We start from the raw sequence: 222853 nt of genomic DNA on the forward strand, positions 1-222853 counted from the left end.
CTTGTGGTGGTGATCATTTCACAACATAGATGTATTTCAAGTCTTCCTGTTATGTACCAAAACTTTCACATTATATGTTAATGATATCTCAATAAAGCTGGAAAAAAATTGTCAATGGTGCTAGCAATTAATAAAGAGAAGAGGGCATAAGCCAGATTTTTGGCCCCAGATCCAGAAATGTTCTTTATGCCGCATGTGGCATATTATTTGAATTTGATATCAGATGCAACCTCATCTGTTCTGACAGAGACATCGTCTGAAACAGTTCAAAGGTTATACATGATATTGAAGGACATCAGAATATGCCATCTCAAAATGTGCCTCTTTGACATAAGGATTGTTTTGAGCTGAAGGCAATAAGGCAGCAAATGCAAAAATAAGTAAATAAATAAAATAAAACAAAGAAACAAACAAAACAAAAAACCCAACTCTTTGCCCTCCCCCTATCTTCCTAAAAGCAAGACATAGATTTGTGAAGATAGTCCCACCCCCACCCTCCCGTATCAGGGGAACCGTTCTTACCACTGCAGACAGAAAGTCAGCACCAAGGTGCTGTGCACAAACATATTTTGCTAAAATAATCATTATCTTCCATTAGTTCCCCCATATCCTCACCTTCCCACAATTGACCACCTCTGGGAACCTATAAACCCCTTTTCCTCTGTCTTGTCTCTTCTCCACATTCATCACCCTTTGTTAAAATGGTATGTAAGTCCCGGGCGTAACCACTTCTTTGCGGTCTTAATTTGTTTTCTATGAAGGCCTCCATACATATGAAAATTTGAATATTAACATCAAGTAAAATGTGTGTGCCTTTATTAGCTTCGTTTTGAGGCCCCAGTAACAGATAAGACAAAGATAAGACAATCTTGATGAAAATATACCAAATTTGACCTTAAAGCCATTCTGGGACGCTAACTAGTAATCCAAATGAATGTTGTTAAGGCAATTAGATTTAATAGAGATGAGATATGAAATGCCCAAAAAGAGTTCAATGAAATAAATGAAAATTCTCAAATGAAAAAATGAGTCATGGTATTCATTGGGCATTAAAAATAATTTTGAATTTGAGCTATCTACCGTTATTTGGCATTAACTGTTGCTAGCTACTAAAATTGTTAGCAAAAGTTTAATCGGAAAAAAAACGATTTCACTTTTTTTTTTTTAACATTTATTTATTTTTGAGACAGAGAGACAGAGCATGAACGGGGGAGGGGCAGAGAGAGAGGGAGACACAGAATCAGAAGCAGGCTCCAGGCTCTGAGCCATCAGCCCAGAGCCCGACTCGGGGCTCAAACTCACGGACCGTGAGATCATGACCTGAGCTGAAGTCAGACGCTTAACCGGCTGAGCCACCCAGGCGCCCCCGATTTCACTTTTAAAAAGGATTAGAATCATTTAATTTTAGAGAAAATATTTTTGAGAATTGCAGATGAAATACACAACAATGGGTACAAGTACAATAAAATATTAGGATATCAGAACAGGGAAACAATAGGGGCACCTGGATGGCTTAGTCAGTTGGGCGCCCAACTTCAGCTCAGGTCGTGATCTCTCAGTTTATGAGTTCGGGCCCCGCGTCGGGCTCTGTGCTGACAGCTTGGAGCCTGGAGCCTGCTTCAGATTCTGTGTTTCCCTCTCTCTGATCCTCCCCTGGTCACACTTTGTCTCTCTCTCTCAAAAATAAATTAATATTTAAAAAATTTTAAAAAAAAGAATATGGAAACAAGAGTGTGCATGATTCTGAAGGAGAAGGTTTACTTACAAAATGATTCTAATAGTAATTTCTATGGAGGCCACTTTCTGATAAAAGTATGTCAATTAAAGAGAAATTTGAAACAATCAAGCCAGATACTGCTATTTTTTGTTTTCTCTGGAATATCTCAACATTGAAAAATATTTTGAAAGAACTTAAGAAATACCGTGAGTGGGGCGCCTGGGTGGCTCAGTCGGTTAAGCAACTGACTTAGGCTCAGGTCACGATCTCACGGTTCATGGGTTCAACCCCTGCGTCGGGCTCTGTGCTGACAGCTGGGGGGGAGCCTGGAACCTGCTTTGGATTCTGTGTCTCCCTCTCTCTGCCCCTCCCCCGCCTTGTGCTCTGTCTCTCTCTCTCTCTCTATCAAAAATAAATAAAATGTAAAAAAAAATTTTTTTTTAAAGAAAAAAAAAGAAGTACCATGAGTATCCAGATGTTCCTTTAGGAGATAATAAACATCATGATATAAATATTAATAACATATGAGGAAATTAAAATATTTTTAAATGTTTATTTTATTTATTTTGAAAGCAGGGGAGGGACAGAGAGAGAGGGAGACAGACAATCCCAAGCAGGCTCCACACTGTCAACGCAGAACCCAATGCGGAGCTTGCCCTCATGAACCATGAGATCATGACCTGAGCCAACATCAAGAGTCAGATGCTTGGGGCGCCTGGATGGCTTGGTCGGTTAAGCGTCTGACTTCGGCTCAGGTCACAATCTCACGGTCTGTGAGTTCGAGCCCCGCGTCGGGCTCTGTGCTGACAGCTCAGAGCCTAGAGCCTGTTTCAGATTCTGTGTCTCCCTCTCTCTCTGCCCCTCCCCTGTTCATGCTCTGTCTCTCTCTGTCTCAAAAATAAATAAACGTTTAAAAAAAATTTTTTTTAATAAAAAAAAAAAGAGTCAGATGCTTAACTGACTGAGCCACCCAGGCACTCTGAAATTAAAATATTTTAATAAAAATTCTGTAATTGGGGCATCTGGGTGGCTCAGTTAAGCGTCTGACTCCAGCTTAGGTCATGATCTCATGGTTTATGGGCTCAAGCCCTGCATCAGGCTCTGTGCTGACAGCTCCCTCTCTGTGTGTGTCTCCCTCTCTGCGTCTGTGTCTCCCTCTCTGTCTGCCTCTCCCCCACCCCACTCTGTCTTTCTGTAAGTAAACATTTTAAAAACTTTTTTTTATTCTGTAATAATGACCGTTTTATATATGCAGCCCCATTGCTGCTTATCATGATATACATGGCATGTGAAATTCTCGGTTTATTTCCAAATCTAGATATTGCTTTGAGAATGTTATTGCCAATTACAGTTTTGCGGCAGACCTGCATTTCTCCCGATGGAAATAACTTTTCAAAAGCACCCAAGAACTACAGTTATATATCACAGACATTTGTAATAATTATGTTCATCATCTTTGTTTTTTTGTCATCTTTTAATCACATGAAGACGATACAGACTTACACATTTTTCAGTATTATCATTTCGAAGGTACATTTATTTGCCAAAGTAGATGAGCAGAACACATTTTATCTAATAGTATGTTAGCATGATTTATAAGTTTTAAATATTTTCATTTGATACGTGGCCTCAGTTTATGTTCTTGTCTGGGGTCTCACAATGCTAGGAGCAAACCTGCTTAGGAATGTCCTAAAGGGCAGTTTTCTGCAGAACATTCGTTGGGGACGAGTTGATGTGTCGACATTGGAGGTCCTAAGTACTATTTCTGAATTCTTTCCGTGTCACTCTCTTTCGCTGCCAACTTCCTTTACTATTATTTTTCTCTCCATCAAACATTGCTTCCTCCACAGCCATTAGTTTTCCTGACTGATTCACTGACTTTTCTTTCCTAATGGCCATCATTAGCCTCAAAGCCTTTTGGTCCTATGGTGAGTTCCTGGACAAATGATGCTCTTAATTCAGTGTTCTGCATCATCAGCCAAGATTCCGTGGTTGTGGCACCTTTCAGCCCCACGGGAATTGTACGAGTTGCATAGATCACCATTTTGGTTTTGGTACCCATGGCAGACATTGCTAACTGATCACAGAATCTTGATCCTGGGTGAAGTTTAGAGTGCATTCTCTCCTACACAGTGTTCTAGGAAGCCATTAGAGTTGGCACCATTTAGAGTTGACACAGTTAGTGAAACCTGTCAGCCACACCTGGTATAGAGCTGAGTCAGCTCATATGATAGGTCTCGGGCATCCAGAAGTGAATGAAATCATTTCTCCCCTTGAGAAGTTCAAGGGGGAGAATTTACAGAATTTTACCCACTTATTGGTAAGTGGCCCTTAATGGTTTGGAAATCTATATACCTTCCAAGAATTACCTTCAGTTCTTGAAGTCTCTTTGAAAGCTAGAAATCCCCTTCATCCTTTAGGAATTTGTTCAAAGAAAGCAGCATTGGACATAAAAGCTCTTAAATGGAGTTGATTGCAGAATTTTTAGCCATGGCCCAAAAACCCAAGCCTCATTTTTATTTTGAAATTAACTTTATCCAAATACAGAAATTATAAAGATGTAGAAAAAAAAAAACATGCGTACAGCGTGATTGTCATAAGGTGAACAGAGTTGTGCGAACGCTTCCCCAGATGGAGAAAAAGAACATAACCAGCGCCCAAAAATCGCCTGTGCCCCTTTCCAACAATTATTTGCATCTTTCTTCCTAAAGGTAATCGCTTGTCCCAAATTCTAACAGCAAAGATACATTCTGAATTTTTTGTAAATGAAATCACACAGTATCGATTCTTCCGTGGGTCTGGCTTCTTTTGTTCTACGCGGTAAGATTAATTCATTCCATGTTTCTGCACGTGAGAGTAGTTTCTTCATTCTTATGAAGTATTCCATTATATGACCATTCTACAGTTTATCCGTTCTAGTGCTGATGGACAACTGGACTGTTTCTAGGTTTTGACAATTTTGAAGAATGCTTCTAAGAAAATTCTTGTGCGTGACTTTTGTTGCACATATGTTCGCATTTATATATTTAGAGAAGGAGTCTTTTTTTTCTCTTAAACTTGAGTGGATCATATCTTCGACTTTAGTAAGATAAATTGTTTTCCAAATGGGTTGCACCAATTAGTACTTCTGCTGGCAGTGTTTGGAAGCTTCAGTTACTCCACATCCTTGGTAACACTTGGTATTGTTAGTACTCTTAATTTTAGCCTTGTGGCAGGGTTGTGTTAGTTCATTCTTACTGTAATTTGCATTTCCCTGATAAGTAAGGATTTGAGAAGCTTTTCATTAGTTTCTTCGCCGTATGTCCAAAACCTTTTGGAAAGTGCCTGTTCAAGTTTTTTAACTGTCTTTCGTTTGGATTGTTGCTTTTTCTTACTGATTAACAGATCTTTTTATATTCTAGATATAAGCCGCTTGATGATTACATGTCTTGTAAATATTTTTTCACACTCTATAGTTTGTCTTTTTACTGGCTTAATGGAGTCTCAATTTCTAATTTTAGTGTACTTCAATTAATCAATTCTTTATGTTTATTCAGGGATTTGGAAGGGGGTATCCTATTTTAAAAAGTTTTGCCTTCCCCACATTCATTACTTTATTCTTCTGCTTTTCGCATTTAAAACCACAATATACCTGGAATTGATTTTTGCATATATCTTAAGATAAAAGTCAATATATTTTATTGACTCAGCACTCTTTATGTAAAAGGCAGAACTTTCCCCAAAGTGTATCTTTTTCATAAGTCAAATATCCATATATATATATATGTGGGTTGGTTTCTCTTGTGTTTTTGTCTCATTGTTTATTTTTCTGTCTTGTGCTATAAGTTTACTGCCTTAAACACTTTACCTTGATAAATATTCATATCTGGTAAAGTAAGTCCTCCAACTTTGTTCTTTTTTAGTGTCGTGTGGCTATTTTTGCCTCTTTGCATTTCATATGTTTTGAAATCAGCTTGTCATTTTCCACACATACACAAAAGATGTTGTTGGGATTTTAATTTGGTTTACTTGAGACCCATAGATCAGTTTGGGGAGGATCAACACATTTATAACATTGAGTCTTCCAATCTAAGAAAATAATATCTCTCTCCATTTATTTAGTCTTCTTTAATTTCTCTAAATAATATTTTATAGTTTTCTGTGTAAATCATTAGATTTATTCCACATAGTTGATGTTTTCTTCATGCTATTGCAAATGGTATTTCTAAAATTTCATTTTCTATTGTTTATTGATTTATTTTTTTATTTTTGAAAGAGAGAGCACACATGAGCAGAGGAGAGGGGCAGAGGGAGACAGAATCTCAACCAGGCTCCATACTCAGCATGGAGCCCAATGCGGGACTTGATCCCACAACCCTGGAATCATGACCTGAGGCGAAATCAAGAGTCAGACCCTCCACCGACTGAGCCACCCAGGTGCCCCTAAAACTTTATTTGCTAATTGTTTATTGCTGGTATACAAAAATGCAGTGATGTTTTTTTCTATATTGACCTTTCATGCAGTGACATTGCTGAATTCCCTTAGTCTAATAGTATATTGATGAGATTCATTTAGACTTTCTACGTACATAATTATGTCATCTGCAAATAATACTTTTAGTTTTTGCATTGTTTTCTTTTATTAACTTTTTTAACGTTTATTTATTTTGAGAGAAAGAGAGACAGAGTGTGAGTGAAGAGGGGCAGAGAGAGGGAGACACATAATCAGAAGCAGGCTCCAGGCTCTGGGCTGTCAGCACAGAGCCTGACACAGGGCTCGAACTCTCAGACCGTGAGATCATGGCCTGAGCTGAAGTCAGACACTCAACCAACTGAGACACCCAGACGCCACATATTTTTTTGCATTTTCATCTTTCCTTATTCCATAGGAGAAGAATCTTGAAAAGAAGTAATAACAAATATCCTTGCCTTACTCACAATCCTAGGGAAATTTTTCAATATTTCACTATTAAGTAGGAAGTTTGTTGTAAGTTTTTGATAGATACCCTTTATTCCCTTAAGAAGATTCATATCTATTTCTAGTTTGCTATTTAAAAAAATGCATGTTGAATTTTATCAGTTTTCCGGCATCTCTTTAAAGGATCGTGTGGGGTGCCTGGGTGTCTCAGTCAGTTAAAGGTCCAACTTCGGCTCAGGTCATGACCTCGAGGTCCATGAATTCGAGCCCCTTGTTGGGTTCTGTGCAGAGCCTGGAGCCTGCTTCAGATTCTGTCTCCCTCTCTCTCTGCCCCTCCCCTGCTCAAACTTTATCTCTCTCTCAAAAATAAATAAACATTTAAAAAAATTCTTTAAAGGATCATGCGATTTTTCTCCTTACATGTATTAATGTTGTGAATGACATTGATTCTCAGATGTTAAACAATCTGTATTCTAGACTAGATTCAAATTTGTCGTGATATATTATTCTTTTTGTATATACCAGGATTTGATTTGCTGATATTTTGGTTGAGATTTTTTTCATCTATAAGAGAGACTGGTATGTGTTTTTCCTCTTTTGTATTGTACTTGTCAGGTTTTAGTATTAAGATTGTGTCGGGGGGTGCCTGGCTGGCTCAGGCAGTACAACATGTGACTCTTGATCTCAAGGTTGTAAGTCTGAGCCCCACGTTGGGTGTAGATTTTACTTAAAAATAAAATATTGAAGAAGAAAAGAAGATTGTGTTGGCCTCATAAGACAAGTTGGGAAGGCTTCTCTCTTTTTCTGTTCTCTGAGTTTGTGTGACATTGGCACTCTTTCTTCCTAAAATGTTTGGTATGATATACCAGTGAAGACATCTGGGCTTATAATTTTCTTTGGGGGAAGATTTTACTTACAGATGAAATTTCTCTCTTTGGTAGATTTAGGACTATTCACATTTCTCTTTCTTCTTGTGTCTTCCTAGGACATTTCTTCTTGTGTCTTCCTAGGACATTGTCAGTTTCATCTAAATTTTCAAATGTATTGGCATAAAATTGTCCACCGTGTACTTCTTATTTTGATATCTGTAGAATTTGAAACAGTGTCCCCTTTTTCATTCCTCGTATTTGTTTTTTTGTGCTTTCCCTATTTCTTTTGATCAGTCTTGACAGAGGCTTATTCATTTTATTAGTCCTTTTAGAAAACCAGCCTTTGGCTATGAGGATCCCCTCTATGATGTATTTTTATAGCTTATTAATTTCTGCTCTCTGTTATTCTCTTCCTTCTCTCTTTTTTTAGGGAAGGGTACCTTTCTGTTATTTTTCTAAGTTCTTGAGATAGATGCATAAACATTGCTTTTTATCCTTTTTTCTTAATGTATGTATTTAAGACTTTCTAAACAGCTTTCACTTCATCTTACAATCTTAGATACATTGTGTTTCTGGTATTATTCAATTCAAAATGTATTTTTATTTCCATTGTGAGTTATTCCTTGACTCATAGGTTATTTAAAATTAGGCAACAAAAATATTGTCTAATTTCCAAACATTTGGGGAATTTCCTAGTTTCTTCTTTGCTGCTGATTTCTTGCTTAATTCTACTGTGGTCAGAGAATAAACCATGCCTAATTTTAATCCTTTGAAAGCTATTGGGGCTAACTGTATGAGCCAACATATGGTCGACTTTGGTAAATGTTCCATGTGTGTTTAAAAATGCTGCGATTTGGGGCGCCTGGGTGGCTCAGTCGGTCGAGCGGCCGACTTCAGCTCAGGTCACGATCTCGCGGTCCGTGAGTTCGAGCCCCGCGTCGGGCTCTGTGCTGACAGCTCGGAGCCTGGAGCCTGTTTCGGATTCTGTGTCTCCCTCTCTCTCTGCCCCTCCCCCGTTCATGCTCTGTCTCTCTCTGTCCCAAAAATAAATAAAAACAGGGGCGCCTGGGTGGCTCAGTCGGTTAAGCGGCCGACTTCGGCTCAGGTCATGATCTCACAGTCCGCGAGTTCGAGCCCCGCGTCGGGCTCTGTGCTGACAGCTCGGAGCCTGGAGCCTGTTTCGGATTCTGTGTCTCCCTCTCTCTGACCCTCCCCCGTTCATGCTCTGTCTCTCCCTGTCTCAAAAATAAATAAACGTTAAAAAATTTTTTTTAAAAAATGCTGTGATTCTACAGATACTTGGTGCCGTGTTACAACAAGATTATGTTTGTTACTTCTGTTATTCAAACCATCTATCTTCTTACTGATTTTTTTTTTTTTGTCTACTAGTTCTATTGGCTCCCAAGAAAACTGTGTTGAAATCTCCCACCATAATTGTGGATTTGTCTATTCTTTTAATTCTGTCAGCTTTTGGCTTTATATATTTTTGTGTTATTAGTGTTATAAATTAAGCATTTTATTTCTTTCTGGTGAGTTGCCCTTTTAATTTTATATTTTTTAAAGTAGGCTTTATGTCCCGGCCCAGAGCCCAACACGGGGCTTGAACTCACGACCCTGAGATCAAGACCTGAGCTGAGATTAAGAGTTGGATGCTTAACCAATGAGCCACCCAGGTGCCCCGACCTTTTTATTTTAATGTAATGTCTCTTTATGGCAGTATTTTTCAGTTGTGGCACCATTGGCATTTTGGGCAAAATAGTTCTTTGTTAGGGGGATGGTGTGCCATCCTATGTCTTGGAGGATATTTCAGCATCCTTGTTCTGTAGCAGCCCCACCCCAAGTAGCAGCCCCATCCCAAGCTGTGACAATCAAAACCATCTCTAGACATTGCCAAATGTCCACTGGGGGGCAAAATCGCTCCTTGTTGAGAACCACTGATCTACAGCAATGCTTTGTGCCTTAAAGTCTATTTTGTCTGATTGTTAGTAAAGACAGTTTCTATTGGTATTTGCAATAGAAAATCTTTTACGTCCAGCCTTTCAATATCCCTAGTTAAGAGGCACCTCTTGAGGTGCCCGGGTGGCTCAGTCGGTTAAGCGCCTGACTCTTGACCTCGGCTCAGGTCACAACCTCACAGTTCGTGGGTTCGAGCCCCGTGTAGGGCTCTGTGCTGTCAGCACAGAGTCTGCTTGGGATTCTCTTTCCCTCTTTTCCTGCTCCTACCCCCTTGTGCTCACTCGCTCTCTCAAAATAATAAAATAACTTTATTTAAAAAGAAAACGATTGGGGCGCCTGGGTGGCTCAGTTGGTTAGGCGTCCGGCTTCGGCTCGGTTCACGATCTCACGGTCCGTGAGTTGGAGCCCCACGTCAGGCTCTGTGCTGATAGCTCGGAGCCCGGAGCCTGCTTCGGATTCTGTGTCTCCCTCTCTCTCTGCCCCTCCCCTGCTCATGCTCTGTCTCTCTCGGTCTCAAAAATAAATTACAAAAACATTAAAAAATAAAAATAAAAAAAGAAAAAAGAAAAAGAAAACGATGTGTCTCTCATAAGCAGCATTAGGTTGACTGTCTTTTTAATCCAGTCTGACAATCTTTTAATTGTAATTGGAGTTATTTGTCACTTTTACCTTTAATATGATCACAGATATGTTTGGGTTTAAATATGCTATATGGGGGCAGCCGCGTAGCTCAGTCAGTTGAGCATCCTCCTTTGGCTCAGGTCATGATCTTGTTGTTCATGAGTTCGAATCCCACTTCAGGCTTGCTACTGTCAGTGTGGAGCCTGCTTTGGATCCTCTGTCTCCCTCTCTCTGCACCCTCCTGCTCATGCTCTCTCAAAAATAAATAAAACATTTAAAAATAAATATGCTATGTGATTTATTTCATATTTAGTCCATGTTCTATGTTTTTTGTTATGTCTATGTTCTGTTATTTCCATGTTCTTTTTTTTTTCTCCCCTTTCTTACTTTCTTGGGTTCTGTATTATTTTATTATTTTCTTATTCATCCCATTAGTTGAGCATCCTTTTATTATTTTTCTTTTAGTTGTTTAGAGGTCACAACATGTATCTCTAACCTATGAAAATGTAATGTGCGGACGTGTACCAATTTCTGTGTCGTTCCATTAAAACCTTCTGTATGAGGACTGTAGACCTTTCTATTCCATTTACCCCAATCTCACATCGTGTGAATTTTTATTTCTCCATAAATAGGACCAAAGCAATTCATCATTTCTTAACTTTATATAGTCAATGTTTATTTAGACTTGAATATTCATGTTTTTCATTGTTCTTCATTTCTTTCTGCCTCTCCCGCCTCCATCTGGGATTATTTTCTTATTGCCTGACCAACTCCCTTTGGTCTTTCATTTAGTGAGATCTACAATTGCTGAGTTCTCTAGGTTTATACCTGCCTAACAATTATCTTTCTCTTTATTTAAAGGCCGTTGGCTTGGCGTGGGATTTCAGGTTGTGGTTCTTTTCTTCTGTTGGTAAATCAGTCATCAGTCTTTTGGCTACACCTTCGAAGAGAATGTGTTTTTCTGCTTCTCTTTGTCTATGGGTTTCAACAATTTTACTACGATGTTCTTGGGTGAGGTTTTGTTTATCAGCATTGGCACTCAAAATACTTCTTAACCCATGGCATAATAGTTTTCATTAGTTTTAGAAAATTCTTGGCCATTGTGGCTCCAAATATTGCTTTTACCCCATTCTCTTTATTATCTCACCCTCTGGGACTCCATATTACACTTTCCAATTGTAACACACAGATAGGAAACACCTTACAAATACTAACCAACAGAAAGCTCGTGTGACTATACTATGGTATTTTCTGTTTTTCCCTTTTCTCTCTCTGGGCTTCAGTCTGCATATTTTTCCTTTCGATCTATCTTCCAGATCACTAGCTCTCTTTAGTTGTATCTAATCTACTGTTACACTCCACTTTAGTTATCTGTTGCTACGTAACAACCTACCCCAAAGTTTTGTGTCTTAAAACCACTGCTGCCATTTATTTGCACATAATTCTGCAATTTAGGCAAGGTTCAATAGGGACAGTATGTCCCTGGGCCATGTGACGTGGACTAGGCTAGCTTATTTGGGGCTTGGGGATCCACAATGACTTCGCTCACATGTCTGGCACTTCAGTGAGGGGGACCAGAAGAGTTGGGGGCTGGTTGGATCTCTCTCTCTCTCTCTCTCTCTCCATTTTTTCCATTCTCTAGGGCCTGTCTCTCTCCACGTGCTCCTCCCCTTCCATACCAGCAGGGTATCTGTAATTATTGCACGGTAGGTCGGAACGCCAACAGGGTGAAAATGGAAGGTGCTGTATGTCTTGATGCCTAGGCCTAGAACTAGCAAGGCATCATTTCTCCCACATCCTTCAGTCCACAAAGTAGCCCGTCAGATGGTTGAACTTAGCTGCCGTACTTTCCCCAAACTCCTGCAACATCACTTCATCCGGCGTGGTATTGACTCCTTCACCATCGTCCCTGTTCTCCATGGCCCCTAGACCTCAGACAGTGGTGGGCGCATAGCACTCCCCAGCAAGTGTTTTTTTCAATAAATGAAGAAATGAATGCAAGCTGCTGATCCAGTGTTTTCTTCAGCAGCGTCTGTGCTAATATTGGAACTGCACTAGCCGAAATGGTAGCCAAATCTGCAAAGTTAAGGTAAAAGTCTTTAAGGGCTTCTACATCCTGAATCCCTTCCCCTACAAAAACCTAGTAATTCATTAACATGCTCCAGTTTGCTCCTCGACCCAGAACAGGACAGTGAAGGGGTGAGAATGAGAGAAATCTCAGTGGAAACAGCCTTTGGGCTCTGAGTATCAGGGAGAATTCCCAGGACCGGAAACAATCTTCCTTTCTTTCTGCAGATAAGATCCCAGGTGGCTCAAGTAGTGTCTTCAGAGACCATCACCATGCTTCTGGGATCATTATCGGGGTGCTCTCTTCTCCCCTCTTTGGTGATCTGAGTACATTTGTTGCTGTTATACCCAGCTGTGATGACTGCCCCCAACCGTTGACCCATACCCTGTCCTATCATGGCCCATGTTGACTTTATGGTTCCTTCTGCCAACCTAGAATTGCCCGATGCTCACGCCGAGGTGGGTGTTCTCTCTCTCACCACAAGTAGTACATTACAGTCCTTCCCCTGACTCTCAAGAAGGTGTCAATGTCTTACAGCCCCTTCTCTTTCAAGGACTGGCGAGACCAGTTCCTCTGGGCCCAGGTCAGAGGACATTTGAAAGGTGCCTCTAGTGGCAAAAGTAATAGAAATGAACTCTGATGCAAAGTTCAGGGAGCTCCCAGGGACAAACTGATGTGTGTGTGTGTGTGTGTGTGTGTGTGTGTGTGTGTGTGTGTGAGAATACCAAATTTTCCTGACTCCCTTTCCACAAATCTTGCCACTGCACCATGTTAACAACAAAAACAAAGGTGACACTATCGACTAATGTTGAATGAGTACTTATTATTTGCCAGGGATTGATTGTGCTAGGTGCTTTATATGTATCATCGCACACCTAATTTGGGGAGGAGGGATTGATTTTAGGCAAATGAAGCATCATAGAGTGGGTGAATGGGGGGAGGGGAGGCCATTTGAAGGAACTATTAGAATTTTGTAAAGAACCTGAGTAAAGATATGAAAGGAGAAGGTGAAAACTGGTCAGCGTAGTGGGAGGCGCAGCCAGTGAGGCGTCCGACACTTATCTAGGCTCAGATCATGATCTTACAGTTGGTGTGTCCCAGCCCCACATTGGGCTCTGCGCTGATGGTGGTGAAGCCTGCCTGGGATTCTGTCTCTCCTCCTCTCTGCCCCTCCCACGCTTATTCTCTCTCTCTCTCTCTCTCTCTCTCTCTCTGCCTCAAAATAAATAAATAAGCTTTTAAAAAAATTTTAAAGAAAAGAAAACCGGACAGGGTCAGCCAAACATGTGGATGTGTGTGAGAGGGAAGAGGAGTGGCAAAAAGGCCAGAGCGCCAAGGGCAGGGCGAAGTAGGAACCCGGAGGGATTTTAGGATAATAAAATCAAAAGTGATCAAAGGAAGTTATTATACCCATTTGTGAACGGAGTTCTTTCCAAGTTTCAGAAGTAAAATTAATGCGTTCTATTTTGACATAACGAACAGACCAGCTCTTGGGGCCAAACTAAAATAAAATACATCAGACTCTTAATGGCCTTCCTGGTGTCTCTAAAGGGTTACTTATTATCTGTTAAATATTTGAATAGAGCATTGTTCTGGTATCGGCACAGGAACAGTCCTTTGCATAAAAGCAGAGGAACCAGTCTGAAAGCCCTGTCTGCAGTGAAAGCCACAGGGCAGTGCATCAACCCCAGCAGCACTGTGTTGACAAGGTGGTCTGCATTCTGCCTGGATGTGGAGACGGACGGGCTCTCAGCCAGGCACATTAGGAGGTTCCTGAGGACCAGCCAGGGCATCACGGGGGATGCCCTGTGCGTCTGTTATTAAGGCTGACTTGGTTAGGGCATGGGAGGCAGGCACGTGACGTGTGCTGAGCGGTGAGACCAGGCTCAGACGAAACCCTGAAACCAACGCCCAGCCGGGAGACATGTCCCGGCCCCACGAGTGATGCGCCCCCCTCGGACTCTGTCTTCAACCTTTCCGTTGACTGCTTCTCCACGTTGTAAACTCCTCTGTTTCTCCAATCTTTTAAAAAGCAGCCAGTCACGACAGGACAGCTCACCCTTCCTGCATTCTTGCTCGTCCTCCTCCATTGCCTGGAAAGAGGTGTCTACACTGGCTGCCTCCACATGCACGCATCTCACTTGCATCTTGGGCCGCTGCTGCTCCCTGGTTTCTTCCCCTCCACCATGTCAGTGAAACAGTTCCCACCAAGGTCACCAAAGACTTCTCGGTCACCAGATTCGATGCGTCCATCTCGTTTCTTATTCCACTTGACCTCCCTGTGGGCATCTGTCTGGAAGGATCCCTCCTTTTGGACATTCTTCGATTTTTTTGGTTCCTCCAGCACTCTACTCCTCTTTCTTTTTTTTCCTGTCTGATCCTTAAAGGTCAGTGTTACCAGGCTCCATCCTTGGCCACTGCTTTTCTGATTGGATACAGTCTCCTGGGAACCTTCTTCAGGGTTTCAACCACCACTGGTATAATGGTATCATTGAAATCTCTATATTCTGTCTTGACCACCTTCTCTAAGCTGTATATTCAGCTGTTCACTAAGCATCCCTTTCCAGATGCCCCATGGAAATTTCAACACACAAAACCACTTATAATCTCATCCCCAGATTGCCCTTTCTTCATGGATTTCCTCATCTGAGTGCCAAAACTAATCATCCTGTTGCTTAACCCAGAAACCAGGGAAGGGTTTCTGACTTGGTTCTTCCTCCCTAGTTACCATCCAGTGAGTCAGCAAGCCCTGTCACAGCCCCTCTGTCTCCTGGTGACAGCACCCACCACCACAGCTAAGCTCCTGCCTCCAGACTCTTAGCCTCAAATCCACCTCCGCGCTGGCCACCAGAGTAATTCGTCTGGACCCAAACCAGGATCATGTCCCTTCTCTGCTGAAAGTCTCCCTGTGGTTTCCAACTGACAACCTTCCGTTCGTTCTCATTCCTTTCCTCTCCCCTGTTTCCACCCTATGCCCACAGGGAGGCTGGACCATAGGGGGCAGGCAGCCAACAGCCAGGGCTTTGAAGCTAGTCGGAGGGATTGAGTTTTGACATAAGATGACATAGGAACCATTCACAGGTTCATGGACGGCGCATGATGGCATGATGACAGATACACATGACAGGTGGTACAAGTGGGAGGCACATTAGCAGACTGCTATGGACCGAATGTTTGTGTCCTCCCTAAATTCATATGCGAAATCCTAATGTCAAATGTATTTGGAAGTGAAGGCTTTGGGAGGGGATGAGGTCATGGGGTGGAGGCCTCATGAATGGGATTAGTGTCCTTACAAAAGGGACCCCAGGGAGCCCCCATGCCCTGTTCCCACTCCTACCTGTAGAAGGACACAGGGTAAACACTGCTGAAAACACTGTCCTCTATGAACCAGGAAGCCGGTCCTCACCAAAAAAACAGAACTGCCTTGTTCTTGGACCTCCCAGCCTCCAGAACGGTGAGAAATAAACTTTCCGTTGTTTTTAAGTCACCCCGTCTATGGTATTTTGTTATAGAAGCCTGAACCGGCTGATGCTGGCTATCATAACGGAGGCCAAAGGACCTAGACTAGTTTTGCACAGTGAGAAAACAAGACAGGTGAGCCTGTAGGAGCTATGAGGAAGGGGTCATATCTGAAAAGGAAAATCACCAGATGCAAGTGGTAAGGAAATGCATTAGGGGGTCATGTCAAGCACTAGTAACAACATAATCATCAGAAAGTCTAGAGACTTTAGAGCTCCGTTATTGGAAGCCCAGCACTAGGAACAGGAGCAAGGGTTGGTATTCCACACACACACACACACACACACACACACACACACACACACACAGTTCTACAAGGCAAGTGAGGGAGGCAGATGCTGATAGAAATAGCTGCTATCAAAGGGGGGAGGGCAGGAGAGCTTAGAAGAGGGGACAGACGCACACAAGAACTGTTCTTGTGACAAAATGAAGGCCACAGAAAGTCGGTTCCACTCAGGAGCTGCGCCCGCTGACTTCCCAAAGGTGGGCTTCAGGATGCTGTAAAGAAGTAGCGGTCATCATTAGACAGATTCAACACACGTTGTCCAAAACGTTGGCAGGACTGGAAACGAGTGACCTGCCAGAGTTCAGTCCCTTCCACAAAACTGCAGGCCTGTAAGGATCCACGCAAGGAGAAGCATAAGCTTTTGTGGACTTTGGAGGCGCGCGGGTCCGCGTTCGAATCCCGACTGTGCCGCTCGGCCCAGGACGGCACCTCCCGCGACCCCGGCTCCAGAGCCTGCCCTAGGTGGGTCCCAACCCACTGTCAAGGGCAGACGTGGGGCGAGAACCGGACAAGATCGCCGACTCCGGAGCGATGCTCTTTCCAAGCAGCCTGGTTGATGCTCGGGGCAGCGGGTCCCCTCCGCAGTCGTCCCCCAGGCCTGGAGCGCCTTTGTGCCCCACTCACCGGAGAGCATCCGCAGCAGTGGCCGCGGGGGGCGGCCGGGCGGGGGCGGGGAGGGGTGGGGGAGCGCCCCCCAGTGTGGCGCTGGCCGGCGGGGAGGGGGGCGGCCAGGTGGTGATTGGCTGGGCTGCGCCAGGCAGCTCCGGGCCCAGAACAAAAGAGAGCGGGCGGCGGGCGTCCTCCGGAGTAGGCGCTCCCGCCCGCCCCGCGCGGGCTTCGGTGCTGGGGGAGGACGCGCCCACCGCCCGCCCGCCCGCCCGCCGAGCAGCCGGGCTGGCGCGCTCGGTTTCTGGGCGAAAGCCGGCCGTGTACCTAGGAATTAACCGGCCGGCGCGGGAGGGGAGGGGAGCGGGAAGCGGGGCGGGGGGGATGCTGAGCGCGCGCGAGAACAATAATAAGATCGTGTTTGCGGTCGCTGCCCGAGGAGGAATTCGGAGGAGGCGCGAGGCCCGGCGCTCGCGCCGCGCCCGGGAGCCCGGGAGGGAGGCCGGCGGCGGCGGCGGCGACGGCGGTGGCGGCATGAGGCAGGCGACGCGGCGCCTGTGAGCAGCGCGCGGCGGCGGCGGGGACCTCGGCGCGGGCGAGAGCCGAGCGGCCGGGGGCTCCCCTCCCCCGCTGCCGGGCCGTGATTTGCCGGGCCTGCTGCGCCCCCCGCCCACCCCTCGCCTCAGCCGCCGCCTCGCCGCTTCCCCTCGTCGGAGCGGCCGCTCGTCCGCCCGCCCGCTCGAGGCCCGCGGGGAGCGCGGCGCAGTCCGTCGGCCCGCGGGGGGGCGGCCTCCCGGCATCTTCGCGGCGACCAAGGACGACCGGGGGAGGAAGCGGCCGGGATGGCGCGTCCGCGGCCCCGCGAGTACAAGGCGGGCGACCTGGTCTTCGCCAAGATGAAGGGCTACCCGCACTGGCCGGCCCGGGTGAGTACGGCGGCCGCGGGCGGGCCCGCCCGCCCACCATTTTCCCCTTCATGATGGCGCGCCCGCCCCCCCCCCTCCCCCCGTCCCCGTCCCCGTCCCCGTCCCCGTCCCCATCCGCCTCGGCCCGGAGCCCGGCGCCCGGAGGGAGCCCGGCGCCCCGAGCCGGCCGCGGCCGGGGCCGGAGGCGCGGGCGGCGCTGCGCACGGAGGACGTGCCCGGGCCGGAGGCGAGGGTTCCGGGCCGCGCCCGCTCCCCGCGAGGGCGGCCATCCTTCCGCCCACTTTCGAAGGCGGCTCCGGCCCGGGCAGGCCCGCCGCCGGGGCTTGGGAGCCCGCGCCGCCGGGCGGCGGGCCTGGGCGGCAGGCATCGCTGCGGGCAGGGTCGCGGGTGGGAAGCCGGGTCCCGGGCGAACGTCGGGGCACGTAGGGGAGCGTAATGCAAATGGCTGGCGGCGGGCCGGCGGGGGCCGCGCGGCCGGGGATCCTGGAACGGGGCCGTGGCCGTCCCGAGGCCAGCGGGAGCCTCTTGGCAGCCGTTCATCCATCCCTCGGCGCATCCTTCGCCATCCAGACTTGTTGAGTCTTCCCTGCGCGCGATTCCGGGTTCCCCGCGGGCCCCATCATTGTCCTGGGGTATGTGCATCCCCGCTGCCCATCGTTCTCCCGAGCCCACCCTGAGGAGCTGGGGGGGAGGGGGGCTCGCCGCTTGGCCCCGGCGGCTGGGTCCGGGAAGCTCCTCGTGCCTTTTCACCTCCATATTTGTTTTAGGTCGGATCCCAGACCTTCTCCTTGGCCTTCCACTACAGTCCACAATAGCTCTCTCTTTCCTATCTAGCAAGGCTGTCGCCGGGCTCTTTTCTCTAGAAAGCATCTGCGTGTAATGCACAGCATTCGATTTTTTTTTTTTTTTTTCTTAAGCAGGCCTTTTGGGGAAGAGATCAACACTACCGTGTGTGCTTTGTGTTTTAAAAATAAATCGCTTTTACTTCTAATTCTGATCATACTTGGCAGTTAGTTGTTTGAAATAAATACAGTGAAAAGGAGGGTCAAGGCATCTTGGAGGCTTGTTGGTATCTTTGGGGAACAGAGGTAGATGTGGGGAAATATTGGCATAAATAAGAGTGTGAGCTCTAAAATGTTGTATTACAGTAAAGTGCAGATAGCTAGACCAAGAAAGAAAAAAAAAAAACAAAAAAACCCACCCATTCACAAAAGGAAGTGACATCACGGGTGGCCAGGCTGAAATTAGTGAAGTTGAAGTAATGGATGGTTATAATCACTTTTTTTTTGTATTTACTTTGACATGATTGTGAAATGGAGAGAACACTGTGCCAGGAATTGGGGGCCTTGGTATTTGGTCTTTGTGGGCTAATCATTTCAACTGAATAGCCATTTCTGCAACTCTAAAATGATCATCTGTAGGATCCCTTCCAATACTGACAACCTCAGATCTCAAATGAGGTTCAGGTTCCATTAGGCTGTGAAAATCACTCTTCTCCACATGTGAACTGTAGGTTGGCCTCAACCTCACGGTAGGATAACTGGTTACTTTTCATACCGAAGTGCCATCCTGCTTAAAGGGGCAAGGTTTGTGACTTCAGGCATCCTTCAGGGAATCTCTGAGTATATTTATCAAGAAATAAACAGCTATAGGGTTCATTGGTATACACATGGTCAAAAGTGAATTAAAGATTATCATCACCAGTTGGTCGGTTCCTTGTAATCCAGTGGCTTCCTTTAATCTTACCTTTGATAAATAACTTCTGAGAGTCAAAAAGAAAATACTTAAAGTTTCCTTAACAAGTTGCTTTCATAGGTTGGCCACCTGTAGTAATTTTGAAACAAAAACGTGCTGCAGAAGTGGTCGTAGTTGTATATCTAATCCACATAAAATTCCTAGAATTTGTAATTGCAAAACAAGGCAAAATGAAAAGTGAAATGAGGAAACAAAGTCAGTTGGGTTGTTAGGTATAGTAAATACAGGAAAGAAAAATCTAAGTCTCTTCACATTTAACATAAACTTAAGGAAAGGACCTAAGTCTTTCTTTTTTTTTAATTAAAAAAGTATTATTTTATAGTGAGTGGCATGTTATCATTTCCAAGGGAAGGTAAGGGTTAGAAAAAGATATTTGAGTCCCTACTCTGTTCGTTACTGTGCTGTATGCTTCACATATGTTCTCATTTTATTTCTTCTCCAGTTCTGTGAGGCATTATCCCCACTTACACCCAGTCATAGCTTGTAGATGATGTTATAAAGTACTCACTGGAAAAAAACTCTACTTATTTGAATTCTGTCGCTTGCTATGAAGACCAGTCAAGTGGGGATTAGAGTCTATATGGCCCCAAGCGATCAGACGATCAGACGTAGGAGGCAAAATGTGGGGGAGACAGATTTCGGTTCAGACTGTAGGGAGTTTTCTATCGGAGGTGGTCCACGCTTGGATGGAGAACCAGCTTCTGTGCTGCAGTGAAGACGTCTGGTTCTAGGCAGACCCTTGTGAGGAATGTGGGCCAAGAGGACTCAGGCATCTAGGAAAATGGTCAGGTTAGATTCAGTTTTGGGCTGGGTTTCGTACTCTCTGACCTTAGGCATGTTCTGTAATCTAAGTTTTAGTTTGCGAAATAGACATAATTCAGCCCTCACAGATTTAACGTATGTAAAAGCATCAAGCAGTGGTGGTTGAATGTTCCTGCCTTTTTTTCCTTTTTGAATTTCTAGCTTGAATTTCTAGCCTGTATCACTGTACTGTTTTTAATTTTCAACTTAGGAGTAGATTGATTCTTTTTTCCAACATTTTATCATGAGTAATTTCAAACACACAGAAAAGTTAAAAGAATCGTACACCCTTCTGTCCGTCACCCAAATTCTATAAGCAGCATTTACTGCACTTGCTTTATCATGTTATTCATAGATCCATCCCTCTATCCATATAGCAGTCCATCTTATTTTAATGCATTTTAAAGTAAGTTGCCAACATCAGTATAATTTACTCCTAGACACTTGAGCATGCATTATCGTTAACTAGAGGTCAATATTTTTTTTAGGTCCTTTTTTTTGCCTTTTGAGGTAAAATTTACATAAACTGAAACATACTTAAATGTATCAGTGAGTTTGACAAATATGTACACTGGTATAGTCCAAACCTCTTGCAAGATACAGCATAGTATCAGTACCGATGAAAGTTCCCTCATTTCCTCTTCCCAGTTAATTCCTGTCTTCCTCCCAGTTCAGATGTGTTAACATTCAGTAGCCAGCTAGCTGTTTCTAATGGAGTATACTTGATTAAATATGACTTAAAAATTACAAGTTCATTTGTACCCAAGGATTAACTAGCTTAATATTAAAAATACACTAAAACGAGTCTCTGAACCCTTTTGATTGTGTACCCTGTTGGTAAAAAAAAAATTTGTGTAAACTTCCTTTAAATTATAGGGGCTTCTGGGTGGCTCAGTCGGTTGAACGTCCAACTTCACCTCAGGTCATGATCTCGCAGTTGACAAGTTCGCGTCCCGCGTCAGACCGCTCCGGAGCCTGGAGCCTGCTTCTGATTCTGTGACTCCCTCTCTGCCTCTCCCCCGCTCATGCTCTGTTTCTGTCTCAAAAATGAAGATGAATAAATAAACATTTAAAAAAATTATGTATACATGTACTTTGTACTATTCTGTACATTATGAAACAAATACAAGAGAATCTGAAGGGAGTGACAAATGATATAATTTATGTTTTAAAATTCTTATTAGCGGGGGTGCCTGGGTGGCCCAGTCGGTTAAGCGTCCGACTTCAGCTCAGGTCATGATCTCGGGGTCCATGAGTTCGGGCCCGTGAGTTCAGGCCCCGCGTCAGTTTCTGTGCTGGCAGCTCAGAGCCTGGAGCCTGTTTCAGATTCTGTGTCTCCCTCTGTCTCTGACCCTCCCCGTTCATGCTCTGTCTCTCTCTGTCTCAAAAATAAATAAACGTTAAAAATTTTTAAATTCTTATTAGCAAAATATTAAGAGTAATAGATTGTTTATATTTTTAAAAATATTAATGTTATTTTTTGCCTGTTTCATGGGAGATCTGACTAGCTAGTCACAGTTTTTATCATCTAAAGAGATTTTCTATAACAGAACTGTCAGCTTGGCCATTTCCTTGTTTGCTTATGCTTACGTTATTAGTACTCTCTTATAGGACTCCTTTTAGCCACTTGTTCATTTGGCAAGAGTTCAGTTAGAAGTGAATATTCCATAATTTTGCTCAACCAGGCACTCTCAAATGGCAGGAAACCACAGTAGGCCCAAAGTGAATAAATACAACCATCTGAAAAAGGATACCAGTGTCAACTTATGTATTAAATATTAGTAAAACTTACTTTTTAGGGAAAAGAATAAGAAACTAAAATAGAAGTTGCACTATTTTCTTCTCACACCTCCCCAGCCCCCATCATCTTGTACATTCCCTGAGATATGAGCACTCTGCCTATGTTACCCCTGCTCTAAAAAATAGAAATACAAAACAAAACAAAAAGGTCTCAAAACTCTTCTGTTTCAACGAAAGAACTTTTTTAAATTTAAAAACTTTATAGGAGTACTCTCTGGCATTGCTAATCAGAGAGTAAATTGATATGATCACTTTAGAAAGCTGGCCTGGTCGTCTGTAGTTAAACACACGCCTAGCTTGTAATTTAGCAGTCTGGTCTAGGCATATATCCAGGAAAAATGAGTGTTTGTGTCCACCAAAAGATTTGTACAAGAATGCTCGTACATGGCAGCTTTATCCATAATAGCAGGAGATTGAGAACAACCCAGGTGTCCATCAACAGGAGAACGGATCAGCAGAATTGTAGTATATTCGTGCAGTGGAGTACTACTCAGCAGTAAAAAGGAACAAACTACTGATGCCCGCAAAAATATGGACGTATTTCAAGATTTTGAGGTTGAGTGAAGAAAGCCAACACCAGAGCGCACATTCTGTATGCTAACCATGACAGTCAAAGCGGGCACAATTGATCAGTGGTGATTAGTTCTTGGTGGGTGGAGGAGGAAGCCCTGAAGGTGTTCTGTATCTTGATCTGGCTGGTGGGTACCCAGAAGTGTACATGTGTAAAAATATATCAAGCTGTCCATTTAAGATTTGTGCACCAGACTGTATATGTTATACCTCAGTTTAAAAATGCATACTTTGTATGAAGTGGGGAGAAAGAATCTAATACTCCAAACTTCTTCACGGATTGAATTTCACCATTCTTGGCTTTCAGTGAGAAGTTTTTTCCCTTTAAGACTTCAGTGCTACCGATTTGCATCTTCCTGTTCCCTTTTGACTATTTTAGAAACTTCATTTACTACTTCACAGCTTTTTCTTTACATTTCTTTTTAGTTCTGGTTTCTGCCTCTGTCTTTTGTTTACGTATTAGAGTCTTTCTGTTCCTTTCATATTAAATCATTGCTCCTCTTATTTCTCATCTAGCTCTCAACCTCTCGCTTGATAAAACTTAAGAATACAGCATTTGACCTACCATTCTATGACATCTTGAAGAGCTAAATGCTTAGTGAGCTTTTATTGAGCACCTACTGTGTGTAAGACACTGTGCCTAGGTATAGTTTTTCATTTTTCTACCAACAGATTAAATTTGCAGCAACTTAAAAATATTATAATTGGGGCGCCCGGGTGGCGCCGTCGGTGAAGCGTCCGACTTCAGCCGGGTCACGATCTCGCGGTCCGTGAGTTCGAGCCCCGCGTCGGGCTCTGGGCCGACGGCTCGGAGCCTGGAGCCTGCTTCCGATTCTGTGTCTCCCTCTCTCTCTGCCCCTCCCCCGTTCGTGCTCTGTCTCTCTCTGTCCCAAAAATAAAAAATAAAAAACGTTGAAAAAAAAATTTTTTTAATATTATAATTAAATAATTAGTGTTTCTATGCCTTGTATTAATACAAAGGCTGAGAATCCTTAGTTTCTGATCCGTTGCACTTTCAGTTTTTTATCTTTGACAATAAACTGCGAACCTTTATTTTTGGAGACCAGGCTACATCACTTCAGGGAATCACTTGAGACTTAAACTTTTTTTAATCTCAGCATAAAGTAAGATGTTTACACTTTGCATTTCTTTGGCGTGAGTCCAAGCGAGTCCGTCATTGTTTCATTCCTCAGGTAGAGTGACACAGATTCAGTCAGCCTTTTCCCCAGGGACTGTGTTCGTGTTGCGAGGACCTGGCAGATTGTCTCCTGTTCTTCTGCTTAACTCTGGGAGCAAATAGGCAGCTTAAACTCTCAATACGAACGTGTACCTTTTCCATCGCTCCCATTTCACCCAGGTGAATCTGCATTTCTGGCACATCCCCTTTGGAATGCCCTAATGACTACTGTTTTCCCCATGATTTGTAAAATGTTAATTCTCTGAAGTCAGGTTTCTACTATATGAGATTGTATTTGATTCTTTTGGAAAAGGATTGATGGTTTAAAATTATGTATGACTACTGAAAATGTCTATTAGCATAAGAAGAACATTGTAGGCTTGTAAATAGGGTAAACATAATAGGGGAAGAGCCCAAATGCTCCTTTTTATTGGAAAAAGTTATCTTCGATTGCAGAAGATTGCCCAGATACTCAGTCAGAAGCTAGTCTACCTGATAGTTATTAGTCAGTCCATTGCAAAATGGACTTTTTATCCTTTATCCTTTAGAGCCGTGCTACTGGAAGTATGGTCTGTGGCCAGGATAGGTGACAGTGACAAGATAGGTGCAGAGATTGAGAGTAAGAGTTTAGAAACTTTTTTTTTTTAAGTTTAGTTTTGAGAGAGAGAGAATGCAAGCGGGGAAGGGGCAGAGAGAGGGAGAGACAGAATCCCAAGCAGGCTCCGCGCTGTCAGCGCAAGCCCATTGTAGGACTTGAACTCACAAACCATGACATCAGACCTGAGCTGAGATCAAGAGTTGGCCACCCAGGCACCCCGAGAAACTTTGTGAAGCAATCCGATAGAGTAACTTTATGCTAGTGAATCTAATTTTATTTTTTTTAAGTTTATTTATTTATTTTGAGAGAGAGAGCGTGCGCACATGTGAGTGGGGGAGAGGGAGAGAGAATCCCAAGCAGGCGCTGCACTGTCAGCTCAGAGCCCGACACAGGACTTAAACCTACCAGCTGTGAGATCATGACCTGAACCAAAACCAAGAGTCGGACGCTTAAGTGACTGAGCCACCCAGGCACCCCTTGTGAATCTTATTTTTAAAATGAGGCTTGTATTTTATATGCCTTTAATTTTATTTTTCTAATAATTACTCTTTCATGTATTTTATAAAAATGCCCATCTGTAACAAATTAGAAATTAAAAACAAACAAAAAAATGCTGTTTTTTCCACCACAAATGGAGTACTGACTGTAGAGGACCCTTAAAGGTCAGTAGAGTTCCTTGCATCTAAAACTATCTGCTCATACTGTGAACTGTTTTTTTTTAAGGTTTTATATTTAAGTAATCTCTACCCAATGAGGCACTTGAACTCACAACCCCAGGATCAGGAGTCCCATACTCCTGACTGAGCCAGCCAGGCACCCCTGCTTATACTGTAAATTATTTAACCTATCTTTAACTATTTAAAAGAGAGAATGGATTAACCTTTATGTTATAAATACCTCATGTCTGTAAAAAAATTTTATTACATAAGTAATAATGTTCATTGTAGAAAGATTAATATCCCTCTACCTCGTAACAAGCATCATGAATATGCACCTACATGTGTAAGTACATAATTTTTATAATACATTCAGTTCTGCAGCCTTTTATCCCCACTTAAACACTATATCTTAGATGTCTTTCAGTGGCAGTGAATGCATTTCTATAACATTATCTGTAATAGCCATCTGGTAATTTATGGTACAGACCTATTTGTTATAAATTATAACCATATTTACCATATAACCGTATATAAGTTCCTGTTATACTGATATTTAGGTTATTTCCAGTTTTTTATACTGTAAAATAATACTCTGAGACACATGCTTTTAGCTAAACCGTTAGTTACTTCAGGATTGGTATCTGGGAATCACATTTCTTAGTCAAAGGGCACGTGCATGTTTTAAAACTTTGGATTTATATTGTCACATTGCCCTCCAGAAAAGTTTTAACCATCTTAACCAGTAGCAGAATAAGAAAATACCTGTCTTCTCACATATTCATTAAAAGGAGATGATTTACAATTTTAAAAATGTTTGTCAACCTAATAAATACAGATATTTAATAGAATTAATTTCCTCGTTGACAATTTAGGCAGAATATATGTGTCATATATGTCATATATCAAATCACGTATCTTATATGTCTTGATTACAAATTAGGATGAATATATGATACCACTACTCTAAGGTAGATAGTCCCATAAGAAAACCAAGACTTAAGAAATTCACCTAAGGTTATACACTGAGTGAAGTGTGTTAATCCTAGACCATTAAGAATGCCACAGGAACATAAGAAATGTGATAACAGGGGCTCCTGGGTGGCTCATTCAGTTAGGTGTCTGGCTCTTGGTTTTGGCTTAGGTCATGATCCCAGCGTCCTGTGATCCAGCCCCACATCGGGCTCTGTGCTGACAGCACAGAACCTGCTTGGGATTCTCTGTGTCCCTTCTCTCTCTACCCCTCCCACACACACGCGCTCTCTGAAAATAAATAAAAATAAACTTAAAAAAAATGTGGAAACAGATGAGGTGAAGGAACTGAAGAAGCATTTGGCACTGTGTAAGAAGACTGTATGTATATTATATATATTACATATGTGTATATGTATACGTATGCATATATATATATATATATATATATATATATATATATATATATATGTATGTATGTGTATGTATTATAAGCTACTGGGAGGCCAGCACTCTCAAGTCAGAAAACGTTTATTGTGACATTTGTTATTATTTTTCTCTGGTCTGTGTCTTTGAAAGCCCTTTGACACAAGGCAGTATGAAAGTAAATAAGATATCCGTTATGCATATAAAGAAAGCAGAGCCCATTAAAATCCATTCTGAATGAGGGGCGCCTGGGTGGCGCAGTCGGTTAAGCGTCCGACTTCAGCCAGGTCACGATCTCGCGGTCCGTGAGTTCGAGCCCCGCGTCGGGCTCTGGGCCGACGGCTCGGAGCCTGGAGCCTGTTTCCGATTCTGTGTCTCCCTCTCTCTCTGCCCCTCCCCCGTTCATGCTCTGTCTCTCTCTGTCCCAAAAATAAATAAAAAACGTTGAAAAAAAAAATTTAAAAAAAAAATCCATTCTGAATGAATAGCGTAGTGTTGACTTTAGTTTTAGGTTCTAAAACCTTTATGTGTGATGGAAAACATAGACTTTGAAGAGCAGGTATAGCAAGAGTTACTGGTTCAGTAGAGCCTAGAAGCTAAATCATAAGGACTACTACTAGCCTGTGTAGCTTTTTGCCAGTTTACTGCATTCTTAATCCCTATAACAGCATTTTCCTGTGTTATTTCACTGCCGTTCATATATGTAATTGCTTCTCAGCTATGGTAGTAAGTGAATTTTTCTATTATATCTTTTTACCACTAGGAATTTGCTGCAGTTAGGTAAATAGCTGTATGGTCACAGAGAGCTACATAGAGGTAAAAAGAATGAAGTAATCTAAAATTGGTGAGCTCAAGCCTTTAGAAGGATCCTCCAGATATCTGAACAAGATTTCCTACGATACTGGGAAGAACAATGAAGCCAAGAGTTAAAAGACAGCATAGTTCATTCCACCACTGTCTTGATTTGTCAGGTTTGGGCATCTTTTATTACAACCTCGTTGTAAAATGGGGAGGATGATAATTCTTACTCTCTTTCCCTTTTTTCCTTGGAATCAAATATTGAAATGTGCATGAAATAGTGTTTGCTAGTTAAGGATCATAGATGATATATCTGTTCTGCCTAACTTGTAACCAAAGAAATTCAGTGAAATATTTGTGTTTGTCAAATTCTTACTCACTTTCCCTTCTTTTTCCCTAGTAATCATGTGTTAAAATGTACATGAGAGAAGTGTTTGCTAGTGTAGTACCCAACAATCACCTACCAGGAACACCACAAACTCCTTACTGTACAATGCTAGAAACCTAGTAAAGTCTCAGCAAATGCTTTTGTGGGTGGGTGGGTGTCTTTCAGTAGTTTCCTCGTGGCTTCATAATTTTGAGTTAGCTCTAGGCTCTAGTCATTGTAGGGACTTGTCATTGTTACCCCTTATTCAGATTCCTGAGTATGATGGCCATTTCTAGAGGTTCCAAATAGTTTCAGTATTTGGGGGCAAACTAAGTCGGACTATGTGGCATACAAAAAAGGCCTCTGAATAAACTACTCAGTCCACTAGATCACTGAAATGCGAGCTCTGAGTGGATTCTCTAAGTCTGATTATAGTCTGTAAGGCCACCCAGAAGTGGAGGTTATCTGGTTTTCAAAGTATAGGAGAGTCCATGGTAACAACAAAGTTACCTCCATGGGAACTGGAAAATTCTTGATAGCATAGCATTAACTTCTAGGTTTTTATTGCAAAATGTATTTAAGATGAGAGCTGTTAGAAGTGCTGGTATGTTAGGTTCAGAGGTGGTAAGCAATGTGAAAAAGAGTGTCACAGAAGATTCGAAAATTTTTATGTAGGAAAAAATGTCAAAAAATAAATTCATCTCTTTAGATCTCTTCTTCCTTTTTCTTTATCACTGAAATAGAACTTTTATGCTAAGGGTATCTTTAACTTAGGAGGAAAATACTTATTCACAGGGAGCAGTATGACATTCTTGGTTCATTTTTTTTTTTAGAATTAGCATATGTTGAGTGAATTGAAAATTAATTCCCTCTAGACCTCTGTTTGACTTTCAAAATGAGACCAACTATTTTCAAACAAGGCATATAACTGTTCTTATTTCCTTCCTCGAACTGTGATGTGAGGATTAAGTCAATAATTTCGAAAATATTTAGATCTTAGCAGTGAGTCATCGTTGTTGCTTGATTCTGATGCAGTCTAGTCTGATGGCTTTCAGGCCCCCCCCCCTTTTTTTTTTTTACTATAGCCCATATATACTAATTTCATACACACACATATATATACGTACACACACACACCAGAAAAAAGTTTTCACCAAATCATATTATTTGTGATGCATTCTGATATTTTTATATTTTTATTTTGTGTAAAATCAGGTTGTAACTCACTAAATCACTTTCACTACCTATAGTTTGAAAAAAAGCACTGATCTGGTCTGTTAGGCCAAAGGGAAATTGATCTGTGTGAGTTTTGCTTGTGTGTATGGATTTTGGAGACGAGTTAGCAGTCCTGAGCTTTTTATTCTGCTGTAGCCACAGTCTTACATGAAAATCACATGGACGTAAGAAAAGAAAGTTACGTTATTTTAGGTCATTTAACCATCCAGGCCAGTTTTTCCCTTGATCTCAAAAGGCTTGGTATACAAATATAGTATTTCTACTCTCATCATCCTTCTAATCTTTAAACTGCACATGGATCTACAACTTTGTTGAAGCTAATTATAGCTTCATATATATATGCCTTCTTAAGGATATTAAGCTCCATGTATTTCTTAACTATCCAGCTACAGAACAGTGTTTGACTACATAGTGTTCCCTGGATGATAGTATTGAAGCTCTGGGGGTTTCTTGAGTTTGTGAGGCTAGCCTGGAGGTATCAGGCTATCCAGGACTGAGGATGAAGGGCTTTTTTTAAGTCCAGAAGACTTGTACTTGGGGGGGGAGGGGTGTGGTAGTTTCTGAAGTGGGTGTAAAGTCATGGGACTAACACGTTTCTAATGGTTGTATATTTCTTTTTCTTTAATTTTTTTAAATGTATGTTTATTTTTGAGAGAGACAGCTTGAGCGAGGAGGGGCAGAAAGAGGGAGACACAATCTGAAGCAGGCTCCAGGCTCTGAACTGTCAGCACAAAGCCCGATGTGGGGCTTGAACTCACAAACCGTGAGATCGTGACCCGACCCACCTACTGAGCCACCCAGACGCCCCTATATTTCCTTTTTAAATCACTTTGTCTAATCAAAAAGAGACTTCTTGCTATTACTAGATACAGCAGCCTCAGTAGAGAGAGAACCTAGTATTGAGGATAGTAAAGCATTCTTCAGTTTCTGTAAAAGATACCTTTCTGAAAAGATACAGTAAGCACAGTTTTAGCTCTCACATCTGGCTGATTGACTCACACAGAAGGAGTACACTTCTATGAGTACACACGAAAGGAGTACCCACTGTACTACATGGAACTTATCTTGGAACAGAAAGGGTACGATTGGGTTAATCTTCATGTTATGCCAGGTATTCAAGAGCTCTGGTTGTTGTCCAGCTCAGTCCTCCGTCACTGCTGTGGTCTGCTGGCTCTACCTTGTGGGAGGCCAGGTGGAGGGAAGAGACAGAGCCTTTGCTAGAGTTATGAAGTATGATGGTTTCCACTGTTTGTTTTTAATAAGTTCCTTGTCTGGGGCAAAGATTATTTGACTCCCAGGGATCAGGTAACCCAGAACAAACGTGTCCCTTGTTTTTCTGTTGTCACAAGAGCAAATTACAGAAGTAGAGCAGTTTACCAGGAGTGGGCAGTCGGAGAAGTTTGCCGAAGTGAAATGGAGGTGACGGTGACCGAGGATTCCTCCTTTGTCCGTGAAAATTGCTTCTCATTCAGTGTTACTGTAAACTCTGGAAGCCTTTGACCTCCCCATTTCCTCTTGGTCTGTCCACTGCCTCTGGGCTTCCCTTCCTTCTTACATGAAGGAACCCACATGATCACTTGAACTGCTCTCCCCCTTTTTACTCTGATACATTCATTCTAGAAGCCCCTTCCTGGCCATTCTTCTCACCTGCCTTTTCTGCTCCAGCAAATGGTCTCCTGCAAGCAACTGGCCGTAATCACAAAGACTTGCAGCCTGGGCCTGCCCCCCCCCCCGCCCCCGATTGCTTTCATCCGGGCCCCCAGTGCTGCTCATGGTTCTTCTCGCTGGTGGCGAGATACTTTCATTGTCCTCTTCCAGCTCAGATTCTTTCCCCTCGTTTTCAGCAAATTCTCTTACTTTCAGGTTTCACGTGTTCCTTTTCAGGGTGAAGTAGAAGAGCAAGAGTCTTGTGGGCAGATGAAGCCACATCTGAGTAGATGAGTAACCTCGCGTAGGTTACCTAATCCCTTCGGCCTCGGTGGACTCATCTGTAAAATGGGCACAATAACAACTTTTTTTTTTATCGTTTCGAGGATTCTGAACATAAACAGCCTGGAGTTTAACATGATTAAAAAATCGTTTCCCTCCCCTTCACCTCTTCCCTGTGCTGCTTATTAAGACTCTCCTCTTGCTTGACTCCTCCCTTTTCCTTCTTTCATCAACATTCAGTAAATATTTTTTGAATCTTTGCTATATCCCAAGTGCTCTAACAGGTGCTAGGGTTGACCTAAACAGCCTCTTCCCCTTGACGAATTCTTTCTCCTCAGACCAGAAATGGTCCTCTTACTGTCTCATTCTTCCCCCTCCCCCAAAGGTCACCCTGATGTGCTGATCCAGAGAGCACTCCATCCTTACTTTGCCTCGGTGGAATTTAATACTGCCTTTTAAAAAATACTCTTCCGAGAGGCACCTGGGTGGCTCAGTCGGTTAAGCGTCCAACTTCGGCTCAGGTCACGATCTCGCAGTTCGTGAGTTCAAGCCCCGTGTCGGGCTCTGTGCTGACGGCTCAGAGCCCGGAGCCTGTTTCAGACTCTGTGTCTCCCTCTCTCTCTGACCCTCCCCCGTTCATGCTCTGTCTCTCTCTGTCCCAAAAATAAATAAACATTAAAAAAAATTAAAGATAAAAATAAAAAATGCTCTTCCTTTGTTTGGCTTCCCTCATGTATTGCTTTTCTTGAAAGGTTCTTCTATTTCTCTGTGCCTTTGTAGGGTCTTTTTCGACTTCAAGCCACCATCTTCAGAATAATATCTTCTAGACCTCTGTTTCAGGCCCTGACTCAAATCCACACCTCCGTTTTCTGACTAATAGCCCCAGTACCACAGTACCACAAGTTCATGGTCAGAACTAATCTAGTCACCCCTCCCTACCTAAGTATTTCTTTTTCTTTTAATGTTTATTTATTTTTGAGGCAGGGAGGGAGACAGTGAGAGAGAGAGAACGAGCAGGGGAGGGCAGAGAGAGGGGGACAGAGGATCTGAAGTGGACTCTGCACTGACAGCAGTGAGCCAGATGTGGGCCTCAAACTCACCAACTGCGAGATCGTGTCTTGAGCCAAAGTCAGATGCTCAACCAACTGAGCCACCCGGGCGCCCCTCCAGTTTTCCTATTTTAGTAAAAAATTACTATCTGGCCAGTCACCCCCCAAAACAAAGACCTCAGATTATCCCAGGTGCTCTTTTTTCTTTAATTCCCACATCTTACTTGGTCACCTAATGATGTCAAGATGGACTAGGGTTCAAGTAGAGAGAAGTGCTGTGAAATTGGACTCCTCACACGGCGCAAGGCAAAGTGGGGGTGCTACATGCCTTAGAACCTGAGACATATTCGTGTTGTAATAAACAGGATGTAATTTCAACAAAGCAATAGGACATTAAATTAATATTATTAATTTGGATTTTATTGAGGTCCTTTTATTTCTGCTTGATATACAAATTAATCTTGGTTTTATAGTATATGGTTATGAGTACAATTGTTATCTTTGTGCATGTTTCAGAACATTATCATAAAATTTTATGGGGGTCTGCAAGATTTTGTTCCCTTTAAAAATAATTCTAGTTGACCCTTGAACAACAAGGGGACAGGGACTAGGGGCACCAACCCCCACAGTCAAAAATCCAAGTATAAAATTTTTTTTTAAGTTTATTTCGACAAAGAAAGAGGGTGAGCACAGGAGGGACAGGGAGAAGGAGAGGGAGGGAGGGAGGGAGGGAGGGAGAGAGAAAGAGAGAGAGAGAGAGAGAGAGAGAGAGAGAATATCCCAAGCAGTCTTTGCACTGTCAGCACGGAGCCCCACATGGGACTTAAACCCACAAATGGTGAGATTGTGACCTGAGCCGAAACCTGGAGTCGGATGTTCAACTGACTCAGCCACCCAGGCACCCCCAGGTATAACTTTTGACTTTCTAAAAACCTAACTACAAATAGCCTACTGTGGACCACAGGCCTTATGAATAACATAAATAGTTGATTAGCACATATATATGTTTATTATAATAAAGTAAGCTAGAGAAAGACAATATTGTTAGGAAAATCATAAGGAAGAAAAAATATATTTACGATACTATAGTTTTTTGGAAAAAATTCAGGTATATGTGGTCCCGTGCAGTTCAAACTTAAGATGCCATAGGTTAAGGGGCCTCACAAACTAGAATGAATTCTTGACCATGAGGGATCTAGAAATAAAGACATATAAGGAAATAATAAGAGATGTGAATGTTTTGTAAAAGAAGGAAAGATGTACATAGCGATAGTAATTTTCAAATATTTACGGGACTCCTACGAAAGAAGAGATAGGAAGTATAGGAGAGCAGAAAGAGCATGTGCTCTGGAGCTAAGGACATATGGGGTCAAATGATGCTCTGCCACTTATCTGTGTGACCTTGGGCAAATTACCTAATCTCCCTTAGCCTCTTCTTCTCTAAAGTGGAATTAGTGTTATCTACCCCCACAAAGTTATTGAGAGAACTTATTTACAGGTACCTAACACATGGTTGAACCTAAACAAATACTACTTTCTTCTGTCCTCTGATAGTTTTTACAACTAGAGTTAGGGGACAAATTTTTTTTAAATAATTTATTGTCATGTTAGCTAACATAGAGTGTATACAGGGTAGTCTTGGCTTCAGGAGTAGATTCCCGTGATTCATCACTTACATACAACGTCCAGTGCTCATCCCAACAAGTGCCCTCCTCAATGCCCATCACCCATTTTCCACGCCCCCTCAGCCCCCGACCCCCATCAATCCTCAGTTTGTATCTAAGAGTCTCTTATGGTTTGCCTCCCTCTCTGTTTGTAACTTATTTTTTCCTTCCCTTCCACTATGGTATTCTGTCAAGTTTCTTGAATTCCACGTATGAGTGAAAACATATGATACCTTTTTCTGACTGGCTTATTTCACTTAGCATAATACCTTCCAGTTCCATCCACGTTGTTGCAAATGGCAGAATTTCATTCTTTCTCATTGCCAAGTAGTATTCCATTGTGTATATATACGTCTTCTTTATTCATTCATCAGTTGGTGGACATTTGGGCTGTTTCCATAATTCGGCTATTGTTGATAGCGCTGCTATAAACATTGGGGTGCATGTGCCCTTACGAATCAGCACTCCTGTATCCTTTGGATAAATTCCTACTAGTGCTGGGGACCCAGCTATTGTTGGGTCATAGGGTAATTCTATTTTTAATTTTTTGAGGAACATCCACACTTTTCCAGAGTGGCTGCACCAGTTTGCATTCCCACCAACAGTGCAAGAGGGTAGGGGACAGAAATTTTGAGGGAACTGATTTAAGTGGGCTTGTTTTAAGGAAGAAGAATTAAATGAAAGTCTTAGCATTAATTGTTGAGAGCTTGTATGCCATTTCTTCTTATATACCATGACAATAACCCTGTGCTGTTGATGTTCATAACCCCCGCCCCCTGTCTTTACATGTGAAAAAACTTTCTGAACTTGAGAAAGATTTTAAATATCTTAAAAATTGCCCAATTACAGTAAATGATAAACCTGATACTGGGCTCCACAGCCTGTATTCTAAACCATTCCAGTACATTGTGTGGTTTATCTCTGGTAATGGATGTTTATTCATCCATTCATTGAACAGCTATTTATCGGACACATCCTCTACACCAGGCGGAGTTTATAGTGCAGAATGTGACCCAGAGGCCGAAGGGGATAGGGAGTGCTGGCAGTGGTACAGAGGAAGCAAGGGTCTTGCTGTGTCGTATAGCGAGTGTTCGGGGAAAGCCTCTCTCGTAGGACAGCATTTGAACTCAGAGATCTGAAGGAGAGGGAGCCCTGTGGATATTGTGGGGAAAGCATTTTAGGCAGAGAAGAGCAAGTTTCTCAGAAGTAATCTTTTTATTAAGAATAAGTATTTTGGGGGCGCCTGGGTGGTTCATTCGGTTGGGCCACTGACTTTGACTCAGGTCATGCACTCGTGAGTTCGAGCCCCGCGTCGGGCTCTGTGCTGCCAGCTCAGAGCCTGGAGCCTGCTTCGGATTCTGTGTCTCCTTCTCTCTCTGCCCCTCTGCCTCTCATGCTCTCTCTCTGTCTCTCTCAAAAATAAATAAACATTAAAAAAATTTTAATAAAAAATAAAGAATAAGTATTCTTAACCATTTTCACTTAGTTGTTTTTCTAGATTGACTTTAGCAATACGTTGAATGAATTTCAAGAGAAATCTCAATGGAATTTTAGTTTGAAGTGAATTAAATTGTAAACTAATACGAGGAGGAATGACATTTTTACCAATATTGAAACATTCCAGCCAGAAATATGGAATGTTTCTATTTTTTTTTTCTGTCTAGTAGAGTTTTGAGGTTTTCTTCCTAAAGGAACCACACTTCTTAAAAAAATTACTGGGTGGGGCGCCTGGGTGGCGCAGTCGGTTAAGCGTCCGACTTCAGCCAGGTCACGATCTCGCGGTCCGTGAGTTCGAGCCCCGCGTCGGGCTCTGGGCTGATGGCTCGGAGCCTGGAGCCTGTTTCCGATTCTGTGTCTCCCTCTCTCTCTGCCCCTCCCCCGTTCATGCTCTGTCTCTCTCTGTCCCAAAAATAAAAAAAAAGATAAAATAAAAAAATAAAAAAAAACGTTAAAAAAAAATTACTGGGTGTCATTTGCTGTTGCTGATGCTTTTATAAACTGAATTTTAGTTGCTCAGAATAAGAACCTTGGCATCATCCTTAACAGTTTTTTTTACTCCCCATACCTAGTGTGCTGGCAAACCCCGTTCATTCCAACCTCAGAGTTACAAGCAGATTGCAAACCCTTCCACCGCCACCATCCTTGTCTATACCGCTATCGTCCCTTTACTGTTCTAGTAGATTTCTAGCTGCTCTCCCTCTCCACCCCTGCCCTCTGAAAGTCTCTTTTCAGCGGTGCCGCAAGGGCAACAGTCATCCCCTTAACGTAGAGGGTCGACCAGCCTCCTCCCTTCCTTGATATAGCCCAGCCCCAGCCTCCTCCCGGTTCCTTACACCCGGGTCACAGTGCTGCCTCAGGGGCTCTGTCCCGGCTCCCTCCTCCGGGCATCGCCCAGAACCCCTCCAGTCTGTTCGGGCCTGCCTCTTCCAATGAGAGATTTTAAACCGTCCTGTTGACAATTACAACCCTGTGCTTGACTCATTTTGTACAGCTCTTTTTTCGTATTCTTACATACTAAATAATTTACTTATTTATTAGAGTTATTTGCTGTTTTATTTTCCCCCTTGAGGGCAGGGATTTTTGCCTCTTGTTTGTTGGTGTATCCTTAACACTTAGAACAGTGACTGGCTCACAAAAAACATTCAGTAAATATTTGTAGAAGGACTGAATTCAGTCTTTTTCTTTTATATTTTCAAATCTGGTCTCTGGTGATAACATGCCAAGGCTTTTTTTTCCCTTATTTGTCATCCTGCTATACTTTAATTCTGTTTTTCTAGTGATAAACTTTTTCGTAAATCATATGCAAATTATGATTCTTTTGTCTCTTCTGTTGCAATATTTGTTTGTTGGAAAGTGGGGTAGGAATTATCTTAATATATTAACTAGAACTTCCAGAACAGTGTTAAGCACTGGAGGTAATTGACATCCTTGCCTCCTTCCTGATTTTTAGGAATATATCTTGTTTTATTACTCTATTTGGATTTGGCTGTCTTCATTATGTTGAAATATTCTTTTATTCTTGTTTTTTAAATAATTTTTATTAAGAAGTTAAATTTTGGGGTGCCTGAGTGGCTCAAAGTGTTAAGCCTCCAGCTCTTGATTTCAACTCAGGTCATGATCTCATGGTTCATGAGTTCGAGCCCTACGTCAGGCTCTATGCTGATAGCACAGAGCCTGCTTGTGAATAAACTTTTTTTTTTAAGTTAAATTTTGCCAACCGTCTTTTTACCATCCATTGTAATAATCATATAAGTTTTCTTTTTTAGCCTTTGTATTAATTATATAAGTAGATTAAATATTAAATTATACTTGCATACTTGGAATATGCCTTACTTTGTCTCAGTATATAAACATATCTGTGTGTGTGTGTGTGTGTGTGTGTGTGTGTGTGTGTTTTAAGATGTAATTCAGGTGCCATAAAATTCATCCTTTTAAATTGTGCAATTCAGTGGTTTTTATTATATTCACAAGTTTTGGTACAGCTGTTAACATTAATTCCAGAACATTTCATCACCCCAAAAGGAAACCCTGTATTCATTAAGCAGTCACTCCCCACCCACCCAGACCCCGACAATCACAAATCTACTTTGTCTCTATGAATGTGTTCATTCTGGACATTTTATTTAAATGGAATCATAGGGGCACATGGACGGCTTAGTTTTGGTTAAGTGTCCAGCTCTTGATTTCAGCTCAGGTCATGATCTCACGATTCACGGGATTGAGCCCCACATCGGGCTCTGCAATGACAGTACCAAGCCTGGTGGGACTCTCTTTCTCGCCTCTTTCTGCCTCTCTCTCTCCGTCTCCCCCAAAATAAAGTAAACTTAAATACATAAATAAATAAATGGAATCCTAGACTGTGTGGCCTTTTGTGTCTGGCCTTTCACTTAGCATTATGTTTATTCGTATTTCATCTGTGTATAACAAGTGTCAGCACTTCATCCCTTTTTATAGCTGAATGACATTCCACTGGGTGGGTATTTCACATTTTTTAAAATTGCTCATCAGTTGATGGGTATTTGGATTGTTTCCGCTTCTGGCTGTTATGAATAATGCCACAGTGAACATTTGTGTACAATTTTTTATGTGGACTTCATGTTTTCAATCTCTTGGGTATACAGCTAGGAATGGAATTGCTGGGTCATATCATTACTCAGTGTTTAACCCTTTGAAAAACTGCCGGACTCTTTTCTAATGCCGCTTTACTACTTTACATTCCCAACAGTCTAAATGCTCTGTCTAGAACCTCTAGTACAATGTTGACTAGAAGCGATGGCAGGTGAACATCCTGGTCGTGTTCCTGATCTTACGCGGAAATTTTTCAGTCTTTCACCATTAAGTATGATGTTAGCTGAGGTTTTTTGGGTTTTTTTGTTTGTTTGTTTTGTTTTTTTTATTGATGCCCTTTATCAGCTTGAGGTTGTTTCCTTCTATTCCCACTTGGTTGAATGTTTTTATCATGAAAGGATGTCAGAGTTTTTCAGATGTTTTTCCTGTGTCTAATATGATTGTCATGTGGTCTTTGTCTTTTGTTCTATTAATATGGTATATTATATTGATTGATTTTGATATGTTGAATCTACCTTGCATTCCCAAAATAGTCTCTTGGTCATGGTGCACATTTTTTTTAAAAACCAGACTAGTTTTAGTAAATAATTTTAAGGTCATTTCCTTCCCTATTCCAGCTTTCCCAATCTGCCAGCACACATGGTGGTACACATGAAACTGAATACAGATTAACCTTTTTCACAGGTTGTTTTGTGAATGCAAAACCCAATAATAGTCTAAACCTATTAATCTTAAAAGTGTCCTCTTTTATTAGTTGTCTCTCCTTGTCAGTGAATCAGTGTCTACCTTGTTCCCCTCTGTTCAATATGCTTTCCCTTTTGCAAATAATGTCTTTGCAAATTGTCTTCCATTTTGGTCTCCTTTTATTTCCTTCACTTCTTTAGTGATTTGGCTTCTTTGTTTTATAGTGTTCTATTATGTTGGAGCAGGTTCTAGTTTTAGCCAATATGATTATTTTCCTTACTTTCACTTTTTTCCTTGTATTCTGAAATTCTTTCCATAAATGGCATCCAAGTCCTTTGGGTGTTTGGGGTTTTTTTTGGTTTCTGAAGTATAGTTGGCATTCGGTGTTATATTAGTTTCAGGTGTATGGCAGCGATTCACCAATCTTATACATTATGCTGTCGACACAGAGCCTGCTTCAGATCCTCTGTCCCTCCCCACTCTTGCTCTCTCAAAAATAAATAAACATTTATTTATTTGTCTGTTTGTTTATTTATTTATTTATTGAGCAGCAGGCACAAGTTTATTAGAATATAAGATCAGAAAGGAAGAATAGTATGAAAGCTCTCTTTACAGAGAGGGGGCATTCAAAAGTGAATGCCCCAATTAAATAAACATTTTAAAAAGTTGAAAAAAATGTAATTACCATCTGTCACCATACAATGTTATTACAATATTATTGACTCTATTCCCCTGTACTTTCATCTCTGTGATGTATTTATTTGATAATTGGAAATTTGTATCTCTTAATTCCCTTCATCTATCCCCCAGATCCTTCCCCTCATGCAACCACCAGTTCTCTGTATTTAAGATGGTTTCTGTTTTGTTTGTTTTGTTTTTTAGATTCCACGTGTAAGTGAAATACTGCATTTGTCTTTCTCTGACTTATTTTACTTAACATAATACCCTCTAGGTCCATCTGTGTTGTTGCAAATAGCAAGATTTCATTTTCATGGCTGAGTAATAATCGTATATGTATACCACATCCTCTTCATCCATCCACCTATCAGTGGACACTTAGGTTGCTTCAGTAACTTGGCTATTATATAGTAAGTAATGCTTCAGTAAACACAAGGGTGCATATATCTTATTGAATTAGCGTTTTCATTTTATTTGGGTAAATTCTCCATAGTATAATTACTGGAATCATAGGGTATGTCTACTTTTTTTTTTTTTAAGAGAAGAGAGAGTGAGTGGGGAGAGGGACAGAGGGAGAGAGAATCTTAAGCAGGCTGCATGCTCAGCACAGAGCCTAACATGGGGCTCAACCCTGGGATCGTGACCTGAGCCCAAATCAAGAGTCGAACGCTCAGGGCGCCTGGGTGGCTCAGTCGGTTAAGCGGCTGACTTTGGCTCAGGTCATGATCTCACGGTCCATGAGTTCGAGCCCTGCGTCGGGCTCTGTGCTGACTGACCGCTCAGAGCCTGGAGCCTGTTTCGGATTCTGTGTCTCCCTCTCTGACCCTCCCCCGTTCATGCTCTGTCTCTCTCTGTCTCAAAAATAAATAAACATTAAAAAAAAAATTAAAAAAAAAAAAAAGAGTCAAACGCTCAACCGACTGGGCTACCCAGGCACCCTGGGTCTTTCTATTTTTAATTTTTTGAGGAACCTCCATACTGTTTTCTCACAGTGATTATACCAATTTGCATTCCCACCAACAGTGTACAAGGGCTCCCTTTTCTCAGCATCCTTACCAACACCTGTTATTTCTTGCCTTTTTGACACTAGCCATTCTAGCAGGTATGAGGTCATAATTCATTGTGCTTTTGATTTGCATTTCCCTAATGATTAGTGGTGTTAAGCATCTTTTCATGTGTTTGCTGGCCATCTGTATGTCTTCTTTGGAAAGAGGTCTATTCATGTCCCCTGATGACTTTTTAATTGGGGAAAAAAAAATATATATATATATATAATAAATATATATATAATAAATAAATATATATATTTATTTTATATATATATATATTATATATATATAGTTGTAGAATCTCTTTATGTATTTTTGGGTATTGATGTTTTATTATATATATCATTTCCAAATATCTATTCCCATTTAGTAGGTTGCCTTTTTATTTTGTTGATGGTTTCCTTCTCTGTGTGAAAGCTTTTTATTTTGGTGTGGTCCCAGTAGTTTATTTTTGCTTTTGTTTCCCTTGACTAAGGAGACATATCTAGGGAAATGTTGCTAAGGTCAATGTTCAAGAGATGACTGCCTGTGTTTTCTTTTAGGAGTTTCATGGTGTCAGTCTCACATTTAGGTCTTTAATCCATTTTGAGTTTATTTTTGTGTCTGGTATGAGAAAGTGGTCCAGTTTCATGTAACTGTCCAGTTTTCCCAGCACCATTTATTGAAGAGACTGCCTTTTATCCATTGTAAACTCTTGCTTCCTTTATCATAGATTAAAACCCATATAAGCATGGGTTTATTTCTGGGCTCCCTATTCTGTTTCACTGATCTGTGTGTCTGTTTTAGTGCCAGTACCATACTGTTTTGCTTACTGTAGCTTTATAATATATCTTGAAATCTGGAATTGTGATATCTCCAGCTTTGTTCTTTTTCAAGATTGCTTTGGCTATTTGGGGTCTCTTGTTCCATACAAATTTTAGGATTATTCTAGTTCTGTGAAATGCCACTGATAATTTTGGTCAGGATTCATTGAATCTGTAAATTGCTTGGGTGGTATGGACATTTTAACAATATTAATTATTTCTGTCTGTGAACACAGTATATCTTCCCATTTGTGTTGTCTTCAATTTTTTTATCAGTGTTTTATAGTTTTCAGAGTATACAGGTCTTTTCACTTCCTTGGTTAAATTTATTTCCAGGTATTCTTTTTAGTGCAATTGTAAATAAGACTGTTAATCTTTCTTTCTGCTACATCATTATTAGTATATGGAAACGCAACAGATTTCAGTATATTTTGTATCCTACAACTTTACTGAATTCATTTATTCTGTTAGTTTCTTTAATTTTTGTTTTAAGTTTTATTTACTTTTTAAAGAGACAGAATGAGCAAGCAGGGGAGGGGCAGAGAAGGAGGGAGAGAGAATCTCAAGCAGGCTCCACACTGTCAGCACAGAGCCCAACATAGGAGGCTCGAATTCACACACTGAGATCGTGACCTGAGCTGAAACCAAGAGCCAGATGCTTAACCAACTGAGCCACCCAGGCGCCCCTATTCTACTAGTTTTTTGATGGAGTCTTTAGGGTTTTCTATATATGATACCATGTCATCTGCAGATAATGACAATTTTACTTATTCCTTAACCAATTTGGATACCTTTTATTCTTTTTCTTGTCTGATTGCTGCAGCTAGGACATCTAGTACTGTGTGACTAGAAGTGGTGAGCATGGACATCCTGGACTCATTCCTGATCTTAAGAGGAAAGCTCTGTTTTTCACCATTAGGTATTCTATTAGTTGTGGGTTTGTCACATGACCTTTATGTTGAGGTATGTTCCCTCTAAAGCCACTTTGTTGACAGTTTTAGCATGAATAAAATGTTTGATTTTGTCAAATGCTTCTTCTGTATTGAGATGATATAGTTTTTATCCTCCATTTAAAAAAAAATTTTTTTTTTACTGTTTATTTCTTTTTGAGAGAGAGACAGAGTGCAGGTTGGGGAGGGGCAGAGAGAGAGGGAGACACAGAATCCGAAGCAGGCTCCAGGCTCTGAGCTGTCAGCACAGAGCCCGACGCGGGGCTTGAACTCATGAACCATGAGATCATGACCTTAGCAGAAGTCAGACACAACCGACTGAGCCACCCGGGCACCCCTATCCTTCATTTTGTTAATGTAATGTATCACATTGCAGTTACTGAACCATCCTGGCATTCCTGGGATAAATCCCACTTGATTGTGGTGAATGATCCTTTTAAAATACTATTGAATTCAGTTTGCTAATATCTTGTTGGGGATTTTTATATCTGTATTCATCAAGGATGTTGGCCTATAGTGAGGTTTTTTGTTGTTTGTGTTTTTGTAATGACTTTGTCTGGTTTTAATATCATGGTAATACTGGCTTCGTGGAATGAATTTGGAAGCTTTCCTTTCTCTTCTATTTTTCAGAATAGTTTGAGAAGAAAAAATATTAGTTCTTCTTTAAATGTTTGGTAGAATTAAGCTGTGGAAGCCATCTGGTCCTGGACTTGGTGTTTGTTGGGAGTTTTTTTTGATTACCAATTCAATTTGGTTACTAGTAATTGGTCTATTAAGATTGTCTGTCTTCCTGATTCAGGTTTGGCAGATTGTGCGTTTCTAGGAAGTTACCCACTTCTTCCAGATTATTCAATTCGTTGGCATATAATTTTCATTGTAGTCTCTTATAATCCTTTGTATTTTAGTAGATTGTTGCTTCTCTTTCATTTCGGATTTTGAGTCCTCTCTTTTTCTTGAGGGGTCTGGTGGCTAAAAGTTTGTTGATTTTGTTTATCTTTTCAAGGAACCGGTTCTTGGTTTCATTGATCTGTTCTTGTTGTTAATCTCTATATAGTTTATTTCTGCTCTGATCTTTATTATTTCCTTCCTTCTACTGCGGGCTTTGGTTATTCTTCTTTTTCTAGTTCTTTAGGTGTGTGGTTAGATTGTTTGAGATTTTTCTTGTTTCTTCAGGTAGGCTTTCATCACTATAATATCCCTCTTAGAACTGCTTTTGCTACATCCCAAAGATTTTGGATTGTTGTGTTTTCATCTGTTTCCCTGTATTTTTTTATTTCACCTTTGATTTCTTCACTTACCCATCGGTCGTTTAGTAGCATATTGTTTAGCCTCCACATGTTTGGGTTTTTTTTTTTTTTTCCTTGTAATTGATTTCTAGTTTTATACCATTGTGGTTAAGAAAGATGCTTGATAGGATTTCAATATGTTCTGAAATTTATTGAGACTTGTTTTGTGGTCTAACACATGATCTCTCCTGGAGAATGTTCCATGTGCACTTGAAAAGAGTTGGATGCTTAACTGCCTGAGCCACCCAAGTGCCCCTCTCCCAGGCTTTTTAAAAGTCCTTTGTGCTGTGCCTTATGATTGTCCAAAGCCCTTTTTTCTGGTAGTCTACCACATCTGCGTTCCTCAGATGTTTTTTCCATTAAAGAAAAGTGTATGTAAATAATGAGTATTAAGTAAGGCCAGAGTAGAGAGTACATAGACACTCCCAACCAGCAAGCAGAATCAGTGTTACGAAAAATAGCCAAACAGAAAACAGACTTCGTGGAACATACCTAAAAAGCAAAAGAAGCGGTTAGAGATAAATATAAGGAAAGAGATGATAATTAAGCATCAAATCTATTTCAGAAAAAGTCAGTTTGCAAATAACATGAACTCTAGAAGAAGATACGACGGACAGTTCAAAACTGATTATCAGAATTATAATGAAATGTTCTAGACTTTAATAGGGAAAAAAAAACTTCTAACACTAGAAATAGATAAGGCTTGCCACGTTTTGGGTTCCAAGACATACATTCATCAAAGTCTTACATCTTGTATTAAAATTCTGTACGCTTCCAATCAAGGAATGGGGGCAAACAGTTGAGATTCACAATAAACCATATTGAGATTTTGATTGGATTTGGATTATATCTATGGATTAATATGGGGAGAATTGGTATCTAATAATATTGAGGTTTCTAAAACATGAATGTGGTCTATTTTTCCATATTTGGGCTTGCTTAAATGTTTTTAAATTGTTTTATAATTTTCTTTTTTTTTTAATTTTTGTTTTCAACATTTATTTATATTTGAGAGACAGAAAAAGAGCACGAGCAGATGAGGGGCAGAGAGAAAGGGAGACACAGAATCTGAAGCAGGTTCCAGGCTCTGAGCTGTCAGCACAGAGCTGATGCGGGGCTCGAACTCACAAACTGAGATCATGACCTGAGCCGAAGTCAGATGCTTAACCAACCGAGCCACCCAAGCACCCCTTTATAATTTTCTATGCGCATCTTTTTAAATAAATCCTTAAGTATCTTATACTTTCTACTGCTGTTATAAATGTGTGTGTTTGTTTGTAAATAATGTTTTCTTTTTGTTGCTCTTCTTTAAAATGTATATAGAAGGGTGGAAAGCCAAGACAAGGTGTTTCTGAATCGGAATAACATGATGGATTTAGCCTACCAAATATCGAAATGTAGAATTCTTCAAAAAGTAGTTAGTTAGTAGTAGACAAAGTTTGTCTCAGGGAGAGATGCACTAAACAGTAGAACAGAAAGGTTACTTAGAAACTGGTCCACAGATTATGGAACCATGATATGTGACGAGGGTGGCATTGCAGATAGAGGAAGGGGATGTGGAGAGACTATTATGATTTAAATATTAGATCTGTATTTCACACAGTATACAAAATCATTTCTACATAGATGAAAGAGTGAAAAGCTTTTAGGGCATGTTATGTCCCTGGAATGGGAAGAATTTCCCGTGAAGACACAGAAGGGGCTGTCCATGAAAGTAAAGATTAATAACTTTGAGTATATTAAAGTCAAGTGCTCTGTTCAACAACAACAAAAGAACCCTCTGATGAACTTGAAAATGTAAGTCACACACTGGGAGAAGATCCTTGCTACACACAGAACCAATAAAGCTTTAGTATACAGAATGAATCAGTCAGAAAAAGACAAACAGCCTGATAGAAGAATGGGCAAAACGACATGAATAGCCATTTCACAGAAGAAATACCTAAGGTCTACAAATTTATGAAAAGATGTTCAACTTTATTAGTAATTAGGGAAATGTAAATTAAGATCATACTGAGATTACCAAAAATTAAGAGATTTGCCAGATCATATATTGGAGAGGATGTGAATCAACAGGAATTCTTGTATACCACCGAGAGAATATAAATTGGTCCAACCACTTTGAAAAACAATTCAACTTTATGATGTGAAGTTGAATTTCGTGTATTTTTTGACTCAGCATTTCTAATCCTAGTTGTGTACCCTGGAGAAACTTAACCATGTATACCAGCAGACGTGGACAGTAATATTCACACTAACACGATTTGTAATGGCAAAAAGAAACGTGGAAAAAACCCAAATGTCCTTTAACAAAGAATGGAATGTGAAGTTAGGGTATGTTGACATAAAAATATACAACATTAAAACCTAATGAACTACAGCTATACATTGGTCGTTTTCAGGGCATACAGGCTAGCTTTACAATGATTCGTGTCAAAAAGTAGATAATAAAACAGTATTTTGCTCATTCTTTTTTTAAGAAAAAATTGCTGCATTCCTGTTTTGTGCCAGACAGCACTCTGGGTGCTAAGGACTTAGCAGTGAAAGAGGTGGACAAGTTTTCTGTCCTCATGAAGCTTACATTTTAGTTTAAGGGCGACAGATGGATAAATAAGCAAAACAATATGTAATTTAACATAATCGTAAGAGCTGTGGAAAAAGTTGAAGCAAAGTAAAAGGATAGCATATGATTTGATGGTGTGTGTGTGTGTGTGTGTGTGTGTGTGTGTGTGTGTGTATGTCTTTGTGGCTCAAGGGAGGGTTTTTTCAAAATGAAACATTTGGGAAGTGTTGAACATCCTGTGGAAGAGAGTGTTACAACTTTCTGGAGGGGAAAGTAGGAAGGAGCTTGGCATTTACAAGGAAGAGCAAGAAGGCAGATGAGTTCTGATAGGGAATGAGCTGGGACAAGGGGGAGTGGGCAGGAGAGAGAGTTCCAGGGGGTAGACAAAATTCATACTGTGTAGGGTCTCAGTTTTAGTAATAAGTATAGGCTTTTTTTTTTTTTTTAATTTTTTTTTCAACATTTTTTATTTATTTTTGGGACAGAGAGAGACAGAGCATGAACGGGGGAGGGGCAGAGAGAGAGGGAGACACAGAATCGGAAACAGGCTCCAGGCTCCGAGCCATCAGCCCAGAGCCTGACGCGGGGCTCGAACTCACGGACCGCGAGATCGTGACCTGGCTGAAGTCGGACGCTTAACCGACTGCGCCACCCAGGGGCCCCAAGTATAGGCTTTTTAAAAATATGGCAAGTCATTGGAGAATTTTGAGCAGAATGACATAATCTGACTTATGTTTAGGGTCTGAAGAACTGATCGTTGGGGGCAGAGGTGGAGGGCTTGGGGGAAGGATGCAGAAGGCCCAGTTAGGAGGCTTTTGTGGAAGTGCAGGCATTCAGTGAGGGTGGGGTGGACAAGGGGACAGTGGCGAATCCAGAAGGAGGTGGTTAGTTAGTTCAGTGATAGAGTTGGGGGGGGGTAATTGAAAGGACTTAGTGATAGATGGGGTAGATCTGTGTGAAGAGGGAGTCTCCACTGGGAGCAGCTGGGTGGGCGGTGATGCCATTTACATGGGGAATGAAACAGGAGCCGTGGGGCCCTGAGACTAAGAGTTTGTTCTCAGACCTCTTGAATTCGGAATGCCTGTGAGCCGCTCAGGCACGTGACCCTGACGCTCTCAGAAGGGAGGTCTGGCGTTCAGGGGTAGAAATAGGAGACTCGTCCACGTGCACGTGTACATGGCATTCAAAAGCTTGGAAGGGAGCACCGAGGGAGTGAGTGTAGCAGAGAAGGGAGGCTGTGGAGGGAGGCGGTGAGGGGGGAAGTGCCAGGGGCTGTGCTGTGCTTTCGGGAACTCTAGAAGATGTTTCAGTAGGCATGTTATGTAATGGAAACATACATTTGCAGTAGAGATTACAGATCCCAGGTCAGTGTATTTTGGGAGAACAGTAAGAAGACTTCTGTAGAGAAATGCAGAAATCAGATGAAGAGGCACTTCAGTGAAGGGTAGATCCTAATGGCCCGTACACCTATGAAAACATGCTTAACCTCACCATTAATCAGGGAAATGCCAATTTAAAAGAGCAGTAATACCTGATGCTGTCAAATATTGGAAGGGAGGTCATTTTCATACCTTAGTGGAAATGTGAATGATTACAGCCTTTTTTGAAAGCAGTCTGGCAATCTCTATTAAAATGAAAAATCTATGATCTAACAGTCTCACTCCTAGAAATCTGTCTCCTGGAAATAGGAGCACCAGTGCATAAAAATCTAAGTATGTTTATTATAGCCTTTTTTAAAGGGAAAAAACAGGGCATCTGTGTGCATCTGACTCTTGATTTCAGCTCAGGTCATGATCTCCAGGTTGTAGGATTGCCCCGCATCACATCGGGCTCTGTGCTGGGCATGGAGCCTGCTTGGGATTCTCTCTGCCCTCCCCCTGAGAGAGAGGGAGAGCGAGAGGGGTCTGAAGAACTGATTGTTGAAGAACTTTCTCTCTATCTCTCTCTCACACAATAAATAAACATTTAAAAAAAAAATAAAGGGCAGGGGCGCCTGGGTGGCTAGGTCGGTTAAGCATCCGACTTCAGCTCAGGTTATGATCTCACCGTCTGTGAGTTCGAGCCCCGCGTCGGGCTCTGTGCTGACAGCTCAGAGCCTGGAGCCTGCTTTGGATTCTGTGTCTCCCTCTCTCGCTCTCTGCCCCTCCCCCACTCACACTCTGTTTCTCTCTCTCTCTCAAAAATAAATAAACATTAAAAAAAATTTTTTTAATAAATAAAAATAAAGGGCAAAAACACTAACAGTAGAGTCAATACCCATCTTTCATGGAAAACTTGATTAAATTATAGGTTGTCTAATTATTGGATTGTTATGCAGCCAGTTGACGTCAAGGACCTTTCACGATGCAGAGAATTTTATAAAATACAATTGTGCATGTGTGTGCTGTGTGAAACACCATAGTCCCCGTCATTCTGCCTGTGTATATAAAACTTTTGTAGATGATTATATATATAAAGGTAAGTTTTTGTGTTTTTGGTTGTTTTTTTTTTTTTAGAGGGAGAGAGTAGGGGAAGAGTGGTGTGGGGGGACAGAAGATCTGAAGCAGGCTCTGTGCTGACAGCAGAGAACCTGATGTGGGACTCGAACTCGTGAAACCATGAGATCATGACCTGAGCCAAAGTCGGATGCTTAACTGACTGAACCACCTGGGCACCCCGAGAAAAGCATAGTTCTTAAATAACGATTGCCTGAGAATAAGTAAATCTGAGGGAGGTTGTTGGAGGTAAGCCTCTACTCACTCAGTCAATAAACAAACATACATACATCTCTGTTTAAAAGAAAAAGGATCCCAAGATAAAACAGCTTCTGTGATATTTCCCATTTATGTAAAATATTTGTGCCTATATATAAAAGACATGAGAAGATCATCACTAAAATTATAATCCTAAGGTATAATTAACTTTTTAAGGTATAATTTAACTTTTTAAAATAAAATGCTAGATTGGAATATACTTGTCACTATTGTTTTTTTCTCCTTTCAGTGCTGGTTTAAATGGAGAATCTTGAAATTGACAAGATAAATTCCATTTTCAAAAGAATAATTTTTTAATTTTTTTTAATGTTTATTTTTGAGAGAGAGAACATGAGCAGGAGAGGAACAGAGAGGGAGACACAGAATCTGAAGCAGGCTCCAGGCTCTGAGCTGTCAGCACAGAGCCCAACACAGGACTCAAACCCATGAACCGTGAAATCACGACCTGAGCCAAAGTTGGATGCTTAGCTGGCTGAACCACCCAGGCACCCCTCTAAAGAATAATTTTTAAGTGTACAAGATTATTACCGTTTTATGCTCTTTGTTAACTTCTATTTCAGTATCCATTTTCCTTTTGCTTTCTTAGCTTTCAGTCTTTAACCAGCAGTTTGTTCTGGGTATAAAGTAAAAATAAAAATTAGAACAGATTAGCAGGCAAACCCACAAGTAGCTAGCTAGCTGTATTCAGTTGAGCGATGAACCTGACTGCATATCTGAACCATGAACAGAGCGATCTAATATTTACTATCGTGTACATATTTGCTCAGGAGGTACAGAGGGTCTTATACCGTTCAATTTTAGAAAATATATTTATTGATTTTTTTAGTATTGATTTTTTTAATATTATGTATTGTATGCTTTTTTTAAATTATTATTTGAGTATAGTTGACACACAATGTTACATTAGTTTCAGGTACATGGCACAGTGATTTGACAACTCTGTATGTTATGCTGTGCCCACCACAAGTATAGCTATATCTATCACCGTACAGCACCATTACAATAGCATTGACTATATTCCCTTTTATTCCCATGACTTACTCATTTCATAACTGTAAGCTTGGACCTCCTGCTCCCCTGAACCTGTTTTGCCCATCCCCTAATTTCCCTCCCCTCTGGCGGCCATCTGTTTGTTCTCTGTATTTATCAGTCTGATGTTGCTATTTATTCATTTGTTTTTTAGATTTCACAAGTAAGTGAAATCATATGGTATTTGTCTTTCTCTGACTTATTTCACTTAGCATAATACCCTCTAAGTCCATCCATGTTGTCTCAGATGACAAGATCTCATCCTTTTTACGGCTTAATAATATTCCATTGTATACATACAGTATCTTCTTTATCCATTCATCTATTGGTGGACACTTGGGTTGCTTCTGTATCTTGGCTGTTGTAAATAATGCTGCAGTAAACATGGGCGCATATATCTTATTGAATTAAGGTTTTCATTTTTGGGGGTAAATACTCAGTAGTGGAATTACTAAATCATTCGGTAGTTCTATTTTTAATTTTTTGGAGAATCTCCATACCGTTTTTCACAGAGATTGTACCAACTTACATTCCCACCAACAATGAACAGGGTTCTTTTTTCCTGACATCCTTGCTGACAGTTGTTATTCTGGCCATTCTGACAGGTGTAAGTGTATTTATTGATTTTTAAATTGAAATCAACACAGACATCATGATTGCCATTAACTGTGTGAACTTCTCAGCATCCATGGGAGCCTCTGGGTTAGGAAACTGCCATTTACAGAAGGTGGGATCTAGCCTGGCTGATTTTCTCTTGTCTTTGTTTCGCGTGTTACTTGGTGTTCATCTCGACCTGTCGCCCACCTTTGTTCTTTCTCTGTGATTTAGCTGCTGTGTCTTCATTCCTCATTTTACTTGTTTGAAGCTTTGTTTTGCTTCTACTCTGTGTTCAAAGCCATTATGTGATGCTAGATTGTTCCTGTCCCTCTGGATAAGATCCTGTATCTGTTCTGGTCATTCTCTGCTAATGAGAAGCCCCCAAATCAGTTCTAGTCATAAAAGCAGACCAAGTTCAATAATTAATATGGTCAGCTGATAATTTAAAAGTCCAAACTGTCTTTGAAGCCAAAATTTCTCCCTTCCAAAGAAGCTTATAACTCCTGAAGTAGGTTGGCCTACTACAGTGGGAAGGAAAGGTCAACTCATTTTTCTGACTTTACTACCATACTGACTGCTCTTCTAGCATTCTTCAACCCTCTAGTGATGAGGTGGGGAAGAAGGTGGCAAGAAAGATTTTAGTGGAACTTCCTATAACTGTTGTGAGCTGGTGCTGATTGCTAGCTGGATTTTGCACCTGTTAGAGCTGATTGTTTTGCTCATGAGCGCTTTTGTAGCTCCTTCAGAGCCACCCAGTATCAATTACCTTTAGCCACATAACAAATTTCTTCATAACTTAACAGCTTAAAACAACACACACTTATTATCACAATTTCTGTGGATCAGGAATCTAGGCAAGGCTTACTTGGACCCTCTACGTCTGTGTCTCTCACAAGATCACAGCCGTCCTAAGGCGTGTCTAAGGGATAGATCCGCTTCCAAACTCACTCCAGTAGTTGTTGGCGGGATTCAGTGTCTCAAGCATTAATGACCTAATGGCCTCATTTCTCATGAGCTGTTGGCTAGAGCCCTCCCTTAGTACCTTGCCACATGGACCTCTCCATAGAGCCACTCATAATAATAGCGGCTGGCTTCCAGAGCAAAAGGGCAAGAGTCAAAGAGATGGAAGTGACAGTCCTTTGTAACCCAATCTTGAAAATGACACCCTACCACTTCTGCCATATTCCATTCATTGGAAGTAAGTAACTAGATATAGCCCACGCTCAAGAAGAGGGCGGTACACGGACCATGAATACCAGGAAATCAGGATCGTTGGGAGCCATTTTAGAAGCAGTCTGCCACCCCGTCACCAGTATTCTTGGGATTATCTCATCTTCACTTCTCTTGATAAAGACAAATGTATCTCTCTTCTGAGTAGTCACTTATAACTCCCCCTTGGACATCTTTCTTCTCTGGTCCCCTCACCTCCAGGTGGCCCTCTTGAACAGGATTTAAGACAACCTCCATCTCTAGCTAATGGTCCATGGAAAACTTGCACCCTTTACCACCAGAAACTTGGGAGTGCAGGCCAATCGCAGCATAGTCACCACCCATTTCAGTCTGCCACCAGAGCAACTAACCAGAAAACCTGTACTTTCTCAAGATTTCTCAGTTTTGAGTCAATCACTGGTCTTCTAGGACTCCCTAGGTCTAGAAGACATGTCCCACGCTCTCCATGTGGTCTTGTTGAAGCTTCTTTTCCTAGGTCAAGGTGGGGAAAGGAGGTCCTTTTCTGAACTCTCCTTATCTCTAACCTTTTTTTTTGCTAGAGCTAAGGTTTACGAGCCATTTTGACAACATTCTTGGATCCTCAGCTGAAACTAACACTCAGGTAGTTCCATATTGACATCCTGTTTCATCTCCTGTTTGCCTTTTTCCTAATCCTTTGAAGGCATTTGCCTTGGGTGGTTGCCTACAGTCATTGCAACAAGAAAAATAATTACCAATTTATTAAATCAAACAGTGGAACATAAGAGAGAAGAGATGGGAGAAAGATGAATAAATAATGAGAAAGGGAAGGGAGGAAGATGGGGGAAAGCACTAAATACCTTATTTTGTTTCAGATTGTAATAAGTAGATAAATATTGTCTTCATGTTATTGTGTAATTATTATTGTTTTAATGGTGTTCTTGAAATGTTTGAGGCACTTGTAGAATTAAAATTATGAAATTTGAGTTTAATTCATAGAATAAAGGTAAACATGAAGAGAGAAAAGAGGCATATAAAAAGCCAGACATACTGGAAGCATAAATGTTCTTCATTTAGATCCATAAATAAAATCCAACAATAATAATGTTTGTAAGAGGCTGACCTAACACAAAATAGTGGGAGGTAAAAATTACTCCAAAATTGGAAAGATCTATTTATCAGACTGAATAAAACAGATGGAGAGATGGCAGTAATTTATATCAGACAAAATAGAATTTAAGGGGGAAAAAAGCATAGCGCATATCATTTTATATTGACAACATAAAGGCCAATGAAATTGACATCAAAAATAAAAGATGTGCCCAAATTGGCTTAAGTCTTGTGAATTGGATTCACAAGTATCCAAATTTAGTTCCACATGATCATCTTTCTGAGTTTTTTGGTGGAGGAAGCAGGGTTTGGAAGATCTGCATAAAGCAGTAAATTCTCTTTCTATTAAAATGTACTTTATAAATTTTGTGTATAATTAAAGAAGTTTTGCTGGTGGAGGACCAGCTAAGACTCCTTGCTAAGGAAATGGGAAAGGCAAGGCCAAAGTTATGCAAATATAGTTTCCTAGGAATTCAAACCAGGTGTGGAGCTGGAGACTGGTGGGAAAAGGTACTCTTTGTATCCAATCAGACAAGGTCCCCATGGTTGAGTTTAAAGGAGAAGTCATCCTCTACGGATGTAGAAGAGTCCAGTAAGTTTAACTGTCCACGTGTTCTTTACCTAATACAGATTCCATTCTGCAATTGTTTTTTTTTTTAATCAGACATTCTGGGACAGGCCCTAAGCATTAGTATTTTCATTGATTTACTTTTTAAAAATAGTTAACGTTTTTCTTTTTAATTTCAGGAGAAATACAGTTTTGTGACACTACCATTCCTCCTACCCTGATGTAGCATTATACCCTTCCTAACATTTTCTTAGGCTTACATAAGCACATGCGCATGCAGACACACGCTCGCGGGCACACACACGCACATGCATATACACACACACGCTCAGTTTGATGCAGTTAACATTTTTTAATTTGCAGCTTGCTCTTTTCACTTGCCCTTGACATACTGCTGGCTTTCCATGTCAATACATATAGATGTTGGCTATGGATATGCCATAGTATAGCTGCGCCATAATTCAGTTAATCGTTTCTTCACTGATGGCCCGTTAGTCGTTTCTTCTTTTGGCAGGAGAACTTCAGTGAACATCTTGGTTTGTTTATCTTTACATGCTCGTGCTCTTATTTCTATAGAATAGATTGGTTCCTAAAAGTAGAATTGTTAGGCTGTGTGGTATGTATGTTTTTAATTTTATAATGTATGCAATCATATCTACTTCTTAAATGTTTGTAGCAATTTACATTTCATTTATGTAATCGTGTATGTGGGTGCTGGTTTCCCTACACTCACTGTTAAGCACATTTCTAGCCTAAGAAAATAATTCATTAAAACCGCAAAAGTAATAACAAGGGAAATCAGGAGAAAATTTTTTTGTAGTCTTAGAATAGGAAAGTACTTTAAAAGCAAGATACAAAACCATAAGCCACAAAGAAAAAGATGAATAGCTCTTGTGATATAAAAATGAAGAAATTTCTCGTGGGCAAAAAGCCATTGCAAATGAAATTAAGACAAATGACAAATGGGTGAAAACATTTGTAGCATTCGATAGAAAAAGAGATGAGACATATAGAGAGATATAGACAAAATGAGCTTTTGTAGATCGATAACAAAAGCCCATAACCCAGTGGGAAAATGAGTACTGGGCGTGAAAAAGCAGTGTGTAGAAAATATAGTATGTATGAAAAGATGTCCAACATCATCTCTAATTAAGAAGTGCAGGGGCGCCTGGGTGGTTCAGTCGGTTAAGCGTCCAACTTCAGCTCAGGTCACGATCTCGCGGTCCGCGAGTTCGAGCCCCGTGTTGGGCTCTGGGCTGATGGCTCAGAGCCTGGAGCCTGCTTCCGATTCTGTCTCCCTCTCTCTCTGCCCCTCCCCCGTTCATGCTGTGTCTCTCTCTGTCCCAAAAATAAATAAACGTTAAAAAAAAAAGTGCAAATTAAAACAAAACATCATTTTTCACATAGCAAATTGAGAGAATATATATATATATATATATATATATATATATATATATATATATATATTTAATACCCATGAATAGTGAAGTTACGGGGATATAGAAACTCACATATTATTGGTGGGAGTGTGACTGGTACAATCTCTGTAATTGGCAGTTTGGTGGTTTTAAAAATTCTTTCTGAATTGTTTTTAGCTAAAGTACGTACATAGTTTTAACAAAAAACTTTTACTTACAGCGGAATACAAGTCTCCTGTCTCCTCTTCACTTATTGACTAGACACAGTCCACTGACTTTCTAGCTTAAGAGACAAGGATGTAACCAACTTGTTTTATTACCCTCATATTCCCTCCCTTCCCCTACTATTTTTACCAAAATGTTATTATGAAAATTTTGAAACATACAGAAGAAGTTGGAATGTAAAGTGAATCCCATATACCCACTTCTGGGACCCTACAATTAACATTTTGCTGGGTTTGTCTACCACACTTCTGTCCTTCCAACAGTCTCTCTCCATCCATGCATCCATGCATCCATCCATCCATCCTATTTCTCATGTATTTTAAGTTATTTTGCATATGTTATTTCATCCTAAGCACTTCAGCATATGTATACTTAACTAGAATTTAAAATTTATTTACATTTTTGAGGTAAAGTTTGCATCCAGTGAATGCATAAATCTTGTGTTTCACAGGATGAGTTCTGACAAACATATACATCTGTGTAACACAACCCCCATCAATATATGAAGTATTACCATCACCCCAGAAAATTTTCTCCTGCGTCTTCGCGTCTTCCCATTCACTCACCACACCCACCTTCCCCCAGAAGTTACCACTGTTTAGACATCTTTTCACTGTAAATTTGCTTTTCCTTTTCTAGAACTTCATATAAATGGAATCATACAGGATCCCAGTATTACTCTTTTATGTGAGATTCTGTCATTTAGCATGTTTTTGAGATTAGTCCATGTTGTTGTCTGACTAGAACTTCATTCCTTCCCGTTGTTGGATAGTATTCCCTTGTGTGAACCTTGAATACACCACACACAGCCCGCTCAGCTGCTCTCATGCTGATGAGCACCGGGGCTGTTTTCACCCTTGGGCTACTATGAATAAAGCTCTGTGTGCATCTTTATATAGATCTTTCTGTGGACATATGCTTTCATGTCTTTTGAGTCCGTGCAGAGAGGATGTGACCGTTTCGTGTGTTAAAAGACAATCACAATAGATACCCCTTCATACCTACTAGAAAGGCTGGCTGTACCAACGATGGCTAGGATATAGAACATCTGAGCTCTCTTACGTTGTGTGAGGGAATATAAAATGATGATAACCACTTTGGAAAATAGTCTGGCAGTTTCTTACAAGGTTAAACATTTACCTGTGCTATTACCCTGTAATCCTGTTCCTGGGATTATCCAAGAGAAGTAAAACCATAGATCAAAAAAAAAAAAAAAAAAAGCAAGAATATTTATAGCAGTTTTATTCACGGTAACCAAAACTGGAAACAATACAAATGTCCAAAAACAAAAACAACAACAACAAATGTCCATCAGTACATCTGTAGGAGAATGGGTGCAGTGGAATATTACTTGGCCATATGTAAGACTGAACTACTTCTATAATATGAATTCAATTCATTTCAAAAACACTGAGCAATAGAAGCCAATACCCAGACTTCTTACCTTTTTTTTTTTTTTTTTTTTTTTTAATTTTGAATTCAGGAACCAGCAGAGCTGATCTATGGGGACGTAAATCAGGATAGTGGTTGCCTGTGGTGGGTGGGAAGTAACTGGTAGGGAGGATGAAGGAACTTTCTGAGATGACTTAAATGTTATATACTTGATTAGGTTAGTTATATGGGTATATGATGTATCAACTTCTCGTGAAAAGTGAAAATAAACCCTAAAAGCAAGTGTATTTTGTACCTCTTCAAAATTGAAGCTGTGTGGACAGTTGCTTAGAAGACCATGGGGACTAAAGGAGAGTTGAGGGAACATGCCAGAATTTTAGGCATTTCCATTTAAAACATGATTTCTGGGGGTGCCTGGGTGGCTCAGTCGGTTGAGCGGCCCACTTCAGCCGTTCGCGGTTGAGGAGTTCGAGCCCCGTGTCGGGCTCTGTGCTGACAGCTCAGGGCCTGGAGCCCGCTTCGGATTCTGTGTCTCCCTCTCGGCCCCTCCCCTGCTCGTGCTCTCTCTCTATCTCAAAAATAAATATAAACATTAAAAAAATTTTTTTGTAAACATGATTTCTGAAATTGAAAAAAGAGGATGTGGATGTTTAAGTGGAGATCTTCCATGACAGTCACAAACCAAATCCCTCGCTTTTTACCCTTCAACCTGAGCTTCTCCACTTGTCAGAGACTGGCTCTCCCTAAGGTGCCCCGTGAGGGCAGAGGGTGGATGACTGCCCACACGTGCTCCTTCTCCAGAAGCCATAACAGAAAACACTAACGAGGGCCCTCAAGAAGTCATCTGGCCTGTCCCCTACAGAGAGCCCATCACAGATAAAAACACTGCGTTCTAAGTGTATCTTCTCAGAATTATTTATAATTCTTTTAAAGATAAAACTGTCAAGGTTTCTGAAAGTTTCATCGCGTGGAAAACATAATGTCTTTATGAAATAGCTCTATCAAGTAATAGGTGATGATTTTTATGTATTTAAAGATATTAGGGACTGATTTCCTAGAGATTTTTCATTCTTTTTTTTTTAAGTTTGTGTATTTTTTTTTATTTAAAAAAAAATTTTTTTTAACGTTTATTTATTTTTGAGACAGATCATGAACGGGGGAGGGTCAGAGAGAGAAGACACAGAATCTGAAACAGGCTCCAGGCTCTGAGCCATCAGCACAGAGCCTGACGCAGGGCTCGAACTCACGGACCGCGAGATCATGACCTGAGCTGAAGTCGGACGTTTAAACGACTGAGCCACCCAGGCGCCCCTGTGTATTTATTTTGAGAGAGAATGAGCGAGACAAGAAGGGGAGGAGTGGAGAGCGCAAGAATTCCTAGCAGGCTCTGCACCGTCAGCACAGGATATGACGCGGGGCTCAAACTCATGAACTGTGAGATCATGACTGGAGCTGCATCCAAAAGCCAGACACCCAAAAGACCGAGCCACCCAAGAGCCCCTACAGATTTTTCAAATTGTTATTTTGGAAGCTATGTCCATATAGTCGTGTTTGTGGTTCTTTTAACAAAGTGTCATTTTCAAATATTAAGTTGATTAACTTAACCTATTTATTAAGCCAAATATAGTCACATTTAGAAAATTCTTTCCCCTTTATCTTGTGCACATTTCCTTGTTTCATAATGTGCTTCCCTTTTCTTAGCCTGCAGTAAATTTGTTGACTCATTTGTAGACCTCTCTATCTAAAGCCATTTTTGTAACATCATCATGCAAGCTTTTTTTTTCCTGTGTAATTTAACTACACTTTATACACTTTTATACCCCAAATAGTCTTTTTTTCTCTCCCTGTTCTTTTCAGCTAGCCCCCCAAATCTTTCTTTTTTTAATTTTTTTATTATCTTTTTTTTTTAATTTTTTGAGTCAGATGCTTAACTGACTAAGTCACCCAGGCGCCCCTGTTTCTGTATTTCTTTTTAAGTTTATTATTTTGAGAGAGAGAGAGAGCATGCATGAGCAGGGGAGAGGCAGAGAGAGGGAGAGAGAGAGAGAATGCCAGGCAGGTTCTGTGCTGACAGAACAGAGCCTGACATGGGGTTCCAACTCACGAAACCAAGAGATCATGACCTGAGCCAAAACTAAGAGTCAGATGCTCAACCAACTGAGCCACCCAGGTGCTCCTAGCCCCCCAAATTGTTCTTGTTGGTATAGTCGAATAGACAAGTTTGCTTGTCACATTTTTTTTCTTAAGCGTAGAGACTCCTTTATACCATAACCTTGAAATAATTTTCCTTAGTAATCTGTTATCGAAAGCGTTCCATGGTGTACTTTGTCTTCCGTGTCGTAGTTGAGGTCACTGATTTCCTCCATGAGCAAGTGTAGGCTTCTTCAGGTCCTAAGTCAGTAAGGAAACCTTGGAACTCAAGGGATATCTGTTATGCACCTGCCGTGTGTCGGGCACTGCTTTAGGCAGTAGGGCTGCTGTGGTGAAGACGCAGGTTTCCCCAGGACGGACATTATATTCTAATGTGAAGAGGCCAACAAAAAACTCAGTGTCAGGAAAGTGCTAAGAATAAAAATAAAGCAGAATAAGGGAACAGAGGAGGACAGGGGAAGAGGTGCTATTTTTAACTGGGTTGTAAGGGAAGGCTCTCTGATGAGGTACTATCTGAGCAGAGATTTGAACAAAGTACGGGAATGGGCCACGAGCATTTCTAAGAGCAAGGGCATTGCCGAAGGAGGGCGCTTGGGTGTCTGTGCCTACCCTCTGGCTCTCAGCACTTCTCACCCTCCACTCCTCCTCACCCCCAACCACCAGGTGGGCTGCAGTGAAACCATGAAGCTGCCACCATGTGGGACCCCTGGCCCCCAGTGTTCCGATCAGATTCCCCTGATGTTGGTGCCTGTCTGTGTTTTCATCCTCTATTCGCCCTGTTGCTGAGAGGGAGTGGTTATGAGAACGGCTCGACACTCAACACTGGACAGATGAGATAGACCCCCGCTTATGAGTTACATAAACTCACACCCGCGTGGCCCAGAGGAAGAGGTGATACCACATGCCACCCAGAGCCACTTGGGGTTTGCATTGAGGAACAGAGTGGACAGCCAGGGGGCCGAGAGAGGTGGGCTTTGTAGCATTGAGAGCGTGGGGCCCCCACAGAAGGATGTGGTTGGCTTGTTCGAATCATTTAGAGCACTGGCAATACTGAGCTTCTGATCTCCTACCACAGTCGGAGCCAAAAGAATTTGTTTCCCAGTGAACACTTCAATCTCAGCAACGTCATGAGACTTCTCAGAGATGTGACCACTTGATTAGGAGAGGAACTTAGACATCTGAGAATAATGAATAATGGCTTCAAGTAATAATATAATGTCTCAAAATCACATAGAAGATGGTCGCCTGCTTTTTTTAAGGACCAAAACTCTTCATTCAGCAAGGAACTTTTGTGTGTTCAAAAACAAATTTAAGGATATGACAGCACAAAGTCTTGGGAGTTATTCTGATGAAGTGTGGCAGATTATTCTGAGGCTAGGGAATAACCTTTTTTTACCACATCTTGTTAGGAACAGACAGGATACTCCAAGACCAATTTGTTATTTTAACAGAGAAAACCAAATTCTGGTATTGTATTAATAAATATCTGACCTTAATGGATTTGTAAGCTCACCCTTTTTTTTTTTTTTCAACGTTTTTTATTTATTTTTGGGACAGAGAGAGACAGAGCATGAACGGGGGAGGGGCAGAGAGAGAGGGAGACACAGAATCGGAAACAGGCTCCAGGCTCCGAGCCGTCAGCCCAGAGCCCGACGCGGGGCTCGAACTCACGGACCGCGAGATCGTGACCTGGCTGAAGTCGGACGCTTAACCGACTGCGCCACCCAGGCGCCCCTCAAGCTCACCCTTTTTAATCTTATGAATAAATAATCAAAACTGAGCCAGCTGTACCAAAAAGACAAAAAATAACAAGTGTGGGCAAGGATGTAGAAAAAGGGGAACACTCACACCCTGTTCTGAGCATGTAAACTGGTGGAGTCTCTATGGAAGACAGTAAGGAGTTTCCTCAAAAAATTAAAAATAGAAATACTATGCAAACAGGCAGTTCCACTTCTGGGTATTTATCCAAAGAAAATGAAAATGCCAATTTGGAGAGATATATGCACCCCTATATATTACAGCATTATTTATAATAGCCAACATATGGAAGTAACCCAAGTATTCATCGATAGATGAATGGATAAAGAAGATGTGGGATCTGTATACAGTGGAATATTACCTAAGAAAAAAGGATGAAACCTTGCCATTTGTGATAACATGGCTGGATCTAGAGGGTATTATTATAAGTGAAGTAAGTCAGAGAAAGGCAAATACTGTATGATTTCACTTGTATGTGGGACCTAAAAAACACAAAACCGGAAACTTGTAAAATGAACCAAACAGACGCATAGATATAGGGAACTATTGGCTACGAGAACGAGCAGGAGTTGGAGATGGGACAGGCAAAGTAGGTGAGGAGGATTGAGAGGCACAAACTTAGTGACCGTCACAGGATGTAGAGTGCAGCATAGGGAATACAGTCGCCAATGTCATGGTCACTTCGTATGATGACAGATAATGACCACTCACCGTGGGGACCATCTTATAATGTATAAAAATGTTGAATGGTTGTGATGTACACATGAAACTAACAGGATATTGTATGTCAGTTATAATTCAGTTGACAAAAACCAAACATCCAGCTTTGGCAACATTTTCATATTTCATTGCGTAAACTTTTAGACCGTCTGCAGTTACACAGTCCAAGGCAAGTAAATTTCCCTTTCCACAAACCTATAACTTTCAGCATTCATCTGGGCCTTGTCCTTAATCTTCTCCCACATGTGGGAACAACCTAAATACTTGAGTTCAAGTACAAAATTAATCTTTTCCCATTAGTAAACGAAAACACCTCCTGTTACCTCACCTGCCTGGTTATACTTCTGTGCCAGTGTTGTTCTCTGTAGAGTCTCAATCTCCATATTAATTATAATTTACCCAGAGTGACATCTGTTTTACAGAGAGCCAGATACTTGAGGAATTACTGTCCCATACAAGTGTTTTAGAAAACGATCAAAGCTCCTGGACAATCATAATGCACATATCCTTCCTGTGTCTTAGATCTTAGAGTAGCAGACTTAATCCCTACTTGTAATCCCTATTTGTATATGACACAAAACCACACATGGCTCCCAGTGCTTCAGTATTCTGTTCTATGTGGAAATTATTCAAGGATGCAAAGATTATCCTTTAATTCAATTTAATACTAGCCCAGCATCTTAAAGTTAAGTACTGGAAATTATGTTTAATCTAATATACCACAGAATATAATAGCTGTTGGTTTAGAAAAGTTTGTCAGAAATATAATTCGTTTATATTTACATTTTCCTTAACCATTAACATTATATGGAAGCAACATTAGCTTATCAGTAGACCTGTTTAAGAAGTCCCAATGTAGTTAGTGTCTTCATGAGGAAACAAATCCAAATTTTACTTAAAAAATAAAACATATACTTACATTACATTCTATAAGGAGTAAATTCAGACAGAATTGTTTTTACACCAGAATTATCAACCAGTCTGGTTTGTTCAAGGATTCACTTTGATTGCTTAAATTTGGATTTTTTTTTTTTTTTTTTTTTTGAGAGAGAGAGCTGGGGAGAGGGAGAGAGAATCTTAAGCAGGCTCCGTGCCCAGCAGGGAGCCTGATGCAGGGCCTGATCTCACAGCCATGAGATCATGACCTGAGCCAGAATCAAGAGTTGGACACCTAACCAACTGAGCCACCCAGGCACCCCTAAATTTGTTTTGTTTTTGTTTTGTTTTTAATGTTTCTGTTTATTTTTGAGAGAGAGACAGAACGTGAGCAGGGAAGGGGCAGAGAGACAGGGAGACACAGAATCTGAAGCAGGCTCCAGACTCAAGGCTGTTAGCACAGAGCCTGATGTGGGGCTCAAACTCACAAGCCATGAGATCATGACCTGAGCCAAAGTCGGATGCTTAACTGACTGAGCCACCCAGGCGCCCCATGGTTTTTTATGTATAACTGCCTCTGACCTGTCAGTTTCTGTGAGGATTTGTTTTTCTTAGAAGGCCACCACATTCAATATAATATGGTATTCCTTTAATAAAAAGTAGGAATTTTGCTATTCCGTACATTTTAAAGCATTAAGAAAGCAGTCATGCATTGGTACGTTTTTGCAATCACATTGCAAAAATCCTGCAGACATAATGAGACTCCTGTTAAGCACAAGAAATGAAGGCAGTCCATCCACAGGAACCACAGCAAGAGGGGGAATGTCTTCTAATGTATTTCAGAATCAGCTGGAGTTTCTTAAAACATTGACTCTTGGGTTTAACTCCCAAAATATCTAAGTCAATTGGTCAGAATTCTGGACTCAGAACTAGTATTTCTGATGAGTCCCATGTAACGGCTGATGGTGGTGGTGCAGGGATGAAACTCTGAGGACACGTTTTCTAGGAAATATGAGGTTGCCTCCCTCCTGCCCCGAGTCCATAGGGCTGTGGATTTTAAACTTCAAGGGATTACAGGCGTGGTTTCTAACTGACATCCCCTGAGTGTCTCTGCAATGAGCAAAGCAGACAAATCAATAAAGAACATTAACAAAAAGGCTACCATATTGAAAGTATTGTACATTCACTGTTTTAATTCCTGAGGATTCTTATGTACCTTTATATTTTTATAAGTCATATTACTATCTGTAAACCAACAGAAACAGATCTTTTAAGAAAATTACACCAATTTCTTAAGACCCTTCCCAGAAGTAGAAAAATGTTTCAAAATCACAGAAGGAGTAAACACTCTGTCAAGTACGAACACAGAGAGCTTATGGCTTCAGGTCTGAAACTTCAGCTACAGGTTAAAGGTAACATAAAATACACACATTCACTGATCTAGGTCTCAAAAGGACTCTTCTGTCCAAAGGAAGCAAGACATTCTACAGACTAAAAGACTAACATACCAGATTCTTTGCCACATCACACCCAAAAGACGGTAGGTCACCCTCGTCCTGTAATGGGGAATAACACATTGGCTGTGTGCAAACCAGAATCCTAACAAACATAGCTGAGAACTGGGAACAGAAGTAAAAATACAAAGTCAGGAAAACAAACAGTAAAACAAAACCAAACAGAAACTGAAAGTAAAATTCTGTTGCCACTTGGTATTCACAGTAGGAGCCAAAAAACAGTGCCTGGGAGGTGCACTTTTTAATTGGTTCAGGAAGGTGTGTCTACTTGAACAACTTGTTATTCCAAAAATGCCAAAGTACAGTTTTCAAAAAAGTTAAAAACAAGACCCTCGGGGCACCTGGGGGACTCAGTCGGTTGTGTTCGATCTTGGTTTTGGCTCAGGTCATGATATCAGGGTCATGAGCTGGAGCCCCCCATGGGACTCTGGGCTGACTGGCAGCGTGGATCCTGCTGGAGGTTCTAGCTCCCTCCCCTTCCCCCGCTTGTGTGCACACTCTCTTGCGCTCCCTCTCAAAAAAAAAACAGGCAGAAAAAAAAAACCAAGACTCTCAATACAAGTCAACTTACTTAACACCTTTATAGGGCAACCAGCATGGTTGTCAGGCCAGTTACTATATCGTTGACAATATTTATTACAGGGGCCACATTCAAGTACTCCAGAGGGGCCGGCTAAAAGGTATGAATGAGGAAAGCAGGCATTGACACTCTCTAGAGTGTGGCGGAAGTGTAACATACTTGGTCTCAAGGTGGCATCTGTTGAACGTCTTGGCTAATGGTTTCCTTGTAGGAATGCTTGCTCATCCCTATCTGTAATATTTTTTTTCACACAAGCTGTTCTGGATTTTAATGTGAATCTTCCTGTTTTAAAGTGTTGGTAACTAATTCAGTTGAAAAAAAAAAAAAAACAACAACACCGTTCGAGCCAAACAAAATATATCTTCAGGCCAGAGATGGCCTGAGGGCCGTCGCTGTGCAGCCTCTGCAATAGATGTTACTCATGTAACATTATAGCAAAGAAAAAGTTCAGCCAAAAGCTGTATTGACAGAAAGTTTTAAAAGATTTCTTTTTAAAATGTTTACTTGCAGTTTTTTTCTAAGTGTGAAAAAAAAAAACCAACATGACGTGACAGCGTTTTGTCACCTGGTCACCATGCATTTCCATTTTAAGTTCTATCCTTGGTCCACTTAAAGTACAGTTACTCATTTTCTGGCGATCTGTTTCACAACGGTGTGAATATCGTTAACACTACTGAAATGTATATTTGAAAATGGTTAAGATGGAAAATTTTATGTCGTGTTTTTTACCGTATATAGGCACACAGACACACATTATTGAACGTTTAGTGAATTTATTCAAATGAAGTTATTCATTTTAAACTGTCTTTGGAGGGTAGTATTGAATGTAACAGGAAAGCCTGGAGACAAGGAGGTACTTTGAAAGACCTGTAATGGCCTTGTTAAAAGATCATGAGAACTTGTTTAGGGAACAACACTTACTAATGGGAATAGTGATCAATTTGAGAGACATTCCTGGAGCTGAATTGGGAGTATTTGGTAAAAAACTGAATATGGGGCTTGAGGAAATAATAAAAAGATTATCTAGGTTTCTTTCCTGGTAACAGACAATACCAATAATTAAGTTAGAAAACAAAACTAGATTCAAGGGAAATTAGTTCAGTTTTAGACAAGCCATGGGATTTCAAGATTGAAGGAGACCTAGAGGTCACCAAGTGCAACCATCCCATTTTACAGATGTGAAAGTCAAGGCCCCAGGAGAGGAAATGATGCCTTCGATGGCACAGTTTAAAATCAGAAGCAGGACTTTACAAGTTCTAGACTCAAAGTTCATCTTTCCCCAGTACACAGAGTGTCTGCTCTGACACATGGTTCGTTCAGTTCAGCGACGAACTTGTGGGGTGATCCCCAGGCTGCTGCCACATGTGAGTGAAGGAGGCCCGCAGATCTCTTCCAGACATGGGGTATCAGGCCTGGTCTCTTGCTCTCTGAACTCCAGTGTGCCTCTCCTCTTTGTAGCCTTTTCTTTAGTTTGAGCTGCTTGTAGGACCTGGAAATAGAAATGGTTTGTAGACATTGGTAATTTCATGCCTGCAGTTCAACATAATCCTGTCAGAATTATGGGAATTCAAAGGAAAGGTTGGGGCTACAGATGGAGATTTGCAAGTTTCTGTTTCTTGAAACATTGTAAGGAATTATGAATATGTAACTATATAATAGCCTAAAGAATTTGGACTTTATCTTATTAGAGGTTCTCAACCGTACATAAGAATCAGTAGGTCTGGCGGGGGGGGGGGGGGGGACTAAAGTAACATTATTCTTTTTTTATGTTTGTTTATTTTTGAGAGAGAGACAGACAGAGTGCGGGTGGGGGAGGGCAGAGAGAGAGGGAGACACAGAATCTGAAGCAGGCTCCAGACCCTAAGCTGTCAGCACAGAGCTCGACATGGGGCTCAGACCCACGAACTGTGAGATCATGACCTGAGCCAAAGTCAGACACTTAACCAACTCAGCCACCCAGGCACCCTAAGTATCATTATTTTTTTTAAAGTTCCAAAGGTTTCATGTGCACAGTTAAGGATGCTTTAAGCAATGCGAAACCATAGAAGGATTTGAAGCAGGGATGTGAGATAATCAGATGTGCATTTTAAATGTAATTCCAGCTTAAACGAGTGGAGAGAGACTTGGAATAGTCCAGGAAAGAGATGGTAATTGTTAATGACTGTATAATATTTCACTGAGTTAATTTTCCATAATAATTCTCTGCCTTACAGCACGTATGTTTCTAGGTGTAGTGTGTGCGTGTGTGTAAATTCACCGTCATCTCCAAAAAGTGCCATCTTTTTGTTTGTTGTTGTTGTTATTCTTTTTAACTATTTTGCTAGGACAGATTCCCAGAAGTAATGCTATTGAGTCAGAAGAAATGAGTAGTTTTGGCTCCTGGTGATGTATTACCATAATGGTTATAATCAATATACAGTGTTACTGTCCATGTGGTGGGCCAAATACAAACTTTAGAATCACTTATAAGGTTCAAAAGAAGAAAAATTATTGGGATTTTGATTAGAATAATTTTATTTTGAAATTAGCAAAAAAATTATCAGAACAATATTTTGTTTATGCTATTTTACATGATTTAACTGAATATTTAAAAACTAAATTTATCTTTAACAGATTGATGAACTCCCAGAGGGAGCTGTGAAGCCTCCAGCAAACAAATATCCTATCTTCTTTTTTGGCACCCATGAAACGTAAGTCAACAAAACAACCTGAAATTTCAGCACCTCTAATTTGGCTCTACGAGACTACGTTGTTTATACCTGGTCTTATTAAAATGAGCACAATTATATAAAATCGGCAAGCTTAATAATGTATTTTTCTTAATGTGAAGATTTTTCATTCATTTTACTTACGAATGTTATTTCTGTGTAAATGTCGGACATTACCCAGGATCTATTTTAGGACACCTGTGAGTCCTTGGGTGGTCTCCTTCCCACTCCCAGTAATTTCTTTTGTTGCTCTTGTATATTTCCCTTCTGGAGAGACTTCCTTCATTCATATTTCATACAACAAACTTAGGTTCTCTCAGGCCCTTTCAATTTGTTGAACCCTGAAGCAAACATACCAACTTAATAAGGTTTTTAAATTGTGTTGGTTAGAGTACAGACTAAACCGCTGGATAAAGGGAGCTGAACATACAGCGTCTTAGATAGCAGAAATTTCTTTCTTTGCTTTGAAACAATCCAGAGGTAGGCAGGTAGCTCAGGGTGTGTAGACTGCTCTGCTCTGGGGACCCAGGTTCCTTCTGTCACTTTGTCCTGCCATCGCCTGGGGTGTTGCCTTGTCTGCTATTTAAAAACAAATGAAAACTGGCTCAGCAGCACCTGTACATCTTCCAGGTAGAGGGGAGTGGAGGGTGGTTAGAAAACATGAAGAACAGGACACTTCTGTGTAAGGAAGTGACAAGGAAGTTGCATATGTCACTTACACTTGCACGCACAGCTGTGGCAAAAACCTGGTCCTGTGACCTGTGTTGCCATTGGGAAATGGGAAGCATAGTATCTAGCCTAGGCAACTGTAATAGGGAAGAAAATTGGAAGGAATAATTCATCATTGAAAGAAGGAAGCTGGGGCGCCTGGGTGGCGCAGTCGGTTAAGCGTCCGACTTCAGCCAGGTCACGATCTCGCGGTCCGTGAGTTCGAGCCCCGCGTCGGGCTCTGGGCTGATGGCTCGGAGTCTGGAGCCTGTTTCCGATTCTGTGTCTCCCTCTCTCTCTGCCCCTCCCCCGTTCATGCTCTGTCTCTCTCTGTCCCAAAAATAAAATAAAAAAAAAAACGTTGAAAAAAAAAATAAATAAAAAAATAAAAAAAAAAAAGAAAGAAGGAAGCTGGTTACTAGATACCAGGAGATGATGGTCAGTCTCGACACACTAAAAACGTGTGTGGTCCGTCACACAAGGACACAAATGGAATAGGGATTGTATGTGTGAAGGAAGCTAAAAACTGTCATGAGGGGCACCCGGGTGGCTCGGTTGGTTGAGCATCCGACTCTTGGTTTCGGCTCAGGTCATGATCTCACAGTTCATGGGTTCGAGCCCCCTGTCTAGCTCTGTGCTGCCAGTGTAGAGCCTGCTTGGGATCTCTCTGTCTCTGTCTCTCTCTCTCTCTCTCTCTCTCTCTCTCTCTCTCTGCCTCTCTCTGCCCCTCCCCTGCTTGCTCTGTCTCTGTCAAAATAAATAAATAAAACTTAAAAATGTTTTCTAAAAAAGAATACCTGTCATGAAATCTTATAAATCTCCAAATTCAGGGTCATCCCTTGTGCTTGTGTTCATTTGAATGCAGTAGGGCCAGGCGGGAACTTTTTCTTCTTAGCTTGCTGCCTCTGCCACTCTGGTACCTTGTTCATGCTCGCCTCGAAAGAGAGCTAGCCAAGGGAGAGGGGGCCCTTAAGACGTATTTATTTCTTGTCTTCGTGTGAGAAATAGTTGCGTTTCTTTCAAGAAGTTAGTTTTATCCTTTTTTTGTTTTTATCTAGTAGTCACTGTGCAATATCCAGCTTGCCATGATTTCCTCCTTAGAGAGGTTGCTAGAAAGCTTAGAAGTAAATGTTTTATCTATAATAAGCGCAGAGGGCTTCGTGCTACGTATTTTTACATTCGCCTCATTCCTTTCTCCATTTTGCATCTATACCATTACTTTGCTTTTTCTCTGAGACCTGTTTCCAAATGGTTTGATCGTATTTCTGGGACCTGGCAGGATTTAAGAAACAAGATTATCCCTCTTCGTTATATAGGACAAATCAACCATTTACTAACATTGTGTGGTCACTTCTCTTAGTAAACATTTTCTGGGCATTCTTTAAAGCACTATAAATAAAGAGCTTACCAGGGGCACCTGAGTGGCTCAGTCAGTTAAGCAACTGACTTCGGCTCAGGTCATGATCTCACGGTTCGTGGGTTCGAGCCCCACATCGGGCTCTGTGCTGACAGCTCAGAGCCTGGAGCCTGCTTCAGATTCTGTCTCCCTCTCTCTCTCTGCCTCTCTCTCTCTCTCTCTCTCAAAAATAAATAAAAAATGTAAAAAAAAATTTAAAAAAAAAAAAAAAAGAGCTTACCACCTGGTGTGTAGCTGGTGAGGGTAACAGTCATCCCAGTGAACAGTGTGAAGGGTTTCCCGGAACCGATTCTTAACGCATTACTAATCTAAGTCAACGGCATCCTTCCGAGGCTCTGTTTAGTAAAAGTAGTTCTACCAAGAAGCAATATAATATAGTTCATATGTTCGTTTTTTACTGGTTAGATTATACAGAGGTAGGTTTCGAAACATTTAGAGGAAAACTAACTTCAAAAAAACCTGCCAGGACTTTGTTTCAGCAGAGCATTTATTAGGGATCGGGTGTCCCTGAACCTGAGATTATACGCCCTGGCAAGTACCTAATGTTCAGCCCATCTCTGGAGGCAGAGTACACGTGGGTGTTGCTCGCTCCTGTAGACACGGTGCTTAGCACAGCGCCTGGCCAGTGGGAAGTGCTTAAAATAATAGCTGTTGGATGAATAAAATTCACTAAATGAAATAAAGGTGAGGAACTTCACAAGAAAGCTGTGTGCAGGCCAGCCAAGCACCCCTGAGCAGACTAGAATTTTCCTCAGAACATGGCCTGGAATTTATTCTAACACCCAGACAGTTAGGTAATTGGACCCCCAAATTCTTCTGTTCCATATAACTTAACCCCAGTAGTTTTCGTCTGGACAATTTTCAAGACAGCCTTGGCCAGGAGAAAAAAAAAAACAACATCCTTAGAGCATGGAACTTTGAACAATTTTGTTTTCTGGCCTACCCTTTAAGGTTTGTAAAACATGCAGGAAAATTAACCAATTGGGAGGAGATTTGATTTGTGGAATTATCTGTCTATATTCTAGGAAAAAACATTGTGTATCAACAAATAAGTAGTTGTTTCAGAACAATTCATTCGGGGTTCTTCTTTCTGGCAACAGCTGGCGTGGCCAGTTGCATATTAACCCTGCCTCCCGTGGCAGCACAGAAATACAGGCAGGCCCTGGCGAGCATCAGTAGCTGACGCGAACCTCGGGCAGCTTAGCCCGCAGTTAGCTCCTATACGTGGCGTCAGAGGCCGGAGAAAAGTCAAAAGCCACGGTCTAACAATGCAGGACACATTTCTCTAAAAGGAATATCGACAAAGTCCATTTCTTTCTCATGTTCAGTTTGTCAAGCAAGACACTGACATCCTTTGGTTAAAATGTCCAGTAACTGCAAAATTATGTCTGGATTCAGTGAGATAGAGTCATGTTGACCAAGCTGTCAAAGGTCAAGGAAGTTTTGGTGGTCGGGGGCAGAAAGCTTCCTTGGGTGTTTTCATCAACTTGAAAATTTCGATCAGCTAGGCAGTGAGGAATTAGTACGAAGCCCCAGTCAGAAAGTGGAATTTATAACAGTCAACAGTAACCTGTTAAATAATAGTCTCAAAGTTTCCAACATCTCTGCAGATAATTTCCAAATATATACCTCCAGCTCAGACCTTTCCCCTGAGTGCCAGAATCGCCTCTCCTGATCCCTACTTGACCTCCTCACTTGGATGTCAGACCGGGTTTCAAACTTAACATCGAAATCTGAGCTTTTCACCCTCAAATCTTGTTCTCTCAAAAATCTTTCATTCCAGGGGCACCTGGGCGGCTTAGTCGGTTGAGCGTCCCACTTCGGCTCAGGTCATGATCTCGCGGTCTGTGGGTTCAGGCCCCGCGTCGGGCTCTGTGCTGACAGCTCGGAGCCTGGAGCCTGCTTTGGATTCTGTGTCTCCCTCTCTCTCTGCCCCACCCCTGCTCACTCTCTTGTCTGTCTCTCTCTCTCTCTCTCTCTCAAAAATAAACATAAAAATATTTTTTTTATATAAAAAAAAATCTTTCATTTCAGTAAACGCCAAGTCTGTTCTTCTCATTTCTCAGTCTACAACCTTGGAGATAACCTCAGTTCTCCATCCCTCTCACGTGCCATCTCCAGCCCCTTAACAAATCATGTTAGCCCTTTCCTGAGAGTGAATTCAGAATCGCGCGCCTTCCCACCGACCGCACGGCTTACGCCCTGGCCCAAGTCACCGGCATTACCTCAGTGGCCCGATCTGTCTCCCTGCTTCTGCCCCAGTGCCCTCTCCTTCGGTCTGTTCTCAGCACGGTGGCCAGAGGGATCCTGTTAGAACACAAGCTGTCACTTCTCTTCTCAGACCTTTCGTGGTTTCTCGTCTGACCCTGAGCCTCCATAGCGGCCTTCGAGGCCCACCTGATCTGTGTCCTCACGTCGATCGCTGCCTTGTCCGCGAGGCCGCCCGTGACCTCAGTTCCGGGGTTGTAAAGTCCACCCCCGGACTCGCCACCCCCTTCCCTGCTTGGTTTCTTTCAGCACGCGGTATGGTGGTTTTTCCTTCCGATTTTGTCCGAACCCCCGCTCGCGCTGCTAGACCGCGTGCTCCCTGAGCTAGGGGTGTTCGTCTATTTCCCCCGGAAGCCGCAACACCGCGGTGGTGCCTGACTGGTTCGAGGCGTCCACTCAGGTCTGTCTCACGGCTGGACACGTGAGCCTTAGTTTGGAATGGAAGATTCTTGGGTGTCAGCCGGGATGCGGGCCTCCGCTGTCTCATTCGCCAGGTTGATGTCACGGGTGGTCATGCCGAAGACGCTAGCTGTTAGCCGATCTGTTAGCCAAACGTGGGATTTATTCTAACTGACTTTCTTTTTATGGCTGTGATTCGTCTAAGGTAGGGTTGAGATTGTGTAACATTGTATCTATTTGTACTTCTGATTTTTTTTCTTGTTTAGTGCCTCGTTAAACACCAATGTGATTTTTTAATTTACAGAAAGAACAGTGAAGAATTTGCTAATGTGGTATATAGATTAGCATAAATAAGGCTTAGTTTAAGATGATGATTTAAGTGGTCAAAGGGACATCTTTAAAACTACCTTTGTGGGGCACCTGGGTGGCTCAGTCAGTTAAGCTTCCGACTTGGGCTCAGGTGGTGATCTCACGGTTTGTGAGTTTGAGCCCCGCGTCGGGCTCTGTGCTGACAGCTCGGAGCCCGGAGCCTGTTTCGGATTCTGTGTCTCCCTCTCTCTGTACCTCCCCTGCTCATGCTCTGTCTCTCAAAAATAAATAAACTTTAAAGGTTTAAAACTATCTTTGTAACTAAAAGCCAGTTTTAAAACAAAAATAATTTGGTAATTTAAAAGTAAGATCAGGGGCGTCTGGGGGGCCCAGTGGGTTGAGCTTCCGGCTTCAGCTCAGGTCATATTATCACGGCTTGTGAGTTCGAGCCCCACTTCAGGCCCTGTGCTGACGACAATTCAGAGCCCGGAACCTGATTCTGATTCTGTGTCTCCTTCTCTCTCCCCCTCCCCCACTTGTGCTCCCTCTCTGTCTCTCAAAAATAAATAAATGTAAAAAATTTTTTTTTAAAGTAAGATCAAAGCACAGTCTAGAGTTGCTGGTTTATGTAGCCAGCTATCTATTTTTTCTGCTTTGAAGTGTATGTGTAAAACATTTTGTGCTACGTGCCTAACTCAGAGGGTTTATTATACTTTTAACTTGTTTACTAAAATAGGCTCTGACACCTTTGTTGATATTGATATTAAAAATATTGTACCTTTGAAGGTCAAATGTATCCTATTTCTAAAATATCTCTGCAGTGCATTTTTAGGTCCCAAAGACCTTTTTCCATATAAGGAATACAAAGACAAGTTTGGAAAGTCAAACAAACGGAAAGGATTTAATGAAGGATTGTGGGAAATAGAGAATAACCCGGGAGTGAAGTTCACTGGATACCAGGTAATGTTTGCTTCGTTGTTAGATCTCATTTCTTTGTTTTAACTCTCTTTGGGGTCTTTGTTATATGTCCTCTTATACTAGCAGTTACTCTCCCATCTATTTGAAATCAGAATTTAGCTCCGGTAATATTTTGGATTAAATGTAATTCTGTTGCTCAAGGGGGTTCAAGTCAAGTGGTCACCGGAAGATTGAGGTTGAAGTCCTTTATTTTGCGATCTTAAGAGTAAGCTGAACCCTTTTAGATTAAAATAGAATGTTTTTTTCACAGTGTCCGTGACAATTTTTCAAAAATGTAATTAGCCAATATCTTGTTATTTCGTAGGCAATTCAGCAACAGAGCTCCTCGGAAACGGAGGGAGAAGGTGGAAATACTGCAGATGCGAGCAGTGAGGAGGAAGGGGATAGAGTGGAAGAGGATGGAAAAGGCAAAAGGAAGAATGAAAAAGCAGGCTCTAAACGGAAAAAGTCCTACACTTCGAAGGTGCCTGAGAACCGTTTCCATTGTTATTAATGTTATATGCACATTCATTAGATGATCTTTAATTCCTCCATTGGGCACATAGAAATATACTAGCTCTGTGGAGCCTCTGCCTCTAGGGACAGTGATACAGCCAAGGGGATAGGACAGGTGACCTTACATGTGAGGGCAGCTGGCTGTGGACCCTTCAAGGCCGACGTGGCACTGAAAATACTGCTGCTCAGTTGGAGAAGGTCTGTTCTTCAGCCAAGGGGACAAGAGCAGGTGTTCCTCCTACGGTCACCTCCAAATGAGCTCTGAAGACTTTAGGAATATAGGAGACCCAGTACGATTGAGGACAAGTCTAGGTAAATATAAAGATACACCCTTAATCTGTCTTTCTGCTCTAAGGAATGTACACATAATACATATAAATGAAGAGAGGACTCTGAAGGAAACAAGTGGTAGGAGAACGTTCTTTAGATAGAGGGCAAGGCCTTTCTGAAGAGAAGAGGCAGAGTTCATACTGAGGCCCGAAGAAAGAGCTGGGGGTGGGGGAAGGGGGCGTGTGTGACAGAGCAGCCCAGATGTGACGCAGGAAGAGTCTGGCCTGGCCTGAACTGGAAGAAGACCAGCGTGGTTGGGGGTCATGACCCAGAGGGAGAGGCAGGCAAAGGCTCAGTCATGGAGACTTGTGCGCCACCTTAAGGAATTTGGATTTATTCCCAGTGTGACGGTAATAGGAGTGACGTGATCCTAGATTTACAAATTGAAAGTCTAGGTTTTTCACAGTAATCCAGACATACAGTTGAACAAACTATGACATTGTAAAAACCGTTCACCTTTAGAAACTGGAAGTAAGATAGATAGATCTTTGAAAACCAGAGATTGGTACAAGTTTCACTATAACTGGTCTGTCACATGATTGAATAAATTACTTCCATTTAGATTCTGGTGTTTAGTAGCTGGACACCAGACTTGGGAAACTCCTTAAGAACCAAGTCCCAAGACTTTATTCGATGATCAGCATTTTCTTTTACAATCTGTAAAGTCTACCCCACAGGCATATAGGTAAAAATGTATGAATACCTATTACTTTGCACCTAATGAAAAACATGGTATTGGCCTTGGATGGGGATACGGTTTGCAAATCACAAAAAAATAATTAGAATTTTCCTTGTCAGGCTGTACCTTCCATTGCATTTTTAAGCTGAGTTTTTTTTTTAGCATTTTGAATTTCACTCAAACACCCAATCGAATTGATTTTTTTAAATTTATGATTGCCTGCTGAGCTGTGCAGTGTATTGTACCACCCTCCGTTGTCTAAGCTCCCTGACGTAGTAGCAGCGTTTAATAGTGTGGATTTGGGGCTTTTGAGTGTCATTATTTTATTGCTTGTTGTGGTGCCCAGAAGTAATGGGGCTCATACCTAGTGCGGGTAGGTGATTTAAAGCAGTGAAGGGGTAAAGACATACTTTACTTACTGAGGTTTCTCTGTGTTCAATTAAGGGATCATCTTTCTTTGCTTTTCCTTCCAGATCACAACTTTCACAAGCACTTAAGAACCGTGACTTTCTTTTCCACTTTTTACTGTTTTATTTATTGTCAAAAGAATTATGCACAAACACAAAGAATTTGGAAGAACATAAATGGTTTTTCATTTTCAGTATTAACTGAGAACCTAGCACAGTGGTTCTCAAACTTCCACCTGCGTCAGAACCATGTGGAGGGCTTGTGAAAGCACACACTGCCCAGCCTCACCCCCTGAATTTCTGTTTCAGTAGGTCTTGGGTGTGGGGTCTGAGAATTAAAGTTTTAGGTAAGGCTGATGGCTCTGATCTGGGAACCACATTTAGAGAAGCGCTTACCTGACGTAACCTGCTTGTTGTCCTTGACTTCCCAAATGTTTCCTTTTTTCCGAATATGGTGATCTTTTCCTACCCCCCCTATTTCTTAAAGTTGAATAATCTTCCTTTGCCACTGAAAAGCAGTGGTTCACAGTGAAAAGCAGATTTGAACATAATTGAAGATTTATGTGTATCTCTTTGGCAGTAAGTATATGGATGATTCATATATGAGCCATCACAGATCCTGGAAAATTATAGGTCAAAATATTTTGCATGCACATTACTGCATGAAGTAGGGCAAATCAGAGAGCCTCACAGCAGAGTAAACTGATGATGGTGCTAAACTACTAGTAATCTTAAGTTAAAAAACCGAAGGTGGCAACAGTTGGACACAACCAATTCAGGAGCACAGTGATGAAACAGATAAAGGGTCCCTCCCCACAATTACAGGAATTGCCCTGATCTGAATTTGTAGCACAGTAAGAGCTTTTCAGGGTTCCCAAATACAGCCTGGGGGCCAGGTTTCTTAGAATGCTGACTGTGGCTTGACAGCAAAACTTGAGGAAAGGCCTGATTCTGGTCTGTGTAATGCCAAATTATAAGGCGTATAAATTCACTCGTGGGGTTACTCATAAGTATCCTTTGTAAGCATTAGAAATTTTAGGGAGTTGTGAACGATTACCTCTAAGAACTGTAGGTCAGAGATTATTATTTGAGAATTACTACATAAAGCAATTACTCTATTTCGATAGTTATACTGTATTTACTAGGAAAACAAAAAATATTCTGCTTTTTATGTTGTCCTACTTGATCTTAGCTTTAACGGTAGACACTCCACGTTTGGATTATTAAATCTCTGCTTTTCCTTCGTGTGAAAAGTAAAGATGACCTCATTTTAAGCTGACATTTCGGGCTTGGTTGGTAGTTTCAGTTAAGTAAAACAGAAGCAATGTAATTATGTGCTCTATCACAGAGCTAGGAGATACTTTCTGTTTGGGAGTTGTATTTAAAATATTGATTGTCTAAGGAATCTCCAATTTGCTAATTCATTTCTGGAAGACCAAAGGTGACTTGGCCAAACCGGTTTTGCCTCAGCTCTTATTTGCCAGGTGCTTAAAGACTCTTAAAAGTCCTCAAAAAGGACATGTTAGTGAAATGCTACATTTTACTTTCTTAAAGATGCACAGTGGGGCCAGCTTTTGATCCTTTTAATGCTGTTCTGCAAAGCAGCTTTGGCTATAAACTATAATTGTATTTTCGTTTTCCTTAAGCTCATCTTGATTTCAAATGCATGGTGATAAAAAAGCCGGGGGTGGGGGGAGGGCTAGTTCCCTTGGGTTCTTAAATAACTGTTTGCAATTTAAAAGAGTAAAGTAGTTTATATTACGTGGATCCTGTCAACCAAACAGCTTCAGCAGATTTCTTAACATGAATACTCCTATATCATGTGAGATAGTCCACCTCACTCTGTGGACCTGAGTTTCTACTGTAAAACGACGAGGAAGGACAGGACGGCCTTATGGTGCCTTCTCACTCTTAGCCTCCTAAGGTGGTGTCCATCCAGCTACTGTTTATTCACGAATAGTGTCCTGGGTACACGAACCTTTTTGTACTGCTTTTAACATGGCACCGCTGGAAAGGACTAACAGGTCATGTAGTTCACCTCTACTTCCTTCTCCAGCTTGTTACCCTGAGGCCCAGCGAGGCGAAACGATTCGCCCGGGCCACCTCGCCCAGCCTTGGCACGCCGCCTGGTTGCACTCGTATATCCGGTGGCGGGGCCACAGAGACTGGCCGTGGGTCAGCCGCTTCGGCAGCTCTTACTTGCCCTTGTGCGTCAGGATTTGTCCCTTTGACTCTAACTTCTAACTTGTCCAAACGTTTAGAAATCCTCTAAACAGTCCCGGAAGTCTCCAGGAGACGAAGATGACAAGGACTGCAAAGAAGAGGAGAACAAAAGCAGCTCCGAGGGCGGAGACGCCGGCAACGACACAAGAAACACAACTTCAGACTTGCAGAAAACCAGTGAAGGGGTAAGGACGGCGTGTAACCTCCCTGCCCTTCTAACCTAGAAGATGCTAGAGATCAGCAGTGCTTCAGAGTCACTGGTAGACACTGTCCTAGTAGATGGAGAAAGATTCTCAGCCTGATACGTGGATGTTCACGCAGCTCCTGGATGAATGATTAGCTGCATAGAGTCTGAGAACAAAAGAGAGCCAGGTGGGAAGTGCACCTGCCTGTCAGTGTGGAACTCTGTGAACAGTTCATTCTTTTTTAAACTAACTTGAGCAGCTTGAGTCTTTTCTTTTCTTTTTAGCGTTTATTGACTTACTTTGGGGGAGAGAGAGAGAACACTTGTGCACAAGCAGGGGTGGGGCAGAGAGAGAGGGAGAGAGAACACTTGTGCACAAGCAGGGGAGGGGCAGAGAGAGAATCCCAAGCAGGTTCTGCCACTGTCAGCGCAGAGCCCGACCTGGGGCTTGATCTCATGACTGTGAGATCATGACCTGAGCCAAAATCAAGAGCCAGGCACTTAACCGACTGAGCCACCCAGGTGTCCCAACTTGGGAGTCTTTTAAAAAGTAAGATGTGAAATACTGAAATTATGAAATGCCATCTCAGAATTTTACAGTTAGATTTATTTTATTATAAGATGAATGGCATGTCCAAAATAGGAGATTTCATGCCGCTGTTTCTTTCCTAAAAGCAGTTTGTTTGTACTTTAATATACCCACAGGGCTTTAAGTATTTAAGGATTCAAACAACACGTGAACATTGGTATTTGAAGTACTGAAGGGGAAGACTTGTCCACTTTGAATTTTTGTTAACTCTTTTTTAAAGTATAGTCGCCATAGAATATTGTGTTCGTTCCAGGCGCACAACAGTGAGTCCACATGTGCAGGCGTTACTGAGTGTTCGCTGTGATGGGCCTGGTTACTGTCTGTCATCAGACAAAGTTGCTACCACATTCCTGACTCTCTTCCCTGTGCTGTACTTTATACCCTCGTGACTTACTTGTGTTACAACTGGGAGTTTGTACATCTTAGTCCCCTTCACCTGTGTCCCCCGTTTCACCCACTCCTCAGCCCCTCCGCCTGGTGGTAGACGAAGTGTGCCTCCTGTATCTGGGACTCTGTTTTGTTATGTTTGTTCGTTTGTTTTGTTTTTTTAGATTCCACATAAGTGACATCATATGGCATTTGTCTTTCTCTTTCTGACGTATCTCACTTAGCGTAATATACTCTAGGTCCATCCATGATGTCACCGGTGGCAAGCTTTCGTTCTTTTTTATGCCTGCGTAATATTCGTGTGTGTGTGTGTGTGTGTGTGTGTGTGTGTGTGTCCACGTACGCACCATATCTTTGTCCGTTCATCTGTCAGTGGACACTTGGGTTGTTTCCATATCTTGGCTATTGTCAATAATGCTTCAGTTAACATAAGGTTGCATGTTTCTCTTTAAAGTGCTGCTTTCATTTTCTTCGGATAAATACCCAGAAGTGGAATTACTGGTAAATCTGACTTTTTGAAGAACCTCCATACTGTTTTTCAGAGCGGCCGCACCAGTTTACATTCCCACCAACCGTGCACGAGGGTTCCCTTTTTTCCACATCTTGCAACACTGGTTACTTCTTACCTTTTTGATTCTAGCCGCTTTGGACAGGTGGGAGGTGGTTGCTCGTTGTGGTTCTGATTGGCATTTGCCTGACGACGAGTGGTGCTGAGCATCTCTTCACGTGACTGTTGGCCGTCTGCGTGTCTTCTGTCCTAATTTCCGTTAACCTGTTAGGTGGCGGGCAAGTCCGCCTTCGTAAAAGTGTTATTAGCAAAGGCACATTCTGCCCCTGGTCCTCTTCTGTTAGTCTTTTCTCTTTCAAGACTAATTGGACAGCGGCAAATCACTTTGAAACAATAATCCACAAAATACACTCTGATTGTTCTTCTGTTAGATTCTGGTTTCAGCCGAGTTCTCGACTATTCTTGTCAGTACTGTTTACCTCTCAAGTCCTCCTTCATCCAGTTTTCCAAAATTACTCCCCAGTTACGATTCTAACGGCTCCCTTATCCCTCTTAGCCACTCAGCTTTACTCCTGCCTCTGAGGATCTTTCTTCTTTTCACCTCTTCAGTAGAGAGTCCTCTGTCATCACTTTTGCCAGCAGCCCTCCTGGGAACCATCCCTAACAGTCGCCGAGGGCCTGAGTACCTGACTCTTGATTTTCTTTTTATCCCGCTTGCCGTCCCCACCCCAGGTGGCTTCAGTATGCCTACAGCAAACCCCCCACAACTTGTCTCTCCCATGACCAAACTCACTTCTGGCTGCCCTTCCTGTGACAGAGGTAAAGATGGTTTACACCTTACCACTCAGACTGCGGTCTATGGACAGATCGCATCAACAGCACCCGGCAGCTTGTTGGAAATGCAGAAGCCCAGGCCCATGCCCAGGCCTTCTGAGTCAGAATCTGTTTTAACCAATCCCCCAGGTCATTTATATGCACATGAAAGTCTGAGAGGCATTCATCTGCACCTTTCTGTTACCAGGCTCCAGAGCGTCGTCTCCTCGTCCTTCCTCCAAGGCCAACCCAGTCGTCCTGTACCTTTCTCTTCTTTCTCCTGCCTAGAAACAGTATCAGGCCTCCCTTGACCTCAAACATACCTCCCTTTCCCCACATACCCTGTTCTTTTCACTTTTCTCTTCATCTCTGAACTTCCTAACGGAGTTCTCCTTCCTCCCAGCATCCACTTCCTCACCTGCACACACCCGCCTTACTCCATTACACTCGAGGTGCTTCTTCACCATTTCAGTGCAACCGCCCTTGTCGAGGTCCGTGCTGATCCTCTCCCTGCCAGGTCCAGGGTCTCTTTTCGTCTTTATTTTACCTCTGCAGCATTTAGTGCCGTTACCCCTTTCTCCTCCGGACTTTGCTTCCAGGCCACCTCCTGCTTCCACAACCAGCTCTTCTCAGTCCCTCTGCAGAGCTCCTTCCTTGGCACGCTACTCTTCTGAAAGCTTCCCCGCTTTCCATCTTACCCCCTCTCGTGGTTTCAGCTGTTTTCGATAGATTACTGATGACTTCCCACTGTACCTCCTGCATTGTAGATCCATTCTTCTAACCATTTATGAAACCCATTTCTACTTGAACATCTTGAAAGCACTTCTGGAAACACTTGCCATTAGCAGTAGCAACAGCAGCAGAGTCAGAGTCGTAATGGCTCACAGTTTACTCCGTGCCACAGATTGTGCTAAATGCTATCTATGCATTGTCTCACTTATTCCCCACACAAATCCCAGGATGTAGGTGGAGGTCTTATCCGTTGTGTACCTGGGGAAACTGAGGCTGGAAAGATCGGCCCAGGGTCCCATAGCTGGTAAGAGCCTGAATGCAGAACAAGAGCCTGCGATCCATTCATTGTTTCATTCGTTCATTTAAATTGAAGTGCAGTTGACACACAATATTACCCTCGTTTCAGGTGCACGACATAGTGATTTGACAAGGCTCCCTTGCTGTGCTCAGCACACAATGCTGTCACAGTGTCATTGACCGTTCCCTGTCCTGTACCATGTCCCATGACTTCCTCCATAACTGGAGGCCTGTGTCTCCCACTCCCCTTCACTCATTTTGCCCCTCCCCTGACCCTCCTCCCTGGCAACCTTCAGCTTGTTCTCTGTATTTATGGGTCTGGTTCTGTTTTTTAGATTCCACCCGTAAGTGAAATCATGATATTTGTCTTTCTTTGACTTACTGCACTTAGTACAATACATCCTAGTTCCATCCACATAGTCGCAAATGGCAAAATCTCTTTTTATGGCTGCATAATACCCCATTGTATATGTACACCACCTGTGTCCATCCATCTGTCAGTAGACACTTGGTTTGCTTCCATAACTTGGCTATTATAAATAATGCTGCACTATAGACAAGAGTGCATATGTCTTTTTGAATTAGTGTTTTCATTTTCTTTGCTAGTGGAATTATTGCATCATACAGTTTTTCTACTTTTAATTTTTTGAGGAACCTCCATGCTGTTTTCCACAGTGGCTGCACCAATTTACATTCCCACCAACAGTGCGCAAAGGCTCCTTTTTCTCCACAACCACACCAACACTTCTTGTTCTCGTTCTTGTTCTTTTGCTATTAGTCATTCTAACTAGTGTCACGTGATCTCATTTTGGTTTGTTTGCATTTCTCTGATGACTGGTGATGTTGAACCTTTTTTCATGTGTCTGTTATCCATCTGGCTGGATGTCTTCTTTGGAAAAATGTCTATTCAGGTCCTCTGTCCATTTTTTAATAGGAGCTATTTTTTTGGTTTCAAGTTGTATGAGAATAGATAGATAGATAGATAGATAGATAGATAGATAGATATTATATATGAGATATATAGATATATATGATATTAACCCCTTATCAGATGTATCATTTGCAGATATCTTCTCCCATTCTGTAGGTTGCCTTTTCATTTTGTTGAACAAAAGCTTTTTATTTTGGTCTAGTCTCAATAGTTTATTTTTCCTTTTGTTTCCTTTGCCTGAGGAGACACATCTAGAAAAATGTTGCTACACCTGATGTCCAAGAGGTGACTGCCTGTGTTTTCCTTTAGGAGTTTCATGGCTTCCTGTCTCACATTTAGGTCTTTAATCGCCTTTGGGTTTATTTTTGTGTATGCTATAAGAAAGTGGTCCAGTTTCATTCTTTTGAATGTAGCTGTTCAGTTTTCTCAGCAACCTTTATTGAGACTGTCTTTTCCCTATTGTATATTCTTGCCTCCTTTGTCAAAGATTAATTGACCATATAACTGTGGGTTTATTTCTGGGCTATCTGTTCTGTTCCATTGATACACGTATCTGGTTTTGTGCCGGTACCATACGCTTTGATTAACGTAGCTTTGTAGTATATCTTGGAAGTCTGGGATTGTGGTACCTCCAGCTTTGTTGTTTCTTAAGATTGCTTTGGCTGTTTGGGGTCTTTTGTGGTTCCATGCAAATTTTAGTATTTATTTGTTCTAGTTCTCTAAAAAAATGCTTTGGTATTTGAATAGGGATTGCATTGAATCTGTGGATTGCTCTGGGTAGTGTGGACATTTAAAAAAAAATTTTTTTAATGTTTATTTTGGGGAGACAGAGAGACAGAGCGCAAGCGGGGGAGGGGCAGAGCGAGAGGGAGACACAGAATCCGAAGCAGGCTTCCAGGTGCCGAGCTGTCAGCACAGAGCCCGACGCGGAGCTCGAACCCACAAAGCGCAGGATCATGACCTGGGCTGAGGTTGGATGCCCAACCGACTGAGCTACCCAGGCACCCCTGGGTAGTGTGGACATTTTGACGGTATTTGTTCTTCTAGTCAGTGAGCATGGGATATCTTCCCATTTGTCTGTGTCTTCTTCAGTTTTTTTCATCGGTGTTTTATTATCTTCAGAGTATAGGTCTATCACCTCTGTGGTTAAGTTTATTTCTAGGTCTTATTCTTTCTGGTGCAACTATAAATGGAATTATTTCCTTAATCTCTCTTTCTGCTACTTTGTTATTAGTATGTAGAAACAACAAATTTCTCTGTTAAACTTGTATCTTACAACTTTACTGAATTCATTTATTCTAATAGTTTCTTGGAGTCTTTAGGGTTTTCTATCTGTTATATCATGTCATCTGCATATAATGACAGATTTACTTCAATTTGGATGTGTTTGGGTTTTTTTTCTTGCTATGGCTAGGATGTCACTAGTATGTTAAAGAAAAATGGCAAGAATGGACATCCTTGACTTACTCCTGATCTTAGGAGGAAAGCTCTCAGTTTTTCACCATTGAGTATGATGTTAGCTGTGGGTTTTTCATAGATGGCCTTTATTTTGTTGAGTTATCTTCCCTTCATACCCACTCTGTTAAAAGTCAGATCCTTTTATTTTTCACCCATTTTTAATAATATATTTGTTTTGTACAAAAGAATACATATGTAATACATGTAAAGTAAGAAACATAGTCTTCCAATGAATACCAGTGACCCTCCCACTCAACCCCAAAACTAAAACAGAATCATAACTTATATCTAATTACATATTCTTCCCTTGCCCCATCTTCTTCCTACTCAGAGATAACCACTAGTGTTGTATTTATTATTTCCTTTCGTTTTCAGAATTTTAACTCCTATCTAACATACAGGTATATATTTAAATAATATATTCCTTAGTTTCTCTCATTTTTGAGATTCTTTTTCCCTTTGAGACAGATGCTTTTATTATCACTATTTTACATTTGTGGAAATGAGGTACAGAGAAGGTAAGCAGTTTCCCCATCATGCCGCTGATGGATGGCAGTGCTGGCATTCAGAGCCAAATGGACTGAGTCAAGAGTCCATGCTCTTAATCCCTGTGCCATACTGCCAGTCATTTGAGATTTTTAAGGAAAATGGTGACGTTTACGTACTACCATGCTTCCAAGAGTCCTTCACGTGGTCATGTATAGAAAGGTTTATTCACCTTTCAAGGCAGCATAATACTCGGTTTTGTGACTTTCATGTGTTGCTGGGCTCAGCCTCCTGCTTGCCTCCTGGCGCACGTAGGCAAGAGGTCCCTGAGGGTGTACAAACCCAAACCGGACACGGCAGCTCGTGAGTTCGGGTCTTTAACTCTGCAAGATAATGCCAAGTTACGTTCTTAAGTGTTTGGACCAGTTTCCGCACCCACCTTCAATGCACAAGTTCCCTGTGATGAACGTGTCACTGTCAAACTTGAAAGTTTTGCTCGTACAGTGAGTATAAATGATAGTCTCCACGCAGTTCTTTGACTAGTAGTGAGGTTGAGTTTCTTTTCAGATTTACCTACCACCCATGTTTCTTCTGCCGTGCGGTGCTGGATTTTGCATTTTTGCCCATTTTCCTGTGGGATTTTTTGCGTTACTGATCGGTAGGACTCGCTCCTTCACGTATTCTGGACTCTAACTAATGGGGTTGGTATGTGCACTGTAGGTGCCTTCTCCACATCTGTGGCTTGTCTGATTTCTTATATACCTTTAGGTGAACAGACTCTCTGTTGTAGTCAAATGTCTCAAACTTCTCTTTTCGTGGTCAGCATTCTTCTCTTGTTTACGAAGCCTGTCCCTTTCCCAAGATCAGAAAGGTATGCTCCTATATTTCCTTTTTTAAATCATAAAGTTTTATTTTTAACATGCTACTGTTTAGTCCATCTGGAATTGATTTGGGCACAGTACGAGGTAGGGGCCTGTTGCCTTTTTCCCACAGCGTGGCCATTTGAACCGAAGTTGTCCCTCCTTTCCTCTCTGGTCTCAGTGTCCTCTGTCATATAGGCATGGCTCTATGTCTGGGTTCTCTGTTCAGTTCCTTTGGTCAGTACCATGCTTTTCATAGCGATAGCAGCTTTATAATGAGTGCTGATGTCTCGGGCCAGCAGACTAATCTTAAACTTCTTTTCAAATATGTAATAGTCACAGTCCAAGATAGAAAAGCAAAAAGGGTTTTTTTTTCTCGATGGGAGAATTTACAGCACACGTTCTGGTAAGAATGAGCCAAATGAGGAATGATCGCACAATGATCACGTAGGAAAGAGCTGCGCAAGCAGTGCTCCTCGGAAGACAAGGCACAGGGCCTAGTGCACGTGCGGGGGGGCTGCCCTGCTTCCCCCACTGCAGGGGGGAGGCAGGTAAGCGGGCACTCGGGGTGAGAGCTTGGAAGAGTCCTCACCTGACCGCGTCCGTTTTCTTAGGAAGCAAGGTCAGCATCTGAGAGAGGTGACGGGAAGAAGTGTTGGAATTTCGAGAGGCAGGAAATGGGACCGAGTAGGCACTTGGAAGGGGTGCAGTCCAGCTGCAAAGAGAGCTGGAGACACCGGGGGTTGCCGCTGACAGGCAGCTGGTGCTGGTGTTTGCACAGACAGTTCATCCTGTGAGCACCGTTCACAACACAGTCCCCTTGACTCCTGCCTGTAAGAGGCCAAAGAAGCCCCAAGTTCTTCTGACAACCTAAAATGCCTCCATAATTTTGCCCCCCAGAACGGTGACTTCAAACCATATTTGCAGATACAGTGTCCCCCCTTATCCGCAGGAGACATAGTCCAAGACCCCCCCATGGATGCCTGAAACTGTGGATGACACGAACCCGGCGTATGCTGTTTTTTCCTACATGCACGCACCTAAGATACAGCTTAACGTATCAGGCGTAGTGAGAGGTTAATAACGGTAACTCAGAATAAAATAGAACAGTTGTAACAATATACTGTAATAAAAGTTAAGTGAACGTGATCCCCCTCAAAATATCTTCCTGGGCGGCACTCACCCTTCCTGCTCGATGAAGGATGCGATAAAGTGAAGGCTACTGCTTCCTGACCACACTTGACCAAAGAAGGCAAAACCGCCCATCGGGGGCGGGGGGGGGGGGGCAGGGGGGCTGCTGCACTCCCAGTGGTTGAGAGCCGCCTGCCTGAGAAATAGCCATGGGGGTGAGTGAGGTAGGGCGGAGAACGAGCTCTCTGGAGGGGAGAGCCGAGGAACTGAGGGGTCAGAGTTTTGGAAAGACCGTCTACATGGAGAGACATCCCCAGTGATTATAATATCAAATGATGGTGAGGCAGAGCTGAAATCTGTAGGGAGTGACCCCAGGGGTCCGGAGGTGACTGCAGGCAGGAGAGGGGGTGGTTCACAGCATGGACGTTCAAGGTGAGGAGGGTTGGGTGAACACCGCCTCCACCGCCGGGCCAGCAGTGCAAGAGCTGTGGCTGAGAAAAGAGGTCACAGGAAAAGCAGCAGCACGATCCCCAGGGAGAACCTGTCTTGTGAACAAGTTGGGGGGCAGAACACCTGAGAAACGCTTGTGGGGAATATGGAGATTTGCTGGTGGCTGTGATGTCCAAGGGGCCTAGTGGAAGAGACTGCGGAACCTGGGTGGAAGCAGGAGAGTGTAAGGGACGAAGTCATAGGGGCGCCTGGGTGGCTCAGTCGGTGAAGCGTCTGACTTCGGCTCAGGTCACGATCTCACGGTTCATGGGTTCGAGGGCCGCGTGTGTCCTTCAGATCCTGTGTCCCGCTTTCTCTGCCCCTCCCTCACTCATGCTCTCGCTCTCTCTGTCTCTCAGAAGTAAATAAAAACATTAAAAAGAGAGAGAGAGAGATGAGGTCATAGACTAACATGTACTAACCTGACCGGATGAGAGTCTAGGAAGTGACATGCTCAGGAGCCCATCTGTGGTCACTGAGATAAGCCTAAGGACAGAAGGATAAAAGGCTTGATAGTCTCGAGGCGTGGGGGTGTTGAGGTCACACGTATTGGTAAGGGTTCTTACCAGGAACCCGCAGAGTTCTGGGGCCCCCCTTCAGGCTCCGTCCTCACTGCTGCCAGGGGAAGCACAAGGCAGAAAGGGGCTCACGTGGAGCGTCCCTTGTCGATTCGTGGGGCATGACGTAGAGGTTACTAATCTTCACGACCCGGGTACCGTGCACTGATTGGCTTGGGGCTGCCGTATTGTTTATCTCCACGTAACAAATTACCTCAAAACTTAGGGCTTCAAGTAGCATTTATCGTCTGGCATTTTCCCCTGGATGAGGACTCCAGGCAGGCACAATGTGTTGAGTCCCTCGTCTCAGGGTCTCTCCAAGGCTGCGATGAAGGTATTAGCAGCCGCTCAAATCCTTTTGAGGCTCAGTTGGGGGTTGGTCCCCTTCCAAGTTCACTCAAGTAGTTGTTGGCAGGACTTAAGTCCTCACTAACTTTGGCCAGAGGCCCTCTAGGTTCCCTGACACATTTGCCTCTCTATAGGGCAGCTCCTACGTGACAGGTAGCTTCATCAGCGAGAGAGAGAGAGCAAGAGCGAGCTTGCAAGACAGAAGCAGGGGAGGGGGTCACACAAGGGTATGAGGACCAGGAAGCAGGACTCATTGCAGTGCCAGAAAGTTGCCCATCCCCAAACTAACCACAGATAACAAAGAGATTGAAACTGTCTCGGACCAGTCAGGCTCTACCCCCCTTTCCCCCCCCCCCCCCACCCCCCGCTGGAGCTAGAGTCAGGTCCTCGAATCACAAGGCCACACAGAGTAGCAGGGAGGGGCAGAGGATAGAGTAAATATCGGGAGGACACCTGCCACGGTCACCATAACCACCATGTCCATGCTTTTCTTCTTCGGGCTCTGGACCCGCTTTCTTTAGCAGAGGGCCAGCAGAGGGCCAGCTACTCTTGCCCTCGAGATCGAGTCCAGACTCCTTACTGCAGCACGCAGTGGCCTTCGCACTCTGGCCCCAGTTTATCTTTCCGGCTTCATCTCTCACCAGTTACTCTCATTTCTTCAAAGCCAGGGGTTCGCCAAACTTTTTGGTCTCAGGACCCCCTTAATACTCTTGTAAGCGATTGAGGGCCCCAAGAGTTTTTGTTACAACCATGGATATTTATTGAATCAGGAATAAAAACAAATTTTAAAATGCTAATTTAAAAAATTTATTCATTATAAAAAATATTCATTATTTAACATAAATAACACATTTTTATGAAAAAGAACATGTTTCAGAAAGTTTTGTTTTGAGGAAAATGACATCGTTTTACATTTTCTTTTTTAGTTTTTATTTAATTTTTAGTAATCTCTAAACCCATGGGGCTCAATCTCATGGCCCTGAGATCAACAGTTGCACACTCTATACCGAGTGTGCCCCCCACGTTGTTTTACATTTTTAAAAATTTCTTTGTTTGGCTTAATAGAAAGGGCTCTTACATCTGTCTCTGTACTCAGTCTCTCGCAATACGTTGTTTTAGTTGAGGTATGTGAAGGAGCTGTGGCCTCACACAGACATGTAGTTGAAAGTGGAGATACGAGTGAGTATCTTAATAGTTTCTCCAGATCATTGCGAACATTCTTTGGTATTAGACCAGCTCTGTAAGTGGTAGTTTCTTAAAGGTTAGTTGCAGTGTGGAATCTGAACTCTTCTGTATTCTGTTAGTTTAAAATCCATTGGACAGTCTGGCACTTTGAATGACTTTTACCCATTTGGAAAATGCTGGTTTCCGGCATTATTTGGGTCTTCCAAATATTTCATCATGAAGTATTTTTAATCACATTTTTTAATATTTACTAATGTTGAGAGAGAGGGTGAGCGTGCGCACGAACTGGGGAGGGGCAGAGAGGGAGGGAGAGAGAGATTCCCAAGCGGTCTCCACACTGTCATCTCAGAGCCCTACTCAGGGCTCGAACTCACAGCCCATGAGATCATGACCTGAGCCGAAATCAAGAGTCAGAGGCTCAACTGACTAAGCTACCCAGGCGCCCACAATCACATTTTTAAATATCAAGTATATCTTGTCAGAAAAACCTTCACTGGGAAATTTTGATCATGGAGGATGTAAGTTTTCCAGAATTCTAAGTTTCACTTGAAAGCTTGAATGTTATTGTTGGCAACAAATACTGCCACTTGTCTTCCTTGATGTAATAGGCTCATTTCATTTATTTCTGACAGAGTGTCTGAATAACCATAGTTTATCTGCCATCGTTTTTTCAAGTGAAAATGGTGCTCCAGGGAAAGATCCTATGACTTATACTGTCTCCTGACTTCTGCTGTGTTTGGGCTGTCCTTCAGCTGTGCCTCCACCCTGCAGCCTCTTAATGTGCCTCGAATTCAGATGCCTCGAGAGAGAATCTGATTGGAGTAGTCAGCCATTGTCTGCTGAGGGTGGCTTGGCACAGAGCACAGCAGCCAGCACATAAGGAACCACTTCCGGCTGCTTCCTCGGAGGAGACTTCCTGTCTAGTCAACACCCCGAGCTCCATTAGCAAGATTAGCAAGATTTTTTTTTTTTTTTTTTTTTTTTTTTTTGAGAGAGAGCGAGAGAGTGAGCGTGCACCAGTGGGGAGGGGTGGGTAATGGGGAGAGGGAGAGAGAGAATCTTAAGCAGGCTCCATGCCCAGCACAGAGCCAGACATGGGGCTTGATCCTAGGACCCTGAGATCATGAACTGAGCTGGAATCAAGAATTGGACACTTCAGCCCACTGAGCCACCACCCAGGCGCTCTAGCAAGATACTTTTTTGATGCACAGATGCAAATAGAGTGATTATGGTATGAGAAATTTTTAAACATGGATTCATAATTTGCTTTTAAGCACCTATTGACAGCACCTTGTTTAAAGACCAAAAAATTCCCCAGGTCCTTAAAGTTGTGGTTATATTCTGGTACCACTGCTACTTTGTTTCGGGCATGAATTCTATTCTGATGCTGCTGTGGGACCATCTGTTCCAAAAATGTTTTTCAATGTGCATTGAGTAGTTGTTACTATGAATTCTCTACCAATGTAAACATAGATTTTATTGCTTTTCACATTGACATTAATAAAAAGACACTGTTAAATAAATGTCCTTGGTTAACAAGTTTTCATTGCTTAAAATGGGTGTCTTCCTCCTTCACAAAGGAGGAAAATCCTCCAAAGGCTGTAAGTGTAATGTATCTAGTATTTTTGTCAATAAATAATTAGGAGTCACTAGTCCCTGTATTTTGCAAGTTCACAGATTTTAAGTAGATTTTTATTATTTTTTTAAAGTTGGCTGTCTCATTCTGGTAGGAGCAGAGCAGGCCAAGAGAAATATATGTCTGGCATCTTGAGGTTTAGTACCTTTTCCTCTTTACTGATATGTGGTATATAACGAACGCTATAGATTTCGGCTGTATACTTGAGAACATACCCATGAGTGAGCGCACTCCTTGCTCCCAAGCAAGTTTGTTCACTCAGTGAAGGAAAAAGAACGGAAGCAAGGCGTTTTAGGAAAAAATATTGGGGCCTGAGTTCCCTCTTTCATTCATCCCTTGAGAGCATTACGAGGGGGTTAATGTATTTGGGTTAATGATGAAGAAAACAAAAATAGCCTCCCTATGAGGAAATGTAACCTGACACAATTTAAAGTAGGACCCAGATTGAAACATCATTCTTTTAGGAAGTGGAAATATTTTGTCACACAGATGTGCCATCTAAATTTTAAAAGAAATCTCAACTTCCTTTCTCTTCATACGTCTTGATTTTGTTAACACTCGTTATTTCTTCCAGCCGCATGTCCCAAGTAATTAAGTTATAATACATGATAATTTGCATACATTCCAAGTGCTTTTTAAATTTTAAGCAGCTTACCTTTCTAACACTCCAGTCCTCACAAAGATGGGTTATCTCAATTTCTCCATGGACTTTACCCCAGCAATACACATTGTCCTGAGTTGTATAGAGTGCACACTACTCTGGGCCCTGCCAAACAGTAGACAACGTGTATTGTTTCCTTTTGTTTTTTTTGGTTTTTTTTAGCGGGACACTAAACATGCCCCAGCGCTTCCTCCAGGTTATTGAACTGACAGGTAGTAGGAAGCAAAGCCTCACGGGCTATTCTTGCTAAGTATTATTTCCACTGCAGTACAGATTAAAATCTCAGAAACTCCCAGCTATATACTTTATAGGTATGGATCGCTTTTATTGTTAATATCCTAAGTCATCTAAAGGCTTGTTTTCTTTCTTTTTTTTTTTTTACAGACCTAACTACCATAATGAATGCTGCATATTAAGAGAAACCACAAGAAGGTTATACATTTGGTTGTCTAATAATCTTGGATTTGATATGAACCAACACATACTCCTTGTTGTCATTGACAGAACCCCAGTTTGTATGTACATTATTCACACTCCTCTCTGTTGTGTTTGGGGGAAAAAAAAGACACTTTAGCCTTTTTTAAGGTTATTTAATTTCATGTTATTTGGTTGCATGAAGTTGCCCTTAACCACTAAGGATTATCAAGATTTTTGCACAAACTTCTACATGTCTAGGATCCTTTTCTCAAGGCGGCTGTGTTCATCATTCTCCTGCCTTGACTCCACTATCACCAGAGGCTCAGTTAAAGATAAATTAGCATTTTCTTAAAATGACCACTCCACATAATGCTTAAGGGATTTCTTCTCTGTGACAGAACCCAGGAACCAGTTCCTAAACACATAACGTTGGCATATTGAAGATAAAATTGAAATTGTCCTTCAGTTTTGAGGCCATGTGTAAAGTTTAACCATATTGTAAAATATCTATTCCGTATTAGAAATAGCTAGTCAACAGCTTATACTTCTCAAAACTCATCCTGTTATGTACACAAACTCAGTTTTTATATGTGAAGTTAGTGAGTCCTTTTGTGTTATTCCAAAATAAAGGCAATGATTTATTTTTTCCCAATGCCAATACAATTTGAGCTAATCACTCAAGGTGGATACTTTACATTTTAAAGCTGGAATCAGCAGTAGCCCTATGGGAAACCAGACAAAGCATTGACTTTTAAATGAACCATTGTTTTCTTTTGGAGCTAGAATTAGAATAGTTGATACTCATCCACAAACCATTATTATGTGTACATTATTGTTGCTATTGTGATAATAGAGAATTTTATTTATTTTTATGCCAGCTTATATTGTGAGAGCTCATTTAGTCAATTTGGGTTTTATCAATCCTGTTATGCTTGTCCTTGGACCATCTTTCGCGTATTCGAGGTTTGTAGTTGAAAAGTTTACTGTAAAAAAAAAAATCAAAAACAAAAAAATGTATTGTTTTTACAGAATAAATTTATTGGAATGTGTACTGGGAGTAAGATTTGAGGTTGTAAACAACTAAGTTAGTGTAATTTGGCTTTCTATATGTAATGTGAGGTATTAATGTAATTCGTATATTAAAGCAAAAATTGTTAACAGCAAGTTGACAAGAGAATCAAGTGCAGGTGAGGGTTTTCTTTTTCTTTTTTTCCTTTTTTTTTCTTTTTTTTGAACACTCGGGGTTTTAGGTTTTTTGTAATCATGGGGGAGGGAGAGGAATGGCTACATGATGGCTTGCACGTCTCAGATACTATTTACCAGCTCAGTGGACCCTAAATGCGCACACTTGACATTATCCATGCGTTGACTTGGACTCTGTTTTCTTTTTGTTTTCTTATTTTGGTGAAGAGCTAAATAAATAACATGAAGAGAAAACGTGAGAAGTTCTAAGAGCCCAGGGCCATTGACGATGGTGGTGGTGATGGGATTACGATTATGGCAGCCAAGGGTATGAAAGCACCAGTCTACCTACCCCTCTAAGGCTCTGAGAAGGCGGCTAGTATTTCTGGTTTGTTTCTCTCGTGTAGCAAGTTGTAATTTTTCTCTATACTCATCATTCCAGACATGAAAAGTTCATTAAAAGACACTAGGGATGCCAATCCAGTTCTGTTTCCTCGAAGAGTACTTTTTAACTTTGAATATTTTACTTTAATTGTAAATTAGTGAAATTTAATCGGTTCCTCGAAAGTCCTGTCCATTGCTCACACTGAAGCATAAGGAGAATGTAGCTGACATTTTGAATTGGAACATGTCACTGACAGATTTTTAGAATAAAAATCCTAAAGACTACAAAACTGCTTTTGGAAAAAAAGTACAAAATGGTTCCAATTCATTAAGATTTGTTTTCATAAAAGGCCAAAAATAATTTATTAAAAATATACACAGAAATACAATAGAAATATTTCCAGTCACCAATAAAACAGGTATTCATTAAGGGTACTGATAAAGTCACCGATCCCTCCTTAGCCATTTAGACTCACAAAAAATTGTTTATTAAAAGCAGTGTTTATAACAGCAGTGAATAATATACTTTCCTTGGGAAAACATTTGTCAAATAACATTTTAAAATAATGTGATAATTTGCTTTTTATATTGAGGTTGATAATGATGCATATATATCTTATATGCAAAAAGTATTTCTCCTGTATGTATCTGCTGTTCTAAATTCCTTAATACGCACAGGCCATATTCACTTCTGAATAGTTTCATTTTCGTGCTCACTATTGTAGGAGCTAAATTGTATATGTTTACAGTTATATTTAATATGTGCAGACAGAATATTGAAATAGATGGTCAAGTTACTCACAAATAATTTTGAATAGATTTCTTTAAACTGTTTCTCAACTTCACTTATCCTTCAAGAGAAGAAAATTTACCCACACAATACCAGGTGAGAGCTCACACATACAGTGCGGAGCCCGAATTTACATATTTTTAAGTATCGCTGTATGGGAAGGGAGTAAAATGGGACAGAAGATCAGTACCAGGAATAAAAGTCAGTCATCTAGAGAGGAAGAAATAATACTTTTATTCAACTTTTTCATCTGCCTTTGTTTTTATAAAGAACTCTGGTTTGTAGATACAACGATAGGCCAAGAGCTGAGGAAGAACTCCATATGCTATGTTTAATGCTAGAAAGAGGCTTTTCGCTTCTTCAGGGACTCTGTAGACATAAGCGGTTCTAGCATGAAGAGAAGCACCGATGTGAGAAAACTGAGCCTGTTGCATTTAAAGAAAAGGGGGGAGGTCAGCATGAGCTCTGTGTTCAGTCGGGTTCACAACGTGTTCTGGACGATTCATTCAGACCATGTTTCCTGTGCCCTCAAAACCAGTACTTTCAAACAATCCACAATCTTCAGGATTTCACTGAATTCAGGACCAGTCTTAATGTAACGACTCAAGGAAAGTATACCTTCCTTCGCTTGGCTTTATCATGCCACGCAGTGCCCCTTCCCAAACACTAGTGGCTCAATTTAAAAGAAAAACTGAACAAAATCTCCGTTTTGTTTTTTGGTTTTTTTCCCCCTGATTTGCATTCTGGAGATCCTAAACACTCAGGCACTCAGTTGTGGCTTAATAAGTGTGTTCGGCAAAAATGAAGGAAGTACAGAGCTTAGAAAGCAAAAATATTTTTATATAGCCGTTTAAAGAGAAGCAATGGGGACCTCAGCTTCACTAATCAGTCTTTTCACCTATTCCTTGGAACAAGAGCCCAAAGCCCTTCATTACATGTTTTTTGTTTACTTCTTCACGTTTTTGTTGCTTATGCAACTTTAAAAACTACTAAGGGTTGTTTCGTCGGTAAGGTTGTTACCAACGTGGGTGAGGGTAGGATTATGGTTGCTCTTTATAAAATGGCATGTGTACATGCAGGCGACCTCTTCATATCAAGTTCTCCTTTATTTAGTACAGCTTGTCACCATAACCTGAGACCAGTTTCCCATTTGTACTTAAGTACTTGTTCATAACATACATTCAGAATGTATCTTGTTTGATACTTTTCATAAGCACAGGGAAAAACTATTAGAAAAGGCTTCTGTGTGAGGATTTCCTCAGCATTCTCATGTCCTTACAGAACAAAACCCTGCAGTGTGTGTTTTTATATCTTACTGAAATCCACGCTGTACGTGAATAAAGGACTGGAAATCTAAATATAAGAAGTGATGAATTATTAGTTCATCAGGATCAAAGTGGAAAGAAGTCACAGAATCACAAGAATGAAAAACTAAATAATTCACTTTAAATACATACAAGCTATCTTACATTTCCTTCCGTATGAAATCAGTTTATTCTGCGAAGTGGTTAACAGACAAAATTCGGCTTTTCCATGACAAATAAAGGATGAGCTTTCACAAGTGGCACTTGTATGGATTTGTGTCCATCGCAGGTATTTTAACAGATTGCTGCTACGTCCTGGGACCTCTGGTACAGTCTCGCTACTCTCTGGAGATAAGCGGTCAGTGTGATGTGTCGCGAGGACCACAGAAATGGCCTGTGTACGCCCTCCGCCTCGTGCTCCACGAGGCTCGGCAAGGGCTCTGCCCTCAAGCACGCGTCCCCCAGAGCAGGTGCCGAGCAGAGCCCAGCAGATGGGAAGCGTCCCATCTGCTGGGCTCTGAAGACAAGACCCGGAGAGTCCGGGGCCTTCGAGAGGCTGCCCTGGGGGCTGCTCTTGTACAGTCCTGGGAACACGGAGCAGGAGCGTGGCCCCTGTCGTTAACCCTATTTTTCCCTAGAGCCTCTTCTGAACAGCAGTGATTTTCTGAATTAATATAACCACACTTCTGGACTAGGGGCCAGGTTTGAACCTTGATTTTCAAAAATGTGGGTTTGGTGTCTCTATAGACACATGTACTACGTCACAAAAGTCACCACGTTCGGGGAAATGCCGACCGTTCTTTGAGAGACTGAGTGATACGAGCAGTCGTGCCTACTTGCACAGGGGAACCTGCACCAAGTCAGTGATTCCGTAGGCTCTCTTCCTGCACTGACCAGTGCAGTTAATACCTCATTTTCAAAATCAGCAAAAATCATTGGCAGCATTCCAAAATGGTCATGTCCTTAGAGTAGACTGTAAGCCCACCGGGCAGGTACTGTGTCTAATGTTTTGTGTGGCGCCTCTCGCATTGTTAGAGCTCAATAAACGTTAATCAATAATGGTCTTGTGACTGTCAAAATACAAACAGCTTCCGCAAAGCATTTCTCTATTTTTATACCTATTTCCGTAGGCCTCCTTTCTCCAGAATCCTCTAACGAGGGCCCGAGCCCAGAGCCCAGCGTCGTGCAGTTTCTAATGGGTGTGTTGCTGGTGGCCACGCCTTCCTGCTGAGTGAGCACCCAGCCACAGCTTCCTCCCTACGCACGCGGTGTCCAGTGCCCGGCTTCTGAAGTTTCAGAGAAACCTCAGCCTCCCCTGAGGACAGTTTCCTGCCTAAGCACGGGGCTGCTAAGGGCCTGCACGGTGTCTCGTGGGTCCTGTTCCTGCCGGCACACAAGGCCTCCTGACGGCAGGGCTCAGAGCCCAGCCGGGCACCTGGTGCTGGGTCGGTGGCTCAGTTGGCCCGGGGCTGCTGAACCGACTGTCACCCAGGGTGACAGGTACAACCTGCAGAGCCCAGAAATGTCTGCAGAATTCAGTGGTGTGAGGTGGAGTCTCTCATCATCTTTCTTATCATTCTAAATCTGTTTTCACCTTGAACGAATTTAAAAGATCTGCTTTGACTTTTTTTTTTTTTTTAAAGAAATGGATGATTGGGATGGAAAATGAGGCAATAAAGGCAAAGAACGGTTACATTTTAATAGCTCTCTTTTCTTATATTTATAGAGACAGCCTGGAAAGGATGACTAAAAAATCACAATCTCAGTTCCAGAAGGAAGAGCTGAAAGTATTATGTGTCCACATGAGTATCACAGGCCAAAACTAATGTGAACATTGGGGCAACAGCCAGGCTGTTTGGCCGATACAGCAGAAGTAGCTAATCCAGAACTATGTTATTTTTTAGGGTTTTCTGAGCAGCACAGTCCAGTGGTTAAGAATTCTGAATCTGGAACCATACAGAGTGCCCAGTCCCAGCTGTACCACAAGCCAGCAGTATGACCCTGGGTTAGGTATGTAACCTCTCTGGCTTCCTCATCTGTAAAAGTAGGATAATAAGGGCACATTGCTGTGCCGGTGCAATGAGTTGATCTTTGTGAAGTGCTTAGGAGAGTGGCAGGTGAATTCCCTGCCCATGACCTGGGATTCTGCTTGGCTGAGAACTCAGGTGGGCTCTTCGTTTTCACATCCCCTTGCTGACCTTCTGACAATTTTAAGACGGTCTCCACCAAAGGATAATCATGTGAAGACTTTAAACCCAAAGTCTAACCTCGATACTAATTAAAGGTGTATCGTGATGAATTACACTGGAAGCAAATTATTAAATAGGACTTGCATTAGTATCCCAGCTATCCAGCTATCCACATGCTTCCTAAATCTTTTAGATATTTCCTAAAGGTTTCCATAAAGGCGGGGGAGGGGGGGGCACAAAATTCACCTCCAGCAGAGTCAACTCTACAACCATATTATCCACAGATAAGCTTCCAGACCCTCGTGTGAGGAGGTCCGTGGCACCCGCACGGCCAGGGAGTCTGCGCAACAAGCGGGAAGGGCCTGGCTGACCGAAGCAGGGCTGTTGTGTTTCCATGGGTGTTGCTGGGTGCGTGACAGGCTCCCTGCCGGGCCTGCCGTGAGTCTGTCCCAGGGCTTCCTCCCAGCATCCTTGATGCTTAGGTAATAATGTCCGCACATTACCGTTTAGGTACTAACATCCACACGTGGCCACAGATTAATGAATGAATCTTCTGCGCAGCACAAGGCATTTCTAGACTCCCACTGGGAATCTTCTACCAATAAGAGGAGGAGCACCAAAAATCTGCAGCTCATTCCGTGCCAGGCACCGTTCTGAGCCTCTTACGTGTATTATTACCTCACGTGATCCTCAGCAGCTCTATGACAAAGGTCCTGTATGATCCTAACTTTACAGAAGAGGAAACCGAGGTAGCCAAGGTCACGAGCCCATCAGTGACAGGCTGAGCAATAGCCAGTCTGTCTCCAGAGCTCATGCTCTTAACCATCTTGACTATATTGGCTCTGATTGTTTTCTTTTAATTTCCAGTGATATTTTAGCAGAGAACAATTGTTCAGTTGCTAGAAAGTACTAATATATAAGTGGGTCTGAGCAGCCTATTTCAAACTAGATTTGCAACTTTAATCCTACGTAAGAATTTTATATGAAGAGACACTTGGGTTCTGAATAAGTCCCCACTGGAACTCTTTGGTGTAAAAAATGTGTCGTGGTTTGATTTGATTTTGTTTTCTTTTACTTTCTGATTGATATTTCAATTTCTGAAGGCAGGAGATTTGGCAGATTCCTCCATGATCTGAAGGCAGGGGCTCAATAACTAACATGTTTTCCACTGACTTGTACTGACCTAGGAATTTTTCAAAGATTTGTTTTCCTTATTAAATCACACGGACTCCTGGGAGTTCACTAGGCCTTTCAAGAAATGCAGGTTTTGATCAAGTTAGGGGGTTGGGAATGCACAAAACCCCTACATGAGGAATGGCCGTTTTAGCAAGCTAGGGATGTTAGTCGGGGTTATGGAGGCTGTTTTCTCTGATCAATGTGTCACCCTCCCAAAGTGAGAATTCATTTCATGAGCAAGTATTGGCTAGGTAGGAAACAAATCACGTAACAAATTCAGCGTTCTCATTGCGTGCGCTGTTGTGTTATGATTTGTAACTTTTCCTTAGGCTGAGCTCTCTGAATATGTAAATACTAAAGCCAAGCCAAGAGGCATGGAGATGTCAGACACAACAGTTCTCGGATGACAGCATTCTACTGGGTTGGGAGAAACATCCGTCTGACATTGACAGGATCTAGTCTGTAGCTTCCGGCTGCCTTGTCCAAGCGGGCAGTGACAGATGAGCCCAAGGGCTCCCGCGAGGCCTGGGGGTCTGGCTGAAGCTGCTGACTGCGGCCCGGGGCTCTGCCATCCACACTGCCCTTCCCAGAACCACCTGGCTGGAGTCGTGGGTGCCTGTCTGCAAGCTGAGCCCTCCCCAGCAGGTACAACCCAGGGTTAGCCCTAGTGCCCCAGGTTCAAGCACCCACTTGCCCCCCAGGTATGACCTGCCCAAGCCTCTTGGCTGCTGACTGCCCACGTGACTGGGCCTTGACCTACTTTTCCTGCCTCTTCCTCCACTTGTCTCCCGAGACTTGACTGGGTCCTACACCTGGCCTCCCTCTTGTCAGCCTCCTAGATGATGACACCCTGTGTTCCTGCGGCGGTGGCGGGGGGGGGGGGGGGGGGGGCAGACCAAGCAAGGCACGGGACACACAGAGGAAATCCGATCGTGTCCAACCCTGAGCAAGCTGATGATCCTCGAGGAGAGGGGGCCGGTAAGAGTGAGCTGAGCGGGAGCCCTCTCCGGGAGAGCTCAGGAGAGCGCAGCCAAGAAAATGCAGGCCAGGGCTCACTCCGCCCTCTGGCCTGCTGCACCCTTCCCCAGCCTGACAGCCCACAGAGCCCGCTCACGTGTGACCGCCTCCCCCCCCCCCCCCCCCCCCGGGGCTCTCTGGCGCCTCCGTGCCCATATGAAGTCTTGCCCTGTGCTCACTGCTTGAGCCATGCCGCTACCATGGCTCGCTGCTTGCAGGAGGAGAGAGAGAACAGTACAGAAGAAGATGGGCTTTGGGGTCAGGCAGGATTCCATGCCCCTATTCCCCTATTCCCCTATTCCGCCTGCCGTTTGGTAACTGTGACCCAGGCGAGTAACAAGCTGTCCTCAGCCTCAGCTCTCTTAGCTTTTAAGAAATCTGCAGGGGGGATGCTGTGGGTTCACTGCACGGTTCCAGGGCACGGGCACACGGGAAGACCGCCTCTGTCTGCTTCCGTTGCAGCCGAGGTGGTGCCAGACCTGGCTGTGGAGACTCTCCCACATGATCGTCTTTGCACAAGCAAGAAATAAAACTTCAGTGTGTTAAGCCACTGAGTATTTGCTACCCCGGCAGAGCACACAGCCTGTCCCTACCCAAGTAGGTAAGTAGAGCACAGCCTGCTTTGCCCCACCCAAGTTAGAGGAGAGCTCAGACCAGTGCAGGGCGGTGGGCTGGAACTCACTGGGGTTTGAGGGTTACTCTGGAGACAGGACTAATGACCTAGTGATGGGCTAGATGGTAGGGGTGAGGGAATGGGAAGGATCTGCTGAAAGCGGGGGAGGATCTGTTTGCAGGCCGCGGTGGGGAGAGAGAGGGTGTAGGAGGGTCAGGAGTCCTGTTTTATTTAGACACTAAGTCGGAGATAGCCGCGTGAAAACACGGAGTTTGGGATTAGGTATAGGAGTCTGGGGACAGCTGGAGCTACAGACAGAAAATTGGAAGTCAGCTTATAGTTAGTATGAAAGATATGGAAATGAAGACCTCTTCAGAGGTCTGCCAAGAGGGTAAATCTTGGTTCTCTTCCCCTTCAGTCCTCCAAGGAAAGAACAGGAACCCTTGCTCTGGATGCTGCATCAGCTTTTTTGATACTAATATTCTAATTCTGTAATTAAGAATTACCTCAGGGGTGTCTGGGTGGCTCAGTCAGTTAAGTGTCCAGCTTCAGCTCAGGTCATGATCTCGCAGTTGATTCGTGGGTTTTAAGAAAATTTTTTTAAAGACCTCAGACTGGAAGGATTTAGCCCAAAGGATGAACCCATAAATACTGTAGCTGTTTTTCCACCCTGTAAATTCTAAAGTGTTCTTTTGCCATCCCAGTTACTATAACCAGGAGCATAATTAACCATACATGCTGACAGTTTCCAGATGAACCTCATTCTTAGGCCGGCTTGAAAAGAGCAAGATGCAGAGAATGATTTTAAAAAGATGAATTCATTTGTTATTGTTTTTATTTATAGTAAGGGGGGGGGGAAGATAAAATCATTTAATAATTTTCTTCCTTGTTCCTAAGATCAGTTTGTTTTGCTAGTTATCTTGTAAAAATGTGCTTTGTATAATAATACAATTTCCTAGATAAATTTATTCCAGTTCAATGAAATAAGCATTCACTCTAGGGCAGGGACTTGGCTAAGTTGCAAGAGGAAAGAATGGAACTTTCTCCAAACCCACTTCCCTGGTTCGGGGTACTGTCATGTGACAGAATTCTGAAATCTTAGCTTTAGATAGGCATCTTAAAGATAACAGCTCTCAAGTATTTTTGTTCAGAGCCTGGGGAAGGGTCCTGGGAGGCTGTGGTGGCACCTGCTGGGTATGTGACCTTGGACAAATCATGTAACCTCACTGGGCCTCAGTTTCCTCATCTGTATAACTAGATGGCACAGCAACCATCACATATCTAGTTACTGTGAGATTTAAATAAAATGCATGTGCAGAAACGTCTTCCAAAGAACCGTAAAACGAAAGGGAATGTGCCTAGTAACTATTTCCTACTCCTTAAACACCAAGCAGAGATGTTTTGCAGATACTCAACAATGACAGCCAAATCCCCAGCGAACTTTCTTAATAGAGCATATTTTGGGTACCTGGGCTAGACCTCCAGCATGTATCAGTGTCACGTCAGGCATCCAGGAGCATCCAGGAACCACTAAGCCGTAAAGCGCAATCACAAAGTAAGGGACAGAATAGAACAGGTATGCCAGCATCTGTATTGAACAGAGAAAGAACACCGTCAGCAAAGTAACAGTTAACCGCACACGACGAAAAGCACAAAAGATTGAACATTTCTAATTCCCATCTCCTACGTGGATCCACATGCTCTCACTCTTTTTTTTTTTTTTCTTTTCTTTTTAATGTTTGTTCATTTTTGAGAGGAAGAGAGAGAGCGGAGGAGGGGCAGAGAGAGGAGACACAGAGTCCGAAGCAGGCTTCAGGCTCTGAGCTGTCAGCACCGAGCCCGATGCGGGGCTTGAACCCATGAACTGTGAGATCATGACCTGAACCCAAGTCGGATATTTAACCAACTGAGCCACTCAGGTGCCCCCACATGTCCCCATTCTTCAAGAAAGAAAATTAACATTAGAAAAATCTGAGGCTTGGGGCGCCTGGGTGGCTCAGTCGGTTAAAGCATCCAGCTTCAGCTCAGGTCATGATCTCACAGTCCGTGAGTTGGAGCCCCACGTCAGGCTCTGTGCTGACAGCTCAGAGCCTGGAGCCTGCTTCAGATTCTGTGTCTCCCTCTCTCTCTGCCCCTCCCCTGCTCGTGCTCTGTCTCTCCCTGTCTCAAAAATAAATAAAAACATTAAAAAAAAATTGTATTTTAAAAAGAAAAAAAAATCTGAGGCTTCATAACTACTTGACCTGGATTTTAGGATAAGCAGCAGGATCCTTTAGATAGGGCTCTTGAAATTGTGTATAAAATCGGCAGAGCTCAGCCGGGCAATCCAAAGCAATCTGAGAAGAAAAACGAATTCATTATAAAGTCATACTCACATCTGATTCTTACGGTTTGCTGATAAGGCTAAACGTTCCAAGTACAGCCACAAGCTGTTCAACAAAAACCGTGTGTTGTAGAAGGTCATCAGTAAAAGGGAAAGAGAAGAGAGTCTACAGGTCTACTCTAAGGACGTGAAGGAGAGTTAGGAGAGGAGCAGGAAATGGCTAATGCTCTGTTCTTGCTACCTTCTGAGGACTCGGCTTAAGGGTCTAGACTTCAGCAGCCAAAGCCCAGCTCATGCTGGATTACCAGTTTCACTTCCTGGAAATCACTAGCCCACTCTTAAGAAAAGCCCGTTCGTGTTCACACCAAATTCATCTTACTGTGCTTTGCAATATTCCAAAAATAGCATCCTCCTCTCCAGCGAGTGCCTCAGAGTATATGGCCTTTAGGGGCAGTAAAGGATAAGGATTTGAAAGCAGAGTCCTGTGTGAAGCCACATCGTGTGTCCACTTTGAAAGGAAACACAGAACAAAGTGTCTCTGGCACATTACGGGGTCCCCTCTGAGCCACTGCCCTCATGCATCACCCCTCCCGTCCACAGCCATAAATGTCGTCCCACCTAGATCACATCCATGGACACAGACCAGTGGCAGAGTTGGTAAAAATGGACCCCAATTTAAAAGCCCGTCTGCCTAAGCCCCGCCCACTGAGTGTGCAAACACCCACATGCACACATTTTTCTCCTGTGTGAGAACAGCTGGGGCTCATTTTGTTGTTCCTGTGTTTCTTTTAACTTTGGGAACGACAGCAAACTAACTAAAGAACAGTTTTGGGGGTGCCTGGTTGGCTCAGTCGGTAGAGTTTGCGACTGTTGATCTTGGGGTCGTGAGTTCACGCCCCACATTGGGCATGGAGATTACTGCGGAAAAAAAACAAAAGTTTAACTGCTCTGTGGTCTGAGTAAAGCCTTGCTTCTTTGCATTTCTTCCCTGGGCCCCTCCTCCCATCAGCCGACGCCACTGCAGGAAATTTCTGCTCTCCTGATAGAGACAGCTCTTAAGACAGCCTCTCGCGCTGATCCCAGCCAGCAGCAGCACAGGACCCCAAGACAGTGAATCAGCTACAGCAGCTCACACTTGGCTCCCCAACTGTTGTGCAATGCCAGCAGCCTTAGGACAGTAACTGCCATTGACAATGCGTATAATTATCCGTATCGTTCCGGCCACTTTTCTTTCTTTCTGCTAAAAACAAATCACGAAACTGGGGCATCGCCAAGGATCATCTATTGATAAAAAGAGTAACGCCAACCGTTTCCTGAACACTTACTACGTATAGGGCCCTCTGTACGTGTTTTGATGTCTATTATCTTAATCTTCAACCCAATACCATTAGGTAGGTACTGTTATTTTATAGCGAAAGGAACTGAGGTCAAAGACCCTAAGTCATTTTCCGAAGGCCATACAGCAGGTAAATAGCCAAGATTCTAACTCCTTCTTCTAGGGACCTTCCTCAATCCCTGAGAACACAGCCTTACCGGGCTCTTCAGGTATCACCCTTCCCAAAGACATTTACATCAGAATCAGAAACATTCAAAGAAACCAAAAGAATGAAACTCTAATGGCTAATTTTTCAGGCACCCTAAAACGGGGGAAGGAAGAGACCCCTGGGTGGGGCTTAATCCAGGGACCCGAAGGAGGTGGTGTCCAGGGATGAGGCAGGGGCCACCCTGGAGGGAGGAAGGCCTGGGGGTGACCCCCACAGGTGGGAGTGGCAGCAAGCAGGGCCAGGCCTCCAGGCTCTAGAAAGTCTGGTTAAATATGTATTTCTCTCTTTTTTTTTTAATGTTACTTTGATCTGTTACACTTACCAAGCCTCTAAACAGACAGAATCCAGTTGCCAGGAGGAGACCCACGACCAGCATTAAATCAAATGGTCTTCTCAGCAGGTCCTTTGCTTGCACTTCTTGAACGACCTAAAATAGAGTTTGTAACCCATGAGCAGGCCCAAAGCGCCAAGAAAGAGTCTGAGGTCTACTGAGGCAGGAGGGCTGAGATGCTGGACAGGGAGGGATTCATGTCCTAAACCACTAGGCACGTAAGTTAGGAAAATCATGTTCCTCCTCTCAGCTTCCAGATTACTCATCTGTGAAATGAGGAGATTGGGCCAGGTCACCTTGAAGTTTCCTTCGAACTCTAGGAGTCCTTAAAGTTTTCTTGAGATAGCAGTTTTGTGATTATCATTATATGAGATATGCTCATTTTAAAAGTAAGGTAAACCATAAACCCATCACACTATAGAGTCACTATATTTTTCCCTATATACGTATACATATATGTAAATTTATGTGTATATATACAGATATACATACATACACCGCATTTATATTTTACAAAATTATGACTTTACGTATAAATAATTTGACATAATTTGAGTGTTCTTTTGACACTCAACATCTACCTATATTATAAGCACTTTGCCACATTATTAAAAACTCTCTTAAAGCTTTTAAAATCATGTGGAAACAACATACTGTAGCCATTCTCTCACGAGTGGATATTTATGCATTTTCACCGTTAATGTGATGTTGAACAATTCTGTACATAAGTCTTAGCATCTCTCTGATGATTTTCTGAGGGTAGGGCCTTAGACGCGGAATTTAAGGGGTTAAATATTTCAAGGCTGATAAACACTGCCAAATTGCTCTGCAGAGCGATTCTGAATTTATTCCTCTCAGCACTGTGTGACCGTGTCCATTTCTCCCTGGCCACCACTGCGTTTTAACATTTAAAAAATGATCATGAACAGTTGTATGTGTCTTACGACATGAACACTCCATTGAGGCACTGACACTTTAAAAGCAGCAGAGCCCAAGGCTATGGTTACTGCTTGCTTTTTCTTTTTGGCTACCCCCTGGTTCCTCAAAAGGATGTAAGGGAGCAGAAGCCAGCAGTGCCCCAACCTGAGTTTACTCAGCAGGTGTCTACTTGTTTACAAATGAAGTGTTTGCAAATTACAATGGATGTTAATGAATTCTACGGAAATCTTACAGTAAAATGAGTATGAGTAATCACGGTCTGATTATCTCTGGTAATTCATATTTTCATATATCATTTTGCTTAAAGAATCTTGCCTGAGGATCTAATACCTATAAAAAGGAAGAGAAACTTAGAAAGACGTTACTACCTTAGAAATGAAGACCTTAACAGAGTACCCGCCCCCCCCCCCCCCCCCCCAGCCAGTACTGTTTCACTCCGACCACCTTGGCTGTGAATGGAAGGGAGGGGTCTCAGAAGACATCCTGGAGCCAGTCTCCATGTGCCTGGATCTCTTGGTAAATCACACCCTGTGGCTGTGTGTGCTACCTTGAATAGCAGCATCTCTCCAGCCTCCCCTTGGGACAGTATATGCACTGGCATCTCTGAAAGAGGGGCCCGGATGCTCAAATGCCAGGCCATAAACAGCCTCAGACAAACCACACACGCCATGCACTAATGCAGAATCTGATGGGAACAGCCAGTACGGACCAACAGCACGGCCTGGCCCACTGAAGCAGATGTCTGAAGCAGACAGAAACACCCTCCCTGCCACTGTAACTAAGGCGTGACCAGTGCACAGAATCGACACAGTCAAACCAGCTGCCCCAGATGCTCCCGTCCACGGAGGCGTGGTTCAGTGCGATCACCAGGAGATGTGAGTGAGCCCTGTGTGCTTGGGAACAGGTTACAGTTAACGTAATAAAATCACCTTTGAGGGATAATTATAATTTTCTGACGGCTGATTATAGATTCTGAAACCAGCCCAGACAGGAAGACAAGTGTATGGTATGCTTAAGAAGAAAGCAGGGCAAATGCGTGTTCCATACTTCCCTATTTAAAAGAAAGAAAGAAAAAGTCAAAAGTTTGCCACTAGCACGTGTAAACACAAGCAACATTTAGGATACTGCCCCACCTCAAGCCGTCTAAAATTGGTCTTAATATTCTTAAATGAAATATTCTTAAATGAAACACACACAAAAAAAACCAAAACAAAAAAAACAGGTCAAATTAAAACTATCAGGTGCTTTTTAACAGGCACATTCTATCCACTGTATTTTTAAGGTATGTTTAATATAATGCCCTGATTTCTTGCACATGTAAATTACCTTTTACATTAGCTTTTGAGAGTGTTCATTTTTAAATGTATTTATCAAATGTATCGAGTTACATGTAATACACAAAGCTGTAGGAAACATTTGCACACTGCCTATAGCCACAAACACAATACTCACCCCCTCTAGATCCTATATGTCAGGAAGCCCTGGTACACCATTGTCTAATTGTTCAGTGTCTACTTCCAAAAATTGCTCAAAAGCCATTTCTTAAAAAGTGAGATTAAGGAGGGGGAAAGGAAGAATTCTGCCAAACAGCGTTGTGATAAGCTTGGAATTTCTTGATTCTGTTACAACCAAAATACCTCCTCTATTTAAGAACACTCCCCATTGTTTCAGAAAAAGGAAAGTGAATTTTAAGATAAAGTTTCTTACCCACAATGTTTCCTGGCACAAAAACAACAATGCTCATGATAATAGATCCAACCCAGTAGAGGCCAATGGTTCTATAGCTTTCCCTGTAATGAAAAAATCTTGGCTTAGTGCACTTGTCTAGAACACCCATTAGCAAAAGATGATCCATATTATTAGCGGTATCCTAACTAGTAAAGTCTATGAACCAAAACTTACTGAATCGATAGTTAAAAATCAACCCTCGGGGACCCTGGTGATCAAACTTCATTTCCACCTGTGATCTATACCATAGAACCCTCTTTGTGTCCTTTTGAATAGGAATTTCGCTTGCAACACTGGTCGTCTGTTAATCTACAGCACAGTCACTGTCAAAGGAAGGGCCTCATTTTTGACGGTTTTGTAAGAAGTTCCCAGCAGGAAAGGAAAAAAGAAAGTTCACAAAAAGAAAGGAAATGGACCCATATTTTAAATCACTGTAAGTATGGGGCGCCTGGGTGGCGCAGTCGGTTAAGCGTCCGACTTCAGCCAGGTCACGATCTCGCGGTCCGTGAGTTCGAGCCCCGCGTCAGGCTCTGGGCTGATGGCTCGGAGCCTGGAGCCTGTTTCCGATTCTGTGTCTCCCTCTCTCTCTGCCCCTCCCCCGTTCATGCTCTGTCTCTCTCTGTCCCAAAAATAAATTAAAAACGTTGAAAAAAAAAATAAATAAATCACTGTAAGTATGAGTAATAGGATGGTAAGTGGACTTTTCATGGTGTCAGAATTTTGGCCAGAGCTCTAGAGACAAAGATAATATGTAACCCCTCCCCCGTGTTCAAAAGGAGCCATCAGACACCCCTGACCTTACCAGGCAGTGTGGACAAAAAGCTCTTTCAGCCGATAACCCTGACAGCCCACCTCCACAAGGGGCTATGAGGAATCAAAAGGAGATTATCTGAAGGGAAACAGGTGGCCGATACTGTGTTTTCTGCCTGCCCCACCTCCCAAGCCAAGTGCAGCAGATTCACAATGACTGGGATTGTCAGCAGGAGAATCTTCTTCCCCAGCAGGATGCTAACTAAGCCACAGAAACTCGCCCACTCCTGGCAGCCTCCGAGCAGAGCCCAGGCATTCTCTGAAATACGTGACGTGGTCCCTGGAACTTGGGTACCTTTCATGATGAGAGAAGTCAGTGCCCAGAAAAGTTCAAAACTTAGCGGGAGCTGTCCCTGAGTTCATGACAGAGGCAGCAGGGGCATGGGGCAAGAATGCACCATTTTCTCTAACCTGGAGCCAAGGGGAGGCCCAGGAACCTAGCTGGGCTTGAAGAGATCCTACCCCAAAGGGTATGCGATCTAGGTTACAGGGACCCCAACGCAAAGAAGCTGCGGGTGTACCACCAATGGCAGAGGAGTCCCACGCATTCAGCCAGAGAGAGCTCTGCTCGCTTGGATTTGCAACGCCCACGTTCCTGTGGAAGGGTCTCCCGAGAGCCCACACGTGTGCTCCACGTGACAGACCTAGCGTATCCTAACGGAGGGCATCAATCCCCAGAAAACTAAGTGTCACGTAAGACCCTGCCCCTCTTCCTTTATCTCCACGTGTACGTACACACACATTCCCGGAGAGGCCAGCTGCACGGCGACTCGAGAAAGAACAAAACGAGAGGCCATACGCCCTGACCTCAGTGCAGACCCCCACGCCTCAGGGCCACACGGGAACCGGAGGTGGAGGAAAGACAGAGCTTCGAACCGAAATGAGATGGAAGTTTAAAACCAGAACGGACTGGGCTTTCACTCCAGCAAATGAGACGGTCCTTAGAACACAGTAACTTGAGCGGTCTGCCCAAGCTTGTCACCATGGCAGGGGACAATCCAGAGGGCCACGTTCAAAAGGCAGCGATGCCAAGAAAACAAAGCCACGTCTAACCTGTGTCCAAGGAGCGTATGTTCATGTCCGTGTATGCCTGTCTGTGTATTTGCCCCCACATCTGTGTTTTCCTTCCGTACCCGCGTACCGGTTGCTAAGGCAAAGGCATACACAGCAGACAGACCGACTTACTCCCATGCTATGGCTGCCACCATCACCAGATACATCAAATAATGAGCAGAGCCATCCCAGTAGCAGATCATGTGCCCGTACGCCGTGTTCAGATACGGTTCACCCTACGGAGAGATTAAGAAATGAGTCTACTTTACATACGACTCAGACATCTCCACACAGAACTCCAGACCTGTGTTTCAAGTCAAATGAAACAGAACCAGCTTGTGTCTGTCTGCTAACTTGAAACTATGCAGAATCCTGTACGATTACAAATTAGTAGGCACATGAAAACACAGCTTTACCCTGGAGCCCCCAAAACTGGAGCCTGCCGCGGGATGGCCCTGAAGAATGCCCAGCCAGCATCTGACCGGCTGGGCCAATGCCCATGGATGGCGATACAAGACAGACAGCCTCATGGGCAATCCGCTAACGCACTGAGGCCAAGTCAAAAATGAGACTCAGGGCGCTTAGCTCTGGCCAGAGGACGGTGGCCAGAGGAGACCCTGCTCACCAGAGCCACCGGTCGACCTTCCCGATTCACCTACGTGCTCATCCCCAGGCTTGCACGAGTGAGGACGAGGAAGGCACTTCTGCCCCCCCCCCCACACACACACACAGGCGGGCACCCAACCGCCCTATGGGACAGACAACGATTGACTCCATTTTACAGATGAAACAGAGCACCAAGGGGCTGTGAGACCGGCCTAAGGTCACACAATTGACATCTAGCACAGAGCATACTGTCAAGAAAAGCCATACTTCTGAGGATTTTTTCATTTTACAGCCATGAGATCCCATGACGAGCGACATGTCGTGCTTCCGGAAGGCTACCACAAGATCACTGTCCGATTTGCACAGGCTTTTCGTTTCCTTCTGAGTCTCGTGTTCCTTTCTTCTCTCTCCCACGTCCATGCCATCCCGCCTTGTTTCTGGCCTGTCTTCCTAAGATGCCCTCAGTCCTTTCTGCGGCCAGAACAGTCAGATCAGCCAGCCAGGAGGGGCTCCTCTGAAGCATGGTGTGCCCGGGGCAGGGCCTGCCCGGTCCTCTCTCCCCACAAGTGAGATGGAATGAGAACTAGCAAGGAGGCAGAAATAACACAGCAGCTGGACTTCTGTGCCCACGCCTGACGCACATCTTTTCTCCCTGACATGCTTCGACTGAACAATCCAATCCGATTTCATGACTTTAATTGTTCATGCCTACACATCGGACTCTCGGAGCCGGTGCTGGCTCCCCTGGTGGCTTCATGGACACTTTTTTTTCTTAATTAAAAAAAATTTTTTTTAAGGTTTATTCATTTTACAGAGACAGAACATGAGGGGAGGAGGAGCAGAGAGAGAGGGAGACACAGAATCCGAAGCAGGCTCCAGGCTCCCAGCTGTCAGCACAGAGCCTGACGTGGTCTCGAACCCACAAACCGTGAGATCATGACCTGAGCCGAGGTCAGACGCTTAACAGACTGAGCCCCCAGGCGCCCCAGGACATTTGTAACTAGATGCCCCACGGGCCCTTCAGAACTCCTAAGTTTTCACGCATCAGCTTCTGCCCTCAATTGAGCCTCAGCTGGCTTCTCTTTTTTTTTTTCTTTAAGTTTATTTATTTTGAGAGACACAGAGAGAGCGAGCCAGCAGGGGGTGGGGCAGAGAGAGTGAGAATCCCAAGCAGGCTCCTCACTGTTGGCACAAAGCCCGACGCAGGGCTTGATCTCACAAACTGTGAGGTATGACCTGAGAGGAGATCAAGAGGCTGATGCTCAATTGAGCGCCCATCCCCCTCCCCCTCCCTGCCCCCACCCCTGTCCCTGTGCCCCCGAGGCCTCTATCTTAAGGATGACACCACCCTGCCTGCCCAGCTCAAAGCCGCAGGGTCCTGTTTCCACTCCTCTCTCTCCTATGCAGTGTGTGGGCACGTCCTTTCATTTCTGTTTATGAGGTCACCGCGGGCCACCCTCCCTCCGGTTCAAACCCTCCCTGCCCCTCACTGAGCCATTCCCAAACGGTCCCTCTAGCTGCCTGCTCTCCCTCCAATCCACCTGCCAAATGAAGAGTCATTAGCTCTTGACACATTGCTCTTCTGTTCCAAAGCCTTCCAGAGCAAGCTTCCGCCTGCGGGACCAGGCCAGCCTCCTGTATCTGGCAGCCGGGTGCCCAGAACCTGGCCCTGCCGACCTTCCCACAGTGACACCAGCCCACCTTCTCACACCCCGTCTGCCTCAGGGCTGGCCAACCTCAGCAGCTCGACCTCCGGGCCCTCTCAGCAGCCACTTTCTCCCCAAAACCTGCCCCCTCTGGACCCAGTGGCCCCAGGCTCCCCAGGCTTCCCTTCAGCGTCTCGGCCTGTCCCTTCGCAGTTTGCTTCAGGGGGCTCTTCTGGCTACCGCCTCCCACATTCCACCCTCCGGTGTCTCCTCTCTCCCCACTTCCCCCGAGCAGGCTCCTACTGAGATGGCCCCCAAATCTCTCCGCCAGGAATGTTCCTCAGCGCTCAAGCCCTGCCAACCAGAACATCTGCCAGGATGTCCCTCAACCACCCAAAACTCCACACGTCCCCAGATGAACTCAGCATCATCCCTGCAAACCTGCACCCCAGGCTGACAGTGGGGAGACACCTGCTGTTTCTCACCTCCAAGCTTTCGCTCAAGCTGTCCCTTCCCCTCGGAATGCCCTCCACCCCCACCCCCACTCCAGTCCATCTGGAAAATGTTTGTCATCCACTGTCATTGCAATTTAAAAAAATGCTAGGGGCTCCTGGGTGGCTCAGTCGGTTAAGCGTCTGACTTAGGCTCAGGTCATGATCTCACAGTCCATGGGTTCGGGCCCCCCATTGGGCTCTGTGCCGAGATCAGAGCCCGGAGCCTGCTTTGGATCCTGTGTCTCCCTCTCTCTCTGCCCCTCCCGCCGCTCATGCTTGGTCTCTCAAAAATAAACATTAAAATTTTTTTAAAAAATGCTAGAGCAATATCACAAATTCGATGGGGACTCCCCTGACTGCTTCCAGACTTAGTTCTTCCTCTGTGCACAGGTAACACCTTGTTTTACTGCCTTTTGCTTCATTGTGCATCGCAGACACTGAGTTGTGTTGTGTTGTGTTTTGTGTTTTTTGTTTTTTTACGAATTAAAGCTCTGTGGCCACCCTCCATCAGGCAAGTCTCTTGGGGCCATTTTTCCAACCGCAGTTGCTCGCTTTGTGTCTCTGTGTCACATTTTAGTAATTCCGGCAATATTTCAAATTTGTCATTCCTGGCAGAGTTGCTACGGTGATCTGTGACCGGTGATCTTTGCTGTTACTATTGTGACTGTTCTGGGGCCCCACGAACCGCACCCACACAAGACGGTGAACTTAGCAACTGCTGGGTGTGTTTGACCGCTGCACCTCCCTGCACAGCATCTTCCTGTCCTCGGCAAACGTCACTGTCGTCGTATCCTAGGAAACGGCCACGGCCACCCCCTCCTTCAGCGACCACCGCCCTGATCAGTCAGCAGCCACCAACATGGAGGCAAAGACCCTCCACCAGCAGAAGATGACTCACCGAGACCTTCGACAGTGGTAGGCAGTTTTTGCAATAAAGCATTTTAATATTAAGGTACGTATGCTTTTTGGACCTAATGCTATTGCACACTTAACAGACTACAGTGTAGTGTAAACATAACTTTTTTCTGATGTTTATTTATTTACTTTTGGGAGACAGAGCGCAAGCAGGGGAGGGGCAGAGAGGGAAACATAGAATCCGAAGCAGGCTCCAGGCTCCGAGCTGTCAGCACAGGGCCCGACGCGGGGCTTGAACCCACGAGCTGTGAGGTCGTGACCCGAGCCGAGGTCGGATGCTTATCTGACTGAGCCACCGGGCACCCCATAAACATAACTTTCACATGCACTGGGAAACCAAAACATTCACGTGAGGTGCTCTGTCATGATATTTGCTTTAACGCAACAGTCTGGGACCGAACCCGTGATATCTCATAGGTGTGCCCATACGGTGTGCCCAGTGTGTGCCTCCATCACTGCTCCTAGGACAGCTAGGACTTGTCTCCACTTGAGACAGCTCCTGGCGGGAGAAAGCAGGTCTCGTGACCCCACAGTCTACTCCGGCTACTGTCTTTAGAAGTAAATTCCTCCGGTTCGCCCCTCTGGGCTTAATAACACCTGCATACTTCCAAAAGCAGGAGGCAGGATGTCTTACTTTCCCATCACCCCCAACTCATCCTTGGGGCCCGCTCACTCCAAAGACTCCAGTTCTCCGAAGTTCGTCCCTCCTCCCTACCTCCTGTGCTTGGCCACCCGCCTGCCCTCACTGGCCCTGCGAAAGCCTCCCCTTCAAGCCCATCCTTCCTAGAGCTGACTGCATCGCTCCCTGGCTCAAAATCTTCCCTCGAGTGTGAGATAAAGTCCAAACTCCCTTAGCTTGCAGACGAAGCTCTCCATTATTTGAAACACAGACGAAGGCGAAACTTTCAGCTCTGCTCCTTCCTTTTTTCCTGTGTGACCTTGAGCAAGTGACCTAAGCTCTCTGGGGCCGGATTCATCCACCCTAACACAGGGAGGAGGATTAGGTGTCTCAAGTGCCGGGCAGCACTGGCACATGACGACGGGGAGGGAAGGATGGTCATCGCAATCAAGCGGCTTCCGTAAGTGCCGTGGGGGTCGCCACTTTCCACGTGTAAGACCAGCTTGAGCTTTTGGCCGTAGTAATGGTTTCACAGTAACAGACACCAAACACCGAATTCACTTGGAGGATCTCATTCCTGGAGAAGGGGAGTGGAGCGGGTGTGAGGGAACAGGTGTACGACCGAACTCTGGAGAGAAGTGCCCCCCGCTTTGCACGTGAGTAAACCCGCTGCGTCCGTGGCAGTGAGCGATGCCACGGACCGTGCCTGCTTACACCAAACGGAGGGATTTCGTCTCTGAGCCACATGGCTGAGGCTGCTGACCGTTTGGCGTAAGGCTTACGGTTGCTAAGCGATGCCGTACCTCTCTCAAGTAGTGTGTCACGAACCCGTCAATGATTCCGTCCTGTTCCAGGGCTATGATGAGGTTCACCACACTGGTAAATCCGAACACTGCATACACTAGAGCAAAGAAAGCGAGAGTTTCCTTTTTAATTAAGAAAACATGTTTTGTAAGTAACCTCCACCCCCAACCTGGGGCTCAAACCCACAACCCTGAGATCAAGAGTAGCGCGCTCCACTGACTGAGCCGGCCAGGTGCCCCAAGGAAGCAGTAGTTTAAAAAGCAGTAGGTCAGGAGGGGGCGCCTGGGTGGCTCAGTCAGTTAAGCATCTGACTCTTGATTTTGGCTCAGGTCATGATCTCATGGTTGTGGGTTCGAGCCCTGCATCCGGGCTCTCTGCTGACAGTGCAGAGCCTGCTTGGGGTTCTGTCTCTCCCTCGCTCTCTGACCATCCCCGGCCCCTAAAAAATAAATAAACAAACATTAAATTGAAAAAACAAAAAGCAGTAGGTCAGGAGACAATGACTAAGAGCTTGGCATTCACCAGTAACAGTGACTTGTTTTTAATGTGACTGTGGACACTCATCATGGGCTAACAGAAGGTCCCTCCTGCACACACATTGGTACCTTTGCCTGTGTCACTGCCCAAGTGCCCTGTCCAAGGAGACACCCGCCAGGGGGACAGAATGGCAAACTCACCCGCTAACTGTCCCACAGGATTCTACCAGGCCCCCCCATCCGTCCTCCGCTCCCTACAAGTGGCTGCCCAGGACCCCACCTGCACAGAGGGAACAAAACCAGTAACCAGTGGCCAAGAATAGAGGCGACCACGAGGTGGATATATTTACAATAATGACTCAGGGGCGCCTGGGTGGCTCAGTCAGTTAAGTGTCCGACTCCAGCTCAGGTCATGATCTCATGGTTCATGGGTTCGAGCCCCACATCGGGCTTTGCTGACAGCTCAGAGCCTGGAGCCTGCTTCAGATTCTGTGTCTCCCTCTCTCTCTCTCTCTCTCTGCCCTTCCGCTGCTTGTCTTCTGTCTCTTTCTCTCTCAAAAATAAATAAACATTGAAAAATTAAAAAAATAAAACAAAAGCCATGAAAAAGTAAGTGGGGAGGAGAGCGGCAGAGGTTAATTCACAGAGAAGGGAAGTTGGCCTTGCCGAGTCTGCAGCCAGGGCCGCGGGGTTCACATTCTCACTGGGAGCGGAAGGCCCACGGCTGCCCTGCCGTGCACACCCTGCCTCCCTGTGCCTCCCAGGCCTGTGGTCCAGGCCTGGTAGTCTGGGATCAGCCATCAGTGATCAGTCACCATATGTCTCCCAGGAAAGGAAGCATTTAGCGTCTGATCATTGGACAGTTCCACCCTCGCTGAAGCTGACAGGAGCATCAGATGCTGGGTCACAGGTGGTAAGCACCCGCCCTGAGGCTTCCGTGTGCTCAAGGCTGTGACAGAGACAAGGAGAGAGGGCCGAGGGTGTGGGAGCAAGGGTGCTCAACCCTGGGGAGTCAGGACAGACACAAGTCAGCTAAGTATGGGCACCACAGAGTGGCGGGGGGCCGGCGGGGGGAAGATGGCAGCAGGAGACCTGTCTAGAAAGGTGGACCAGGGCCAGAGCAAAGGCAGGTAGTGTGGGGCAGGAGAAGATGTGGGCCTTGAACTGGGACAGGTCCAGCTAATCTACTGACTGGCTATCCAATCTTAGGCAAGTTGCATCATTTACCTAAACTTCACAGTTTTTCAAAAAAATTTTTAATGTTTATTTTAGGGAGAGAGAAAGAGAGACAGAGAGACAAAGTGCGAGTGGGGAGACACAGAATCCAAAGCAGGCTCCAGGCTCCGAGCTGTCAGTGCAGAGCCCAACATGGGGCTCGAACTCACAAACCATGAGATCATGACCTGAGCCAAAGTCGGACGCTTAACCGACTGAGCCACCCAGGTGCCCCTCAACTTTAGGGTTTTTTATACACAAGCTGAGAGAAATTATTTACTCCCAATTCTTCTTTGCCTCCCCACCTTTGCCAAGATCCACTGCGGGCAGAGAATATGCCCCATGCCATTGGTGATAGACTCAGCCACATGACTTGCTGTGGCCAGTGGAACGTGTGGCCAGTGGAATTGACAATGGCCAACTCCAAGTCTCCTCTGCCAGGAGGAGGGCACACCTTGGGGAGCTACTGGTCCAAGAGCAAGGAGACACATGACACAGCCCTGAATCTGACCCACAGCCTGAAGCACAGCATTCTGGCCAACCCGTGAGCAAGGAAAATAGATGTTTATAGCCAAGACATGGAAACACCCTACGTGTCCATTGACGGATGAATGGATAAAGAAGATACACAGACACAATGGAATCTTGGCCATAAAAAAAAGAAGGAAATCCTGCCATTGGCAACAACATAAATGGATTTCAAGGGCATTGTCCTAAGTGAAATAAGTTATCCGGAGAAAGACAAATACCGTAGGATCTCACTTACATGCGGAATCTAGAAAAGCTGAGTTCACAGAAACAGAGCTTGGAACGGTGGTTGCCAGGGGCCGGTGAGTGGGGGAAACGGGGAGATGTCGGCCAAACAAACTTCCGGGTGTAAGACGAGTGAGTTGCGGTATCTGATTTGCCGCGTGGTGACCGTGGTCGACGACACCGCGCTGCATACTTCATGTTCCCACCGCGCACCAGAGACGGGTGATTATGGGAGGTGAAGGACCTTACCGAAGGCAAGCGACCTGGTCGTGGTCACCATCTCCCAGCGTATGCATGCATCGCGTCATACGAGCCTCCGTCTCACACTCGCACAAGGTTACCTGTCAGTTGCATCTCAGCGAAGCGGGGGGAGTATGGAAAGCGTGTGCCGCTGCTACAGGGAGCTGGGGCCTAGGGGGTGTCTGACACGCAGCCTGGCTACAGCAGACACTGAATGAGTAAACGCCCAGCAAAGTTCCCGGCAGGGGAAGCGCTTGAAGGCGGTAACAGCTCGGGCCACAAAGGTCACGGGCTTCGGGGTCAATGCCGGTCTCAGGATGCGACCGTGACCTCGTTTCTCAGCTTCTTAATCTGTAACTGGAGGGTATTTGTTGTAAGGATTAAATAAAACACTCCTGGGGCACCTGGGTGGCTCAGTCGGTTGGACGTCCGACTTCAGCTCAGGTCATGATCTCGCGGTCCGTGGGTTCGAGCCCCGCGTCGGGCTCTGGGCTGATGGCTCCGAGCCTGGAGCCTGTTTCAGATTCTGTGTCTCCCTCTCTCTGACCCTCCCCCGTTCATGCTCTGTCTCTCTCTGTCTCAAAAATGAATAAATGTTAAAAAAAATTTTTTTTAATAAATAAATAAAATACTTCTGCTGCAGTGGCCATGACCAGGCACACTCTTTTTTTTTTTTTTTTTTTTTTAATATTTATTTATTTTTGAGACAGAGAGAGAGAGAGCATGAACGGGGGAGGGTCAGAGAGAGGGAGACACAGAATCTGAAACAGGCTCCAGGCTCTGAGCCGTCAGCACAGAGACCAACGCGGGGCTCGAACTCACGGACCGCCAGATCACGACCTGAGCCGAAGTCGGACACTTAACCGACTGAGCCACCCAGGCGCCCCCAGGCACACTCTTAAGTGCTGAATCAGTGGTGTTTTAATTTATTTAATGCACGTGTGTATTTTTCAGGCACTGTTATAAGTATTTTACAAACATTGTTTAATGTTTGCACCGGCCCTCCGTGGTAAGGGCTGTTAGTTTCCTCATTATACAAACGTGCACACCGAGCCACTGTACTTGTACAGCTAAGTTCCACACCAGGTGAGGCTGTTTGCCAGAGGGCCAGAGGTGCAGGAAGGAGAGTGGAGATCAGAGGTCAGAGCACGGCTGGGGTTGGGGGCGAGGAACAGAGGGGCATCCTGCCTGGCTGGCCCTGGCAGTGACCTTCTGCCCTGATCTCAGCTGGGAAAGGGTGGGGTCCACAACCGGGAGGAGGCGTTAGTTTGGAGGGGAGGAGGGAGGACTGTGTGGCCCTGAAATACTCCTACGCTTCCTACCACATTACCAGCGGGCTCAGGGCATTGGAGGCAGACTTCTTGTTCACAGAAGAAACACGATGCAGGCAAAAGTCAAGTGTTGCGCTGTTGAGTGGACCCCAACAGTGTCCGTCCCACGGGCCCGTGGACACGTACCATAGAACAGCGGGTCCCGGGGTGGTTTTCTTTTGACGAGGACACGAGCCAGCAGGGCTACGAGGAGCAGGATGAGAGCAGCAACCCCTACGATTGTCCAGGAACTGCAACAGCCGGAGCAGGGAGGTGGTCACTTGTCGAAATAAATACATGAGTGCGTGGAATTCCCTGGCTGCTGATCGCGTTTGCTCCCACCTCCGCCTCTGCCTACAGCTCTAGTGCTGTGGGCTTCGTCTTTCTGCAGCACGTTGGCCCCTCCCCGGCCACCCGAGTGACTTTCAGGGACTAGAGCCACCAGGTTCTCACTCGTCCCATCCTGCCCACCTGCATAGCACCCTCCCCACTCTCCTATCCCATCCCCCGCCCCTGCAGATGGCCTCTGCCTACCTGCTTCTCCAAACCCTGCTCCCCGGGGACGCACGTGCCTAACCACCGAATCCCGCCACCTCCCTCAGGGCCGGCCGGAAACCCTCAGACTGAGCTCCAGGGAGCCACGGGAGTCACAACCGCACGGACGTTTCAGGAGGACAAGGAAGGAGGGCCGGGTGGAAGAGCTGGGGCCCGACCTGCGGCCAGAGTGAAGCCAGCTCCCCACACCCAAGGCCGGCAAGCCGGCGTCCACCCCACACCCGGGAGCTAAGGTGAGGCGAGGCTGGGCACAGGGAAAGGGCATGGCGCCGAGGATGCCAGAAGCCAAGCTGCCTTCCCCATGGGGCAGCACTAGGCTGTGAGGCTGGGCCCAGTCACTGGTCAAGGCCCTGCACTCTGGCCCCCACGCGGCCACTGCCCAACTGTGCAGCTGTGCCAAAGCCATGCTGTGTCATCACCTGTTCATTAACTAATTTTAAACCTACTAAGGATAAAATGTATTATGCACCCCTATGTACCAGGCACGGTGGATGCATGGAGGAGGTCCCTGTCTCCACGGAGGGTCCCGTCTGAATGAGCTCTGAGCTCTCTCGCCCAGGAGGTCACCTCTAGTCCTACACACAGATGCTCTCTCTCACCTCCAGCACCAACTGGGCTTGCAGTTATAGACAAAGTATTGCCTGGCCCTCTCTTATAGCCTGCTACACCAGCACCCCCTCAACAGCCCTCGAGAGCTCCCACAGGCACCACTCCTCAGCTGAAATCCATCCACACCACTCCAGCCCAACAGGAGAACTGCTGGGTAACCTTTGCCATTGCCCCTGAGACTTCTGGAAAGTACCTTTCTCAGTCACAGGCTCCACAACCCAATAAGACCTACCAGTAACTGAAGGACAAACTCATGCTGAAGTTCACTCCACACACCTGTAGCTGGAATGGGTGTTAGGCACCAGTCAGAAATCTGCCCCCAATGTAAGAGAGGTCAGTCGGAAAGTGGGAAGTGATCCATCCAACCTTCAGGTAGATGGGCCCCAAGGAGACTGGTTGCAGGGGCAGGAGAGCGGTATCCTCAGCACCTGGCCCCAGACCCCACAAAGAGTCAGGGAATGGACACTGGGCATCAGCATAGGCCAACCTTGACCTGCAGAATCTGAATACTTTGGAGTGGGGCATGAGAATATGACACAAAGTCTGCCTGGGGACTTCTGCTAGGGTATACAAGAATTGATAGATAGATGAGGGAGGGAAAGAGGGGGAGAGTAAGCCAGGAAAGAGAAATAAATGGATGGATGGATGGATGGATGGATGGGTGGATGGATGGATGGATAGAAGGAAGATAGTGAATGAATGGACAGATGACATGATGGATGGATGGATGGATGGATGGAAGGAAGATAGTGAATGAATGGACAGATGACATGATGGATGGATGGATGGATGGATGGATGGTGGATGGTGAATGAATGGGTGGTGGATGATGGATGGTGAATGAATGGGTGGATGGATGAATGAATGATGGATGGTGGATGATGGATGGTGAATGAATGCATGAATGGATGATGGATGACTGGATGGTGGATGGTGTATGAATGGGTGGATGGGTGGATGGTCACATGGATGGATTACAGGTGGTGGATGGATGCATGGATGGCACACTTCTATGATAAGAATGAGGACGACTGTCAATGTCCAGGCAAGAAATTGAAATAGGAAGCTTCTAGGGGTGCCCATCAGTGGCTGTTCCAGGCTCCTCCTGTAGGGATGAGCAAAAGGAAGAGAGGACAGAAGAGGAAGCTGATGTGGGTCAGGAACATGATACTGAACTGAAGCATCCCATGAAGAGGGAAGAGGTTAGATGTGCTATATAAGCTGACAGGCATTTTAATCACAGCCTGAGTCAGGTGGTGGCCAGAAAGTAACCCCCATTCCTGCTCCTACCAAGGACCTATGCCTACAGCCGGCAAGATCACGCAGCTGGTGCTCTTCTACAGTATGAGAGAGCTGTGTAAACTGGTTCACGTGTCCCCTCACACTCGCCACCTGGGGGAGGAGCAAAGCATGAAGAGAAACTGAGGCAGCAGATCCTGTGTGCATCCCGGTCGCAGCCCAGTGCAGAACCCAGCAGGGACTTAGGGGGAGAGGGAGATGGGGTAAGGGCTGAGACTCACCCCAAGGTGAAAAAGTTGCTAGTCATGGGTCTTGGAATGGGGGGCATTACAAGGTGTCCACGAAAGGACACCTACTCAAAGGGGACATGTATGGGTGAGTATGAGCAGAGAGAGAAAGTGTGCATGCGTGTGCATGTGTGTGTGTGTGTGTGTGTGTGTGTGTGTGTGTATGAGACAGAGAGAGAGAGACATCCCAACTCTTCCCTGACTCCTTAACCTGACTTGCTTTTTCTGTTTTTCAGGCTTTCGTAAAAGGTTTGGTGGGAAGGAAGTTTCAACTAATCCAACTATTTCAAACCTAACTGAATGTCTGCTGTGCACAAGGCCCTGTGCTGGGCAAGACAATACTCAGGTGAGCTATGTATGATCTGGGAAGGTGAGTTTGGCCACAGGAAAGTAACTCTGGTGGGAAAAGTGCAATCCAAGGGGGCCGGGTGGAGGGAAAGATCACATCTACTGGGAGGGAGGGTTTGGAAAAGTTAGAGGAGGCATTTGGCATTTTACCCCGGGCCATAGAGTCCTGGCACAGCTTCAAAAGTCAGGTCAGGGAGGAAGGCCTCCAGTCAGAGGGAACTACATGAGGAAGGGCAAGGAAGCAGGAAGTTAAGGATCATGCAAGGGCTGGGCCAGGGGAGCTCCAGCAGGCCAGTGCCCGGGGAACTGCAGGGAGGAAACAGATGTTAACCCAGCCCTGGGGTCACTGTGGCTGCGGAAGGGGACGGTGGCGGGGTGGGTGGTGGAGAAAGAAGAGAGAGGAGTCAGAGGCCACTGGAATTTTAACCTACAGGGGGAAGGGAAGAATGCCTGGAAGCAATTATTCAGAACTCTGCAGGGCTTAGCAATGTGCTCAATAATACACAGCAATACATAATTCAGTGTGTGCTCAGTAAATGCCATTGCCATCCTGCCAGTGGCTGAGGCCAAAATCTCAGAGTCATCCTCAAATCCTCTCCAGGACATGCAGTCTCTCAGTAAGCTGCCCTGCCTCCCTCCCGAATACCCCCACACCCAGCCACGTCCTCCCACCCCACCCTGAAAGGCTCTGTCCCCACATCCTCCGGTGGCCACCTCCTGCACCTCAAGTCTCCTCCTCCAGGAAACCTTCCCTGACCACCAGTCCCCTTCCCAGGCACTCGGGTTGCCCCATTTTACTTGCTGATGTCTGTCTCGACACTCGTGTCCCCCACCTTTCCTGGCTTGTCTATAGCCATATCCCCAGTTCTTGGAACAGAGTCACGCGCAGCCTATGGACTCAATAAATGTTTGCTGAGCTGCGCATAACGCCATTGGAGGAATGCAGGGTCCCCCGTGCGCTGTATTCACAGACTCGTGACATTCGCTGCCCAGAGCTGCTGCTTGCAGGAGTTGCACCCCAAGACTGGGTCAGACCAAGGGCAGTGGATGCCAGTGCCTGGGGAGTGCTCAGTATGGATGGGGGAGGCCGTCAGCAAGTGGTGGCCCCAGGAGAGAGGCAGAGGCAGAGACGGAGACACAGAAGGGGAGAAGGAAGTCACCGCCCTGTGGGCAGACACTTATCCGCAGCCTGAAGGTCTGGAGGGGGGTTGCAGCTACAGACTGATGCAATTTCCTTAGCACCAACTGCTGTGGGAAACATAACAGGTTAACTTCCTCGTCCCCACACACAGCGGGGGGACATCGGCAGGCACAGAGGCCTGGCACCGGTCCCACTGCCCGGCCGGGCCCGCAGCTGCCTGGTGCACAGTTGCTCAGCCAGGGACCCCTCGCACAAGCCCGAGGCCGGCTTTGGGCTCCACCCATTTCCTTAGCCTCCGACGGCCCTGCCTCTCGCCCCTGAGCTGTCTGTCCTGCACAGCGCCTCTTCGCGAACAGGTCTCTTCGGATCCTGACAACAGGGATACAAAGAGAGGCCATTTGACAGACCGGAAAACTGAGGCCGCCCCCCCCCCCACCGCCCCGGGACAGTGCCAAAGCCACGCCTAGAACCCAGGTCTTTGCCCGCTCGTCCTGGGCTATTTCTGCTAGTCATTCACAACAGTTTCTAAAATTAATAAGGAATGAGAAGCATGTGTGTGTCCGTACGTGGAAACGCTCACCGCACGAGCCGGGGGAACACGGCCGCGCTCGTGGTTGTCGCTGCTGCACCGCCCGGGACCCCTGCCCCTGGGCTCCCCAAGGGCAGGGGCATCGCCTCGTTGACCTCTGTCTCCCCGGTGCCCGCACCGCGCGGGCGCCCGGCACTTGGCTCCAGGGCTGCGCCGCAGGTCCCGGACGCCCGCCCGCCCGCCCGAGCCGCACCCCCACCAGCCCCCCAGGGCCGCGCGCCCCCACCCCCACCCCGCGCCTCCCCTCGCCTGCCCGGCCCCCGCCGGGTGCGGCTCGGGCCCCCTCGGAAAAGTTGCCGCTCGGCCGCCCCCCTCCCCCGTCCCCCGGCGCCGACCCCCGCCGCGCGCGCCCACTCACTCGTGCTGGGCAGCCAGGTGGTTGAAGACGTAGGTGACCGGGATGGCCGAGAGGGACAGCACGAAGACCCCGGTGGCCGCAGAGGCACTCATCGCCGCCGCCGCGCCGCTCGCCCTTCAGCGCATCCCGCGCGGCGCCCCGCCCCAGCTTCCGGCAGCGCCCGCGCCCCCAGTCCGTGCCCTTCGGGGCGTCCCGCGCCGCGCCCTCAGCAGCGCCCCCTCGGCGAGCCGGCCCGCAGCCGCCCCGGAGCGCAGCGCAGCGCCGCCCTGCAGTCCCGGGAGGGGGCGCTGCTGAGGGCCGCGGGGGCTCAGCCGCCAGCGGGGGGCGGCGCCGAGGGGGGGCGGAGACAGCCCCCTGCCGGGACAGGTGGGGAGGGGGGCGGGGATCTGCGGGAGGGCGGTGGCCCGGGAGGGGTGGAGGGTGGGGGCACGGCCGGGGGCTGGTCGTCGACGACCTGGAGAGGCTCCGGCGGAGCGGAGAGGGGTGGAGCCAGACCCGGGGCGGGGGGTGGGGGGTGTCCACGTGGGGAGCCCTAGGGCCGGGGACCGGCGGGACGGATGATCCCGAAGGCTTGGATCTTCTGGGCCGGCAGCGGACAGGGGGCAGAATGCGAATATCCCTTTCAAGCCCTGGCTGCTCCCTCAGCTTGCTGTTGACCTTGGCCAAGTTACTCAAGTCCTGTGTCTTTTCCCTTCCCTGACAATGGGGGTAACCTGGGGGCGGTGTGGTTGTGGGAGCAACTGAGCTGGTGTGCGTTGGCCACGGCCGGCTCCCGGCCATTCCCGTTCTGGGGGTTGAAACGGACACAGGGAGAAATGCTATGATTTAAGACACGAGAGCACCATTCGTTTCTATCCCCGGTAGCGTTCCTGGAGGCCAGGTTACCCCGGACAGCCTGCGCTGGGCCCTGCATGGGGTACAAGGACTGGGAGACAAGGACGCTGCTCGGAGCTGCTCAGACGGCTGTCAGATGCCCATTGGTTACAGAGAAGGGAGCCGAGTATTGCCCTGGCTGCTTGACCATGTTGGTGACCAGGTCTCAGAAAGCCCCCCACCCCGGGACTGAGCCTGGATTAGTCTACTGTCCCGGAAAGGGAAGGAAAGTAGGTTCAAACAGAGTGCAGCTCAAACAACCCAGAGAGGTGGCATGTACTTAGTGTAGGAAGGGTACCACTGCCAGTGACCTGATGACATCACTCAGCTCAGTTTAGAGACGAGGAAAATGAGCCACAGAGAGGCTGTGACCTACCTGCTCTGGGCCACTCAACTTTTCCCAAGCTGGCTCTCCTAATCCCCTATCCTGGCGCTTCCTGGAGGCTTCTCCAACTCTGAGGACAGAATGAGAAAATCTTGGCCCAAATTGTGACACACCCAAAGTTCTCCCAAGAGATGTCCTCACCTGTGACCTGGATGTCACTCCCTTAAACTCTGTCTTCCTCCAGGGACGCCCAGGTGGCTCAGTGGGTTGAGTGTCTGACTTCAGCTCAGGTCGTGATGTCACCGTTCGTGGGTTTGAGCCTCACGTCAGGCTCTGTGCTGACAGTTTGGAGCTTGGAGCCTGCTTCAGATTCTGTGTCTCCCTCTCTCTCTCTGCCCCTCCCATGCTCATGCTCTGTCTGTCTGTCTGTCTGTCTCTCTCTCTCTCAAAAATAAATAAACATTAAAAAACAAACAAAATACCTCTGACTTCCTCCGGACAACAGATAGCTCCTCTAAAGCCCCCTTCTGTCCTCCCACCCAACCCCTGAGGCCAGTCCAGCCCCTCGATCACTGCCCAAACCTGACTGGGTCCGTTTTGCCTTCTCTGTCACACCCTGAACCCCTCCGGCTGCCCTGGGTCCTTCCCCTCAACCAAGGCACATACACAACTATGTCCCAATGTACAAGGATGCTCCCTGGGCCAGAGGTTCCTCCCCTTTGCCACCTACTCTCTCTCCTTTCTCATCTACACTTGTGTTTTTTTAATGTTTACTCATTTTTGAGAGAGAGTGGGGGAGGGGCAGAGAGACGGGGACACAGAATCCCAAGCAGGCTCCTCGCTGACAGTAGAGAACCTGACGTGGGGCTCAAACTCACAAACTGCAAGATCATGACCTGAGCCAAAGTCAGTGGCTTCACAGACTAAGCCACAGGCGCCCCTCCGTGCTTGGTTTTAATACCTTTGTCTATGCTGAGAGATCCCGAATTACCATCCCCAACACTGACTCCTCCCCTCAGTGCTGCCACAGAGGCGTCCCACAGGCACCTCACAGCTCTCTCTCATCTGGTGGCATCGCCACAAACCTGGTCGTCCAAGCCGGACCCCTGGGAGTCCACCTGAGTTCCGGCCAATCCCAAATCCCTCTGGTTGCAGCAAACGCCTGTCAGGTCTGTCTTGCCCCTCCCCATCTGCACCCCTACTCCCTACCTTCTGTTCAGGTCTGTTCTGTCTCCCATGTCCCCCCCACCCCCTCGTCTCTCTGTCTCTGATCCCACCGGCTCTAGAAGGCCTCATCTGACCACCCTCCTGCTTCCCTTACCCTCTCCGTCAAGCTTTGCTTCCTTCACGGCACTCTTACTATCCAAAATTATCTTGCTTACATGTCTGCCTTCTGTTCTGTGTCCCTCTCTCCAGTGTGATGTATGCTCCTTAAAGATAAATCAGGAAATTATCTGTCTTGCTTACAGTTCTATTCCCATCATTCAGATGAACAGAGGAGGTACAGGGTGGGTACTCAAGAAATCTTTGCTCAGGGGATGAATGTTCAGATCATCATTGTCTGATGGAAATAGAATGTGAGCCACATGTATAACCTAATTTTGGAGGTTTTTTGTTTTTTTTTTAGGTAAACTCTACCAAGCATGGGGCTTGTGTTTGTGGCCCCAGGATTAAGAGTGGCATCCTCTCCCAACCGACCCAGCCAGGGGCCCCTGTAACCTTAAACCTTCCAGTAGTCACATTACAAAAGCAAATAGAGGGGCGCCTGGGTGGCTCAGTTGGTTGAGCATCCAACTCTTGATTTGGCTCAGGTCGTGATCTCGTGGTTCATGGGTTGGAGCCCCATATGGGGCTCTGCGCTGATGGCACAGAGCCTGCTTGGGATTCCTTCTTTCTGTCTCTGCTCCTCCCTCCATGGGCACGCTCTCTGTGCCTGCCTCTCTCTCTCTCTCGAAATAAAGAAACATTTTTTAAAAAGTAAAAAGACGTACGTGAAATTCATTGTGGAATGATATATTTGATTTAAGCTACCATGTCCGAAGGTGATTGTTTCAATAGGTCACAGGCGTCAAAAGATATCGAAATATTTGACCTTTTTGTATACTTTGAAATTGTATGTGTTTCGCTTACAGTATATTCCGTTTCAGACCAGCCACCTTTCAAGGACTCAGCAGCCACGAGCACAAGTGGCATCTGTATTGGACTTACCCCTCCTGTCATGCTGACCCGGATTCAGTTGCGCTCTCTGCTGGCTGCTGTTAAGAATGGGTGTGGCAGGGGCGCCTGGGTGGCGCAGTCGGTTAAGCGTCCGACTTCAGCCAGGTCACGATCTCGCGGTCCGTGAGTTCGAGCCCCGCGTCAGGCTCTGGGCCGACGGCTCGGAGCCTGGAGCCTGTTTCCGATGCTGTGTCTCCCTCTCTCTCTGCCCCTCCCCCGTTCATGCTCTGTCTCTCTCTGTCCCAAAAATAAATAAAAAACGTTGAAAAAAAAAAATTTAAAAAGAATGGGTGTGGCAGTTACATCACTAATAAGCTTGTTCAAATGTCCTGAGGGACTCTACTGTGTTTCCAGCATCGTCCTAAGACGTGGTCACACGAAGATGAATTACAAGTACATCTTGCCCGAGAAGACCACCGTCTGGCATGAGAACGAGATATGTAAACAGTTACCGTACAAGGCGTAAAAGATCTATGTACAGATTGCCGTAGGGACCAACAGTTCCGTCTGGAGGAACCAAGAAAAGCTTCAGAGAGGAGGTGAGGCTTTAGACCAGACTTGACGAACCAGTAGAAGCTGGCCAAGCAGACAAGGAATAGGTGGGGCTTCCCAGGCAATGAGGACTGCACGTGTTCAAGGCAGAAATGTGTGGGAGCATCTTGGTGAACTTCAAGCCATTTGCTCTGGTTGAAGATACTGGGATATCATGCACGAGGGGGCTGGCAGGAAGTGAGGACAGGTGACCAGGGCCTCGATCTCAGAAGACCTCAAGTGCAGGGAGCATTTAAGATTTGAGTGGGAGGGGAGCCTGGGTGGCTCAGTGGGTTAAGCGTCCGGCTTTGGCTCAGGTCCAACTTCAGCTCAGGTCACGATCTCATGGGGTTTCGGGCCCTGAATCAGGCTCTGTGCTGACAGCTCAGAGCCTGGAGCCTGCTTCCGATTCAGTGTCTCCCTCTCCCTCTGCCCTCCCCCGCTTGCACTTGCTCTCTTTTTCTCAAAAATAAATAAACGTTAAAAAAAAATTTTTTTTTAAAGATTTGTGAGTGAGAAAGAGTAGCATCTTTTTTTTAAATAATGTTTTTATTTATGTTTGAGGGAGAGAGAGACAGCGCAAGCTGGAGAGGGGCACGGAGAGAGGGAGACACAGAATCGGAAGCAGGCTCCAGGCTCTAAATTGTCAGTGCAGAGCCTGACACTGGGATCGAACCCACAAACCATGAGATCATGACCAGAGCTGAAATCGGACTTTTAATCGACTGAGCCACCCGGGCGCCCCAAGAGTAGCATCTTTAAAGCCCTGCCTGGCAGCTGGTGTGGACCATGGTTTAGGAGGAGAGACAGGAGGCAGGAAGGCTAATTAGGAATAATGACAATTTTCCCAGCAAGAGATGACAAGGACCAGAACCAATGCAATGTGAGGGAAGAAGAGGCAGATGAGAAAGATCTGGGTAGGAATTCTAAGGGGAGAAAGTCGGGAGGCAGGGGCTGAGCACGGGTTTGGTTTGGGACACGCTGGGTTGCCAGTGCCCGTGGCCCGTGGGGTTCCCAGGAGGAGCTGTCCCATAGACAACTGGGGATACTGGTCTCTGGCAGCCAGAGAGGCAAAAGCGCAGATTCAGATTTGGGGAACCTGAGCCTAGAGGTGTGGCTGAATATCAAGGAAATGAATTCACTGTCCCAGGAGGAGGGGAGGGTCTAAGAGAACACTAACAGATGCCATCAGAGAGGGGTTGGTGAGCGCCTGCCACCAGCAGGGCAGCCCAAGGGCATCTGAACACCATGGCGGAAGCGTCCGCCATCCCAACCCTGAGAGCTCTTCCCTCAGAATCTGTAAGAGAATCAAGGGCCACAACAAAGCTTTGGACACTGTGATAACCGTATTGGGGATTAGGCTTTTGTTGACAACAATTTCTCTTAATGCTGCAATTACGAGTGGTGAACAGGTTCCCCCAGGAGTATAATCTCATTCCACAACACTACAGTGTTCTGGAGACTCCAAAGTGCCGTTGACCCTTGAACAAGGCAGGGGTTAGGGGCGCCGACCCCCCGTGCAGTCAAAATTCTTCATGTCGGGGTGCCTGGGTGGCTCAGTTGCTTAAGCGTCTGACTCTTGGTTTTGGCTCAGGTCATGATCTCACCGTTTGGTGTGTTTGAGCCCTGCACTGGCAGTGCAGAGCCTGCTTGGGATTCTCTCTTTCCCTCTCTCTCTGCCCCTTCCCCATCCTGTCTCTGTCTCTCTCAAAAATACATTAAAAAAAAACCCTCTGCATGTAACTTTTCACTCCCTAGAAACATAATACTGATAGCCTAGTGTTGACTGGCAGACTAATACATAAATGGTTGATTAATATGTATTTTGTATGTTACATATATTATACCATAAAGCTTACAAGAAACTAAGAGAAAAGAAAACATTAAGAAAATCATAAGGAAGAGAATATACAGTCACAGGACTGGACTGTATTTATCAAAAAACAAATCCACGTATAAGTGGACCCATGCAGTCCAAACCCATGTTTTTCAAGGGCTCACGTGCATTTGCACGGACATTAACTCTCTTATCTTCACAGCAGCTGTCTGAAGAACATAGAGCCCTTTATGGATGGGGAAACTGAGGCTCAGAGAGGAGAGATGACGTGCCCAAAGTCAAAAGAGAGGGTGAACCTGAATTCAGGTTTTCTCTCAGTCACTATACCCGGGATGCCACGGCTGACCACGCACCACGTTGGGCGCCTTAGAAATGGCGGATGATTTAGCCACTTGACTCGCACAGGAAGCTGAGGTCTGGAGTTCTACTCCATGCCGATCAGTAAGTATTAAATTCCTATCTTGAAAGAGGGTTGGACATGACTTAAAAGGTATTCAGACAGTAAAGTTGTTTGGTTTTTTATTTGGTGGTGGTGGGGTGTGTGTGTGTGTGTGATTTAGAAACATCCATCTTGCAAGCCATGAAGATAATACTGTAGCTGTGAAATCCGACCCCAAGCTTCCTGCAAGCAAAAACAGACACATGGAGGTGAGCCCACTGACCGTCCTCTGATGAGAAAGACACAGGTTTTTGTCACATTGATTCAAAATAATTGACTAATGAGGAATTAAATCGAAGCCCCCCCTCCCCAATCCGGTGTCTGCCGTGGAGGGGAAGTGAAAGCAGAAAAGGGGGACTTGGGCAGGTAGGAACTGAGAATGTGTGGGCAGGGGCTGGGGGGACACAGAGTAACACTCTCCTACAAGGGCAATGTAGACGTCAGCCCGCAGGCCACTCGAACCCCAGCCCCAGAGCTTTCCCTTGTCACATGCTGCAGTTTCCCCCCTTCTAAATCCTTCCGATAAAAGTTGTGTTTGTGTTTTTATGCACAGTTGCACACTCGAGACGAATGTGCCAGGGGTCATCAAACAGACCTATCTGTGGGGTGAATAGGGACAGTGACCGGACAGTGACCAGGGTAAGACTGGTGTGCCTTAGTGGGTAGATCATTAGAATCCTGTCCGGAGCAGGGACCAGAGAGTGATGAGTCCACTCAGAGAAACACTAAGTTACATTAAGCACCAGGTTTCTCTTCGGTAACCATGAGCGCCCTGTTAAGGGCTGCAGTTAGTAACACAGATATTTTGGGGTGACGATTGCTGTCTGTCCAGCCCCTAACAGGGTGCCAGCCATGGAGCAGATGCCCGATAAATGTTAACCGAAGAGAAAAAAGGGGAGAGGAACAAGGGAAGGTGGGGCTTAAAAAAGAAAAGATGAAGAGAGAGTAAAGGGACAGGGTAGGATGGAAATCTGTAGGAAAATGGCAAGAAAATAAGACGAAAGGAGAGAGAAAGTAAGGTGTAAAACGTTGGTCCAGAAGTCTAGCAGTCGCCAGATGAGGTCTGTACTATTGCCCTGGGTTTCCTAGCAACCAAAGCAAGGAAGGAAACATACCATTACAACATTCACAGGATCCATAGGATAATGGCTCCCCTGGGGGCGCCTGGGTGGCTCAGCCAGTTGAGCGGCCGACTTCGGCTCAGGTCATGATCTCGCGGTCCGTGAGTTCGAGCCCCGCGTCGGGCTCTGTGCTGACGGCTCAGAGCCTGAAGCCTGTTTCAGATTCTGTGTCTCCCTCTCTCTGGCCCTCCCCCATTCATGCTCTGTCTCTCTCTGTCTCAAAAATAAATAAACGTTAAAAAAAAAAAATTAAAAAAAAAAAAAAAGAATGGCTCCCCTGGCCCCTCCTAAAGGGAACACCGTGTCACACGGTGTGCCCTTGGTGACACTCCTACAATAAATATAGAATCAAATCCTGAACAGTTACGTCTCAGCTCACCCTGGGTGCGGGTGATTGGCGTGGCACCAGACCCACTCAATACACTCCAGGAGCCACAAGAATTTCACACAGATCAGCAACCAAGCTTTGGCTTGGTTCAGCGATAAATTCTACAATATTGGGGGGCAGGAGGGAAAGTACCTTCCCGACAGGCACACCATTGCTTCCAGTCCAAGGCCGGGGCAGAGGTCAGCAGTGGTCACTAAACTCTCTTCCGGAGGGAATGAGCCTCACAGCCCTTCTCAACGGGGCACCCCCGGAGGGATCTTGTCACCTGCCAGCCTGACTCTGTCCGCCAGCTCTGATCAGAGGGTATTCAGGCATATCCTTCAGGCAATGCTCTAGGAATGGTAATTCGTATAATAATGTTTTGGTCCAATGAGGCAGTAGGGAGTTTGAAATTGCAGGGGCTGGCAGGAAAGAAGACATATTGTCTGTTGGTAAGGACAGAACATTGTGGTTTGACGGGCAAACAAACGGAGGTCGGCTTGACATTCTTGCATGAAAGGGCTGAGCACTTGGGCGAAGACTCAATCCTAACCCAAGGTTGCTGCAGTATTCATGCTGTTCCTGAGGGACACCAAACAGACCTCACTCTTGTGTTAGGGTTTGGGTTAGAGAGAACTGACCGGAGGGGAGATTGGGGGGTTTCCATAACAGTGACTTTTTGACTTTCCCTCTAGATGCCTTTTGTTCTTTAAAGGATTTCTTACTTTTAAAAAAATTTTTTTAATGTTTATGATTTATTTTTGAGATAGAGAGATAGAGAACATGAGCCAGGGAGGGGTAGAGAGAGAGGGAGACACAGAATCCGAAGCAGGCGCCAGGCTCCCAGCTGTCAGCACAGAGCCTGACGCAGGGCTTGAACCCATTAATTGTGAGATCATGACCTGAGCCGAGGTCAGACGCTTAACAGACTGAGCCACCCAGGCGCCCCTAGGTGCCTCTTGAACCTCTAATTCAAGAGGCAGCATAACAGGCAACATAAGAATAGTTAATATAATTAATTGTCATATATATATGAGGAACCACATGTATGTACAGGTGGGGAAGGGGCAGAGAGAGAGAGACAGAGTGACTGAGAGAGAGAGAATCTGAAGCAGGCTCCACACTCATCATGGAGCCCAGTGCTGGGCCCGATCCCACAACCCTGGGATCATGACCTGAGCCGAAATCAACAGCCACATACTCAACCGACTGAGCCCCCCCAGGCACCCCAAACAGTGCACACTTATATTTCTAAAAAAGGAGAAATAGAGGCACCTGGGTTGCTCGGTCGACTGAGCGTCCAACTTCAGCTCAGGTCATAATCTCATGGTTCGTGGCTTCGAGCCCCACATCAGGCTCTGTGCTTACAGCTCAGAGCCTGGAGCCTGCTTCGGATTCTGTGTCTCCCTCTCTCTTTCTGCCCCTCCCCCACTCACAGACTCTCTCCCTTCTCTCTCTCTCTCTCTCAGAAATTAATAGACATTAAAAAAAATTTTTTAAGAATAAATAATACAGTGCCTGAAACAGGAAAGGGTACTCTTAGTTGACCAGAAATTTGAAAGAAACATAGAAGATTGTGGTGGCTGGGGTGCCTGGGTGGCTTAGTTGGTTAAGCCTCAGCTTCAGCTCAGGTCGTGATCTCACTGTTCATGGGTTCGAGCCCCACGTCGGGCTCTGTGCTGACAGCTCAGAGCCTGGAGCCTGCTTTGGAGCCTCTGTGTCTCCCTCTCACTCTCTTCCTTCCCCACTCATGCTCTCTCTCTGTCTCTCAAAAATAAATAAATGTTAAAAAATGCTGGGGCGCCTGGGTGGCTCAGTCGGTTAAGTGTCCGACTTCGGCTCAGGTCATGATCTCGTGGTCCGGTCCGTGAGTTCGAGCCCCGCGTCGGGCTCTGTGCTGACCGCTCAGAGCCTAGAGCCTGTTTTGGATTCTGTGTCTCCTTCTCTCTCTGACCCTCCCCCATTCATGCTCTGTCTCTCTCTGTCTCAAAAATAAATAAACGTTAAAAAAAAATGTTAAAAAAAAAAAAGAGAGAAGAAGATTGTGGTGGCTTTTACATTGGGGGCGCCTTGAATCACACTTCCCCTTATTCAGGCCCTTTTGTAGACCCCTGCCACACTGACTCTGGACCTGGCATGTGGCTGGCTTGCTTTGGCCAGTGGGACCTTAGGTAGTATCATTGAAATAGAACCTTATAAGAGCTTGCACGTTAGAGCTTGTGCTCTTGAGATGCTTTCTTGAAAGCCAGCCACCATGCAGTGAGGAGGCCCAAGCAGCCACATGGACAGGCTGACACGGAAAAGAACCAAGGGCCCTGGAAGACAGCCTGAGCTGAGATCCCAGGCTCTAGCCAACACCAACAGGGAAGAAGGTTGGTTTGGACTTCCCTGACCTCCCAACATCAACACCCTGCAAAGCAAAAAAACAAAAAAACAAAAAACAAACAAACAAACAAACAAACAAAACACAACTGCATGGTCAACCCACAGAATCATAAAAAAAACAACACATTTTGGGGGGTGCCTGGGCATCTCAGTCAGTTAAGTGTCCAGCCCTTGATGTCAGCTCAGGTCATGATCTCATGGCTCGTGAGACTGAGCCCCACAACGAGCTCTGCGCTGACAGTGTGGAGCCTGCTTGGGATTCTCTGTCTCTCTCTGCCCCTCCCCTGCACACACACATGCACGCATTCTCTCTCTCTCTCTCGCTCTCTCTCTCTCTCTCTCAAAAGAAATAAACATTAAAAAAATAATAATAACACATTTTTGGTGTTTTAAGCCACTGGAGTTTGAGGTGTTTTGTCATGTAGCAGCAGACACCCGAAAAATGGAAACCTGGGAAGGAGATGGAGGAAATGTAAGCCTCACACACCAGATTCCTCCTGAGGGAGACAAGGTGCAGGCCCGAGTTCACAGCAAGTAAATGCAAACTGGAGGAGACATCGGATGGGCATTCAGGGACAGCACCGAGAACCATGCAGAGAGTCGTACACGAACACGGAAGGGCCAGGAGCAAGGGTGTCCCTGTGCAGCATTAACCAGGAAGCCTGCTCTCCCAGGTAGGTGGGCGATCCGCACGGAGAATGTCTGAGGCAGGTTGTTGGTTGGAGAATGTCTGAGGCAGGTTGACAATGAAGCCAAACCCACTGGGACCACTGTGAGGGTCCGTAACTTGACTACTTGCTTCCTGTCCTGATACCTGAAAAGGTTTCTCTGTTCTGGATCGCCCTCAGACTGCTCTGTCAGCCAAGGGAGAGGCCGGACGGGGACCCACCAACACACAAAGACGCTCATGAAAGCTTCCCACGTAAGGAACATAGCTCTCGTTCACATCTCTAAGCAGGAAAGCAAAGTTGTAGGTATGTTAGGAAAACCAATAGCATGAAAGAGACGGCTCAAGTTGAACCAAGAGAAAAGATGATCTTGGAGGAAACAGAGACAGTTTAGGAAAGAACAGAGGACTTTATAAAAAGTGCAGTTAATGTCCTTAGAGACAGGGCAGCTGAGAAAAGGGAGGAAGGGGCTATCAGAAAAATACAAAGGACCTGAAAATATTCTTGGAAATTAAAAATGGGATTGCAATAGGAAAAATTCAATTAATGGACTGAGTAATAATTTGGACACAGGTAAAGACCAGTCAGTGAATATAGAATCATGGAATCTTAAAGAATGTAGAGCAAGGAAAAAAAAAAAAGAGGCAGAAAATATAAGATCGTGGAGAAGGACCCAAGAGGTCCAGTGTCTGTCCAATTAGGAAAGACTAGAGAAAGTAGAGAGAGAAAATAACTAGAGAAGTAACAACAATATTTTCTTAAGTTCAAGAAATACATGACTATTCCAGACTGAGAAGTCCCACTGAGCAAAATTAAAGAAAAAAGACTAACCTCCCCCCACCAAACTCTCCCAACCTCCCTTACCTTGATTTGCTCGCTTCCTTTTCCCAGAACACTTTCCATCTGCTACCCTACTATACAGCTTTCTTAGTCATTACACATATTATTTTTAAGTTTATTTATTTATTTATTTTGAGAGAGAGAGAGAGAGAGAGAGAGTGAATGCATAGGGAAGGGGTGGGGGGGGGGAGAGAATCCCAAGCAGGCTCCATGCTGTCAGAGCAGAGCCCGACATGGAGCTCAACCCATGAACCGCAAGATCATGATCTGAAATCAAGAGTCGGACCCTCAACCGACTGAGCCACCCAGGTGCCCCCATTATGCTTATTATTTATGACCTGTCTCTCCTTGCTAAATTATAAGCTCCAGGAGGACAGGAGTCTTTGCCTGATTTGTTCATTGGTCAGTGAAGCCAGGCACCTGACATCTAGTACGCATGAGTAAATATTTGTGTTGAGTTGAATTAATTTTTAAAAAATTGTTAAATATTTATTTCTTTTTGAGAGAGAGACAGAACACAAGCGGGGGAGGGGCAGAGAGAGAGGGAGACACAGAATCCAAAGCAGGCTCCAGGCTCTGAGCTGTCAGCACAGAGCCCTGAGCTGTCAGCACAGAGCCCGACGCAGGGCTCAAACTCATGAACCTTGAGATCATGCGCTGAAGTCGGACACTTAACTGAATGAGTCACCCAGGCACCCCTGAATTAAATTTAATGTTTATTCATTTTTTCACACACACACACACACACACACACACACACACACAGAAGAGTGGGGGAGGGGCAGAGAGAGAGGGAGACATAGACTCCCGGAAGCAGGTTCTGGGCTCTGAGTTGTCAGCAGAGAGCCTGACACGGGGCTCAAATTCACAAACCATAAATAAGATCATGACCTGAACTGAAGTCGGATGCTCAGCCGATTGAGTCTCCCAGGTGCCCCTAAGCTTTACATTTTAGAACCAGCTCTGAGCACTGGAGAGCTAGCTGAACGCCTATGCAATCAAATTTAAAACTCATCCATTCGAGGGGCGCCTGGGTGGCTCAGTCGGTTGAGCATCCAACTTCAACTCAGGTCATGATCTCACAGTTCATGATCTCTCTCTGCCCCTCCCCTGCTCGTGCTCTGTCTCTCTCCCTCTCTCTCAAAAATAAACAAAAGTTAAAAAAAAAAAACCTCACCCACTCAATGCACACTTATTTATTGACTGAATACAGTGTGCTACACTGTGGTTATAAACTGGAAAGTGTGAATAAGTTACCAACCCATTCACCATCTACAGGCGACTCAGCCATGTAAGCAAACTTTCACAAAGTTGTACCTGAGAAGGACGAAAATAATGTATTTCAAAGGTGTCCAGGGGAGAGAGTGCTTAATTTAGCCAGGGAGGCAGCCAAGTCAGAGGAAGTGCTCCCAGAAGGACCAGGGCAGAGAGAGCAACTCAGAAAGAGGTTCCCTAGAACATATAGAGTGGAACAGAGACAAAAATACCATCGTACAACGTAGGAGCTACCAGCCACCTCTGGGGGCAGAGGAACTCGTGACGATTTCAAGCTGGACAGGGAGGGACACGTTCAGGTTGGCCATTTTGGAAGCTTGCCCTGATAGGTGTGGAGAGACGGAGGTGTAAGGATAAGACAGGAGGCAGAGGGAGGAGAGGAGCCGCGATCTAAGCCAAAAAAATGAAGGCGTCTTGAACCAAGGCAGAGACGGTGACAAGTAGAAAGGAGAAGCTAATTAGGAATGGACTTGTGACTACTTGGATGTGAAGGGCGTGGACCAGAGAAGAGTTTAGGAACAGTGGCTGGGGCTCCTGGGTGGCTCAGTCGGTTAAACGTCCGACTCTTGGTTTCAGCTCAAGTCATGATTTGTGGTTCCTGGAATCGAGCCCCGCATCGGGCTCTGTGCTGACAGTACAGGGCCTGCTTGGGATTCTCTCTCTCTCTCTGCCCCTCCCTCAGTTGCTCGTGCACTCTCTCTCAAAAGAAAAAAAGGAAAAAGAAAACGGAATGGCAGCTGGCTGGGGAGAAGGAAACGAAGAGGGAACCTGGAGGCTGAGATACATCGAAACCTATGGTGGTTTTTCTCTAAGGCTTGGAGACGGTCCTCCTCCCTTGTGCTGATTGCTGCCCAAATAAAACCAAGTTTTATAACTAGGAAAGAAAGAAAGAAGAAAAAACGGTTGGGTAGTAGTTGTAAGAAATATAGGATCTATTTTTTTTTAATTTTTTTTAACATTTTCATTTATGTTTGAGAGATATAGACAGAATGCAAGTGGGGAGGGGCAGGGAGAGAGGGAGACACAGAATCCGAAGCAGGCTCCAGGCTCTGAGCTGTTAGCACAGAGCCCAACGCGGGGTTTGAGCTCATGATCTATGACCTGAGCCGAAACCAAGAGTCAGACACTTAACTGATTGAGCCACCCAGGCACCCCCTGTCTTTCTAATCCCCATCCTGAGCACAGTGGCTTTTCAGCCTTAAGCGGGTCGACACACAGCCCTTTCTTGGCTTTTTTTTTTTTTTTAAGTTTATTTATTTATTTTCAGAGAGAAGAGAGACAGCACAAGCAGGGTAGGGGCAGAGAAAGAGAGATTCCCACGCAGGCTCTGCACTGTCAGCACAGAGCCTAATGCAGGGCTCAAACTCACAAACGGTGAGATCATGACCTGAGCTGAAATCAAGAGTCGGACACTCAACCGACTGAGTCACCCAGGTGCCCCTGGGCTTTTATCCTGAACTGGACGGCAAAATCCTCCCCGAGGGCCTGCTCCCAGGCTTCTCCCATTTCATTGGCCAAACTGGTTGCACGCTCACTTCAGAAGCTGTGGCCACCAGGGCAAATGGCAAGACTCGAACCAGTTGTAGTTTTCCTCTGAGGCCTGGGGACCAGTCCTCCTTCCTTCCAAGGAGCTATTTTATTTGGGCAGCCCCTACAGGTGTTGCTGCCCAAATAAAATCAGCTCTTACAGACTAGAAAGAGGAGATAAGAGGTAGGTAGTGGCCTTAAGTCAAGTTTCCTGCCTTCAAGACCCTGGAGGAGGGGGGACAAAAAGACAAAAAGAAATGACCCAGGTCAGCTCCCTCCTAAATCCCTCTTGCTGGCATTTACCATGAGAAAGAAAACACAAAGGCCAGGATCTAACCGGTCTGTTTAAGTTCCTTGTGGAAGACACTCCTGGAATGCAGGATTCCATGGGGCCTACCCGCCCCCCGCTCCCCACTCTGGGAAAACATGAGCATCAGCTGTGTAATTACCTGAGTATAAAATGAATCTGTTTCCTGCCCCCTTTTTGGAAGCGGTGTCCCACGTGCAGCATTCAGGGACCTCTTATGTTCGTTCTGGGCCAGGGTGCACCCGTACGTGACGAGGAAGGATCTGGAGCTACGCTGGACGTCCCAGACTTCAGGTCTCCCATCTCAAAGCCTCGTATATCTCTTGAGTTACGAGAAAAGGCCAATACGGGATAACATCTCTGATTTCTTGTGAGCCTGATGGAAGGATCTCGCATTTGGGGTTATCTAAGGTGGGTAAACTGCTATGTTATTATCCTTATTTGACAGATGAAGAAGTGACAGCTTAGCACGGCTGAAATGCTGCCCACACTCACCCAGTGAGACATGAGCAGACCAGGACAGGGACCCCGGCTCGGGGACTTCCTGCCAGAGCAGGCTGCTGACTGGTTGGTAGAGCCATTCCCTGAGACAGGTGTGAACCCTCGGCTTCCCTCGTTCCCGAACACGGTTTTACGACATACAGAACACAATTCTGTTGCTTTCTGATATCAGTTGATCTATTGAGGCCAAAGGCTAAAGTCCAACAGCCAGACATTCTTTCCACTTTGACAAATGCCAGGGTTGCAGCTGATTTCTTTTTTCTTTTCTTTTTTTAGCCAGGTAGCGGCAATTTATTTATTTTTTTTAAATTTTATTTTTTTAGATTTACATCCAAATTAGATAGCCTGTAGGGCAACAGTGATTTCAGGAGTAAATTCCTTAGTGCCCCTTCCCCATTTAGCCCATCCCCCGCTCCCACAACCCCTCCAGTAACCCTCAGTTTGTTCTCTAGATTTATGAGTCTCTTCTGTTTTGTCCCCCTCCCTGTTTTTATATTATTTCTGTTTTCCTTCCCTTATGTTCATCTGTTTTGTCTCGTAAAGTCCTCATATGAGTGAAGTCATATGATTTTTGTCTTTCTCTGACTAATTTCACTTAGCATCATACCCTCCAGTTCCATCCATGTAGTTGCAAATGGCAAGATTTCATTCTTTTTGATTGCCTCGTAATACTCCATTATATATATATATATACACACACACACACACACACACACACACACACACTATATCTTCTTTATCCATCCATCCATCCATCCATCCATCCATCCATTGATGGACATTTGGGCTCTTTCCATACTTTGGCTATTGTTGATAGTAGCAGCAATTTATCTTATAAGGTCTTGAAGGAGGTTCCAGGGAAGATGTCCTTAGCTCAGTTAAATGTGCTTGGGGGAGTCCGGGAGGCAATTTCTAGTAGACGTTTGAATATCCGAAACAAATGTTACCCTAAGAAGAACGACCAGGGATGAAGACAGAGACAGGGGGATCACCAGCACAGTGGTTCCCAGAAATCATGGGACCGGATGAGGCCATGCAGACAGTGTGTTCGGAGGGGAGAAAAGAAGGGAGCACCAAGGATGAAGCCCTGAGTAGAACCAACGCTTACGGCTGAGGACAGACAAGGAGCTCATCATGCAAGAAACTGGAAAGGAAAGGTATGAAAAAAAAATCATGCAAGTGCATCACAAAATGCAGGCAAAGGGGGTGGTCACCTGTCACGTCCACAAGGTCAGATGAGACGACAGGAAGGACTCACTGGGCTTGGCGGTGGTGAGGAGATGACCAGTCAATAGCCTCGAGGTGCTCAGTGGAGCACTGGCCAAAGCCACACTGTTGCTTAGGGAGTGGCCGGAGATAAAGAAGTGAAGATTCTGTGATAGAAAGGAAGAAGAAGGGGGGACACTTCCAGGCTGACACAGGGCTGAGGACATTTTTTTTCTGTTAGGGGGCATACTTATGTATTTGTGGTTACCAGGAAGAAATGGAGCCCGTAGAAATGGAGACATTCAAGTCAGCAGAAAGGAAAGAGAGAAAGAGTACAGCCAGGTAGTAAGGGAATGAACTGGAGAGCAAAGGCGGAGAAATCAGCCCTGTAAAGGAGGGCAGCTTCTGAGGCCGATGCGGGGGATAACAGGCAGCCTACTTGTAACGGGCTTCATCTCGCTGCTGGGACTTGAGTAGTGATGGGCAAAGTTAAAGGAAATGTGTTCACATAATCAGCCTGCTCTATATTTACCTCCCTGGAACCAGAGGGGCAGTGTGTTCTAGCGATGTGGACTCTGAAACCCAGCCTGCTGTTTTGAATTTCATTTCTGGCCCTCACATGCTTTTTTGTGGAAGGTCACATTTAGATCGTCGTGGCAGTCTCAGCAACTGCTCGGTCTCCGTGGCTTCTTTCAAAGCCTCAGAACAAGTGGGGCAGATAATTCCAGCTCCTGAATGTCCTTGAAGCCCTAATACTATTTTTATGAACATGACAACAGCTTTGATAATGGGGCATAAACTGGACTAATTTTGGCTACGTATCTTGTTCTTGATTGCATCAAAATAGTATATGAGACAGCCGACGAGGAGGTCTACAACAGGACGGTCAAAACAGATTAAAAAGGGAAAGAAGTCACAACTGTGACAAAAATTTGAAAGCTGTTTAGCCTCCACAGTAATTACAGGAATGTAAATACCATTTGAAAAATGAGCTACCTACCATCTATTAAATAAGCAAAACCAAAAGTCAAATTGTCAAATCCGTGGGGGGTAGACTTGAGGTAAATAGTAATACAGAAATTGCCAGTGAACATTTCAATTGGTTCATTTCTTTGAATAATTGCTAACATTTACTGAGTGCTGACTCCACATCAGGCACTGCTTTAATGTGTATTCCTCCATCTAACCTTTGCCTAATTCTCCGAGGTAGATTATGTCCCTATTGTCATCTCCATTTTCCAAATAAGGAAACTGGGGCACAGAATGGTTAAACAAATTGTCCAAGGTCATGAAGCAAGGAAGTGACCGAGCCTTTGACAAACCAAGCAGATGGATTTCAACTCCCTTGTTCTTAACCAGCAGGACCCCACTACATTCTTAAAGATTATTGAGCCTTTCATGGTAAAAACACTCGACAAACACAAAGCTAATATACTCAATAATAAAAGACTAAGTACACTACCCGTAAGATCAGGAACAAGACAAGGATGCCTACTTTCACCGCTGCTAGTCAACAACACTGGACAGGAAGTACTAGCCAGAGCAATAATGCAACAAAAAGAAATCAAGGCATCCAAATTGGAAAGGAGGAAGTAAAAGTATCTTTGCTGATAACATCATATGTAGAATATTCCAAAGAAGACACACACACACACACACACACACACACACACACACAACTGTTAGAGCGAGTTAATGAATTCGGCAAAGTCGGAAGACACAAGATCAAGACTCAGAAATCAGTTGTATTTCTATACACTAGTGATGAACATTAGGAAAATAAAATTTAAAAAAAATTCCAGTTATAATAGCATCAGAAGGAATAAAATACTTAGGAATAAATTTAGCTATGTTGGTATATGACTTGTGCACTGAAAACCACAAAACATTGCTGAAAGAAAATAAAGACCTAAATACATGGCAAGATAGTCTGTGTTCATGGATTTCAAGACTTAATACTGTTAAGATGGCAATAATCCACAGATTCGATGAAGTCTCTAAGAAAATTACAATGATCTTTTTTTGTAGAAATTGACAAGGTGATGGTAAAATTGATAAGGAATTACAAGGGGCCCTGGATAGCCAAAATAATTGAAAGGGAAAAACGAAGCTGGAGGACTCACATTTCCCAATTTCAAAGCTTACTACAAAGCTACAGGAACCAAGGCACTATGGTACTGGGATAAGCACAGGTATATAGACTAGACCACTGGAATAGTATTGAGAGTCCAGAAATAAGTTCAAAAATCTTTGGTCAATTGATTTTCAACAAAAGTGCCAAGACCAGTCAATGGAGAAAAGAATTGTTTCTTTAATAGAGGATGCTGGGACAACTGGATATCCACATGCAAAAGAATGAAGTTAGACCTCCGCTTCATACACTGTACAAAAAGTAACTCTGGGGCACCTGGGTGGGCTCAGTCAGTTAAGCGTCCGACTTCAGCTCTGGTCATGATCTCAAGGTTTATGGGTTCAAGCCCTGCATTGGGCTCTGTGCTGACAGCTCAGAGCCTGGAGTCTGCTTCAGATTCTGTGTCTCCTCTCTCCCTGTGTCTCCCCCACTTGTGCTGTGTCTCTCTCTCAAAAATAAATAAGCATCAACAACAACAAAGAAGTCACTCCAAATGGATCATAGACCTAAATGTGAAAGCTAAAACCACGAAACTCTTAGAAGAAAACATAGGGGTAAATCTTCATAAATTTGGATTTGGCATGATACGGAAATGGCACCAAAAACACAAATGACAAAGGAAAAACCAAACAAATGGAGTTAGTCAAAATGAAAAACTTTTGTGCATCAAAAAACACTACCAAGAAAGTAAGAAGACAACCTACAAGATTGGAGAAAATATTTGTAAATCGTATATCTGATAAAGGTTTAATATCTAAAATCTAGAAAACTGTCACAACTCTACAAAAGACAATCCAATTCTGCAACAAAACAAGGCAACCCAATTTAAAAATGAGCGAAGGATTTGAACAAACCTTTCTGCAAAGAAGGTGTACAAATGGCCAGTAAGCACATGAAACGATGCTCATCACTAATCATTAGGGAAATGCAAATCAAAACCACAAGTGAGCTGCCACTTCACACCCACTAGGATGGCTACAATAAAAAAAAATTTTTTTTTAAAAGGAAAAAAACGAGTGTGGAGGATATGGAGAAATTGGGCCCTCCTACGTCACTGGTGGGAATGTAAGGTGAGGCAACTGCTCTGGAAAATAGTTTGTCGGTTCCTCAAGAAATGTAATGTAGAATTATCGTATGATCCAATGATTCACTTCTAGGTATCATACTCCAAAGAACTGAAAACACATTTCCTCACAAATGCTTATACACGAATGTTCACGGCCGCACTATTCACTGTAGCTAACGGGTGGGAACAGCCCAAATATCCATGGTCCGATGAATGGGTAAACCAGTATGGCGTACCCTACAATGGAATATACACAGAAATGAAATAGTGATACATGCTATCGTGTGGATGAACCTCAAAAACATTGGGCTCAGTGAGAGAAGAGTCACGGGTTGGGTGATTCCCTTGATACGGAACATCCAACATAGGCAGATCCATGGAGACAGAAGGACGACGGTGGGTTCATTGGGGCTCAGGGGAGGGAGGAATGGGGAGTGACTGCTTAGTGGCGGTGGAGTTTCCATTTGCAGTGATGAAAATGTCGAAACTACAGAGAGAGGTCGTCACACAACACAGTGATTGTGCTAAACGCCACAGGATTGTGCACTTCATTGCTTTGTTTTTTAAGGCTCCGTGCCCAACATGGCGCTTGACCTCAAGACCCTGAGATTAAGAGTTGCGTGCTTCGCCAACTGAGCCAGCCAGGCACCCCCAAATTATGCATTTTAGAATGGTTAATTTTATGCTATGTGAATTTAACCTCAATTTTTGAAATGTATTACCTTAAAAAGTACCAAGGATAAAGAGCGCCTGGGTAGCTCAATCGGTTAAGCATCCAACTTGTGGTTTTGTCCCAGGCCATGATCTCATGGTTCATGGGTTTAAGCCCTGCTTTGGGCTCTGTGCTGGCTGTGTGGAGCCTGCTTGGGATTCTCTCTCTCCTTCTCTTTCTGCCCCTGCTCCACTTGTGTATGCTTCCTGTCTCACTCAAAATAAATAAACTTTTTTTTTTTAATTTTTTTTTTCAACGTTTTTTCTTTTATTTTTGGGACAGAGAGAGACAGAGCATGAACGGGGGAGGGGCAGAGAGAGAGGGAGACACAGAATCGGAAGCAGGCTCCAGGCTCCGAGCCATCAGCCCAGAGCCCGACACGGGGCTCGAACTCACGGACCGCGAGATCGCGAGATTGTGACCTGAGCTGAAGTCGGACGCTTAACCGACTGCGCCACCCAGGCGCCCCAAAATAAATAAACTTTTTAAAAAAAGTTCTAAGGATGTGCACAGGCTTTTGTTTAAGTGGGTAATATCTACCCATTTTGTTGTGTTAGGAATCAAAACAGGGAAATGTAAAATGTCTTTGGTCATTCTTTTTTTTTTTTTAATTTTTTTTTTTAACGTTTATTTATTTTTGAGACAGAGAGAGAGACAGAACATGAACGGGGGAGGAGCAGAGAGAGAGGGAGACACAGAATCGGAAGCAGGCTCCAGGCTCTGAGCCATCAGCCCAGAGCCCGACACAGGGCTCGAACTCACGGACCGCGAGATCGCGAGATTGTGACCTGAGCTGAAGTCGGACGCCTAACCAACTGAGCCACCCAGGCGCCCCGGTCATTCATTTTAAAATAACAGCAAAAACAAACACATAGAAATAAATATGTAAAATCTCCAAATAAGAGCAAAATACTTTTTATGAAAAAAATAACTGTTTTTTCCACTGCAGAGATTAGTGAAAAGAGTAGTATTGCTTTACGTTTTTAAAAACCTCTTGAATGACTGGCTTCATGAAAGACATCTGGATTCTTTCTTCTCCATTCAACCTGTTAAAATATACCCCACTGTCAGGCAGCTTTAGGAGAACCTCAACATGTGCTCCTGAGACAATGAGTGTGAAGGTGTTATGTCTTTGTGTTACCATGACAATAGTTGTGATCTCACAGAACCCCTGGAAGGGTGTCCAAGAACCCCAGGGGCTCTGATCATATTTTAAAACCTGCTGCTGTTTACTGTATAGGAAGGGACAACTTCATGGGCATAGGACCAGTGCCATCACACGGGACCGTGTGCTTGCAAGAGCCCTGAGTTTGGGGTTTTATGCTCCGCAGTTGCCGTCTTTAAATCCCAAAGGATTTTATCTTTGAATTTGTGTTCTGTAGATGAAGTTCGATGGGACAATGGGGCATGCACCGAGGCTCAGAGCACTGTCCCATGAACTGTCCCTGCTTCTGCTGCCTCCCTGTCTCCCTGGGACCAACTCAAGTCACCTGTTCCTCATCCCCTGGTGCCCTGGGCCTTACATGGCCTCCCCTCCCTGCTCCTGCCCGGAAACCACTGTCCCCTTCATCCCTGGTGGGGGCCTTGGCTTAGCACGGGAAGGATCCCAGTCGGGCACATACACCCCGTGGGCACTCAGGGGAAGGCCTGGCAGAAGCTGACCCAGGAGTCCAGCGGACAATTCACAGGGTGAATCCCTCACCCATCCCCAGATCTAGACACCTGCCAAGTCCTGGCACGAAGATTGCAGAGCCCTCGGGTGCCCATCCCCGTGGCTGAGGGAGCAGGTCTACAGGACAGGAGGCCAACATCCCTGGCATCATTCAGGTGGCTGGCTGGAGGGAGGAAGTCAGCAGCTGGCATGGTCCTCATGTGGTGCCAGGGGACAGCCCGGTGGGCACCTGTGAGGTGGGCACTCAGCCTGCCGGTATCCCTGTGCCTAGGGGAACCTGACATCAAATAGCAAATAAAACACCACCAGCACAAGTGGAGGGGGGAAAAGAGGCAGAGACGGCGGAAAAATTTTTTTTAAGTTTTCAAGTTGAGTACCTTCAAGGTACTTCTTTCCTGCTTTTTGGACCAGGGCCTGAATTTTCATTTTGCAGGGGCCACAAATCATACAGCTGGTCCTGCAAAGAAGACTAGCCTCTGAAGAGATAATTAAGGCACCTGAGAACTCCTGCCCTTTGTCCTAATAAACCTACAGAAATAAATTATCCCAAGCAAATGAATTTAAAGGGGGAAAAAAACTACAAATGAAAGTACCTAGATGTATTTCTCAGTATAATAAAAAATACTCAATGATTGGTAAGGGAAAAGTAACTGAGAAAAAATTAGTTTTTCCTTTACCTTCCAAGATCTGTTCCTCTCCTGGTGTTCTTTCTCTCATCTCTGTCCACGGAAGGGAACTAGAAATAGCAACCAGCCCTGAAGAAGTGAGCTGTTTCCTTTGAGGCCAGATTCTGGTTTCTAAATATATTTCTCAGTAAAGGGAACTGAGGTTCCTTAGAGAAATGGCTGATTCCAGGTCTGGGGCAGCGGATGTATATCGTGACATCCTACGAAACAAGGACACTCTCAAAGACTACTGTCATCGTGTCCTACGGTCCAGGAGCCCAGGGCTTTGAACGATGCCTGCCTGTGTAAATGCCAAGACGCCAAAGGTGGAAACGAGCCCACGTGGGCGCCTGGAAAGGTGACCGTGGAACAGTGTCTGCTGTTTGCACATCTTCTGCACTTAAACTTGATGGCGAGGACTGCCGATCATCTCTTAGCTCAAAACCTGGCAGGGGCTTATTATTTGGGAGGGTTACATAGAGGGTCGGATCACGAGTCACTTGGAAAAGTGAGAGAAACTATTAAATCGCTTTACTAATCAATAAAAGGATGATTGTGGGGGAGTTGCCATGCCAGGAGATTTCTTCCCACCTTCTATTCAAATACCTAGAAAAATTCCGAACGCGAGCTATTTTCAGCAGCCATGAAGGTTTAACACGTTGAGAAGAAAAATCAAAGAAAACTAAAAGAGAAAGAGAAAGCTGCAAATTTAGTGACGTTACTGTCAGAAGTGCTGAAGAAATATAGCTCCTCTATTTATTTTTAAGTGATCTGGTCCTACCAGGTCCCACTGGTCAGGTGATGTGGAAACAAATACATTCCAGTCTGTTCCAGTACAATTAGTCCAAGCCAGGAATGTGACCGATCCATCTCCATCAGGCCGCCTCAGAGACAAAATGACTCGGCCACTCCCCTTTGCAGCTTATCTCTACCGTAGCATTTGGGTGCAGGGAAGGGGCCACATCTGACCTCGAGCTGTTGCTGCCTCGTGCTGGCCCTTCGGTATGTGTGGACTGGTGACCACTGCAGGGCAGCTGGCCTGGGCCCTGGCTTCCGGTGTCCACAGCTGACCCCTGAGGTCACTGTAACCCGTAGTCCAGTTCTGTTGTTTCTTGGTTGGAGCCTGGGCATTGCTGTCCAGCTGGCCCCACCTCACCTTGGCTTTTACTGACCTATGGGCTCCACTGAATCACTACCACACTGTCCATCTGGCCCCTAACCAGGAGGTCCAGGTGGTGGGGTCACCTTTCCCCCACCCAGTAGGTCCATGGCGCGGTTGCTGGCTCTTGACCCTGCATTCCTGGGAACTGAAAGAAGTTCAGGAGGAAACTACATCTTCTCCCTAGCCACCCTAATTTTCTTTTTTTTTTTTTTAATGTTTATTGTTGAGAGAGAGAGAGAGAGAGAGAGAGAGAGAGAGCTCAGACAAGGGAGGGACAGAGAGAGAGGGAGACACAGAATCTGAAACAGGCTCCAGGCTCCGAGCTGTCCGCACAGAGCCCGACGCGGGGCTCGAACCCACGAACCTTGAGATCATGACCTGAGCTGAAGTCGGATGCTCAAACGACTGAGCCCCCCAGGTGCCCCAGCCACCCTAATTTTAAACATTCACCTTGATAAAGAGGCCAAACATTCACCCTTCCCTGCTCTGGGAAGATAAGTCTCCTGTGTGAGAAAGAGAAAGCTACGAGGGAACGTTATGTAAGAGGGAAATAAAACACAACCATTTCTTGAGTTCAGAGCATTGTCACCAGTACTCAGGCAAGCAAAAACCAATCTAAGGAAAATGACAGTAAAAGCAAGCACCTAAGGAAAACGTCTTGACTAAAGAAATCCCAAAGAAATACAGGAATTTGGAGAAAAAGTCTCCAACGTGTTTTGGAAAACTCTTCTGAGGTCTAGTCTTCACTGAAACCTGCACAAATCTTAAGGGTATACCGTTCAGTGAATTTTCAAAAGTGAGTCTACACCCCTTTAGGAACGCCCAGGTCTGGAAATGGAACACCAACAGCACCAGAAGCCCACCTCATGCCATTTCCATCACTTGGCTTCTCACACCAAAGATTTTTTTTTTTTTTTTTTTTTTGGTTCTGCTCTTTACATGTGTAAGATTATACATCACATTCTCTTTGGGGTCTGGCTCCTTTTACTCAGTGTTATGTTTGTGCAATTCATCCCTACCATTACATGTATTAATTCGTTTGGTGTAGATTTTCATTGTGTGAACGTGCCATGAATTATATCTCTGTTCTACTGACGAGGAACACTTGCATAGCCTATATTTTTATTTACTACAAAAAGCGCTCCTGTGAAAATTCTCGGGCATGGCTTTTAGTGAATGTGTGTGTACATATTTCTGTTGGGGTTATCCCTAGGAGTCGAATGTCTAGGTCATAGATTATAGGTCTTTTCATCTTTGGGAAATAATGCCAGATTGTTTTCCTAAATGGTTGCATCTAGGGGTGCCTGGCTGACTCAGTCAGTTGAGTGTCGGACTATGGCTCAAGACATGATCTCGTGGCTTGTGAGTTCGAGCCCCGCGTCGGGCTCTGTGCGGACAGCTCAGAGCCTGGAGCCTGCTTCGGATTCTGTGTCTCCCTCTCTCTCTGCCCCTCTTCCGCTCTCACTTTCTCTCTCTCTCCCTCTCTCTCTCTCTCTCTCTCTCTCTCTCTAAAAAATAAATAAACGTTTAAAAAATCCAAATTAATTGCAATGCCCATCAGGACAGTAGGAGCATTCTGATTGTCAACACTTGTCATCAGTCACTTAATTGGTAGCCATTGTGGTCCTGGTGTCGTGGTATCTTACTGTAATTTTAGTTTACATTTCTGTGATCATGGTGGTGTGGAAAAGCTTTTCGTGTGTTTTTGACCTTTTGCATAACCTCATCAATGAAGTACCCATCCAAACCTCTTGCCCACTTTCTATGCAGTTAGCTTCCTTTCTCTTATCCACGTACACGCTTAGGATGCTAGTCCTTTGTCAGATATACGTACTGCAAATATATTTTCCTAAACCTTGGCTCCCCTTTTCATTCTCTTTCTTGGCATCTTTTGATAAACAGAGGTTATTAATTTCATTTTGTTTATTTTTTCATGTTTATTTTTTTAGACTTTTTTTTAATGTTTGTTTATTTCTGAGACAGGGAGAGACAGGGCATGAGCGGGGGAGGGGCAGAGAGAGAGAGAGACACAGAATCCAAAGCAGGCTTCAGGCTCCAAGCTGTCAGTGCAGAGCCCGATGTGGGGCTCGAACCCACTGACTGCGAGATCATGACCTGAGCCGAAGTCGGACACTTAACCGATTGAGCCACCTAGGCGCCCCCCAGAAGTTCTTAATTTTAATATAATCCAATTTACTAATTTTTCTTTGGCGGGTGAAATGCTTTTTATTTCCTTTTGTGACATGTTTGTCTGTTCCAGTATGCTCTTATATGTTTTTTGCTCTCAGATTTTTTGGGAGGGGGCCTTTCACATTTAGATCTGGAAAGTATTTTGTGTCCTGTGAGGTCCACATGTGTAAAAGGTAAAAGACGACACGTATCTAAGAACAATAGGCCAGTGTTTAAAAAAAAAAAAAGTTATAAAAATTTAGTCCGTAATAGATATTTGAAGTCATCGTTAGAACTATTGTCGCAGCATCTAAATAAAGAGTCCTCAGAGTGCCTGGACTTTGATTTCTACTTGATTAACAAATGTAGCTTTCCCTGTGCACTCCTCTTTCTTTAGCAAGCCCCTGTACATGAGTCAATTAAAAACCTAACATTAGGTTCTGTTCTACTGGCCCAGGATAATGGCATACTCCAACGGGGTCAGACGAAGGAAGTGAAGTTTTGACGTAAGATGAAGAATTCAGGGAGTCCACGAGAGTTTCGTAGGGTCTGGGGTTCGTAAGAAAAATGGTGGGGAAGCAGTAAAGATGGACCATGTGTCTTGGGTCCGGCCAATATGACATGTGTCTGAGTTAAGAAACCAAGGCTGTTTGAAGTTACAACCTCGCTTTTCCCTGGTCATCACCCAGGAAGCTGGATCAAAGGAGTGTTACTGCCTGAGGGGACCTACGAGGTAGGATAGATCCAAAAGGTAAAGGGCAGGCACTCTCTCCTGTTCTCACCCATGAGTCAAGTACCTTGGTGCCAGGCACCTGTCGGGGATGGGTACATAAGTCTCCTCTCTCCCAGGTGGGTCCCAGACTAAAAATGTGTAGTAGTCGTTCAATTCTCATTGAAATCCAGAAGAAAGACTCGGAGACCAGACTCCTGTCTCTCCTCTTCTTGAAGAAAGGCCGGACATGTAGGGATGGGGGTCAGACGTCCAGAAGAGACAGTCAATCCACGAAAGCTGACAGGACAGTGGGGAAGGACGAAAGCTGAACGTCCCTGTTCTGTCCGTGGGGGGAAACGGGACATGGGAAACCTGGGAGGGGGGAGGTCAGCTTGGTGAGGGGCCAGGGTGTGAAAGGTGGTAGAGAAGCCAGCAGCTCCCGCCTAGGGGTGACCCTCTGCCTGTCTGCCTCTTCATTCCTGGGGGCACGCCAGGAAAGTCTTCTTGGGGAAGCCGAGTCCCCTCAGGAACCATGGATCCTGAAAAGGGAGGGCAGCCTCGAGTAGGTGTTTGGGGCTCAGGCCAACCACACGTTTCTGACACGTGTTGATGCTCAACTAGAAAAAGGTCAAGCGTGGGGAGAAGATTACTGTCATCTTAGAACTGATTCTCCACTGTGTGTTCGTGCTACAGTGAGGTTTGGTGACGGCTGGGACTGGTTTAACATTTATGAGAAGGGCTGGGGTGCCTGTGGCTCAGTCGGTGAAGCCTTCGATTCTTGATTTTGGCTCCGGTCATGATCTCACGGTTGTGAGACTGAGCCCCACGTCGGGGTCCGTGTTGGGTGGGGAGCCCGCTTGGGATTCTCTCTCTCTCTCTCTCTCTCTCTCTCTCTCCCTCCCTGCCCCCCTCCCCTGCTCACACACACTCTCTCTAAAACAAAATAAAAAGATTTATGAGAAGGGCAATCTCGGGTCCTTCTGATTTTTACCCTCCCCTCCTTCCCTGGAGCTCAAGCCCGGGTCACGGGCACAGTTGCAGCCTTACGAGCTGAGGGTATTATTTCACATGCTTATCAGGCCCTGCTGGACATGTGAGTCTTTTTCTGCCTTTAGCTTCTTGACCTTAGCTTCTATTTATACCTACAATGCTCATCAGAGGGTAATCCAATAGCAGCTACATTTTCATGCTCTCCTGGAATATAAAAATCCTAAGGACATATAATTGCCTTTTATATTTTTTAAATGTCTTCTCTTCCTTTGGCATTCAATTAACTTCCAAAATAGATCTCTTCCTCCTTCTTTCCCTTGCCTGCCTTTCTAGAGCTTTACTAAATGCTTTTTGCCAATAGGTCTTCTTCTCATAAGTCCTCGCATTTGTTCTAATTATAGACTAGCACACATGGTGACATATATTACTTTGCTAGGCTGAATTCCAGAAAACAGTGACAAGCAAAGGAAAAAGAGCTCCATAAGCAAGAAGCTGAATTTAGTCTGGGGCATGGCAAATTGCCTTTGCTGCTGCCTTTTTTTTTTTTTTAATCCAAAAAAGAAGTTTTATTTCCAGTTGAGCAGATCCCAGTGGGGTTCCCCCTCCCACTAAATTATTAGAGTCTTTGGGGCAAGTAATATGTTCTAGTCATCCATGTAACCTCAGGTCTAGTGATGCAGTGCGTGTTGAACTGAATTAAGTTGCACTTAGTCAAATGAGAAGCGATACCTAACAGTTGAGAGAAGGTCAAAGAAAGAAATTGTATCTTATGGCCGTGGGCATGCTACTGTCCTTGCGACAGCTTACCGGTTAGTTAACTAAAAAATCATATGCAGTCAAATCTCACAATATTTTTACTTAAAAAAAACAAAAAACAAAAAACCTTCCTTACTGTCAAAAAAAAATAATAATAAGGAGAGATCGCTCAGAATCTCATCACACTGTGATATACTGCATTTATAGCAGTGGTTATAAACTTACGGTTTTTTATGTATATAATATAGGCATTTAAACAAGATGGTGTTCCCGTGAGCCCATAGCACAAAATGGGATGCTCCAGGCCTTGTTCCTGTTTTTCCACTCAGCATAATGGGTCAAGAACATCTTCTCATATCAGTAAACACTCTTCAACAGGCATTTATTGCCCCATTATATGGTTGATTGTTCAATAATTTGCCTAACCAATCATCTGTCTAGGTTGCTTTCATTTTTAAAAAGTATAATGTTTTGATATCCTTGTTGTTGTTGTTTTTTAATTTTGTACCCAGCTCTTATTTCCTCCGGATACATTACCATAGGTAGAATTGCTGGCACAAAAGACACATAGATTTTAAACTGTGGAAACTCATTTCTAAATTATTCTTTAGAAAGGCTGTACTTCAAAAAAAAAAAAAGAAAGAAAGAAAAGAAAGATTCTATTTCTATGCATTCCCTGTTCATGTCCTTTGTCTGTTAAAAAAGGAGATGGGTGGTTATTTGTCTTCTTGATCCATAAGGGCTCTTTATATGTAAAGGATACTTCCCTTTTCATAAAATCATAAATTATACATTCTTCCTACTTTGTCTTTTTAGTTTTTTTTTAACTTAAAAAAATGCTTTATTTATTTTTGAGAGAGATAGTGGGGGAGAGGCACAGAGAGGGGGGACAGAGGCTCTGAAGCGGGCTCCACGCTGACAGCAGAGAACCAGATGCAGGGTCTGAACCCACAAACTGCGAGATCATGACCTGAGCTGAAGTAGGACGCTCAACCGACTGAGCCACCCAGGTGCCCCACGTCTTTTTACTTTTAGGAGTATTATGCTTTAGGGGTGCCTGGGTAACTCAGTTGGCTAAGTGTCCACCTATGCTGACAGCTCAGAGCCTGGAGCCTGCTTCTGGAGCCTTCTGTATTTATCTGTTTATTTCTATATCAGTAGTATGCAATAGATAATATATAGTGAGCACTTACTTCCTTGTCAAGCTGTTCCAAATGCTTTCCATATATTAATTCAGTTAAAGGTCACATCAAGTCTATGCAGAGGGAGATTTTTTTTTTTTAATTTTTTTTTAACGTTTTTTATTTATTTTTAAGACAGAGAGACAGAGCATGAACGGGGGAGGGGCAGAGAGAGAGGGAGACACAGAATCGGAAGCAGGCTCCAGGCTCTGAGCCATCAGCCCAGAGCCCGACGCGGGGCTCGAACTCACAGACTGCGAGATCGTGACCTGAGCTGAAGTCGGACGCTTAACCGACGGAGCCACCCAGGCGCCCCTATGCAGAGGCAGATTTAATCCTGAAACTAATGAAGCTTGAGCTTCAGGACCCCTTCCATAGCACAAACCTCCTCCAAGATCCTGGGAGGGGCTCTAGCAAGCTATTCACACAGTGTTATATTTTTGTAAAGTTTGGAGAATAAGATATTGCAATCACAATTGGTTAAGACTGCTGTTCCTGATGAATCTTGCATCACAATCCCCTTATGTCACTAGGGGGCACTGGAGTGGCCTCTGGCATTAAGGAGAAGCTGAGTCAGGGATACATTCAGTTAGGTTTAGAAGGATTTCCTCATATAGTTACCAGTCAATTTTGCTCGATGCCCACTGTAGAAATAGCTTCCAGGAATACTCCCCCTGCCCTATTGTGCCAACCTACCCAGCATCACGACACAAGAGTACAGGGCCGGACTCTTTCTTTTTTAAGATTTTATTTTTAAGTAAACTCTATATGCAACCTGGGGCTGTTACAATAGAAATTGGATCCTCTGGGACCCATCCCTAGAAGTATATGGGTAGTGGAGGAAACAAGATTAAAAATAGATGGCAACAGGGGCTCCTTGGTGGCTCAGTCAGTGAAGCATCTGACTTGATTTCAGCTCAGGTCATGGTCTCACAGTTAGATCGAGCCCCACGTTGGGTTCTGTGCTGACAGCACGGAGTCTGCTTGTGATTTCTCTCTCTCTCCCTCTCTCTCTCTCTCAGGCCACCATGTGTCCCTTGGAGCCACCATGCTGCGAGGAAGCCCAATCACATGGAGAGGCTCACGTGGAAAGAAAACAAGGTTCTGGGCCTTCAAGTCCAACGAGCTCCCAGCCAACAGCCAGCATCAACTTGCCAGTCACGTGAGTGAGCCTTCTTGGAAAGAGATCCTCTAGCCCTAGTCAAGCCACCCCAGATGATTCTGGGAGGAGCAGACACGACCATTTCCTGCCAAGTCCTGCCCACATTCCAGATTCATGAGAAAAACAAGTAATTGTTCAAGCAGCTGGGTTTGGGGCTGGTTTCTTACGCTGTATATTACTGTGTAACTATCCATGAGCAACACCCATGTAACTATCACCACCTCTAGATAAAGAAAATTTCTGTTAGCCCAGAAGTTTCCCTCAGGCACCCTTCCAGTCAACCACCCCAACCAGCAAAAGGTAATTGCTCCTTTGACCTCTAGCAACACATATGACTGCTGCCTATTGTGAAGCTTCATATAAATGGAAATGTGATGTGTTTTTATGTTTTATGTATTGAGCTTCTTAAGCTCAATAGGTTTATGAAATTAATTCAGGTTGTTTCAGGAGTGGGGTTTATTCTTTTTCATCCATTATACGAATATACCACCATTTATCCCTTCTACTATTGGTAATCATTTGGCCATTTATTTTTTTATTATTTTATATATACTGTATATTTTTAAAGTTTTTTGTTTACTTATTTTGAGAGAGAGAGAGAGAGAGAGAGAGAAAAGCACAGGCGGGGGAGGGGCAGAGAGAGAGAATCCCATGCAGGCTCTGCACTGTCAGGGCTCCAACTCATAACCATGACCTGAGCCCAAATCAAGAGTCCAATGTTTAAGCGACCGAGCCACCCAGGTGCCCCCGTTTGGCCATTTATCATGAGTAAAGCTGCTGTGCACATTCACATACTTTCTTTTGGTGGGCATAAGCCTCGGGTTTTGTTGGACATATAACCCAGGAGTTTAATGGCTGGAGCTTTAGTAGTGTGGGGTTTTAAAACATGTCTACCAATTCTTTGATACTCCTCTATTAAGAGGTAGGGTATCGTCCTCCCCTCAAATCCAGACAGGCCTTAGTGACTTATTTATAACTAATGAAATGCAGTGGATATGACCTTGCATGACTTCTAGGCGATGCCCCAAAAAGTTATGCAGCTTTACCCGGTTTTCTCGGGACACTTGCTCTGGGAAATATCCAGCTGGGGTTTACTCAAATACTGTTCCACCTCATTCTCTGTTCCCCTTCTAGTACTACCTTATACATCTGTTGGTCCTTTCCTGTGTGATTAACAGACATCTATTCTTTTCCATATTTTCTGTCCTTTTTCTTAACTGTGTTACAGTTTGGACGCCTACTGACTTGTGTCCTAGTTGTCCTAATCATCTACTCTGCTTCGTCTAATTTGCTATTAAACACAAATTATTTAGGTATTCATTTGTCATAGCATTTTTCCAGATCGAGAGCCTCCATTTGACCCCTTTTCATGGATTCTAATTCTCTGGTGAAATTCTCCATCTTTCTTTTACTTTCCTCATCATATGAATCATAGATATTTTAAAGTCATTGTCTGATAAATCTGGTAACAGAACCATCCATAGATCTGTTCTGTTGTCTATTCTCTGTCCTTCTCAGTCTCTCTCTCCTTTTTAGCATGCCTCATGGTTTTAAGTTTTCCTGACAACATTGTAGAAGAAAAAGATGTTGAGTCTCTGGTTGGTATATCTTGATTAATATGATTTAGTCTCCTTGTGGTGGCTTATATAGAGCACCTTAAATCTCTCAAAGATTGGTTTTAGCCAATTAATTTTTCTCTTACTACTGGTTTGTAGCCCTTACTTCTAGGGCACATCCCTTTGGGATCTCAACCAAAAGTCCCTCGTGTTTACTGTACCCACCTCGTGTTTACCCACCTTGGCGGGGTGTGAACTACAAGCTTGGTCTCCCCGGCATTGTGCAGCTGGGGTGACGTCTCTAGTTAGCTCTTAGCCTCCCACTGCTATTGTTTCTCTTTGTGCATGTGCCACTTAGAAGCTATTCAAGGTGGGACACCTGAGCAGCTCAGTCGGTTAAGCATCTGACTTGGGCTCAGATCATGATCTCATGGTTTGCGAGTCCCAGCCCCGCATCAGGCTCTCTGCTGTCAGTGCAGAGCCCTGCTTCAGACCCTCTATCCATTTCTCTTTCCCTCTCTCATGAAAATAAATAAACATTAAAAAAAAAAGAAGAAGAAGAAGCAGAAGAAGAAGCTATCCAAGAGCATGAAGTGAACTTGTAGGAAGATTTGGGGGTTTCACTTCTCGGTAGTTCCCTTCTTTCCAGGACTTTGCCCCAACTCCTTCGGCAGTTTCAAACTGTCAACTGAGTTGTTACTGATTGAGAAACAAGGGAGGGATCAGAAAATGTCCTCAGGGAAAAAGCAGCAGTAAAGGTCGGTTCTTCCCTTAAGGACCCCAGTCCCTCACGTCTTGTCTGTATTATTTATTCTTTGACACTGACAGAGACTGCATCTGACCAAACTTTAGCCAGAGCTTTCTTCTGGGTCTTTTTTCTCAAGTGGACCTCAACCTTGGCCCCAGGCCTATCTTTGGTCTGCCTAACTCAGTCTTAGCAAGAATCCCACTAAGTTAGTTTAGTGAGAATACCCTCACCCTTTATCTGGTTATTCTCTGTATCTGATCAAGTTCCTTATTCCCCACCCTTGATATCTGATCATCTTGACTTGCCTTCAGCAAGAATTCTGAATTCGTTTGGCAAGAATGCCCCTACCCTTGATGCTTCCTCTTGATAATTTTCCATCCACTGAAACCCACACCCCCGTCCCCAACTTTGCTGGTTGGCTGCAAATCCCCAGATATTATTGCCACCCTCAGAGTGAAGCCTGATCATTCTCCCCTACTGCAACAGTCTTGAATAAAGTCTTCCTGACCACTTTAACAAGTACTGAAAAAAGGTTTTTGTTCTCTATTTCTAGGAACATTTCCTCTAGGTAATCCAATTTCAGGGGCACACAGTTGCTCATAGTTCTCTCTTATAACCCTTTTTTATTTCTGTAACATATGTAGTAACATTCTTTCCTTTCTGATTTTAGTAATTTGAGTCTTCTCTCTCTCTCTCTCTCTGTCTCTGTCTCCAGTCCATCTAGCTAAAGGTTTATCAATTTTGTTGATCTTTCAAAGAGCCAACCTTTGGTTTTACTGGTTTTCTGTACTGTTTTCTTGTTCTCTATTTCATTTATCAGTGCTCTAACATTTAGTACTTCCTTCCTTCTGCTAGCTTTAGGGTTTGTTCTTCCTCTTCTAGTTCCTTAAGTTGTAAAGTTAGGTTGTTGATTTGGGATCTGTCAAGTTTTTTTAATGTAAACATTTAAATTTTCCCCTTAGCACTGTTTTTACTGTGTCCCATAAGTTTTGGTATGTTGTGTTTCCATTTTCATTTGTCTGTGAGTATTTTCTAATTTCCCTGGTGATTTCTTCTTTGACCCATTGGTTGTTTAAAAGGGTGTTGTTTAATTTCCACAGTTTTGTGAATTTTCCAGTTTTCCTTTTTTTAATGTTTATTTATTTCTGAGACAGAGAGAGACAGAACATGGTGGGGGAAGGGTAGAGAGCAAGGGAGACACAGAATCAGAACCAGGCTCCAGGCTCTGAGCTGTCAGCACAGAGCCCGACGTGGGGCTCCAACTCACAAACCACGAGATCATGACCTGAGCTGAAGTCGGTCACTCAACTGACTGAGCCACCCAGGCGCCCCTCCTTTTTTTTTTTTTTTTGTAGGCTCCATACCCAGCGTGAAGCCCAATGTGGGCCTTGAACTCATGACCCTGAGATGGAGACCTGAGCTGAGATCAAGAGTCAGATGCTTAACCAACTGAGCCACCCAGGCGCCCCTTCAGTTCTCCTTTTGTTAATGATTCCCAATTTCATCCCTTTGTGGCCCATGAAGATCTTTTGTATGCCATCTATTTAAATCTACTGGCACTTAATCTGTGGTCTATCCTGGAAAATGTCCCATGTGCCCTTGGCAAGAATGTGTGCCAAGAATGTGACGGTTTATTGTATGAAGCCCTCTAGTTCCTTATTTATCTTCTGTCTGGTTGTTCTATCCATTATTGTGAGTGGGATCCTCAATAAATCTTCAACTGTTATTTGTAGATCTGTTTCTCCCTTCAATCCTATTAGTTTTTGCTTTGTTAAGTTTTCAACTATTATTTCTTCAAATATTCTCTCTGGCCCTTTCTCTCTCCCCCCGGCCTCTTGTCTTCCAGGCCCCCCATGATGTGTAGGTTGATCTATTTTATGATGTCCCGTAGCTCCCTTAGGCTCTGTTTGTTTTTCCTCTAAGTTTCTTCTTTCTGTTCTCTGCCTCAATAATTTCTATTGTCTGATCTTCAAGTTTGCAGACTCTTTCTTCTGTCTGCTCAATTCTGCCTTTGAATCCCTCTAATGCATGTTTCACTTTGATTGTTATACTTTTTTCAGCTCCAGAATTTTGTTTGTTTGTTTGTTTCTTTCTTTTTAAGTTTTCTATCTCTTTATTTACATGTCCATTGTGTTTCTATCTATTTACATGTCCAACTATGTTCACACATAGTTTTCTTGGTCTCTTCCACATCTTCCTTAAGTTCCCTGAACAACGTTAAGGCAGTTGTTTTAAAGTTCATCTAGTATATCTGCCATTAGGTCTTTTTCAAGGACTGTTTCTGTTTATTTTTTCCCTTTGAATGGACCATACTTTCCTATTTCTTTGTATGCCTTGTGACTTTTTGTTGAACACTTGGATATTTGAATCTAGTAATGTGATAACTCTGGAAATCAGATTCTCCCGCTTCCCCAGCGTTTGCTGTTTTTTGTTGTTTTGTTTTTTGGTTGCTGTAGGATTATTGTCTCTGTGCCAGGATCAGCCTGGGATGTAAACTTAATGTCTTCCCAGGTCATCTCTCAGTCTTTCCTTGAGTATGGATGGTCATTTTCTAATTTGCCCCATTGCACACTTTTGTTTGTTTGTTCTTGTTTCAACTGTACTAGTCTCTAACGTCTGGCTGCCAAAAGGGAAAAGGTAAAAAAAAAAAAAAAAAAAAAAAAAAAAAAAAAAGAAGGAGGGTGAATTGGGTGCCGGCCCTTTAAATACCTGGGAAGTCATTTCAGCTGGAGGGTGGAGATGCTTGCAACAAAGGGGTAAGTGCAACAACAATGCCACCCGCCTCTTTGGACACTGGTTACTAGCAGGAATCTGCGCCTAGGGCCCAGATATTTGGAGGACAGTTTCCTTTGGCCCACCATGGTGCCCACATGCTCCATGAACGTGTGTACATCTGCCTTCCATGTGGCTGAGGATGAGGAATGGTATAGCTCCTTCCGTGCAAAGAGCTGACATTGGTGGAAATTAACAGCAAGTTTTCTTGTCCAAGTCCTCCCTAGACGTCGCAGGCCTGCAACAGGCTCCAGCGCTCCAAAATAGCCACATCAGACAGATCCTGCCAGCTGCTGCTGTCTAGGAGGGGAGACAGATTCCTGCTTCCTTCTCTGCCACCTTCCCAGAGTCCCCTACTTCATTTAATTTTATCATTTCCGGTTTGGCAAAGGGAGTGTTTTTGCCTATACTTTAGCCTTGAACTCAGGTTTGATTGCATTCCGTAAGTCTTGATCTGCAGCGTCCTCATATTTTCTATTAAATTATGATCATTGCTCGGTAGCAGATAATGTGGTCTCTATTAGTTTTGCTCTGATACATTTGAGAGGTTTTTTTTGAGATCTATTTTTTTCTAGGTTTATTTCTTTATTTTGGGGGGAAGGGGCAGAGAGAGAGACAGAGGGAGAGAGAATCCCAAGCAGCCCCCCCTCCCCCAACCATGTGAAGTCCTACTTAGGGCTTTGATCCTATGAATAGTGAGATTATTACCTGACCCCCAACCAAGAGTCAGAGGCTTAACCAACTGAGCCACCCAGGCACCCCTGGAGATTTAAAATATTGTTAATTTTTAGCAACGGATTGTAACATATTCAAAAAGAATTCCAAGAGTCCACAGTGATACTGGAAAAAACAGAGACAGAAGACAGGACGCATGTGGGCTGCTGGACACAGAAGGGGTCGAAAGCTCCGCTCCCCTCCGGAGTGGTGACTAGGACACTGTTGGGGAAAGGCAGCCCTGGGGAATCTTGTCGTCCCCTCCAACGTGCTCCCTGGCCTTGTCCCGGGCCTTGCCCCCGTCCCCCACCACGCAGGCAGGAAACTCCAGGAGGGACAGCCTAAGGACCTGCCCCTAGTACACGTGGGAAGCGCCGCGGCTGGTGAGGAGGGGTCCGAGAGAAGGACCGGCCGCGGGCCGGAGGAGGCGCGGGAGCTTGCAAGCGCGGGGCTCGCACAAGGTGCGCAGGGTGCCCATCCAGCAGCGCAGGACGCGGATCCGCGCGGCCCCGCTCGGGCGGCCGTGCGCGCCCCCGCAACCCCGCGTGGCGGGCACGCGCTCCGGGCCGCTGCGGGCGGGGCGGAGCGGAGCGGGGCGGGGGCGAGGGCGGGGGCGGGGCCGGGGAGGCGCCCGGACGCCGGAAGCGCCTTTCCCGGAAGGCACCGAGGCGGCGCCGGCCTCCGGGGGCGGCCTCGGCGATGGCGGCTGGGCGCCGGGAGCTCTCTGCCTAGCCCGAGGAGCCGCGCCGCTGGAGGATGGCCTCTCTCGGGCCGGCCGCTGCGGGCGAGCAGGTCTCTGGAGCCGAGGCGGAGCCGGGCGCCGCGGGGCCTCCGCCTCCTCCGCCGCCGCCGCCGCCGCCGTCCTCTCTGGGGCCCCTGCTCCCCCTGCAGCGGGAGCCACTGTACAACTGGCAGGCGACTAAGGCGTCGCTGAAGGAGCGCTTCGCCTTCCTCTTCAACTCGGAGCTGCTGAGCGATGTGCGCTTCGTGCTGGGCAAGGGCCGCGGCGGCGCGGCCGCCGGGGGCCCGCAGCGCATCCCCGCGCACCGCTTCGTGCTGGCGGCCGGCAGCGCCGTCTTCGACGCCATGTTCAACGGCGGCATGGCCACCACGTCGGCCGAGATCGAGCTGCCCGACGTGGAGCCCGCCGCCTTCCTGGCGCTGCTGAGGTGAGCGGCGGGCGCCCGGCCTGCCCCTGCGCGCAAGCCTCCCCCGCGGCCTCAGTTTCCCCCCCGGTCGGGGAGGCGCGGCGGGTCCCCGTCCCCCTCTGCCGGCCGCACGGCCGACCGCCGGTCGTCGGGGTCACGGTCTCAGTCTGCGTCCGCTCAGCGAGGGCTTTTCCTTTCCAGTCCGGCATTGTCACCCGACCTTCGGGACTAGAGAACGGGCGTGGAACGGGTGTGGACCGGGTTGTCTTGATGGCCCGTTTACAAAGTTTTAGGGGTTTTTTTTTGTTGTTGGGGGAGAGGGGAAGAGGTGAGAAGACTTGGCGGACCGACGGCTTCCCCCCCCCCCCCCCCCCCCCCGTTGGTTGGTTTGTTTTAAATTCTGACTCCTTTTTCGTTTGTGTGTGTATTAGTTGTCGGGACCCAGGAAAGGGAATGCCAAAACAAGTAGGTGTGGCTTTACCTGGCTCGGCGTTTCTGCAGACAACGTCACATTTGCTCAAAACCCAAATCCAGCCGCGGGTGTTAGAGTTTCCTTTTTTGCCTATTTCAGTCGATAATACATCGACTTCTGGTTAATTTTGGATATTAATATTGGATAACGTTAATATTGGATAACGTTATCGTTTGACGTTAATAGCCTTTATTCGCAGAAGTCCAGTTAAGGAGGTGTTGTTTTCCACACTTTTACAAATGGGACCGGGGCCCAGAAAAGTCCAGTGACTGGCGGAGGTAACAGCAAACTCCTAGGGGAAGACCATGTGTGTTTTATTATATGGAGATGGTTTTAGCTGCCTGACCACAGTGGGTTCTTCGGAAAGGAGCAGAGTCTTGGGTGGTACTGAGGCAAAAAAAAAAAAAAAAAAGAGGTCAGTGAACGGATAAATAGTCCACAAAAGGCTCACAGCTCAACCGGGAAGATCAGTAGGAAACTGAGTACAAAGTTAAAAGGAGTAGAAAAGAAATAGCAAGATCCCATAAACAAATGGTAAAGAGCAGGATAGATAACTTAGGTAAAGAAAAGATAACTCACTGGGTGTTGTATGGAAACCAATTTGACAATAAATTTCATATATTGGGAAAAAAAAGATAACAACTAATTGACAAAGAATGTTTAACCTCAGTAATTAAAGCAGTGAAAATTAAACGCGAAGCAAATACCAAATTCCTAGTATTTTAAAGATAATATTAGGGGCGCCTGGGTGGCCCAATCTGTTAAGCGTCTGACTTCAGCTCAGGTCATGTTCTCACGCTTGTGAGTTCGAGCCCGGCGTCGGGCTCCATGCTGGGAGCTCAGAGGCTGGAACCTGCTTCGGATTCTGCGTCTCCCCCTCTCTCAAAAATAAATTAAAAATATATGTATATATTGGAGAAGCCCTCTGTGATGAAGATGGTAAGACAGTTTGGCACTACAGATTCCCTCCCCCCCTCCGAAGTATTGAAGTACTGAAAAATGTGTACAAAAATATTTACAGCTGGGTTATTTATAGTAGTATGGAAGTAGTCAGCTGGAGGAAATGGTGAGATAAACAACGTTGGGTGCATTAGATGGAATTAATGCCACTGAGCATGGTACCGCTGAGGACTAGGTTATATGAACACGGGAAACGTGTGTAATAGCCCTGAAAACTGCGCACGGTGAATAAAACTGAAACGTAACAGAACAAACATGTACCTAGTGACCTGGGTGGAAGGAAGCATAACAAAATGCTAACCAAAGTTGTATTGGACCGGTAAAATGATAATGCTTTTTTTTCTTCTTTTTTCCTTTGTTTCCCATGTTTTCTGCAAATTACAGTTACGAAGAGAGAAAAATTAGCTAAAAACCTAGGATCTGGGTCACTTTGGATTTTGGTTTGAACTTGATGAGAGGATTGTTGTAGCTCGTTTATAAGTATCTTAGAGTGATTTGTTGGTCCACCTCATTATAATCTCCTTGAGTACTTGTGAAATTCGAGATCCCTTCCTCCGTCTCTAAAATATTGCAGTGTTTGGAGGTGGGACCTTGAGAGCCCTTTTAACACTCTCCGACATACTAACACCAGCTAAATCTGAGAGCCCCTGCTCTAAAAATATTGCCGAGGAGTTTTTTCCTTTAAAAAAAATAGCGATCGGTAAATAAGAATGTAGAGGGAAAAATGCTTAGCTCGTATTTTTACTGAAGCCGTTAGTCCTTTCCTATCAACAGAAAATAAGTGAATTAACTGTAAAGTCTTTGAAATTTTCCCCTTTTCAGTGTGGTTATGGTATTTGTCCTTCAGATTCCAGTCTTGTTTTTTTTTTTCAATGTTTATTCATTTTTGAGAGAGAGAGAGAGAGACAGAGCACGAGCTGGGGAGGGTCAGAGAGAGAGGGAGACATAGAATCTGAAGCAGGTTCCAGGCTCCGAGCTGTCAGCACGGGAGCCCCACATGGGGCTGGAACCCGCAAACTGTGAGATCATGACTTGAGCTGAAGTCAGATGCTTAGCCGACTGAGCCACCCAGGTGCCCCGATTCCAGTCTTGTTCTATTGTGAAATGATATCTGGACCGGAAGGTATTGGCCACCTGTGAAACATAGATGCCGTCCTTGCTTGCTATTGTGTGACAAACAGGTGTCCCATAGTACTTGCTGAGTGGGGACAACAGGTTAGCTTGGCCTATTTTTATTATGTTTACAAATTGAATCAGTTAACATTATAAGAAACTACTTGTTTTGATCTGCCTGACCTTTAAGTGATGTTCTTCAGTTGTTCATTTGAGAAATGCTGTGTGCCTCCCTGCACCAGTTGGTGTTTTAGATGTTGGGTGCAGCAGCGAAGAAGAAAAAGTCTCTGCCCTCAAGTACTTCATAATCTAGTAAGGAGAAACAAAGATGTAATGTCAAGTACTGATAAGTGTGCTGAGGAAAAATGATCAAGCCGTGAGGGAAGGAGCATTCTAAGCAAGGCAGAGCGTGTTCAAGGCCCTAGATTTTTCCTGTTGCAGGAACTGCAAGGGTCAACCGGTGCTGTTTGAACGGAGTGAATAAGGGGGAAAGTGGTGGAAGATGACATCAGGAGGGTAGGCTGGACAAGGTCGTGCAGGGCTGTATAGCCAGGGAAGGACGTGGGTATGTGCTAGGAAGGAAGCCTTTGGAGAGTTTTCAGTAGGAAGTGATGTGATCTGATTTACGTTTTTAAAAACTCATTCTGGCAGTTGTTCGGGGATTAGACTGCAGAGGGAGTAAAATGGGCAGCAGAGAGTTAAACTAAGAGGCTTTTGCAGTAGTCCAGGCAAGACATATGGTGGAGGGTTATACCAGGGTGGTGGGGATAGGTGGGAGAAGTGGTCAGGCTGCAGATACTTGATTGACTTTTGAACAATATGAGTTTAAACTACATGGGCCCACTTGTACACGGATTTTTTTTTTTTTTTTTTTTTTTTACGTTTATTAATTTTTGAGACAGCGAAACAGAGCACAAGTGGAGGAGGGGCAGAGAGAGAAGGAGACACAGAATCCAAAGCAGTCTTCAGGCTCTGAATAAGCGTTCAGCACAGAGCCCGATGCGGGGCTTGAACCCACCAACCGTGAGATCATGACGTGAGCCGAAGTCAGACACTTAACAGACTGAGCCACCCAGGCGCCCCAGATTTTTTTTTTTTTTTTAAACAAGTAAAGTACGGTACTGTAAATGTATTTTCTCTTCTCTTACGGTTTCCTTGATAATATTTTCTTTTCTCTAGCTTCTTCAGTTGTAAGAATATAGTATATAATGCATATACTAAATATGTGTTAATTGTTTATATGTTATCAGTAAGTTTTCAGGTCAACAATAGGCTATTAGTAAAGTTTTGGGGGTAGTCAAAGTTATATGGAGGTTTTTGACTACAGGGAGGGAGGGGAATGGGGAGTGGAGGCCACGCCCCTGATTCCTGTGTTGTTCAAGGGTCAACTGTATTTTGAAGGTAGAACCAGGAAGATTTCTAAGACATCCAAGGAGGGCAAGAGTACAGCCAGAAATCCGAACCCGGAGTTTGGGGAAGAGCTTCTTGGTGAACATAAATCTGAAAGCTAAGAGTGAATGACTGGTCTTTAAACCATGAAACCAAATGAGGTTACGTAGGGAGGGAATGCGGGTTGTGAAGACAGGTATGAAGATGAGCCCGGGGAGCCTCCAACCTAGAGAGACGTAGCCGGGGGGAGAGTAAAATGAGGCCAAGGGACCGCTGCCAGTGGAGTTAGACTGGAAAGCAAGGAGCGGGATATCTTGAAACTCAAGTTGCAGAAAGCCTTTCGATAAAGAGAGAGTGGTCAGCCATGTTAAATGCTCTGAGATGTGGGTGAAATGAGGATATTGAATCGATTATTGGTTTTGACAAAACGGAGGCCGTTGATAACCCTGGCAAGAGTGGTTTTAGCAGCTGGATTAGAATAGGTTGGGGAGAAAATAGGAGGTGAGGAACTGGAGATGGCTGCTCTCAACAGCTCTCTCAAGGAGTTGTGTGGCAGAAAGGAACAGAAACGGAGTGGTGACCGGATTCTGTCTTCAGCTGCCCTCGTCCTTTCTGTTAACTCCTGGCGTTATATACTCCCCCAGCTATGTGGCCAGACTTCCACTCGGTCTTAGAATCCCACTTCCAGCCACACATTCACAAATGAATGTCTAGTACCCATGCAGGTGAACATGGAAATGATAAGAATAGTGTGACATTTCGTGAGTGTTTACCGTGCCACTTACTGTTGCTGAGTACCTTATGTGCACTTAAATTCCCACAGTCTTTGAGCGGGTACTCTTTATTTTTTTTAGATTTTATTTTTAAGTAATCTCTGCACCCAAAGTGGGTCTTGAACTGACAGCCCCGAGATCGAGAGTCACGTGCTCTGCCGACAGAGCCAGCCAGGCTCCCAGAGCAGACACTCCTATTATTACACTCTTTCATCAGTCAGCTTTTGCCACAGTAATGCTATAACGCACCCTAGGGTGTTGGGGGACTTGAAAAACATTCCTGCCCATGAATATTCTCACTCTGTGGGTCAGTTGGGAAGTGACTTCAGTGGGCTTGGCTCCAAGCTGTGGTTTGGTTCCAGTCTGCCCCACCTGTTTCTCATCCTTTTTGGACCATTCCTGAGGGTTCCACTTCCTCCTCCTAATTTTTTTTTCCTGCATTGCTTCAACCAGACCATGCCTTTAGCCTGAGCTGGCTTCACTTTCTACATTGTTAATAGGGTTATCTCTGTAATGTCCGTATAGTCTCATGTAATTCTCCTGAGTCTTTGACTTCTTGCCTGCAGGATGAAGTGTCAGCACCTTAGGGGACACACAAGACCTTTGTGACTTGGTCTCTGTATCTTCCCTTTCCTCTTTCCACTACTCAGTGCCCCGACTCTAATTGCCTCTCATTTCTTATTTTAATGCCTGCCTTCTTTTTTTTTTTTTTTTTATGTTTATTTTTGACACAGAGAGAGAGTGAGTGGGGGAAGGGAAGAGAGAGAGGGAGACACAGAATCTGAAGCAGGCTCCAGGCTCCGAGCCATCAGCACAGAACCCAGTGCGGGGCTTGAACCCACAAGCAGTGAGATCATGACCTGAGCTGAAGTTGGACGCCCAACCAACTCAGCCACCCAGGCGCCCCTCTTTTTTTTCTTTTTTTAATGTTTATTCATTTATTTTGGGGTGGGAGGGGAAGTACAAGGGGGAAAGAGAGGGAGGGAGGGAAGGAGAGAGAGACAAAGACAGGGAGAGAAAGAGAATCCCAAGCAGGCTCCACACTGTCATCTCGGAGTTCAGCGCAGGGCTCGATCTCATGAACCGTGAGATCATGACGGAGCCGAGATCGAGAGTCGGACACTCAGCCGACTGAGCCCCCCAGGCGCCCCTTTAATGCCTACCTTCTGAGGCCTTTGTACTTCTCAGTCTGTCTGCTAGAAGGTCTCCACAATCACTGCACTTCAGATGGACTTCACATAGGCTTTACCTCTTCTATAAAACATAATCCCACCCGAAGGCAGAATTGAGCACTGCCTCATCTAATGTCTCTCATAGCAAGTTTAGTGTCTATTGCTGTAGAGCAAAACACTCCAGCATTTAGCGGCTTAAGTCTAGTTTTATTATCTTTCACAGTTGTGCAGGTTGACTGAGGTCAGCTGTGTGGTTCTGTGACGTCTCCTTTGGGTCCCCCTGCAGTCATAGTCCTATGGCAGTGGAGCTGGAGTCCCCTGGAGGTGTGAGGCAGAGTCTGGGGTGACTGAGCCTTTCTCCTCCCTGCGTGGCTTCTCCAGCTGATCTTTCCAGCCGGGGATCTCGACTTCTTGGATAGCAGCTCCAGGCTTCTGAGAATACAGAAGCAGAAGCCGCCAGACATCCTCCGAGGGGAGGCCGCGGACGGGGACGGTGTCCCTTCTGCCACATTCTGTTGGTTAAAGGGAATCACACAGGGCCAGCCCAGGTTTATTATGGGACAGATCTATATAAGGCCATGGATAATAGAAGGCATGATTGATTCGGGCTATCTTTAGAGATTAGTTATCACACTGTGCCTGATAAATAATTCTGTTGTAATTGTGACGCTACTCTTTAATCATTTCATTACCAAAACGTAAGCTTTCTGCGGGCAGGGCTGTCTTACCCAGGTTTGTATTTCTCAGACCTATCCCAGTGCTTGGTATTATAGGTCCTCAGTAAATGTTTTTGAGTAAAATGAATGAGTCAGTGGTGATAACAAAGTTTCGTATCCGCGATCTTATAATTTTTCTTATTTATAATCAAATAATAAAAATCTTATAATTTTTCTCATTTAAAATCCTATTTTCGGGGCGCCTGGGTGGCGCAGTCGGTTAAGCGTCCGACTTCAGCCAGGTCACGATCTCGCGGTCTGTGAGTTCGAGCCCCGCGTCAGGCTCTGGGCTGACGGCTCGGAGCCTGGAGCCTGTTTCCGATTCTGTGTCTCCCTCTCTCTCTGCCCCTCCCCCGTTCATGCTCTGTCTCTCTCTGTCCCAAAAATAAATAAAAAACGTTGAAAAAAAATAAATAAATAAAATAAAATCCTATTTTCCCCATCGCTTTTAAAAATTTTTGCTTAAATACTGAGTTTTATCTTTTGGGAAAACCTTTAGTCTTTGGGAGGGCTTTGTCCTTAAAGGTAGTAAATGAGGGCTGAAATGTTCATTTTAAAATAAAAAGAATTGTGGTAATATCATTAACTTGTAATTATATTTTGTAAGGCTCGGCTTATTTTCATATTCTAGCAATTTTAATAATTAAATAGAATGTAAGAAAACATGTAAGTAAAATATGAACCAAGATAGTTCCTGGATTTTTAAATAGCCTATTTTCTCATTAGAAATGAAAATGATTCCTTTGCTTGTTACATAGAAGCTTGTATGGAATTGTCTAGTCAGGTAATAGGTAAATATTAAGGGTTAGCCGTGTGCCTACACTGTGCCTGGTATTGTAGGAAAGATGTTGGGGGAAAATACAAGAAGCATAGAGTTCCTTTTCTTGTTGTTTACGTACAACAGAAAGAATTTAGAACGTCTTACCAAAAAACACAAAGATAAATAAAGCCAAGATGAAGCTAACACAAAAATACATGCTATCAGGAAACTACAGATTTCACCTTAATTGTTTTAGCAGCTAACGCAAAACAAGAAACCTAGCTGGTCAGTTATAATTCATACATAGTATTTGTCAGGTTAAAAACAAACCACCTGCTTAGGGATGCACAGCTCTGTCTGATAATCAGACGAGTGAAAAAATTCCTGGCGAGGTTTCCTCATAAAGAAGGCTTTACTGAAATGAACAGTGTCCTTAATCCGCGTTTTTGGATATACATGTTTCTTTAAAATATTCCTTGATGTAAGCCGAAGGTGTAACACCAAATTGTAACTTAATAAAAGCAAATTGAACGGGGTGTGTGTGTGTCTCAAATAGAATAGTCTAAAACCGCAATTCTCTCTCGTTGCTGGCGTGTTCTTCCCACCCTCTGGTCATCTTTTAGATCGTCCCTCAAGTAGGAATTTCTCTAGGGGGCTTTTGCAGATGTCAGAGCCCCCACTTGTAGACGCTTACAGAGCCATGTGCTTGTGTCCTGAAGTTTGAATCTACTCACATACAGAGGCAAATGGTAATAAAGGCCCCACATTTCAGTTCTTTATTTTGTAACTCTAGTAATTTTTGCCTGAAAAAAAAAAATTAAAGCAGATAGACGTAAAGATTCTTCCTACCTTGCCCTTAAAATTAAAACGTCATAGGTTTCTAATTCAAGAGGGGAACTGAGCTTGCAGTCAGCCTTCTATCTCTCTCCCAGTTCAAGTGACTGTAAGAAAATACAAAAGAGAATAAATCCCTTCATGGAAAGAGAGGAAGGGAAATGGATTGGAAGCCAACAGTGTGGAAAAGGGACAGAGCAGTTGAAAGTGTGCTGGTAATGAAAGCAAGCAGATGACTGGAGCCCAGAGTCCAGAGCCTGGGGGCTGCGGGGGTGGGCGCCGCCTTCCCTGCGGGGGCGGGGCGCGAACAGCCCCCGCGCAGTTCGAGGCCCTCGAGGCCCGGATGGTAGTGGGGATGGGGGGAAATGAGAAGGTGAGCTACAACATGGGAGTCAAATTTAAAACTGGCTTACAGACTACATCCTTGGCCAGCTCTTGCAGACTAACTGCCGGTGACGACCTCGGGACAGGCTCCTCTTTAAATGAACGGAGCAAACTGCCTGGGACAGCTCAGGGACGCTAGAGTAATGGCGTGAGGCGGCCCCTGCCCCAGCTCCTTTCCCACTCCCATGCAAGGTGCCGGTCGGCAAGCCCCCACGTACAGAGCTCTCAGCTGGCCCGTTCATTTGGGGGATGGTTTTAGCTGGAAAACAGGCCCATTTACAGACGCAGAGAAAGCCTGCCTCTAGAATTCCAAACTGGAATCAACCACTGGGCATTTGACATGTGAGGAAAATGAGAACATGAACGACAAAGACCGAAACAGATGATCCTGGAGGAAGTAGATCATTCAGGAAATGGAAAGGAACCTTAAAAACATTGGTTATGGGGCGCCTGGGTGGTGCAGTCGGTTAAGCGTCCGACTTCGGCCAGGTCACGATCTCGCGGTCCGTGAGTTCGAGCCCCGCGTCGGGCTCTGGGCCGACGGCTCGGAGCCTGGAGCCTGTTTCCGATTCTGTGTCTCCCTCTCTCTCTGCCCCTCCCCCGTTCATGCTCTGTCTCTCTCTGTCCCAAAAATAAATAAAAAACGTTGAAAAAAAAATTAAAAAAAAAAACATTGGTTAATAGCATCTTGGAGACTTGACATTTTTGCATCCATAAAACAGACATGATGCTGTGGAGGTGAAAAAGGACAACTAGGAAGCAAGAATTCTTAGAAATGTGAGCATGTGATTGCTGGGAAGAAAAACAGAAGGGCCGGAAGACAACAGCAAGGAGATCTTCTAAAACAGAGGAAAATAGCGGACATAAAATAACGAAGCAACGTAAAAATAAATAGCTAACGTTTGCCGAGGCTAAGTATTTGTCAGGCACTATGTAAAACACTTCACGTATTGTAATTTCTACTAATCCTCACGTGCACGTTATGAAGGGGAGACTGTCACTCTCCTCTCTTTGCAGAAGGGAGCACCACTGATGGTAGTTTGTTTAAAGTCACATGGCTGGCAGGTGGTGGCACAGGCCCAGACCCAAGCCATCTCTTCCTGAGGCCACACAGATAAAACGGCGCTCACCTGGTGGGCATGACAGTCTAGCACTGGAGGCAGACAGTGCAGAAAGGGGGTGTTGATGTTAGACAGCTTTTGTGTTTCCTCGTCTTCTAAATGCAGGGAACAGCACCTGCCTTCCTTGTGGGAGGATTACATGAACTGGCACCTGTCCCATGGCAGGCACTCAACAAATGTTCATTTTCTCTCTTCCTTTTGTTCATCCCTTTCCCCTCGACTGTAAGTGATTGTGCCTTACTTGGTTTTTAATTCCTTGTGCTCTTCACAAAGCGTGGCATGTAACTTTAAGCTAAATAGTATAAGGGTAATACAGAATGTTGACTTGAGTCTCTAAAAGGAGGTTTTTGGAAAAAAAATATATATATATTTTAAGTTTATTTATTTTGGGGAGAGAAAGAGGAGGGGAGGGGCAGGGAGAGAGAGGGAGAAACAGAATCCCAAGCAGGCTCCGTGCTGTCAGTGCGGAGTCCAATGGGGCTCGAACTCATGGAGCTGTGAGATCACGACCTGAGCCGAAATCAAGAGTCAGACACTTAACCGACTGAGCCCCCCAGGCGCCCCAGAAAAAAAAAAAAATACGGTATTTTGAAACGGTGTAATCCTGAAACACAGCAGCCTTCACTGTCAAGATTGAGCTATGGAGGAGGATGAGCACGAGCAGCCTCCACCTGGGATAGTTGTAAGCTCGGTGATGCTGTAAGGGGAGCGCCGGTGTTTGGTTGTGGCTAGAGGCTGCGGGGAGGTGAGGGGCTAGCGGTTCACCTTGGGTGGTGACTACGGACATGGGAATGAAAGGAGAGGAACTGGAAAGCCAGAGGGTAGGGACATGAAATAGAGCCTCCCTTCTTTGCGGCCTCCCGGGGCATAGAAGGTTCTGAAAAATGTTAACAGGTTTTCCTGTTTTAGGACTTGGGGCCCAGGAATATACGTGTAATAAGCATTGTAACGTTTTTAGTATCTCTCAAATGCAGTTGTTTTTAATGCCGTACTTCTCCCCTCGGCTTTCCTGCATGTGGTTGGGAACTGGACAGTCCGTGCAGGGTCTCTGAGGAGCCACAACAGGGGCCTAGAGTTGATATGTAGACGCTCCCGGATAGTTCAACAAGAACTGCGCAGGCCCTCACTGAGAATCGTATGCTTTATTCGCAGTTCTATAAAGCTGATCTATCTAGCGATCTGGCAGTTAGCAGCAGCAAACTGGGAGGAGGCAGTATTGGACTGATAGTGTTTTGAGAGAACATTGGACCTAAATACCCAAAAGCACATTACAGGGGTCATTTAAGATATTATTAAATTGTTTATTCCTCCAAAGCCCCAGTGATCGTCTGTGGGCATTTTGCTAATTTGGAAATAATAATAAAAGGTTAAAAGATGCCCAGAATAACAAGACACCATTATCAGCAAATACATGAATGTTTGACCCCTAGAGGTATGAACCTCAGCTATCCGTAGATTTGTTTAAATGAACGTCCTTTGATGACGGAAAGATAAGTGAACGATTCCTGTCCTGAGCTGCTAAAAGACCTCTGAAAATTTGGCTTAAGAGGGAGGAGTCTGTCTTGTGATCTTCACTTCAGTTTTGTCTGTAAAATGGACACACTGCCTTACTGAGGACTGAGTAAGAATAAAATGAGATGATGTACGTGCAAAGGCCCTGTAGCCCTGCAAAGTTGGGTGTAAATTTCAGGTGGTTTTTCAGTGTGCTCATTATCTTTGAAAATATTCCTCAGAGGTTTCACGCTGGTGGATTGCTTCTCTAAAATACTAATGGCCATCTCTGTAATTTCCCATTTGCTTTCCAGATTTCTGTATTCAGATGAAGTTCAAATTGGCCCAGAGACGGTTATGACCACTCTTTATACTGCTAAGAAATATGCAGTCCCAGCCTTGGAAGCACACTGTGTGGAATTTCTCACCAAACATCTTAGGGCAGATAATGCCTTTATGTTACTTACTCAGGTAAGTAAATGTAGCTAAGGTCGGTATCCTCATAACTACATGAGTATTAAGTATTTCCTGGAGAATTCTAGATTAACTTAAAGTATATGTAATTATTTTTACGGTACCATTCAGGGAAGTATATCAGATTCATATGATTTTAGAAAAGCAAATTAGAGTCAATACAGTATCATGTAAGAAACTGAGGCTTTATGTAAGCAGGCTACTGTGACTCAAAGTCACACGGATGTTTAGGATTGGAATTGGGATCCAGTTTGTTCCTGCTGCGATTGAGCATGTGATAGCATAGGGTTTTCTGGACGTCTTTTGTCTCAATTTTTGTTGGATCTGGACTTTTTAAGTCCAGATAAGTTCCAAGGTTTACTGTCTTTGTACTTAATCTGAAAGCTTGGAGGAATTAGAATTTCAGGTTTATGTGAAATGTTCTTTCTCTGATATTTAGAAGTTTCCACTAAATACAGTACACATGCAGAAAATTACACATTATCTTAAGCACTCAGTCTGATGAATTTTTACAAACTGAACACATCTGTGGAACTATTAGCCAGTCTATATCGTACTATTTAGCATTTGTTAAACGCCTGTAATCTGAGCGTTACTTCAGATATAAATAAATCACTTGTTTTTCTTTTTAGACCAAGTTATAATACCCTTGTATGAATTGTTTAAAAAGTTCCAAGCCAGCCTATACCTTGTGCTAAGGGTTGAATTGTTTCTCCAAAATTTATGTGTTGAAATCCCAGTTCCCAGAACCTCAGAATGTGATCTTATTTGGAGATAGGGTCTTTACAGAGGTAAGCAAGTTAAAATGAGGAGAAAACAGTTGTAAGCTGATAATATATAATCCTGTTGACTATTAGTGCTGGAACCGGTCACAGATGTCCCCTAGTTCACCTCTTTCATTTTCCAACTGGAAAACTCAAACCTGGGCCAATGGACTACCTGCCCAAAGGCTCCCAGCAGGCTGGCTGGGGCCGGGGGCCAGAGCTCGGGTTGCCCGGCTCTGCGTCTGTTCTGTCATATGGAAGTTGTATGATGGCACCTTTTGTTGCTGTTGTTTGTTCAGTCATCTGTCAACAAATATTTGAGGTTAGGGAAGAAAGAGCACACCGATGTCACCTCGTGGACATAATCGCCGAACTCCATTCTGGACATGGTGCGCCAGACACTAAGCTAGTCACTTTGCGTGTATTATCACAGTTAGCCCGCGTTGCAGCTCTGTGGTGCTATTTACTGTTGTCCCCATTTTATCAACGTTTTTTTTATTTATTTTTTTTTGGGACAGAGAGAGACAGAGCATGAACGGGGGAGGGGCAGAGAGAGAGGGAGACACAGAATCGGAAACAGGCTCCAGGCTCCGAGCCATCAGCCCAGAGCCTGACGCGGGGCTCGAACTCACGGACCGCGAGATCGTGACCTGGCTGAAGTCGGACGCTTAACCGACTGCGCCACCCAGGCGCCCCTGTTGTCCCCATTTTAAAGATGAAGCAATGGAAGTGTAAAGGGGTAAATATCTTACTTCACATTAGACAGCAGGTGGTAAACCTGAGATCCCAACCTTCAACCAGTCGTTCTTAAGGTGTGGTGATCCTGATAGTAAGGATGATAGCAGAATGTCTTGAGTGGTGATGGTGTCAGGACCTTGCATTAATTCATTTAATCTTCTACAGTAACTTTGGGAGGGGTAGGTGTTCTAGGTTTTCTTATTGTCCCCACTTAACAGGTAAGGAGACAGAGGCAGAAATATGAATCAATTTGACCAAGGTCATAGACCTGTTAAGCAGCATATCCTTGCATTTCCCCCTCTTTTGAGTTTGTGATGAAAATCGATTATGGAAGTTGATATTCCTAAGATTCTTTATCGTCCAAGGGTTTTAAGGTATGTGGAGGGGATCACTTAATTGCTTTTATTTTAAAAGCTTATGGAAAAATTCAGAAACCAATGAATTAAACTCTGACAATTAAAATACGGTTTCTAGTTCCGCAGGTCCAAGGTGAGACCTAAGAGTCTGCATTTCTCATGAGCTTTCAGATGATGCCAGTGCTTCTGGACCACACTTTGAGTAGTAAGGGTTAACAGCTGTCACTACGAGAAAGAAAAGGAGCTTTTCAGCGTGTGGTTGGTCTGAGAACCCAATTTTACTGCACATTTTTCACTGGTGGGGTCATGTGAATTAGCCCACGAATTGTCATGTGAAGTTCTTCTTCCTGCCAAGCGAGTCATTTGCACTGAGCCTGTCAATTACTTGAGAGGACCTTTGCCAGCTTCATGCTGAAACAGGAGGCCAGTGTGCTGTACCAGCACGAGTGAGACCGGGAAGAGACGCTTGTTCGGAAGTGATATTTTTTTCAGAGATGATGCCAGACTCAAACTAAATTTTGAGAAGGATGTATTTTACTCTAAGTAGCAACAATAGATTCCCTAGGAAACTTGATACTGCCTGTGTAACTGAAGAGTCACTGAAATGCTGCTGTTCTGAATAAAATAATTTTTATAAAAATTGTTTTTCTTAGAGTGAAAGATCAATTTTTGCATGAACACTGGAAATATAGTTGGGTTGGCCGGTTAAAATACCTGCCAGTTAAAATGTCTAGAATTTCTTTTTTTAAAATTTTTTTTTTTTCAACGTTTTTTATTTATTTTTGGGACAGAGAGAGACAGAGCATGAACGGGGGAGGGGCAGAGAGAGAGGGAGACACAGAATTGGAAACAGGCTCCAGGCTCCGAGCCATCGGCCCAGAGCCTGACGCGGGGCTCGAACTCACGGACCGTGAGATCGTGACCTGGCTGAAGTCGGACGCTTAACCGACTGCGCCACCCAGGCGCCCCGAAAATGTCTAGAATTTCATTTGATAAAAATGTGTTTTTCATATTTTAAAAATTCATTAGACTGTGATCCTAGACTGGATCCTATTCTAGGAGGAAAAGTGTTATAAAGAATTGGGTCAGTTGGCAAAACTGAAATACAGTAGATGAGATAAAAATATTGTATGGTTATTTATCAAAGTTAATTACTATGGTTATATAAGAAATATTCAAGTATTTAAGGGTAAGGGCTGTGGTGCTGTAATTTATTCTTGAATAGTTCACCTCAAATATACAGACACTCACTATACGTTGTCTGTTTTCTTATACATTATTTTCCCATTTATATATACATATATATGCATACATATATGTGTATATATATATATATATAATGTGTGTGTGTGTGTGTGTGCACGCCTGTGTGTGTATAGAGAGCACAAATGATAAAGAGGTGAAATATTAGATAAATAACATTTAGATAGGTAAATCTGGGTAAAGGGTATATGGTGTTCTTTTTACTTGCATCTTTTTTGCAAATTTGAAATTATTTCTAAATTAAAAACATTTTAAGGGAAAATAACAAGGAATAGAGTTAATTTTATTCTACTAAATACAGATTTTATATTATTTTTTTGGAAAATTTTGACTAAGCAAATTAATATAAGCCCAATATATAATCTAAGAAGAACATTAAAAACAATTTTTTTTAAGTTTATTTGTTTATTTTGGGAAAGAGAGAGAGAGAGTGGGGGACCGGGACAGAGAGAGAGAAAGAGAGAGAGAATCCCAAGCAGGCTCTGCACTGTCAGTGCAGAGCCCAACACGGGGCTCGAACCCATGAACTACGAGATTACGACCGGTGCCAAAATCAAGAATCAGATGCTTAACTGACTGAGCCACCCAAGGGCCTCAAGAAGAGCATTTTCAGACATGTTTGAGTATTGCATAATTTTAGGAAATGTCCTACTGACTTAAAAATATATGCATATTTTATACGTGTAAGTACAGTTACATATCATCTGTAATGTGTGTATCTATTTTAAATTCATTCCAGTGTGTTTATTGCTGTCTTTTCTCCCCCATAAAACACAAGATAACTCTTTAGTTTAGGGATGTTTGTTAATATAATAGGTCAGTAGCACCTGAGTTATTGAATCCTTTGAAAATGAATTTTACTTTACAAATAAGAGTCATCAGCCATGCCAAATAATGGTTAATTAATTGCATTATTGCCAGCATGAATATCTGTGTGCGTCTTGTGTTTGTCCATACTGTTAAATGTAAATGGACCTGATACTAGGCCAGAATGAAAGCTTGGTCACTGGCACACCTATCATCACATCTGTTTTCAGTGTTACAGTTTTTTAAGTCTCATTTGAGTTTGGATACTCCCACCCCTTCCCCGATGCCTGGCTTTTAAACTTGGGTTGTTTTTTTTTTTTTTTTTTTTTTTAATTATAATGCGCATCCTGATTAATCACATATTATAAGCTTGGCTTCTGAATTCTTAAAGCCGAGATTAGCTTTATTGGAATCATACAGTATATATTTTTTTGCTCAGTTTATACTATGGCTTCTTTTGTTTGTCATTGTGTTTGTGCGTTTCACTCATATTATTGTATGTAGTTGTAGATCATCCTCACTGTCGTATAAGATTGTCGTGTGTCTATTATTTGCTTTTCAGTTGTTGGCCTGCTGTTTGCTTAGGTTCCCAGAGCTTTCGTGTTCTGAAATTCCTGTACTTCATTCTCTCCCCACATCAAGACAGAAAATGGAAGAAAATAAATCTGTTTGTACTGTATGCTTGACAATTGGTATAACTTAGTGACAGTATCCTACAACTCGGATTTAATAATGACTCTGCAGCATGACTAGCCAGATCATATTAGGCAAGTCAGCACACCTTTCTAAGCCTGTTTCCACATCTGGAAAATGGGATAATCATGTCTGCCTTATCTAACCTAGAGCGTTTGTTAAGGATCAAAATAAGTAATGTATAAGAAACCAGGCAGTGTGTGTATATGAGCAGATGGAAAGGAAAATAACAGGTCATCAGTGTGTATTTGTTATCTAAGCGGAGCATTTGTGCTCTTAGCTTTTCATTTCTGATTGTGGAAGGGAAACTTTTAAGAATATATACACATTATAATGGTATTTTAAGTTGGTGTTTTTACATAATTACCAATTGTAACTTTACAGCATTAACTGAATATGTACTGTCTAAAAGTAAGATAACTACGAGAATAAAATAACTGTCTCTCTGTATGTTTAGGCCCGATTATTTGATGAACCTCAGCTGGCTAGTCTCTGCCTGGACACGATAGACAAAAGCACGATGGATGCGATAAGTGCAGAGGGCTTTACTGATATCGATATAGGTGAGTCCTCCAGGATTCCAACTGTGCCGTTTATTTAATTTACTTTTGTAGTGTTTATTTTTGAGAGAGAGAGAGCTAGCAGGGGAGAGGAGAGAGAGGTGGGGACACAGAGGATCTGAAGCAGACAGCCCGATGTGGGGCTCGAACTTGCAAACCGTGAGATCATGACCTGACCTGAAGGCATATGTTCAACCGACCGAGCCCCCCAGGTGCCCCCAGATCATACGGTTTAAATACAGTAACACCTTAACAGTCACCCTTTCTGGTGAATGGGCTGTTTTTAAAATAGTGGTTTTTCCAAATTAAATAAGTCTACATTTAAAAATTTTTGCTTTCTTTATTTTGGTGATAAATTCTACGTTATCACCTTTTACAAAATGTCAAATCAAATAAATATTCACTGGGGTGCCTGTGTGGCTGGCTCAGTGGTTGAGTGGAACTGTCTGTTGTTGGTGCAGAGCCCACTTCTGATCCTCTGTCCCCCTCTCTCCCTGACCCTTCCCCCCTCAACAAAAATAAACATTCAAAAATAAATAAATAAATATTCACTGAATGCACCATGTGCACAGCATTATAGTAGGATCATTTCAGAAAAACAAAGAAGAGGGGCACCTGGGTGGCTCAGTCAGTTGAGCATCTGACTCTTGATTTCAGCTCAGGTCATGCTCTCATGGTTTGTGGTTCAAGCCCCACATTGGGCTCCACACTGTCGGTGGAGCCTGCTTGGGATCCTCTCTTTCCCTCTCTCTGCTCCCCCCCAGCTCCCCGCCCAATCAGTCAGTCAGTCAATGAGTAAACGAACGTTGTTTTAAAATGTTTATTTATTTTTGAGAGGGAGAGAGACAGAGTACAAGTGGGGGAGGGCAGAGAGAGAGGGAGACAACAGAATCCGAAACAGGCTCCAGGCTCTGAGCTGTCAGCACAGAGCCCATCGCGGGGCTTGAACTCACCAACTGTAAGATCATGACCTGAGCTGAAATTGGACACTTAACCGACTAAGCCACCCAGGAGCCCCAACCAACAAGCATTTTGAAAAATTATTTAAAAAAAATACGAAGAGGAGTAAGATGTGATTTTTCTTAAGGAAACTATGATCTAATTGGAGAATCAAGGAACAAGCATGTAAAAATTAAGATTTAATAGAAAAATCTGGATAACATACAGTAAAATGTGATTTTTACCTTTTCTAAGCTACACATATAGAAAGTAATTACTCTTCAAATCCAAAATATGGAGGGATTACCTCAAATTGAGTAGTGTTATGAAAGTCTTGACAGGAGATTCTGCCATGGGCCCTAAAGAATGGGTAGTATTTGGGGATTGAAGAGAGGGCGACATTCGAAGCAGGTGGAGCCCCATGAGGAAGTGTGTGTGAGATCGAGGCAGGGTAAACCAGGTTGTACATTAAATACATTTGGTGTATCCTTTTATAACCACATCCCATCTGATGAGGCTGGGGAGTCTGAATGTTGTTATTGCAAGAGAGGAGACCGCTAATCAAGGCCTATGGCTTTAAATATTCTCTTCATCATGATGAACATAAAATATATATTAGTTATCTGTTGTGTATTATTATGTTATTATCTGTCTTGCCAGTAGACAGGAAAAAGTATGGGCAGGGAAAACACCCACATTTTAAAAGCTTTGGCCTCGGTATGGCACCCTCATTTTGGCTCTTACTTCATTGTCTAGGATTCAATAACATTATCCCACTTAAATTCAGAGGAAGCTAGGAGATACAAGCCACATCTCAAGAAGAAGAGAAAACAGATGTTTTGTAAACAGCCAGTACTCACTGCCTGTCTCTGTCTGTACCTGACCTTGTCTTCTCTCACTCTCCCCATTATTCACTGTGTTTCATAAACACTAGCCAGGGTTATTTCTATTTTAAGCCTTTGTGTTTACTATTCCCACGAATTGGAATCCTTTTGCCTTGAATCTGTATGTGGCTTCCTCCTTTTAATCATTCTGATACCAAGTTAGTTGAGACCTGAGAGAGGCTGTCCCAGACCTTAGTCAAAGTAGATACCATGTTCCCCTAAACAATCCTTTTCTGTTACTCTGATTTATTTTACTCACAGTAGGTTTCACTATCTGAAATTCTTAAGTAGGTATTTTTGTATGTGTCTGTGTATTTGCCTGTGTATGTTTATGATGGTTATCTACCTTCCCCACCTAGATTGTAAGCTTTTTTTTTCTTTTAAGATTTTATTTCTCAGTAATCTCTACACCCAGCATGGGGCTTGAATTTAAAACCCCGAGATCAAGAATCACGTGCTTTACCGACTGAACCAGCCAGGCACCCTGATTGTAAACTCTTTGAAGGCAGGGACTTTGTTGGGTTACCACTGTATTTGTAACACTAAAGACAATAGAACATAGTACCTGTTCAGTTAGTATTTGTTGACCAACTGGACTGTGTCTAGAATGTTTCCTTTCCTTCCCACCTTGGCTAGTTCTCACTCATCCTTTTTTTTTTTTTTTTTTTTTTTTCATGTTTATTTATTTTGAGAGAGAGAGAGACAGAGCATGAGCAGGGGAGGGACCGAGAGACAGGAAGAGAGAGAATCCTAAGCAGGCTCCACGTTGTCAGTGCAGAGCCGAATGGGGCTCGAACTCACTAACCGTGAGATTATGACCTGAGCTGAAATCAAGAGCCGGACACTTAACCGATTGAGCCACCCAGGCGCCCCTACTTCTCACTCATTTTTAATGTCTTGGCTAAAATTATACTTCTGCAGTGACTTCTTTCTTAAGAATTGACACCCTGCCCTCCTCCATGACATTTAGTGTATTCTGTTATAACCACATCCCATTGTGAGTTTGTCTGTCTATTGCACTGTACCTCGGGAAGGATGTACAATCATCTTGCATTAATTATCCTGAAGGGTGGGGGCTAGATTGGGTCGTCCCCACTATACATAATATCCACTGACTGGATGTTTGAGAGCCCCAGGCACTGCCCACGTTGCTGGGACACATTGCTTAATCCTAATTTTCTTCCCCTAGGGGGTTGTCACTCCATTTGCAATTCGGTTTATGTTTGAAATAGCATTGCTTGCATCTGCGAGTTGTGTTGTAAATAGCTCCTATGTTAGGCGTGCCATTGGAGCCTGGGGGTCTTGAAGTAGGTGCCTTGTGCAGTGTAAATACTCAAAATATTTGTTGATTTGATTTGATTCACCATTGCTTATATTAAAATCTAGTCTTGATTATGTGTACAAAACATAATCTTAGCTGTTTTTATGATCTTTACTGGGCTCTCAGCTGTAATTTCTTACTATAACATCTGCCAATAGAAGACCTGTGTGTTTCCACACCATAGTCCAGTTTGCTTCAAGTGTACTTGTGAAAAATTGGGATGAAAGAGAAGTCTAGGAGCTGAGAGAAAGAAGGTTGGGCCATGCTTTAGGAGCTTTTTTTTTTTTTTTTTTTTAATGTGTGTTTGTTTGCTTATTTAAAGAGAGAGAGCTCACAGTAGGGTCAGAGAGAGGGAGAGAGAATCCCAAGCAGGTTCCACATTGTTAGCACAGAGCCTGATGCAGGGCTTGAGCTCACAAACCATGAGATCATGACCTGAACTGAAATCAAGAGTCAGATGCTCAACTGACTGAGCACCCAGACACCCCAGGAGCTCTTTTTATAGTTTTAGATTCTAGAGAAGCTTTTTCTCCTCTGGGATTTGAATATACGTTCTGGAGGGATGTGCTTCCTCCAGAGAGATGCTGTTTCTCTCTTAGAGCTTTTTGCTAAAGGAAGAAGGTACTGTGTCACATTGATAGAAAAAAGCAAATTTACATTATGCCAAGGCCAGTATAATGTGTTTTTTCCCCTGCTGATATGTTAAGGTTCTTTGTTTACCTTTACTGAAGTTTATTAGCATACAAAGTAGAGATATGTGGATCCAAAGTTGTCTGTTTTCCCACTGAATGATTAATTTTGGTCAGTGTATATTCCTAATCCTACAGAATATTGAGGTATATTGGTTTACATTCATTTACCTGTGGAAAAGCTTTATGGAACTGTACTCTGTATTCATCTGCTTAGCTACCAGAGAAGGAAAAACTTGATTTAAAAAAAAATTATGTATAACCTACTCATTTTTAACATAATGTTGAGCCCCTGTGCTGACATCTGCTCGAATGATAGCTGTGGTTCAATACTGACCAAGTGTTTGGATGTAGTATGAATGTGTAGACCATTACGGAATCGAATTTTTTTTAAATAAATTTTTCTTAGATGTGTATTACTGGGTAATTTAAGCACAGTGAATGTATGTAAGTACGGCATCCTCATTTTTATTGGAATCCTGTGATTATTAAGTGTCGTTATTATGAGTATCAGTTATTGTATTAGCGAAGCCCTCAGGCCTCTGACGTGTTTTTTTGTTTGTCTTGGGTTTTCAGTCTTCCTCTTCAGAAAGACTCTTTGGACTGTGATGCTTTTCAAGCACTTCCATCTATTTGTCACACATTCCCTCTCTCCTCTGTCTCTGTTTGGGTGCAGCCTGTCGTTTTGTTCTGGTCTGTTGGCCTCTATGGCCTGTTTCTGGACTTCCTGCTTTTGGTCTACTATAGAAAAGCTGAGCGGATTCGAGTTTTGCATCTGATTAAAGGAGAAAGGTTCTGAGTGAGGGCCTGAGTTCTGGGCAGGATGTTTATGCTTGGACGTCAGATAGGGATTTCACACTTCACATGTCCCAAACGAAACTCCAGATCCCCCTCTCACCATCCCCCAAGGCCGCCTCTGTAGGCTTTCCCATCTCAGTTGATGCCACTGTCGTCGGTCCGTTGCTTAGACTATAAACCCGGGAATTGCCCTTGACTCCTATCACCCCCGGTATTCAGTCTGTTAGGACATCACACTGAGTCCTCCTTCAGAGTATATCCTGAATCTGATGGTTTTTCACCACTTCCTCCTGGTCCAGGCCGTCATCACCTCTGATGTGGATCAGAGCAGGAGCCTTCTAACTGATCTCATTTCCACTCTGACCTCCACTAGAGTCTCCTCTCAACATGGCTGCCAGCGTGATCCTTCTAGAACATAAAATGTCACAGCTCAGAATCCTCCAGGGGTTCGTTCTCCTTTGTACTCAGAGTAAAAGCCAGATGATTGACAGGGTACTATAAGATTGTACCCCATTTTCCTCCATTTCTGGCCTCCTTGCCTACCACTTTTCCCTCTTGCCCACTGCAGTCTAGCCACACTGGCCCCCTGGCTTGGTCCTCACACATGCCAGGCACACTTTGATGGGAGAGCCGTCACACTGGACATGCCAAACACTTCTGGCTAGGCCTCTGGCTGACTCCCCCATACCGTATCCCCGTCAAGTCTTGGCTCAGACGAGCTGCCCAAGCCGCCCTGTTTTTTTTATTTATTTATTTATTTATTTATTTATTTATTTATTTATAAACAATTTTTTTTTTTTTAATGTTTATTTTTGAGAGGGACAGAGACAGAATGCAAGTGGGTTAGGGGCAGAGAGAGAGGGAGACACAGAAGCAGAAGCAGGCTCCAGGCTCTGAGCTGTCAGCACAGATCCTGACGTGGGGCTCGAACTCATGAGCTGTGAGATCATGACCTGAGCTGAAGTTGGACGCTCAACCGACTGAGCCATCCAGGTGCCCCAAAGCCATCCTGTTTTAAACTGCATTTGGGGGGCGCCTGGGTGGCGCAGTCGGTTAAGCGTCCGACTTCAGCCAGGTCACGATCTCGCGGTCCGTGAGTTCGAGCCCCGCGTCGGGCTCTGGGCTGATGGCTCGGAGCCTGGAGCCTGTTTCCGATTCTGTCTCCCTCTCTCTCTGCCCCTCCCCCGTTCATGCTCTGTCTCTCTCTGTCCCAAAAATAAATAAAACACGTTGAAAAAAAAAATTTAAAAAAAATAAAAATAAAAAAAAAAATAAACTGCATTTGGGATTCCTCTCACCCTACGGTCTGTCCTACACTTAGCATCTAACTTGTTAAATCTATTTATGTTTAATGTTAACCCCCACTAGAATGTAAGCTCCATAAAGGCAAGGGACTTATTTTTAACTTTTTATTCAGTGATGTATCCTTAGCATCTAGAACAGTGCCTGACACACAGTGAGTGCTTAATAAAGAATATTTGGGGAACGAATGAATGGTTATCTGTAGTCTTTATAGATTTATGTATGTCACTAATTTGAAGCCCTTTTCTCAGACTTACAATTAATCTTACTAAATGGCACAAATATACAAGGAGATACTGTACCTAAGCTTCCACGTATGGTAAAGAAAAAGTTGAATATTAACTTCATAGCAATTATTTAAACTCTTTTTTTTAATAAAACTTTTAACGTTTTTTTTTGAGAGGAAGCGAGAGCACATGAGCGAGGGAGGGCCAAAGAGAGAGGGAGACACAGAATCCGAAGCAGGCTCCAGGCTCTGAGCTGTCAACATAGAGCAAAACGTGGGGCTTGAACTCACGAACTGTGAGATCATGACCTGAGCTGAGGTCGGATGCTTACCTGACTGAGCCACCCAGATGTCCCCTAAACTCTGTTTTGTTTTGTTTTTTAATGTTTATTTTGAGAGAGAGAGAGAGAAAGACAAGTGCGTGAGCAGGGGAGAGGCAGAGGGAGGGAAAAAGAGAGAATCCCAAGCAGGCTCTGTGCTGTCAGTGCAGAGCCTGACATGGGACTTGATCTCATGAACCGTGAGGTCACGACCTGAGCCGATATCAAGAGTCGGAAGCTTAACCAAATGAGCCACCCAGGCACCACACTTTATAGCACTGTTTTAAAGAAAATTTTGCTGTTTAATTGTTTTCATTCTTTGATATTTTTAAGTATAGGGGCTGTAGTTTTAAGTATCTAATCTCCTTTTTTATTTATTTATTTATTTATTTATTTAAAAAAAAATTTTTTTTTTTAACGTTTATTTATTTTTGAGACAGAGAGAGACAGAGCATGAATGGGGGAGGGTCAGAGAGAGGGAGACACAGAATCCGAAACAGGCTCGGGGCTCTGAGCTGTCAGCACAGGGGCCCGATGCGGGGCTCGAACTCACGGACTGCGAGATCGTGACCTGAGCCGAAGTCGGCGCTCAACCGACTGAGCCACCCAGGCGCCCCTCTAATCTCCTTTTTTAATTGAGATTTGAAAACTGAATGTAAGTCTGTTTGTTGGTGTTTTGTTAAAGATCAAAATATTCCTAATTTGATTTATTCTTGTATTTTCCCTGTAGACACACTCTGTGCCGTTCTGGAAAGAGACACACTTAGTATTAGAGAGAGTCGACTTTTTGGAGCCGTTGTACGATGGGCAGAAGCGGAATGTCAAAGACAACAATTGCCTGTGACTTTTGGAAACAAACAGAAAGTTCTAGGAAAAGCACTGTCCTTGATCCGGTTTCCACTGATGACCATTGAAGAGTTTGCAGCAGGTAGGGCTATAACTTGACCAAAATCTATGTGAAACTATGCCAACAGGCAGTCAGCCAGCAAAAGAGGGAAAGAAGCTGGTACTTACTGAGCTCTAGTCACATGACACATGGAGGTGTGTGTAATTTCCTTTACTTCTGGTAGCCCTTCAAGATAATATTGTAAGTTAGTTATTTATTTTGATATGTGCACTAGGTTCTTCTTTTTTGGGTGGGGGCTATAGTGTGCTCAAGTGTTACGTTAGTCTCTGGGGTACAGGTGGTGATTCTGTTCTACGGGGCTGTATGCTCACCGCAAGTGTAGCCGCCCGTCACCACCTAAGACTACTACGGTATCATGGACTATATTCCCTGTGCTGTTACTTTTTATTCCCATGATTTGTTCATCCCATAACTGACGGCCTGGGCCTCCAACTCTCCTTCAGCCGTTTACCCCATCCTCCCACCCCTTTCCCCCTGGTAACCATCAGTGTGTTCTCTGTAGTTTCTTGGTTTGCCTCTCTCTTCTCACCCTTATGGTCATCTGTTTCCTAAATTCCACATAGGAGTGAAATGATATATTTATCTTTCTCTGACTGACAAACTTCACTTTAGCTCCACCCATGTTATTGCAAATGGTAAGATTGCATTCATTTTTATGACTGAGTAATATTCCATTGGGGGTGTGTGTGTGTGTGTGTGTGTGTGTGTGTGTGTACACGTCCGTACGTACATACATACGCACCACATCTTCTTTATCCATTCATCAATTGATGGACACTTGGGCTGTTTCCATATCTTGGCTGTTGTAGGTAATGCTGCTATACACATAGGGGTGCATGAATCCCTTTGAATTAGGGTCTTTGTATTCTTTTTTTTTTAGTGTCTTTGTATTCTTTGGGTAAATACCTAATAGTGTGATTGCTGGATCGTAGGGTAGTTCTATTTTTAAATTTTTGAGGATCCTCCATACTGTTTTCCATAGTGGCCGCCCCAGTTTGCACTCCCACCAACAGTGCAAGAGGATTCCTTTTTCTCCACATTTTTGCCAACACCTGTTATTTCTTGTGTTGTTGATTTTAGCCATTCTGGTGATACCTCGTAGTTTTGATTTGCATTTCCCTGATGATGAGTGATGTTGAGCCTCTTCATGTGTCTCTTGGCCATCTCTGTGTCTTCTTTCGACAAATGTCTGTTCATGTCTTCTGTATCTTAAACTTAAAATAAAGGAAATCATACATACAGTATGTGCTCTTTTGTATATGGCTTTTTCTTTTTTTAAAGTTTATCTTTAAGAGAGAGTGTGTAAGTGAGTGGGGGAGGGGCAGAGAGAGCGGGAGGGAGAGAGAATTCCAAGCAGGCTCTGTGCTGACTGATGTGGAGCTCCAGCTCACCCACTGTGAGATCATGAACTGAGCCGAAATCAAGAGTTGGATGCTTAACCGACTGAGCCACCCAGGCACCCCTGGCTTTTTTCTCTTAACGTTATGTCTGTTAGATTCATCCTTGAGGTAGTGTTTTCACTGTTGTATAATCTGTCATAGGAATGTGCCATGATTTATTTATGCATTTTACTGTTGTTGAACATCTGGGTTGTTTCTCTTTGGTGGCCATTAAGAACATTCTTGTACATGTCACTTAGGAGACATATGTAAACATTGCCGTTGCATGCCAAATCTTGCCATTTGCACCTACGTGGATGGAACTGGAGGGTATTATGCTAAGTGAAATTAGTCAGAAAAAGACAAATATCATATGACTGCACTCATAGGAGGACTTTAAGAGACAAAATAGATGAACATATAAGAGAAGGGAAACAAAAATAATATATATAAAAACAGGGAGGGGGACAAAACAGAAGAGACTCATAAATATGGAGAACAAACTGAAGGTTACTGAAGGGGGTGTGGGAGGGGGGATGGGCTAAATGGGGAAGGGGCACTAAGGAATCTACTGAAATCATTGCTTCACTATATGCTAACTAATTTGGATGTAAATTTTAAGAAATAAAAAATAAAATTAAAAAAAAAGTTAAGGTTAAAGTTCATTTTTTTCCCTATCAAGCCATATATTAAAAAACTATCTTTGTCTCGCATACATTGCAGGGCCAACTTTGTTGTAAATCAGGTGACTTTGTGTGAATGAATCTGTTTCTAGAGTTTCTATATTCTGTTCCACTATTACATTTGTTTATTCTTGTACCAATCCTGCAGAGTTTTAGTTCTATAGTTTTACACCAAATCTTGAAATCTGATAGTGAAAACTCCCCAGCTTTGTTCTTCAAGATTATCTTGGCTATTTTTGGTCTTTTGCATTTTCATATTAATGTATTTTTTAAAGTTTATTTATTTTTTGAGAGAGAAGGAAAGAGAATCCCAGGCAGGCTCCACACTGGCAGCAGAGCCTGCCTGACGCGGGGCTCAAACCCACAAACCATGAGATCATGACCTGAGCTGAAACCAAGAATCGGATGCTTAACAGACTGAGCTACCCAGGTGCCCCACATATAAGTAAATTTTTTAATCACCTTGTCAATTTCTACCTCTCCCCCTCACCCCCCCACCCTGCAAATTATCATATTTTGATTGGAACTTAGATTGGTGTGGGGATAAATGGCATTTTTATAATATTGAGTCTTTCAATCCATCAACATTTATCTAAGTCTTTTAAAATCTCTTTTAGTAATATTTTGAGTTTTCTGGTAGAGGTCTTGTATGCTTTTTGGGAGGTTTATTCTAACCTAGATACTTTTTTTTTTTTAATTATTTTTTTTAATGTTTTTGAGAGAGAGAGAGACAGAGCACGAGTTGGGGAGGGTCAGAGAGAGAGGGAGACACAGAATTCGAAGCAGGCTCCAGGCTCCGAGCTGTCAGCACAGAGCCCGATGCGGGGCTCGAACCCACAAGCCGTGACATCATGACCTGAGCTGAAGTCGGACGTTTAACCGACTGAGCCACCCAGGCGTCCCTAGATATTTCATTTTTTTGTTTTGTTTTTTTTTTTTTTTTTGTTTTTACAGAGAGAGACAGAGCATGAGCAGGGGAGGGGCAGAGAGGGAGGGAGACACAGAATCCGAAGCAGGCTCTGAGCTGTCAGCACAGAGCCCGATGCGGAGCTTGAACTCACAGACTGTGAGACCGTGACCTGAGCTGAAGTTGGACGTTTAACCGACTGAGCCACCCAGGCGCCCCTAGATATTTCATTTTTTAAATGCTATTGTAAATGATTGTCTTTAAAATTTCCATGTTATAATCAGTTGTTCACTGATAGAAATACAGTTGATTTTTCTATATTGACCTTGTATCTAGTGAACTTGCTAAATTCACTGATTCTAATAATTTATTTGTAGGTCACTGTACATAGTCTACATGTACAATCATGCCACTGCAAACAGTAATAATTCTCCTTCTTCCTGTCTAATCCTTAGACATTTTATTTCTTTTTCTTGCTTTATTATGTGGTCTAGGACCTCTGGCATATTAGTGAATAGCAGTGCTGGTAGCGAACATCTCGTCTCATTCCAGTGTTACACACAAAGCTTTACTATTTCCCCAGAGTAGGCTTGCTGTAAATGTTTTGTAGGTGCCTCGTATTGGATTAAGCAAGTTTCCCTCTGTTACTAGTCTGCTAAGAGTTTTATAATGAATTTTATCAAATACTTCTCTTCATCTTGTCATGATACAGTAGTTTTCCCCTTTATTTTCTTTTTCTTTCTTATTTGTAATTGGCCTTACTAAGCGGTTCATAATTGGGCAGCATCCCATCTCGCAAGTAGAGAGATGCTCCTTGCTTTATTTTCTTAACTTGGTGAACTAGACTGATTTCCCAAATTAAATCTATTTTGGATTTCTTATGTAAGGTAGACTTAGTTGTCACGCTTTATCCTATGTTACCAGATCCAATTTGCTAAATTTTAAAATATTTTTATGACTATTTCATGAGAGAAATTAGTCTATAATTTTCCTTTCTTGTAATTGTCAGATGTGGATTACCAAATTTATGCTGGTCTCATCCAAAACTTAACAAATGCTTGTTTTTTTCAGTGTTCAAGAGATTGTGTAAGATTGGTGTTGTTTTTTTTCTTAAATGTTTAGGAAAATTTGCCAGTGAAGTTATCTGGATCCTGAGTGTACTTTGTGGAACATTTTTAATAGATCTTTTTTTTTTTTTTTAATTTTTTAAAGTAATCTCTACATCCAACATGGGGCTCAAACTCACAACCCCAAGAACAAGAGTTGCACACTACTGAGTGAGCCAGGTGCCCCTGTGGAAGGTTTTTAATTAGAGATTCAATTTCTTAGGTAGAGTAGCATAGCACTATTTCTTTTTGTAACCGTTGCCTCTAGCCTTTTAATTTTTTTAACATGAATGTTACAATATCCTTTTATTATCTCTATATCTGTGGAGTCTAAACTGTGTCCCTATATTCATTTCTTTCCTTTTTTTTTTTTTTTTTTTTTTTTTAAAGTTTATTTATTTTAGAGCAGGCACAAGAGCAAGCGGCAGAGGGGCAGAGGGAGAGAGAGAATCCCAAGCAGGCTCCACACTGGCAGCCTGGAGCCCAAGTGGGCTCAAACTCAGGAACAGTGAGATCATGACCTGAGGCGAAATCAAGAGTTGGATGCTTAACAGACTGAGCCCTTACCCGCCCCTCCCATACTCATTTCTGTTATCGGTAGATTGTATCTTCTTTGATCAGCCTTGCCTAGTGGTTTATACATTTTATTAATTTTTTCTAAGAACCGACTTCTGGCTTTATTAATATTTTCTATTGTATGTATGTTTTCCATTCCATTAACTTCTGCTTTTTTATTATCTCCTTCATTTGATTTTAGTTTGCTGGGGATTATTTTGTCAGTCTTTGTGGGTTTTTTTTTCCTTTCTTTCTTTTTTTTATTGAATGCTTATTTTTATCTTTGAGAGAGAAAGATGGACAGAGTGCAAGCAAGGGAGGGGCAGAGAGAGAGAGACACAGAATCCAAAGCTGAGCTGTCAGCACGGAGCCCAGTGCAGGGCTCGAATCACGGACCGCAAGATCATGACCTGAGCCGACATCAGACGCTTACTGACGGGGCCACCCAGGTGCCCTTCACTTCACAAGTTTTGATATGTATTTTCATTATCATTCGATAAAAAGTACTCTCTCGTTTTCATGGTGATTTTTCTTTATGACCCATGATATCAGCCAAATTTTCAAATATTTGGGGACTTCTCCCCCCAGCATTTTAAGACCCCTGAAATTTCTGTTAAATCTTTAGTTTCTTAGCAGTTTCTTTCTGCTTGGTTTCTTGGTCTCATAATTTTCCCTTGCTTATCATAGCTTAGGAATCAGCAAACACTTCCTGGAGAAATTGTGCAGAAAATGTTGGTCTTACCTCTCTTACCCCCTTTCTGTAGCATTGTTGTCTGGCTGCTTTGGTAGCTTTAAATTCCAGTGTTTGTCTCCTCAGTCCAGTGAGGATTACATGATTTCTAGGTTGCCTGTTTCTGTTTGGCATTTATGCCCTGTGAAGCAGATCAGCAAATATCCCAAGGGGGAGAAATAGTGACAAATATATGGCTTCATCTCAACACATTTCCCTTCTCAAACACTGACTGCCTCAGCTGTTGTCAACTTAAAAATAGCTATTTTATGTATTTCATCCATAGTTCTGTGATGTAGATGATTCCATCCTACAGACCACACTCCTTAGTATTTTTATGTAGTCAAATAATGTTTCTTTTGCTGTTAGGCATATTCTTTTCCCTATATTACCTCTGTATTGTGCTTTTAAAAATGTTTTTATGGAGAATTCCCTTTATCTATTTTGCTGTTGAGTATGTTTGCTTTTTTTTTTTCCCTGTCTAGATTTGGAAATTAGAAATTCTGTGTTTATTTTTCCCCCTCAGTTTTCTTAATTCTCCATTTCACAATAAAACAATACTTACTGCTCATCCCTATTGGAGATAAGAAGGTTACAGTGGTGTGTTATTCCTTTCAACCTTTGCAGACCACTTGGTGACTGGTCACACACACACACACAACACGTTACGGTGACACAACTGTGGTGGGCCTGGTTCTAGGTCATACTAGGTCGTATCTGATTACTTTCTTGCAGTAGGTATATGGCTCATATCTGAGAACAGTTTCCTGATCCGAAGACTTCTTTTTTCAACTAAGGAAGTTTTATTATAGTTTTGAATTATTACATCATCTTTTTATTTTAATTTTCTTTTTAATGTTTGTTTATTCTTGAGTGAGCGTGAGTGGGGGAGGGGCAGAGAGAGGGAGACACAGAATCCAAAACAGGCTCCAGGCTCCGAGCTGTCAGTGCAGAGCCCGACGCGGGGCTCAAACCCACGGACCACAAGATCATGACCCGAGCCCAAGTTGGACGTTTAACCGAGTGAGCCACCCAGGCGCCCCTGCGTCCTATTTCTTATTATTAGTTCTTCAGGAACACTTGTGACCTGTATGTGTGTCCCTGCTTTTTATCGTTTTTACTCACCTGGAACATTTTAATTCTTTTGTGTTATGTTAGTCCTCGTCATTCTGAGAAAGTCACATGGGTTCATCCCCATCTCTGTTGATATTAGCACTCCCAGTTCTGTTCTTTTTACTAAAATGCAGGTTTTAAGTTTTTAGTTTTTTTTTTTTCTTCCTTTTTTACACTCTTTCCTCATCCAGAGGCTGCAAATCACTGTTGGGGCCAGCTCTGGCAGGTTGATAGATTAATCTAATGTTTAAAATCAGGGGGTTTTACAGTACTGTCTGAATTTAGGACTTCTAAACCGAATTTCTGGTGTTGTGCAGTCTCTTATTTAGATTGCTTTTACCAGTCTTGTAAGGGATCTGGCGTCTTTTTATTAGGAGTGGCATTTATTCCTGGATAAGTTTGAACTGAACGGGCTTTTTCAGAAGCAGTGAACGGGAACACTGTAACATACGTGACGTGCTGCTTGCACAGCTCATCCAGTCTTAGCTTCTGCCCTCTGCTGATTTCTGAACGCCGGAAGCAAGCACCATCCCATGTGTTTCCCCCTCTAGGTGGGGTGTAGAGAGGTAGCGAGAGCTCTGGCTGCCACATGAGCATTGCCCCCGTAGGGAATGACTCTTCTTCCTGGCGAACAGGTGTCTGTGGTGCACAGAGGGGGTGGGTGGGTAGAAAGATCCAGAGATCCTTCTGCGATTTCAGGGTTTCATCTAAGCTTTGATTTATTTACTAATGGTTTTCACACTTAAGACCTATTAGGTTAACTTCAAATGGATTTTGAAATCCTTACAATTAAATACATGCTCAAAATTTTCTGCCTCATCGTTACTTTACCTCTTCCGGATTTGAATTCACTTCGTTTGGAGTGTTACAAAGTTAGGGATTGAAATCCAGTCGGTTTTACTAAGGTCAGATTTTTATTTCTGCAGGTCCTGCCCAGTCCGGAATTTTGTCAGATCGGGAGGTGGTAAATCTCTTTCTCCATTTTACGGTCAATCCTAAGCCCCGAGTGGAATACATCGACCGGCCAAGGTGCTGCCTGCGAGGAAAGGAGTGCTGTATCCGTAGGTTCCAGCAAGTGGAGAGCCGCTGGGGCTACAGCGGCACGAGCGACCGAATCAGGTGTCTGTCGCGTTGCAGGCGCGGGGGTGACGTGGGGCCGCACCTAGCATTTTTCTTTTGTCCTCATGTCGTGGGAGACAGTTGACCACGTTTTATTTTCTGCTTTGTTTAGTATATTTCTGAGTTACTACAGGAGTCCAGAGTCAGGAAGATACAGCAGTGTCTTCGCTGCACTGGGAGTGAGGGGATCTCTCAGGAAACAAGGGAACTTAGAGAGGGCCGGCTGGGGTTTTCCACAGCACGGATTCTGTTTGGATCTCTACTGCTGGAGAGCAGGGTCTACACCTTCATTAATCAAACACTTGCTTCTACTGTGTTTAATGTGAGCTTTTTGTTTGCAAAGATATTGCACGGGAGATAGTTCTATGTACGGTTATAAAAGAGTGAAAAATCTAGAATCTTGAGACGTGTGTATATAATCCTGTTGAGGAGTTTATCTTTGCCCTACCTTGTTTTCTTTAGGCCAAATGTCAAAATAGAATGTTTCAGTTTCCATAAAATAATACGTTTTGGAATTTTACTTATTTATAATAGCACTTTAGTATAAAGCTAGGAGCTAATAACAAGCTTGTTAAAAAACAACTCTGAGGGCGAGAACTCAGAAACGTTGGATTAAAATGGAAATTTAAAATGCATTTGTGGGCTGTTTAATAATTACTCACAATGAGAATATCCTATATGAAAATTGATGAGATGAGGCCAAAGTGTCACACAAAGAAACAGTAACAATGATCTACTTTTACTAAATAAACTAGAGTAGAAATAAATGATTTAAGCATTCAACTCAAGTAGCTAAAAAACGAATAGCCAAAAGAACAATAGAAAAGAGAAGAGAAATAAATCTCGTAATTAATGAATTAAAAATAGAATTAAGAAATCCATAAGTTGGTTCTTTAAAAAGATCAATAAAATAAATAAACTTCTGGCAGAGATAGTAAAGAAAGAAAGCATACATTTGGAAATAATAATGGGAATATAATCATATACTAAGGCAGTTTTTATTTTAATTCTGAGTTTACTCTGTGCTAATAAATTGAACATCTTGATGGAATGGATCATTTTATAGGCAAATATAAATTATCAAAATTGACTGAAGAGGAAAGCCTGAATAGACCAGTTACCAGTGGAAGGAATTAAAAGTTATCAAAGAACTGTCCCTTCACAAGGTGGTTTTTACAGGTGAGTTTTATCAAACCTTCAAGGAACAGGTCCTTGAGCATTAAAAGAAGAAAATACTTCTTGGTTCATTATTGAAAGAAGCATAACCCTTATACAGGAGTTTGATAAAACAAGAAAGTTTCTAGATCAGTCTCATTTACAGAGAAGAACAACGTCGACGTAAGGTATGAGTGTCTTGAATCTGGCAATGCCTCAGAAAGATAATAACTGAGCAAACAGGGTTTATTTGAAGATCGAAAACTGTATTAATATATATTCACCACAGCAGCAGATGAAAGAAGAAAAGCGATTTGATTGCTGCGGTGGATATCAGAAAGACTTGACAAAATTTCACCTTCATTCCAGATGTAACTACTGATAGACTAGGTCTAGAAGATCTTGAACGCGATTCACTGTTGAAACCTCAGGATAGGGATGCTGGCCAGCACCGTTGTACTTCAGCAGCATTCTTAGAATTCTGGGTGACGCCGTCATGAAGGATAAAGAAATTAGAACCCTGGGTATTGGAAGGGAAGAAGTCTTTTTCAGAATTTGCCGATGACGTTATCTACATTAGTACCACTTTTCCCTTTTTTACGATAAAACATTTCGTACTCCCTCTTCAGTAACCTGGTGAAATTCATAGACTGTATACCTCACGCATTGGTTTTGGTCAACATAATGACCTAGCTCCAAGGTAACGGAGCAGTAAATGTAACGGAGATGAAATAAAATCCGTCCTTCAGTACGTAGATGCTTGAGCAGGACACCAGGAGGCAGCCCGAAGCACCCGTGTGCGTGCCGCACAGGCTGCCGGGGCAGCTGTATTATGTTAACGTGTCAAGAAGCGTGAGCAGCGTTGCTGCCAATGATGTCATTTTTTTCAAAGGTTTCAAATAAAACAGTACGGTCAATCCTGTTTGTTTAGTTTCCAGATTTGCAGCTCGCCTGCTCCCTAAAACTTCTCTGTACTCCCAAATCAATACTGGCAGCGCTTCCTTATCACAGACCTGAGTTGCCCGGAGGTATGTCCCTATTTGAGGTCGCACAGGTGACCCCCTCCTGAGGAAACGGAGACAGCAGGGGGCAGCGCAGTGTAGAGCCAGACACTGGCCCCGGGGCCGTTTGGGCAGCTGGCCCCTAACCCTGCACCTGTTGGGGGTGGCCTCAGGCGAGTCACTTAACACTTCTGAACTCCTGTTTTCTCTTTTGTAAAATAAGATGGAACCTCCGAGGATGAGTTGTTTGGGGGATTTAAGGTTACAACCCATGTGGGGGGGGGGGTGTGGGTACGTGTGTACACATGTTCCCCGTAGGAGCAATGGTTTAGTATCTGTGGCAACTTTATAGAATATAATTACTACAAATAGTGAGGATTGACTGTATAAGATTTCCTTTATTTATATGGTAGTAACATCTTGTAAAAGTCACTGAATATTAAAATTGCCATAAAAATTATTGGTTTGTGCTGAAACACTGTGCGATGCTGAAGACTCGGGGACCCTTGCTCTGCAAGGAGAACTGGGGGTTGAGTGTAATCCCTTAATTCCTTCCTGTGCTCAGACGGAAGACACACCCTGTCTGCAGGAGCAATCTTGCTTTATAACAATGCCGAAATCTGTAGTTTGTCAATAAAGTGGACTTAGGTTGAGCTCTTGTAGTTATAAACAAGTTTTTCACCTACATGAATTCCGACAGGACACTTGAAAATTGGCTGGGATTCTTTGTTTTCAGAGACCGTCCTGATCATTGCAGTAAATCTTGCTGCCACTGGAACCCCTGAGCCTTTGTGGGAAACAGAGCATGGTCTCCGTGGGGCTGGGACTCTTTTTGAGAACAGTTCATCCATCCTGATGACCTCAGGATCAGTAAAAATCTATTAGAACCAATAAAAGAGAATCGTGGCCATTTGTGAAATGTATATACAAATCCCAGTGATGGTCCTGTATGTCCTCAGAATTCAGTTACAGAGACGGATGGATGGTGGTGAGGGTTGTATAGCGATGTGAATGTTCTCAGTGCCACTAAATTGCACACTTAAAAATGGTTAAGATGTTACATTTTGTTACATATTTTGCCACAACAAAAAGATACAATTTAAACATGTTTAGATCTTCAGTTACAATATTAAGTAAAAAAAAAGATCTCACTTACAATCGTGACAACATAAAGGAACAAGAATAGATTCCGTAGGAAGCAGACAGAACAGCACCTTCATGGAGAACCGGAGAACCTTGCCTGTAGCCATTGTCTTGCCAAGCTAAGTGCGTGGACTGCGGCTCCCTGCAGGACTGACGTGCTCTTGGCAGGAAGCATTGGCTTGGCCCAGTTACTCTAAAATTAAGCTGGAAGAGTAAATTTTCTCTTTTTAAAAGAGCAGTATGGATCAAATAAATGTAAGACTACCGTAAAGTTAAAGTAAGTTTGTGCCGTATGGAACACTCTACAGAGTCCAGGAAGCAGACTGACCTAAATGAGCATAGAATATGAGGGGAGAAACTTAGAAGGTGAGGAAAGGATCAACCACTGGGAAAATACAGTTTGATTCCCTGCTGATACCATCTGCCAATATTTGTATCCATTTATTTAATATTAAAAAAAAAGAACACGTGACTGTGATGCAGAGGAGATAGGCCTCTCTCCACTTGGCAGGGGTCATAATACGACTACAGGTAATCCAAGGTTTTTGTGTCCACAGCCACCATGAAGTTAATAAGTAAATGACAAACAGGACACTTGCAATAATGGATAGTTACTGACAGAGCATAGCTATATAACGTGGTCTTAATCCACATGAAAGAGACGCTCAGCAGCAGAGAAAAATGGGGAAAGAACATGAGTATTTTATTAAAGAGAAAATCTGGTAGACGGTAAATATTCAAATGTTTTAACTCATTAATAATCCAAGAAAAAAGAATAGAATTTGTCAGTCATCAGCTTGTCAGTGGCACAAAGACATAGAAATACTCACAATTGCTGAGCATCAGATAGAAACGATCTTCGTTCCCTGTGGGGTGAACGCTTCCACCGGAAAGCAGTTTGATAATGTTTATCTGAAGCCTTAACACGCCTTTCATTTTCCTCAGCAATTCTAAGAATTTATTCTCAGGACATAATTAAGGCTCTGCAGAGTGATTTAGCTGCAAGATTGTTGCTCATGGCACTGTCACATAATAAAAACTGCAAATAACCTGGATTATCCAATGATGAGATATCAGATCTGGTGGAGCAGCAGTAACCTTTTACCTTTTTAAATGGAAAAGAAGTTTTTGTTTTTTTGTTTTTGTTTTTTTTTTTTTTTCAACTTTTTAATTTATTTTTGGCACAGAGAGAGACAGAGCATGAACGGGGGAGGGTCAGAGAGAGGGAGACACAGAATCGGAAACAGGCTCCAGGCTCCGAGCCATCGGCCCAGAGCCTGACGCGGGGCTCGAACTCACGGACCGCGAGATCGTGACCTGGCCGAAGTCGGGCGCTTAACCGACTGCGCCAAATAGAACTAAGCCTAAAAAGACAAAGCACCAAAAGCTACGTGGGATTTAGAGATGCTTTAAATGTTCCTTATTTGATTAGCTGCATTTCTACTTTTTTTACCCCCACGGAGAATATATTGCTTTTTTAAAATAAGGAAAAACTATATTATAGATGACATATTTAAAAAATGTTAAGGTGGTCTTCGCCCTGTGCTGGGAGTTTTAGCATAGCGGTGGGGGAGTGCGCGCCCTTTGGCCCGCCACACTTCTTGCCCCAGGCAAGTTAATTTCTCCAAGCCTCAGTTGCCTCCACTGTAAAGACCGGGGGTACGAACAACACTGTGTTAGTCTATCCAGCCATTACAATGATTCAAGGAAATAATTCATGTAAAAAGATGGCCGGGCAGCGCCCAGCACAGGAAGTACTTGGCGTGGCGGTAACAATATTGATCATCGAAGTTGCTGCTGAACGTGTGGAGGGTGACTGCTTGATGTGACGGATTGTCTCTGATTACATCTTTCGTGCTGTTTGTACTCTCGGTCAGTTTTCCTACATTGGTAAAGTGGAGCAAGATGGGTCTGTTTCTTAGCTCCTGTGACCAAACTGGTCTTGCTGATTGTTCTAGTATGAACCCTCATTCTGATCCATCTGTGTAAGTTAGGGCCTGGCCCCAGCCCTGCACCACCAGTGTTCTGTTACAGCAGCTTCCCTCACAACTCTTACCCCAACCTACGGTTGTTGACTGATCCCTTTGTTTACTTTTTTATTATTCATGTCCTCCTTTGGGCTCTAAGCGCAGTGTGGTGCCCAGTATTTAACTCTGACAGGCCCCTAGTAAGTATTCATAGAAGTGGTAAGTTGTTACAGATTGGACTTGCTGGGCTCTGGGCCTTTGTATCATGAAGACGTGCAGACATTTGGACTAAGACATCATTAAGATGGTCATTACAACAAAAGTGGGCATTTAGGTTAAATAATTTCCTTTGACTCTCAAAAATGTACAGTACAGAAAACAACTTCTACTTAAGTTCCCATTGAGTTAAAATTTTTTCTAGAAAGAGTTTTTTGGTAAGCAGATGACACTTCCAAGGATATCAAATTTATGACAGTTTTCCTTTTTATGAGCAAAATTTATTCCAGGTAGCACTTAAAAATTTTATAGGCCTTCAGACTATGAATATTGAATGAATTATGTATATTATTTTATATTTGGCTTCATTCTCTCAGGTTCACAGTTAATAGAAGAATCTCTATAGTCGGATTTGGTTTGTATGGATCTATCCACGGACCCACGGATTATCAAGTGAATATACAGGTACAGTTCTTCCTCACTGTTTATCGTCTTGAAATACAACAAATGTAATTTTATAGTAAGATCTCATTTTGACAAAGTCAGATTTCAATATAGTTATCAAAGGCGTCAGAAGGCCTAGAGAGTTCTGTCTTACAACCGATGAAAAGCACTTTCAGAGAATCGGGACTCCTGGGGTCCTTCACAGGAGCATTAGCACACAAGGAGCCTCCCTTCTCCAGGAAACCCCTTCTGTCACTCCCTTCTGCTGCGCATTGACTGGCTAAAAACATCTGCAGGCTATTTTTCCTGGCACTTTGAAAACTCTAGGGCTTGAAGCTAATTTTTCAAAACTACTGTGAACACCTTCTGATTTCCAGTTGTCTGACTATACCCTGCCTTAGTCGTTAGATCTGTTCCACCTCAGCTCTTAATCAGGAAGAACGTTAAATACCTCTCTCATTCCCTTCAGTAGACCAGTATTCTCCCACTATTTTGACAGTCCACCCCAGTTAGTAAAATTGTTTTTGAAACATGTCTGTGCTGGACTTGTATTTACAAGCTGTACATATACAATACTGTGCTTCTATAGTAAAACACAAAGAATAGAAAAGGAAGTAAACACTGTTTCAAACTTTTATCCGTAGAAAAACACTGCCTTCTCTAAAACGTTAATATTTTATTTATTTTAATGTTTTTATTTATTTTTGAGACAGAGAGAGAGAGAGAGAGAGAGAGCATGAACGGGGAAGGGGCAGAGAGAGAGGGAGACACAGAATCTGAAGCAGGCTCCAGGCTCTGAGCTGTCAGTGCAGAGCCTGACACGGGGCTCGAACTCACAGACTGTGAGATCATGACCTGAGCTGAAGTCGGACGCTCAACTGAGCCACCCAGGTGCCCCTAACATATTATTTTTAATAGCAAAAACCTTGGTGAACTTTGTGTTCAAATTTCATCATTAGCGGGGTGCCTGGGTGGCTCAGTCGGTTAAGTGTCCGACTTCGGCTTAGGTCATGATCTCACAGTTCCCGAGTTGAAGCCCCACATCAGGCTCCGTGCTGACAGCTCAGGGGGAGAGAGAGAAAATCCCAGGCAGGCTCCGTACCATAAGTGCCTGGCGCGGAGCTCGAACTCACAATCGTGAGATCATGACCTGAGTCACAACCAAGAGTTGGACACTTAACCGACTAAGCCCCCCAGGCGCCCCATTGCTGGAATTTTCTAATTTGATTTTTCCAACAGCCTGAGGAAGAAAGCAAAGCAAGGTTTCCCCCAAAGTAAACAATAAAACTGCAGCTCAGAAGTGTAGCGGTTTGCCATGGATTAGATTTCCACAGCCAAATTCTGGGTCTCCCTACTTTATCCCAGGAACCATTGTGCTGTCTTTTTTATTTAAGTTTTTTTATTGAACTGTGATATACATGTAGAAAAGTGCACATATTTGTACATGGTGCGTAAGGCTCGCTTCTCACAAGTGGAGTGCATTGTGTAGCCAGCAGCCAGATCAAGGAACAGGCCGGTAGAGCGCCCCGGGAGCCCCCTTGTGGTCTTCTCCAGTCACTGTCCCTGCGGAGGTGATCTCTGCCCAGACCTGGCACAGCATTGATTGTTTTGGCCTATTTTACTGTTACTGTTTTTACCTAATGTATGTGAACAGGCAGGTCTGTGAGCCTCTGCCTCTGCACGTGATGTTCCCTCGCATGGACCTTTGTACCTTTGTAGCTTTGTAACCCGGTAGGCCCTGGCTGGAGCTCTTCCAACTCTCACTCCTTCCTGGCAAAATAAAATTCTCCTCTTCTGCATTGCTCTTTTACTGCCAGTTCTGCACTGCACTGTCGCTGGACACGTGTCTAGTGACTGGAAGCTCCTTGAGGGTGTGGCACAGATTATGGAACTAAATTGAAAAAATGGGGTTTTCACATTTTTAATATCTACATACCTGAATACTGCATTTCAGGTCATTTTAATTTCAGTAAGTAACATTTAGACATAGGAAACGCTATGGGAATTTCCTAGCAGCAAGACACAGGCTAGCAAGGAGGAGAGGCCTGTTTTCCTCACGTATCTAAAATCCAGGTGTTCTAAAAACCAGTTCCCCGGGTTGGTGTCTCCTGGGCAAGCCCCTGTGTCCTGCAGCCGAGTTGCGGTTAGCTGGCATTCCCCCCCCCCCCCCCCCCCCCCCGTCGACCTCGTGGTCCAGCCGTCTCTGGTGGTTAGAGAGAAGTAGGCAAGACTTACACTCTCCTGTTCCTAAGGGCTCCGTGGGCTTTTCTGTGAAACTTTGCTTCAGTTGATTTCGCTTAAGTGTAACTTGTCTTTGAAAAATTACAGATCATTGAATATGAAAAAAAACAAACCCTGGGACAGAATGATACCGGATTCAGTTGTGATGGGACTGCTAACACATTCAGGGTCATGTTCAAAGAACCTATAGAGATCCTGCCCAATGTGTGCTACACAGCATGCGCCACACTCAAAGTAAGAGCCTTCCGGAATGTTCTCGATGGTGAACTGGTGGGTTTCCTCTCCCATGTTACAGAGAGTGTGTTCTCCATAGAAACGGAGAGTCACAGACAATAAAGCCTTCAGGAAGAAGGGAAAGAAGGAAGCTGGGAGCTGAAATATTCCACTGCTTGGAGAAAAGAAGTGCCTGTCAGCATAGCTCTGCTCTGACATGGTTCTTTATAAGCAGTAGCCCTTTGCTTGAGTAGGAGATTGAATGTTTGACAGAAGATAAAATAATTATTTTCTTAAAACCATTTCCCTGTTCTCTAAAAGCGGAGTTCTACATTATTTTTAATCATTAACTAGTTTTGTAGCAAAAATTCCATTTTTCATGAAGTGACATAGCATAAAATTTCATACAAGAACAGTAATGAAATACAACAGATCATTAACCTAATTAAAACACCACATTAAATTGAGTGCTTATTAAATGAAAATTACTAACGAACCTTTTGTTCTCATTTAGGGCCCAGATTCCCACTATGGCACAAAAGGATTGAAGAAAGTCGTGCATGAGGCACCTGCTGCTGGCAAGACTGTTTTTTTCTTTTTTAGTTCCCCGGGCAATAATAACGGCACTTCGATAGAAGATGGACAGATACCAGAAATCATATTTTATACATAATCCAGCATTCTGATACATCTTGGCTGAAGAGTACCATACAGTCTAGTCTCAAAGGCCTATAAAACTGGCCACAAAAAATAGTCTGAATGTCATGAATATTTATAATTGTGAGATCAGAAACATTTTGGTTTCTTAGAGGACATGAACAATATTGATTTAAATCTCTGCATGGTTTAAAAGCAGATTCTCCTTTTTCTTATAACCTTAGGGAAAAAGAACTGGGTGTAACCTTAAAAAAGCTGTTTCAGCTTTATCTCGTATAATTTCGTAGATGAGCTGACTCATGGTCTTTCCACAGTTTTATAATTGAAAGATTCTTGTTTTAGACAGATGGTTGTGTTGTTTTAACTGTTGTGAGGGTTAGATGAGATGGACTTCTAGGCTTATCTGTTTTGAAGATTACATGAGATGAGACGGGTCAGTATTCCTACAGAATTCCTATTAATTCAAATAACTGATTTCAGAAAATTAAGAAAACTGACCTTATATTTGGAGTTTTGAAATATCTGGTTGTTAGCATTCATAATATTTCTAGAAGCAGGCCTAATAAATGCCCAAGAACATTTTCAATGCATTTACAAAAAAGGATATTTTATAATAGTATAGTCATGTGTTACATAGTACAGCTTTAAACTATAAATGGAGTTGGTACAAATTCACAATAATGTGATATACACAGAGGATCTAAAGGTATAGTCTAGGACTGGATTCTTCATCACCAAGGTGCACCACTGCACTTGCTGGTAGCTGTCCGGGGGATGGTCCTGAGGATGCCCGAGACTGAGATGGTGACTGGCTACACGGGCATCGGTTCCACATTGTGGTGATAATCTAACACAACAGGAAACTGAATAAAATACTAACCTTTCTGACAACTACTTTGGAATTTTAAAGATCTCCAACAGCATCACTCCTGCTGAAAAGTGTACTTTGTCACCGACACAGTTCTACCCAGGAAGTAAGCTATGTTTCATGTTTATACCTCCTTCATGTCACAGGTTATAGCCGTTTTGGGAGGGGATAGGAAGTATACCTGGCAGAATAACATTTATATACTTTTTTATAAAGCAAAATTTTTATATAAATAACATTATCTTTTTCCCTTGAAAACGATTATCTTGTAAAAAAAAAAAAAAACAAACCCTATGTGTAATTAAGATCTATCACATAGTTTGGGAAGATGGTTAAAAAAATCACAATTCTTTAAGTAACAGCTTAAAAAGAATTTTTTCTAAATAATAGTAATTAGGACAAAAAATTTCATTTAAAATAGTACTTCATTTTATATTTTCAAGGAGGTAGTGATGTGTGTCGGTGGCAGAGGTCTCAAAATCGCTGAAGAAGGGAAATTTTTCTCTGGTAACATATGGACATAAACGTCAGTTAACTGGAATATCTATGGAATGTGTCGTTCTGGTTAATTACAGATTAACTGGCAGGCGCAGATTAACCAGCTGTAGTAACCATTATGGAAAGTACTTCCACCTTAAAGTGTGGAATAGGTAAGTAAGTTCATGGTTTTTGACATTAGAGGCATTTCAAGGGCTTTTCAAGTACGTTGCACTGAACAAGGATTGTAACTGAAGGTGCTACAGAACGTACAAGAAACGGAACTGTTTACGGATCTGGGACATCCCCTGGAATTTTTAAAAAATAAATATTATCCTTGTATTTATTTTTTGGTCATTTGTCTTTTTCTTCCGAAAGTTGAGTGTAACCGCGTTCTGGAACAAGGTTTCTAGTTAATTGAGGTTTTAACGTTATTTGTAAGGAATGGAGGTATTTATTGCAGCACAAAATATGAGCGCCTTGCTGCTGCCTTAAAGCAACGCGTCGGAACCGCAGTAGTGACCGCTGTTGCCTCTGTGCTTCTTGGACCTTTTTTACTGGCCTCAGGGTTTTCTCACCCGTTCTAATCTCGGGAGGGGGAGAAGGAAGACTTGCCGTGTGAGGACTGAGTCCCCACTGGGTAGTACCACTAGCAGCTACCAGAGTGATGCCCGTGTGCCAGGCTCTGCGCTGAGTACCTGCCACACGTTCTCACTTGTGTCTCGCGTCAGGCTGCGGTAAGTACTAACACCCACTTCACAGGCGGGGAAATGTCACGTTTAACAAGGTCGGTAAGGGGGGAGGCAGGATGAAAAGCCAGGTCTCTCCCTCCCGAATATCCGTGCCCTGACCCGCCGTGAGCTCGCTGTCCCACTGCCGTCTGGCATGTCAGCGGCAGGTCCCGCGCCTCGTCCACGGGCCACGCTGCAGCCCGCGGTCTTTCTCAAACAGCACGGGTTGGACTGCGCCAGTCCTGCCTCTGCCCACTTCTCCAGTCTCGTCTCGCACATCCCACACCAGAATGTGATTTCCTCGCCTCTGACACGGTGGAATCCTCAGCGCCTGGCACAAGGCAGGTGCTCCATCGGCACGTGGGATACACCCCAGGGCTGAGGCCGCACGAGGCTCCACGTCCACCTGTGGGCCACGGGAAGCAGCGTCCGCATGGTGGTGGCAGCGGGAGCCACAAGACACCCGCCCCGGTGCACTCCTTGCCTCTCACTGCGATCCTTTTCTTAGGAGGAAAGAGAAGAGCAGAGGTAACACAGCCTACCTACGTGCTGCGTGTGCGGAGCCAGGGAGGGGTGGGGGGGCCGGGATCCTCGTCTCCGTCTCCGGGGCTACTTTCCAGGATGAGGGGTCGTGCTCCCGCCGGCCGGGAGGGGTCGCCCTCGGGCCGGAGCAGAGGCGCGGGCCTGTGGGGTCGCTCCCGCCGGCCGCGCGCGCAGGCGCGGAGCGCTCTTCCGGCGCCGCTCCGCCTCCGCCCGGCTTCCCCGCGGGGATGCTGCGGCTGGGCCGCGGGCTGAGGCGGCTCGGGTCGGGACGCGGGGCTGGAGACTCCGGCCGGCTCCCTTTAAGTGCGGAGATGCCCAAGAAAGCTGGTGCGACGAACAAGGCCAGTGGCAAGCCCCGTGGCAGGGGAGGGTGGGCGGCGCGCGGGAGAGAGGCGGGCCCCGCGGGTGGGCGAGGGCCGCCGGCAGCCCGCGGCTCCCCGAGACCCGTCTGCCGGCTCTGAGGCCGGGTCCCCGCGCTCCCAGGGGGCCCGCCCCTCACGCAGGCTAGGCGCCCCCGCGGTCCCGGCACGGCCTGCGCCACCCGGCGTGGGAGGCTCGCGGCGGCGCCCCGGGCCCGACCGCCCTCCGCTCTGGGTCCCGGGCGGCGGGGGCTGAGCTCCTGGCGGGCACGCCGGCTGCGCACCTGCTGCCCCGGTCCAGGCATGGGAGGCTCTGCTAGAGAGCTACCTCCGTCGTCCCTTCCTCTCTCCCCAATACACGCACACTTCCGGCCTAGTTGCTCGCGGACGGTCCTCACCTCGGGCTGCAGGGGATGCAGAGATGAGTTAGTAAGTGGTGTCTGCGCCTGGAGAACGGGGGATACAGCGCAGACGGTAGGAACCAGCGCTCAGGTGTGGAAGCCAGAGTCCCGGCCCCCCAAGGCAGCAACAAAACGCTCCGTTGGGCTGATTGGAGGGCTTCGTGGAAGAATTGATTTGGAATGCTTGGAAAACCTTTCCGGGTGGCCAGAAATCCCTGGACACGACTCATTCGTCTTGGTTAAGGGTGAAAGGGAGTAGAGGAAGGATCAGATGTGCGCAAACGTATTTTATAGCTTGTAAAGTTGTAGTGTGGTTGTTGTCGTTTTAGGGTAAAAGCCAGACCAAGGAGCCAGAGACACCACTTCCTCCCTTAGGTCCTGTGGCAGTTGATCCTAAAGGTTGTGTCACCGTAGCCATCCATGCCAAACCTGGTTCCAAACAAAACGCTGTAACAGGTACATCTGGCCCCGGGGGTGGGGGTCACGAAGGGGCTGGGGCTGGGGGGGGGGTTCTCCTCCATCCTCCCTTTGCCTTGGTTAGCGGAAAGTCGGTCTGTACAGTCAGGGTTTTCATATTCGTGATTGGAGGCTTCTCCGTTTTAAGATTCTAGATTCTAATGTAAAAGTGTAAGTAAATCCAGTGTCAAAAGTGAATATATGATATTTACAGCATACCAAGTGAGATGAACTATCGTGTATTTTCTTTTTTTTTAATACGGTATTTTGAAAAGGACACACGCGGAAACACGTGCAGCCTAGAATTACTGCGTTTGTCCTATTTCAAAACTGGAGACATTAGCCAGAGAAAGAAAGAAGAGACATTTTGGTCGAGTTTAATGACCATTGGCCCAAGGAGGAAGAGAAAACCTGGTGTCTGAGAGTCCTGATCAGCAGCTCCTGTGTGGACTTGTTTTAAAACAATAAAGAATTTTTCTGGGCCCAGTTCTTTTCATCTATGGGAGACGATACTGGACTAGGAAGCTTTCAGGCTATTCCCTGGAGCCCAAAAGGTGCCTCGGGGGTGTTTTAGGTGGACAAGGGGAGGCCAGCAGGCAGCTATGTTTACATTTATTTTAAATGCTGGGAGCCCAGGGGAACTTCTGTGGGTGCAGAGCCGGGGAGGTGGGGAAGGGCTGTATTCCGAATGAGAAGTCTGAAAACTGTTGATCTGAATTATTTTGAAGGTCTTTTTAACCTCTAAAGCTCCTTCTTTTTTGTTGTTTTGTTTTGTTTTGTTTTTACACTTTGGAAAACAAGACCTCAGAATTGGGGTACTAGGCTGTGGTTTGTGCCGGTGGCCGTGTTAGTCTGCCTTTTCTGAGTAGTTGTTGTGGACCCTGTCTCGTGTCAGCATACCATGTTTCATCGCGTCTGAGATGCCGTCAGCTAGAAGGTGCACAGGTATTTTGTGTACCAGCAAGACAAAATCCGTACGAACGCTTTCTTTTCCGTCCGTTGTGAGACGTGTCTGGATTTGAAAGGTACTAACGCAGCGCACGGTGACAGGCCAGGCGGCGGGCTGTTGTACGAGATTCTGTGGCTGTGTGGTTGACACAGGCAAGGCGTAAGCATGTGAAAACGCCTGAGAATCCCTACGTGGGGGACCAGGTTCAGCCCACTTGAGAACTACTGTGAGAACTCCGCTCTCGGAAGGACAGTGGAGTGGGCTGCAGGCGGGCCGCTCTTTATAGAGGCTGTACTGATGGGGGTCACGGCCACTGTGCAGACTGGCCCTGGAGTTCAAAGCATGTAGCCAAACGACTTTGAGTTACAGCATCACTTTGTCACCGGGTGACCTTGGGCACATCTTGACTTCGGTTTCCTCGTTTGTAAACTGGGGATAATAATGGTATGAATATCTTCTTCGTGAGGTTCTTACGAGGATTAAACAAGTTAATATCTGTGAAGTCCCTAAAACGCGTGTGCCCTCAAGTTACCGTGCGCAAGTGCTGTGTAAATGTTTAAATGTTGCACCTTAAAGACATGAAACAGGCATTTCACGCGAGCCGAACCAGGCCAGTCCTCTCCTTTCCTGAGCCCCGAACAACCCTTGTCCAGTGCAGCGAGCTGCCTCCGTCCCGCTTCCTTTGTGACACTGCTGACCCAGCCTGACCTTGCCTTGGGGTTCGTCCTGCCACCCCACGCAGTTTCCAGTAGCCTACATCCAGGACACTGCCCAGGGTTCTGAGCTTCTCTTGATCAGCAGGATGGGGGTAGATGTAGACTTTCTGTGGATTTCTTTCCTGAAGTGGTGAGGGCTTATTTATCATGTTTGTGTACCCTAAAGCTTGAGTAGTTTGCTCGTTCATTTCTTTGTGCAATAGTTATTCATTGGAAACCTACTATGTGCCAGGTGAATGCAAACTCTTTTACAAAATAGCTTCACCTCTTGAAGAAAAACAACTCCTTAAGGGTCAAGTCCACACTGATCTCATTCCAGACTTGACACCTGAAGCTGTGAGTGTGGCCATTGCTGCGCCTCCGTCGGAAGGAGAGGCTAATGCCGAGCTCTGTCGCTATCTTTCCAAGGTCTTAGAACTCCGCAAGAGCGATGTGGTTCTGGAGAAGGTAGGTCTCTCTCTCAAAACAGCTTGATTATTACATGTCAGATATTACTATGTTAATGCTGATTTTTCTTTTCCAAATCATTGAAAAAACTCTCATTCATTTCCTCACGAAACTATGTGAATTCTGTTTAGTTTCCTCCATTCCTGCTGCCTCAGCCCTTACTCAGAGTGACCACGCTCTGTATGTCTAGTCCTTAGTTGCCACCATCTCGAGCATTTTCCTCTTCCCACATGTTTTCCTGTATCTGCTGGCAGATTGATTTTGTCTCCTCTTTCATCATCATTCTAAAAATCTGAAAGGGTTCCTGTTGCTTATCGTCTCCATTAGTGAGTCTGTCAGGTGTTTCTGGTCTCCCCACGTTATCCTTGCTCCCCGGAAAAGCTGATTAGGAAGAGAGGCCAGATGAAGTTATTCACACGACGGGTTTGCTCTAGGGGTAGATATCAAAATCACCTGGCATTGATTTCTAAAACACAGGTTCCTGGACATCTCTAGACTTACTCAAAAATAGACTTGGCAGGAGTAAGACCCAAGCATGTTTATGTTTCTTAAAGCTCAGTTTGTTTTCTCGTGATACACTCTCTAGATCTAGGTCCCAGCTGGCATTCAGAGTCCTTGGTTAATAGGCTGCATCTGAAAATTCTCCCATCAGGCCACTACCCTCGATACATCCCCCTTGTGTTGCAGGAAACTCCTGACTCTCTGCCAGTGCCCTGACATCTGCCTGAAGGGGACTTCCCACTCCTCTGCTAGTCCAGCTTCTACCCCTAGAGATAGATAATCCCTGCTCACATTTTACCTTCTTTAAAGGATGTTTCAAAACGAGTATTATAGCATTTGCTTTTCGTTTGGAGTTTTCAGAAATGTGGAACAGAGAGAACAGCAATTTGTTTGGAATTATTTTTACACAAAGTTTATATATAAAATTGCAATATTCGTTTTGGTAATTTAAAAAATAATTTTAACTTTTAATTTCGACAAAGAAGTTATTTAAAAACAGAGCATTCTACATCTGGACTCTATTCATTTTGAAATTGTAATGCCAATTCTTATTATTACAGAAATTGATACATGAATGTAAAATCCCTAGATCTGGAGTGCAAAAATTGGTAGAAGGTGGAATCTGAGCTAATCTGTGTTGAAATCAGAAATGACCGGGAGAAAGCGATGGCTAAGCTGTCAGGACAGCCCCAGGCCACCACGCTGGCCCCATGAGGACACTGCCACGATGGGTGCCTCTGAGGTCTGCTGTCTCGGGGTTATCCTGACACCATTTTCTCCTTTTGGTCCAGGGTGGTAAATCTCGTGAGAAAGTGGTGAAGCTTTTGGCCTCCACAACTCCAGAAGAGATCTTGGAGAAATTAAAGCAGCAAGTGGAAAAGAAATAAAAGCCAGTTTTGAGAAAAACACATCCTTGGAAAGCTTTTTTTATTGGTATTAATGGAGAGGCTGTTAAATAAGAAAATATATTTCAGTGCACAAAAGAACGTGGAAAAAATACATGTTTAACAACAGAACGCAAGAATAGGAATTTAAAAGTACTCTACGTTCAATATAGGTTCTAAAATCCCTGACCCCAGCTTGGAGTATGTTACTCTGATTTTGTGGCATCACAAAATAAGAGAGCTGGAAAAGTTGTTTAGGATGACCTCACTCAGTCCGTTTCGTTCTGTGACGGGGCTTCTGATGTCCCGAAGTTGAGAGAGTTCTTCGGGATCTCATGGCGCAGGGTGGCAGCTGGAACCCGATCCCTGGACTCCTGGTTGGATGCGGTTCATCGTGATTGTGAATTAAAGTGCTATTTCTGCGGCCACCTCAGGGTTCCGAGGATTGCCTTCAGGTCCAGCTCACAGGTGACAGAAGAAGACCTGTCACACTGCTTTGTGCTCTTAGTTTGTATTTTAAAAGGCGTATCTAAATACGAAAATGCTTTCTGTGTCTTTTTAAAACTCTGTGGAGCATTTTGTGAAAAAGTAAACAAGAACAACTAAGACTTGTAATTTCGGGGAAGTCACTGACTTTTCGTCCTCCTTGGATGGTAGCTGTAGTCTTCAAATCTGGTATTTCTGAAGACTCTCCAGAGAGCCTTAAGAGAGAGGACCTGGCAGCTATTCTCAGTATTGGTAAAGGCCTGTCAGAAATCATATGTATATTCAAGCTTCAAAAGCGAGTAATAAAGATCTTGTTTTTAAATCTCCAATGCAAATTATAGTGATTTGGTAAAGGTACATAATTTCATTACCTTTGCCGATCAGAACCAAAGCAGTTGTGTGCTTTTGTCCAAGTACCTGAGAAAATGTACGGGGAAACAAAAATCTTTAAAAATACAAATTCCACAAAGAAGGAACAATAATAAAAATTGTTGATGGCGAAAGGGCTGGGAAACAGTCATCTGGTCAACTCTTACTCTGTGGATAGGAACCAAGGAGAAGGTCACGGTCAGTATTAATGGCAGAGCATGGGTCCCACTCCACGGCCTTCTTTTCTAAGCCATTATGTCATACTGCCTCCAGATGTGTCTCCCTTGGACCTGGTCTTGGCTTAAGAACAAGTAGCAGAAACCCAACTCCATCTGGCTTACGTGATAAAGATTCACTGGCCTGATACCTGGCAAGTCCAGAGGCAGCAGCTCAGTGTCATCATAAAGGACCCACTGCAGCTGACAGCGCCCGCTTCAGCCTCGTGCCCACTTGGAGGCAAAAAGGCAGCAGCCCTAGGCCTCACGTCCACGTGCCGCCCCCGCCGCCCCCCCCCCCCCCCCCGCCGGCAGGAAAAGACGCCAATGCCACTAGGAAGAGCGGGCTCCCGCTCGGCTTCCCCCCACTCCTTGGTGGTTGGGGTGGGGGAGAACCAGAGGATGGGTTGCCACCCTCGTGGTGTTTCAGGTTCCAAACACAGGTGGTTCCTTAACTGTAGTGCAGAATATAAATGTAAAAACCCACCGGGGCCCCCACTACAGAATTTTCAAATGCATGTGACTAGGGCCTAAAAATTTTAAGAAGCTGGATTTTCAGTTTACGTCCAAGAGGTGGCACCATAATGCAGCGGCAGAAAGCCGCTTCGTTAATCTGAAGTGAGCAGTGCTAGTAGGAAGTCTCCGTAGTGCCCGCCAGTGTCCCACACTCTTCTGTCTGGTCTGGGAGACATTTCTTAGGCTTATACCCTCATTCCCTGAGTTCAGTTCAGGCCAGGGTGTGTGAACTGCCCTCTACTCGGCTGGGTACTCAGGAGTCTGGCTCAGTGCTTTAGTGGAGTCAGCATGGTCTTAAGTTTGTCTCCCTTAATTCTGCCGCTTTCAGAAATCCCATTTAGTTGGTGATTGAAAATGGAATTGGGCTGGAAAATTAGCAAGGAATTCATTTCGAAACAAGATACCAATTTATTAATTTGAGTGAAGAACACACCTGCCAAACAGACTGTATAGTGGGATCCTCCAGCTAGAACATTCTGTCACTTTGGGAAGTCTCTTGACGAAGCCAGTCAGCATCTGAAGAGCGCTTGGAGAGCCTGGGATCAGAACCAGGGGAGGGAGGAGGGCGGAGCAGGGAGCTCTGACCATCTGCGATAGACCCATTCTGTCTCCTCAGCCCCTCTCCTGGGACAACTCTGGACACTGATGCTCCCTTTTTCCAGGCTCTGAGAAGACTACCTACTTCTGTCCACGTGGGCTGTCCTCAGACAATCCTCAGAATTCAACTGATACGGTTCTCAGCATTTTCTAATCCTTTTCTAGGTGAGTGCCACAGGATCCATCTAGCCCCCTTGCTGTTAGAGTCAGCGGGGGAGAACCCCCAAAGTTGGCAGCAGTTTGTATAGACTCTGTGGTCATTTCTACATGAAACTTCTCCACGATGTGGCTTTACTGTCACAGTGGCTTTCACATGGTTTCAGAGCCTTATGTTTCTCTAGAGATACCTGGGTGGGTTGGAGAGCCATGGAGAATAAGGGAGGGAGTCACGTCAACGTGACTCTAAGCCTTTAGCCCTCTTCCAAAGCTGTGCTGTCAGTGTGGCGGCTGCTAGGCACATGTGGTTACTGAGCACTTGAAATGTGGCTGATCAGTTGTTTTTTTTTTTTAATGAAAGCATCACGGAAATAAAGGCCACGTTGGAAACACAAAAAAGGTTGAAAATACGGCATAGAATTTGGGGGGCAGGATAGAAGGAGGTGAGCAAACAAAGGAAAATGTCAGATCTAGAAGTCAGGAAGGGGCAGTCAACAGACATAACTGGGGTCCTGAAAAAGAACCCCCCCCAAAATGGAGCAGAACAAAGATTTCAAGATAAAATGAAGAAAATATTGAAAAAATAAAATATGAATTTAAGGAATAAAAGGTGCAGTGTCCCAGGGGAAATACGGACAAATGGTTGACAAGGAGATACAACCTAGTAAAGTTGTCTGACTTCAAAAACAAAAAAGCCTACGGCCATCTAGACAAAAAGTTGAAGGCCTAGGGAGGGAGGGGGGAGACACACACATGTACACTCTCATTGCTCACGGGAATGTGAATTGCTACAGTGTTTTAGAAAATGTGGCACTTATTAAAAATACAGGTGTTTTAATCTGATTATCCTACTTTTTGAGAATGCCTCATAGAACACATAAAAATGCCAGAGTATATGGGCAAAAAAAGGGTAACAATCTAAGCGTCTGCCTGTAGGAGACTCATCATATAATCAACAGCAAATCCATACTATAGAGTATTATGCTATTAAAATTAGCTTTTAATCTATAGTTACTGACCTGGAGTGATGTCTATATTGCATGAACAAAGAATAGTGTACATGTCTGTGTGTGTGTGTGTGTATGTGTGTGTGCGTGCACACACACACACATATATAATCTGTGATAAAGGAAAAATACATATCTAATTTATATATATTTGGGTGGGCATGATAAAAGAGAAGTGTACACAACAGGCCATGACCGCTGGGTGAGCGCAGATCCTTCCTAGGTGTAGTGTTTCACTTTTTTGTAACGTTTATTATTTTGTATATACACCGAACATATATAATGAAAGAAATTTTAAAATGAGAAAAACAGACTCAAATGAAAAAGCTCCGGCCTTTAGCAATGAGAGCAGCTTCATTTATGTAATTCAGAGCAAGGCGGGAGGGCCTTAGGGAGCTCAAGGCACGGGTGGTGGAAAAAACCATGAGATCATCATCACATCAGCCCTGAAGCTGTCTCCAGAGAAGCTGCTGAAAACTCGGAGAAAATCTAGCTGGTAATCGATACATAGGGCTCTGTGGGCCCTTAGGGACGGGAATGAAAACACCAACCGAATTAGCCTGCCAGCCCATGGAGACGTTGGCGAAGGACCTGCGAGCTACACCTCTTGCACCCACGTCGGCCCAGAGGTGCCCCACACCCCACTACTACTTCTGGAGGCACACGGCCGACACGGACTCACAACCTGTGACGTGCCCAGCCCCGTGATGCATAGCGTGGGAGTGCTTTCACTTAGTCCTGCGAGGGGGCAGTCCGATGACATGTTAGCCGTTTTGATGGAAGACGTCCTCATCACTAACCTGCTTCTCCCATACTGTCCGGTAAATCTAAAGATCTGGGGTGGTATTACCCACATCTCTTTTCCACTTTTCTGCACTGAGGGCACTGATAACCAGCTCCCCAGATCACTGCGCCTTCTGGCTTCGACAGTGTTCCAGGGGCTGAAGCTAATTCCTCTTCATCTCTGGCACATTCCTGATACCATGTAGCCTTATTGATGAGACCCATGCGGCCAGCTTGACCCGGGGCCGTTCTCTCCCAGAATGTCCACGGGCTCAAGGATCTCTGTCACTGTCCCTATTTCCCTTAAAAGCTGGTCCTAGTAGAGGTCTAGACTTCTGGAAAGGAGGAAGTACTTGCTCAAGTCTGCCGTGGAGTCCAGTGGTATAATCTATTTGAATCTAGTTGTTTATTTGGCTCTGTAATTAGGAGCCAGGAGAAATCTTGGTTTAGGTAATTCAGAATACAGAGAATATATGTGATTTCTGAAGTAGTAATCTAAAAACTAACATCACGAACTCCTACCAATGTCAAGAGTATTTACTCCTGTTGGCCTTAATTCATTCTAAATTAAAAGCCAGAGGACTGTAAAAGCACACATTTCTAAATTCATAAATAGAGGAAAGACACTGAGGGACCCATATAATTAGGTTTTTTCACACAGAATTAGCCAAAGCCTATTTAGTATTTCAGAATCCTTATCTATCTCAAATATGCTTCTTTGGTCAAAATACAAGATACTGAAAGAAATCCCAAGTAAGGTTTTCAGTGAATGGTTTGTGATAACTCAATTTGTCTAACATTACCAAAGGAAGCACTTTCACAAGTAATCTTCCCAACTGATTGAAGTTATGAAGTTAATATACTCAAGCTGGGAGTATATTTCCCACATTTCCTAATAATAAAAAAAATTCCCTTTCACTATAAACAGTGTTAATTAAAAGAAGTCAAAGGCCAGGGGTACAGATTTCCATACACAGCCAAATCTTGTTTGGGTTAAATGAATCAAACGGAATAGGTCTGGGAAAATTTTAAAGGTGTTAAAATAACTGTATTTGTTTTAGAAACAAAGTGTAGGGCTTTTATTAGAGTTCAGAGTTATGATATCAATAATCTTCAGGGCCAAAAATCATTTCCTTCCATTTTAGTATTCTAAACTTAAAACTGACATTTCATTACTCTTAATTCTGTCACGCAGTTCTATGTTTTCCTTTAGGCGAATCAATTACAAAGGGAAAAATTACATCCTGTCTGTTGAACATTATAAGGAAGGCAGCTTTGAAACCCAAAACCATGCTACAAGTCTCACCAGATCTCTTTTTCCTATCTGGTTTCAAGAACTCAAACTGTACTCGGAGCTGTGACCGATGGTTATTAGTACTCTGGATAACCTCAAATCCCTCTAGCACTCAAGAAAGAAAATAAAAACAACCCCTCCATCTCAAGTCTCCAGCAAGCTGGTCTCAGTCAGTATTAACCTGATGTGCTTCCATCATCAGCATTCGACATTTTAAAATCAGGGATTTCCAAATAGCAAATGCTACTAATTTTTAGCTTAATGTTTATATACATTTGATATTTGAAATTTGTTATTTTCTGAAGCATATAATTTCTTCTTTTGCTAGTTCGTGTATTAATTCACTTAAGAATCACAAGTCTTCACTCGCAGTGTCTCCTGCTCTCCCCCATCTTCTGTCAGTTACTCCACATGCTTCACAGCCGTGCTGTGATTCACCTCTCACCGCGTCCTTCCCTCCCGTTGACAGAACGAACGTTTATGCGGCACCGGTTACGTACCGCTGGGGGTGTAATGGTCACAAGCTCTCATTTCTACCTTAAGCCCTTGTATGTTTGCTCACTTCTTTTCACGATCACCCTGTGAAGAGTAGCAGGGTGAGTGTTCTCCTTATCCTGACAGGGAAGCAAATAAGCTCCAAGTGTAAGTGATTTTCTCAAGGTCACACACCTCGTGAGAACAGGACTGGAAGCCAGGACTCCTTATGCTAATGCTAGATGCTGTCAACAACAGACGGTCTATTTGAGATTAATTCCATCTGACACGATTTTAATTCTTCTCACTCTTAAATTATCCTTTTTTAAATGTTACTTTCAGTCTCTCCCACATGAAGCAGAAACCGTGTCTATTATTTCCTCTCAGTTTTAAGCAGATAGGGGACAGGCTAATGGTGACTTGCTATTTAAAAAAAAGAAAAAAAACCCACCACCATATAGGCTACTCTAGCAGAATGCAGAAATAACTCGCGTTAAAGGGACTCCTGTTTTCAAGCAGGGCTGAGTCTCGGGCCATCTGTGATCTTACCGTACTAGGATTAAGAGATTTAAATACTATTAGAAAATAACCTTTCCTTTGAGTTTCCTGAGACCCATCCCTCACTCCAGCCCCACGGGCCCATCGGTCTCCCTAATTAGGGCCAGGAGCCGGTACGGCAGAGATCCTGTTGTAAAGCTGTGGCCAGTTACTATCCGGGTGAGTCAGTGCCTGTGCTTTATCAGTTGACAGACATTTTTAATAACCCATCTGCCTTCAGACAGGATCTTGGGGTGCTGTGAGGCTATCCTTAACTCTCTAGGCTAAGTATCTGTGGTCTCCAGTTAAAGCTGTAACAGCACTGTGCCTACTGATGTAATTAGAGGGGTACAGGGAAAACCCTTCTTGCTAAAATTTCATTCACATCTGAATGTGAAGATCCGGTTTTATTAGATCCTTTCCAATAAAAGTTACCTGAAAGGATGGCTCTTCAGGAAGGGGGGAGGGGAGAGTTGGCTCCAGAGCATGGAGAAGTCAACCTCAAGGGCCTAGAGTGGAGTGTTAAGAGAGGAGGCAGCAGAAGGCAGATTTAAGAAGTTGCCTTTAAATTCCTTTTCCCGGGGCGCCCGGGTGGCGCAGTCGGTTAAGCGTCCGACTTCAGCCAGGTCACGATCTCGCGGTCCGTGAGTTCGAGCCCCGCGTCAGGCTCTGGGCTGATGGCTCGGAGCCTGGAGCCTGTTTCCGATTCTGTGTCTCCCTCTCTCTCTGTCCCTCCCCCGTTCATGCTCTGTCTCTCTCTGTCCCAAAAATAAATAAATAAACGTTGAAAAAAAAAATTAAAAAAAAAAAAAAAATAAATTCCTTTTCCCCATGATGAAACTTCTACTCTTAACATTACTCTTAAGCCAAATAAACTTTTCAACAGATATGAAGGAAAGAGCAAAAAAACCCCAGAAGGTTCATCACATCAACTGCCAAAACTTGAGGAAGAAATTGTTTCATCTTAAGTATTTTATTAGCTGAATAACACCATTGTAGTGGCCATTAAAATGATCTGAAACAAAACGATCAGTGTAAAAGCAAGTTACAGCGTCACTTTATTTATACAAGAGGAAGCAGCAAAGGTGCACATTTGGAAGTGGATAGAACACTGTTCAATCAGCCCACGTTAAATACCATGAAAGTAGTCAGGATGCAGCGTTATATACATACCATTGGAAAAGAAAGGGTTTACAGAGTTAAACTTTTGTATAACATGAGTTTTCATCTGCTATGTTTAAGTTGGCAAAAAGCCTTAGAGTTTGTATGAAATGATCGTGTACCCTAATCTCACCCACCACTGGATCAAGACACTGAAACTGAGAAGAGTTCCTTCCTTATTTTACAGCTTTATTCTTGACATCCCTCTAAAAAGAGACCAAAATGATTGTGGAGCTGACTCATACCTGGAGTAATTATAAAGTACCACGGTCATAACAAAAGCCAAAAGAAGTATCTACAATTGTTTTACCTTTCAACTGCTGAGGTCACATACAACACAGTACAAGTAGGCATAATTGTGCATTCATGAGTTGACTGTACTAACCTCTGCAAAAACTTCGGAATGAGCATATCCAAGTAAATGGATACTTCCTTATCTTACAAAATAAAATCAAGCAGGAGTGCGTGGGTGGCTCAGTTGGTTAAGCATCCGACTTTGGCTCAGGTCATGATCTCGTGGTTCCTGAGTTCAAGCCCCGCATTGGGCTCTGTGCTGACAGCTCAGAGCCTGGGGCCTGCTTGGGATTCTGTGTCTCCCTCTTTCTCTGCCCCTCCCCCACTCCTGTTCTGTCTCTCTCTCTCATAAACATTAAAAAAAAAAAAAAGTAAAATCAGGCATTTTCTACTTTAAAATTTTTATTTCTGTGTAAAACAAAGACAGAACTCCTAGAGGTCAAACAAAGAAAACACACAGCAAGCTCAAAGCCTGTTAAGTCATGAAACAAAGAAAAAATCTGAGGTAGAAGTCAGGTAATAAATCCACAACCTTTTTAGAGGCATACTTATTCCCAGCAACCATAATGTCTCTGGTAAGATCTCATTTAAAAAAAAATAAAGTCAGAAGTACCAAAAAGTTAATAATCCACTCTCTGAAATCAAACGTAAAACTATGACCAACAGAAGATACAAACTTTTGTCACGTTAACAGAGTAATGGTTTTACTAAAAGCTGCTGCCGCTTCCATCAGTAGTAACCATAGGGAGGCCGTTGGTTGTAACCATAGTGTCCGTACTGGTGGGGGTAGTAAGGTTCTTGTCTGTGCTGCGGGTAATTGTTACCCCAGGATCGTCCATGCCACTGATTTGATCGATTGTCACTGGGCCACCCCCGTCTGCTATCCCTACCTCTAAACTGTCTGTTATCTTGCAACCTACAACAGCAAAACAAAAAGATTTTTATACTTCTCTTTTAAAAAACACAAATGACAACTCTATCCCAGTGCATTTTATTTCAGTCTACTATTCCGTCCACAAGGGGGTAAAAAACATTTTTCTCCGCAGAAATGTTATAGCACCAGTTAGTCAAAACATTCCCCAAATTTAAATCATTCTTCTAGTATCACACTGGATACGCTTTGCAGAGAAATAGGCAGACCACAACACAAAACCCAAAACAACAGAATAGTTCTCAAACTGAATTCTATTTGATTGTACAAAAGCAGTATGGTAATCTATTCATCTATTTTGAATTCTTACATAGACATAATTTCTATTGTATAAATTTCTTTCTCAAGTATAAGCCAAAGACAGTACCTTCTCTATGGAATCTAACACAGAGTTTTATAGAAGACTCTGGGATTTTCAAGTATATTTGCAAAGAAAATCAAATGTCAGTCCACAGGAAGAACATTTTAAAACAGAACATTAAGACACACACAACTGAACAGCAAGGGAAAAATACATGGTGCCGACAAAATACTAAGGCACACGTTTACTGGCCGCTTGCTCTGTGCAGGCAGGCGGTCGGCACCAGGAGTACCAAACAAAAACATCGGTCCCTGCCCTCGCTGGCCTCGGGGGCTAACGGATTAAAGCCGTCCTCTCCCACGTCAGCCATCCGCAGGTGTCCTCCCATGATACATACCGATTGCCTCTATTTCTCTGGTTCCCAGCGGCTCTGCTAGTCCACTCCTCGACGATCGGAGGGGACTCAGGAGGGCGCTTCAGGTATTCCTGGTATTCTTGGTCATCTTCTGTGAATCTACTGGCGAACATCTCTTCAAAATTTGGAACAGCTTCAGAAGCGTCTGTCATCCTGAAATTCTGTTGTTTTTAATACAGTTCTCTGAGAATTTTTTTAAAAAGTCACATTATCTTACCAGATAGTGAAAAACCAAGAGATGAACAATTTTAGGCAGGGTATTCATAAACGTCTTTGTGTACTTTTAAACTTCAGATAGTTTTAAACATTCAATTCAGTATTTCTTGACTTCTGTAATATAGATGTACTAACTGGCACCCAGGATACAAAGATGAACAATATATCGTGGTCTCTACCGCCAAAGAACTCTTGGTCTATAGCGTAAGACAGACGTGGTATAAAGGGAGGAACAGTGAATGTCAAGAAATGAAGCTGGAAAAATAGGCAGGGATCGAATTATGAAAAACTGTGTATTCCACATAAACAACTGTGCACTTATTCTGGTAGGAAATGGGGAGTCCTAGGTGGTTTAAGCAGAGAAGTCTCCAGAGCAAGCCGACTATTTAGAAGGATCGCTTTTCTAACCGGGCAGAGCACAGATTAGCGAGGACAGACCAAAGGCAGCTTACTGCACTGCTGTAGGGCTCAGTCTGAGGAAGCAACTGTGAGGACAGGTAAGATTCCAGGAGAAATTAATCACTCACTAGATGTTGTGGGGTGGCAGGGGAGACAAAGGATAACTTCCAGGCTTCTAGCCAAATGAGCGCATGGCCTATGGTGCCATGGGAACCCCAGGAAGAAGGGTGGGCAAGGGTACACAAGAGTTTGAAGTTAGTTACGTTATGCCCATCCACACGGAGAGTCAGCTCACAGTTACCTATTTGGGACTGAGAAGCAAGTTGATGATAAATACGGGAGACATCAGCAATTCTGATGGTGGTTAATGCTGTCAGAATGGAGGAGATTCCTCAGGAAGATTGTGGAATAAGAAGAGTATCAAGGAACAGAATCCTGGAGAACACCGACGTATAAGGAAGTTGAAGATAAAGAAGAAAACCGATAAGAACCAGCAAAGTGAGCTTACCATAGAAGGCAAGAGACTAGAGTGAATGGTCCTCAATGTTGAACAGTACAATGATAGAACCAAGAAGAGAAAACTAATTGGGTTTAGCCATTAGGAGGTGATTATTTTAGAGTACTAGGGATTGAAACAGGACTGCAGTTAATTGAAAAGTAACTGGAAGGTAAGGAAGTAGAAATCTACACTGACTACGGACTAAGTTTTCAAGAAGCTTCGCTGAAAACAAGAAAAAGGCAGTAGCTAAAGGGTTACTGGAAAATTATCTCCTATTTTTCCCAGGACAAAGTACCTGAGGTTAGGTTTATAGGAAAAGAAAAAAGAACCAGTAAAAAAGTGAAAGACTGAAAATACAGGAGAGACACAAAAATGGAAAAGCAAATAGGCATTTAAATGAACAGCTACTCAAGTTTAGGGTACTTTATAATGGCATCCAATGCGCTCCTGTACTGTGACAAAATGAAAACTACTATAGACACTGTCTAACAAATCTGTATTAGTTGGGTTTCCCAGGCCCATTCTGGATTCGTTCAAGTAGTATTTCCTTACCCACATTCTCCGGGAGCCCTCTACCTCTAAGAAAAGATTTGGCTTAGGTGACAAAAGGCCTCATCCTCGAGACGCCATGGGACAAAGACTTCTCTTCTTTTAAACTTTATCCAAGACGTGGAAGCCAGCCTATCAGCGTGCTGTAGGGAGCTCCCCCCTTCCCAGTCTTCCTTGACCACATACTGGTCAGGACTCCCGTCGCTGTCTTTCCTAACCCAGACTTCATCTTTCTACTCTTTGCCTCAAGACTCCTAACACCTGTTTTCTGACTTGGGATATATGTGACATCATACGAAAACTTTCAAATCGGACATCCTGCAATTATTTTTCTTACTGTATTACTTCAACTTACAATAAAACTTTTTGACAAAGACGTGACAGTGGAAGACAATTTCTTCATTAGTTTGTTTCTCATCCAAATCCCCCAAAACATATGCAAATATTTATAATTCTACCCTCATCCCAGCAACATTAAACCAAGACTACTGTGTGGATGCAAGAAGCAATACCTAGACGTTTTAATCTTTCTTAGGCTGCTGCTCTCAGACTTTCCACTTTCTCAGATGTCAAATTCTCAAACCCAAGGTATGATTTGTAATAATAAGTTCAGCCAATGACCATCATGCCTGGGTTTCTATAGGAATCACAGAAACCACCAGAAGGATGACCCATACCCAACCAGATGGGGAGTAGAAACTCCAAGACAAGGCAAAAATGCCACTCAATTTCTATGTTCTCCTACGGTCCCCTTCTCACAAGTAAACAAAAATCTCTATTGTTACTCACGACAATGAAATTTAAATATAATTTTAATCGATCTGAGCTTTACTTACCCCAGCACTTTGAGGCAGTTGTACTATTTAATGTTTATGTTGTTTCGATCTGGGGGAAGGGAGAAAAACGTTTGATTCCCTGGAAGGAAACCCGCAAAAGGTGGTGGGGAGGGCGAGGAACACAAGGGCCTCAGTGAGTGAAGGGGCTGTCCTAAAAGCGCTCCGGAGACTTGCCACGCTGGCTGGAAAGCGAGCGCGAGCGCCCAAGTGGCGGCGGAGAACGCGGGGCCTTCAGGACCCAGAAGCCGGTTCAGGCACGGCCGGCACAAGGTACGTGCCCCTCGGTGGAAGGCAGGGGCTCAGCCTTTCGGACCGGTCTCGAACACAGGTAAAACCGCGCGGCGCAGTGGCTGCAGGCGAGCGGCCTTGGGGACCAATGACCACTGGGGGCTTCTGCTGCCCGGGGGGACGCGCACCGGCTTCCCAGTCCGCTGTCGGAGCGCACTGGGCTGGTCTCCCGCGGCCCTGGCAGGCCTGCTCCCTCCCCAGACGCGAGGGCGAGGGGAGGCCACTCGGCGCGGCCCGCCCGGCTCCTTGCTCCCCGCGGCCACGATCGCCCGCCGAGGGCCGCGTCTGCCCAGCTCGGGCCGCACCCCGCCGGCCACACGCGCAGGAGCACCCACCTCCGGCCCGCAGCGCGGCCACGGGATCTCCCACTACTTCAGCTCTCCAAGGTAACGGAGCCACTCGGGCCACGAGCCGACTTCCGCTTCCGGCAGGCCCGCGCGGGGGGGGGGGGGGGGGGCGGCCTGCCCAGTCTCGCGAGATCTTGGGCCCGTCGTGCAGGTTTGTCCTGGTTCCTCGATCTCCCGAGCCCCGCGCTGAGGGCGGCGGGTGTCGCGCGTGCGCTTTCGGCCCGCTCTCCCTGGACAGGACACCGCTGTGCGTGAGGCCTCCTTAGCGAGGGGCCGGTGGCGGGCGGGGACGGACGCTGAGGAAACGTGCGGGGAGGAGAGGGAGAGGCCCCCTTCCGGCCACCTGTTCCCGGGGTCGGGCGACGCGAGGGCGGCGCCGCGGCGAGGCCACAGCTTTCACCTCTGCCTTGGCCAGGCCCCGGTAGTAAGGTGTCCGCAGTCCGTTGGTGCCCGTTTTTCCCGACACCTCCCCCCCCCTCCCCCGCAGCAGTGAAGTCGTCAGGGCCCAGCTACCTCCAGGCGCCGTGACCTTTTCTTCTCGGAGGCCCTGCGGTTCCATCAGTGCCGGGTGTCCCAGACGTGACCCGCCCCCGCCCTCGCGACTGGCTTTCGGAATTGTGCGCCCCGCTTTTGTTAGGATTACCTCCCGTTTCTGCTTGGAAACTTTGACGTCCACCATTGATGCCCTTTTCCCCCTGTACTTGCTCCCGTCAGTTGACAGGTGCCATCGATTCTACCTCCGCAGTAATTGTGGCCTCCAGCCACGCTGCGTACACACTGCCTGCACCTCCTCGAGGTTCTCGTCCCCTCAACGGGGCAAGTGCAGTACTTTTCCTCTAGCGTCACTCACTTGCCAGCCCTGTAGTCCTTTTCAAGCACAGCTGTGATCAGGAATCGTCACGGGCTCCCTGTTGCCTGTAGGTTAAGGACCTAATTTGTGAACTTGGATTCAAAACGAACGATTTTCTGCTGTTCCCCTTTCCTCCTCCCTTGTCGGTGGGAAACCAGACCGTATGAATCTCTCCCGACCTCCCTTTACCTTCTGAAGATTGCCCCTGGCTCTTTCTCCTTAGGAATACTCTTCCTTCCCTATCTTCGTACACTGTTGAAATGCTGCCCGTTGTTTAAAGCCACATAGTGGGGCACCTAGGTGGCTTGGTCGGTTGAGCGTCCGACTTTGGCTCAGGTCATGATCTCGCGGTCCGTGAGTTCGAGCCCCGCGTCGGGCTCTGTGCTGACTGCTCAGAGCCTGGAGCCTGTTTCAGATTCTGTGTCTCCCTCTCTCTCTGCCCCTCCCCTGCTCATGCTCTGTCTCTCTCTGTCAAAAATAAACATTAAAAAAATTTTTAAAAATAAAAAATAAAAAAAATAAAGCCACATAGTGACCTCGCCGTCTAGAAATAAATTTTCTTTCTTTGGAATGGCCATCATACTTTCCAAACCATTCTTCATGTATCCATTCAGTTATTACCACTTCGTAGTTTCTAGTTTCGAATTAAAACAGTGTGTACAATTCCTTCCCCTCCTAGACTGTAAACAGACCTCCATCACTTCTGCATCCTGGAATGTGTGACGCTGTGCTTTGTATAAAGCGAGCGCTCCGTAAATGCAGAACGAATGTGGAGCTGCCAGCGTTCCAGGCCATGTTTTAGAAGCACCGACCTAGTAAAAGTGACTAGGACAGCATGGATGAGGAGCTCTGATACTCATTACTCGCCTTGGATGGTAAAGGTGAGAGGGGAAAGAGCAAGGTTGCAATAATTGAGTAGCGCTCTCCTTAGTGACTGTGTGGATGGTGGGGGGAAAGAATTATGAGCAACCAGGGAGGACTCCAGTTCTGTAAGCCAAGAAATCCAGACTGAATGCCCATAGGGTGAATTTTTTTAATCTATGTTTATTTTGGGGAGAGCGCAAGCGGGTGAGGGGGAGTGAGAGGGGGACATAGGATCTGAAGTGGGCTCTGCGCTGACAGCGGTGAGCCAGACGTGGGGCTTGAACTCGTGAACAGCGTGTGATCATGATCTGAGTTGAAGTCTGACGCTCAACTGACTGAGCCACTCAGGCGCCCCTAGGGTGAGTTGGTTTCAAGGCAAAAAATGAGCTCAGATCTCAAACAGGTTTGGAGAATATGAGATGGCTGAAGACAGGTTATGGCACAGTATGTAAGTGTGTGAGTCATCCGTGAAGAAACGACAGTTGAACTCCTCAGTGTATATGATCTTTCCAAAAGAGAAAGTATTTATAGAGAAGAGCAGAAGGCCAAGGCCTACGCCTCAGGAAATACTCCTATTTAGGAGGCAGGAATAGGAAATATAAACTTGGAAGAAAAGATGAGAATAAATACATGGTAGCAATGTCACAGTTGGAAAACTCAGAAAACTGCTTCCCCACCTGGTAGCAGGAGGCAGGGAGGATATTTGGGAAAAAGAGGGCTGTTGAGCAGTTTGCTGACTTCCTTCTGACTTTATTAGGGCATCACTTCTAGGTAATGAGGACTCGCACCGGAAAGAGCGTGATTTATTTAATTTCGTAAGCGCTTAGGAGCTCCAAGCTTCTGAGAGTTTCTGGGAAGAACTGTAGATAATTCTGACCAATTTCAAGTGAGACTATTTCTGCCCATAACGTCTTCTTATATTCTGTCTGATATTTTATCAGTTTTATACCTCATTTTCTGGCATCATTGGGGAATAATCTGTTCCATGAAAAGAAATTTTTCAGATAACGGACATTTAGCCTTTAAGCATTAAAATGTTTTCTCTGGAACCACTTAAAAAATTTTTTTTTTTTTTTGGGGGGCGCCTGGGTGGCGCCGTCGGTTAAGCGTCCGACTTCAGCCAGGTCACGATCTCGCGGTCTGTGAG

The 222853-nt window shown here is 44.3% G+C and overlaps 5 protein-coding genes and 4 long non-coding RNA genes across 26 annotated transcripts; 4 read left to right on the forward strand and 5 right to left on the reverse strand.

The window, feature by feature from the left end:
* The first annotated feature begins 17069 nt into the window (after positions 1-17069).
* On the forward strand, positions 17070-91474 carry HDGFL3 (HDGF like 3). Its single transcript, XM_058736428.1, has 6 exons — positions 17070-17465; positions 65837-65913; positions 71854-71992; positions 72315-72473; positions 76183-76329; positions 89781-91474. Exons 1-6 carry the CDS (start codon positions 17382-17384, stop codon positions 89784-89786), a joined length of 612 nt encoding a protein of 203 aa, XP_058592411.1. The 5' UTR covers positions 17070-17381; the 3' UTR covers positions 89787-91474.
* On the reverse strand, positions 64008-121684 carry TM6SF1 (transmembrane 6 superfamily member 1). 10 transcript variants are annotated; one of them, XM_058736419.1, is made up of 10 exons: positions 121401-121681; positions 116422-116525; positions 112280-112377; positions 107329-107432; positions 105313-105395; positions 104535-104656; positions 102658-102762; positions 100712-100804; positions 99937-100056; positions 64008-64712 (listed from the first exon to the last, which is right to left on the reverse strand). In XM_058736419.1, exons 1-10 carry the CDS (start codon positions 121490-121492, stop codon positions 64545-64547), a joined length of 1089 nt encoding a protein of 362 aa, XP_058592402.1. In that variant the 5' UTR covers positions 121493-121681; the 3' UTR covers positions 64008-64544. The 10 variants fall into 10 exon arrangements, with proteins under 10 accessions (XP_058592402.1, XP_058592404.1, XP_058592405.1 ...); XM_058736421.1 differs by lacking the exon at positions 64008-64712 and adding an exon at positions 85433-85495 and having other exon boundaries at positions 121401-121676; XM_058736422.1 differs by lacking the exon at positions 64008-64712 and adding an exon at positions 86445-87152 and having other exon boundaries at positions 121401-121676.
* On the forward strand, positions 97727-124869 carry LOC131515950 (uncharacterized). 2 transcript variants are annotated; one of them, XR_009263762.1, is made up of 7 exons: positions 97727-98456; positions 105610-105766; positions 110558-110894; positions 112976-113092; positions 116877-117062; positions 119201-119310; positions 124731-124869. It is a non-coding gene; the product is annotated as an uncharacterized LOC131515950 (long non-coding RNA). The 2 variants fall into 2 exon arrangements; XR_009263761.1 differs by having other exon boundaries at positions 110558-113092.
* Positions 124870-127720: 2851 nt separating this feature from the next.
* Positions 127721-151127, reverse strand: LOC131515951 (uncharacterized). The gene is made up of 3 exons (XR_009263763.1): positions 151048-151127; positions 129264-129532; positions 127721-127805 (listed from the first exon to the last, which is right to left on the reverse strand). It is a non-coding gene; the product is annotated as an uncharacterized LOC131515951 (long non-coding RNA).
* On the reverse strand, positions 142628-144334 carry LOC131515952 (uncharacterized). 2 transcript variants are annotated; one of them, XR_009263765.1, is made up of 3 exons: positions 144078-144334; positions 143451-143667; positions 142628-142774 (listed from the first exon to the last, which is right to left on the reverse strand). It is a non-coding gene; the product is annotated as an uncharacterized LOC131515952 (long non-coding RNA). The 2 variants fall into 2 exon arrangements; XR_009263764.1 differs by lacking the exon at positions 143451-143667.
* Positions 151128-158643: 7516 nt separating the features above from the next.
* BTBD1 (BTB domain containing 1) lies at positions 158644-201681 on the forward strand. Its single transcript, XM_058736429.1, has 8 exons — positions 158644-159156; positions 170635-170791; positions 175873-175978; positions 183185-183382; positions 190761-190953; positions 196813-196900; positions 199208-199354; positions 199848-201681. The coding sequence occupies exons 1-8, from the start codon at positions 158744-158746 to the stop codon at positions 200004-200006; spliced, it is 1461 nt and encodes a 486-aa protein (XP_058592412.1). The 5' UTR covers positions 158644-158743; the 3' UTR covers positions 200007-201681.
* On the reverse strand, positions 191938-195362 carry LOC131515955 (uncharacterized). Its single transcript, XR_009263766.1, has 2 exons — positions 194266-195362; positions 191938-193987 (listed from the first exon to the last, which is right to left on the reverse strand). It is a non-coding gene; the product is annotated as an uncharacterized LOC131515955 (long non-coding RNA).
* A 1107-nt stretch (positions 201682-202788) lies between the features above and the next one.
* C7H15orf40 (chromosome 7 C15orf40 homolog) lies at positions 202789-212889 on the forward strand. 4 transcript variants are annotated; one of them, XM_058736432.1, is made up of 4 exons: positions 202789-202950; positions 203699-203825; positions 205810-205937; positions 212665-212889. In XM_058736432.1, the coding sequence occupies exons 1-4, from the start codon at positions 202837-202839 to the stop codon at positions 212704-212706; spliced, it is 411 nt and encodes a 136-aa protein (XP_058592415.1). In that variant the 5' UTR covers positions 202789-202836; the 3' UTR covers positions 212707-212889. The 4 variants fall into 4 exon arrangements, with proteins under 4 accessions (XP_058592415.1, XP_058592417.1, XP_058592414.1 ...); XM_058736434.1 differs by lacking the exon at positions 212665-212889 and adding an exon at positions 209237-212655; XM_058736431.1 differs by lacking the exon at positions 212665-212889 and adding an exon at positions 207230-207346.
* A 1902-nt stretch (positions 212890-214791) lies between these two features.
* RAMAC (RNA guanine-7 methyltransferase activating subunit) lies at positions 214792-220096 on the reverse strand. Of its 4 annotated transcripts, none has more exons than XM_058736438.1 (4): positions 219981-220096; positions 219358-219406; positions 216841-217011; positions 214792-216127 (listed from the first exon to the last, which is right to left on the reverse strand). In XM_058736438.1, exons 3-4 carry the CDS (start codon positions 217008-217010, stop codon positions 215941-215943), a joined length of 357 nt encoding a protein of 118 aa, XP_058592421.1. In that variant the 5' UTR covers position 217011; positions 219358-219406; positions 219981-220096; the 3' UTR covers positions 214792-215940. The 4 variants fall into 4 exon arrangements, with proteins under 4 accessions (XP_058592421.1, XP_058592419.1, XP_058592418.1 ...); XM_058736436.1 differs by having other exon boundaries at positions 216841-217041; XM_058736435.1 differs by having other exon boundaries at positions 216841-217019; positions 219981-220095.
* Positions 220097-222853: the final 2757 nt, after the last annotated feature.

The sequence above is a fragment of the Neofelis nebulosa genome, chromosome 7 (genome assembly GCF_028018385.1).
Source record: "Neofelis nebulosa isolate mNeoNeb1 chromosome 7, mNeoNeb1.pri, whole genome shotgun sequence".
Taxonomy (NCBI): domain Eukaryota; kingdom Metazoa; phylum Chordata; class Mammalia; order Carnivora; family Felidae; genus Neofelis; species Neofelis nebulosa.

Coding starts and splice junctions, on each gene's coding strand:
- TM6SF1 (XM_058736417.1), bottom strand. CDS start 121,492: ATGAGTGCCTCTGCGGCCACCGGGGTCTTCGTGCTGTCCCTCTCGGCC. Junction 104,657..105,312: donor TGTGCCAGGAAACATTGTGG/GTAAGAAACTTT, acceptor TCTTTTAAATAG/GGAAGTATGGAACACGCATT. Junction 100,805..102,657: donor TCTGTCTGTTTAGAGGCTTG/GTAAGTGTAACA, acceptor TTTTCTTCTCAG/ATTGCTTTGGATTGCCCGGC.
- BTBD1 (XM_058736429.1), top strand. CDS start 158,744: ATGGCCTCTCTCGGGCCGGCCGCTGCGGGCGAGCAGGTCTCTGGAGCC. Junction 159,157..170,634: donor GCCTTCCTGGCGCTGCTGAG/GTGAGCGGCGGG, acceptor TTTGCTTTCCAG/ATTTCTGTATTCAGATGAAG. Junction 175,979..183,184: donor CTTTACTGATATCGATATAG/GTGAGTCCTCCA, acceptor TTTTCCCTGTAG/ACACACTCTGTGCCGTTCTG.
- C7H15orf40 (XM_058736431.1), top strand. CDS start 202,837: ATGCTGCGGCTGGGCCGCGGGCTGAGGCGGCTCGGGTCGGGACGCGGG. Junction 203,826..205,809: donor CAAACAAAACGCTGTAACAG/GTACATCTGGCC, acceptor ATCTCATTCCAG/ACTTGACACCTGAAGCTGTG. Junction 205,938..207,229: donor GCGATGTGGTTCTGGAGAAG/GTAGGTCTCTCT, acceptor CTTTTGGTCCAG/GGTGGTAAATCTCGTGAGAA.
- RAMAC (XM_058736438.1), bottom strand. CDS start 217,010: ATGACAGACGCTTCTGAAGCTGTTCCAAATTTTGAAGAGATGTTCGCC. Junction 216,128..216,840: donor CAGAGAAATAGAGGCAATCG/GTATGTATCATG, acceptor TTGCTGTTGTAG/GTTGCAAGATAACAGACAGT.
- HDGFL3 (XM_058736428.1), top strand. CDS start 17,382: ATGGCGCGTCCGCGGCCCCGCGAGTACAAGGCGGGCGACCTGGTCTTC. Junction 71,993..72,314: donor TGAAGTTCACTGGATACCAG/GTAATGTTTGCT, acceptor GTTATTTCGTAG/GCAATTCAGCAACAGAGCTC. Junction 72,474..76,182: donor AAAAGTCCTACACTTCGAAG/GTGCCTGAGAAC, acceptor CCAAACGTTTAG/AAATCCTCTAAACAGTCCCG.